At 45.1% G+C, this 259949-nt stretch overlaps 9 protein-coding genes, 2 long non-coding RNA genes and 1 pseudogene across 18 annotated transcripts; 8 read left to right on the forward strand and 4 right to left on the reverse strand.

Annotated features, from left to right (window-relative positions):
* Positions 1-7501: 7501 nt before the first annotated feature.
* LOC140217334 (uncharacterized) lies at positions 7502-22411 on the forward strand. Its single transcript, XR_011893849.1, has 4 exons — positions 7502-9126; positions 17223-17341; positions 22165-22223; positions 22302-22411. It is a non-coding gene; the product is annotated as an uncharacterized lncRNA (long non-coding RNA).
* On the reverse strand, positions 9609-73668 carry Graf (GTPase regulator associated with FAK). Of its 4 annotated transcripts, none has more exons than XM_050182995.3 (26): positions 73435-73668; positions 70086-70181; positions 65660-65721; positions 57538-57609; positions 56660-56761; positions 53075-53185; positions 52939-52981; positions 52227-52288; positions 50881-50943; positions 48484-48553; positions 47296-47393; positions 47062-47099; positions 43195-43333; positions 40936-40975; positions 39486-39623; positions 36978-37065; positions 35878-35936; positions 33345-33450; positions 31824-31983; positions 28818-29000; positions 26815-26974; positions 18619-18738; positions 14317-14362; positions 14188-14232; positions 14022-14101; positions 9609-11450 (listed from the first exon to the last, which is right to left on the reverse strand). In XM_050182995.3, exons 1-26 carry the CDS (start codon positions 73586-73588, stop codon positions 11359-11361), a joined length of 2427 nt encoding a protein of 808 aa, XP_050038952.1. In that variant the 5' UTR covers positions 73589-73668; the 3' UTR covers positions 9609-11358. The 4 variants fall into 4 exon arrangements, with proteins under 4 accessions (XP_050038952.1, XP_054929786.1, XP_050038951.1 ...); XM_055073811.2 differs by having other exon boundaries at positions 26815-26971; positions 50869-50943; XM_050182994.3 differs by having other exon boundaries at positions 50869-50943.
* Positions 73669-73879: 211 nt separating this feature from the next.
* Positions 73880-85147, forward strand: Noa36 (zinc finger protein 330 homolog Noa36). 4 transcript variants are annotated; one of them, XM_050183004.3, is made up of 11 exons: positions 73880-74087; positions 74158-74280; positions 74371-74390; positions 74497-74567; positions 74717-74796; positions 75760-75886; positions 75975-76079; positions 77800-77846; positions 80684-80801; positions 83346-83450; positions 84966-85147. In XM_050183004.3, exons 2-11 carry the CDS (start codon positions 74161-74163, stop codon positions 85124-85126), a joined length of 954 nt encoding a protein of 317 aa, XP_050038961.2. In that variant the 5' UTR covers positions 73880-74087; positions 74158-74160; the 3' UTR covers positions 85127-85147. The 4 variants fall into 4 exon arrangements, with proteins under 4 accessions (XP_050038961.2, XP_050038958.2, XP_054929789.2 ...); XM_050183001.3 differs by having other exon boundaries at positions 73880-74037; XM_055073814.2 differs by lacking the exon at positions 74497-74567.
* On the reverse strand, positions 85115-161063 carry nompC (no mechanoreceptor potential C). Its single transcript, XM_050182993.3, has 28 exons — positions 160158-161063; positions 159164-159265; positions 132693-132791; positions 130386-130502; positions 116901-117308; positions 107868-107966; positions 107688-107786; positions 106531-106632; positions 103471-103572; positions 103116-103214; positions 102620-102751; positions 102385-102513; positions 101395-101511; positions 101144-101242; positions 100385-100585; positions 99530-99628; positions 99264-99365; positions 99056-99160; positions 98859-98960; positions 98197-98295; positions 97966-98082; positions 95868-95975; positions 95088-95285; positions 93315-93413; positions 92906-93013; positions 89461-90823; positions 87507-87617; positions 85115-86743 (listed from the first exon to the last, which is right to left on the reverse strand). The coding sequence occupies exons 1-28, from the start codon at positions 160698-160700 to the stop codon at positions 86595-86597; spliced, it is 5208 nt and encodes a 1735-aa protein (XP_050038950.2). The 5' UTR covers positions 160701-161063; the 3' UTR covers positions 85115-86594.
* Positions 122828-124331, forward strand: LOC140217335 (uncharacterized). The gene is made up of 2 exons (XR_011893850.1): positions 122828-122901; positions 123979-124331. It is a non-coding gene; the product is annotated as an uncharacterized lncRNA (long non-coding RNA).
* A 19018-nt stretch (positions 161064-180081) lies between the features above and the next one.
* Positions 180082-181941, reverse strand: LOC126536135 (iripin-2-like). The gene has a single exon (XM_050182998.3). The coding sequence runs from the start codon at positions 181939-181941 to the stop codon at positions 180742-180744; it is 1200 nt and encodes a 399-aa protein (XP_050038955.1). The 3' UTR covers positions 180082-180741.
* A 2667-nt stretch (positions 181942-184608) lies between these two features.
* On the reverse strand, positions 184609-185948 carry LOC126536134 (iripin-2-like). The gene has a single exon (XM_050182997.2). The coding sequence runs from the start codon at positions 185925-185927 to the stop codon at positions 184728-184730; it is 1200 nt and encodes a 399-aa protein (XP_050038954.1). The 5' UTR covers positions 185928-185948; the 3' UTR covers positions 184609-184727.
* Positions 185949-199127: 13179 nt separating this feature from the next.
* On the forward strand, positions 199128-202843 carry LOC126536688 (iripin-3-like). Its single transcript, XM_050183714.2, has 3 exons — positions 199128-199308; positions 200286-201157; positions 202085-202843. Exons 2-3 carry the CDS (start codon positions 200298-200300, stop codon positions 202398-202400), a joined length of 1176 nt encoding a protein of 391 aa, XP_050039671.1. The 5' UTR covers positions 199128-199308; positions 200286-200297; the 3' UTR covers positions 202401-202843.
* An 8331-nt stretch (positions 202844-211174) lies between these two features.
* On the forward strand, positions 211175-224775 carry LOC126536689 (iripin-2-like; annotated as a pseudogene).
* Positions 224776-227717: 2942 nt separating this feature from the next.
* On the forward strand, positions 227718-234380 carry LOC129380209 (iripin-3-like). The gene is made up of 3 exons (XM_055073816.2): positions 227718-228026; positions 229484-230360; positions 232678-234380. Exons 2-3 carry the CDS (start codon positions 229492-229494, stop codon positions 232994-232996), a joined length of 1188 nt encoding a protein of 395 aa, XP_054929791.1. The 5' UTR covers positions 227718-228026; positions 229484-229491; the 3' UTR covers positions 232997-234380.
* A 5661-nt stretch (positions 234381-240041) lies between these two features.
* LOC126536150 (iripin-2-like) lies at positions 240042-244897 on the forward strand. Of its 2 annotated transcripts, none has more exons than XM_050183019.3 (3): positions 240042-240227; positions 240548-241416; positions 244016-244897. In XM_050183019.3, exons 1-3 carry the CDS (start codon positions 240147-240149, stop codon positions 244329-244331), a joined length of 1266 nt encoding a protein of 421 aa, XP_050038976.1. In that variant the 5' UTR covers positions 240042-240146; the 3' UTR covers positions 244332-244897. The 2 variants fall into 2 exon arrangements, with proteins under 2 accessions (XP_050038976.1, XP_050038977.1); XM_050183020.3 differs by having other exon boundaries at positions 240138-240300.
* A 4392-nt stretch (positions 244898-249289) lies between these two features.
* LOC126536153 (iripin-2-like) lies at positions 249290-255670 on the forward strand. Its single transcript, XM_050183023.3, has 3 exons — positions 249290-249453; positions 250212-251077; positions 254409-255670. Exons 1-3 carry the CDS (start codon positions 249439-249441, stop codon positions 254722-254724), a joined length of 1197 nt encoding a protein of 398 aa, XP_050038980.1. The 5' UTR covers positions 249290-249438; the 3' UTR covers positions 254725-255670.
* The last annotated feature ends 4279 nt before the right edge of the window (positions 255671-259949 follow it).

Raw genomic sequence — 259949 nt, forward strand, 5'->3', positions numbered from 1 at the left:
CAACTTCCAGCATGCGTCACTCGAACCCTCATGTTTAGGCGACGCAGCTCCTCTTTCCGCTCACAGCGCGATTCCTAGTTGCAGTGTCCGATGGGGGACGCCTCTGACGTGATCGCTGCGCCGTAGTGCGTCTGGTGCGAAAGCGTCTCCTGCGATGTGTGCCGTGCTGTTGGCAAGGAGTCATGCGTCTGTGTGGTGCTCCCAAGCAAAATAGAGGATGATCCCATCGAGGCGTCAGCCCCATGATCGCGTCCGCCTTCATGGCGCGTCGCGGCCCGACTGTCCATGCCGATCACGACGTTTGGCTTGCATAGATTGTTTCTCCCTCCGAGACACCGAATTCTTTGGTTCGTTCTGCTTGCTTAGGCGCACGTTTCTTCTTTGTGAGACTCAAGAGCACGCCGAGCGAACGGGGTGCGATAACGCTATCGCGTTCCACTCTTGAAGGCGAAGCTTAAGCGCCCTCCAAGTTTTTATGCGTGGCATCGCACATGTTTAACTATTGCTTGTTGCTTCATATAGAAATGTTGATTTTTCTAAGTGCGAGGTTTTCACCTTGCTTCGTTTGTAAAGGGCCTAAATCACACTGTGTCTTATCTGAACGTTAACAGGCAAGTGCTTCTTTAACAGCTTTATTATTTTAACCCGAAGTCATCTTAGATATTGTGGTTTCTTGGGAATGTGTTAAGAAAATAGGTAGTTCAGAGCGAGAATTGCTAATAGTTGCTGCGTATGGTATATCTGTTCCATTTTCGCTGAAAAGTTCGCATTACATGTGGTAAGTTTTTACACCTCGATGCTGTCTAAGCAGACTTTTCACACCGAGTGATTTGTTTGTTTTACAACATAGCCCCTTTTTGCATGTGAATATTGTACTCAACTGCATTCTTTCTTATTATGCTTATGCCGCAGAGGACTAAACACGGCCTTGCTGCCAGCGCTCATCTACTTTGACTGGCGCTGCTCTGCCTTTAAATATATCATGTCGCATCTCTCTCAAGTAACATTAAAATAGAAAGCACTGAAAAGTTCTTCAAACTTTAGCTTTGTTCGTTTACAAGCAGCTCCCTTGGGGAATATAAATTGCAAAAACTGTAGCGGGAATGGCAGTTCATCGGCATAAGAAGCAGAATTGCATCAGCGGTATAGCGCTAACACACGCTCTTATATTAACTCGTGCGTTTGGTGATATTACTTTAAGTTAGCAGTGGTGGTCCTCTGTGTTTAGGCTGCAGACCACCGAGAGAGAGAAGGCCGGTCCCAAGCCAGAACTGTTGCAAAACTGAAGTACTCACACATACAGGGTGTTTCAGCGAACACTTTCAAAAATTTGTAAAGGTTCCTTGTGGCAGGTAGCACAATTCTAGTTAGTGAGCTGGTCTACTCGAAGAGGCAGACATTAATTGCACAAGAAATTGAAATGTATGATTGAATATAGAACAAAATTCACTAATTAAGTGTTAAGTAATTACCTTATGGGCCATAAGGTAATTACTAAGATACACCATAAGATACACCTTTTGGGGTGTATATCTGCCACACAACAATAATCGTCATCTGCCTTGCTTGCATTTCCTTTCTTGAAAACGCCGCGCCCACTACTTTCCTGTCGGCAATGCTTTGTCATGCTGATAATGCACATGCCATTCGTTACTGGGAAGTACCGGGCTCGCAGCGTTAAAGAAAGGAAATGTGGACAAGACAGATGGTGTTTATTGTTGTGTGGAAAGATACGACTCAAAGGATGTAAACTTTTTTTAGAGTGTAGTTATAAACACAGGGAAAACAAGTATACTGAAAACAAAATGTTGCGTAGGGTTTCTTTAAAACGGTTAGTATCACTTATGGAGGTAACAGTCACATGAAGGTGATTCCACTCATCAGCTGTCTGCGGGAAAAATGAGTGTAAGGAGGAGGAGGATCTACAAGATGGAATACCAACTTTGTGTTGGTGATCAAGCCGAGATGATATGTAATGTCGTGCCGAAAGAAGCTCGTTTCGTAGTACGGGATGATGATATATCTTATGAAAGAGAAAGAGAGCCGCAAGTGTTAATGCCGCAATGCTAACGCTGCTAACTGAAGGTTAGACTTAATTGTGGTGCTGCTGGCTGACCTGTTATAGTTGGAAAATATGTATCGTGTGGAATTGTTCTGCACCATTTCCACTGAATAAATTAAATTATTTCGACTAGGAACCCAAACTGAGGCGGCATATTAGAGTTTAGGCTGGATGAGTGTTTTATAGAGCATCAATTTGAGAGACTGTGGTGCATGTGAAAAAATTGCGTTGGAGGTAACCTAACAATCTATTAGCATTGTTTATTACGTTTGCAATGTGTGTCTTCCATGTAAGGTCAGACGAGACGTGAACACCGAGGTATTTACAGGATGAAACACAATCGAGTGGGATGTTATCGATGTATCAGGCTGGTGAAGTGCTACATCTGGATCTTGCATCTACATCTGGATTCTTGCATTGACTTACATTTGCTTGTGTTTAGTTCTATGTGCGATATTTTGCTCCATGCACTGATAGCATCAAGATTAGATTGAAGAGTGGCTGTATCATAGTTATTAGTTACTTCTCGAAATATTACGCAGTCGTAAGCCAATAGATGAATATGAGATGTTATACAAGGTAAGTCATTAACATAAATTAGATATAGCAGCGCTCAAAGGACAAAGCGTTGAGGCACGCCCGAGAAAACCAGATTAGAGGGAGAGTCAACACTGTTAGCAGAAACGAACTGAGAATGGCCCGAAAGGAAACACTCAAGCCAAATAAGTAATTGGGGATCAAGGTTAAGCGTATGCAATTTATACATTAGTAGATTATGACATACTTTATCAAACGCTTTTGACAAATCTAGAGACATACAATCCGCAAGAAAAGAACGATCAAGAATGGCATGCAGCTTATGTGTAAACGATATTAGCTGTGTTTCACATGAATAAGTTTTGCGAAAGCCATGTTGCAAGTGTGTGAAGAGAGAATTAGATTCGAGAAATTTAGCAAGATTAGACAATAAGGTATGCTCAAGAAGTTTGCATGGGACACTAGCGAGCGAAATGGGATGATAGTTTTGTAGAGTGCCTACTACCTGTTTTATGAAGTGGAATCACCTTTACCATCTTCCATTCCACAGGGATGGAATCCATGTGAAGTGACTGTTCAAAAATTTTGGTTAACATAATGGAACTATACTCGCTCGTGCTTTTTGAAAACCGATTCAAAAACTGATGCAAAACTGATCGCATCGCAACTTGGGGAAGAAGAAAGTTTCAATTTATTAATTAGATGTTCTACGCCACACGGGTCTACTGTAATCAGAAACAATGAAGTGAAATATTGGTAGTGTATAAGTGGTGGCAAAACACTTGTCACTGATGAAAAGTTAGAAACAAAAACATCGTTAAGGACAGATGCGCACTGTTCAGAAGATATACGGTCTCCCGCATTATCCACAAGGCTTATAGCATCATCCTCTTGGGTTTATGACGCGCCAGAATTCTTTAGTGTCGGTAGCGATCATCAACAGGAGAGTGCTTTCCAAAAAGTGCTGTTGTGCACCGGAGTGCAGATACATATTCATCAGAAGAGAGTTTATGCGCATGCCAGTAATAGTCACAAGGACGTCTCACTGATCTGTAGACACGCTTCTTTTTGTTTGATGGACGCTTTATGTGGCTGTTGTGCCATAGTGGCGATTTGTTTGAAGTCATCAAGCGAACGGTTGCATATATATTTCTCAAGTAAGGCTTTAACTTTGTTCATAAATAAATCCCAGTTGCTTTGAATGCTACAGCTGTCAAAGTTGGTCAGAAAAGTATCAAACGCACACAATTCTCTGTTGATTGCGTCAAAGTTTGCATGTTTGAAATTACAAATAGTTTTGCTTTTGTTTTTGTACTTAGGCCACGATAACTATTTCGAACATTAAGATGGAATGATCGCTCAAACCTGGCAGTAAAGCTATAGAGGAAGCAAGATTGGGATAAGTGGTGAGTATTAAAGGGAGCTTGAAACAATTCTGACGATTTTTTACAAACGTACCAAGTCGTTAGAGTAGGTCCTTCTGATAATTAATTGACACATCTAAGTGCTTTGCATAAAGCGTGTAATTTATTAAAAGGTTTTAAAGATGCACATCGCTGCCAATCCCAGCACACTGCTCAGCGGAATTTTCAGCCGCCCCTACACACATGATCTAAAATCACCCAATTGATGTCATGTGGGCGAGCTATCCGATTGGCTGCCCAGGGCGTGTCATTTATAATTTTTCCACCTTTATGGTGAACAAATGATGTTCGTAACAGTTGGAATGTTAGTTAATTTGTTTCTATAAAAAGAAAGCAACAGAAAGAGAATGCACAAGAACAATCTCTCCACTACACTTAAGCACTTCCGGCACACAACAAGCGTCGTCTGCTTGTGTTACAACATGCTCCATTTTGACGAGAGCTCTGCGGTCAGAGTTGGTCTCGGCCATTTTGCGAGCACTATGATTCGACTTTAGTGGGCTGTGGATTGCAAACGTAGCGACTGGCAATATGTCAAGCTGCGACATTGTGTCCGTCTGCGAGGCAGCAGACGAGCAGACTGCCGCTATCTGATCGGCGCCAGGATTTGCACGTTTGCGGCCGTCACTTTACATCGGAAGTTTGCGAACGCAATAGCGTTTCGCGAGTACGGTATTAGGGTAAACGCAAGCGCAAGGGGACAGGGCCTGGCCGTGTCCCCTTGTGCGTCGTTTCACGGGATGAGCAGAAGCGCAAATGTGAATGGTCTGCACATTGCAGCCACCTGGTGGTACAGAACTCAACCACACACAGCAGCAATAACAAAATGTATTTGCTGCTGGTGTAAATTCTTTGCAGGAGTGTAATCGTGAACACATTGTTTTTGTAAATGTTTAAAATGTTTTACACTTGGTTAGAGCAATATTAGCGCTTTGTTTGGCTGGTTAAGCTCTGTGCCAACGGGTGGCTGGGCCGTGGAGACCGATCAGGCAGCTCACGTACGTCTACGCTAAAGTTCCTTCATCAGCTTGAGTCTATGCCTCCACCGTTCCGTCAAAATGCCCAGCTAGCCTGTGGTTACCGGAATACTAGACACGTTCGGCGCTGTGACAGAATGCTCGCAACACACACTGCTTCGGTAGTTTTCGCTTGGCGTCGACTGCCAAGCAGCTGGCAGAGAGTTTGGAGAGGCTTCGCGTGCTTGCTCCTAGAGAACCGGAAGTTGACGACACGATGTGCCATCACGATGCAGAGCCAGTGAAGGCGGAGCTTAGCCCCAATCACTCGGCGAACAAGTTGAGGAGAAAATGCATGTCTATGGAGGAGGGTAACTTGTAATCATCCGTAGCTCTCTTAATATAAGACGTTTCACACAAATTGTGGTGCAGATTATTAACTTTACCTGTACCCTACGCATCCACAAAATTTGTCCGAACCGTTTCAGGGGCCCTTTAAATCAAGGGTATTAGCAGAAGAAATTGTCATCCTGGTGGGTTTTTTGACATGCTGTGAAAAGGAAAAAAAAATGCTACACATGTCCAGACACTCTTTTGCAAGCATCAACGAAGGATTCATGCTGGGTCCACATGGATCACAGTCCAATGTGAGATTAAGGATATTAAAATCACCGAGCAGGATCAAAGATAGTGTGGGGCATCGTGACAAAACCATGTTAGTGACATCACGCAATTCGTCTACAAAGCTCGAGGAAAATGCGGGTGGGCGATACCAAGCTCCGATAATTATCTTTTGTTTTTAACTTCAACAAGAGCCCAAACTGTCTCAAGTTCACTACAAACTTGAATCCGCTGAGACGGAAATGTGTTAGATATTCCAATGAGAACACCGCTGCCTTTCCGCGTGGCGTGCTCACAACGAAAAAGAGAGAAGTTTTCCAAAAATAGTTCATTGTCGTTTATTAGTGGGTGTAGCCATGTTGCAGTGAGTATTATTATTTCAACATTACAGGTATCAATAGCTGAATTGTGAAGGTCATGTTTGTTATTAATGCTCCATATATTACAAAAGAAGGCATGAAGCAGACTAAAATCGTGCCTACCACCGCTCTCAATTTCCTATTAATTTGCTTGTAGCATGCTACTCGCATGACGATTACCTGATGCCTCATTCTGCGCATGCTCTACTACGGTGGCATCAGCAGCATCGTACACACATTGTATTTTGTTAAGCAAAGCTTCTTGTAACGGAGCTGAAAAGGCGGCACACCAGGTTACTTTTTAGCGAATTGAATTAATTTACTCCTAATAATATGCATGGCAGGCGAGAAATTCTCACCAACGGTGCGCCTTTGTCTTTAAGCTTACTATGCCAGAAAAGCACCATTTCTTTTATTTCGTCATCTGAAAATTTAACTATGATAGGACGGATTTTGTTAGGTTCAAAGCGCCCTAAGCGATGAGCACATTGGACTACATTATCTAATGGGCTTTCGAGCACGCCAGTATAAGGGCGTCAATTATACATGCCCCAGACTTTGCCCATGTTTCACGCGAATCAGGCAAGCCTCGAAAAAGTAGGTTTTGGCACTACAATTTATCCTTTAATTAATGGAGCCGAAGATTTAGCGAGTTGTTCCAAGTGGTTAGGCTGCGCACAGAGTCTGTCGCCTTGCTTTAAACCTTTACCAGTGATATAGCTTTGTCTTCGAGGGTGTCCAACCTTTTTTCAATGGGAACTATCTTTGTTTTAATATTTTTTGGCTAGCCTTGATGGCTTTAATGTCCATAACAAGTTCAGTTTGGCCCTTTGCCGACTGCATTGCATGCATTTGTAAATCTTTGAGTAAGTGAAAGATGATGGTCATCTGCTCAGTAGGATTATCAGGCAGCTTATCAAGTTCTAACAATGTAGACTGCCTAGTACCAGGTCCTGAGTTTGTTTCAACATCACCAGAGGTTAACAGAAAGAAACTTTAAAAGCACTCGCAGGCAACATCAGAAAGCACTATGAGGTTGTTCAAATTATGGGGTTTTACGTGCCAAAACCGCAATCTGATAATGAGGCACAGTGTAGTGGGGGACTCGAGAAATTTGGACCACCTAGGGTTCTTTAACGTGCACCTAAATTTAAGTACACTGGTGTTTTCGCATTTTGTCCCCATCGAAATGCCGCTGCCATGGTCGGGATTTGATCCCGCGACCTCGTGCTTAGCAGCCCAACACCATAGCCACTAAGCAACCATGGCGAGTAAAGTCGGATGTGTTCATGCTTGCTTCTGTGTGCATGACACCATGCTTGCTATTTAGTTACTGTGACTATGTTTACAAGTTTATACGGCCGATAAAACTACTGTCCTTACTTCGTATAGCTATCCACTAATTTGCTATCGCAATGATGCTTCGCCTTTTTTGTCACAGCAGAAAACGTAAAACATGGAGCGTTTGCTGGAGCAGCGGTACACGATTAAATTTGGCTATCACCTGGGCAAAACCCCTTCCGATCCGCTTTCCTTGGCTTACAAAGACGACGCCCTGTCAATGGCCCAGGTTTTCCGGTGGTTTAACGAGTTCAAGAATGGACGAGAAACCGTTGAAGATATGGAGCAATCTGGACGCCCTTCAACGAGTAGTTTGTATGAAAATGTGGACTAAGTAAAAAAAAAAAAATCTCGTTGACCCCAACCATCGTATGAGTATCAGATTAATCGCTGAAGACCTCCAACATGTACAAAATGGTTCACAAAATTATTTCTAAGAATTTGAACATGCGGAAGGTTTGTTCGAATTGGTGGCAAAGGTGTTGAGTGATGAAAAAAAATGATGAGTTTGCGTTTCCCGTGAGATGCAGTTAGGAAGTGAACGAGACTCTTTAGATAGAGTAATAACAGGTGACGAATCATGGGTGTTCCAGTACGACCCCGAAACCAAGCACGGAAGTACAGAGTGGCACACCGTGAACGCCCTGCGCCCCAAGAAAGTGAGAATGTCAAAAGCCAAGGTAAAGACAATGTTCATTCTCCTTCCTGATAAGCGTGGGGTAGTCCGCAAAGGAATTGTGCCTCCATGACAAACTGTTAACACCGTGCTCTACAAACAAGTCGTAGAGCGCTTTCATGGAACCATCAAACGGAAATGACCGGAGATTGCCGATCGGTGGGATCTCCACAATGACAACGCTTTAGCCCACACCACCTTTGTTGTGAATGCCTACCTGGCCTGGATAGGGTTTGAAACCTTGCTGCAACCACCGTACAGCTCCGACGTGAGCCCAGCAGGCGTTTTCCCCGTTTTCAAAGTTCAAAAGAAGCCTGAAAGGTCAGCATTTCGACGATGTTCCCTTCATCCAACGGGCTGTCGCAGAGTCTCTGAAAGAGGCTATGGCAGCCGACTTCCAGGCAGCCTTTGTGGCACGAGACTCGTGTTGGCCACGGTGTATCGACTCCCAAGGAGGCTATTTTGAAGAATTTTAATAATATGTACCAATTGGATCAATAAATTCTTTTTATTAGACCCAGTCTCATTACTTTACAAACTAAACCTGTATGTGGTACCACCTGTGTGATTATGTAAATTGTTGTCGAAATTTCAACCCTCTCCCCAAGAAAAATATCCTTAGGGCACTAAATGACTCACTTATTGCTGCATTTCTAAGTTGCATTCTTGCACTTGGGCGCTGTTATATATTTTTTTTGTAACACTGATACATATCAGCCCGTTTATTTTTAAACATTGTAGCTGCCCATCTGAGTACTATTTCAGGTCTACTGCAATTTTATGAGTGCTGTCTAGAATGCATATTAGTTTCCTTGCATCTTCTGCTTTGCTCACTAGTTCACATTTATTTTGTGAAGAAGTTTTAGGGACTGGAACGCACTTGATCAGATGCGATTGAGAAACATATCTGAGATGAAATTGAGCAACGTATATTGCCTGTTCTCTCAGCAAAGTGATAAGCATTTTACATCTGTGCCATGGCATTCGTGACTATTTTATTTTTGCCTTTTGTTTCTTTGCTTGTATATTAAGTGCATTGTTATTTGCTTGCATATTTTCTGTATAGTATACCCACTCCTATAATTCCCAGGAGCCCATGGAAAAGGGAAGTGTCTAATACTGAACTAAGAAATTGTTCCTGCACAAACAGGTAAGTTGTAACCACTAACTCACATACTGAAATAAACTGCAAAACACCAAGAAAATTCAGCATCAACTTACATGGATAGGAGATTACATGTTACTGCAAATTATGAGTCTAAGCACAAGACAAAAATGCATTCGATGTAGTATTGTTTCTTGATTGAGATATACTTGATGCAATGACAGTTGGAACACCGATAAATCAAACAGCACATTTTTTTGCTAGCGCTTCACATTGTAATCTGCTGAAAAATGAAGTGAACCAGCTGCTTGCAGTATTGAAAGTGATCTGTTGGTGGGATCCTTTACCTTGTAAGAGTTCCACATAGAAGCTGTGTCTTGCATCAGATGTCCAGGTTTATAGTGATAAGATCCTGCATGAAGAGCTACTTTGATATGCCCTTTGCTAGGAAACACATAAATGGCTCTAATAACACTAACTTTTGACAGATACTTCGCCTTTTGTCGCACAATTCATAGGAATGCTCCTTGTAGAAAAACACTCACGGCAATAATTTATTTGACAATTTTGCACAACCGTGACATCAACTTGGTCATGACAGTGAGTGGTTCGATGTTTGGTCTAAAAAGCATACATTTCGTCCAATAAACTGGCAACAAAGTCCCAGCCATTCTGTGCTTCATGCAAAAGAACGAAAATTCTTGCCAACACAAAACTCGCGTCATTTCAAAGCAAAACCAACATAGAGCTAAAATGCAACATCAACAGCAAGGCCATGCAAGTCATCGGTTTCCAAGAAATAAATTCGTTGCAAGAAATTCATGTATGACGTTCATAGCATGAACATATGCGAGGCATGTATGCATTACTAATTTTTATGCAAAAAAAAAAAGAGTTGAGTAAAAATAAATGATGAGGGCTTTAACTAGATGCTTTAGAGAAGCAAGTAAAAAATAAACAGCTATAACTTCAGATTTTTAACAAGATATGCTCTCACTATATACACCAGGCTCCACGAGTGTGATTTTGGCAACCCCACTTTGCAAGATGTGCACCACAGTTAAAGAATGGTGAAATCTGTGCTGCATTATGTACAGAAGAACAGCCACTGTACAAATACAGAATGAGGAGAGTTAATGGCGCATTGAAACATATCATTTGGCATGCTCGACATCGAGACGAACTTCACAGAGTATCATCTATTCCACAGGGCATTCAATGGAGGTACACTAGAGAGAAACAGTAAGCCAATTGAGAATGGTAGATCATGATTTCAAAACTCCAATTGTATTTCTTTGGCAGGAAAGCGTTATTAGCAGACAAGTTTCTCCTCTTGAATTTCATACCCTAACAGCGGTGCCATTGACATCAGCATGAATCATGAATTTTAACGTGTTTTAATATGTTGTGGCTCCGTTTGTGCATGAAGTGCCTGAAGAATTTGCTAGATTGATTCTTCGCTTACTTCTGAATGTGAAAGATGTATCAAAATATTTGACATCCCAAGGTCACTAGAAATTTCAAAGACCACTTGTATTCTGTTTTTTCATTATTTCTGGCTATCTGCAATAAGGTGTACAATCATTACCAATGCAGCTTAATTTATTATTTCTCTTTAGTATTCCTTCAATTAATGATAAAAACATACTCTTCAACGACTTAAAAGCAAGAAATGCGCCCTATTGCACTGGACATTCGGTGTGTGCATCGTCCTTTCTCTGCGAATGGCTGGCAGCAGAGAAATTGAGGTGGGAAGAAAAAGAAAAACACTTTGAGAGGAAGCCAAGCAACAATTACTACTGGCACAACAAGCATTTGTACACGTACAGAGGACATGGACAACACACCACAGAGAGAGAGAAAAGACACATCCCTTCCAAACCAACATCACTGCCATTTGGGCTAAAATACGGAGCAAACATGTGCTTCTATTCAGAACAAGAGAAAATAATAACGGACCTAAAGCCACACTTCTGTTTGCCACTGCTGTAGTCAACGCGCAGGCAAAGTCCTCAAGAGAGCATGGAGTCCAGTTATTGTTTTGAGCTTCTGAGCAACTTGATGCCTTGGCATATAGAAGGGGAAGCACTGTCACTGCGCTTCTAGTCACACGAAAGTCACACATTTTTCATTTTTTCTTACGGTCAATAAAAATATCTCACAGGTGAGTTGGAGGGCACACTGAATCACTGTAGCATGTGGTATGCACTGTCCTTTTGTAGAGGTGCTTTCATACCACAATCGAGAGGTTCGCTTCTCTCGAAGAGCTTGGCCTGTTCACGGCAGGAATTCAACATAGTTTTCAGGCACAAGACCACAGCGGCCATTCAGGTAGCCTTCAAGCCAGCCTCTCTCCCTTGATGGCCGGACTGGAAACACAAAATTGCACAGTTTGAAGCAAGCTCTAAACTTGCATTTACAAAAATGTCTATGCTGTCCCGAGAAGTGAACGGTAAGGAGACAAAAGGATGATAAAGGAACAAACAGAAAGGAAACGATCGACCACAACACCTGATACTAAGAGCAGCAATAACTCTTTTTCATGCTTGGCATGCAAAGCTGCAGAGGCTATGTGGGTAGCAATGTTGTGAAACGCAATACTGATCAGTGATTTCTGATGTTCATGGTTATATTGCGCTCAGTTTTACAAACACGATATTAAGGAAGGACAGGACGTGGACGGATGTAGCGCAAACTACCAACTGTTTAATACTCTTAAAGAACGCGCTTATATACAAGGAGATATGGAGCGGGGGGGGGGGAATTACATATAAGATATGACAAGGTGACGACGTGTGATCATAGTTCGGGTCAGGCATACATTGTTCACATGCACCCGTTCGCCCTGGCAAACTCGACCTCAGCTTTGATAAGCGCGATGGACGGAGTGCTTACGCACATCTCTTTTTCTTTAGCTATCGCAAGTGCCTCCCATATTTCTCGCTCCGTTTTTGTTTTTGATGTTCCAATGACTGTGGTGCTTTCTATTAGCGGGGAGCATTTGCATTGTTTGCAATATGCGGCCAAGTTGCTAGGTGCTGTCAGAAGCTGACACGTGTATTTGTGCTTGGCCGCACATTGCAAACAATGCAAATGCTCCCCGCTAATAGAAAGCACCACAGTCATTGGAACATCAAAAACAAAAACGGAGCGAGAAATATGGGAGGCACTTGCGATAGCTAAAGAAAAAGAGATGTGCGTAAGCACTCCGTCCATCGCGCTTATCAAAGCTGAGGTCGAGTTTGCCAGGGCGAACGGGTGCATGTGAACAATGTATGCCTGACCCGAACTATGATCACACGTCGTCACCTTGTCATATCTTATATGTAATTCCCCCCCCCCCCCCCCCCCCCCCCGCTCCATATCTCCTTGTATATAAGCGCGTTCTTTAAGAGTATTAAACAGTTGGTAGTTTGCGCTACATCCGTCCACGTCCTGTCCTTCCTTAATATCGTGTTTGTAAAACTGAGCGCAATATAACCATGAACGTTCACCAACTAGCCCCCTTCATTGCTTTACTAGATTTCTGATGTCTTGTGGGTCAATGCAACATGCCTGCCAATGAGACATGGAGTCTTCCCACAGGGTTGAATTTTCACACCCTTTCATTTTCTTTAACTTGTTGTAGACAAAATTTAATCCACGGCAATTTTCTATGGCCTCAGCAAGATGAAAGAAATACTATGCAAGGCTTCAAGCAAGAGCAACATAAAGGCACAAGCAAAAACGAATCATATTGAAGTTATTGGATGCCTAAGGCATCAAACAAGCACACATTGTCTTGGCATTACAATTCCAAGCAGCCTGTTTACCAGTGAGAGACTGTACCTTGTGGTATGTGACAGCGCTTGCCTGTACTAGAGTTTCACGGACTTGTACAAAGGCTAACAAGAAAGATTGATGCAAAAAGCTGTTCCAGACTGTTGAAAAAGCTATTTTCTCGTAGCTATGGGGGTGCCAGGCTTGATATGTGCCAAAATTGACAGCAGCAATTTTACAGCAGAAGCCAAAGCCAGAAAAAAAAAAAGAAAATGGTGTGAAGTAATCACACTAGAACTTCATTATACTGGACATGAATGTAACCAGCTATATCTAGAATGTTTCTTGGCAATACCAGCATACAATGAATATGTGCTTATACCAAATAAGGGATATAACTAAGGTATTTTAATGCCAGATAGCACTTCATAATAATGAGGTTCAGCTGCAATATATGCCTCCCCAGTACTAACTCTATCTAGTACAGTAATAATGCATCTGCTAATATTGGATCCATATAATCACTGGCATTTTTTGCTTGGAGTTACACATGCACAATTTTTTATTGTTGATGCAGGCAGTGTGAAGTCATGCTATTATTCACAACAATCCATGCTAAGCGTGAAATAAAGTGCACCATGACATAGGTTGTCATTTCAATGATCCAGATGGTTAAACTTAATTTGCAGCTCCTATTTTATGGCTCTTATAGCAGAGGTATAACAGACCTGGGTGACAAAATTCCATCAATTAAATTGACTGTGTTATCAATCAGTTTAAATGATCAATCAAACAATAAACCAATTACTACATAATGTAATAAGTGTATTGCTGCCAAAATAAGAAAGCTGAAAGCCTTTTTTTTTATCCGAGATTCCCGTTGCACAAGATCTTGCAGCACAAATACATGGGGAGCCTTTTATGCTTTGAGCACTGGATATTATGGGACGCAAACCACATTGTGTAAAAAAGAATGTAAAAAGGTACACACAAGAATGCAAACAGGGCTTTGGGTTTTGGGTACATGAAGACACTTGGGTGCGCTATTTCTTAAACTCCCTATAGCTTTGAATCTTACTAAAGAAAAGGTTTGAGGCATCGAAAAAAGGAAATGAAAAAGGAAAAGTGAGAAAACATCTATTGCACTGTGAAGCAAGATAGTATAAAGCTATGCAGCTTACCATTATCAATGATCTGGTTGGGTTCGAATGAAAGTTCGGAGTTATTTTCCCCGACGCACGCGTACAGGGTTCTCACTTTTCTGCAAAGAAAGACAAGACGTGCAGTGTTATATTCTTTGTTTCAATAAGCGAGTTTAATTTGCCATACAAAACAATGCAAGCTTACCTTCCACCTGTGTAGTGATGGGTTGGAGTGGACGACTGACTAGACCTGGACAAAAAGAAAGAGCCAATGAAATAAAATTGAAGCATCTCACCAGCTTATGGCTCTGGAGGTGGCAATAGGTTTACTCACTTTGATGCATCTAGGACACGTGATGATGAGTGAAATTCTCTTGTAGCTGCAACAAAAATGTTAGATAAGCAATGTTGCATCAAAAGCTGGCTGTGAAAATAGTCACTGTGTTCACATGTACACAGCACAGCAAATCTTTGTACAGTTAAAGCGTAAAACTACATTACATACACGAGGACTAAAAAGAAATGAGTGCCAGTGTATGCTGCCTGCAAACTTTGCCAAGCAGTCTATCAGCAGGTTTAGAAAATTGCATGGAACAGCTTACACTGCAAGCTATCTTTAGCACACTATATGAGCAACAAGAACCCCCCCCCCCCCCCCCCCTTCACGCAAAGGTTTTTTGGAATCTGAACAGCAAGAAAAGCTCAAATTATGACAACCTGAGCATGCAGCCTGGAGTTCATAGGTGAACAGTGTGGGCCGTGAAGCCAAGCACAGAACGCGCTGCTGAACTACAGGCTGCATATTTAGGCCCCGAAGTGTTTCAGCTGTTCATAGCCTTTGCAGTAAAAAAAAATTCTGTGTACACAGCTGTAAATGGGAACTTAAAAAAGAAATTTTTAATGCTTGAATGTGCAACCTGAAATCATCAGCATGCCCTCTATCTGCCAACTCCGAAAGTCTAGGCTGTAGTGTGACTAGGTCCTTATGTTGGACAAACCAGGAGAAGAAACATGAAATGCCAAGCCAAAAAGACAACATGAAAGATGGCTTAGGGTGAGAGTATCAGGCTAAGGAAAGTGAGATGTGTACTGTCAATGACCAATTTTTCAGACATGCCTGATCATTCTGATGCCTTCGTGTCACCACCAAGTACCTCAAAGAGATAATGTATAAGGAAGTCTGAAATTTTAGACACTGAAGCCATCTATGGCACACATTTTTTTTTATTTTTTGCCGTGACTGCACTAATTGACGTCTAAACCGCAGGAATTTTGATTATCTCACAGCCTCAAACCACCAATCTCGCAAGCCGATCCACTGGCAGCTGGAGTAGTCGTTTTGTGCTGTTGTTAGACCTAACTGTTTCTTGACGTTCATTATCAAGCTTCCTGTTGTTCGGTGCTATGTTTCTAATTTAAAGGATTAGCCACATTTGGCAATGGTGCCAGATTTGCCTTCGTCATCCACACTGGTGAAGTTGAAGCGCGGAAAGCACGGCAAAGGTTTAAAGCATTGCATAATGAGGTTCCGAAAATTAGCTTCGCCGCAAAGCAGCGGTGATACGCGGTCAAGCATATGCAATGTATTGCGATGAAGCATACCAAAGGAGCCACCGTCACGGGACATGAAATGTGTTCCTTAATTATAAATGTGCACACCCACCGTATCCTGTCACAGTATGAGCACCGTGGTGTCTAACAATTCTACTGGAAGGTCTTTAAAGCTATTTTGGGCACGGCTGTGGCGATTTGAGCCCTTTAAGGCAGTTAAAGGCATGCACTCGTTTTTTTCAGACTGCCCGATTTTTTTTTTTACGTTTCGCAGTCCCCAGGAGTTAAAAAAAAAAAAAAAGAACTGACATTGACTGAATTTTGATCTTAAATGTCTCATTTCTACGGTTTCACCAATTATCATATCACAACAAGTGCCATAATAAAAAAAAGAATGTTCTGTCCCACATGCAGAAGTAAACTTGAGCATGATATGCCACTTTGAACAACATAAGCACACACATTTTTATGGAATGCTGGCTACTATGTGATTGCTTCAGTACATGCATTTTGTCAAGGGAGGTATTCTGTAAGAGTCCACCTAGTGAACATGTCCATTTTCTCTGCTGCTTAAGTGCTGATTGGTTGTGGTGCCTCGCTGCTGGGGACGCACCAGCCCAACCCAGCCATAATCAGAACTTCAACAGAAGATGAAATGGACACGTCCACTAGATGGACTCTTACAGAATACCTCCCCAGGTGTCTGAACACCTGGACACATAATAGGAAGTGCTCCCTACTTAATTTATTACCACGTAGAGTTATAAGAGACCTTGCTGATAAGACTAGTATTCTAGAGATATCCTGTTCGTGAAACCTTCAACATTATTGTGTATGCAGGCTATAGAAAAGGGAATCTTCTTTGCATCAATACTCCCTCAAATACCAGGCACTCTCATTTTACAAGTAGCAACAACTTGAAGCAGCTCGAAGAGGACAAAGACGGGAATCAAATCGTCCTGTTGCATTTGTTTTCAATTACTGTACTCGTCTTCGCATCACTTCAAGTTATACTCATTTTACAAGTTTTGGACGTTGCCAGCAATACCTGTGTGGAAGTACTATTTGCTGTTGCTTTCAGAATACACGCGTACATGAGGCCATTTTCTCAGTGTGTTGCAAACGTTATATACACACAGCATGAACTGCCCAATGTGCAACTTGGGTGATAGCACTTGGCACTTAAAACTGTGCGTCTCCAAGCACCTTCCTACAGTATCATGAGTTAAATTCCCACTAGCACTGGCAAGCAAAATCTAATTTTTATTGAATTCATTGTAAACATTGAACTTTACTAATTACATATTCATTCAATTCTCACTAAATTCACAGCTGCTTGCATTGGATAGTGCATTCCCCCTCTGAAACTGTGCACAATGAAACAAGACGCTTTCCATACTTAAAATGAAAGTCAAAGCAAAAGACTGTATCCTTGAGTAAGCAGTCTTGTAGCGCAACGGAATTAGCGCTTTATTATGTCTTTGTTCATTCTCATATTAACTATAACATTGAATCATGGGGAAACACTTATAACAGTCACTTAACTTCGTTGCAAGTCATTCAGAATCGAGCTATTCACCTAATAACATTTTCACCTCGTAGCATTAGTGCAAATCAGCTATTACATGCACATAATATTTTGAATGTGACTAATCTTGTTAAATATAACCTGGTCATATTTATTTTCAGGGCATTAAACAATGATATTCCAGTAACCATCATACCAAAGACATCCCTTACAAATACAAACAATACTAGATTTGCAGGCAATAAGAACTTCATTTTACCCTTTGTTTGCACCAACTATGGTAAGCAGTCATTACACTTTTCAGCTTTATTTCTCTGGAACACATTACCATTTCCCTTAAAATTGTTCAAAGTGAACAGATTTCATACAGAACTTAAGAGGAAGCTTTAGATCGGCCCCAACTCCGACACGGCCTATTCAAATACATGTAAAACGAAAAAATTTTTCTCCGAGATAACTCCTAGACTGATTTTAATAAAATTTGTTGCATTTGAGAGAGAAAGATAAATTCTAGTGACTGCTGGAAGCGGAATTTCAATTTAGGGCCTAAATTTTGTTAAAGAGATTTTCAAAAAAAAATTCAAAGTTTTGAAAAAAGAAGAAAGCACAAAGTTTACGAATTAATAGCTCTGCATCAAGAACAAATATCGCGGTTCTGTAAACGGCATCCATCAGATCATTCAAAGCGGACAAATTTGATATGTCGATTTATATGTTACCTGAATTCATTAGGTTGTGTACAAGGGTTCTATAAAAGCTGTATTTCGATATTACTAAATTTTTAAAGATTTATGTGTAACATATCAATTTTGTATGCTTTAGATGTACTATTAGATGCAATTCACAGAATTGCGATACTGTGAATTGCGATATCACTTTTCATTGTTGAGTTACAGCGTGGTAAACTTGATAGTTTCGTTTTCTAAAAATTTTCTATATATGCCAATCTTCAACAAAAAATTGACAACCTAAATAAAAAATGCGAAACCAACAGTCACTAGATTAAAGTCTTTCTTTTAAATGCAACAAACTTTGTCAAATTTGGTGCATTGGTTGATGAGAAAGACGAATTCTCCTTTTACATGTATTTAGATAGGAGCACTCGAGTAAGCTTCCTCTTAAGCACTTTCTTTTAACTTCCTCCTACTCCCAGCTCCCTCTTACTTTCCTATTTGAGTGTAGTATGTGTTGTAATTTTTAACTTTAACTTTGTTTCTATATTTGTCTTTCATATTTTTTTTCCTTTAAGCTCCCTTTGTAGTTTCACCTTTTGTTGACTAATCCGAAGCCTCGTTATAGTTTAACGCAGTCATCTGCTGCTTTTCTGTTCATTTATGCCTTGTCTCCTATAAACTTTTTATCGTAATTTTTACATGTTGCCATTGTTTGTATTATTAATTCTTGTCATGATGCACAGGAGGTCCCATTTCAGTTTCCAACTACGGAACCTCCTTCTGTATATACTTATGTAATTGTCCCCATTTTTGTCGTAAACCAACTGATTCTGATTGCAGGAAGTGCGCCTTGAATAAACATTGCTTTGCGCACAGCACTCACCGGGAACTGGTGATTGGTGGCTGATGGAAGCATTTGAACGTGAGCTCAGGGACTCTGTGCTGCTGCTGTTCGAGTTCACATTGTGACTATTGTCCCTGGGCCCATAACCTCCAGTGGGAGCTGCAACAGAAGCAGGGAGAAAAATTCGAACAAGTCCAAAAGCACCTCCTTATGCTTTGTCTCCGGATGAAACATAAACGACGACTTGCTTGTGGGTTGGCTATGGCACACATTTATGGCACACAAAGCAGTGCATACATGTATGACGAGAAATCAAAAAACGATCATTAAACCATCAAATGATTAGTCTGTGAGCTGCTCCACTAGCAAAGCATCACCACTGCATTAATTCTATGAGCTCGGTCATCATAGCAGACCTGATAAACAGAGCAAAACCAGCAATACAAAATGAAAAAGGTCACAGTTTCAGCCGAAAGGTGAAGCATCGATTGCAATAGCAAATTAGTGGATAGATATACAAAGTAAGGATAGTAGTTTTATCGGCCGTATAAACTTGTAAGCATAGACATACTATGGTGCCTAGAATATACCAGCTAGTGTGCTGTGCACCCACTCTTTTCAATGGAGGAGCGTGGCGCCACCTGCAATGAATGCCCACGGTGGCCGACAGAGGTCGCTGCCATACGGGTGGGTGCAGACTGCGCGTGTAGTCTGCTTCGCACATCAGTTTCGCAGCGGTTGTGTCAGTTTCTATGTTTGCATTTTCTGTCTTATGACAGCGTTGCATGTTTGTTCTTGGTGTTGTCAAAGAGTGAGTGCGTCGCTGCTGTGTTCGTGTGCTTGTCATTACGAGAACTATGCGGCGGCAGTGAAAAAATGCCGAAGCTAGAGTGCAAGGAGAGGACCTTGCATTGTGCCGTTGTGTAGAAGTGGTTACAGCTCGAACAAAGAGCGTGTATCCTTGTTCACTCCACCGTCTGATACGAAGCGGTAGCAGAATGGGCAAGAATGACCAGGAGAACGGACAGACGGCTGGCACCAATTGCTGTGGTTTGTGCAAAAGATTTAGAAAACAGTTTAGTCCAGCGTGCGTTCTCTATCACCGTGAACGGCGTTGTCCCTGAGATTTCCCGCGATAAAACACGCCTGAAACCCTACGCCATACCAATGATATTTCCTGAGTATCCTAAGCATGCACCTTGTGAGTGTCAGGAAAAAGAAAAACAAGAAAGAAGGAGCAGTAGTGCTTTGAACTACTATACTACAGGTTATGTTGCACGAAAGATCACTGCCAAAAATTATTGACCACAGTGTGCAGGCTTAATTCCTTTGCGTAAGTAAAGCTGAAGCTAGTGCCGACGCTGCTTCATATTGCACTACCCATTTTGACAATGGAGGCCTTGTCTATCTTAGTTGGAGGCCTTGTCTATCTTAGTCAGACCTTGTCAACCACTGTGAAGGCCATGGAAGATGCTTGTACTGTGTTCTTTAGCAAAAAGAAGTTACATGTAGCGAGTCTAGCTGATTTTTCAGGTCAGCTCCAGACACTGGCCTTTCCACAACTAGGGTGCCCAGAGCATGAAAAATCAGCTTTGACAGCAGTTGTAAAGTTCTATGTTTTCTTGAGGTTTCGGTTTTTTGTAAACAGCACCAACAAAGAGAGGGAAGTGCAAAGGCAACGGCAGACGGTCCTTAAACTGCGTCACTGGTACTAGATCTATATTCTTCATGTATGTGTGCATTACATCATCTAGTGCTGTCTTGTGCCTGCGTGACTGCTGTTATGCTTGAATAAAATCTTTGCTACGCTTAAATAAAGGATCTGTTTCCTATTTTTGTTCACGTATATCAGAAATAAAAAGAAATCTGTACGTACTTATACCAGGTATAAAAAATGTATAGTACACGGAACACCACAGTCCATTTTACAGGCTAACTTATTTATTCATTATCATACCCTCGAGGCCCAATGGGCATTATGAGGGGATGGGTACATGGTTTACACACAATCAAAAACATTCAGACCTCTATAGGCAGAAACAGCAGCAAATAAAATAAAATGAATGAACAGCGAAATTCCAGTCATTTCAAAAGATGATCGGTTACAGCGGTCTTGAATGGTTATGCATTAATATACCATTAATAGAACAGTAACGTACCTTTATAATTCTTTTCCTTTATTAGAATAAACAATGTAACCTAAAACTTACCCTTAAAAAATTACGCTGCCATCATCGCTAGAATAAAAAACAAGTGGCCTTAGCTATCGCCTAAGAGACACGAAGGCGAACGTCTTGTAAAGCCTATTGTAATTCACCTTATTCCCCCGTAATCCTCCTTCATCCACTGTAGTCCACCTTAATCCTCCTTAATGCACATTATACCACCTAATTCAACCTAATTTACCTTAACCCAATCACTAATAAATAATTAAATTTGCTATTCATTAATCATTTCTTATACACGGCTGGGCATGCTTTGGTTCGCTTCTGGCCTTCCTTGGATCGCGTGACATGTTCTGTACCTCACAACACGACTTTGAAAGATGGAGATCTAAGGCTTTTGCCTTAAAAATTACATTTTCTGTTAGCCAGCATAGAAACACGAGGTTGCCCGCTCGAAGCCGAGCTGAGCTAGCACAAGCTTTTCACACAAGCGACAACGGCTAAAGAAGCCTGTTGTAATCAAAACAAGCCCTAATCAGTAATCAGCTGTCCACATTTGAACTGTGCTGCTGCTATGGCTAAGTAAAAACAAAAAGCGAAGAAGCCCGCTTGCCGACGCTGTGGAAACACAGCGGGCTACGAAGACCGGATGGTTGCCGTGGCACCCACCTGCACTGCAGCGCTCCTAGCGGCAGCCGCCGACATTCATTGCATCCGGTGCCACCCGGGAGGCCGCGGACGGCACATTAGCTAGTATATTCTAGGCACTATAGACATACTAAATAAACGAACAAGCACTGTGCCATGTGCACACGAGCATACATGACCACATCTCACTCGATGACCGCGGGAACTCGCTGTCAGAACGCTGCAGTGAAAAAGTGTGGCAGCAGCGAATGAATTGACCTTTGTGCTGCATCTCGCATGAATGCAAACTAATCCACGAAAACACAGCGTGCAGTACACTCTGTCCCTATCGCAGTTGGCTTTCAAGATACAGCGATCTGGACAGGTGTGCTCGGGTCACCCGGAATAGAATGCGCCTCCCCCCTCAAACTCCCCCCAGAGCCTTGCCCGTAACAAAAGACTTCCATCTCGCTTTCCTCCCGTGCGTGAGTGAGATTGAGTCGCAATTGCCGGCTCACCCTTGCACGCTTTCAATCACACATACAGCATATGGTGCATGGCTACGATTTCATCACCCTTGGACTTCATACGGAACCTCAAGGCGACGGCGATGGCAGAGATATGTCTGGAGCGTCCCACAATAAAAAAAGTTGTACTGCATATTCAAAAAGGAATGAACAGCCTATGCAGGAGTGATTTGCATGTTGTTCTGTGTATTTGTTTTCTTTTCTAGTTACTGTTGCCTCATCTATGTGGGTAAAATAAGTAAGGTTTCTCTGTTTCCTCTCCGTAGTGTTTGTTGCTGACACACTAAGGCTTCATTAACAAATCGATTCCACAAGATAAACCAAGGTGAGGGTATCTGCGCCACTGCTTTTCTGAGTTTCCTCCACTGAATTTTTGATTCCTTAATATGCTCTGCTTTTACAGTACTCCTGTGAACATGAGGTTAGAAGAATTACAAATTGGCACACAGGCACGTTCACATCACAACCACCCACTGACCACTGCTGAAGGATTTCATTTTGGCTCCAAGTTCTCAATAAAATGGAGATAATGTAAAGAAAAACGATTTTTTTCTTCGCAAATGCTGCTGACTATGTTAAAACATACCCCCCAACACACTAGAAGGTTATTAACCCTAATAACTCCCAGCCATTAGCTCTGTTTGATGAACAAAACCGCTGCATTCCCGATCACGAGACTGCCGAACAATTTAACCGTGCTCTTTCTTCCATTTTCACCATTTAACCTGATAACATATTCCCTTCTTTCCCTTATTTCGATCATGCAGTCATGCCTCATATTACTTTTGTCCTTATGACATTGAGAAACTAATTGATTCATTAAAACTTAAGTCCTTGTCTGGTGTAAACGAAATAAATGCAAAAACGCTCAAAAACACCAAAACAACTGTAAGTGTGATCTTATGTGCTATTTTATAGCAATCATTGTCATCAGGAGTGGTACTAGAAGACTGGAGAGTAGGCAGGATTTTTCCAGTCCCCAAAAAAGGTTCTCCATCGTTGTGCAGTAGCTGCCGTCCCATTTCACTCACCAGTGTCTGTTAAACATTAATGGAACATGTTATTTACTCACAGGTCGTAAACTTTCTAGTATCCAATAACCTATTTCATCCTGCTCAACATGGCTTTTGTAAAGGTCTTTCATGTGACATTCAACTAGCTTTATTTCTTCATGATTTAAGTTCTAACCACGATTTGGACGTACCTGCAGATGCTCTCTTCTTAGACTCTGAAAAGCCGTTCAAGGTTCCACACCAACGGCTACTTCTAAAACTTTTCCATCTCAACATTAATCTATTTGTACGAAACTAACTGGCAGCAGTTTGTATTTGCTAACACGTACTCATCAATATAATCATCTGTACTATCGGGCGTACCACAAGGCACAGTTCTCGGGCCACTACTCTTTCTAATTTACATTAATGCCCTTCCTACTGAGACATCTTCTAATATTCGATTGTTCGCAGACGATTCTGCAATTTATCGACGAGTAACTAACAGTTCAGATATGGATTTGCTTCAAAATGACCTTAAACAGATTGAATTATGGTGTAACGAATGGCTGATGACATTAAATACTAAAAAAACCTCACCAGTTTCTTTCCATTACAGACAGCATCAAAAACCAGAGAAATACACCATATACGGTTCCGAAATATCATCCGTTGAATCATGCATATACCTCAGCATTACCTTTTCAACTACCCTAACTTGGTCACATGTCTTTGACATAACCAATGCCGCGAATCGAACTCTCAGTTTTCTACGCCGGAACCTAAGACTAGCTCCCCCATCAATAAAATAACTAGCTTACGTTTCATATGTCCGTCCTAAGTTGGAACATACATGCTCTGTCTGGGATCCTCATCAACATAACCTATCCGATACACTTGAATCAGTTCAAAATCGTGCAGCCCAGTTTATTTACTCTGAATATTCTTATTATGCAAGCGTTTCTGAACTAAAAACCCGTACCAGCCTTGCTAATCTCGAATCTCGACGTCATATTTCCTGACTGTGTCTTTTTCACAAATTCTATCACTTGCCACTTCAAATTTCGGCTACATTACCAGCTCATTGCCAGTCCAGCCACATTAACAATAGAAAAGCCCTGTATCCACCCCTTGCACAGACAACCTGCCATCTATGCTCATTTTTTTGAAAACTGCAAGGGACTGGAATAGTCTGCCTGCCAACGCCATGCACCACTCCGATGCACATAAATTCAAGGCTGTTCTCGAATTACTGTTTCGTTAAACTCAGCCCATCCCTCATATAATACCCCATCTCTGGGCCCTTTGAGCTGTAATAAATAAATAAAATAAACAATGTAGCAGCAGTGACTAGAAAGGCCATGTTACCCTCGACTAAACACTAGACTGAATGTTCTTAATAGCATGTGGTAGCAGTGACTACAAAGGCTGTTTTGCGCTCTTTACTAAACACAACACTCAATGGAATGACATAGCTCATCATAGAAGCAAACCGCATAATCGAACCAAAAGAATGGTGCATTATCAAGACACTGCTTGCCTGAGACCTATCCGGAAAAAAGAAGACAGAGAGGCAGAGAAAGATAAAGAAAAAAAATAGTTGTGCATGCGTTGAATACTCTGTTGATATTTATTATGGTATGTGCTGTCTAAAGATATCTGGTTTTGCTTGCTTCCATTAGCAATGAATGCATGTCTCTGCTATCTTCAGGTTATGTGGGATCATAATATGACAGGCATAGTTTTGTAATAAATATTTGTTGGAAAGAGGTTCTTTATGTGTTTGTCCTTTTCTGCACCTACGTATTTCTTTGTGCATACTTAAACAAGAATGGAAGATGCCATGCCAACAAGTCGAAGCAGCTTGCTTTACCAGACTGAACTCATAGCTCTAGCAGTGATGCAGCAATTGTGCACTTATAAAGTATATACATACGCGCCTTCTTCCTTTCGCCCTAATTCCTTAGCACTCCTTTCCTTTGCAATTCTCCAAAGCAGAGTACCATAAAAACTTGCGTATAATACGAGGCTTTTTTCCTATTATTAGCGTCCCAAATTTTCGCCTCGTACTATATGCAGATCCGAACAAAAATTTCAGTCAGAAATTTGGGCTAGAAGTTTTGGTTTCGTTATTGCTGCGTGGCTGCGGCTTGGTTTCTCTATTGTTGAGTGCACACCTTGGCAGCACACGTGTAGCCACCATAACAAGTGCACACCACGCTTCGCGAGGTGCATCTTTTTTATTCCGCATTGAAGGACCAAGATGTCCCACGACCACGAAAACAGTACTCGGCTGCTCTCAAGAGAAAGGTTATTTTAGCCACACAGGACATTGGCAACAGTGCCGCCAGGAAGCAGTTTGGCGTCAACGAGGGAAGCATTCGCAGATGGCGTCGACAGAAGGAAGCCCTTTTCGCGTGCAGTGGAACGCGAGGAAGCGTTCGTGGCCCGAAGTGTGGAACATTCCCAGAAATCGAACTTGCCCTGACGGAGTTTGTATGCCAACAGCGAGCCATGCATCTAGCGGTAGCGTGGAGCTTATGCAGGCGAAAGCTAAGGAGCTTGCAAGAGAAAAGGGGCTACCGAGCTCCGCCTTCAAAGCGAGCAAGCACCAGATTTATCGCTATATGTGCCGTGCTAGATTTTCCTTACGCCGCCGCCGAACTTCGATTTTGCAAAAGCTGCCCGAATCATTCGAAGAGCTGCTTGTGGCTTTCCTGTGCCACATTATATCACTGTGCAAGTCCAAGAACTTCCAGCTAGGGCAAATCAGCAATGCTGACCAAACGCCGGTTTACCTGGACATGCCATCGCCCCTCACCATGCACAAAAAGGGCTCTAAACAAGTTTATGTCTGGTCCACTGGCAATGAGAAAATGCGAGTTACCGTCATGTTGTCATGCACGGCAGACGGACGCAAGCTCCCGCCCTATGTCGTCTTCAAGCGCAAGACAGTGCCTAAAGGTGAGGAGCTGGCAAAAAATGTGGTCGTGAGATGCCATGAGAAAGGCTGGATGAACGAGAATCTTGAGCTCGACTGGATAAAGTCCATCTGGTGTAGGCGGCCTGGCGCACTGTTGTCGTTCCCGTCCATGGGAAGAGTACCTCTGGGAAGATATGTCCGACAAGGAACTATCCGAAGAGAGCGCAGCTGAGGAGGGCAGCAATTGGGGTGCGGAGTGCAAATTAAATAAGTTTTCCTAACTCGTATTATATGCGAATACAACTTTTTCTTTTCATTTCGCGTCCCAAAAATTTCACCTCGTACTATATGCGGGTTCGTATCATATGCGGGTTTTTACGGTACATGTAGCATTACAGATCCTGCTGGCTGAGACTGACTTCTCTGCTTTTCTCTGTTTAGTGATTTCACTCTCTCTCTCTTTTGGTGAAGGAGACACAGAGAGGAAAAGCAGGCAGGTTAACAACAGAAGCCACCTGTTGGTTACGTTATCATACAGTGGGAGAATAGAAAAAGGACAAAGAATAGTAGGAAATGGAAAGAGTATGGTCACTAAATGCACATATGAGCAGCCATTGCACAGCAACAGATGGTTGTATAGCCCTCAAGACATTAAGAATAACAGCAGCATTCCACTATTTTTCTGCATAAGAACTTCCAAGGGCAGGGTCCCAAGACCTTTTTCTACATAAATGGTCTGCGAACTAATTGACTTAACTCCAAAGGGAGGCTCTTTGTTCATCACATGATAGGGCCATGGCATAAAATGTCGCTCCCCTTATGAGAATCTGTAGCATACTGCACATTTCATACACCTCCTTTGCATCTCTGACAGTGTAGGAGATACAAAATTGAAAAACACAGCACTCCGTGTAGCGAAGATGGAGAATATTTGAAATTCCAGCATCACAATTCATTGTCCTTTCCATATTGGTTGTCGTACAATATACGAGGACACACACCTGACCGGGAAGCACTGTAAGCTGTGACAGCAGCTGGATGGGACAGAACGGTCGACATCTGGCTGGCACGGATTGCTTGGGTGGCCGCTGCCAATGAATTGAATCGCTTGGCCTCCACGTGAGGCTGGGAGGAGTAGGGCCTCCCCGGGTAGACCCGCTGCTGCAAACAATATGGCATCATCACTGACAAGAAGAGCATGTGCCACCTTATTCTGGAACAATCCCACAATTAGTACTTATAATAAAGCGGTTGTCTGGTCATTTGGCTTTATCATGGGGTCCCGCCTGCAGTTACTTTGAGACCCTTTCCTGTATACAACTGCTTCTGTATTAATTTATTCATCAATAAAATTGGATTGATTGATTGACTGATTGATTAATGAGGTACAAAGGGTTACATATGAAAGGGACATTAAAAAGAAATTCGAAAGAAGATTTGATTGGTAAATTATTCTTTAAAACTCAATATTCAATTCAACAATAAAATTCAACTGGCGGAGCAAATGAAGACCAAACTTGAATTCTGAGCTGAAAGTACAATGTTGGTAGATCAGTTGAATGTCAGTGGTCTCAAAGTATTTGCTTGTGTTCAGGCTGTTTTTGCACGGGAGTACCGTATTTACCTGGATAATGAATGCGCTTTTTTCCCAATACGTATACCGAAGCAAAGTTGGGGGGGTGCATTTATTATGCAAGGTGAATTTCATGGAGGCATTTTCAAAACAGAAAGGATTGAAAATTAAGACGGTAATGATTTGGAACATGCATTAGATAACTTATCTTAGCAGTAAAAACACCTGTGTACCATTTGCAAACCGAAACTTCACTCAGCATCGAAACCACGACACCTGCTGTTCAGGCCACTGGGCGCTTCATCTACATCGTGGTTCCACCATAGAATAAACAACCAACGTGTCAGCCATGCAAAGTTAGCGCGGCCTAGACCAATTGCACACAGTGAAACTGAATGCGTGCTCCGAACAGCAATCTGTGATTGTGCCCCAGCTCATCCTTGCAGCCGCTTTTGGCCGTCTGCCATTATCGCAAGCATCATGTTGAAGCGCGCACCTGTTTTGACAAGCACGTTACGTGCATCCCTTTCCTCGACCGTCCTGCTCATCGACATGTCAAAGTTTATCGGTGTCTGATCGTCGTTTCTGTTTTGTGGGAAGATAAGCTCTATGTCCCGCAGCAGATGTATAACTCGACTTAAGGCCCATCACACACATCGTAACCCAAGGCAGGCATAAAAGCAAGCCACAGACACGCGAATTAGACACTACGCCCGAGTACGACCACTACGCCGACCAAGTGTTAGCCGCCCCTTCTCCACTTCAACTCTTCCATGCAGCGCGCATCCCGAGCGCGTGCTCTCCTATTACGTCAGCATAACATACATAAACTGTTACATACATACATACATGTTGCAGAGAGCCAGTTGCGTTTTTCCCTCTCTCGAATCTGCGAGGTGCCTTTTGGCCGGCACTGGCAAAAGGATGCGTTAAGCATTAAGTGCGCTTGCTTTAAACACACGTGCGAGAGGTAAAGATTGTAGTCTCTCTGAAAAACTACAGCACGGCCGTTCAATCGTGGGACTGCATAGTGGCAAAGTTGGGGGTGCGTTCATTATACGAGTAAATACGTAGTTCTCCAAGCTGTCACTCAAAGCTGTCAAAATGCCATATATTGATGTACTGGCACTGCGATGCAGGTGCAAAATTCAGGAAGGGAAACATTGCCCTACATTTCCTTTGTCAATAATCAACCACATCACACCAATGAAAACCAAACCGAGTTAAAGAAAGAAAAGCTCCACTGGGCTAATTTAGGATTAATGTTTGGTGACCTTTTAACCCCACCAAGCCCAAGCACCATTCTGCATCAAAGAAAATGAAAACGAATCGTTGACATTTGTTTGTGGTTATGGAGAGTACATTTGTAAAAAAAATTGAATAGATTTAATTAGTATGGTAATTAAGTTGACAGCCAGGTGGTACGCTTACCAGCTCTGTTAGAGGTGAGGTGTAGCCAGGGCTTTCGGTGATGTGTGCCCGTGAGGAGTGATGCGCTGACGATCGTTCTCTCAGGACTACTTCCGACGGTGTTGCTGCCTGCCCACTATCTAATGACCGGGATGCTGGAGTGGACACTTTAGCCTCTTCTTTATGTGGGAAAGCTTTGAATATCTGCGCCACAGAGTTAAATGGGACAAAAGCGTTCAGCTCATTAGAAAATGCGTAAAAATGAATTTCTCATGAATACGATACGAGTATATGAATGTTGAAACTGCACTTTCGTTGTACATGCATCAAGATTATAAGCGGTACTGTCTTATGTCTGGAAAATCACATGCACACTTATCTATGCATGTGTTTTTGCAGGTATCAGAAGCACTGCACGGGGGAATTTATGAATGACTGCACTTCCGTCAGCATGCAACATCTGAAAACTGAAATTTGAAAACTGCCAACTGCAAGAAACAGTGGCACAGCAGGGCAATGTGCATGTTCTAAATCTGTGACTATTTTTCCAGTTGCCATGTGCGTCCTCCTCACTGTTGCTGCATGGTGACCCAGTGTGTGCTATGCCTAAGTGCTGCAACATGCAGCCTGCCAAGGCACGCAAAAGGTGTACGTCGAAGCTCAATCTTTCTGTTGTAAGCAGTTGGAAAGACTGCAGGAAGTCACTTCACTGAAAATGATTTGCAATGTTTCTGCAATAAGCGTGCAAACTTTTCATTGCTGCATTGGAAACTGAGGACTTCAGCAGCTTTAACCAAAGGATGAAGTTTATATTCTGTGCTTACATGGTGTACTGACTGAATATTTCTTTTTCTGCTATAGCAGATGGGAAAAATGCTTTTAGGGAAATGTTGAAATGCTTCTGCATTGTTCAGTGACAATGTTTAATCTGTGTACGTAGATCTTGGCTCATGCATATGTGACTGATCAAGGGCATGTATTGCAATATGCCAACGCACTTCATTTGCTGCAAGAAAATTGGGCCAGAAATTGCCTGCATCATGCAAAAAAACATGAAATCAAAACAGCTTTCATGGCACTTGTATGCTTTGCCGCATAAGATGGATCTATCGTGGCGAACCTGATATTAGGAAACAGGCGACCGTAGCGACATGTATTAGACCCTTGCACATTTTTCTTGCTAAAGAATCAGATGCGCATTGGATTTTTACTGTGTTTAGGAGGTGTAATGTCATTTCTGCTTTAGTTTTCTGCTTTAGACACATAAAAAGTGAGCGCACATTTGATTCGAGGGCATGTTACAATAGGACAAATACTGCCAAATGAATCAACGTTGTGTTTTGGCATCTTTGTTTACTGCATCGTTTAATTCAAATGCGGAATAATTCGATTAGTTTTGTCGGTCCCGTCAGGGCCAAATTAATGGAAGTCGACTGTATTGGTTTTCCAGATATCGAATAGAGCTTTTGTAAATTCACTTCAATACAAAAAAAAGAAAGAAGTTGGAATTGGAATGTTACTAACCTAAAGGGTATTAATTAATCAGTGTGAACATCTAAAATTTCGCATAGTAATGCCCTTACATTTTTAATGTTTTGCATGGTAATGCCTATACATTTCTAATTTGCCATTGAAACTATGTATATTCTTTCTTTTTCTATATGTATGAGTTGCTCTTTTAAATTTTCGTGTTTATTTTGTTTCTAAAATACACTTAAACCTCGATATAACGAAGTAGGTAAATTTGGCAATTTCCTTCGTTATATAAGAATTTCATTGTATTGAAATTCGACCTTTTATGCAAATAAGTATAGTCACAGATAGATTTTTCTTACAAGGAAAGGGGCCACGGAATTTTCCGAATTATCGGGCAAACGAAAAAAGTTAATTTGAATGAGAAAACACTTTATATTGATGAATTTGGAAGTGTGCAAAAAAGGATACGGTTTCATGCCACATCGATGATATCTTCACATCAACCGTATGAATTATGTGAAGCCAGCCATGCTTTTGCGTGCACTCGGTCCCCACAGCTGATAGTGTCGCTTGCACTGGGATGACGCTATCATGAAACGCGCCTGCAGCAGGGAGCGAATGCCTTGTCGCCTCTCGCTTCAATGATTCACCGGAACTCGAGATTACACAGCCTCCAATACTAAACCAACGGGAAGACAGCTAACATGATGTCACACCGTCTGGGCACACCCACTATTTGCATATGTGGCAGATTACTTCTCCCCCCCCTCCCCCCCATCATGTTGAGGGGGCTCCCCCCCCCCCTCTTTCGCTTTGCTCGCGTGGGAAGGCAGCACTCAGGAAGACACCATCGTTCTTGTCTCACCGTCGCACACTTTCACTCGCACGCAAAGCACAAAGTGTGGGCCGCGATAGGATCTTATCGCACTTAGACTTTATATGCAACATGATGCAGCTCCACTTCGGAGGTCGGTGTGGGGGCAATTTGAGAGGTGCGTTTTCAAACAGCCGCTTATAATTCAATCATTTGACCATCTGCGCATGCAGAAGTTTCCATTTATTGTCTCGGCATTCCTTTGTGGGGGAAGCAAATTTCGTTATATTGAAATAGCATCCAAACAGAATTTGTAGTACTGAGGTTCTAAATACAGGGTGTTCTATGGACAAGAGGTTATGAAAAGTTAAATACTTCGTTATATCGAGAATCTTGTTATATTGAAGTTCATTATACCGAGGTCTAACTTATATGCTTTACTTTGTTCTTTCCTTCATTTCACAATTTTGTAATTTTTAATAATCATCGTGAAATAATCTCACAATGTGTACCCCACTGTACCCTGTCAAATGTCTTCCAAGGCCCTAGACTTACTCGTCAAGTTGCATTGTTTGTAACTTTTTGTTCGGCATCCTTTAGCCACTTAAGAGGAATCAATAATGTATATATTCTACAATCTGTATTGAAAGGGAAAGGGCTGCAATATTAAGAAACAAGTAGTTCTGCCACGTTTTTACTTTGCTGTAATTGTGAATAAATTTCTGGTTGAACTTTACCTTATCACAGTTTTCGATGAGGATTTCAACAACCACATTGCAGAACTTAATGTCCATGATGGCTGCCATAGTTTCCTCTTCTGGCCGAAGTAATGTTGGACCAAAGCAAACACCTAGGTTTGACACGGTCATCAAATTCGATGATGCATAGTCAGAGACCCTGAAAATTGAAGGAAAATGTGTAGTATACAAAACAATTTATCTGCATCCTTTTTATACGAGAGCAAAGTAAACAGAACTTACTTAGACTCACTCACAAAATGTACTTTTTGCTTAGGGCTCACTCAGGATCAGACTCGTAAGAATTCTAAACAGCCAAGCTTACTTGGACTGAAACTCACCAAAGTGCAATGCGGCTGTGTTCGCTCAGACTCGCAGGTCGGTACGAGTGTGAATGAGTCGATTTGACCTGACAGCCCAAAAATATGCCCTTTCAGTGAATTAGCATCAAAGCACACTTTATCGTACATATTTGAATGATTACAAGACAAGCCTTTCTTTTTACGTGTGTGTGCATGAAAATACGAGCATGAAGAAAACACCTTGTGTAGTCAAAACTCCTACTTTGCATTATGTTCATGAAATTTAGTAATACAGAAAACACTAGGCCCGACAACCTATGAAGCTGCCAGTCATTTTTTCTTTCTTACCTTTTTTTTTGCTTATCAAATGAGCCTTCACCAAAATTTTAAAGCCTAGTTTTCCTAATAATTTTCTTTTGTGTCCTAACAATACCTACCACAAATGAAAACAAGATATCAAATTGAACAGCAAATATAGCACAATAATTCTGTGGCAAGCCATGCTGAAAATGCCATATTTTGATTTGAAACCTTCCTGCAGCCTTCAATATCAAACGACACCACATATGTTTCCACGGCATCTTAAATGAACAAAGTCCAATAAAAAAAACCTGCTCACTGTGCTTTGTCCCAATGTACACCAGAACTGACTGCATAAATGAATACAGAAATTAATTATTTGCAATGTTCCTTTGCTGCAAAGTTAACTGACCTGTTGACTGGGTAAGGAGACACCTGTGACAAAATGTTAACAGCAAAAGTCTAACATTTGACTAGATGAGTTATTCTAACCTTTGGAATTCACAGATATTTATTAATAGACTGATTTATTTATTTTTTAAGTTATGGAGTTTCAAGTTCCGATACCATGATCTGATTATGAGGCATGCCATAGTGGAGGACGCCGGATAAATTTTTACCATCTGGGGTTCTTTAACGTGCACCTAAATCTAAGTTACACTGGTGTTATTGCATTTCGCCTTTATCGAAACGTGGCCGCCATGGCCGGGATTTGATCCCGCGACCTCGTGCTTAGCAACGCGACACCATAGCCACTAAGCAACCACGGTGGGTAATAAATAAAATATTCATTGGTAATTACGAAGAGCTGGTCAGGAGTTTAATATTATTTCTTAAGATTTGGCCTTGAGTGTGACATTATTACATTTATTAATAGGAATCAAAGCAAAGAGCAAACTGATAACACAATCAAGCTTACTTCTGCAAGTGCCGTATCAGCAGTGCAGCCATGCGTTGATTATCAGTTGGCAGCTGAGAGACTAGCTCTTCTATAGCTGCTGTCCTCTTGGCCTTGTTTTCTTGTTCTAAAACCAAGTTCAAGAAAATGGCATGTCAGGTGGGACACTTGAGCGTGAAACACGGATAACGAGAAACACAGTAGACTCTCTTTAATATGAACTCTACTGAACTGCATGCTCTGATAGGATGAACAGTCAGCTCAATAGCCTGAAGCGATGCAGCTAAAACAAATTATTTTCATTCATTTTCCCGCAACTTCACTAGATTCTTCTAAGCAAACTTCTGATTAGATGAACACGTTTCCAAGCTTCCTTCATGTTCACTTTGAATGGAGCCTACTGTATTTACTGTAAACTACAGTGCAGTAAAATTCATTAAAAGTTATGGTCCCACAATCCATATGGACATCTCAGCATATAGCAAGTCCCACAGAATACATGTAATTAATAAAGGGAAAATCAGACATCCACCCGTTCGTACCTATTGCTACAAAGGAAACCCATATGGGTTCCTCGAAAGAAAAGCCTTACAGTTGAAGAAAAATTTGTCCCGGACCAGGACGAATTCTTCTTCAACTGTGAGGCTTTTCTTTCGAGGAACCCGTATGGGTTTCCTTTGTAGCAATTGCTACGATTGGGTGGATGTCCGATTTTCCCTTTATTAATTACTTCTTTCCACCTTGCGGGTTTCCGCAGAACTAGTATGTCAGAATATATGTAATACATGCATGCAAGAATAAATGCAAGAACAGTTCATGTCAACTTAATTATGTTATGGTGCTACACCAGGATATTTGGTGCACTTGGAGAGGTTGTGACTTGCTCAGCAGTGCCATTATACAATAACCCCTGAGCCACCGTGGCAAGTCTAATCTCAGGTTTGAAGGTTCTACTGAAAATTGAAACACTATCTTAAAACATGGGTTCACAGTGACCAGACACTTGCCACAGAACCTCTCCACCTTGCTTGTCACCTTGCATAACACTATGGAATTCCAGGCTATTTAACAAAGCCATAAAATAAACTCCTTATTAAAAAAATGACAATGTTAGTTTGTCACTACATTTCCTAGATTCTAAAATATGCAATATTTACACATTTACATATAATTTTGGTGAAAGAAGTGCGAAGCACTTCTGTGTATCAGAAAGTGGTACTAATTGCTTGCAATGTGAATGTTTCCATAGCTTGATCTGAGAACAAGAGCGCAACTTAATTTACAAACAATCCTAACTTACAATTTATAAATGAGCACCAGACCACTAGAAACTACAAAAAGAATACTACGACACATAATGGCAGACTGTAGTAGTATGTCCTGCAACTCTTGCACTAGCAAAGAGCAAACAAATTAGATTTATTATGTGTAAGTACTCTCAAACTTGCCTGCAAAAGGCATGCAATAAACAGCCTCAGCACAGCAACATACATACAGTGCAGGGCATTACAATGTGTCATGCATAACTAATTCAGGGCTGGCGCAATTAACAATGCTGAAAAATGCGCGGAGGCATCATCTGAGGTTACACAAACTATTCATCACTGGTGTACCAAACTATAATTAGAACTCTCTGCAGAACTCTCTGCAGCATTAATAAGTCAAGGCTTATGAGCCATCATTTCCGCAGACTAGTGGTTCTCAAACTTTTGTCATGGTCTCTCTATGGATCCTGCACTAATCTCAAATACCAAAACGCATGCAAAGAAAAGCATGGTTCGTATGCATGCTTTGTATGCACGGCTTTAAAAAAAAATGCGCACACCATTGTGCTTAGACTGTAGCAGGATTCGTATATGACCCTTGCCTCCCCACCCCACTTTGTACTTAAACAGTTTCCATATAGCAAAAATAGATGAAAATAGCAGTACCAAATTTCCCAGAAATTTCTCAGAAATGTGGTGTGCAGGCAGCCACGTTTCCAATGCAAGCATTTAAGCAGTCCATTATAAAAAGGAATACTACATACAAATCCACTAGCAATGAAAAGTGCAGCCACCTAGTAGCATTGAAAGCTGCAGCTAGAAGCAAGCTGACGAATATACTTGTCACTGGTCCACATTGCGAGGCACTTTTTTTTTTATGGCTACACTCGTCATTGGCTATGCTGGTACAAATTCCAGTTACTACTATATATACTCAGCAACAAAGAAAGAGTTAAACTTACTAAACTTTCCAAACATTTAATGTGGGTCATACATGCAAATATATGGTAATTGCAAGTTTTCTTTTGCTCTGCCTTCGATAGACAATGCCTGTCAATGGCAGGTCTCTGTAACAGGTCCCCTGTGAATGCCCTAGAATTGTCTCCGCAACTTCTGGGAGCCCGCAGACTAAAGTTTGAGAAACACTGCATCAGAGAATGCAGCCTGCGATGGGAACATCAAACTGTGATGGCCACTCTCTGAAGCACTACAGCCCTGCACGATGCAGGCACAGGGCGAGCTGTGTGCAGCCAGCAGCGGGTTTGTTAATGCAGAGCCAGGGGACTTACTCGCTGCGCTAATAAAGGCAGTGTGCAAACGAAACGTCATCAGTGGTTCAGGCAGGTTTCTGAAAGGAGGCACAGGAAATTATTGGCTATGGGATGCGTCACATGATGCTCAATCAATTGGTGGCATTGTCCTGGCATACAGGAACACATCACTCTATTCACCCTTTGCAAATTTCAGGCAGAGGTGAAGGAAACAAAGCTTAAAAAGCAGCAGGTCACAGCATGGCATGTAGCCGAGAGAAAACAACATACTACTAGTATGGAGCATATGTTAAAGAAGAAGAGCTGTTGAGACCTTAAGAGAATTTTCTTAAAATAAATAAGAGCTGTAGTGTGAGAGTTCTCAGAAAATCAGTTTGAGAATAAGTGCCTAGGTGAAATGAAGTACAAGACAGCATTATAAAGTATTTTTAACGAATATACTCACAGACCTATCAACACTACAAATTTTTACGTGAAACTTGAAAAGTTGCATAATGTTCTTATGCTTGTCTCTACGCAAAGGAAACAGCAAAATTTTGTAACATTTCAAAAGAGACGAAGGACACCTGAAATTCTACTGAATAATATGATGATGCTTGATAACTGCAAAGGCATATTTGAAAGGTGACTGTTTGTACCTCAGTGTTTGGCATGTTAGTATGAGCTCCCATGATCGAAATATGCCACAGTTATGATATATGCTGTTAAGCCCTAAAAATTAACTACCATAGCCTCACAAGTGTGACTGCAGAATAAGATCCAACAGTATGCAGAACTTCAGGTTTTATGAAGACAATCAATTTCGATGCTTAATAATGGTAAGAGTTGCAAAACTGCCTGTGCTGTGGGAACTAGGTCAGGCCATTCCCTATGAAACAATAGCGGTGCCAAAACATTTCCACATTTCAGGATATGTCCCTACTGTTTGTATAACTGGTATAGAGAAACTGGCCACTACAACTCAATAATTTTTCACCCTCTGCTGAAAGCCCCCATGTATGCAAAACTATGATATTAAGCATTAGCACATAGAGCCATTTGCTCTGCTAACATGCCCAAGCAGGTAGGTCTACACTACAAATTCAGCACATGCATAGCAGGCATTGAAATACACTTACCTGAAATAATTCTTAAGCGCACTCGTAATTGTCTTGACCTCCCACTCCTCGGAGTTCATGAAATCAGGGTTTTCCGTTCGTTTTGGGTCTGCAGAGTGCAAAAATCAAAGGCACCAATATAAATGATAAACTAAGAAAACACATCAAGCTGCTGGTCAAGTTGTTGGTCCAATCTGTACTGTGTGCTGCAAGAAGCACAATTCGTCCAATAAAAGGAGAGAAAGAAAGAAAGAAAGAAAGAAAGAAAAGGGAAGAAGAACTTCAACTAGCGTAGCGGTGGCATTTTACATGTGGTTTAAACACATATTACTGAAAATTTGACATTCATTTCTTTTCAATTTCTTACAAACTTTATGAAGTTATGGTTCACACTACTCTCTTATGACTCTTTCATCAAACAAAAATATACAGACTGGAATGATGTATGTACAAGTTTTAAAGGCTGCAAGAAAATGCTGCAGAACATCCAAGTCATCCAACAAAGTAAGTAATAGCTTCAACTGCCTCTTTTAGATTCCAGCAAGAAATCGTGCACATAACTCCTAAGCTATAACCTCAAACTGAATAATGTAGGTACAAATGTTAAAGGCCTCTTTTAGCAGCCCTTGTAAGATATTTAGGTTTTTCACTAGAAGATGTAGCACTGTCCAAGGAGTGTTCTCTTGCAAGAATTTTTGAAAAGGGTTTAACAGTAGCCGAGAGAGGCAGCATTCATGTGACATGGAAATGCCATTCGTGCAATGTTATCACTGTTCGTGGGGAAACAGGAGAGCCGACCCTCCAAGAGCAGTGCAATGCTTTGCAGACATGATCACCCTCGCTTTATATTTGCACTACTCGCTTGTCTGTCTGCAATGGTGCAGGGGCATTAAAGTGCAGCATGCCTTCTTCTGAAGAAGGACTACAATTTCACGGTAACTGAGGCATAATCACGGGAATGTTTAATTAACTGGACATAGTGATCTGTAAAAGCTATGTTGCCTTTTAGCCAAAAGTAATCAAACACAAGTGACAGCATGTATGTGAAATTTATATTAACCACATTTTTTTGCACTGCACAAACATGACATCCAGAACCACTATTCCAGTACAGTCAAACCCGGCTATATCGAACTCGCAAAAAAACGCCTATCAGTTCGATATAGAGCATAATTCGATATAAGCCTGCTAAATAATTGGATGTTATAAAAGCACATACCATTTATAAAATCACTTTATTAACGAAACTAGCTTAGTTTTCTAGCATTTTCTTCTGCTTGGGCAATTTCGCTGCCTGCGACGCACGCACTTCCCCACATTGTCAAAGGAGTCGGAGCAGCTGAGGCCGCAACCTTCCGCATTTGCGCAGAAGCGCCGGACTAATGCGAGTGCACCAATCACTTCGGAGGATGTGGGCAAAGGACCGTAGTTGCTTTCCTCAATGTGCCTACTTTCATTTGTGCTCGGTACGATGTCGGCGATGTAGTCTTCGTTTCCGGCCTCTACCGTGGTCGCGACAGCATCATCTGCACTCACAAACTCGTTCACCGTCGATTCGAATGTCCCGGAAATTTTGACAGCTCGCTCCAAACTTCGACAACACCGGCAACGGCTTCGTCGCATTGATCAGAATTTACAGTCCTTACCGAGCACGCGGCGGAAACCGGCACGTATGAAGAACGCCTCGTACACGGCCGTGCGTACGCGTCGGGCACCATGGGCACCGGGTTGCGAGTCTGGCCACTTTAGCCCTAATCGTGCCGAGAGTGCTCCTCGGAATCTTGCACGCTGCGGGGACATCCAACTTCTCATCGCGTTCGACGCGATTTATGATTTCGAGCTTCACGACGAAAGGCGAATTCTGCCGCTTCATCACGGCAACACTGCGGGAGAAGGCCCACAAGGCGCAAACACGATAAACCAGAGAAGCAGCCAGACAACTCGCACTTTCGCCATCTTGCACGAAGAGAGCACAAGAGCCTCTGATTGGCTGTCTGAGCAAGCGCTGTAGGCGGGCCAGGATAATTTTTTGCTGGGGAGTGTCGCTAGATAGTGATCTAAAGAAAGGAAGGACGCTTGATTCTGCAACCCGTGAGAGAGCACGGCGAAGCGTCGTCAGGAGAGAGGGTGTGGCAAGTGAAAGATAGAGAAAGAGGGAGCATGTGGCCTAATAAACTCCACTATGTGCGACAAGGGGAGTGTCGACGGCTCGCCCGAACAGCCCGAGGCAGCGCGGTCACGGTAGGGAGAGCGATTGGATGGAGCCGCGCCGCCGGGTTTCCCCGCTACCGCGAGGGAAAGCCAACTTCTGGGGGCACTTTTCCGCCGCTTGACGTTCGATATATCGGGAGTCACTGCAATATTTGTTCGATGTAAGCGTAATTTTTGCTATATATACTCATTGTAACTATACCGTGACCAGAAATTGTTCGATATATAGAATAATTCGACGTAAACGGGTTCGATATAGTCGGGTTCGACTGTACTGCTAGCAAAATATTAGACCTTATGAAGAACAAGAAGTCTCACCAAATGCCATCTGTGTGAGCTTGGTAACCTTTGAATTCACACCCACAATTCGATAGAGGCCCTGATCTTCCAAGCCCCTTGCCTCTATAGCTTCAATGCAGCTCCGGACAAATGCAAAGCCAGTTTCATCTAGCAGGCCTGGAAGCAAAAAATCAGCATTTCATTAAATTTTTTCATTAACTGACAATGGGCAATCCTTGAAACACACATAATGAATTTACAATGGCAACCATGGTTACACTCAAGAAAACTGCTGAAGGACTACAGCGACTACTAGATGAGGTAAATAATTAAAACAATAACACATAATAGCCACGAATATTCAATGCATTCGACGGCACCGAGGACAACATTGTTTGGGGTGCCAAGGATACCTGCGAAGCATCCAACGAGGATGACTGCTCTGGCAGTACTGATGAGGATGCAGCTAGTGGCATTGACTAGTGAGATTCAGCAGCCGAACTTATGGTAAATAAAGATGCGTCATGTTCAAGGCTTCCATTTCATTTAGAAATATATGGGTCGACCTATATTGGAATTATTATTTTTTACCTCTCTGCAAATTCAATATATAGTGCTCGACCTACATTCGAGTAAATACGGTAGTTTAAGTGGAGTGGAGACTATATTTAGATCTGGCGAAGGCATACCAGAGAGTTGACAGCCCCCGCATAGAAAGAAGGAGAGTATCCTGCACGAGGCACACAGTGAGGGAACATGCTCTACGAAAACAAATGGAGTAGAGTGCTAAGAAAATAAGAGACAAAGCATCAAGTCAGGAGCATAAATGAGTTCAGAGCTACCTGGGTCCACCTGAAGGGTGGAACATTTGTTCAAACCTCCACAGAGATTACAGCCGATACAATCCTGCCTAGTTGATTAGTTAATCACTAAGCAAGCCCTGCCATGCTTTTTTTCTCATGCCTGTGACCAAAATAATTATTGTGTGTTTTGAAGGCTGACAGCATTACAGACATAAAGTTGCAGAAGTGCAATTTACTGAGGAGATAATAAGAGTGAAATTCAGTCGGTGTGTTGATACAACTACTGGCTTTGCTTTGTCTCACTGCATGCTACAATAATGTGTTTTTCACTTTAATATTAAACCTGCAATTCGGAATCACTAGGAGTGCAACGGCACATAGCCACAGCTTTATTACCTTTATTTGTCAATGTTGAGTGAGCATCACATACTGGCAGGCTGTAACATGAAGCAGTTGTGTCATGCCAACATTTCCCTCTAAATTTTTATGCTGACACTATGGTGCTGCTACCTGTGATCAATGTACGGAACCAAAGGGTTCATGTGTGACCAAACAGTTCATGTGTTTTCATGTATGAAACATGACAAGCAGGCATAGCTACGTTTGCCAAAGCCCTGGACGAATCAAGCAACTGCTTGTTATTACATTTTTCTACTTTAAGTAAAAAAAAAACTAGTGCTACTCACATCCTTCCTGCCGTGCGGCTCGTCCTGGTGGTGCAGTTGTCTGCAAGAACAAAACAAGGTCTTGTCTGGTGCGGCCAATAACATTTACACAAACATTTTCAAGGAACACACCACAATAAACTGTGCAAGAGTTGTAAAGCAAATCAATACCAAAGCAACATCTGTAACCCGTGCTGCCAATACACTGTTAAGTAAATTGCTTCATAATTTGTTGACAGGGTAATCTGGCAACATCAATTTAAACTGTTTCTGCTCTTTTCGTGAACCCCAATTAGCATGCACTTCTGAATCTACCGCACACCACATTCGATGGTTTGTCATAATTTTATGATAGATTGATTGATTGATATGGTGACTGAATGAGTAGTTTAGTGATGGAAAGCAACACACACAGGTTATGAGAGACAATGTAGTGGAGGGCTGTGGATTAATTTGGACCACCTGAAATTCTTTAATTTGAACACAAAGCATGGTGCATGAGCATGTTTGCAATAAGTCCCCATTGGAGTGTGGTGGTGGTGTTGGCTGGGAAGCACACCTGCGACTTTGAGCTCTGTAGCAGAATGCTACAACCACCAAGCCACCACGGTGGACATTGTTTCCTCACGGTTCGCTGGCCCAGTCAGACAGGCAAATTTAGTGTCACTTCGAGCAAGTCCACTTTGACATTAGTGCCATCTGCAGCCTGACAGACTTGAGAAGACCTAGCGATACTCTCTGCAAAACCAGTGAGTACGTTCGTTGAACGAGCGCTCTGTGTCAAAGTGTGTAACCTCAATTACTGCACTTCAAAAATAAATCAAACTGTACTCAATGCAGGGTGACTAGTTCTGAAAGTAATTTTTTAAAGCAACTTGCTTTCTTTGCCCTTTTTGCTTGTTCTCATGGTTGGCAGTGGTCGATGACGGGACTTGCAATACAAAGGTGCTGAGGGAAAGGGCACCTGCTCTCACGCAACTGATTTGTGGGGAGGGGCAAGAGCGAGAGGAGGGGAATGTCACGCATGAGCTCTCGTGCTAGCAAATCATGTCACAAACTTATCTTGACAAATACACATTGTCGGGCATTATTAAAACATTTATAAGAAACCATATGAACAAGAACAACAAATGAAGATGGGTTAGGGGATCCCTTGCTTACTTTCTTCTCTTCACTATTTTAACAAAGCGAAAAAAATAATGCAAAGAGTAGTGCACACGAGCATGCTTTACAGGAGGTGTGATGCTTATTTATAAGCCCTTGTTGACATACATTATCATACACACTGGAACCATTTCTGTGTCCATCTCAGACCTGTCGAGCCTTTCATGCTTGTCTGTTGTCACCCTGTTTTACTGGTTCCCAATATATGCTCTAGCAAAAAAAATGAATGAAATATCAGCTAGACAAGTCAGTCACTCTTCTTTGAACATAATGTAGCTGAGGAAACAACCTTTTAATGTCAGTGTTACTGTTCACAATGCAGAACATCATCAGCGCTGTGTTAATTTGCTTCCTAGCACATTACTGCCGTTTTCAGGTATGCAATGTGTGGGAATTGCAGTGTAATATCTTGTCATATTCTCGTAAACACGGCTACTAAAAGCAACAAGCTTTCAATCACTCAATGCCCTGGCAGGTGCTGAATATATTTTATATATATATTTATATATGCCGGTGTTGGCGTCAGTGTTAGGTAAAAATAAAAGATACACCACATTCATGCAGTAATACTATCGATATATAATACAATATATCTAGACCACTTGTCAAAAGGTGGGCAGCATTCATTAGATTTGTAACACCTGTGTTAAATTAAACTGGGTGTTTTATGTGCCCAAACCATGATATGATTAGGAGACACGGTGCAATGGGGACTCCAGATTAATTTTGACCACCTGGGTTTTTTTAAATGTGCACTCAATGCATAATACACAGGTGCTTTTGCGTTTTGTCCTTATCAAAATGTGGCCCCCTCATGGCTGGCACATTCACGGGCTTAGCAGCGAAACGCAAAACCACTGCGCCACCAAGGCAGGTAACACCTGCATTTATTATTACCGTTTATGAAAGGGCGAACATTGGGGAGAAATTGGGGTTAACTCGTATTCAGAAATTTTGTTTGTCATCCAAAAATCTGGCATTATTGGGTTTTACCCAAAAACAAAGGGACCTAGGTATAAGTTGGCGCTGCCTTCTTTGATGTTACCCTTATGTCTGTGACCCAGATTTCTAGTGTTTCCGACTCCCTTCAAGTGGAACAAGAGCTGGGTGACTCACAGGTTCTCTGCCATCCATGGCATTGAGCCACTGTTTGCAATCGTCTTCGCTCAACGCCTGGAATGTGTATGTCAAGCCGGGACGATCTGACGCTGTCAAGTCAAAGCAGAAGCGCTTGTCTATGCTGTCATTCATCCGTCTAAAAAAAAAAGAGAGAGTATAAAGAACATATGCAACACTCAACTTTGACTGCTGCTAGAGCCACAATCCAAAAAGCACTCAAAGGAACTGATAAAAGGATATTCCATTAAAGGAAGTTAAAAATTTTCATACAACATTTTCAACCACTGTTGTCAGCGTTTTCCAAGTAAAAAGGCTATATATAAGCATTCTCATAATTCCATATTTCCTCTGTTAGTATTCATACAGAAATGACAGAACCGACAATGAAATAAACGTTTGCATGCCCTTTATGCAAATACATCACAATATTATGAGAATGCAAGTAATATTTTTCGGCAGGGTTAGGTGCATGCTGATTGCACATAAAGACAATACCAACTGCAAAGGGGTGCAGCATGGCCTTCATTTGCACAGCCTCAAAGTATCACAACGTAGCACCAGCAGAGTGCCTGAGTCAAGCAACACCAATTTCCAAGGCCAGGCAAACATCACACAATGACAGGACTGTGCATCATCACAGAAGCTTTGTACCATATTTACTCGCATAATGATCGCACTTTAGTGTAAAAAAAAATTGACGCAAATTCAGGGGTGCGATCATTAGGCTGGTTAAATTTCTGCAAAAAGAAAAAAAAATATTTTTGTTTTCATCCCGCATTTGCTACGCTCAAGTGGAGAGGGATTTGATGGGGCCGAGCCACTGCACCGATAATTGGATGAAGAGGGTGGTGCCGGTGTCTGTGATTGGTCCACTTTCCCTTACTTAGCTTGTGGTGGCTGGTCGAAAATTGTGGCGGCATGCAACGGAAGCTTAAGAATGATGCTAAAACGGATCGTCAGCAAAGAAGAGTTGGCAGAACGAGGTCGTAAATGTGACGAAATTGCTCAAAAACGTTACACGGCCATGAAAAAAAGTTTCATTATACGCAAATAAACCCATGCTCTCCGGCAGGTGCGAGTAGCCAGTGCCTGACCAATTGGCGGCAGCCATGTTTTATTCCCTTCGGAACGGGGCAGCCTGTGGCTATTCAGAAAAAAATTCAGTTTTGTTTGGCATATTAATGCATCTTTAACGCGCACACGTCATTTTGACGCGGTGAGTTTTTGCGGTTTTGTGATGTCATGCGACAGGCAGGTGAAGTGGGTGCAGCCCGAAAGCTTTTGACTAATAGCTGTGGACTAATGGCGAAAAGGCGTCGAATCAGAAATAACTATGTTTCTTTTGTTTGGCCAAACCATGCATAATCAGTCTGTATACGTCATATCAGATAGGGAGCTACTGCAGTTTTCGTGACCTGTGACAGACAGGTGAAGTGGGGGTGGTCCAAAAAAGTTTGTGACCAATCGCAGCGGGCTGATTGCGGAATTGGAATAGAAAAGTTTGGAATAGTTTTACGTTATAGAGCCCCACGTCCACTTTGAGGGGACGGAAGCAGATGGGCGCGCCTAGCTGCCAGTGACATAGAAACACATGGCGGGCATGCTGTGGAAACTGCGGAATTTGTCTTCACTACTATCCTAGTACGGCACGTTTCTGCTAAGGGTGGGCGAATATCTTAGCTGTGTTACAAGAGTCGGCGTATGAACAGGGTACACTTCTAACATGTCAGTGTAAACGTGGCTGCTATCATTGCCACTCACGATTTGCTACGTGCCCATGAGTGCAGGCGAGAAGAATCGAAAGGCGCCTTTTTTGTTGTTGTTGACCACAACCATTATAAAGCCTACACATCATAAAGGCAAGTTTGGTGGTAGCTTTTTTTTTTTGTCATGGAAGTGCGGAAAGTGATGAAAGGAATGAAAAGGGGCATCTGCTTAAGAATGTTTGGTGCGTGCAGACTGCTTGGTTTGTCTTGAAAAGTCATTCACATAGTATTAAACAGATGGTAAGCGCGATCATTATTAGCTAGACTTGGCACACGACATATCATTTTGGCAAGTTCGGGGTGCAATCACTACACGGGAAATAAAAAAAACTGAATTTTGACGACAAAATTCAGGGGTGTGATCATTACGCGAGTGCTATCATTATGCAAGTAAATACGGTAGTAAAAGACTGTATTAACAAGAATGAAGAAGTGAAGCACATACTTATGAACTAAACGGTTTTGCATGTTTAATTATAAGTGAGGAATCTAAAACAGTGTTTGAACACTTGGAGTGTATGTACAGTATTTGTTGACAGTTATTGCTGCAGAGCATTACATCAAATTGCTTTGTCAGATCTTTCTGTCAAGATATAATTAAGATTTACTTATTTAACCGTCAATCTTATGCTGTTTCTGTGAATACAAGAAAATATTTGTTGATAGTGTAGCGCTTTTCGAGAAGCGTTCTAGTCAACTGAAAGTATGCGTAAGCAAGCCAACCATTGTTCTATATTATAGCTGATAAAAAAATTGTGCGGTTTATTACCCAGAAGCTGCACAGTAAGCTATGAAGAACGCGACAGTTGGCTGCTCTGAATTTTGAGCACCTGGCATTCTTCAACATACACCAAAATCTAAGCACACGTGCGTTTTTAATTCTGTGCTCATCGGAGTACGGTTGAGAATTGAACCCATGCCTTCTTGCTCAGAATGCCACAGCCACCAAGTCACTGAAGTGGGTTATTACAGCCACTGACCCAGCGCAAAACATGGCCTGAAGATGCACAGTTCATAAAGCAACTACAGAAACATCATTGTCATTTATGGTCCACACAGGGTTGCCTGCTAGGAGTCAGGTGTGACCTAACTGTCACGCTGTAGCTCCCTACCCACTTGGTACTCTCACCAACTCCCATTATTTCTCTATCAGTTAGTAATGTAAAATTTGCCAAGCATCTCAAAGTGAGCCATTCAAAAATATTTATCACAAATGAAGGAATATGACACTTGCGCTCACTATTCCGTGCATTTAGCTTCACAGAAACTCATGACACTGTTCCGAATCGCCTGTCTTTATCTGTTTATGTGCAAAATTGCTGTGCAACTGGTCGCTCAAGGCACATTGCATGTATTTGTGGGCTTCTTTCATGCTCGAAAAAACACTTTTGTGTAGCCTGTATTATGCAACAGAAAGTTGTATCGGGAGTTTTTCATGTTGCTCTACAATTTTCTCATTGACACTTTTCATCAAGTTATAATGTTTGAGAGGACAATTAATTAATGAAGACTAATTATGTAATTAGGAAGAATGCAAGAAATAATCTGAGTATCTCCAAGCGATGGCAAACAATGTTACCTTGTCCCGCCATGTGAAATTTGCATATTTAAGGTTTGGTTAAAGTTACATGGGACACCCTGTATACAGAACAGTGATTTGCGATGGCTTAGCATACAGATGTGAAGGCAAAAGTTGTTTGGTTCAGCTAATCTACTAGCTATGAATCTCCGATCATCGGTGGTACCTCTGAATTCTCAGACTTCAGGTCTGTTTGCACTAGATTACTTACAATAAGGGTTAATACATGCACATCAAACTGAAGCTACATGAATGACAATCAAAGCAAAAGAATATCCTAAACACAACAAAGCCAGTAAAAACACTATGTGCTTTATATATTTTTTATATTATGTACTTTAAACATTTCTTTTGATTATAATTAAAATGTTACTGCTGTCATAAATAAAGGTTTCAAGTGAACTGCAAATAAAGTGCAGCTACAGAAATGCAAACTAAGGCATCTGGTGTAACTATTATAGATAAATCCCACATTAAAACAGATTATCCATGCTTGTTAAAAAAAGTTTAGTGTATTACCTGATGCATTCTTTGAGGCAGAAGGTGTCTGTTGTTGTCTGAAACACCACACAAAGTACAAGGTGAACACAATGTAAAGGTCGGCATGCAAACAAGGATGCTAGATAATATAAACCACAGGGTGCAGCATCTTTGAGCCAATTACAGCTGCAACTTACCAGTTCAACAAATTCAGTGGCTCAAGAAAAAAACAATAACATACACGCGGCAAAAATGAAGCCGGCGAGCACTTACAATTTTGCCCACTGTCTGGGAGTACGGTATCATGGTGAACTTGCGGTTTTCCTTCTGGTATTGACAGTAGTGCTTGTTCCATATTGTTGTAATGTGTCCTGCATCAAAAAAGATAACAGCCCTTTTTATTTGAAACCACGTGACTGAAGATTCTTCAAAATGTCCGAGTATGTATTAACAGAAATTATAAATTAACACTCCTTTCTTTTTGTGTCATATTAAATTGTATACATTTGCCCTTTCAAGTTGCTCCTATACACATGCTGCATTTTTCAATGTGTGTTTTTCATTAGGTATACTTGTTGATTTCTTGATCTCACTAACTCCACCAGATTTTATGCCAGCCGCAATGAAATTCCCTTCCCTTCGTAGAAATTTTGTTACACTAAGAAACCACCGGCTTTGTTTTTCATGTATCACATGTCTTGCTTCTCTTTTCTGTTACTTAATTTCAGACAGAACATTATGCAGGAGAAAGGACCAAGAAAGATATTGTTAATACATTAGGTATATTCAATTTTTTAAACTATATTTTATCAAATGAAGCCATGCAAGTCAAATGTTCATTAAAATTCTGCTAATGCTTGTCTTGGGATAGTTTCCATGTAAACACACTACCTCCCTGCTGTAGTGAGGTATTTTGTAATTTTCACATTTCAGCAGCACTTTCAAAGAGCTTAATTAGCGTAAACCATAGGTGTAAAGCACTAGCAAGGAACAATTAGAAGGTGGCTGTTTTGTAAATGGCATTTTATCCACAGTGTTGAAATTAAGAATAACTGCATACACCCGTGTGTAAGCCATACCTTTCTTTTTTGATGTTTTGCATGTAAATTAACACTACTAGACGTTTTATTAACTGCTGAATAAAAATGGCAATTCAATACTAGTGTCCAGGTCTACAAATTATCAAGCTGTGCAACTAATAATTATAAAGCTAATACAGCTTGCATCTTACCACTAAATGTTAGTGGCATCCTTTCCTTTTCTATGACTCATTCCACCATTCTCACTTTTGAGTATCTTTTTGTCAGCCTCCAAGTCTAAAGCCTGGGCAAAAGTACAGGTAAAATGCTGCTGTCAATACATACATGTAACGACATAAGCAGTAAACCCGGTGGTACCCATCATAGTAACAGTGGTATTGCCTTGGAAGCCACCCAAGTGCAGACTTGACAAAGGACTCACTTTTTTCCATGAGGAAGAGGTAACCTTGCCTAGTATACATTTTGTTTAGGCAACCAGAGTCTTGGGGCTTCTGAGGGAGGGATCAGGAGGGTTCCACATGGCAGGCCAAGTGCGTGAGCCAAAAAGAACAAAAGAAAAAGAACACATGCACACACAAACACACACACCGAGGTAGTATTTGTGCATACCACCCCTAGCATACATTCACATGCATGGCAGCAGCTGTACAGGCACATACACAAGCATAATGCAAATTAAGAGGGCTTGGCTGCTATTTAGGTCCACTGCAGGGCAAAGGCCTTTCCCTGTGGTATTCGATCCCGCCTGCCCTGCATAAACTGAACCGATTTTACTCCTGCAAATTTCCCAGCCTCATCGCTCCATCTAACTACCTGACAACCTTGACATAGTAGTATCGTAAATGGGCAAGTTGGTACTGATTAGTGTTTGAAGGGTAGCACTGAAATCTACACAAGATGAAAGGAAGACACAAAACAACATTGTGCCATTCTGTATTTTACTTTTGTCCCACGTAGGTTTTCACGCAACTCTTCAAACATCGACTTTGACTATGTTTCCCTTAGTTTAGTAGTGATTGTGTTGCTCTCTACACCTCTGGTTATCTGTTCCTTGCATTAAATGAGTTGCCCAACTCTGTTTCTTTTTAATTTCAAGTAAATATCACTCGTGCTTGAAGTTCCGTCTCATACCACCTCTTTTATATACCTTAAACACTGCCTTTCCACTGCTCAGTACACGATTCCTTCAAAGTTTGTTGGCCTTAAGGTTTCAGCCACATTTGTTGGTACTGGCAGAATATGGTGATTATATGGTTTCTTTTTCTTGAAGGATATTGGTAATATGCTATTTGCAACTTTGGAGTTCCTGCCCAAATGTCCACCAATTATTTTTATTCTTCAAAGATCCCCTGCGCCAATTGGTCGAGATAAACATACTTTTTCACTGCTCCATGAGTCTGAATATCAACCGTAGCCCAACCAAGAGGCTGCATTATGAGCCTGCCCTACTGAATACTGACAATGAGGATGCCACAAAGTGAAAGCAACATAGAGGAGCAGGTGCCACAGCTCTAAAGCATGTCACACAGACTGACCAAAACAAAAAATCAGGCATATATGCTTATATAAAACTTAGTGCTTTCACCTTTGTTTGTGCTTACTTAAGGTAATTCTGTTCACTGTAACAAATAAAATGGCAGAATGAGTTGAATTTTTTTCTGCACTTTGAAAGCAATGTGCTGGACTGTTGAGCACTTTTTTAGTGAATGAAGCCAAAAGAGACAAAAGCTACCTTATGACAATTTTGCAACACTGCAATTAAAATGGGACAGTTTTGCCTCCATCGGCATATCTTTATCATTCAGCAGTACAATTAATCAAGCAGGAAAGAGGCTAACTGATCTGTTTTGTTTTCAGAAGACACGCAGTAAACATTGTAAATAACAATAACAGAAATGCAATATTCTTAAAACAATGCAGTGGATAACAAAAGAAAGAAAAAAAAAAAGCCTGCGCAATATTGAACAGTCACGAGCATGCAAAATTAAGAACAAGCAAAATATTGCAAAAGTAATAAAAGTAAAAGTAACGAAAAGCTTTGCATGAGGTGAAATGTGTTTGAACAAATGAAAATGAATCACAAAATGCAAAAATGTAATAAATGATGAAGAATGCAGTGGTAAACATCACATATACATGGTGCAAAGAGACAATTCTAAGTTGTGCAAGATTCTTAGTTGTGCAGGCAGTAAGCTTTCACTATGTTTTTACACATTCCCTTAAAATTTTAATTTTGATGTTCATCAATACAAACGTTCAGTAACAAACTGTCTGAGATAAAAAAAAGTCTAATGCAAGTGCAATATTATCTGGCAAAGAGATGATAAAGTGCAACTAGATAACAGCCAAAGCACAAGTGTTCTTCACTACAGTGTAAAAAGCCGCCAGAACCTGCAATTCATCCTCGGGGAGGTTGTTATGCAAACACAGTTTCTGTATCTTTCTGCCCAAAATTAAAATACAACGAAATCCACTGATCCTCAGTTTGTACAGAAGTCGCAGCCAGGTTATCTGACTAAATTATGAGAATATGATTAGATTCTTTTTCTGAATACACAGTGTCTACTTTGCTGCAACTGCTATATAATGAATGGCATTCACTGCATCCCTGTGGCATTCACTGTGAACCAAACAAGCATGACAAATGAAGGCAGGAAATGCCAGAAAATCATGATTTGATATGCAAGTTAAAAAACAAAAAGAATATAAAGTTGGCTCCAAACTCACACTTCATCAAGACAAACCACAAGGCCGTGCATCTAAAGTAATGTGCATGACATGGGATGGATGAAGCAGCGAGCATTACCGTTGTACGCACCTCCAACATTTTCTTCATCAAGTGTTCTGCTTCATTGTGTGTTGCTTCAAAGTTCTCCCTTGTCTGCAGTCACGCATGGGACAAGAACAAGTCGCATTAACATAGCTTCAATTAGTGGACAGAGAAATGAAAAATAAAGAGATATGTTACCAGACTTTCATACATGTATAAAGAAAATTTATCAAAGTTACGAGACTCTCTATGTGTTTGCATTCCAATCACCACATAGACAATCTGCAAAAATGACAATAATCACAGAGCCACACTAATTTGTTCTTTTCTGCATACCCTGCATGTAAGAGCGAGCAGGTGAAAATTCCATGCACACCTCACGTTATTGTTCCAACTTGTATGTCACGTTCCTGTGCAAACACAGATTCCATACACACAAGTTCGGACATCAAAGTATAATTTCCTTCTTTTATGCACTTCAGGGGATATTTACCACAAGTCTATGGTGATAGGGTTACTGAATTAAGCGTGAAGACGTAAGAAGGCTTGTACGTAACATCAGAGCAAACAGTTTTTTGCTTTTTTGCTGGTGACATCACTGATAATGAACAAAATACAGCCCCTTATGGATACAGGTTTGCCTGTATTGTGAGTAAAGATTAAAAAAAAAGCAAAGGTTCTGAGTGCTGCTAAGACATAAAAAGCAAACTGATTAAATGCAGGTAGAATTCTTAATTCTAGATCATTTGCTCTATCCAATTATTTTACCTAGATCCAAGTTCATGTGGGTCTTCTCATAAGCAGTAGAAATAACAGTGCCCATGTGAGCCCCAACTTGCATGCTTGGTTATCTCACCAGGAATACTTCTTGTGCTAGTTGGTGAAACAAAGTGCTTGTCCTGTCTACTTTGCCTGGATATGTGTGTTAATTTGCATCTCTCTTGCAGCAATTGGTTACCCTAAATAACGCACGCTGGTGCTTTGAAGTCAATAAAGTATTTTGATTTTGTCGGCACTGATGCGAGTCTGATTTGGCCATCTAGGGTCGCCTATTTCTTCCAAGTATCTGTGTTGCATTGTAGCATTTGACTGTATGAAATAATGTTAATGTGGAGTGAAATTCAACAATGAAAGTCCCCAAAGTTTGAGTAGAGAGACATTTTTTTCTTTCACTCATATTTTGGAATTTTATATTGACTTGTGCTTTCTTACACCCTACTTTCAGTATTCTGTGCTTTTGTAGGTGAAATGCAGTTACTATAGAACTGGCAATAGAACTCCATCAATCCTTCAATGTAATATTACACCTAATACTACATTAAACTACTTTTTTTTTGCCTGGTTAAATTGGCCCTTGGCATGTCGTGAAACAAAGAGTGTCAGTGCTAGCTCACCTTCTGAAGCCGAACCTGCAGGTCTGTGTTGAAGCTGTTGAACTCCTTGGCTACCTCATGGCCTGAAGTGGGTCAGTGATAAACCAAACAGATGAATCTACTTTGACATTAAAGGCACTCAAAGAGATACAGTTTGTACAACATTCCCTTGTTATGTTGTTAATAAGTATGTGTAAACATGACCAAAGTAAGGAGCCGGAAATATTTCCTGCTATAAGGCACATCACCTTTAGCAATGTACTACTCCTTTTCGTTGGGTGTTGAGGTGTTTGTAGTGAAAAAGACAACTTTTACCTTTCCAATGGCTGCTTCGCAAACACAAATTTATAAAATCTAAATTTTAGAGTCCACAATGAGCTTTTGATTATTACCAATAATATAGGTGAAAAACGAACTAGAATAAAAGGAAACCTGATAAATGCCACTAAAAGAGACACAATAACAGCCTGCATCAAATGAAGGAGGATGGGGGGAAGAATAGAAAATGGGAGTTTGATCATCGTGCCATTAAATTAAAAGCACATATTGGTGACTGCATCCAGACACAAAAGCTGCAACAGGACTCAACTAGGAGCAGCAAAATGTCATACAAGAATTTTCAAAGCAACTTTGCATTGCTTGAGAACTGCCCTAAACACTGATGTCCTTATTTTAGCACCAAATTAAAGATACAAATTAAAGTTATTTAAACCAAGAACAATGTAGTACAGACCTTGGTGATAGAAGGTCAGCCAGCCGTACATAAACCTCAGTATCTGCCAATTAAGAGAAGAATAAACAATCGGTACCCGAGCATTAACATGTGGACTACAACATGCATGAAACGTAAACAGTCATGACTAACTGACCGTTTCGACGAATTCGGTCTTCTTGCGTTCTTGAACTTTCTGAAGGAGCAGTACATATTCTAGTGATGCTTTGAAGAAGTGGATCTTCTCCATTTCAAGCACCGCAAATACCTGCCAGATTAGGAATACAACATAAAAGCAACATCATCCACTGCAAGCAAAACTGTTCTGTTCACAGGCTAAAGAGTGCCACGAGAGAAAGTAAACTTGGCACCTTGTTTATTGTAACCGACTTGGTGCCATAAGTTCGATGTCACTGTGTATATCCTTATGCGACAGTACACCCCTTTAGCAACGAAATTAGTATTTCCTTAAGAAATCTTCAGCTATTAAATTTCAGACGCACGGTGAATCCCCGCCGCACGTATGTTTCAGCATTTCGAGCAATTCCGAAACGTCAACGGCGAGGCCGTGGTCTGAGAAACGTCAGGTTGCGCTCCTTAAAGGCATACGCAGGCACCGTTCGGTGACCAGAGACCCTTATCCAGCAGACAACACGCGACTCCAGCGAAGGCTAAACAAAGATTCGTCATCCCGACCAAAAGCGAGGCGGAGCGCTGCCCTTCCGACGCTAGATGTCAAGGCCACGAAAACGTGGGTGCGGGGAAGGACTCGCAATCCACAGGCGTCGCGTTAATTACAGCCTCTAAAGAGCCAACGCACAGCAAACACGACGGCAGATCACACACACAAAAAGAAGATAAAATTAAAAAGGCCCGCTGCCGCCCGTATTAGACGCGTTAATCAACAAAACGCGCGAAAGGACGACGCTCCAAAAATGGAAGCTCTACGCAGGTCGCCCTGCTCCCCTTTCACAGCTGCGACGGCACGCGAGCGTCGAACGGCCGCCACCCACTTACCTTCGCCGCGCAATCGCAGAGGCCGACGCCATGCGACGGCGGCAGATCGCGGGCCTCCGCCACGCCATCGCGAGAGAGCGCGAACGCGCGTGCGGGGTTTCGCCCCGCCGAAGCTTACTTTCCCGCCTGACGCGGGAGCGATGCGGGGAACACGGCCTTCATCATTCGGTCCTCGCTCGAAACGGAAACGTTTATCTTTTTTTTTGTGTTGCTTAATTTTTTTTTCCTTTACCCGACGCGTTACGCTAAACGACCGCTACGCGGAGAGGCAGTCGAAAGCGCTCCGACGCTACCCTCGAACGACGTCGGCGGTGGCGACGCCGCCGCCGCGCAAAATCGAAACCGCCGGCGCGACGAAGGCCGGTCGGCGGCGCTGACGTTGGCGCTTTTCCTTCGCACGTTCTTCCTCTCGCCAAAAGTGGACACACACGGGCGACAACGTTGCTACAAAACACGTGCTTGTTATCGGCGTGTTCTAAAGACAAACAGGCCGACAGTAATGCTTAGGCTCGCATATGCTTAGGCTGCAGTCAGTAAAGCGCACTTTTCGATACAGCGTTCACGGTTGATTTATCCAAGTTTTCACCGACGAGGAATGACCGCAATGAAAACGTTTATAGGGCTGAGCGCTTTCACGCACCTGTTTCGCCACTTGCCACGTATACAAACAAGATGCGTCGTTTAGTTCCCCGAGGACAACGGGGAAACCTGCAACGGGCTCCGTGGAACGCATGGAACCACGGGAAAGAAATGTACGGAACCGGAACAAATGATACTTTCTTTTCCGAAAGTTCGTATTATAGCGTCTCCCGGGCTTCGTAGGTTCAGGTGCCTCATTATAGAAAACCAAGACTGTGGTGTGCACGTTCGAATAAAGTACGACGTTGCCTTACAACGAAGCGCTCAGACCCCCCCCCCCCCCCCCCCGCTACCCCCCGCCGCCAACAGTATTCCCAAAGCCCCACACAAAATCACATACCGGGAAAAAAATAAAAAGAATTGTGGCAAACTGTGTGTTTAGTCGGATGCGAATAGCTGGTTGTCGCTGGAAACACTGGCGCACGATAGGTCACTTTTTCTAATATAGTTCCAAAGGAGTAAAGTTACCCACGTCACTGCGCCGTCGTTACGAGCTGCGAAGAGTAAATCCTAGATCAGCTGTGTACTGAACAACGGCGACCCGTCTCAACGACCATGTTTATACTGGTCGACCCTGTTCGATGACGCCCTGTTTGCATAAAAAAAAAAAGAGAGAGAAAGCAACGGTACGCAGCCTGTCGTAATGGGAAGGAAGCGCGTCTGATAATGGTGATTTTCGCTGCGTATGGTCTACAGACAGCAGGCCTAACAGGATTCCCGAGGCAATTACGACTTCGGGACCTCGCACACCGCGTGCGCGGAGGGCGTGTTAGCTTGGCTGACGCGACACTCCCGGGGGGGGGGGGGGGGGGGGAGGTTCGACGCACGGCTCGCGGGGCCACACAAGGAATATAAACGAAAATAACAACGGCGCGAAGACGAAACGACTGGGGGGAACGGGGGAGACACCGCGCTCCAAGCGTGCTTCGTTTCACGGACTTGTCCTCCGGACACAATTTCGACACAAGTGGCAAAGGCCTGCCGCAGCTTGTAGACCGTATCAAACGGCAGGAGTCATACTTTATGTATATACACTTCAGGGTGTTCACTTAAGTTTTACGGAATCTTTAAACATAGCCTGTTGAAGATAACATTTAGAGCTTGAGCTGGATTATTTATAGAGATGCGGACAAAATCGAAACACCTATTCTACTAATTAGAAAAAGAAACATTAATTGCATTCTTATTAACTACTTGATGGCACACATTGCAATTTAGGAATTGTAGTCAGTGAGCTTGCAAGGCGAATCCACTTGGAATGAATTTCTAGAATGACGCCAGTTAGGAGATATGCGCCATCAAACTCGCGGTAAAAATGCGCTGTTGTTCTACTAAACATTTTACCAAAACGCTTTCTTGTGCATTGAAGAACGGAAGTAACTGGAACGCTTATGTATTATTATAAAATAGTCGGAACTGGTGTGATTCTGGAAATAAATTTCAAGTGGATACGCCTTGATAACTCGCCGCTACAATTCGTAAACTGCGATACGCGCCGCAAGAAAATTAATTAGGAAGTTAATCAGCGGATTTTCGTTAGTTAGTAGAGTATGTGTTTCGATTTCTCGTGCTAGTATAATGTCCGCCTCTTCGAATAATAAAATAAGCTCAAGGACAAGGATTACGCCACCTGCCACAGACGATTTTGAAAGAATTCCACAAAGCTTATGAAAACGATCACCCCGTATACAGACTGTTCCGCTACATATAGCAAAAAAGTTTTTCCGCTGAGCGGCGGATCGGGTCACCGCGCGGTCCGCGTGTACACGGAGCGTCTGGTGCGCAAAGGCTCGCTCTATAGGCAGAGACCACGCTCCGCCACACTCCTCGTTAGGACACAGTATACTGCCGCTGTCGGACGCGTGAACGTTTGAACGAGCAGAGCCGTTATCCGTATCGCCGCCATCGACACTCTACGGAAGCTCCACAGACTACAGTAGGTTCTCGGACCTCAGTGCACACAGGTTCTGTTACCCCGCGTGGTCCGCGAATTCCCAGGGTTACGCGACGTCCGCTATACACAGCGTGCTCGTGGTGCATGCACTTCCACGGCGGTGCGTGGTGTCCGTACACGCGTGACACTCGCCTCTTTCTGGTGCGCATCGCCCTTCTTGACGGAGAGTCCCAGGTACCGCTCCAGCGATTGGCAGTAGCGGGCGGTCTCCTTGTCGAACTTCTTCTTGCGCTCCTGCACGCGAAAAAAAAAAAAAAAAGGGGCGAAGCGCGCGTCAGAGGAGACCCACGCAATACAGCGAACTTCATTCAATCGTCTGTGTAACTGCTGGTGCCGACTATATACTGCCTTCACCATACTGCAATGCGCAGCTTGAAAGCGAGTTGCAGAGAACGCACGCTGCCAGTCGCGAAGGAAAGCAGACGCGTTGCAGGTTCAGGCGAGAGCTGAACTGAAGACACGGAACAAAACGAGGAGACACTATACGAGAACGTGTCCCTTTTGTCTCGTACCCTATAATGTCGGATGTTCTAAATAAGCCTTAGCCACGAATCAAGCTCAGACGAATTCCATTCCGGCCTTGCAGGTCCACGAACTACAGACGCCGGGTTGTATATAGCGTGTGCGGCGTACGAAGGTCAAATACAACCGGTACAAACGAAATAATAGAACGTGCACAGCCGTGTATATAGCTGGGAAAGTGTTGCAGAGTTCTGCGCGAAGAGCATTAACCCGAGATTCCCGACATGGGTTCTCTTTGCATTCTCTGGCGGCGACGACGTGCAGTGTGTTGTTGCAGCGCGTCTTGCCGCCAAATACGCGGCCAACGCGTGATGATAGGCGAACCTGCGACCTCGACGTGAGCACCGCTGCGCATCACTATGGCGCATTAGCTACACCCCCCCCCCCCTCCTCCTCCCTCCTCGCAGAGTAGACGTCCTGCGCTCTTCAGCCCGCGCGTACAGCGAAGTTGCAGCGCAATGCGCGCACAGTGCCCATGCCACACTCACCTTGGCCTCACCGATGTTGTCCTTGCGAAACCGCTCGATGGGCTCGATGAACGTCTTGTGGGCGTTCTCCAACTGCGGCGGTGGTATAGACGCGCGCATGAGCGTGGCTGGTTGGCATTCGTAGAGCAAAAGCAACTAACCCTTTTTAAGGCGACAATGAGGATAAATACGAAGTCGGAGTAGATATGGGTAGGTTATCAAATAACTCAGCTTAACCTCAAGCCCGGTAATAGCGCGGGTGGCGACTCCATAATGAAAATTTCTGTGACGTAACGAATCTGCGTTTGCTCGAGGCTAGTGGAGTGTTCACTAAAACTGATGAGGGCACACGCGCACACAAACAAAATACTTAACCTACAAGTTCGCACCGATTCCGGCGCGAAATTTGAGAAAGGCGAATTCGGACTTCATTTTCCCGGCTAAAAATAAAATAAAGAAACCTTTTCTTTCTTCTTTTAGTCGCCAAAGGATGCACCATTACATGTTTTTCAACTCGTCGTTGGCCTTCAGCATTTCTTTACACATGCGCCTCCAAAATAATCTTCATAAAGGTGTCCACAGTAGAAGATTCCCTAAACGCTAAGAGATGTCGAGTTTTTCTTCGACAACGAAAACCGCTTGCAGTATAGGGCGGTTGTCAAGACCACATCGTTTGTGTACGTCGACGCATAAATAATTACATCGCACGACTTCAGGCGTGGAAGTATTGTACGCAGACCGAAGAAGACTAATATAGCACGAAGAGACAACGTAGGTACACAAAGGCGCACCAAACGCCTCTCATTTCCCGCCGTCTCTATGGGCTCTCTGGAGTCCACAAAGCGCCCTTCCCAAAGCTCACGCGCCTGCTGGCACGCTCATAAAACACGTTTACGGCAGCGCCATACGACAACGAAACTTACGACACCGGAAAGCCATATAGACGTGTCAAGTGAAAGAGACCGAATGTTTGCTGCAAAAGAAGTGCGAGGATAAGCGTATCACGACCCTCGGGTCACGCTTCAGTCAATCACGCTAGCCCTTCCGCGCGACGCGAACCTAAAGGAGTACTAACATGCTATTTTCGACTCTTTATTTCTTCTACGTTAAATGAATACTGAAACGCTTTTAACCTAAAAAGGAAAGCCACTGGCAAGTCCCATAGCGCCCTAAGTACTTTACTATAACGCTTGTTACTATATACGAACCAAAGGCTGAATTCACAAATAATTTCGTTGGCAAGTGCTATTTGCCATTGACCGACACGATCGGCTGGAATTTGTCCTTACGAACAGTTATCGAGTAACAGCCTTTCTTGCGAATACGAAGCCAGTTTCGGTACCCAGGATCGGTGAATTCCTCATGACGTCACGATTATGTCAATGACGCCAGGCCTGGCGCAACGAGACCAACTTTAGTACCAAATTAAAATATCAACGCTTCCCAGCATCCTCGCTTGATAAGCGAGATCCTAGTAAGTGCGATGCGGCATAGTTTCAACAGAAATATGTCGGTACTGATCATCTGACACATACAGGGTGTCCCACGCAACTTCTGCCAAAATTTAAAAGTATGCGAGTGCCACGTAGCTCAACAGAACCAAGGTAATGCCGTTTGCCGTCGCTTGGGGCAAGTCAGACAATTTTTTTTATTTCGCCTAATTATCTAACTAGTTATTAATTAAAATTCGCAAATATTCGGAGCGAAATTCCCGGTCCACCTTCCTGTTGTTCAATACGCGCTACATAAATTTTTTTCCAAACGTTCAACGAAGCCCGCAAGTCAGGCGAAAAGTGCCGCGCGGCACTTTCTTCGTGTTTTGCGGGCCCGACGAAGAACTGTCGGCGTTCGCCGGCGCCCAATAAAATCATCAATAGATTCAGGTCGACGTTTACTGTCCGTCCAACTCGGACCGCTGTATACGCAAATAAAAAAAAAAGGGGGGGGGGGGGGTCTACCCTGGATACCGTCAAATTCCACGTATCGCTATCGCAATAAAACAACTGAAACATTTAGGTGACTATCTGGTGCACCAACAACAATGACATCAATCAAACATGGGAGCAGTACGTCGTCACATGCACGCAGAGTACCGTGGTCGGTAAAGGACCAAAATGTTTGCTGTGGCATCGCACGCCGCCTTATATTAATCCAAGCACGGTGACTAGGCAAATAATACAACACTTTACTTAAACTGATAAAGCAGTTTCATAAGCGCGCCTCAAGGCAAAGCACCCTTATTGAAGGACTGGAACACGTCGAGCGGAAGTTTGCTGTCCCACGCGTTCGATCAGCAAAGGGTGCCTCAGCGCTGCAATTCACTTGACTCACCTGCACCAGAATCTCCAGTATGGCGGTTTTCTGAAGTGTGCAGCACAGATTTTTTTTTTTTTTACTCCTTTTACTAGAAGGAAATCTGGCGTAGCAGTCGGACAACCACAATGGGAAATGATGGGTCTCACACGGTCTATAGTGATACAAGTCGGCAGGACTTCGTTGAGAAAGTAAAGTGCGGCTTGTTTTATTGTTCTTTGCGGTTCAGGTGCGAATTACGTGCTAGTCGCATGTTTCTCCAAAGCCGTGGAGATCTACGTTGACAACTACTTCATTCTCGTATGCCAATCTCGACTGTGTAGATCAGTCTCGACCTAAGTCCGCGTGTCGCTAGATTTTGATGACTTCCGAACAATGAAGTTCACCAAGGGTGACTATCTTCGTCAATTTATGGCGTTTCCTTTACATGTAATATGTCGAAAACAATATGATGGTACAAATTAGAAGGAAACTGAGGCTAATCATTACTATGCCGGAAATTTGATGCGACAATCAATCAATCAATCAATCAATCAATCAATCAATCAATCAATCAATCAATCAATCAATCAATCAATTTTATTGTTCTTAGACATCATGACAATTACAAAGGAAATGTATTACAGAAGGAGGTCCCAAAGTAAAAACTGTCAGGGGGGCAAGTCCCCCTGGCAGGGAAGATACTTAAGCAATAAAAGTTTACAGAGGGAAACAGAGAGGTTCTTCGAGGCCAAAGAGACGAAGTTTTGAGAAACGCGTGCACGAACCAAGCGCTGTACCGGAGGGGTGTGCACGGACAGTATGACACCTCATTTCCTTCTACTAATTCTGCTACGAAACTCTGTGGTGTACAGAATAGCACTTTTGACGTACTTCTTAGAAAACTTTTCTTCTTTTCTCTCAATATAAAGCTCGACTCGAGAAAACCAGTGCCGAATCAACCGTGAGACGCACGAGCCGCGGAACGCCGACATCGCCGCAAACAGAGGAAAGCGTGAAGTACGAAACGCCCCGCGACACCGCCCGACAAAGAACCGCCGTGCTAGCGGCTGCGGTGTTGCGCTGCCAAGCACGAGGTCGCGGGTTCAATTCCTGACCTCATTCCGGGCGCATTCCGATGGAGGCGGAACGCAAAAGAACGCTGGTGTACCGTGCATTGGGTGCACGTTAGAGAACGGCAGGAGGTCAAAATTATAATCCACAGTGCTCTACTACTACGTGCCTCATAATCAGATCGTGGTTTCGGCCCGTACAACCTTTTATTTTATTTTTTTGTTTTATTTTTTAAGCGCCTACCGTAGCTGCGTTGCGGTCCGACGTACGATAGTTCGACGCAGGCTGCCACGACACACGCGCCCTCGTTATAGTATACTGCCACTATGTGCAGCGAGAGCACCGACACCCGCGCATCGAGGCAGCCAAGTTAGACGGGGGCGGATTCGTACTAATCCACAACCCCTCCGACCAAATTTGACCGGAGACGCAGTGGGCGGGCGTAGCCTCGAGGGCGTCGCGGAAACATACAGCAGCAGCCACGTAAGCGCACTGGTGCGAGCACTGTACGCGTCAGAAAGCGTGTCATTCGCGGCAGGTTTGCCGATAAGAGTGACCGCACCCCGTGTCGTGGGTCGCCCGTACGCCCATGGCACCACACCCGGCGTGTCTCCTGCGGTTGCACACCATCTCATCAGCGCCGTCCGATGTGCGAGCGCATGATGTTCGAACCGTAGCCGCACAGTTTTACACACACACACACACACACACACACACACACACACACACACACACACACACACACACACACACACACACACACGCACACACACACACACACACACACACACACACACACACACACACACGCGTAAATAATATTCGATGTCGCAAGTCATATACACTGACGTGTTCTAGACGTCGACTGCGCTTGTACCGAGACGCCGTACGGACCTCCGAAATTTCAACGCCACGGGCGTTTATGCCATTTCTACTCAATATCCGCAGGCGGACGCTGAGACTTGGATATATGAAAAAACAATACTATGCGATTGCGCTCTGAAGCAAAATGCTATGGGCATAAAGCCACTGCGGCAGGTAGGCTGGCACATACTGTGCACTGAAGTAAAATAGCAAGCGGGTCATGATTAACGAGAGCGGACGTTCGCTATGCCAGAATAAAGAAGGCGCAGCAGTGACAGAAACAGCAGCTGATGCCACCTTCGGATTCCTCAAGCATGGCGCTGCGACGCCACAGCCTGCGCCTATACGTACGGCTGGCCAAGGTTAATTAACCGGCAAATACTGAACAGGAAATTACACTGCATTAGAAAAGAAAAGTGTTAAATAAATCTTGCAGACATTATTTTTCACAAGAACGATCAGAGCCCACAGAAAGACCGCCATAATCTAGAGATATATACGTAGTCACAAAATGACGTCGTCGCTTTCACTGCCTGCTAAACGACTAACGTGAAGTTAAAAGAGAGATACTTAGCAATTGAATGCATCTAGTAACGCCTCTCCACGTTCCGAAGTTCCAATGAACCCTTCAGTGCCGCAAAATACGCACAGGTTGCACATTTGAGCACCACTAAGCGTGCATGTTGGGCTATAGTAAAAACAATAATGGGCCACTCTCACCCGGCCGCTATTTATCATGTTATTCGGCGACAAGCGTATTGCAATATTTCTGCAAATTGCTACCTTCGACGGTGACAAACCCTCCTATGTCGCCTCCTGACACGTGTGTCAACAACAGATATGTCAGAAACGTTTTGGTAGCAGAGTACGTAAGCATACCACACAATTGTGTTCACTGTACAAGTTACTGTCGGAGTATTACAAGCGTATAAAAATGCCGATAGTAGACGTTCCTTCGTGACACCTGTGTTACACCATGCGTCAGGCCATAGGCGCTTCCGGCAGTGCTGGCTAACCTCCCTACTTTCACTTATTTTATCTCTCCCTCTCTACTCGCGTATAGTATGCTGATAAGTGTCCTTACTTCCTGCTTTGAACATGACACAGTGGTGACGTGTTCACATGCTACAGCTGTTAGAAGCCGGTGATGGCTGGTTCGGTGTTGCTTACCACTTTCAAATTCGAAAAACAAAATCCAAGCTTAATTCATCGGTTAGTGTCCTAGATAAACAAATATGAGCCTATGTGGGCAAGAGCAGCGCGGCCACTTCTTGAGTGAGACAAATGCTAAACATTCAACGAGTTACCAACGTCGGGACAGCGTCACAATATAAAAGTACAACGTGGGACATTCGGGCATACGAAGGAGAAAGAGTTTAAGTAAAAAAAAAAGAAAACATTCTCCTCTATTTATTTATTTTCACCCAAATGAAGAGAGAGAGAGAGAGACAGAGAGAGAGTAGGAGGGAGGGGGAAGGCGAGGCATGCTCAACGCTCTGCAAAGCCAGGTCTCCGCAGAGTTCAAAGTTCGTTCCCCCGGTTCCGCCAAGAAATATTTCCACACCGTACGTCGAGAGGTGCGATCGCAGGATTTTCGGAGGATTTCACCGAAGGCTACATACAGCGTGGCCACTGAACGTCTCCACAGCATAGCCCAATCGATTCCCAAGATCTCGGGAGCGATCATGCGTGATCATCCCAACGCAAAAATCCAGCGTAGTAACGGGCCACGCATACCTCGCAACGTCCTGCGCGCAACCGAGAGCTGGTCGACTCGAATGCACGACCCCCACCACTTCGAAGCCCACCGACGCGCGGTATATGGAGAGACGGCGCAAACGAAATGCGCGCGTCGCCGCGAAAGCGTATCCGTAATGATTTTGAAGGTATCCGGTGCCGCCGACGCTTATGCACTTCTAATCGAAAACAGTTCTACAGCGTTTCTCGCGTGGGAGACGCGAAGGCAGCCTATACGCCACCGACCCGACAGTTGCACCGAACTCGGGAGAGACTCCCGAGAGCGCAGCGCGGTGACGAGCGAGTGGGAAGCGCAGATACGGCGCGGCGCAGAAAAAGAAAGGAAAAAAAAAAAAAAAAAGCCGGCTGGTCGTCGGCGCTCGTGCCCTTGGCACCCGCGCGCTCTTTTTCCCCGCATCGGTCGCGAAGGAAATGGGACAGGAACTGGCACAACTGAATCTAGCTTTCGAGCGAATCGGGCCGTTTGGTACACATGCGAATGTCTGGTTTCCGTTAGCCGCGACCAGCGGTAGTGAGACGCGCGGTCGACTGCGACCTTACGGGGCCTTTCATTCGTTCTTTTTTTTTCTCTTTAGCACTGGCCTGCTCAGTCCTGCACACGGGCAAGCGGAGTAAGATAAACAAAAACAGCGAGCGCGAACTCCGCTCCGGCCGCGGCTATAAACGTATACGAGTGCCGAGGCACAGCGTCGACGCTGCGCGCACGATAAACAAAACGAGAAACACGCGGCTACAGGGTCCCGGGAATGCACGGTTCTGCAAATGGACGCGGTATACAGAGAAGACCAACGGCAAAGAATCCGAGTCCACGACGCGGAGGCGAGAAGACTGCTACATCGAGAATCATGCTATAGGGGAGCCAATGAGCTGAAACTAACGGACCCCCCCCCCCCCCCCCCCCAACCTGTCACATACATCATCGCACATAGTTTCGCACAATGCGCGCGGAGAGTTGAATGACATCGCAGCACGAACGAATTTTGAAGGCTAGCGCTTTCTTTTGCAAGTTACAAGAAACTAAACACATGTCGCATTTAGACCCGTACTTTGGCTATGGATCTAAAATATTGCGCGAGAGCGAGAGAGAGTCAACTTTTATCGATGCCAGTATTTTCCCCCCTGGATAATGTGAATAACGAATGAATGAAATTCATGTTCTTGCGACCCTCAATTACCGACTCGTGTAAAAGATCCACATGGATCGACGAGGGCGGCGCCACGCAGTCTTTCTCTCTCCCTTCTCGCGCGAGCATCTGTTCCTCGTCCACCGTCCCCACTCGACCCACCGTTTACAAGACGAACGCAACAGGGGCCATCGCACCGAGAGCGGACGCTGGTGCTCTCCCGAGGTACGCAACCCGAAGCAGCAGTCTCGCGCAAGCAAATCACTGCGCGGCTCGACGAAGCAGCATGTAAGAGACGACCGAGCGAGCCGGAGCGAGCGCCGAAACGTCGCGATGGTCTGTTCTCATGCGACAGTCTTCTGCGTCATGACACGTACCCCGTTTGGGAAACGAAACCGAAACTAAATCTTAAAATTAATTAAGCTCCGCGGGTTTACGGGCCGAAACCAGGACACGATAACGGGGCACGCCGCAGTGATTAATTTATGCCACCTGGCGCTCTTTAACGTGCACCTCAGTACACGAGCGTTTTCTCCGTTTCGCCCCCCTATCGAAAGCGGCCGCCGTGGCAGGAATCGAAACCGGGACCTAGAACTCAGCTGCGCAACGCCGGTGAAACCGAAACTGGTACGCAGGAATGTTATCGTAGTAAGTTATTTAGGGCACTCTGAGGCACGCCACGATTTCTTTTTCTCTCTAAGGGTTTCAACGTTGTGAACCGTCAGTTAAATACATAAATAGAACAAACAAAAAAATAAAACATATACAATAAGAATAAAAAATGTCATGTGAGTACTCATTGACCACAAGGTTGCCGTCTGATACTGCTACCGTTTCTGAGAGGCGCTCTTAAGGACAATGACGGTCTAGCCGTTTTTGTAACCATAGAGAAACGAGCGGATAAGTCGGAGTGAAACAGAGTTGAGACAGATTCGTTGCATGTATTGCAGGCCGGTGCACTTTTCTATCTATACCAGCGCCTTCGCGTGGAGGCCCACATATAGTGAGGGGCTCGAGAAAGCAGCACGTACCATTCGGTCCCGCTCGTCTTCGATGGTCATCAGCAGTCGACCGAATTCCTTCAGCGAGCCGGCTGGAACGAAACAAAAGCGCACGTGTCAGACACACCGAGTCCGAAAGGGCGGCACTTCCTTGCCGACCAACTGCATAGCTAGCTGTCACCTTACATGGTTACTGGCGATGGCGGCTGCATCTGTATACGGTAAACCATAGAATGGCGCAGGAGATGCGTCAGCAACTCAGGTAATTGCGAGACTTCACAACCTCGCGCACCCCAGGCCAGCCGCAAACAGTTGTCTGCCGAGTTTAGGAGCGTCGGGGAGCAACAGCTCTTGAAACTGCTCTGAACCAAAAATAGTTCGCGAATCTGTCGAATTACGGCAAAATTTCGAATTCGCCACTCTGTGTAGCCCTGGCTGCGCGCTCTTCCGATTGGTCCACGCTGCCAACGCGGCAGAATGTGCCAGTGCCAGAAATGGCATTCCGGCCATGAATTTCAGCGGGCTAAGCGAAAGGATAGCACCCTAAATTTGCGCAGCGCTGAAGCGAACTGTGGTGAAGCGAACTGCGGGGAATGGGCGCGAGCAGCACGGTGTGCCCGCGGCGTTTCCACGGCAGCCCGTCGTGTGTGGAAGGCGCCCTCGACGTCGCCAGACTAACATACAGCGAATCGCCGCGGCGCAAGTAACGGAGGATGTCCCTCTAACTCATGCGCCGAACTACGAGAAAAACTTTTAAAAAAAGTCGTGACGGTTAGCACAGAGCACGGGCAACTGCACCCCGGCCACTGTGTATGTTTAGTGTACATTGAGATGCCTGACGCGCCGTCACGTCGCACGTGCATGCATGCGCCGCAGCTGTTCGTTGTCAGCATGCACACAGTTGTTGGCGAGTGCACTGCTGCAGTTCGGAGTAGTACACTGCATGCACCGAGCTTGCTTCCGACAACGCGTACGGTGGCTATAGTGTCGCCATGCACCGTCGCCGGCTTCGTGTCGGCCGGTACGCATAGGGAATAGTGTGACCTCATGCCGCTGGCTTTTTTTGGGTGAAATGTAGAGAAAACTAATTTATTTAAGTGGCACTTCTGGTCCTCCGCCCTGCGCTGCCAATTCGACGGGAATGCCTCGCCGGGAACGACCAATAAGGAATACGGATGGGTCGACACCGGCCGGACGCATCAGAAAGGATGCCGACTCTGCGTGTGCTGCTGACCATACAGATGAAAGCGGCACTTCGAAACCACGCAATTTTCTTTCTGTGGCAATGTGTAACCTAGCGAAGCCCTGTTTTCAGGACTAAAACTGCCTCTCCTGCGGAGATTGGCACGCGGTAAAATGACCTTGCATTGTAGAGACGCACAACTGCTGAAACACCTCGGTTACCAGCACGGCCAGCGCCGAAGCCAGTATAGATGGTCATAATGTGCGGCAACTTCTTTATGAGGAAGTAAACGCGTCAAATTTTTCTCGAAAAGGAACCTGATGGCCCCTCCACACTCCCACGAAGAAAGAATGATGATTAAGTGATGCGCTTGCCTTCATATTTTCTTGTGTGTATTTGCCTATTTCTTTCTCACTCTGATACACTGGTTAACAATATTTCGAAAATTCTTGTATGTTCACTACGATGTTCACTCCCATCAGGACTAATGCGCGGGAACGCGATATTCTTTGGGGAGTAGAGAACCCATGAAGAAATGGGGTCAAATAAAGGACGCAGTTGCAACCGCAAATGGTTAGCGCCGGCTGTCCCGTCGTTCTCACAGCGTGTACGTCATCGTTACAGCGTTTTCGCGTTGTTTGTCCTGCGGGGGGGGGGGGGGGGGGGGGAGAGGCAGCCTCGGTGACGAAGACCACAAAGAGCACGCGCGAGCCGGTGGTTGTGCACGCGTCCGAGTAGGAATATAAAGGCACGAGCGCGTCACCGGCAGATCTCGTTACATCGCATGTCGGCTGATCGGCGACGCCAACAAAGAGGCCGCCACGTTCGGGGACACAACACACAGGCAGCAAAATCGAGGGTCTCTACCGCACTCCCGGACGAAGATTGTGGCTTATCAGTTGTCGGTATCAAGTATTAAAGCCCCTATGGCCTATTCACAATGCGGAAACGTGCCGACCGACATCAACAAAACGAGCTTTTCTGCATGAGCTGCGGACAGTCGGTTGGCCCTCAAGTATACCGGTATACAGTCGACGCTTGCCGGTGGGGTGTCGGCTGCGAGCAATGTCTGCCAACTGTTCCGATCCGCCTCCACAGCCCTCGTAATTTGCCGTTGGGTGCAAATGCGGATCATTAGGAAGTGCCATTTTTCCTTGTCAGTCTCATGATTCGCAAAATAATAGTAAAGATGGTAATATACTGTATCTCTTTCATATTATTTTATGCTTGTTTTGATGCAGTGGTCCGGTATCACCGCGTTTCTGTAGACTGTTGTTATCGTACGTTTCTTTAAATAGCCGTGTTTGCGTCGCGTATCAGCATGCAAAGCTTTGTAGTACACACACACACACACACACACACACACACACACACACACATCACAAGAACATTGGGCAAAAAGGATGTCCTGCCTCCACCCGCCATGGCCCTGACTAACACTCTAGGTCTAGTACACATAAATACCCAAGATAGTGGTTACACTGATGGCCGTCATTATAGCACAACTGGTAGTGCAACGCATGCGTAATACAGTGGTTGTGGGCCTGGTTTCCACTGGCGACAAGTTATCGTTTCACCTACTTTCAATTTTCCTTTTCCGTATTATCTTTTACATTGCAATTTTAAGCACAGCTAAGTAACCCTGTGCGTTTCTTGGCTTTATTTCCCATTGGCTTTATAATACGCACAGATGTCGAAGTTGCCCCCTCTGCTTGCACACGCAAGATAGCATACACTTGTACGAAAAAAAAAAAATGCTTCAACTAAAGCTTCTACGGTCTGTTTCAGCATAGAACTGAATGTAAAACACAGGAATAAAATGCGACGATAGCTGCAGTAGTGTACAACACCAGCTAGTTAATAGAAGGCGTCTGAGATGGGACTGTGACGTCATTTAGGAAGGCTGGCCGTCTCATTGAAAACCGTGCTTTGGGGATTAACAAAAAAAGAAAAAAAAAAAAAAGGAAAAAGAAAAGCCCTGAATTCCACCTCCATTGCTCAATTAAAATGCTTACAATATCATTTTTTTCATGGTGACGTCACAGCATTTCTTTTTGAAATGATCAGGATATCGACCTTTGCACATTACATCACGGCTCAATGTGCACTGGCCTCCTGCTTTCGGGAAACCGAGGTTGTGATAAGGGCTTGGTTAGTTCATTATGCCAAGGTGAGCTACAGCGCAAAACAGTATTTTAGTTCGACTTGTCGAAGGAAATAATGACAGCTATTGAAAGTAGCGCCATGTGGGTCTTCTTGCGTTCTCATGGGTTTTCATGCTATAACTCGTCTTGTTGTCAGGAGGTCTTAAGCCCAGCAGGGGTCAAAGAGTGAACACCTGCCTCCTTTTGTGACATCACTGCGTCTTGGTACGTCAAGGAAATGATGTTGCCTGCTTTTATTCTTTTAAACTCATGCTTAATTAAGCTAAAGTAAGTAATAGTCGTTTGTTGGTGCCAATACCCATTGGAATAAGTCTGTATGCATGTGAAGCATATGCTGCATGTTTTTGTAAACCCAAAAGTTTGCTTTAGTAGCCCCCAAAATGCAAAATATCTTTTAAAATTAACCACAAAAACACCTCATATTTGTCCACCTTTACTTATCTAACAGATACAGCACACAGAATTGATATACGTACATGTTTAAGGTGATTCGTTATGGAAATCTGTTTCAAAATTTCTAAAAACTCTGTTTAATAATTTTGAAAAGTCTATTAATTTTCGGTAAATCATGTAAATATTTAGTTTAGAAGAACTTGTTGTTGGGCGAGTTGGTACATGTTAGCGAACATTGTTAAACTGCGCGAACAAACGGACCACAGAGACAGCATAGGACAAGGAAGGACTGCGCCCGTCCTTGTCTCATGCTGTCTCTGTGGTCCATTTGTTCGTGCAGTTTAACAATGTTCACTAACATGTAAATATTGGAGGCCATAAACCAAACTTTTTCTTTCAGCAGTCAGTGGTCTTAATTTTCTCCCAAATGCAATAAATTTAATTCAAGTCGGTTCAGCAGTTGCCTAATAAAAACATTTCTGTGCTTCATACATACTTCAATAGAAAAATCAGAGTTGGCTGCAAGCTAAAGCCTCCTCTTAAGCTAGGTATAATTCATACTGAAAGTTTTCCTCCAAATACAATGGCAATTCAAGCACTGTTCAAAGGGTGCATCTGAAGAAATCTCTAAGCACAAGTCTCAAATAGCCATAGCTGTGGTGCAATGTGGTATACACAGCTGGCTCAAATATTGTCACCAATGAAACGCACTTACCTATCACAATTTCATCATCAGTCTGGCTGTTGCCGATGCATTCCAGCCTAAAATTTATGAAACTGTTGGCGAGGCTTCGTTGTGCCCTCGAGAGGTCTATATAAATATAAAGAAAAGAGTAACATGCGGTTACGAGGATATTACTATGCCTCGGATGGTCACTCAAGTTCAGTGCACAGAAACACACAAAGCTGAAAGTCCATAACACGTCCAGAGCAATGCACAATGTATGGGTTAGGATACTTGGACACTGGGACAACGTCCCAGGCACATTTTGTTCTGGACCTGTTTCTAAGAAAAGAACTCACATTAACTGCACTGCTCTTCTAACTAAAGCAGAATACTTCGTTTCTCTTCTCTTCAGGACTTCATGCAAGCGCATTGCTGTTTTTTACATGCAAGGAACTGATAGTGTACTCTATGTGTAGATGCACGGAAGCAACTTTATTCAGAACAAGTGCTCCAATACAACTAGGCTAACTTCCTTCAGTCAAGAATACAGTAAACAGCTTTTTTCCAGCAAGTTATTTTATATGGGACACGTGGATGAATAGGCCAGCGTGCGAATTCTTCATGTCAGAGTTTTAGGACATCAAGCCGAGCCGATTGTGGCACATTCTTTCAGAGGTCATTTATCGCTCATCCCTGAGCTGAGGCTTGTTGATCATGGATGATTAAATGGCATTAAAAGGCTTCTAGATAACACTTGAAACAGTAGATATTTATTTTGCTGCTGTGTCTAAACAGTGCTGACTGCCTTGGAGATAAATTATTAAAAAAATTATAGAAAATAAGATAATTTGCAGACAGCGAAGGTTCCTCGAAGACTAAGTGAGGTGTATAGTCAAACGCTGATAAGCCATGAAAAGGATGTGTGCATTACAACCAATTAAAAGCTCATCCCAATGACGTGAGCTCTATGCATTTGCGCAAAGTGATGTGCCACTAGCATGGAAAAGTCTATTCGTCTAACATCTCGAAAACACTTTCTTGCTTTTAAATTAACAGTGTAGTTGTTGAAATGGGCAAGCATTTGTTCTATGTCACATGACTATAGTACGAAACGTATTTCTCTGTTCCCTACATAGCAGTCAACGCTGTGGAAGCTACGCAAGAAGTTTGGCCAAGAAAAGCTACCACTCCAGGTGTTTCGTCTATGCTTTGCTGCACATCAACAGCTTTCGCTCGTGTAAGCATGCACGTGAGGCTCCTCACGACAAGTTGCAAATGAACAAAAAAAAAAAAAATGAAACCTGAGAAGAACAACAATAAAAATGATCTAAAACAACACATTAACTGCCGATTACACAGTGTGTTTGTTTCGAAGGATTAAAACTTGCTGCATTCCATACTGAGCGTGTATAAAAAACAGTTGCCCACAATTGCGACCAAAAAACACCATACTACATCCAAATGCGAACGAAGCCGCTGCAAAAAGTCTCTGCCCTCCACAGCATTGACTGCTATGTATGGAACGGAGTATAGTGGCAGCAGCTGTTATGCAGTGATGGCCAACTTCTGTGTATCTGTGTAACTTTCGATTCTGGTGGAATTATGCACTTCAGTGTGAAAATTTGCGTGACCATATGGTTATGGGAGGTGCATAAAAAATTGGTATAAATAGAAAGCTTAGGATTGCTTGCAAGCTATATTTATATACATATTTTTTGGTTATGGCAGAACCAGAGAAATTGAAAATGCTAGCCACTCACATAGGGGAAAAAAGAAAAAGCCTACCCTAGTGTGTGCACTTGTGAGGTGTTCAAAATCTTGAACAGATAAATAATTTAACATTTATAAAAGAAATAACATTTCAGACCAAATCTTTACTGCAACACACGCAGATGAATGTTGGGCGTTACTTTTGGCAGCTAGCTAAAACACATCACATGTAGGAAGACCCCGCTCGGACTAGAAACTTCACACCTATGATTTAATATGAGTTTAGAAAAACCCGAAAGTAAACCATGTTTATCGCTATGTTATCCTCCGTTGCTGTTTTTCTTTCTGCATAAGCACTTCAATTAATTGTAAAGGGAAACGCTGTTCATTGTCGTCCGAGCCGCAGTGATGCAGCCAATTTACTTCACAGGCAGTGTTGGGAGCCAATCTAAGTTAACGTTGCTAAACATATTATTCTAAATAAATTCCCAATGTATGACTGATGCTACAGTGGAAGGGAGCCATTATCCTATTGCTCTCGCGGTGTCTTTACGTTTGCAGAATGCATCATGCTTACGGTTGCATCACTCTTTGATAAGAGCGTATGAGTAAGCGGAACTTTCGATAAGATATTCACATTTACAGTTTCAGGACATAAGTGCTGTTGCTTTCTCATCCTGACATCGATTCTAATGTGCTCGTGCGGCCAATCTGCGGTCTTACAAAGAAAAAAAACCATCGTGCTTCTCACCATTCTGTTGCTAATGGCCACAAACAGCGAGACACTAGTGCAGCTGCACTGATGTGTCTTTGACATAATTATGAGCCGGCATGAATAACTTCCTGCCTCCACTACTCACTGCTAAGCACTCTCGTTGCATGTATTCAAATCTCTGAATGATCAATATAGGCTACTACAAACGTACGCGCTTATGCGAGAGAACGACGGGTGCCTTCAGCCAACTTAGGCTTTATGCTTGCTTCACAAAACGTTACCTGCGTGCGCAGACCGTACACAAATATACATCGATGCAAGCGTAAGCTTGAGGTAATCAAACAAAAGGAAATGAGGAGCAAATCATATCTGTACACTTTCGAAGTAATCGATTTCACGTGACTGCTTCACTGCGATGAAACCTGCCGACCTTTCTCCACGACGCAATTCGAAAGACGCGGCAAATGCTTAAGGTAACGCTAATCGAAATTGCACTGCACTCGAGCCGTCAAAGAATGCGGGCCTTGCCGTTCCAAATCATTTGCAGCCCGCGGCTTTCGCTAATGGGAACAAACTCCCGCGCGCACGCTGTAACTTTTTCCGGCTAGCTGAAACGCGCGTACCATCGCTTCTAGCGTCGCTCGTTTACAACATGCCCGGCGCACACGCCGTAAATGGCATTTGTTTATCCCGTAACGGAAGGACGTGCTTCAACACCGGGTAACCCGATCTAAACGCGGCACACTCGTCAAACGACACCCAATACGAACTTTGGCACCCACAAATGTTAGGTGCCGATGTGGGTGGGACCCTCGACGCGGCAATGAAAAGTTGGTCGGCGTCCGTGCGACTTCTACTTTATTCGATAACTTCATCGTGGTTTTCTGCAACCTTGTGTACATGCATTAAGTTCTGCTTGATATGCATGTATAACGGAAATCAAGGCAAAGGGGAATATTCAGATGAACTTACTTCGAGCAGCGTTCAGCAGATCCTTGACCTCCTTGATGATTCCTTTGATTGCCTGACTCGTCCGGTCCAGCTCATTTTCGTGCGCATGGAGATTTTCGCGGAAATACGGGCTGTCGGTGAGACAGTCCGTGAACTCGAGCGGTAACAGGCCCATGATCGAGCTTAACGTGAAGTTAACATAGCACACTTGTGTTTACTGCACCATCCACACGAACCCAAGTTCGCACTCGCATTGTTGCTAAACGAGAAACGTCTGTGACCTGCTAAAGCTCAAGGAATGCGGGAAACGTTTCGTTCAGTAGAGTGTTATAAAATACTATTGTTGTAATATACGTATTATGTATTTTGTGTTTGTATTTGTGTGATTGTGTTATAACGTACAAAGAATGTATTTTGTAAGCGCAATAAACCTCACGTATGAACGCGAAACCGACAAGGGCTATCAACATTGTTATCAGCAATGGCGGCGCACTGACCGACGATCAACAAGTGCAGCCGGTGCAGCCGCTGCCACGATTTGATAACACGTTATTATGAGCTGCATATTTAGTTCAGAGTAACTTAAGCTACTAAATCTATAGGCTTGCGATAGAAAAGAAAGGCGTAAGCTTGTTTTTAATCCCGTCACAAAAGATTCGGAGCTCTTGACCTCCGTGCGTTGCTAGCCGCACATTTCGGAAAACTGGCGTAAACTGAATTGCTGTGCTTATTGTTTCTACTCAGATCATGCCGAAGAAGAAAACTGGTCAAAGGAAAAAGGCAGAGAAGCAGAAGCTTCGTCAGAAAGCCATTCGCGGTAATGCGGCCAGGGTTAACCTTGGTGATCATCCGTGCAACGCCGTCATGGTAGGTTTCGTGTACTTCGCGTCAGCTTTCTGGCTGTGCGTCCGAACAAAAAATATAATTATTATAATAATCGATGCGTTCTTCTTACAGGAGTGTGACAAGTGTGCCAGGTAAGCAAGCTTTTCTTTTCCGATTTGATGCGTTTGTGGACTTTTGTACGAACTCTACGTGGAGCAGTGACGTGACGTTAAGCCGCGCTGTTTACTGCTGTCACAGAAAGCAAAAGAACCGGGCCTTCTGCTACTTTTGCTCCGCCGTTCAACGACTGCCAGTATGCGCAAAGTGCGGTGAGATTACAGTAATTGATTCTGCAAACCCATTTTTCTTTCATGCACACGTGTAGCCAGAACTCGGTGCGCAGCAAAGAATTTGCCTTAAAAAGACGAATATACTTTGCGCTTCCGTAGTTGCTATAAATCGTCTTATTATTTTCCAGGAAAAATGAAATGTATGATGAAGACTGGTGACTGTGTTGTGAAACATTCAGGCCAATTCACAACTGGACTGGGCATGGTTGTAAGTTAAGGATTATTTCTCGAAACTAAGCTTTCATCACAGGCACAATGTGCTATGAACAGTGCATTCTTTTGCTGATAATCCAAGTAGGTCTTTAATGTTATAAAAACGATAACATTGCATGAATCTGTAGTAGCTCATTCCTTATTTTGTTATATCGCCAGTTCTTATTTGCTTTATGGCCGTTATAAAAAAAAACACGCACACAACAAAGTGACTGCTTTAGACACAAACATCAGATACACACAACATGCTGTACTAGTACTAGCAATTTGTAGCAGCATGTACCGCCACTATCGTATGTAACCCAAACGCTCGAGCACATTGCTTGCTTAGGAGCCAGCAGCACGAAGTGTTGGCTGCATCAAACACTGCACCTCAGGTTGGCATGCGGTGCCTATTGACAGTGGACGTACCTGCAGTGGCTGCTAGCTTTTCTGACATGCCTGCTTGTGGCAATGACTCAGTGGCCAAGGCTCTGCGGCTCTGTTGGCTACATGGTCCATGCGCTGGCACATTCAAGTTAAATCTGATGGTGGCAGTACACGCAGTATACACTTGCAAAAAAAAAAAAATGCTCTTTGTAGAAATCCCAATACCATCTCATCTGTTGCTTTGCTTGATGGGGCACACATTACTTAGATGACAAACAAGGTTAATTTAGCTACTTAATAAAATTCTGGACACTGAAATTTTAATTAAATGCTTCAAAGTCCACGTTACTATGGTGCAATTGAAACTGGTCGTTAATTGAGGCACATCAATTTAGTAAAAAACCTGAGTGTTGCAGTTAGATACCCATACACGAAATACACTGGCATTTCACCCTTCTTTTTGAGAAAAGCTATAAGTGCAATGCTGGCATATGTTGCTGCACTATTTTTTTGATGGGTGTCCCCAAACTTGTGCTTAGAATTTTTGGGACATGGGCATGGTGTTGGCTGTGGCTGTCTTCAATTTCAGGGTGCCATATGTGACTACTGCGAAGCATGGGTGTGCCATGGGAGGCAGTGCCTGACCACACATGCCTGCACTTGTCCACTCCAAGACGCCACGTGCATAGAATGTGAGCGCTATGTGTGGGAGCATGGTAGGTGCAGACAAAGCCACTAAAATGGGGTGTACGACCACGCCCTCTTATGCTGCCGTCTCTTCACGCGGTTGCTTTGCATTCCCAGGAGGCCGCATATTCAAGTGCTCCTTCTGCGACAGCTTCCTTTGTGAGGATGACCAGTTTGAGCATCAAGCCAGTTGCCAAATCTTGGAAGCCGAGACACTCAAGTGTAAGTCGCGTTGAGATGACAGTCTGTTTTGCATTGCACGCTTTGACTTGTGGACTGATGATTTTATGAGGATTGTGGTAATATTCTTTCACTGCAACAATCAGGGTTTAATGTGACATGGTTGTCACAACATATGTTGCCACGACTGTCAGATGGCCTACACAAAGGTTATTTTTGCCAACAATAGGCTCTTCTGTTCAGTCCTGTTTTTACAGCAGGTAGCTATAGAGGTTTACTGCATACTTTTGTGTTCTCACAAGATGGGAAAGCTTCATATTACAGGTGCCTGCAGCAAGCAAACCTTTCCTGCTGAATTTTCGATGCCTTAAGGTCATTATTAGAAGAAAACAAAATTGACAATTTGCAAATGTGCGCAGAAAAGTATGGTAGAAATTGGAGTTCTCTGGTCATATTCTGTTACACTACATTGAATTTTATACTGTTTTTGTCATTGGCTGTGATGCTTTTGTGCTATCATTATCACTGTGATCGACTTGTTGGATAAGAAATGGAAAATGAAATCAGTTGTTACAAAATATGTCCCCTGAAGCACACTGTCTCCGGTTCCCCATGAGCAAATGTCAAGTGAAGCGCAAAGTGAAGTGAAGTGATGCACAAAGTGAACCTTTCTTTGCCTAATCTTTTGTCCTTCCCACTGCTGTCTTGCATGCCATATTGGGGGCGGTTGAGAGAGTGTAGGATCTACGTGAGAGAAATGATAGAGAAGGGAAGGGCAATGTCATAAAGCATGCTTCGTTTGAGGTCTTTCTATAAAATAATAATAAGAAATTAAAGTCTGTGGTGGCAGAATTCAAACCAGCACCCTCCAGCGTAGTTGTGGGATGCTCTACCCGTTAGGCCACTAATGCAGTCACAAAATAAGTGAATACCAACCTTGCCATTCTTCGCTCGTAGAAACTTGCAGGGCAACACTTGCAAACGCATGAATGCGTCAAAGTGAAACACGTTATATTGCAAAACATATTATAAACTGCATTTACGTAAATGTGACAGAAGTGTATATTGTATCAACTTTTGTTACTATACTGGACGTGCCAGCAGTTGCAGGCAAACTGGGAAATAGTAAATTCTAGGTGCGGTATGATATGTTCCTGTTATTTCTGAAATATAAACAGTGTGCAAGTTTTTCCATGCAGACAACAGACGCAGGACATGGAAACACAAAGCTGCATTAAAGAACATAAGTGCCAGCTGGAGGTCGTTTTGGTGAATTTTGCAACTCAACATCCGAAACAATTTCTTGGAAAGTGAGAACGCTAACTTTCAAATGTGCCACTGGGTGGTGCTAGCTTGCTGAAGAGCAAGGTGATGCACAACAATGCAATTAGGAAGCACGTCTAGCTTTGAGTTCTGTGTACTGCATAGACAAACACATCTGCTGCACCCAAGATAATGTTTAGTATCACATTACCACTGCCATATTGCACCAAGTGCTGAAAAACATCAAAATCTGGGCCAATTAGCGTGAAGCAGCACAGACACTAAAGAAATTGTCACTAAAACTGTCTCCCACAGTGTGTGGGATCTGCATGACTTTTTTCTGTCTCTTTTTGTTCATTCATGTCAAAAATGAGTACTTTGTTGCAGATTGTGCCATTCATTGTGTTACATGGCAATACTTTGCTGTGTGTGGAACAATCTTTAAGGCCCTTTTTCTGAGGTTTATTTCATGCTCTAATGAAATGTTCCTTCCCTTCAGGTGTCTCCTGCAATCGTCTTGGTCACCATTCTTGTTTACGTTGCAAGGTGAGTTATCTCCCATTAATGTTAGTGCTTAGATTTCTTGGTTTTTTACAAGCATATTCTTTGCCTAGTCTAGTGGTGCCATTGTATTCTTCATGCTTAAGCTCTTCTTGGGCACACTTCTGCACCATGCTTGGGTTTCTCGATCAGCATGCTCTCGCAAATTCATTGGTGGCTTCTGTTTTCTAGCCTGATTGGTTGCCTATCCTTCTGTCTAGCCCGCGACATGCCCTCTAGCTGTAGGATTTCATTTGGTTGCTGTACACATTGTGGCAGAACCCATCTCAAGATGAACGTCAATGTTACTTTCATCAGCATTAAAGCAATACAGGGGCAGGCTATATTGCTAAATTCTTCACTTCAGTGTAACCAACTTCTTCTGTTACCGACATCTTCACTTCTCTATAGCGGAAGGCTCCTTGCTCAATGTAAACTATGGTCTCATTCTGTTCACTTCGCTTCCTTCTCCACACTCTGCTGCTTTTGATGCCAACTTTTTCACTTCTCTGTGATCGACTTCTTCAGTCTTCTGTTGCAGACTTTTTCACTTCTTGCCTCTTGTTCTGCTTGTCTATGTGAGCACCTACCTAGTGGCACGTACCCATTCTGCAGAGCATTGGCCAAGAATATTCACCTACCTAGCAGTTGTCACATGCCTGGTTGCACCTTATCCACTGTCCCAGGTTGTCTATTTGAGAACATACCCAGGGGCCTAAATTGACATGAAAGAGGTTAAAAAATGGAAATCGTACTGAAAAGTGTGTGAAGTTCCCAAAGAACAGTAATCGCATTGATAACGTTATGTCACTTCGGGTGGCTGGCATTAAACATGCATTTGCATTCTTTAAGTATTCAGTATGACAGAGCTTTGTGTTAGTTGCATTGCTGTCATTGCCCCTGTATAATTAGGGTCCTTTGTTCTTTGGTGCAACCTGATAATTCCTGTTTTTGCACTCCGAACAAGTTTTAAAAAAAATGAGTTAAACCCGATTTGTCCCTGAGGTTTGCCCCTTCGTAAATGAGGATAAATGCAAGGGTTACAAAAGTGATAAACACTGCCCACCTTGTGTGAACAAGTGGTCGAGAGTTATCACATTAAAAATACTCTTCATGAATATGTCATACGCTTACTTTTCGCTAAATGCTTAAGCAAAAACCAGCATACATATAATCAGTGGCTGCCAGGCTTAAGTGAATGAAAGCATCTTGCTTTTTTAGTAGCCACATTCACATGAACGTGACAATGGCCCATCCCATCGCATTTCCCACATATTGCATGTGTGTAAACGCTCGTAATGCGCTAGAAGACGAATGGAGTGCTAACGTTGCTCTGCATTGCAAATGGTAGCTGTGACTTTGAGAAGGTGTTTACTCAACTATGTTGCATTCAAAAAAGGGTGGCAAATTGGCCTAGTTAGTACTCCATTACTTTGTTGCAAGGTGTGAAGCAGTAAAACAGAACAACAGTCAAGGATGACAGGCTCAACAGGTCTAGGATGGACATAGAAATGCCTCACATGCATATAATAATGTGCATCAACAAAGGGCTGTCAGACAAGAAAAAGCATCTCGCCTCTTACGAAGCATGTCTGTGTGCACTACTATACCTTTTTTTTTTCCTTTATGAAATAAAGTGCATAGAACAATGTAAAGAAGAGATAACCAAACACGTCTCTATTTGCTGTTTTAGTTTATGTGGTTTCATTTAAAAGTATAAATGGTCAACAAGGATTTGCATTAATTAGTCCGAATGACTCGCGAGCAGCTCTCTTTGTCATTACATGTTCCCTTGAGTGATTTCGTTTATTTAAATCTGTTTGTGTACAGAGAAAAGACAGTTGCCTGTGTTAATCGTCTGTGAAAGTTACCAGGAAAATCCTGAGCCTTGGGCGGGCCAGCAGCAAAAACTCAATTTGTCCCTGGTTTTCCTCTTAAAAAATAACACCTAGTTTTTACCGTTGAATTTTCAAAAATATGCTAAATCCTGAAAGCAAAGGGCCCTATGTGTAATGTGAATATGCACACAGTGGTGGCTATACTTGCAAAAGTCTTGCGATAAACTTTCGAAATTATAGCAGAATGTCGAGAGCTAGTTGCGAGGTGGTAACTTCTTCACTTGTAAATGCTTGGGAAGACTTGTTGTTCTCCACTTTCAAGCATATCGTCCTCCCCCAGTCCCAGAGCCTGGTCGTCCCAAACAGCGAGGGCTTCTGCCTCTAGGACTTTCTCTCTGTGGCAATGAAGGGAAAGCTACTGGGGAAGAGCTTCTGTTCAAGTATACTGCACCAAGTAGTCTGGCAGACATTGACAGTGCTTTCTGTTTTGCAGAATCAGTGTAGCTTACTGATTGTGATAGTTTTTCATATGCTAAAACACTGAAGAACAAAGTGAAAAATAAAATATAACTCTGAGTGGAGTACATTGTATCATTTTAAGGCAAGTGCTGTTGTAAATAAGGTGTTTATGTTTTGTCTTGCCCATCTTAAACATGAATGAGACTGTGGGACTATTTTCAGTAGCATTGGTCAGTCATACATGTGGGCTCTGTAGCTCTTCTTCATTGCCACAAAGTTGTTTACAAGTTTAGTGAGTTTTTTATGTAAGGAGAAACTGACGTCTCTCTTAGGTGGCATTACGCCATCTGATTGCCTGCATGCTTATCTATTGGGCGTTCATTTTTTTTTTGGTTTTGTTCTCTTTCTCAGCTGCTGCTTTCCTCTTTCCGCAGCTATGCAATGATTCACCCTTTGTCTGTTAGATTCTTTATTCATTATTGCCATCGTCATCATCCATGCAAAATAAGTTTGCTCCGGCTACATATTTTTCTCTCTGTATTACAGTCTTGTTACTGTGATGACCATGTCAAGCGCAAGGGATTCAAGTATGAGCGAAACCAGCCTATGCCTTGCCCAAAATGTGGCTTTGAAACACAACAGACAAAGGATCTCAGCATGTCAAGTAAGCATGTCAAAGAGGAAATTTTGGCCGACTTTGCCTTCCGTGCTTTGGCTGGTGAAGTGGCTGGTGAAATACCTTTATGTGGGCTCTGATAACATGCTCTCACTGCAACATTCATTTATGTGCTGTCAGGATGTAGTGTGACATGATAGCCATGACAGTTTAATCGTGTCATAATGAACTTAAGGATGATGCAGCATTGACTTGGAATGGATTCCAAGGGAAGGAAAGCGTAGCAGAGGGCGGCAGAAAGTTAGGTGGGCGGATGAGATTAAGAAGTTTGCAGGGACAACATGGCCACAATTAGTACATGACCGGGGTAGTTGGAGAAGTATGGGAGAGGCCTTTGCCCTGCAGTGGGCATAACAAGGCTGATGATAATGATGATGACACTAATGCTTTTATTATGACCATACCTGACCCCAACTGGCCTCAATATTGCATTGTGAAGTCTTATCCACATCATTTAAACCGGAGCCGCCACAGCAGCACATCTGATAGCTTAATGACCACATTCGGGATTAATTCTTTGTTGCAAAGCTGAGTTGCTGAGACAATACTTACCAGTTTAGTGCGTGCTGATGACGCCTGTGGTATGCTGTGTCTATCACATTCATTTGTTAAACTTACGACTTCACAGTTTGATCACAATTGTCATCTGCAAATGATTTTGTGATCACACAGTTCATGTGCACTGATGGCAGCTAGCATGATTTTTTTGTCGATTCTGCAGACGCATATAACATTACATTTCTTCATTATGCGGCACTTAAATGTAGGGAACACCTGTCAAAGCAAGCGATGGGTTCCAATCTTACAAATTGGAATTTGAAGGCTAAGCAACATCTAACACATTTTAAGAAGATATAAAGCAGGAATAGTTATATTACTTTAAACTTGGGAAGAAATGGTTTAGATCCATTGAGTCACTGTGTTTTAGTTATTGCTGTAATTGGTGAAAACTTATGCACATATATCAACACATTTTTTGTTATGTCTTGTCTAAAGGGAATGCATTTCTTTCTCATTGATCTGGATGAACGATTCATCAGCCTTCTTGATGTAGTTGAAAAGACAGGGACGAAGAAGCAGAGCACAAGGTGTAGCGCTTGCGTTGTGTCCTTCTTTGTCCCTGACTTTTCCAAGCCTTTTATACCTGTTGCAGTGCCATAGCAATAAGGCTGAACATCAACCCTTTTAAATGTAGTTTTGTGTTCCTAGTGGAAGGTCTGTCTTTCTTTATCAGTCAGAAATTCCTGTAAGGGACTAACCCACTACTGAAGCTGGTGCAGTTCACATAGAACACCGATAAACAAAGCGCTGGTCTTCTATTATTTAGAAGTATTTCAAATGATAAGTCCTGACAAGGCAGGTTCACAGGTAGATGAGGTGATCCGTAGTGGTTGAACAAGAAACATCTCCGGAGTCAACTTTTCAATGAGGGGACTTATCAAGCACTTGGCAGGACAGGTCTTTGATAAGGAAAAGTCCCCTTGTCCAAACTTTGGCTCCAGAGATGTCTTTTGTTCAACCACTGTGGATCACTTTAAGTGCTAAGCATACTTATTGGAGTGTACTGCATCATTGTTTGTTGGCATTGTTGTCACTGATGACACACTTAAGCAGATCTTTATCTACGCCAACTAAAATAAACTTGCATGTAGGTGCCTTTTACAAGACCATGCAGTGCAGTAACGTGTTGATTTCTTTGTATTTGAGTGGCAACCAAGATGTGAAAGGCCAACACTTGTTTCCCATCAGGCGCTTTTGTACCACTGCAGGAAACATGCTGCTGGCATAAATTTCCATGCCTACTCCTTGTGTTTGCCTGAGGAAAGCATGCTTTGTCTTTTACGCTGTGCTGCACATGTTTCATTTTAGTCACAGAGCACAGCCATCAATGCGGATGAAGTGGCTCAATGTGCTTTAGTAGATGTATATATGCCAGCTGCCAGGTCTGCAGTTCACACCCTAATGCTGAAATAAACACATATTGTTCTCTTTTGGTGTTCCTTGCTACATTGAAGCATCAAAGAACAACCGTATCATGGTCAAAATTTGAGGACCCAAACCAAACTATGAGCTGAGTAAACGCTGTCATTTAACTTGCGTACATTGTTTATCTTTTCCTGGTGACCGTTTTTCACTGGCTAACCCCTGTTCAAAAGGTTTTGCTCACCACAAAACACACCTGCATGTATTGCAACTTTTGTGAATGTTGTCAGTGATTTTATAGCAAAGGAACCTTGTCTAGTCAGATTTTGTGCACAACGCAAGTAGTGTACATTTTGGAATGTAGGTCAGCACCAGTGATTATGCTGGAATGTACAATGAATTATGTGTAAATAGCTGACAAACTAGCTCATAGATCAGATTTAACTAGATCGCTGTGCTTTGAGTGTCACCTGTTTTTTCTGGGCACAAGCTTACCCAATAATTTGTTACTCACAGTTTTGATACTGTCTTGCTCTTCATCGTCGCCACAGCGTAACAATATTTTGCTTGATATACCTGATGGTAAAGTGCCTTAATATATTTTTTTAGCTCGCCATCATAATTATGGAAGACAGCAGATTCGTGATGACGATGATGACGATTATGGTACCAGCAGTGGCTATGGAGGAATTGGCTACAGCTATTATGGTTCAGGCAAGTACTATTATGCCTCATATTGTCTGTGACATGCATAACTGCAAATGATACAGTTAGACATTGGAAGGTTCACATAATGAACCATGGCACAACTGTGGTTTATTTAAAACATACCTTAGAGTATGTAATCATCTGAGACAGTGGTATATTACTGTAGCAGTTTTATTTATAACGCAAGCATTATCACATGCACACATATGGTGCCTTTTGGCTTTGCATTTTTTTGCCTTTCCAAATTTATTGAGACACAGCTTATTGTGAAGTTCTTTTTTCATATCAAGACTTTAGTTATAATGAGGGCTTAGCTGTTGCATGCTTTAGTGAGGTCCATGTTTAAGTGCCTAGGGAAGGGGATCTGTTTCTGTGGGTGTATTTGAATTTGCCAAGGCAACTTTGTCATCCTTGGCATAGTACTAGGGTTCTGTGGTTTCTTGATGTGTCTATTTTGCGTAGGTAGTTAAGAAACATGAGTGAACTAATAGGTGAAACAAGGAGTTGAAGTAGTGTTTATAGTCGATGGCACTCATGTGAAGTAGGCAGAGCAATGCATCTCTTTGAAACAATGCCATTCTATGTAAAATTTGCATTCTTAGCACATTGCTTTTGTCATAGCTATTACAAATGATAATCTAGCACATCGAGGAGGCTAAATTGCCTCGTGGAACGTAAGTTTACCTGTGCAAATGTTGACCTGCTTTCTGAAGCACTTGGTTCTGTTTACTTCCACTGTGTTGGCATCCACCATTTAGCCTGATGCTGGGGCTATGCATTTTATGTAGTGGCAATTTATAGGGTGCTAGTCTCATCAACACTAAGCACAAGGCACCAGTTTGTTTTTGGCTGGGGTGCTGATGGCTGTCATGTTTACTTGTTGATCCTTGAGACCTCAGCACAGAAGATCCTAGCTTTTAAACTCATTTTCTGTGTTGGTCACTCCTTTCCACTTGTCTTAACCATGGTAAACCTCTGATGCCAGAACAGATATTTGTGCAGTCGCAGGCTAATGAAACAACATTGTGACAGTTAAAGTGTTAATGTAAAAAAATAGGTCTGTTTGTTTGATGCCAAATCAGAGTACCTTATTATCGTGTACTGTCACATTGAGTGATGTGTTGCACAGCAAATTTCTAATCAAGTACAGTGGACTCTCTTTAAATGTAACCTCAAGGGACAAGGGAAATTGGTTCCATTTATCAGGAGTTCCGTTTGCTGAGAGACAAAGCTCAATACAGTTGCATGAACACAAAACCAACTAACCTTGGGGATGGTGTTCCAATTAAGCGATTTCCATTTATAAAGATTTCACTGTACATCAAGCACTGCCTTTGAATTTTCCTATTTTGTGCTCCTTTGTTGTTGACTTTATGTAGTATGTTGGTGACAACAAAAGATGATATGTCAGCATTTTGTCCATTATTGCCGTTGCATATGGCCTTTCATTTGCTTTTTTGTTGGCCTAGTTCTTAGTCTTAAATGCTGGTATGCGTCAAAGCTAGCGAATCTTGTGTGCAGGTGGTGGAGCAGGTGATGTGGATGAAGATGATGAGGAGGACGATGACGATGAAGACGATGAGGATGATGATGATGATGATTCTGATGAAGAGAGTGAAGAAGAGGATGAAAAAGATGAGAAAGATGAGAAAAAAGGGGACACCACAGAGTCTAAGGAATAAAATTTTTCTTGCACAATGCAACAGGAATTCATTGGTCGAAGGTAAAGCTTGATTACACACAGGAACACAGAAAGGAGAGTAGTCTCACTCCCAGGGAACTGAATTAGAAACAACTGCAATGTTATATACACACAGGATTGTGTAAATTAATGTGTCCTTCAGGCTTGCAGAATATTTCATTTGTTGCAACAAAGTGTTATTTTACATAATCTTTCTTTCCTGTGTTAAATTACATTGTTCGTTGCTAATAACTTGTACAGCAGTTATTGTGCGATACAACCATTCACTTTCTGATTGAACTGCACGCATTCCGTATCACTTTTCATGAATGGTATCTGCAGACCTTCCCAATCAGAAAAGTGAAAAGATTAATTATACCCACACGTAATTGTACTGCATGCAGCCAAGTCATAGCATTGCTACTTTTCTTCATTTCGAATCTATTGGGACATCACCACTGCAACTGAAAATACAACTCGTCCACTTATATATTTCAGTGACCTACGTAAGCTATCAAGGGAAGTTAAGGTGAACGTTGAAAGGATAGACGGGGACTGCACCCTATCTCAAACAGAATTCTTTACAGCTAATGCTTTTGCTAAGCATTTAATTTTGTGGCAAGAAGGCTCTAGGAAAAAGTTACATTTCATTACTGAAGCCATAATGTACACTCCAAATAAATTAATGTACCTTGATTTATCTACATTATTGTACATACATTTAAATCTCCATTTAGACTGAGCAGTGTGTGCAGTCTGATCAAATATATGTTGCATTAGTAAATTGGTATATATTTACAAATACTTATATGTAAAGAGCTATGTCCTTGTAGATAGCCTCCTTGGCATGTAATGCATAGCTCATACCTGTAAACTTGTTCACCTGCTTTTGCTCTCGACATACATTCATAAAAATGTTTCTGCTCTGTTTGTAGCTAGGAGCAATGAATATTAAGCTGGGCAAAATACATGAATTAGAAAATCTTCAATGCTTAAATAGAAGAAAAAGGAAATGGTCCCTTCTAGACGTATACATTATGTACAAAACAAATTGTTTTAAAGCTAGCAGGCATTGCTGTAATTGTCATGCTTCTAAACAGACTCATTAAGTGTTCAAGATTGAAACTGTGTCATTGTGCATTATGTGATGCTTTTCTGCAAAACTTCTTGCTGTGTGTTCAACTTCCTGAGTGCATTGTAAAGCAGAAGGACAACTCAACAGACTTTGAGATTGTACATTATGCCACCTCACCTTCACCCAACTTGTGCAGACTGACTGCAGGCAACAGCAACAAACAGCCTCGGTTGGCTCGCTTAATGCCTTTAGACAAGTTTTCAAGCATGGTTGATTGCTGGCAAGCCCTTATGGATGAGCTCGGAGGCCAGGAAGTGTGCCTTGTCCAGCATATGGGTTTGAGGTTAACACCTCAAGTTTGACAACTCGCCTTCATTGGCATTTTGGGACAGCTTCACTCCTTCTTGTTGCCAGCAGCCTTTTGCAAGGTCTCCACAACCGACAGCGATGCCCTGCGCACTTCGAAGTTTTCCAGGTACTTGTTCGATATGGACGGCCAGTCGACAACATTTGTCAGTTTGTTCATGCCTTGCATCATTTCTTCTGGAAAAGAAGGTTGACAGAGGATTCAGTATGCCTTGCAGTACCGCACCATCTAGGGCACTGTGCCATTAGACACTTAAAAAAATTCTGTAGGTTTTCCAGAAGTGGCCAGAAAATGTTTAAATGACTTATTACTGCCTGCCTTCTTGCAGTACATGCATTACCAGCTGCACTGCTTTCACTTTGCAATGCAGATGTCCTGAAATGAACTAAGGAATGGTTTATAGCTTTATCTGAAATTTTTTTTTATTTGCCAATCCTTAAAACGAAGGCAATGGTGATTTAGCAGTAAGTGCAATAGAAATGCATTAGTTCTTTGAGGTCCCGGACCTATGATCTAAGCCACGCTTACTGCATTGACAAGTATGGTTCAGGAGCTCACATGTTGTGCCTCTTCGAGGAGCAATGTACAACTGGCAGTGGTCCGCTCCCACTATCAGTCCCACTACACACACTTTTCCACCTTGACACTTTTAATGCTAACGCATTAATGTGAGGCTACCATGATTTAATTGAAGAAAATTTGTCATAGAAGAATGCAGTAATGTTATCATGCAATTACTGCCTTTGTTAGACGCTGGTGAAAGCATGCCCTTCAGGCAATTAATGCTCTCGACAAATGTGGCACCATATAGGGAAAGTGACACTTGGAGAACGGGTGAGCAGTGATGACATGCATAGAGTAATGCTGTGAAGCTGGTGGGCGATCGAGCGTTTCTGCTCAGTTTAATCGGTGCCTTGTTAGAAATGAATGTATGCTTACCAAGTGGCATGATCCTTCGATTGCCACGAGCACCTGCAGCAGAGTTTGTCCTGCTCTGCGTTTGTCCGGAGCCCATGTCCTTCAGCATGGAGAGAGTGCTGCCACCTTTTACTGCGTCGGTGAAGGATGACGGTGCAGCAAGAGTGAAAGAACAAATGCCAAGAATCAGCACCCATCATGGTGAACGAATGAAGTGCATGCTAGTGCTATAAAGACGTGATTGTTATAAGGGTTATGTTTAAAAGGGCCTTGATAGGGGCTTGGAGGGTGAGTGAATGAAATGTGCGAGCGCCGAGTCATGATTTTACATGACAGCAATCACTGGGTGGCATGTAGTGGAGCTATGACAAATTCAAGTAAAAACTGGCGCAGTCTCCAGCGACAATGTTAGGTGACTGTTGTGGCCCTGTGACGTCACAAACATTCGCGCATCTGTGGCATATACTGCTGAAATGCTCTGCCATTAAGCGAAAGAAATTCCATCGGAGCTGGTGGAATTGCAATGTAGCATGCGAAAAATAGTGTGAGAGAGTGGATTGCCATATAGGCAATGCAAACAGTTGCATTGCCAAAACGAATATGAGTGTCGCTGTGATGTAAGCACTGAATACTTTTTGAAAGTACGTTTGTACCGGAGGCATGATAATTCGTTAAGCTTCGAAGGAAGTGTGCGTGGGATAGTACGGGTCAAAATTTTGCTGGTAACAGCCTATGCATGGTAGCTGGAACTGGGATATAAATTGTGAGGGGGTTGTGGCAAGACTCAATTTGTGACTGAGCAGAAAAGTTCTCACTCAGAGAAGCGCACATCGTGAAGATGTCCCAGTTTACATGACTACGATGCTGAATGGCTGACACTAACTGTAGCTTCCATTCGAGTGCCACATTATTTCGTTAGAGAGTAAGCATGTCTGCGTGCGGTAAAAGGCTAACAAGCCTTCCTCAACGTTGGCTTCTCCGCACAATGAGGCCTCACGCAGAGAAGGCCGCTTTTGCGATTCCCTTCGCACCGCCATAACATCGAATGCGTGAATGCTCCTATCCGCAGAATGTTGACCAGCGAGGAAGTTGTGCGCCATAGGGGGCGGGGCGCATCGAAGACGTTGCTAGCAGATTGGAGCGAAAAAAGTGTGGAGGCGAGTTTGTGGCGTGGTCGTCTGACATACATCTAAAAGAATATGAACATTATGAAATATGTGCCAAACACAGTTCGATGGGAGCAGAAGGTTACCGAATGCTTCAGTTGAGAGGACTGCAGCATGTGTACGAAGCCTCTAAAGGTTGATAGCCATTGCATGCTCTTTATTAATTGCCTCAGTAGGACTTGGAAAACACTTTCTTTTGTTTATGAATTCGCTGATGACACAGTAACGCATCTGTTGCACTACCCCTATTTCGTTGACGCCAGAAAAATTTCGCGTTCGCAGTCACCATGCATTTTGTATTGCGCTTCACTAAATTATTTGCCATGCTTCGACTCGAATTACAGTAGCTGCCACGGCGCACATGCAATACCCACGGGCTGTTTGTTTATTATATCCCGCCACCGTTCACCCTTAGGGATTGTACACATATTCCCAATGCGTCGTATATTAAGTATTGTTTAAGGCCCAAGGGATGAAGCATCCGTTAGTGTCAACAGCAAGCGGGCAACCAGATAACATCAGAAGAATAAAATCACACAAGAAGGCGTGAATCTCGGATGCAGTGACTCTTGCGGCAGTTGTCACGCCTTCTCTGGTAGCGTCAAGCGCAAGCGTGCTTGGTTGACATAGCAACTCCGGAAATCTGACAGCTGCATTCTATTTTACCATATTGACCCAGGGCGGCTGCTGCATGAAGATTATCCTTTCCACATGGCCTGCATGGTGCGTTCGCGATATTTCCTAACAGCGCCAAAAGCCTGAGTTTGTCTGTTCTTTCGCCAAATGATGATGATGTAGAAAGCAAGTACCTTTCTTGAGGGAGCACTTGTTCATAATCAGCTCCGGCACGAAGGTCAGACAGTTGAGGGGCGCCGGCGCGGGTGAGGCGCGCTTCATATTGCGAATGAGCTTTGCGCGGCCGAACTTCCACTCGGTGTCCGACTGCGCCTGTATTCGCTGGTAGGTGTCCGACATCATAGCAATGAGCAGGTTGATGAGCACAACCACGGTCACCATCATGTACACGCCAAAGACCACCTTGACGATGATCTTGGCGAACGGTGGGCTGAGGTGCAGCGGCGGCATGTAGTCCGGCTCTACGAGCCCGAAGAGCGAGAAGAAAAGCATCTCGAACGTGTTGATCGGAGACTGGAACTCCTGGCCGAAGATGGGCAGCGTTATGTTGTCCCCACGCGGCGGCACGAACACGGGCTGGTACACGGCACACATGTTCAGCGAGAATCCCACCAGAAAAATGAGCAGTATGGCCAGGAACCGCATCAGGTCCTTGATCAGGTCCCGGATGATGACGGCCCACGGGCCGAACAGGTGGTGGAAGGTCAGGAAGTTGAGGAACTCGAGGAAACCCAAGAGCAGCGCGACAGCGAACAACTGGTTGCGGATGTAGAGACATATAAGCCGGTAGTACTCCTCGCGGAAGAACAGCGCCACCAGGTGAACCGTGATGGCGATCGCGCTTATGAACAGCACGACCGTCTTGATGTAGCCCAGGCCCTCGCGGTCCGATGGACTGGTGATCTCGGTGATGAACATGCCCAAGAGCCAGAAGATCAGCAGCCACTCGTTCCAGTGGGGCACCAGGTGCGTGGACGTGTACAACGGCTGCCACGGATTGATGATGGTCACGCTGAGAACGATCACGAAGAAGATGTGCGAGACCAGGTAGGACATGAACTTGACGATGGGGATGTTCGAGAAGTGATTTCCGCACACGAGCGACGAGGCGACCCACAGCACGGGACACAGCAGGAAGCCGAAGAATAGCATGACGATCTTGAACGTGGTCCAGTGGTAGCTGCCCATCCAGAGCTCGGTGAGGTACTTCTGCGCCGCTGGGTGGGCCACGACTGTCTTGCGCTGCAGTTCTATGAGAACGTCTAAAAAAGGAGTGTTCCGTGCGTCCAGCGCCCGGAGCAGCGCAGCCGTGTTGTTGTTCGAGGCGGCGATGGAGAGGAGCTCGTTGGCCAAGTTGTCGCAGAAGCCGGCCATCTCCTCGAGTTCCATGGCGCGCTCCTTCTCCTTCAGCGACAACAGCTCATAGCTGCGGGCCATTTTGACAGCTGTGTCGATGGGCGCCTTCGAGGCGAGGATGAAGTCCACCATAGGCCGGTTCTGGTGCACTTTGCCGGAGGCCATCAGGTCAATCAGGAACTGCAGAAAAAAGAAGATAGACTTTAGCCCATTGCGTTCGTTTGCAATTGCCTTTGTTTTACAAAAGCAATTGTCATTTACTATAGAACGCTAAATAAGGTATAAATAGTCTGAAAAAAATCTCGGCGCCCTTCTACTCTGTGAAGAAGGATGACCAGCGAAGCTGTGTATGCGGGCCCCTTGATGGCCAACTGCACCTCCGCCGCGGGTCGACCACGTATTGCACTATCTTCGGGATTGGCCCACGTATGGGGAGTGAAAGCCTGCTTCACCTCCGCGGCTGGTCGGCCCATGCATTGCACTATCTTCGGGATCGGCCCACGTATGGGCAGTGTTTGACGCCTGCTTCACCTCCGCCGCGGGTCAGCCCGGCATTACACTATCTCCGGGATCGGCCCACGTATGCTTACCACAAGGACACGAAAATTTTCTTGGACGGTAGAGGTATACAGACTCGCTGTAAAGAGCTGGCTCTTCCGTAATCGAGAGTAGATGTAAGCATGAAATGGCAACGGCAGAGCAGATTGGTTGGAGATAATACTAGCCACAATCTTAAAATGGCTGTAGTGCATGCTCGCAACGGCAAAGCCCACCACAATACACCGCACCACGCCATACTGTGCACTGGTCCACATGAACGCTGCCTAGCTAGAAGAAAACCGGCTGAAGGTGGCACGACCGGCAGCGAAAGATGACGATGATGAAAACATTTTTTATTGACAGGTAATGGGAAATCGGAAACGGGCCCCTAGTCTGGGGATCCTATTATGCCTTCGGCGATGGCCCGTGCCCCTCGGATCAGCGCCCGGCGGACCTAGGAGGTGCCGTCGTGAAGGTTGCCTTCCCACTGCTCTGTGATGCGGGATGCAAGAAGGATACGGGGAAAGGATGGGAGGCAAGAAGCGGTGCATTGTACCGTAACGTGCAAGGTGGTGAGGGAAAAGCCAAATCCTGGACAAGACGCCAGGGAGACCGAGCGCACTGTCCAGCTAGAAGAAGAAAAGCACCTGAAGTAGGCGCGACCAAACGTCTCAGCAAATCTCGATTCTTGTTTCGTGATCTCTACGCAAGACGTCACGTGTCAAGACGTCACGGAGCGTTCGCTTGCCAAGGCTGGCTGCGTGACGTAATGCTCTTTCCTAACTTTTTCCTTTCTCCATGAAAGCAAAGCAGCGCACCAGGCGCTTCCGGCGCCACGCCACACAACAGCTCAGCGAGCATAGTAGATCCGTAGCAAATTGAATTTCCCGGAATTGAAGTGTATGGTGCCCTGTATCTGCCTTTTGAACGTCGCTATAGGAAATTACAAATAAAACATCAGTGTACTAGAAGTTACAGCTTGACTGATAGTGTGAACAAACATTAGGAAGAACTCAGAAGCAATATTTGTTTGCAACTTTTTGTGGGGTAACTAGCGTATGTAATGCAGTCCTGTACAAATGGGGGGGGGGGGGGGGGTATCTCGCTTTGTTTTCGCAACTTGCCCGGATGTTCTCGTTTGAGTGCCCGGATAACGGCTCTGGCTTTTGGCTCAAGGTCACTTTAAGGCCGCTGACAACGGGAGCTACAAGAATTTCATGCTTAAAAAAGGCAATGCCAGCCTCTTTAGTGACAAAAGTGAAGTAGAGCAGTAATAATATTACTTTGCGATATAGCTGATCGTATCTAAAGTCTTACTTCTATGGGGAATCACAACGATTTAGTTGCAATTACTTCGCTGTGGTATGCTCTTTATCTTTACGGACGTTTCACTGAACTTGGTGTTTGCTCCGCCGCCTTCGTCGAAATAATTTTACTTCTTCCCCCATGCCATGTTTCTGGGCATGCTGTAGTTTGACATTTTAGCATCATGCTATGGCTTGACGTTAGAACTTCTAGTTACCACCTGTGCAGGCGTGGCGCCAGTCAACTAGAGCTCGCTAAACCATCACGAAGCTGGTGCGCCGCTGTAAAGCTATAGTATATATGCCAAAACAAGTTGTAATGACGCTTTAAGCCACAATGAGGAAGCTACGCAAAGTATACTTACTGTTGTAATGACGCTTTAAGGCTCAATGAGGAAGCTACGCAAAGTATACTTACATGCTTGTCATCCATAAGGTCAGTGGTATCGTGGTCTTTCTTGAGCAGGTAGCTGATGATGTCATAGTGACCCTCAGCCGCTGCCAGGCACAGTGGTACTTTGCCATCCTGCGTAGTGTCGAGTACGGTTTCGGCTCGTGTTGCATGTATACATTGTATGCACGTGACGTCACATCCGCTGCTGTCGTCTGCTTCCGCTACCTTCCGCCATCTTGGGGTACCTTATCAACAGGCGTGCGCATAGGCCTATGGGTTCCCCAACATGGCGCTGCCGTAAACCGGAAGTCGCGGAGTATCGTTGAATGACGTACGTGCATACTATGTGTACGGAGAAGTTAAGGCAGCGCAGTTGAATGCACCGATGGTGAAAACGTTGCCGTCTTAGCAAGGCCTAACGCGTTGGACGCACCTTGGTCACCGCTTTTGCGAAGGCACCGTTCTCCACCAATATCTTGACGACGCCGAGATATCCGTTGCGTGCCGCGAAGTGCAGAGCTGTCCAGCCCATCTGCAAGGGTGAGTCTAGTTAAAGGACATGTCGTAAGCACTGGCGATTCTCGCGGCGTTTTCGTGAGATGTCCTAGCGACCACTAGACGATCTAATTTATCCGTCGATCGTGGCAACGAATAAATAAACGAATAAAGTGACTTGAGTCGAAAGGAGACGAAAAGTATGTAATATCTCGGCATCTTTTAAACGAAGGCATGTCAGGCCATCTGTAGGGTCTGCAACATCGACAGCTGCAGCTATATATAGTACAGTAAGAACCATGAGTAAATCGACAACAGAAAGCCCCGGAACCGCAATAAACATTAATTACAACTATTATATTGAGAATGTGCAGCATGCCGATTTTACTAGCACTCAATACAAAATTGGGCTTGTTTTTGAACAAGCCCAATTTATGTTAAACAGGCCATTATCATTATTTTGTTGTTGTTGTTAAAAGACAAGTCAAATCAAATCAACTTATTTTAACATCAACAGTTACAGACGTCAAGGGTACAGGCTAATAGTTTGAAAGCAGGGCTTTACGGGGCCTGCACCTCGTTAGGTACAAATACTAGTCACATAGAAAACTATAGTGGAGCAATGAGCACATAAATCAATGAGTACAATCTATAGCAAAGACGTGCATGTATCACATACAGGTAGTTCGGCACCAAATACATGGTACAGAATGTCTCTGCAGTTAGGCGGAATTGCTAGTGCAAAAAAAAAAAAAAAGATAAACCTAAGCAATGGCATCAACAAAAGTTTGATATTGAAAACCAAGCCAATACATAAAGATAAAGATAGAAATACGATAAAAATGCAGTAAGACGTTGCGGCATGCAAATGGGTCCTGAAAGGGAAATTATGCACAAAGGATCAATATGAAAATCAGAAACATTGGAGTTCATGTACTTTTTTCGTTCTTACAGGCAGCGTGATGCACAGTTATCGTTTAGCATTTTATACTGTTTGCAGCGTGTAGCTCAACACTTGAAGCTCGTAATTCGTGCGCACAGGAGCATATAAAAGTCTACAGTGTGTCTCGTGTGATAAACAGCACAAAGTAACCGGTATTTGATTCCTGTCTCCGTCTGCGCGTCAAAGCCAATTGCTTTCTTTGACTATCTTGCCCTTTTCGTGATCGGTGCATGGTTGGTGGTTGGCACAAAGGCGCCGTTGTGGTGTGGCGCGCGTTTGTTGCCGAACATTAACTGTCAGATCTTCGAGACGTGCGTGTCGTCCTATGTGCTGGTTAACCACTCTACTCTCTGCGGAATTACGCAATCAAACAGTAAACGCTACATAAATGTCATCACCGCAACAATTACATGTCGTCAAGTGCACCATTCCTTTAACGAAGCGAACAAATTTGAAGCGTTCGGCTATTCGCTTACGTTGACAGTTATCGTCGATGGTTTCTGCACAACTTTCCCTCACGGGTGTTCTCTCCCCCCCCCCCCCCCCCCAAGCCTATAGCTTGCTGGCTGCCCCGTTTATAGCAATGTACCAAGTTGTCCAACAAACAACCCTTATAAACTTTTTCTTGTCGACGGCGGAAAAGGCCCGTGTCCTGTTGATGACGAAAACCGAGGTATACAGACACGTAGCGATCGTCCTCGTCATCGCACGCGCAAAGACGATCGACGCAATGCAAACGCGTGCACGTGTTTCGTTGCGCGAACTGACGTTGTCGGCGGCGTTGATCTCGGCGCCCTGGCTGTGCAGCAGGCCGACCATCTCCCTCTTGCCGGCGGCCGCCGCCACGTGCAGCGGCGTGCGGCCCAGCTTGTCGACGCACTGCAGCTGCGACTCGGCGCGGCTCAGCAGGATGCTGGCCACGGCCAGGTGGCCACCTTGTGCCGCGAAGTGCAGAGGGTACATGCCCTGCATTTAAACAACGTGCTAAACCGTTTGATGCGAACAGGACGACGCGCGAGAGCAAATGTATCGCGAAGGAAAAAAAAAAAAGATGTTTTTACGGCAGCTGACGGCTCTAAATTATTTCGCCAAGCCGTCTTCATAATCTTTGCGCTGCTTGCGGGCAGGAACAGCGTTAGTTGGGTGATGCACTTAAGACGCTTCCAACCAAGGAACAGCTTGGCCAGCACTGTTCGCAAGCGGCTAGTTCATGGGGCCCTGTCATGCCGCGTCCAGCAGCAGTAGCAGCACAAAAAAAAAAGAAAGAAATAAATGTTTGCTAGGCGAGTTCGTGACTCTTATAGTATACTATAGTGCCGAAAATTTTTATACCTACCGGGAAGCATGTCGTGACCCGCCACAGAAAATGTACGTGACTTGTGCGTCGCCTGTGGAGCGGTTCAGTTAGGAACACCTTTTGCTAATGTCGGCGACTTGTTCTCGCAGCGTGAAAATTTTCTCAGAGAATGCTAGATTTCGCATTATCACTAAACATGGCGGTGCATACGATGATTTATTAAAGCAACCTTCGTGGAAGGAGCCGCTCACCTCTTGAAAGGTTGGCGCGTCGGCTTGTATTCCGGAGCTGTTCAGCAACATCCGAACGACACCTTCGTGGCCCGCAGCTGCCGCCATATGCAATGCTGTCATTCCGTACTGAAACGAGACGGGGCGTGCATGACTCGACCACACGTGTATTTTGAGCTGCAAGTATTTTTTGTAGCACGCAAGAGTGAACAACTTTCACGCGAGAGTGTGAATGCGTCGTCATCACAAATTATCGCTATGATGAATGCGCGGCACTTGCATTGAAGTGCTCGGCCTGCATGCCACGGCCTGGTGCCGTGGCATGCATCCTTATAGGGGAGTGGGACGACATGGCGGCTTATGATAGATAGGAAGAGAGGAGAGAACTGCTCGTCAAACTGATCATGTCAGCTTTACAAATCGCGTAGCCAGTTAATTTTAGTTCCTTCTCTTCTACTGATTCCTGAGCACTTGTGATGACATGTAGTTTGATTGATGATTGGGAAAGGAAGACAACAAAATAAAGAATCAATATATAATGCGTGAAAATGAGCTTGTTTTTTGTGCGTTAGCTTGCCTTGCGGCATCAAGAGGAAGTGTTACACATAATGAAAATTAGATTGTTGATATGCACTCAAGCAACGAACAAACCAGACGCGAAACAATGACTAAAGCCTTGTCTCGACGCCTCTGTGTCGTGTTGGAGGGGTTCACTACACCTCCGACACAGCCCAGGGAGAAAACTGGCGTGCTAGCTAATCAAGGTTAAAAAAAGGTCGTTGTGTGGAAAAAGTGTCGGTGGGAAACATACTCAATGGGGACGGTGAGCAATCTAACGTCTCGCCGAGTAAATGAGCGGATAGGCAACAGTGAAACAAAACAGCGTCAGCTTGGTCACGTGAGCTCACAGTTCAGTTATCCTATGAAACGTTCTGTACGCATTCGAATAATTCCGAATAATTCTTATGGAAGTTGCACGGAATCCATACGGAATCCATAGATATTCCGTAATAATTATGTGGAAACATACGGAATATAGGGATATATACAAGCAGTCGAATAGCCGATAACAGATGCTTGCCCGCTCTTTGCAGCGTTTCAATACTACGCAATTATCTGTTGCTTCAGCTGGCTGAGCAAACAAGCCTCCAGCTGAATCACTCAGAATGAAAGCCACTGTTACTCTGCATTTCGACGGCAGTATACTGCATAAAGGCCGCGCGAGCAAGTGCATGGGCGATGAACAAGAACCGTGCCCCCCCCCCCCCCTATTTGTACTATCAGAAAGAACTGAAAAATTATAGGCCCATTAGCTTGCTCTCAGTATTATATAAGATATTCACCAAGATAATCTCCAATAGAATAAGGGCAACACTGGATTTTAGTCAACCAAGGGAACAGGCAGGTTTCAGGAAAAGATACTCTACCATGGATCACCTCCATGTCATCAGTCAGGTAATCGAGAAATCCGCAGAGTACAATCAGCCTCTATATATGGCTTTCATAGATTAAGAAAATGAATTTGATTCAGTAGAGATACCAGCAGTCATAGAGGCGTTACGTAATCAAGGAGTAGAATGCTTACGTAAATATCCTGGAATATGTCTACAGAGATTCCACAGCTACCTTAATTCTCCACAAGAAAAGTAGGAAGATACCTATAGAGAACGGGGTCAGAGAAGGAGACACAATCTCTCTAATGCTGTTCACTGCGTACTTGCAAGATATATTCAAGCTATTAAACTGGGAAAGCTCAGGAGCAAGGGTTGACGGCGAATACCTCAGCAACCTTCGGTTTGCCGATGACGTTGTTCTATTCAGCAACACTGCAGACGAGTTACAACAAATGATTGAGGACGTTAACATAGAGAGTGCAAGGGCGGGGTTGAATATTAATATGCAGAAGACAAAGATAATGATGTATAATCGGGCAAAGGAACAAGAGTTCAGGATCGCCGGACAGCCTCTAGAGTCTTGAAGGAGTACGTTTACCTAGGTCAATTAATCGCAGGGAACCCTGATTATGAGAAGGAAATTCATAGAAGAATGAAATGAAAAGCCCTTTTAAGAGAGCAGACAAGTGCTGTCGCACGGCCGCCGGGGTATTATCGGTACTTACGTCTCCACCGTCCGGAAGTGGCTCACTGGCAAGAGCCGCCTGAACCTCCGTCAACATCTCCCTAACGAAGTCCATCTGACCGTTCTTGGCTGCCACGTGCAACGCTGTCAGCCCCGTCTGTGAGCAGGCGGAGAGAAGAACAAAGAGAAACGCACTCAGTGGTCACACGAGGACACTTCTGACAGATGTGAGAAAGAAGCAACGAGAGCCCCACGCGGAGACTGCTCTCACCTTTTTACTGGTTGTGGACCAGGGCACGATGGCGCTCAGTACCCTGGCAACGGCCACGTGACCATTCTTAGCGGCCAAGTGCAGCGCAGTGTCCCCGTCCTTAGGCAGCAAAGGAAGAAGCAAACCGACACGCTAGAGGTGACTTTGCATTTGATTCGTAGCTTTGCGCGCCGATTAAACTGACAGGGCTAAAGCTCGCGCAATCCAAAACAGTCGTATTTGTTCCGTAAACTTACAGAATGAAACTCGTGATTAGCTACAGAATCCATTTAAGTGCGAGTGTCACAGGAAATAACAGCAGCCGTCAGTACATACTGAACAATGTTACGTTCACATAATTAGGTTACAAACGACGAAGCATTTATTTACATTGGCCTGGTAGATTGCACTCTCGCTGGCGTGCTGAAGTATATGAAGATGGCGCAGATGCATAAAAAATTGTGGAAGACATACGCAGTATAGAGAAAAAGAGTCACTTCATAGCTGTACATTAGGATAATGTATAGTTACTAAAAAACTAATAATTACTCGGTATCAAAAGTTGGGTATTCGGTTTCGATAATTCACTTGCATGGGATAAGTAGCATGGCAACTGAGTGATAAATCTAGTTTCTTGTGAATTTTAAAGAAAACAAAAGAAATTCCGTAGCGAGATCACGTACAGCATTCTCTTCTTTGGCATCGGCTCCTGCTTGAAGCAGCATCTTGACTACGTTCGCATGTCCACCGGCGGAGGCCAAATGGAGGGGCGTTGAGTCGGTCGTCTAGAAGAAGCGCAAACACAGGTCACTACTTCCGACTCCTTGGCACAGTGATAGAAATGATGAGTAGACGGGTATTTTTTGTGACCAGGACTTACCCTGTTCCTCGAGCTCGTCACAATAGATTTGTTAAATTTCATCAATTCCTTGATGACCGCCGTGCTGCCTTTCATTGCAGCGATATGGGCGCACGTAAACCCTTTCTAGGTACAGAGAAGAGAAGAAGAAGGGGCGTGAAGATAAAAGGAATGCCAAAAAGAAGGAGACGCTTTTCGGATATAAAGTGGTACTAATTCGTTGACTCACAGCGTTCGACATCATCGCCAGGTCCGGCTTCACCCTCAAAAACAGTTTGACGACTTCGGAGTGATCATTCTCGATGGCCAGCATCATGGGAGTCTGTCCTTGCTGTTGAGGTGTGGATGGTAACAGCAACAAAAAAAGTGTAAAGATGTTATGACGGTTAAATGCTGCTTTATATAACTAGCGCGCTCGCTTGCTCGGTCAATGAATAAATCAATCAATCACTCAGAAAAATATCGGAGGGAAGATCTCGCACGGTCTGCACTCACGTCGTCCAGAGCATTTGTATCCGCCTTGAGCTCGAGCAGAATTTTGCACACGTCCAATCTCCCTTCCGCGGCTGCCAGATGGAGCGGAGTTTTTTTGTTCTGCGAAACGAGAGGAAAGGCATATTTCAGGGTGGTCTAAGAGGACTTTGCAAAATGGTCGAAAGATGAAGGGAGAACGTGATGTATATACCTCCATGGCACACATACACTCGGTTCCATGTGCATTGATGGAGACTCATTCTTTAGCGTGAGCTTCGCTCGATGTCCGTGCTGTGTGTAACGGCGCAATGTTCGTGGAAGGTTGAAGAGTCAAAGGGAGGCAGCAAGCATCCATGATCAAGACGACGAGAAATTCATGGCAAAACTGTATACACTGTTCCTCAAAAGTGAAATAGACACGCATCGGATAACTAAAGCTCACTCGATAAGAGTACTTTGGGGGCCTCATGATATACTCAGAGTGATCGAGAGCTCCTCAGCCTCACCATTCATATCTTTTGGGCGAAGGAATCCCATTACACTACCCCCCCCCCCCCCTCCCCTACCCTCATGCATGCAATCAGCTTTCGTATTTTGACAAAAAAAAAAAAGAATAAAGGCGTTTGAGATACACAGACCTCTTTAGCTTTCCTGCAGACGAGAACCCATAGAATTTTACGTATAGGAAATCACAAATGGTCCTGATAACTAAGGGTTAATTTGATGCTTCTGAGCCTAGCCCCGGAATGTCTTATTGGTGTTTGTCCACTGAAGGTTTTCAAATTTATACTGCAGGCAACACACGGTTTGGACGGATGCATTCCCTGCACGGGGTGCACGCAGAAAGTGTCTCGTGTTAAACGCGCAAATACTCACTAGGCTGAGGGCGTCCAGGATGGCGCCGTGCTCTGTTACCAGCTTACGGACCAGTGCTGCGTATCCCTTCTCGGCGGCCAGATGAAGGGGCGTGAGGCCCCGCTGAGATCGCACGTTGACGAACGCCTTGGCACTGAGCAGGATGTCGGCCAGTTCCTCGTGGCCTTTCTCGGCGGCCAAGTGCAGCGCCGCCTTGCCCGTCTGCGCGTGAAGCGTGTGGACAGGGAAACGGCATCACGAATCACGCCTACACTGCTGTTTTGCGATTACCTGGAAAGACGGCGCCACCTTAAACCACCTTGCCATCGAATGTATCTCGCTAGCGCAGAAGAAAGGAGGCACAAGAAAGTGAACATGTAACACGTTTCGGAGCGCAAGTTTGACTTTCAGGCGAACACCTTGTGAATTCGGTGATGTGATGCAGTGAATATCGTTTGATGTACTTGTGGGCCAATGCAGGACACGCTAAATAACTGGCTGTGCCCTAGCAAAACTGTATTTCTTGTTAGCGCTTCTTGCTTGTGTTCTATATGCTTTGCATTTGATGTCTACAGCGAGAGTCCTGCGCGCCTTTTCTTTTGTATCTCTATGTCAAAAGAGATGGCTGAGTACGCGAAATCAACAAGACAGACCCGCTGCCCTTATCGCTCTCTAGAAGTAGTTGATTCAATAAAGTTGGTGCAGTGCGAATGCAAACTGTGTGAAGTGCGTAGCGGCAACTAAGCGGTCGCAAGTCGGCGGACCTGCAAGCCAGCTCACCTCGTCGAACGTGTCCACCCTGGCTCCGTTCTGAATGAGCAGACTCGCTGCCCTGGGATGACCGGCATCGCAGGCGTAGAGCAGCGGGGCCCAGCCATTCTGCGAAAGTGGCGCGAATATGAGGGATTGGAAAGCAGGATAACGAGCTTAGGAATAGCTACTTAATGGTCACTCTTTTTTTTTTCAACCCTACCTGAGGGATTCACCACTGAATTCGATTTGGCGTCTTTAGTGCTGTACCATCTACTCACCCTTGCTTGTTGGTTGCAAGAAATCATTACGGCAGCTGGAGGCATGGTGTCGATGATTTCCTGCAGGATCGCCACGTTCCCGGTCCTGGAGCAGTGGTGGATAGGTGTTTCCATCGTCTGTTTTGTAGGCAGAAAAGAAAAAAGAAAGCAGAATGGAATTCGCCATTACAACCCAGTTGTGAGCGGCGACCTGCAACCGGCGACCTGCAACCGATTTGTGTCGACCTGACCTGCGATGTTTTCATTTTTTTTTTGCCCAGAATAAGTTCAACGACGTACTCCATCAGCGGATTGCTTTTCTTGACACTCTCAGATTCCGGCATGTTGTTTAATTCCACAATGATGACGTTTTGAGCCAATCAGAGAAGGCGTAGTCACCTTGTGAGCCAATCAGCGAAAATAGAATGGAAAATTTGGTTGTGCCCACAACAAAACTCCTATAGATTTCCAGCTATACATGCGTATAATGTAACAGGCTCGTATACGAAGGGCTACGCACGAACTTACATCCCGCGTGCAACAATACTTTTGATCAATCACATTTTGAGATAGCAGATACATTTATAAATATATGGATGATACGAACCAACGTAAACGCGAAGCTCAGTGGCCGCCTACTCAAGCTGCGTCAAGCTCCGCGCCCACAGCTAGATTTTGTGTGGCCTGCAAGGTCCCGACAGTGGCAGTAAAGCTTACGAAACATGTCTTTAACACTACGTAACCACGTCGGATATGTACACCGATCTGTTTCAAGGCATAGCGTCTGGGCAGTGCCTAGAAGGCGTGTTTCGGACGTGGAGCTCGCGCCTCCGGTCTTCCTTTCTCTCAGTATGGTAACATGCCTTTCGGTTGGTACACGGTTGGCTTGGCGCAAAGAACATAAGAAGGTGCCCCATTCGCCAAGTAATTGTTGGACCAACTATGGTGAAGTCAACGGTCCACAATGCGTTCTCGAAGCCAACAGGAAACTGGAACGTGGGAGAGGCTTACCGTCCGTGTCTCGGCGTTCACGTCGCCGCCATGTTTGAGCAGGATTCGCATGATGTCGCGGTCTTCGGTAGCGTAGTGCTTCTGCTTCTCAGTTATGGTGGCCGCGTAGTGTAGCGAGTTTTCACCCTCCTGCGAGCCGCGCCACCAGCAATTCAGTGACGCAGTGTTCACGGACGCAAGGAAGGACGCAGACAACAGTGGATTAAGCGTCTCGAACATGCTATGACGCGCCTACCATGTTCTTCTGATTGGCCAGCTTCTTTTTCTCCTCCGGGTCCGAGTTCTTCTTTTCCCAGTCTTCTAGCAGTGCTTGCACCACCGGAAAATGGCAGTTCTTGACCGCCACGTGAAGAGGACTCTCTCCGTCCTGCCATAATGAATGAATGAATGAATATTTCAGCCATATAACTACTTACCATCCACTCGCTCTACGCACATTAAAGCACCAGCACACAGCATGCTTTTAATCTCTAAGTTTACTCCTCTTTACTTCTTGGACTTTCGTTAGCCTATAGCAAGAAATTGAAATGCACAAGTTTTGACATCACATGTTGCTATCGATGAGTGCGCGAGAAATATTGACACAATATGCAAGCATCCAAGGCAGCAAGTACACTCCTTTACTTTTTCCCCAACCCTCACCACGCATTAAAACACCTTTGCAGGCACGTGCACAAACATCCCTGCGCGCATACAAATCCAAACTCTGTCAGGAAGGCAAGAATGCTCACCTTGTTGAGCAAGTCGGATATGGCGTTGTCTTCTAGGAGCAGCTTTGTAGTCCTCAAATGGCCCTCCCGTGCAGCGAAATGCAATGGTATTTCTCCGTTCTGAAAAATAAAAAAAGGCGAGGGGGGGGGGGCGGAGAGAATTTAGCTAGTTTGAGAAATACATACAGTACATACTGGGCGTAAACACGCCAATCTAATATGCGTGGTCAGCGCGTGTCCACACGTTTACGACGCTGGTTGTTTAAAATGCACGCAAAGTGAGTCACAAAGGACAATGGCAGCTGAAGGGAGTAAAACATCACACCTAGCTTTTAAAATAAAAGCCGGTAACTGTGCGCCATATTGGGCGACCTACCGCGTCCTTTTCGTTCACGTCCGCACCGCTCTTGATGAGCAGCTCGGCACAGTCGTCGGCGTTCTTCACGCGGGCAGCGATGTGCAGCGGTGTCTCGTTGTTCTGCAATACAAGTGCATTCTTTCATTCACATACGCATCAGTGCACCGCCATGACACAACCTCGCTACAACGAAGCAGGGCGAAACTAAAGTATCGGAGCTCCTGTCGAACGATATGCGCACATAACCATTCATATACTCGCCATCAAGCGCAGCATTAATCTATTCTATAGATAGATAGATAGATAGATAGATAGATAGATAGATAGATAGATGGATAGATAGATAGATAGATAGATAGATAGATAGATATTAGTAGTAGTAGTTGTTGTTAGATATACTCTTATGATAGTAGAACTACTTATATTATTACCACTACCGATAGTAATAACAGTAACTACACCTACCACTACTACTACTACTACTACTACTACTACTAGTACTAGTTTAGTAGTAACTATAGATCCGCCGCGATGGATTAGTGGCTATGGCGCTTCGTTTTTGAGCAGAAAGTCGCGGATTGATCGATTCCTGCAGGCCGCTGCGGCTGCATTTCGGCGTTAACGGAATGCAGAGGAATGAAAAAAAAAAAGAGAAAGAAAGAAGACGCATCGAGAATTAAAAAAAAAAAAAAAAAAAACGCTCGTATGCCGTGCTGTGTGTGCAGAATTCCAGATGGTCAAACTGAACTCGAAGCCCTCTACTACACTTCGTCCCTATTGTGACACCAAAACCCATAATTAAACTTTAGGAGTAGTAGTTGTCCATTTACGCTTTAGTAGCCGTATAAAACATGCGCACGCTTTTACAGCTACATTCACACAATGGGCCGAACGGCAGATTCAAGTCCGCGGATGAATGTAACGTGGCTGAACTGCAGAAAATCGCAGCACGGGCAGCGATCCTTGGTAGCCACTATGGGCAGCGTGATTCGGTTGCACCACTGAGCTACGTCACACTTGTCCGCGGAGTGAACCATCCATTCGGTCCTTCGTGAGGATCCAGATTGGCGTATAGTCGCTATTTCCGTTATTTCGTGCTTCTCCTTCGATTTCCATGCAGGGCCAAGAATGAAGACCTCTAGTAATGTGATCGAATAAAAAGTAATATTAGCATGCAATGTTTAAAGTACTTCGTGAAAGAAAATTGCCTAATGTGGGCGGATTACATGTTAAAACCCGCGAACCTTAAAGAAATGCTGTCTGACTGCTGTTTACGAAAATTTTGAGGGCAGCTACAGCGTAGACGTACTACGCATAGGCTGGGGAAAAACTAAACCGTACATATTAGCAAAACACACTGCTTGTCTAGTCAGTTCATAGCTCGCACTTGTGTCTTTTTTTCGCTGTGTCAGTCTTCCCTGCTAGCGCGTACATGTTCTGTGAACATACACAGGTTCTATCGATAAGATATTCGAACATACACAGGTTAGAATAGTCTTGTCTTTTTGTGCATTGAATTTACATCGTGGATTGCTTCGGTAATGTTCTGAAGATCGCTCTTTACCCACCGTGGGTGCTCAGTGGCTATGGTGTTAGGCTGCTGAGCACAAGGTCGCGGGATCGAATCCCGGCCACGGCGGCCGCATTTCGATGGGGGCGAAAACACCTGTGTACTTAGATTTAGGTGCATGTTAAAGATCCCCAGGTGGTCGAAATTTCCGGCGTCCTCCACTACGGCGTGCCTCATAATCAGAAGGTGGTTTCGGCACGTAAAACCCCATAATTTAATTTTTAAAGATCGCTCTAGCTTCGACAGCGCTGCACAAATTTAGTGAAGCGTGGTATGGACGCACTTGCCGAAGGAGGAACCAAAGCGCAGAAACCGCAGCGGAAACACGATCGACTCGAGTAGGAGTCCTGATATCGCCCACGTGCCTTATGCCGTCCAAGGCTAGCGGCGTGTCCTCCTCTGGACAGCATCCCGAGTATCGCTGCGTCTTTTATCAGCCAGCGGCGCCTCGTTATAGGTTAAACTAGGTTAAACGGATGCGGTGGGCATTTAACGACTACAAATGGGCAGAGGGTTACCGGCATAAGCCCGCACACCGTATAGCCCTGTATTTACTTACTCTCGGGGATGTAAAATAGAAAAGAAGCAGTGAATAAATGACGATACAATGACGCGGTTGGAACCACTGCAACGGTTTTGAGTAGGGGCGTGCGAATATTGGAAAGTTTCGAATAACGAATCGAATAGTCACTATTCGTAAATGCGAGTGTTTTTTCGAATACTTCTCGGATATTTCAAAACATCAGATGCATCCAATTAAACATAAAAAAACTGGAGCAAAAGTAGCTGGAATTTTCACCCCCGCGGGCATGTACAGACAGGAAAGATGAAAACTTCCATAATGGAGCAGGCTATATGTCAATTAAGTAGCCATACTTTACAGGCTGTACAGCAATCATTCGCACTTTCTGAAGAGTCCTGTGCATGCGAAGAAACTACTTGTTTGCTCCTAATGCTAAATTTATGCTTTTAATAAACAACGCTTCATAACGCGCTATGTAATGACAGAAACATGCTAACTTTAAGAATACCAGGATTTGGACATCGTTTTATGTTAATTGTGAGAACGGTTGTTGATTATTCGAGAACTACTCGATATTCGATTCAGTTCGATTTGCTTCTGGCACTATACTCGATTTGAATTCTATTCGGTTTCAAAAATCACTATTCGCACACGCATAGTTTGGAGGCCAGAGGAGTGGTTAAAAAGAAAGGTATCTTGTTGTTAGTGTGCGCTGCCTGGAACTGACAGGCACAACGTGGCGGTCGTGCAGATAACTTATACATACGTTCGTTGCTGTTCAATGGCTCGTGCACTGACTGCGAGAAGAACCTTTTCTATGCGACAGCTCCCGCGTTCTTAATAGCTCACGGTCAATATACGCAGGCACATGACACAGCAGCATTCTGAAAGTGGTCAGGTCCTGTCCGCGGTCACTCTGTGGGCTACATAAAAGTTCCACGCATCAAAGACGCGTCAATAATGAAGGAGTAGGCTATATACTCACGGGTCCGGCCTTGAACTGGACCTGTGCTCCGTGCCCCAGCAGTGTCTCGACGACCAGCGCCTGACCCGCGGACACGGCAACGTGAAGGGCCGTGTGCCCGTCCTGCGCACGCACAAGGCACCACACGCTATGGGCCAGCACGGACGCGAGTCATCATCGCGGAATTTTGTCCGCAGGCAACACCCTGCGCCCCTAGCGCATCTCTGCTTTGCTAAAAGCTATGTACAAACTTGGCTCTAACTTGGAACATTATATAGGTGACTACAGGTATATAGGACTTAGACTACGGCACCTCTCTTTTTCTTGTAAAGCAGCGTGATGGGCATCTCGAGAACGCGTCCGTGAGGAGACAGAACAAACCTCGGTGAGTGGTCTCGAGCAGACGAATAAAGATGTAGAATTGGGTGTTTCTCAAGACAACACGATTAATGATACTCATACATTCGAAAGCATTACAAGACACCGCTACAAAATGGAAAGGTAGCGCGGAATAAACATAGCGGTGATGACAGTTTTCAAGCTGTCTGTGATAAGACGCACGAAAACGGCAAATTGGAGACCCTAATTCAGGTAGATTCAACTTGGAATCACCGATGGGTTAACAGCGCATTTTGAAAACCCTGAGTTCATGTCAGGGAGACATCCGCAGTCTCTCTGCCTCTTGAATGCAGTATCCAAGTATCAGTAGTAATCGTTAAAGGGAGTACAAGATTGATTTATTGGTTGGAATCACCCAACCTGGAAGTGGAAGTGGAAGATCTGGAAGTGGTTAATGCAGACAATCGCTATATCTTATCCTGACAGAAAAAAAAAAGACGATGCCGAAAGTCCATAAATACAAGTAAGGAAACGCCGCAAGAAACACGTAACAAATTATTTTTCCTTTCTCTAATACAAGAAAGCTTACTTGTTGACAATATTCTCACATATATGTCGCCCTTGACGACTTATTTTACACGGTACGATATCGCTTGCCTGAATATTTCAAACAAGCAAGGAAAATCCTACCTTCCTGCCTTTGGTGTTCGAGTAACACCACACTATGCAATCACAAGTTTATCAAGCCATGTACTGCCCACAGACTTTTTCAGGCAATAGTTCTTTAACAGAATATATTATAAAGAAAAGATTTATATAGATTCTTGCGCTTAACTTACGTTCGTCTTGACGTCTACGTGTTCCCCTTTTTGTAGCAGCGTCCTGACGATGTCCACGTAGCCCTTCTGTGCCGCTGTGTGAATACACTTGGCGCCAGCCTACGAAAAGAGCCGTTCGTTGCGTCAATTTTCTGGATTGCTTGAAAAATAAAAGAAAGCGTTTTACGGTTCTTGCTTCACCTTGTTCGACATGTGCAACGGGACGCCTTTCTTCATGAAGACCATGGCTGTTTCCGGCCTTCCAGCTTCAGCAGCAATGTGCATCAAGGTGCTCCCATCCTGTAGAAGGAAAGGACATATTAACGTAAATATTAAATATTAACAACGACCTGATGGCGCACCATGCAAGGAGAATATGTCGCTCACTAGATTGCCGTGTTGGTGCGCAACTAGCGAGTACTTTTTCTAGGTTGGTAATGCTTACACTTGGATTCGTACTCACAACGTCGTTCGCAGTTGTGGTAATGCAATATTTTGCGCCCACTAATACTTTTTTGATTGCGTGCTCTTTGTAGAAGAAAGTTGTTACCGTCACGACGCTCTGTTCACTTTTCCGTGAATTAGTATTTATACACTTAAAGGAATTTTGTCGATGACGTCACCAGAAGTACGCACTGTTGGGAGCAAATATTTAGAGACCAGCGCATCAGCAAAAAGTTAAACGTTTCCTTTAGCACAGCCGTGTAACATGGAGTTTTGTCAACACCTTGCACTAGTCGAACACACACGCGTACTATTTACCAGATTTGATTTCAGCCCCAATGCAGTGGAAAAAGAATGTTTTTTTTTTCGCAGTATTTTTGGACTCTAAAACTCTAAAGCTCTGGGCGCCTGATGGTGTTAAGCACGTCTATCTGCAGTCTGGTCGGGCGCCGTTTGCAGGATTGGCTTTCTTGTTGCTCTTAGGCGACGGTAGGTTATCCCTGACCTTCTGCTCCCGCCATGCCGAAGAAGCAAGGTGAAGCCCAAGCCAGCCAAAGATAACTTCGCCACTGCATGTTGAAACGAGGCTGACGTCACGGACCACGGGACCCTGGACTACATAAAAGTGAGAGCCAAGGAATGCCGCCTTGCAGTCTGGCGGAGCACCGTTTGCAGGACTGACTTTCTTGTTGCTCTTAGGTAAGATATCTTAGGTAAGATAGCGTCTTGGACTTGATAAGCCACATTGAACATCAAAGAGCTTTCGGCCTCTCAACACTAGCTATTTTCCTAGACGTATCAAAGGCTTATGATAACGTACTTCAAAGTTCAGTACTAAATAGCTTGATGGACATAGGCGTACAGGGCTATCTTCTGCGCTTCATTCACTCACTTATCAGTGATCGTAAAATCCAAGTGCGGTTAGGAAGTACCATAAGCACCGAAAGGGCGGTATCGCGAGGTGTACCTCAGGGAAGTGTTCTTTCCCCGACGCTGTTTAATGTTGTAATGGCTGGTCTTCCCGCTGAAGTGCAAAAACATTGCAGGCATATCCATATGTCGATATACGCGGACGACATTTGTATTTGGTTAAGCGGATATCAACACAAACGTTTAGCTCTGATAGCTCGACAGGCCTTACTTTCAGTTCAAAATTACCTTCAAGGTGTAGGGTTGACTCTCTCGGTGGAAAAATCTGGCTTCATCATGTTTCCAGGTAGAGGAAGACGGTATGCGCGGCTGAAGATAGACATTGATCAATCTTGCCTTCGTCAATTGAAGTACAAACGCTTTTTGGGCGTAATTATTGACTACCGTCTACAGTGGCGACGAGCTGTGGACTCTATTGTGACATCACTATCTCCGCGTCTCAATGTGATCCGTAGAGTTGCAAGTGAGCAATGGGGAAATCACCCTTCTTCAATGATCAGGCTGCACGATGCACTAGTGACGAGTCGAATAATGTACCAGCTCCCTTTAATTTCCCCCTCACTATCACAGCTGGAACGACTTGAGGTTTTGCACAGAAAGGGCCTAAGGAGGGCTCTTGGCGTTCCGCAGTCTGCTCCTAATAATGCAGTACTTTATGAGTCTCTATCGAGACCTCTTAGCCTAGTCGCTTCACAAAGGCTATTGATGCAAATTGGCCGCCTCAAACAGACGATAGCCGGTCGAGCCCTTCTACAGAGCCTTCGAAAGAGATCCGAGTCCCGAGCGTACTTGGCCCTTAATACTATTGGTTACCTGGGTCTTGACGCTAGAGGTCGAACTAAGAGGTTGAATCCACCTTGGTCTTTCGCGAGCCTCGATTGTTCGTTGACAATTCCTCACGTTCGTGCTAAGCGGAGTTCTCCTTTGGCGGCAACACGTTCGCTCGTACTGGAACATCTTGAAACTGAATATGCACGTCATCTTCAAATTTTTACTGATGGCTCTGTGGACAAGGTCAGAGGATCTAGTGCAGCTGCTTTTCATATTCCCGCTTTAAAGTATGATTGGTCGGTTCGCTTCACTACAGTCGTGTCCTCCACAACGGCCGAAAGCGTTGCCATTGAGGCAGCCCTAAAAAAGCTACGGCTTTGTACGCCTCAACCCGTAGTCATTCTTACAGATTCGAAATCCGCCCTTCAAAGGTTAGAGTATGGGTTCCCTACTGATGCTTTATGTCTAAGCTCCCTACGCTCGGTGCACACTCTCCTTATCAAAGGCTTCTCCATACGATTCCAATGGGTGCCCTCGCACATAGGTATCATAGGCAACGAGATGGCGGACAGCCTTGCCCATAGAGCGCTGTCTGGGAATCCTTTGAGAAAAGTGCCTCAAGAGGACAAGAGACTCTTCAGAGAAGCGGTGTCGTGCCACTTCCACTCTTTGTGGAGCTCACCTCACAAGCCATGTGTGACTAAGGGTCTCAAAAGAAACCAAGCCACTTTACTGCTCCGCATTCGCACGGGCTCTGCTCGTACCCCTGCGTGGATGTGTAAGACTGGCCTGGCGTTGTCACCATTATGTTCAACGTGTGGTGTGTGCGGTGACATAGAACATTACCTTATGTGCTGTACTCTGTATGACGCGGAAAGGAGCGTGTTATTCGGGTCCCTCAAGAGGACAGGAATTCCCCACAGTTCTATACAGGACATTGTTTTCCCGCGCGGGAACCGGTTAGATAGGAAGGAGGTTTCTCGCCTTCTTTTAAATTACCTGCAGGACACGGATTTGGCCTCCACATGGTGACCTTAGGTGTGACTATGTGTAGTGTAGTTGTGAGGTCTGTGTCTGATTTATATGATTTATGTATTTTAAGTGTCGCTACGGTGGAGCAATTGCCGGCAGCTACTGCAAGGCTAATCCCACCAGTAGCCTACAACCACTCAACTCAACTCAACTCAACAACATTTATTGTAGCAGAAGCCATTTTCATGCACTGCGCTCTATTAGGCTGCCCAAAGAGTGTTTAGATATGGCGTCGCATCAGTTCTATTGTTGTTCGAAGGCTATTAAAGACTTCGAGATAAGAAGTACATGGCATACCAGAGTCACCTAACCAAGGTCTCTATCGCATTTTGACAGAATTTAGCACGAAGCTGCAACTTCCTGCTCCAGATCGACATCATTTCGAAGCTGTGCATCGGTTGAAAGCGCGACCGGATAAGATCGCACCGAGTATTGTTCTGTTTGTCGCTCAAGCCCGTAGAGATAAATAGCTGGTAAAGTACCCTGCCCCCGCAGTGAGCGTATATTCGTACATAAAAATCTGACAAGGGTTCAAATATAATTGTTTTGGCAGTGCCGCCAGCTTGCCACGCAGCGAGGGTACAAGTATGTCTGGATTAGAAATCGCAGAATATTGGTCAGGATAGCAGAAGGCGCTTAGGTAGTTAAAATCGGTACTGAAAGAGATCTCCTAAAACTAACATGAGTACGTCACAGCGGAGCGCTGAAGCAAAGTTAAACCAAGAGCTCTTCTTACTTCATGTGAACATACGAAGTCCAACAGGCATTGGGATGAATTGGGGATGTTAATAGTTCACTAGTTCCTAATGAACTTGTAGTGCTAACAGAAGTTAACATGGCAACGTCAAGACAGAATGTCTTGACGTTGATATGTTACACGACATATGATATGTTACACGACATAGAGCGTACTGTTATTCACAGTACGCACTATGTCGGGACGCACTATACGCACTATGGTGTTTGTCAAGGATGTACGGCTGTCTAGTATGATAAATGTAACATTTGATCACGCTGAGGTGGTCGCTGTATTTTTGTGCAGAATAAACAGATTATACCCTTTGTGCAAGCCTCTGAATACAGGACCCCGAATAAGAATGTACGTATTTTTGTAATGAATTATGTCATTTTCTTCACAGATACATGAATGAAAAGAAGCTGGTCGTTATTGGAGATCATAATACTGACATTAGGCTAGAGATGAAAAAGCCCGTCAGAGACTATCTTAATTTTTTGGCAGTATTTGGACTTCGAATGTTATTTATGATTACAGTAGAGAGCGTCATATAGGTACCAGCATTACAAGGTCATACATTGATTATGTTTTTGTTCGTGTAGAAAGCCAACGAAATATTTCGGGTGTCGTTAAGCAGAAGCTTGCGGATCACTATCTTACATCTATTGTAATGATGTCCGACAGAAACAACAAAACTGACGATCCCACTATTACTAAACCTATATAGATAACAAGAAAAGATGGAGGACGCTTAAGCTTCGCCTTTAAGAGGAAGCTTTAGCTCGGGCCCAACTCCGACGCGGCCCATTCAAATACATGTAAAAACGCAAAAACGTTTTTCTAAAATAACCCCTGGAACGATTTTAATGAAATTTGTTGCATTTGAGAGAGAAAGTTAAATTCTGGCGACTGCTGGAAGCGGAATTTTGATTTAGGGCTTGAATTTTGTCCAAAATGCTTTCGAAAATTTTGAAGTTCGGAAAAAAATAGAAGCACGAAGTTTACAAGTTCATAGCTCTGCATCAAGAACAGATATCGCGGTTATGTAAACGGCATCCATTAGATCATTCAAAGCGGACAAATGTTATATGTCATTTTGCATCTTACGTGAATTCATTACGTTGTTTACGAGGGTTCTGCAAAATTTGTAATTACATATTAATAAATTTTTTTGAGATTCATGTGTAAGATGTCAAATTTATCCGCTTTAGATGTGCTATCAGATACAATTCCCAGAATTGCGATATCATTTTTTCTTGCTGAGTTACGAAATTGTAAACTTCATAGTTCCGTTTTCAGAAAATTTTCGATTTTTGCCAGTGTTTAATAAAAAATTCACGACCTACCTCGAAAATGCGAGACCAGCAATCACTAGATTCTAAGTTTTTCTTTTAAATGCAACAAACCTCGTCCAATTTGGTGCAGTGGTTGCTGAGAAAAACGAATTCTCCTTTTACATGTATTTAGATAGGAGCACCCGAGCTAAAGCTTCCTCTTATGAGGAAGCTTTAGCTTGGACCCGACTCCGACGCGGCCTATTTAAGTACATGTAAAATGCAGAAACGCTTTTCTGAAATCACACGTGGGCCGATTTTAATGAAATTTGTTGCATTTGAGAGAGAAAGGTAAATTATAGTGACTGTTGGAAGCGGAATTTCTATTTAGGGTCTGAAGTTTGTTAAAAGGTTTTTCAAAAATTCGGAAGTGCGAAAAGAATACAAGCACGAAGTTTACAAATTAATATCTCTGCATCAAGAACAGATATCGCGGTTCTGTAAACGGTATTCATTATATCGCTCAAAGCGGACAAATTTGGTATGTCAATTTATATCTTATGTGAATTTGTTACGTTGTGTACAAGGGTTCTGCAAAAGCTGTATTTCCATATTATTAGATTTTTTGAGATTCATGCGTAATATATCAATTTCGTCCCCTTTAGATGCACTGTTAGATGCAATGCACAGAATTGTGATATCCTTTTTCATTGCCGAAAGACAAAGTTCTAAACTTGATAGTTTCGTTTTATGAAAATTTGCGATTTTTGCCAATTTTCAATAAAAAATTGACAAGCTAAATCGAAAATTCGATGCCAACAGTGGCTAGACTTTAAGTTTGTCTTTTGAATGCAACAAAATTTGTCCAATTTGGTGCAGTGGTTGCCGAGAAAAATGAATTCTCCTTTTCCATGTATTTAAATAGAAGCACCCGAGCTAAAGCTTCCTCTGAAGGAAAAGGCATGGCAAAAATGTAGAAAGGACCTAGAAAACACGAACATAAGAGAGGAATATTGAAAGTTAAGAAATTTTACAACTGGACAAACGCGACAGTCGGAAATATGCTACTTAATGAGGGAATTTTCTTTTAATAAGCATGATGGCAAGAAAACCTGAGAATTGGCAAATTATCTAATTGGTAGAAGAGACAAAGCATCTGTTGACGTCACGACAAAAAGAAGCTCTTCTGGTTCAAGCACGAAGGAAATGTATGATAAGTTCGAAAGCACTTTCGCAGATGCAACAGAAAACATGCGAAGCACGATAGCTGATAGGAATGGTGCGTACAAGCCGCAGCGGGCCTGCGCACATACGCCTTATCTGCCACCATTATCAGAAGTTGAATTTTGGACAATAGTACACGGAATGAAACTTCATTAACTACCTGGGTATGACCATATTCGACCTAGAGGCCTGCATTGCAACTTCGATGTGCTGAAAAATGCCCTGCTAAAGTTTTTAATTGAATGCTTCAAAGAGGTAACATACCAGAGGGACTTAAAATCTATGTTGTCCGACCAGTGTACCAAATGAAAAAGGGAAAATAAAAACAAATGCGAGTGCGGAAGTTATAGGCTCCTCTCGATTTTGTCAGCTTTAGCGCACATAACGGAAAAAACATGCATCGTCGCTTATGCAGTCATTCTGTGAAAAGTGCTCTTTGAACATTTCGGCACAATTTGGCTTTACAAAAAATAGCAATTCAATTACACTGCTTGAAGAATTTTTTTATATTGTTAAAGGTGCGGTAGAAAAAAGTAAGTTTGTTCTAGCCTTCTGTTCGGAGTTATCCAAGGCATTTGATACGACCGATCATGCTTTGTTAAGAAAAGTAGGAGTCCTAGGATTTCGAGGTCGAGTTAATAAGCTTTTTGTTAATTATTTTACCAACAGACCCCAGTGTGTTAAAATTGATGCCATGTAAGGTAAGTTTAGGTAGTTAAATTTGGTATGCCACAAGGAAGTAAAATTGACCCTTTACTTTTTAACGTGTATGTTTCCGATTTAGGTTTATTGGAGTTGAAATCTAGAGTATTCCAACACGCGGATGATACAGCGTTGATACTTGAGGCTAGTAATAATGATATAGGAATCGAAAGCTTTCAGGCTGGCATCAACCAAGTCGTTGACTGGTTCTCACAGGATTAATTTTTCATAAACATCAAGAACGCAAAACGCGCATGCTTTAAGAATCCCCATGAAGCGATTTTGTTTTCTAAACCATTATTCTTGCACTCGTCGAATTGCTACCCTTGTAAATGCGTTTGTCTGCCAGTGGAACCATCTCTCAAGTGGCTTCGTATCTTTTGGGATCAGCACTTGTCGTGATCCCCACGTTAGTCAGCTTACTAAAAAAGACAAGAGCCATATATGGCGGCCATGATGCGCCATTTTAGAGGGAAATGCCCGCTTTATCTTAAGTGTTTAATATATGAATCATTAGCAGAACCTCTTCTTACGTGTGAAATCACGCTATACGGTAATTTCTCGGATTATAAGGTTAAAACTTTAAATTCTGTAGTAAGAATAGTGAACACTATAAATTATGATACTTATTTGCAATCAGCCACAATAGAAGACAGACTAAGCGTGCTGGGAGTGTTACCCATCCGCGAGCTTTTTTGCTTCAGGCTAATTGCACGCTATTGCTGCAACAGCAACTACAGGGCCCCTGTGAATAAGCAGGTCACACTACACGAAAGACAGAGCGCTATGTCAAACCATGTGTTTTCACGCCCTACGGTCAGAATACGCGAAGGTTCTACGTACTAGCTATATTTAACGAGCTTGATGATGACCTCTGCTGTACTAATGGTAAAAAGAAAATGTTGAAAAATATTAGAAACTGATGTGTGTCAACTCTAGTTTTTGTATAAATTGCCTGAACTTTTTCGCGAAATGATTAAATTTGTGGTCTTTTTTCTCATTGCATACAACTCTTCCTCCATGCGCTGTATGTATTTCTGTTTGATTGCGCGAACTACGTATATTTTTCTTGCTTTTATCATCATTTTTTTCTGCGTGTAAACTTGAACTGTATGCGCTGACTCCACCAGCTGCCTGGTCTGCCAAACAAGCGCATTGTGGTTAGGCGAATCAGCATAATTGAGTATGCATGTATCCAAACAAATAACATTGTATTGTAGTGGTATTATAATGTGAATTTCTGGAATCGAATGAGACATGAATATTCAGAAAATAGAGGTTTAGAATGTCGAATCAACCGACGCGTATTTTTTTTCTTTCCGCCTGAAAGTTACCCGAAGTAAAAAGAAAACACGAAGAGGAATTGCTGCACAAGACATAATAAATAAAGATTATTTACTTTAATACACAGACTGCAGTATGTGATGTGCATGACTGAGTGGCTTCCAAATGGACAAGATGTACAAGTTCACTGCAGTACGTATATGTGGTTGGCTTATCAACTACTTGAACCAGATGCAGATCATATCAATGAATAGTTTTCGTGGCAGCCGGACGCCAAAAACATTACGCAATAACCCCACGTATTGGGTCGCAGCCGAATATTTTAGGAAATATAATATTAAGTTCTCGTATTAAGTATTTGAGCTTAAACAGAAATATTTGGTTCAGATTCGCTATTTCGAATATTCGCGCCTCCCTCTTGTCATATAGATTTGACCGAGGACAATGAGGGAAACGTTCTAGCCTTGTTGCAAGACCCGGGATATCAAACAGTTATGTGGGTGGTTGTACTGTGGCGCTTCAATCAATCAATCAATCAATCAATCAATCAATCAATCAATCAATCAATCAATCAATCAATCAATCAATCAATCAATCAATCAATCAATCAATCAATCAATCAATCAATCAATCAATCAATCAGTCAATCAATCCGACACACGCTTGTAAGCAATCCAGGGCAAGCTGGAGGACAGGCCAGATTGTGCAGTCAGAGAGGCCTTCCGTGCGCCCTCTCCGCCGCCGCCGCCGGTCGTGGCGCGAAAGACAAATTTGTCAAGGAACGCGCCGTGTTCAAGCACTGCACACGCGCGCACACACACACGAGCGCACACCCACCTTGGTGCGGTGGTGCACGGACGCCTTGTACTTGTCGATGAGGAGCTCGACGACGCCCACGTGACCCAGCTGCGTGGCAATGTGCAACGGCGTGCGGTCCTCGCTGTCGATGAGGTTCGGGTTGGCGCCCGCGTGGTGGAACAGCTTGACGGCCTGCTCGTCCCCTTCGCGGGCGGCAACGTGCAGCGGGGTCTGACCCTCGGCGTTCTGGTGGTTCACGGGGCTCTGGCACTCGACCAGGAAGCGCATGATGTCCAGGTCCCGGCGCCGCGCCGCCAGGTGCAGCGCCGTGTTGCCCGTGGCCGGGTGCACGTAGCAGACCTGCTCGCGCGTCATGGCGCCCAGCAGGTCCCGGCACACGCCGTGGTTGCCCGCTTCCACGGCCAGGAACAGAGGGATGTTGCCGTCCTGCGCGCGGCGAAAGCCGGGAAAAGAGAGAACGAGCAGGTCGCGGGGATTGGTTTGTTTCGAGCGTCGCCACGGACTCGCGAGCCACGTCCTTGTCTAGTGTGTGGTTGGCAGCCGGCCGCAGCGCGGTGACTCTCTTTTGCATTCTATAGCGTATACACGATTTTCGCTGAACAAGAGGCTGCATGAGTGTCAGAGTGGGCTGCTTTCGAAGGCGAGTGCAGTGATTCATAGCAAGGAGAAACGGTTGGAAGATCGCGTTAAAACAAGTTGTCGTCGTTGTGAAAATAAAGTGTGTGACGCTCCTACAAGATGGTATCGCCTAAATTTTGCGGCTTTTTGAGCATTACTGTCTCGCCTCCTCTCTCATTGCCTCCCTGTATAGACCATCCTTATTTTATTTCATAGACATTGTCATGCTGCTAATGGGATCCCTTCCTTTTTCCTTTGATGTTTACCCACTCATGCATTGTCGAACACGTCCGCAAAAACTAATTGACTGCTCCCAAATTATACATAAGACAGCCCGTTTGACTGTAGAATAATAATATTAATAATAATGAAAGGATGCGCGTTGTCAACTGAATGGTGCAATTATGAGGGCCAAAGAATAATGCCTGCACTTCTATTAAACAGTTCAAGATGGCCGTCTGCCGAAGAAACAGCCTACATATATGTAGCTTCCCCGCGAGGAAACAATGTCAACCGGGTGCCTGAGAGAACGCCACGGTACAGCACGCTTTTTGGCGTAAGGATGTCAAATTTACTTAAATTTCTTCGGTTGCGGAGACATTGCGCGAGGAAAAGGCAGGAAATGGAGTGTACTGCGCAAGAAATGTGTAGCCTCTTTTTCCCCCCGCTACTCACTACGTTCTGTAATGCATCCGCTCTTTCTCTCTCGTCACTTAAACACTTACAGATTACATTCAGACGGTTTGATTGCTGAATTACGCGTAATTTGCTAGCACATTTTTTAATATTTTTTTTTTTCATTTTACAGTATATATCAATTTTATGTCTGGGTCCTGGAAACACTTGATTCTTGACCTGTCAATAGTAGTGGATACGTGCCATAGTTGAGGATTAATTTCATCACCATCGCTACCCCTCCAGCCAGAATTTCAAGCCTCCACGTTGATTCTTCGAAGAGGTATTTCCGCTTGCCGTGGTAAGTGTTGCTTTCTTTTTCATGGGGATCATGACGTGACAGTCAAAAGGTGAAGCCTCGCGTTTCACTCAAATGGGAACCCAGCCTGCCATGTATGCTCTCGCCTTAAGAATTTCGCATAACCACTAGTGCTAGCGGAAGGAAGGAAAAAGTGGAGAAGGAAAGGCAGGGAGGTTAGCCAGTTTAGCTCAACCGGTTTACTATCCTACACATGGGAGCGGGAATGGGGGGGGGGAGAGTGCTACCGGGAATTTCGATATCGTTGGCAGGCTCCTAGACCAATCATGAGCAAACGTGCAGCTTTGTACGAATGTCGGGACAGTCGAAACGTCTGCTTCGAAGTGCTGACCATGCCCTGGCGAACACCGATGAGGTTAGACAAACCAAATAACTTACAGGAGCGTCCAACATCTACATGAAACCGATCGACTCGAAAATAAAAAAGAGTAGGGGCTTACCTTTCAACAAAACGAAACAAAAGAAGGCCAGAGAGAGAAAGAAAGAGAGAGACTGAGAGATAAAAAAAGGCACATAGAAAAATGCTGCTTCGAGCAATAACATCGAATCCTGCCAAATTGGTGTGTCGATCGACTGTACACAGACGATGCGCGTTTAATCAGTAATATACATATTTTTTTCATAACCCTCTCTGTAAGGACCCTCGCAAGGGGGTTGACAGTATTGTTAAATAAATAAATTACGTCTTAAAACAACGCATGTACGAGTTCTCGGTACAAAATGACTAGCAATGTAATTCTGCTTTGTGTTCGTCTGCATTGCACGTGTACACTTAAAGGTAATAGGGCCGGTGTTTTAAAGTGAAAAAAAAAAAAGTCCGTCAGAGATCATGTCACGATCACTGTTGACGATAATGTGATTGCCATTTATGCAACGACACATTGCCACCTATAAATCGTATGAGGCGTGTGCTGCAGCTGGACTCCTCTATTGCGCTTCCTACTGGTTACACTGCACTATCTACTAGCGAAGCCGCCGCGATCTACACGCGTGGTGCGTGTCTGAAAGGCGGATTGGAACCCGCTCAACACCGGAGAAGTTTTAAAGGATGTTTTAATGCGTTAGCATCCTTAGGTTACTTCACGCACTTCTCGGGGGCCAACTAGCTATCTAGCTATGTATGTTTTTATCCATGTATGTTTGTATCTAATCGTCTTTCCACCTACCTGGGTCACTGGATAGTTTGTGGTCGAAGGGGTAGGTCGCTGTGCTGAGGGTACGGGGTTCGAAACCAACCATCGAAACAACTTGGGTTACTGAGTATGTGGCGATGTGTATTCATGTGCCACTCTTCAATGAACCTCTTTCATGCTGACATAGGTCGCAGTAGATGCGGGACTGGGTAGGTACCACTGTTCGAGGAAAATCTTCGACGCCGACTTGGAAGAATGGGCATGTGCCACTCGGTCTGTGCTGGATTTTCATTAACCTCTTTGATGCAAACTTCGGTCACTGGGTATGAGCCAGATGGTATGTGCCGCTCTTCAACGAACGTCTTCGACGCCAACTTGGGTAACTAGGTATGTACCACTAGGACTGTGCCGCTTTATAATGGCGAAAAATATTTTTTTAAATTTCTTCGATGCTGGGCAGAAGCGAACCCACGTCACAAGGCTTCCTCAAAAACCCGACGTCTTAGCAGGCTGCGCCAAAAACTGAACTGGGTATGTGCTGCTTTTCAATGAAAGTCTATCACGCCAGCATTTTAGCAAGCTGCGCCACGGAGGCATTGGGTATGTGTCGCTCTTCAATGAACCTCTCGCCAACTTGGGTTGCTGAGTATGTGCCACTGAGTGTGTGGCCAAGCGAAGGAACAATTCCCAGCGTTCGGAGGCACCGGCGCGCCACGCTTCTCGTCTCGGAGGCCACGCGCAGACTTCAAGGCAGCGCCCCTGTAGATAATGGTGGGTGTCCAGGAGCCCCGTTGCCAGATTTCTAAGCATTCGCAAGCATCGGCGCGCCGTGCATTTCAGACGCCACGCGCAGGCTTCGTGGCGGCGGTGCTAGAGGGCACTGTGTTCTTAAGGAAGCACGAAAGAGGAGTCCCGCTACAGTGCACGCCTCATACATAACTCGTTTCGACGGTGGAAATTGTGTCGCTATATTGACTCAGTGCTAAACTCATTGCCGTAGTCAGTCATCGTGGGATGGGTTCTGCCGCAATTTTTTGCTGTCAAAGAGAGGCCCATGCCCAGTGGCACATACCCAGGGACCCAAGTTGGCGTGAAAAAGGCTCATTGAAGAGTGGCGGCACGTACCCAGTGTCACATACAAAGTGATTCATTTTGGTCCGACGGTTGGTTCCGAGACCGGTTCACTTAGCACAGCAGCCTGATGTCGTACCCATTAGACCGCGGGCTATCCAATGACCCAAGTTGTCGTAAAAGAGGGTCACTGAGTTTGTGCCGCTGCACATAGCCAGTATGTGCCGCTGCACATAGCCAGTGACCAAAGGTAGCGTGAAAGAGGTTCCTTAAAGAGCGGCACGTAACCAGTGTCACACACTCAGTGTCGCATACTCAGTTGGTCCGACGGTGGGTTCCGAAACTGGTTCCCTACAGCAGCACGATGTTCTACCCGTTATACCAGTGACCCAAGTTGGAGAGTTAGATACGAAAAAACATGCAGACAGAGAGAATATCGCAAGCTGGATGAAGCTCCCAAAGAAAACTTGCTGATGATTTTTAGAACAAACGTCCTTGCTTGTTTTCTCTTGAGTAAGGGCAGAGCTAGAACCATGAAGGAAATTCAATATTCAGTGTCGAATCAAAGCAGAAAACGCCACTTGTATGATGCCATGCCAAAGCAAGGCACCTCAAGTTCAGAGCCTTATGGGGTCGTATTAATTTACCTCCTCTGAGCTTTAACCAAAGAAGCACAAAGAAGGTGCTTTAATTACCATGCGCATTCCTTGGCTCCAGGGGTTTCGACATTGGGTAATACATCCACGTTGCGACATCGTGTCATATATCAACATTGTCACTATGCAGCCACGCATTCATGTACAGTCATGTACAGTAATTTTGGAGATTGTCGCTTCGGCTATCTATAGAAATTGACCGCCATGTATCAGTGTACCTCAAAATGGGCAGTATTTTCAACAAATGAAATTTCAGACGGCCGCCCGAATTTCAACAACTTTCATTTGGCAACGTTGAGAGTTTACGCCCTTTTATTAACATACGTATTTACGGCACGTATTTAACGTCTTTGCTACCTTACGACAGAAATTTGGTCAGGATACGAACACTGCTGTAACGCAGCAGGCAATTTGCGGATAAGTGACCTAAATGCGCGCGTTGTTTGAAAGGCCTGACCGCGATGTTGCTAATGGAAAGTTGAAATTCAGGCAGCCTTTTGAAATATGATTTTTAAAAATGCTGCCAGCTGAGTCACGCTAGTGCATTGCCGTGAAGTTCGACAAATGGGCCACGTGGGCAAATGTCCAAATTTCCTGGGCATAGGCTCACTGGCTCATCACGAACAACCTCTTGTAGCGCAGGTCTTCACAGGCCGGTTTGACTTGACTGCTAGCGGCGTTCGGCTTGCTTCTTCGTCAACAACCATGGCTCCTCCCTCCATGTCGTTGGTGCGCTGTCTGCTGATGGTCGCGCTGCTCGCGGGGCAGGGCGGTGTACTGACCTCGGCCAGCTCGGACGGTATGTCCGAGTGTGGTAATATCTGCGGCGGCTTCGTGCAGCTCATGTGCGTGGCCGAGTGCCATTGCGTGTTCTACCCAGACAGCGACTTCGGCCTGTGCCTGCCGCTCATATTCAACGAGACGAATCTGCCCGAATTGAAGTTCTTCTGAGAGGCCACCGATCTCTCCCCAAAAATGAACTTTGTGTCACGACATTCCTTTGTTCTTCGTTTCTTCACTCATAATAACGCTTTCATCGCGGTTTCCGCTTCGAGAACATGCCATCCTGTTGACTTTTGTGGCTGGGAAATGTAGTGGCTGTGTTTTAACTGTTTTCTTTTAATATACCCGGTGTTTCTTTCTCTCGCGGAACATACTTAAAAAACGGAACTGTCACATATAGAGCTTCATCGTTCTTTAATGTAGTCGACGTGGTAGGCGCATATTAGCAGCCAGAAAAACAATTCGATACTAATTTCTGTAATTAACTAAAATACGCTTCTTGGTAGCTTATGCTCAGATGGTTTGACTACTGAATCACGCGTTATTTCCTAGCACCTTGCTAGCACATTTACTTTGAAAGTTTTCTTTGTATAGCACTTCTCGGGTTTATGTCTCGTCACGGGAACGCTTGATTCTTGACCTATAGCAACTGTAGTGGGTACATGTCATAGCGGAGCAATATTGTCATCACCATCATCTACCCGCCAGCCAGAATTCCAAGCACACACGTTGATTCTTCCAACGCTTTGTTTCCTCTTGTCGTGGTAAGTACTGCCGCCCCGCTCCCCCACCTTCTTTTTTCTCATGGTGATCATGATGCGAGCGCCAAAAGGTGAAACGTGGCGCCCCTCTCGAATGAACCCAGTTTGCTATGTTACCTCTCGTCTCAAGAATTTCGCCTATCCGCTAGTGCTAGCGGTGAGTTTCATATCGCCGGCATGCTCCTAGACCGAGCACGATCAAGCAAACAACGTTCTACGAACTTCGCGACACTTGAAACGCCTGCTCCCAAGTAGTGACCATGCACTCGCGAACACCTACGACGCGTGACTAATCAAAGGATTTTCGAGAACGTCCAACATCTACACGAGACCGATCGATTCGAAAATGCAAACGAGGAGGAGGCTACCTGCTGACAGAAAAAAAAAAGAAGGGGATGAAGAGAAAGAAAGAGAGAGAAGGAGCTGAGAAAGAGGCTACTTTATGCACAACCCCAACGAATCCTGCTGACTTGTCGTGTTGAGTGCATGTACGATACGTGCATAATTACTTATCGGCATCCTAGAATTCGTGGAACAAGATGACCAGCAATGCAAGCCAGCTTTGTCTGCACGTACAAATCGCGTGTGTAATAACCGGCTTTAGGGACTGCGTTGTAAAGCGAAACACGGGCCGGAAATGTTTAGAACGCACAACTTTGTTGGTTTTCTCTTCAGTAAATGAGGAATGCGAAAGACGGAGGAATATCGATATCAAGTGTCGTATTGCAGCGCGAAAGACCACGTGTATGACGGCTATTATTGCATTGCATTTATGCCAGAGAACATTTATTGGATTGCCATTTATGCCATAACGCTCCTGCCATTTATGCCAGCAGCGTTATGGGGTGGTTTAGTTGACATTATCTATGATTTCACTAAGGAAGAAATAAAAAAAAATACGCTGCTTCAATTACACTGTGGATTCCTTTGATTCAGGGGCTTGCGACATTCTTGGATTATATACTCACGTTTCAACGTTGCGTCTTACGTCTATACTTCACCGTCCACGCATGCACTTTGCTCGCGGCTCAATCGGTTCACTGGCCCGTTGCGAACTATATCTCTCGTATACGCTTCCAGGCGCAGGTCTTCACAGGCTGGTTTGACTTGACTGTTCGCAGCGTTCTGCTTGCTTCTTCGTCCACCATGGCTCCTCCTTCCGTGTCGTTGGCGCGCTGTCTGCTGATGGTCGCGCTGCTCGCCGGGCAGGGCGGTGTCGTGACCTCGCTAACCTCCGACGGTCTGGTCGAGTGCGGTCGTAACTGCGGCGGCTTCGTAGGCTACATGTGCGTGGCCGAGTGCCACTGCGTCTTCTACCCAGCCAGCGACTTCGGCGTCTGCCTGGGGCATATGTTCAACGAGAGCTACCTGCCTGAACTGATGTTCTGAGGGGGCACCGCTCTTGCTCCAAAAATAAACTTCGTGTAACAACATTCTTATGCTCTTTCTTCACTCATAATCATGCATTTATCGCGGTTTCAGCTTTGCATGCATGTCGTCCTGCGGCATTTTGCCAGTGAGAATGTCAGCAGTTGTGTGTCAACTGATTTCTTAGGTATAGCAGCTGGTTATTTCTCTCTTTTTTCATTGCGGGACATAATGTTTTCCAGATAGTCTACGTGGCTAGGCAAACATTAAAACAGCAAAAAAAACATTTCTACTACAATTTCGGTGGTTAGCTAAAATATGGTAACACTTTTTGATTATTTAAATTCAGACGGTTTGACTACTGAAAGGCGCGTTATTTACTGGCACTTTTTTAGCACCTTTGCTAAAAAGGTGCCGCACAGTAAATAGAACAGGCCTCAGGCATTGACACTGAGACTCTCGCAAGTCGGAGCATACCCTAGCCCCGCCCTCTTACACCTGATCTATCCCGAAATTCATACGTCAGACATCTTGCAGCCTTTGCTCACACTTTGCCAACTTAGATAATATGCTCTGGCGGTGCCCCGCGTTACGGGGGACGAAGATCTTACGTCGTCCAAGTGGGAGGCTGCCCTTCGCCGCCCCGATTTTAAATACCAAAATTGGGCAGTCCAACGGGCCCGCGACGTGGTGGAGAGGTTAGGTCTTTCTTTTTACGCAAAGCTGCCTTTTCTAACCTACTCGTATGTTTCTGACCATGGCGGAAAGAGAAGTTTAATAGACTTAACAGCACATCATGTCGAATCGAGAGAGGTCAGCAATTCGTGACAGTGGCATGACAAGAGAGATGAAAAGCTACTAATGGAAATGAACATACTACAAAAGTTCATACTGCACACTACAGTTTGAAGGATAGTCCAGGAATAGAATGGTCACCGGCACTCACAGAAGTTTCAGGGACTGTAAACGAAGAAAGCGGTCGCGAACACAAAAGTGGTATGCAGTACACAAGTCCCTCTAATACTGCAGCATGAGCAACGACACAAGATTGTTCCCAATTGTCACAAAGCGGGTTGACCAACGTCGAAGAAACTCTTCCTCCCCGAGAACCACAAGTTCGCTGTTCAAATATCCAATGACACGCGCAAGTAGCCGCAACAGCAAGGGGTACGTGGCCCTTTGTGGTCGTCCTCTCAAAGCTGCAGAACCATATCCCTCTTTCCAGATCGCAAATGTCCCAACAGACACGAGTAAGTCAATAAACCGATTCCGCCCACTGCTACGTGCGTTGAATGACCCCAGAAAGTGCGGTTCAAAAGGCGCCGCAATGTTGATGCGACTACACAACTGAATAAAGCTTTTCTGACCATGGCTGCTGTCTTGACGAATACCTTGCGCGTAGAACAGCACTAGTATACCACCTTAACTACCGTTACGGATGTCCAGGCTGATTGTTTTGTTTCCTGCGAAATTACTTGTGATAGAACAAATGACACTTAAATATCCTCAGTGCAAAAATATGCGTCATCAAGAGCACATTTCTGTATATACAAGAAACCTTTCTAACCTTTATATACCTACTTTCCCTACCATTTCGCCCCAATTACACGTATAGTTCAATCGCGCTAACGCCAACTGCAGTTCTTTGACATGATCGTCGCGTTTTCCTGATGATGATTTCCATACTGTGATGCACAACCACAATGGAATGATTGACCAAGAAGCAGGCAGCAGTGCGTTTAAAATAAATAAGAAGTGAAGAAAATACAAGCCAATGTAAGAGTTTTCAGACTGCGTAGCAGGAGTGCGCGAGAGCACATAAGCGCGCGCCGGTTTACCTTGTGCCAAAGACGCGGGAATGAAACGGACACATTTATAGCATCTCATTAACCTTAACAAAATTAAGTGATGTGATTTTACGTGTCAAAACCACTATCTCATGATGAGGCGCGCCGTAGTGGGGGACTCCGAAAATTTGGACCACCTGGAGTTCTTTAACGTGCACCTAAATCTAACCACACGGGTGTTTTCGCACAAACCCTCTGCCACGTGGTATGGTGGTGCACAAGCGACCCGAAGACACCTTAAGCATAGCAATCGTCAGAAGACCAGTGGGCGGCTCTGCTGACGTGCCAGTACCGTGAGAACCAGCTGCGGCTGGTAGACAGGGCCAGGCTGTAGGCAGGGAGCCTCGATTTCCCGGAATAAAGAGCCCCCCCAACTGCAACAACACGCGCCTGGTTGTCAAACTAATGTTTATTCAATACATAGAATCACCTTACGGAAGCTTCTATTCAGATAGATTCCAAAACTGTGCGTTGAATCTGCAAAATGTCTTTTTCATGGCGATCGTGATGTGATAGCCAGAAGGTGAAGCACCGCGATATTGTCAAACGAGGCCAGTCCGCCATATTAGCTCTCGCCTTAGGAATTCCGCCTATCCACTAGCACTAGCGTTGACCTTAATATCACCGACGTGCTCCTAGACCGACCATGAGCAACGTGTCGCGTTGTACAAATTGCGGGTCGCTTGAAACTTCTGCTTCGAAGTGGTGGCCATGTACTCGCGAACACCGAGAAGGCATGACAAATCAAGGAATTTGCAGGAGCGTACTACATCTACGCGAAACCTATCGTCTCGAAAATGGCAATGAGTAGGCGCTTCCCTGTCGACAAAAAAGAGAGAAACAATAGAAGGCCAGAGAGAGAGAGAGAGAGAGAGTTAAAAGGCACAGAGAAAGAGGCTGCACCAAACCCTGCCGACTTTCAGTGTTGAGTGAATGTACGCAGAGGATACGTGCTTAATTACTTCTTGGAAGAATGCACCTTAGAATTCCTCGAACGAGAGGAACAGCAATGTAATCTAGCTTTGTTTTCGTCTGCATATCACGTGAACACTTAAAGGCATTCAGGGCGGTGTTAGAAAGCGAAAAAACGTGTCGGTGGCGTTTGGAACGCACGTCTTTGGTTTTATTTTCAGTTAGGGAAGATGAAATTCAATACTAAGGTTTTGTCTTAAATGAGTATGCGCATGCACTCGCAGTAGCATTCCGCAACAGTCCTGCAATTCCTATTTAACCAACGTCGGCGTTCGTCTCCGCGGCGCGATTAAGAAAAATTTGCTACTGCAAATAACTTTCCCAAATCTTCATTGTCCGCCTTTGATTTTCCGCACATACATTTCCCTTGGGGCAGCCCGCGGGTGCTGTACTAGAAAGTCTGAAGTATCAATTACGATACCACGTTGACGGGTCCTCCCACTGAACATTTAGACCTTGTCAGGTTTGTTTTGGCTTTATCACCTTGTGTCTATTCTGTTATTAGAGTGAATATCTGCAAAATTTCCTTTTAGTTCTCGCTTTGTCACCTTGTGTCTATTTTACTATTAGAGTGAATCTTTACAAAATTTCATTTTAGCATGTTGCCAGCTTCCTACTCAAGGAAAGAAAATATTTTTAGAGGAACTCTTCCGAAGACTTGGCTTGAATTTGACTCTTCCAGTAGTCTTCTTATTTGGTGCTACCAAACTAGATTTTATCCACGGGAACGTTTGTGATGCTTTCTTCAATTTTCAGCCCGAGGCAAGAATAATTACCTGTTACATTTCTCTTTTTTCCTTTTTGATTTGCGTTCACATATTTATTTACTGTACTATTTAAATACTATAGACTTCAGTTAACATTTCGTTTTACAATTAAAAGTTACTAATTTTGTTTCAAATAATTTCCTTAATTAAAAAGAATGTTCTTTACCTTTGTACCACCAGAATCATGGCCTCTCCTCCAGAGTGGGTTGCGTCGTTTCACTGAGGAACAACCAACTAACCAACCAACCAAATGTCGAATCGCAGCAGAAAAGGCAACTTGTCTGAGGGCGAGATCGGATTGCATTCGTACCAGAGTAAGGCACCTGGCGTGCAGAGCCTTTATGAGGTCGTATATTCCTTAACCCTATGTAAGATTTGACCAAATAGACACAAAGAAAGTGCTCCAATTATCGTGTTATCATCGCGTTACGACGTCTCGTGGCGTCTTATATCCACATTTCACCGCGCAGCCACGTATGCTATGTATGGCCCAATGTTCCTTGCTTCATTTGTTCACTGGCCGACTGCAAACAACCTCTTGTACGCTTTCAGGCGCTCGTCTTCACAAGTGGATTTGACCTGACTGCTAGGAGCGTTTGGCAATTGCTTCTTCGTCTACCATGGCGTCTTCCTTGATGTCGTTCGTGCGATGTCTGCTGGTGGTCACGCTGCTGGCGGGGCAGGGCAGTGTAGTGACCTCGTTTACTTCCGAAGGTCGGGCCGAGTGTGGGGATAACTGCGGCGGCGTCGCAGGGTTCAGGTGCGTGGACGAGTGCCGCTGCGTCTTCCACCAAGCTGCCGATTTCGGCGTCTGCCGTCCGCTCAATTATGACGAGGCCAATCTGCCCGAAATAATGTTCTGAGGGGGTGCCCCCCTTTTCCCGAAAGTAAACTTTGTATCACGATACTTTTTTCGTTCTTCCTTCTTCACTCATCGTAACGCGTTCCTCGCGGTTCCCGCTTTGAATGAATGTCATCCTGCGGCATTTTTTTGTGATTGAGAAAGTCGGTAAATGTGTTTTTACTTGCCGCGGCTACGCCGCGGCTATGTCCTTCTAGTGAGCATGGAGGAGTGGCGAAGAATCAGCCTGAGAAACTCCCCCGTCTGTAGGATACCTCGCGATAGCAGATGTTGTTATCGGCCCCCAAACGTCTCGATTTCGACGTATGTAATCGCTAATGTGTCGTGACATCATCCCGAGGCGTAACAATCGTTTGCTGCCGCAGATCTCGCCGTTGCATAGATCTCGTCGAATAGCTTTCACCTAACTTCGATACCTCCAATTTTCTTCCGAAATTATTTGGGCAACGAAGTATCTCAGAACATTGTGTAAGTTCTCATTGTCTTACGCAACAAAGAAACCAAGAGTTTCTTCACCGCATATGCACGGACTCTATTTATTTATTTATTTATTTTTATTTGTTTATTTATTTATTACTGCGACAGCAATTATACAGACGTTCGAGGCACGTTCACTTCGTCGCCGTTGGCGCCGCGGCTCTGTCACCGTCACAATGTAACGCTATCAATCGCACACACGCCGCTTGCATGAGGATGATTAGATGGTCTTGAGGGACGCGGAGGGCGTTTCTCGGCGTAAACGACGAAGCAAAGCGGATGCACCGTTAACGTTCAGGCGCTGAGTCGTGCTCCCTAAGGGGCTGCAGAAAATAGCGCCACTTCCCCTTCACACACACACACACACACACGCACACGCGCACGCGCACGCGCACGCGCACGCGCACACACACACACACGCACACACGCACACGCACACGCACACGCACACGCGCACGCGCACGCGCACACGCACACGCACGCACGCACGCACGCACACACACACACACACACACACACACACACACACACACACACACACACACACACACGCGCACACGCGCACGCGCACGCGCACGCGCACGCACGCACGCACGCACATCAACGTTCCGCTCAATCGACTCCGTGGCGGAGGCAGCACGGCGTTCTCTCTTCCGCTGCTATATAGCATGAACGTTGTGCGCACGCTGCCGGGGAATTCCTGCTGCCGTTATCGAATATCTAGATGGTTGCTAACGGTTTCCAATCGGCGGTGTCATCTTGTGCATCCTCGAGATGTGACGCCTCCAACGCCACCGGCGACGCTCATCACGCCAGCGTTGCGAGATTCATGGTGGCTGCCAGGGGACTGTTCCTCCTGCTCAACAGTAATTGCCTTGCGTGCATGCGTGGCGCCAAGATATCGCACACACTGCTATAGTTAGACCACCGTGCGAGGAGGTCGAGAGAAAAGCTACAACTCGCTATAGCTATCAATGCGATTGGAAGGAGTTTCGCCCCTTTGGGTGAAATTTTATCAACTATTAATTAATTTAATTAATTCGTTCATTGAGACCACGAAATTGTCCCTCTTTCGCTTTGCGCGTGGAACTTCGACGGTAATTGCGCAAATTGTTCGTGGTGTATAGAGACATCGTATGTACAGAAAGCACGCTATGGGAATAGAAAATGTGTGGTCTGAATCGTGATACGCACCATGTCGGGCACCATGCGGACGTTCTTGTCGCCAGCCCGGAGCAGCAGCTGCAAGGGCACGATGGCCGCGCCCGTCGGCCGGGCACTCAGCACGTGAATAGGCAGCTGGCCCTTCGGCTGCGCGGCACGGGAGCTTTCGTCAAGAAGGGTTTGGGATTGAACACTGTGAGGGACACAGACCGCGTTTAAACGAATGCGACGGCACTTGGTCCCGTTGCTTTCAAACATTTGCAGGAGATCAATAACGCGCTTACGTGAATGCGACAGTGCTCTGCACCCTGGTGTTCACGTAAACGCGGCATTTCTTCTAGTGTGTGAAATTCCTGGTATAGCTAGAAATGGTTTTCAGGCGCGATATAAGGACACCGACAAGGAACAGACACGGACAGGCGCACACTCCCGCAACTGTTTTATATTTTTCTCGATACTTCGCTTCACATACCTTCAGGCATGCGCACAACATCGTAAACAAATAAGTTTACATGAAAATGACACCAAGCTTAATCACATCCTATGGGCAAGAAAACTAAACTCATTCTAGTAAAGAAACAACCACGAAACGCTGATACACTGATCTCCAAATTTTCTCACATACGCAGCCTCTGCTAGTTCCCGTGCAATCGTATCTCTGCTTTTCCGCAGTATGCATGTGTTTACTTGCAATGGTTCACACGTGTACACCTTGCAATGACATGGCAAATGCGGGCAAGTGCGAGAGCGACAAGCTGCCGAAACGAATTAGTAGAATCGACTGACACGCCATATGGCAACGCCTTCTAGAAAGAACAAACTTTAAAAGCTTGAAGCCGTGTGGTTAGCTCATGCATGTACCGGGGAATTACGGTGAATGAGCGGTGACGCCTAATAGTGCGTGCGATTGCAATTCTATCGGGCGTTTCTACGAACTATTTAAGCAATATTTAAGAATCGCTATTTTTATTAAGAGGACGGAGACATTCCGTCAGTGGCGACGACCACGGGGGATGGGTGATACGTGGTAATTGGTCGCTAATTAACAGTATGTTTAATTACTTTTCGAACATTTAGTTTTTGTGAGCTCATCGTAACTGGGAAATTGAAGCGAGCTATCCGCACTAGCCTTATCAACTTTTGGACCTGGAACAAATGCGATTAACCGCGGAACTGTGGCACGATGAATTTCGGCTATCAGAGCGCGCGAAACAGAAACTGGGCGGCTGCAGCGAGCGCAAAGCCACACTGGCTCCGTGCTCCTCGCTGTCCTGACCTAAGGACAAGCCGACTTGGCTGGTGGCTTCATGCGCGCTGTTATTTCGCACGCCCAGTGTTGGAGGTCGCGTAACCTGTTTCGGAGACGCGGTGAAGTGGTTAGGCGATCAGCAGCATGGAAGCATTCGCTGCCTGATGCCGGCGCTGTCCATCACGCCAGCGTCATGCCAGCGTTGCGACTGGTTGTGTCAGCTAGTGGTCGCGGTGATCGAGTGAAATCTCTTCACGTTTGTCTGCGCGCACGTGACAGCATGCTTGTTAATTTATTTAGTAAGGGAACGATTACTACAATTCATACGGTCGACAAAACTACGAATCTTACTTTGTCTAACACTTTGCTATTGCTATCAATAGCAAAGTGTTAGCAATAGCAATAGCAAAGGCGGAAACTTCGACTTTCTTTTGTGTTCCTGTTTCCGCCACTGTGTGCCTTGTAGCGAAAACACTGGCCCATAACGTAACGTCACGGCTCTGAGTTTCCCTTTCAGCCTGTTATACACGAGACATTGATGGTATCGAACGCAGGATCGCTCAGTGCAGATAGAGAGGTAATGTGAGGTTGTGCTTCGGAAGCGATACACTAGTTCCACCAGCGTTAAAGACTCAATGCCACGATGTAAACAGTGGCGACACCCAATTTAGAGCCGCAGGGAAGAAAGTATTGCTAAAACAAAGATTTCGTCCACCAATCACACTTTCTAGCCAGTTCAGTAAGCACACACGCCGCTGAACAATTAGGAAATTGCGAGAAGTGCGTACATGCAGAAGATCCAAGCCAAGAACTATCAAGAGGTCTTATCGTGTCCCCCCCTTCCTCTCTAACCTAGCACACGTGAATTAACTGGTACTTAAAGAACACCGTCGACTTAGTGACGATAACGTTGACTATTCCTAGTAGCCTCCGGTTAGTAAAGAGCGTCATTGAAAGATTTTGACACAGCGAAAATAATGGAGCAACGTAATGCAGCTTTCGCAGCAGTCAAAAGCTGCGTGGTAAATGGAAGAGTGTCTGCGCTATGGTGAGAGCCCAAGCGGAAGAAGACGAGAAAGTGTGCTTGCCCCTCCGGTGACGGTCGGGTCGGCGCGCCGGTTGAGCAGCAGGCGCACCATGTCCTCCCGCACGTGGACAGCGGCCAGGTGAAGGGCGGTCTGGCCATCCTGCACACAGAGAAGGAAGACAAGCAATTATATCGTCAGTGGCCTGATTCGACGGGGCACTGACCGGAGTGGTAACGCGGCTCCGAAAAAAAAAAAAAAAATGGTGCCTCAATGTTCTTTGCAGTTGTTAGGGGATAGACTGAAATATCTTTCTGTGATTGCTTTAAGTAAATGACATATGTCGTTTTTTTACAAACTAGAAATTAGTAAGATTTATTTATTTATTTATTTATTTATTTACTTATTGAGGGATCACATGACTAATTTGTGTATTTGTGTGTGCTGACCACGCGTCCAAAATTGGGGAATATACCGGGCGAGGACAAACCTGCATGCGAGTTATTCTTTTGTGAAAACAACCACTCAGTGGAATCGGAAGGAACCTGCTGTAAGGCCTTCAGGCAAAGTGTGGAATTCTCTGAATAAAGGATAAAAAAAAATAAAGCGCCGACAACAAGACCATATCACATGCTGTCTTGTAGTTGGTGAGGGAGGTCAGGTAGCGGTATCTAAAGCCGTGTAGTCCAAATGATGCAGGAAGGGGGCTTCTGAGTGAGAACAGTGGGGTTGCACAACTACACTGGTTCAACAGTGGCAGATAAATATATATTAGGTCAAAATAAAGTTCGAACCCTGCCGCTTGTTCCACCCTAGGACCTAATAAAAGTGCTGCGACCAGCGGCCTAGATCTTCCGTAGTTCCAATGCTAACTACAGGCCTATGATGTCTCCATTTGGCACTTTTGTCTATGTTCAGTAGTTACTGAACACTTACAGGAAGCGCTGCGAACTTTCGAGAGTTCCTTAATGGAAACGAGAATAGGTCCATGAAACACTAAGACATCTGTGTACCACTTTTCCCTGACGGGCAGTTGAAAGAATTTCACCTGTATCTTGAAGTACAGCATGTGTACTTTACGAAAACAGCATAGGTTTGTTGGTGTTATCCTAGATATATGTCACATCACGATATGTACACTGGATACAGGTGTCTTCACTTTCACACATCAGATAGCTTGTGAAGCCAAATAACAAATGAACTTTGCGCTTTGAGGGTGTCGCAAGGAGACGCGGAATTTCATTTCTACTCCAATTTACAATGCTCTTATGAAAGAAGAACGGCATATTCCGCAGTGATTCTGCACTGCCTCCCACGCTAGTCGAAAAAACGACTTCAAAGCATGTCAACAGGGATGCTAGAGTATGCCTCGCCAGTCAGCGAGCAAATTCGAGCTGATTAGCCGCTGTAGAAGCACGTCACCTAAATTTCCTCTCGACCAACCACGGAAGCACGCCAAAGGCTTTCTCGCGTTTCGGTACAATAGAGGAGTAGCTTCTTTCTCGTGGACTTCAATATAGACAGAACTGACATATTCACGTATATGATGATTCGGGTGCACCGAAATGCACTAAAGAGAAACTAATTTTGGAGCGCCAACGTGATATGCCCAGCGTGGTCGTCCGCAGTCCAACAAATAAGAGATGTAGGTCTTCGGCAACGGCATAGTTCGCAAACGAGAACCATTTCTGTACGGCGCACAACAACCGGTGCTATACCAGATATGTTTTCGGTACCCTCACTGCACACAAATACACAAAGGCCGCTTTTGGCTGGCGCCTTATTCACCATCTGCGTATCCTACTGCGCATACAAATCAGGGAGTTCACTTTGGGCGCATGGAGGATATATATATATATATATATATATATATATATATATATATATATATATATATATATATATATAGAGAGAGAGAGAGAGAGAGAGAGAGTTTAATGAAATTTTGTAGGATAGCCTTGGCGTGGCTACTCCGGATGTAATGTATGATGAGTGATAAAAAATGAGATCAAAGCAACAAAACGAACAAGGGTACAAACACAAACACACGTGAAACGCACTGGCAGGGTAATAGTTTACAGGTCGTCACTGAAGCCTGCATGCATTTCCCAACAGCATTAGAAGTAGCTCAGTAGTGCGCATAGCAGAGGTAGAATAACGCCGTTCTCGGAGGACGTCCTGCTCGTCGAGGCGCTTGTCCCGACTCAAGTTTAACGTGGTCCTTAAGACCGCCCTTGAGGCAGTGATGTGTCTTCAAAGGCAGGAAAGAAGAAACAAAAAAGGAAAAGGAAGAACGTGGTTCAATATTTTGTGAATGTTGGCCACAAAAGAGTGCTGGACTGGGAAAACGCTGCTCTGGCGAGCCGGGGAAAAAAAAAGTGAGCGCGTACTTTGAGTACCCAAGCACTACATTATAGCATGAAACTACACCTGTTCTTTTCTTTTTTTTTGCCGTTCCCCTCAATGTTGCTCGCTGCCTCGCTCCCTCAATGCCTCGCTGCTAAGCGAACCTAGCGAAACTGACGCTGAAGCAGAAAACACACGCTATAAGCCGGCTAGTATACATTCTAGAAACACTGGCCCGAGTTTTATTTGGGCATAATGCAGCAATTCACTTTTATTTTACAACTCACGAAGCAACCGGGCCATTATGCATGTTTTGCTGCAGTAGATACCGCAGAAGCTTTCCCGCTCCTATAGCGCATTCTTCCTCGGGCAAGCATTTGCAGCGTCATCTGTCGAAGAAAGAAACAAAAAGATCGCCAGTGGCAGCGGACAAGCGCACGTATACACGCAGTACGCATTGCCACCGACGCACGGCGCGGCGGCATCTTCCTCGAACTTATTGCGCTAGAGTGCAAAGTTGTGACGCGTCCGCGGTGTGTGACGCGACGATTGACGGCGCCGCTTCGGGCTTTTACCTCGTGTCCGTCGCTGTAGTCAACGCAAAGCCGCTAGGGGATCGATACAGGCTTCGCGCGTACGTACAGGGGACGACTAGAAAGGAGAGAACAAACAAAAAGAAAAACAAAAGAGGGAAAAGAGCAGCCCGGGCTCGCACGTGCCCAGAAGAACTGATCGATGCTGCAAGAGCGTCTACTACGCATGCAGTTTTTTTTGTTGCCCCATTCGTACGCCTTTTCTCCCTTTCTTTTCATTTGCGTAGTTTGTTTTGTTCTTCTTCTAACAAACTGGCGGATTTGCACTAGTGCAATCACCGGACGAGACCGTCCCACGATGCTGCCTGTCAACGAAAAAGCAGCTTTGAAGGAGAGAGGGAGAGAGATAGCGGATAGGCAAGAAAATTATTCAGGGGAAAGGCTCTCGTTGGATGCTCACGGGGGACAACGGGAGAAGGGAGATAAAGATATAGCATAACAGGCACGCGTACGACAGCGTAAAAGGAAACAAAACGAGTAAGCCAGCCAACCGGCCAGCCCGCAGGCAGGCAGGCACAAGAAAATAGCGTAGAACAGGCGCCCATGCAGGACAGTTGATCCGAGGAAGCACAGCAGTTTTTCCACACACATCCGAATGGCAAGCCTGCTACATAGCGGTTACGTGTGCGAGCGATTTATCAGAGCTTTGCATATTTATATATATATATATATATATATATATATATATATATATATATGCAAAGCTTCAGGGACCCTATTAATGTGAACTCCGCATAGGCATATATATCTAGAGGCCCGCAAGGCATATGCAAACATGCAATATTTAGCTGATACCGTAGAACACATCGCTCATGCAAGTCTGCAAAGTTTACGCCGGCACTGCTGGGAATATTCAGAAGGCTTCCCGTCGTCTGCGTGACGTACGCGTCATCAGTGGAGTTTATTGCAAATTTTGTAATATTCGGTCGTGACAGCAGCCCAGAGTGCGACAACTGCCACGTACCCGAGACACTAGCGCGCACATTTTGCGCCGGCCCCGCAATACGCAGGAACGACAGACTTTAGCTTCTTCTTTAGCGACCATCACCGCTATACCATTCTCGGACGGCTTCATTCTAGTTCCTTGCCCGAGATGTGCGGCACTATGCAGTACGGGCCATGATGCAATATCTGCACGATAGAGGAGTGGATTTGAGGCTGTGACTCAAATACTTTGCTGCGTTAACGACCAGCATTAATCACACCCTCATACTTGTCGTCGTCGTCGTCGTCGTCGTCGTCGTCGTCGTCCTCCTCCTCCTCCTCCTCCTCCTCCTCCTCCTCCTCCTCCTCCTCCTCCTCATCATCATCATCATCATCATCATCATCATCACCAATTCCTCTTTCGTTCCCCTTTCCCTCTTCCCCAGTGTAGAATAGCAGTTTAGAACGCATGAGCTCAGGTCGACCTCACTGTCTTTCTAAAAATAAATTTTACCCTGATAATCAATTAAGGGCTTTAGGACTTTACCACAAAATACTTTAGGACTCTCCCCAATGAGCGCATAAGGTCTACTCAGTTCCTGTAAACTTTCGCTGCGATGTGCGTTTTCATCGGTATGTACCACTACGTTCACAAGGTCGAAAAAAAATGAGGAAACCATGGCTTACTGATGAATGCCTCAGAATGATCCGCGAAAAAAAATTATTTGTATGCAATGTTCCACCACAACGAAACTGCCGGCCATTCATTAATAAAGTTTCTTCTCTCTCTCTCTCTCTCTGTATGCAATGTTTCTTAAGACTCGGGATCCTGCGGACTTCACTTCCTTCAAAAAATACAGAAACTGTTTAAATAAATTCCTGAAGAATGCCAAGAACAGACATTTTGAAAAAGTTTTTCATAGAGCGGGAACTAAAGGAGCGAGGTCGTTTGGCGCGAAGTAAATAAACTTCTACAGCCGGAATCTCATAATAAGCAACAATTAGAGCTGCCAATTGACAACAAAGCAATTAGTGGTGAAGAATTAGCTGACAAATGTAACAAACACTTTACATCTTTAACCTTAAGCACGCATAACATAAATGCAACTTCGTTTCTTTTTACAGATTTTTTTTAACCTGCAACACCAGAAGTAGTATATTCGACCTTTATGTCCTTAAAGAGGTTTAAAGGTTTAATCTGCTGGATTGCAGATTAAACCCATTAAATTTGTGCTTGATGCTTTGTTACATGCGCTTACTCACATGTTTAACCTTTGCTTATTAAACGGCGTCTTCTCTGAGAAAATGCAACATGCGAAAGTGGTTGTTAAATTTAAGTCCGGAAACAAAAGGCGAGTTAACAAATTATAGGCCAATATCTATACTTCCTGTAATTTCGAAGGGTCTTGAAAAGATCATTTGCAAGAGAATTAAGTCATTTTGTGATAACCATATCATCCTATCATACATGCAGTTTGGTTTCCGGTATGGAATGTCTACAGAGCTTGCTTTGTTGACGCGAAAAGAAATAATCTTAAATAACTTTGAGAACAAAATGCTAATTCTAGGTGTATTCGTTGACTTTTCCAAGGCTTTCGATTCGATTAACTATAAAACCCTATTTTCAAAGTTAAACCATTATGGCTTTCGCGGGATTCCCCTTAAACTTTTGAAATCAAATCTTGAGCACAGAAGGCAGTGCGTCGCAATTGGATCAAAACTTTCACCAGCAAGGGAATTAACACAAGGCGTTAAACGAGAAAGTGTACTTGGACCGATTTTATTTAATGTTTATATTAATGACATAACCAATATTAGTGAAGATGCACAATTCACAGTCTATGCGGATGATACTGGCCTTTTTTTTTCAGATCACTTGATATTGCGCAAATTACAAATATGGCAAATAAAACCTTAAACCTACTACAAAAGTGGAGTAATCTAAACTCATTAGCAATTAATGCGAATAAAACTAAGGCTGTATTGTTTATGCCACCACAAAGACAGGTAAACTGTAATACTGTTCTTCACCTCGGCACAGAAAGGATAGAATTAGTTGATCATGTAAAAACGTTAGGTGTAATTTTTAACAATTATTTATTTTGGGATGCACACGTTGAGCGTATTATGTCCATTTTGGCGGGAGCGTGTGGAATAATCTGTCGATTACGACACATACTGCCCTCTAAGGTAAAACTGTTGTTATATAACAGTCTCTTCCTTTCACATGTTAGCTATTGTTATCTAGTGTGGGGTACGCCATCGCAAGCAAACATACGAAGCTTAAAAATATTGCAAAAGAAAACTGTCCGACATGTTCTTAACGCACCATTTGGTGCACATACACTAGAAATATTTCGCGCTCTTAATGTGCTCCCTATTGAATATTCTCTGTCCTATTGAATGTTCTGCTCATCACTGTAATACAGTGATGAGCAGCATTAAATCAACCTTAGATGGAAAGAAGTAATACTTCAACACACTATATATTCACTCGTTTGGTGCAAAAAAGGTTGGTGGAAGAAAGGCGCACTCTGTGTTAACAGGCGATCTATAGCAGGACTAGTAGCCCCAAACGCGAGGATGCCTTGGGATTACTGCATTATAGGCTCACACCATATACTTTGGAAATGGAAATCTGAGAGAAATACGCATTGCGAATCGGGTCGAGCTTCAAACAGATGTCCAGTCCGAAGCATTCTCCCTGGGCTGAGTCTCAACCGGCAGGTTCCCGCTGCTTTTTTACCCGTGGAAGGACGCGCACACTTGCTGTGGGCCATGCAGTGGAACACCCCGCTTGTCACTTTATCGCACGGTGGCCCACTAACGCTTGGGTTCACCTCCGTGCGACACTGTGCATGACTCTTTGCGATTCGAAAAGTGCAGAGAAATAATTTACGCACGTAATGTTGAAACCTCGTTTTCTCGCGTTCGCTCACTTGTTATGCGTGACTCCTAACTAACCTTAATGATCTGCTATTTTCTTTTTGGTAACAGATGTCCCTACAAATACCGCGCAGTGATGGCATGCATCCGGTTCCAGTGAACGACAATCTCGGGGGCGAGCTGTAATAGTTTATACCTTCGAAGGTAATTAGTTTATCGCTCGGACGCGCGCGGTGGCGCTCTATTAACATTCAGCGTGGCGGGAGAAGGCTCTTGGCCAACACTGGCGCATCCTTTCGGTGGCCTTGCGTGGTGCGCAGTTCACTGCCTCAGTTTCGGGGGCGCGCTCTGGCGGAACCCAACGCGCCGTCGAGCAGACCGTTTACCTGCGGCCGGCGTCGGTGTATACGCACATGGCCGCCGTTGCGAGACCAATTTGCGCGAACAAGAGGAGCCGTGCAGGGAGTCGCTAACTTACGCGGATAGTCGAGCACGTCAGGGTGGCAGCCGACTGGCTCGCTTCCAAAGAGCGCGTAACAACAACACATTTCAAGTTGGGCGAAAGCACACGATGGATAGCACCGTTCGATTTAGGGAATCATTCTTCTTAACGGGAATACCGTTGCATGCCCTGGTCCTGATAAAATGTGTAGCATGTGAGTGCGTTAGACTATGCTTACACTGTACGGCAGAATGCACGAAAATTATTTGGTATTTCCATAATGCTGATATTTTTGGAGCGCTTCTGGGAGATTCATTATTATGAGTCCATAGAATAGGAGAGGTACGCTCTGGTACTCGAGATTGTTCTAGAAGTGCCAGGGATGGTGAACAGAACGGTACACTGCGCATAGGGCACAGGGCGGTTGGCACACGTATGCATTCGTACGACTGGGATCCTGACTGGCTGCGCATGACGTCGGCCGGAGCTTCCGCTGCAGTGCCACGTTATCGCGAAGCATGCATGGTACAATCTGTGCCAAACTGGCTTCTCGCTCGCGCTGTGCTTCCTCTATTGTCACCTATCTCAAAGTTGTTTAATAATTGTTGAGGAAAAGGAAGGTATAGGATATCTCAATCAGAGCCGGCTATACCAGTACACACATATAACATATAACACGCAAAACACATTTCACACAATGACATTTTATGGAAAAAGAAAGGAAAGAAGAAAGCCTCTGTCACACGGATCCTTGTTGTACATTCGCGAAAACTTCAAAGCCCGAGCTTCGATGCTCGGGCTGCAGAGCGCGTGGTAGCCCACGCGCTCTGCAGAAACGGTGGACGGCCTCTGCCAATATATCTATCTGACCGCGGAGCTAGGATGTCTTCAGCACAACTCGCTACGAAAAAAAAGAAAAAAGAACCCTTAGTATTTCTTTTTTTCAGACCAAGAACATGACTTAGCGGGAAATAGTTGCGTCAAGTGGTAACACACTATATAGAAAATGCTGCTGATATGTTCTAATCAAATCGAACCATGCATGTATATTAACTTGGTTGTCAAACCGCATTCGCTGACCAACCTAAGGACGTAAAGCTTGTCTGTCAGCTTAAGGAATGTAGCAAAACTCGATTAAATAAATTGAGTTTGAGTTAATTAAATAATTGAGTTTCTAATAAATTAAATAATTGAGCCTAGCCGTGTCACCATTGGATTTCACAGCTTTCTTAACTTTTGGGGGGAGGATGGGTGTTTGGAGCGCGCTTGCCCAATGATGTACTTTAATAATAATAATATATGGGGTTTTACGTGCCAAAACCACTTTCTGATTATGAGGCACGCCGTAGTGGAGGACTCCGGAAATTTCGACCACCTGGGGTTCTTTAACGTGCACCTAAATCTAAGTACACGGGTGTTTTCGCATTTCGCCCCCATCGAAATGCGGCCGCCGTGGCCGGGATTCGATCCCGCGACCTCGTGCTCAGCAGCCCAACACCATAGCCACTGAGGAACCGCGGCGGGTAATGATGTACTTTGCTTTTGATCTTTGTCGACTGATAAACAGGCGCGTTTTTTCCGATAATAAATTTAGTTTGAAGCAGCGCTCGTCCTGTCTGACCTTCCTTCTTGTGTCCTCGTTTTTCTTTTTTTGCGTTTTAGGTCAAGTATAAATCAAATAGTGCATGTGCAAGTGCTAACATGAATGAAAGGTTTCAAATAGGCATATATATGAAATGCCTAAATAAGCATTTCATATAATAATATGTGAAGATCAACGACGAGAGTACAGATTACTCCTCTTCTTCTGTCATTAGTGAGTTCGTGTGTAGAGATTTAAGATACCTCGGGTACATTTCTCTCTGTTCGACAGTACATATAATAAAATTAAGGCCGCCACTAATGAAACTCCAATCATCTAATCGGTGTCCATGCCTCCCCTCGAACGCGATATACACGCCAAATATTCAGGTCAATTCGAGCTCAGTCCGAAGTACAGCTCTTAGAAGGTCGCACATCATACATTTGAATCAGAATCAGAAATGTGCTTATTTCCAAGTTTTCTTTAGGACTTTCCAAGTGAAATGCTGCGACATACAGCTTGAATGTACCCGAAGGCCCTCAAATGGCAGCAGTAAGTCTACTATCGCTATACATAAAACATACGAGAAACTTATTTGCGAAGATATACAATTACAGTGTAGCGAAACAAATGTGCAACATTTAAAGAAACATTCATCTCTCCAAATTACTATATAATATGTATAAAAAGTCAATTAGACTTAGTGAGTAACAAAGCTAAGATGCATATTTTAAAAGCAGCTAGGCTTATCACGAACATTCAACTAACCTTGCATCCACTTAAAGATTATGTGGATCCCACGCACTGCAGGAACGGGTGTGCGCGAAGCTTCTTTGATCTAGGTGCTTGTGTTCATGTTAAATATGTTGACGTTATGTGATGTTGCATAATGTAGATACTATGGTACAAGAGAATTAACTAAGCTGTCTTCTTTATTCCTTGAACAAAGTGAATGATCATAACTGTCTCGCATCCAAGCATATATCCATACCCGTCGGTGGCTTCCATCACACTCTTAGAACAGAAGAAGCGTCGCGACGCAGGTGGAATTGCAAGTGGAAGTGTATGTACTGAATGTGCGAAACGTAATGATGACGTTTAGCGCCTTTACGATACTTCGAAGGACATGATCGGTTGCCCTTAACAACTGAGACACCAGAGAGTGCCCCTTTTGGGTAGCATTGAACTATCTGATCATTGTTGGTGACTTTGCGCCACTACGCAAGTGCTTCCTCCCCAAAATTATCTACGGAAACGGCAGAGCTGTTATGCGTACAAAAGCACCACGACACAGGGGGCTGAATTCATAAAGCTCTTATTTCGTAAGGCTCTTTGCCGTCGGTTCGCAGCTTTCATTAATAGTATGACCAGCAACAGGATAGACTGGAATTTACTCTTACGAACAAGTACACTTAAAACTCGATCTAACGAAACCCGATTTTACGAAGTTCCCGATCTAACGAAGAAGTTTACATTCCTCGGCAGGTACCCATAGGGTTCTATGTTATCATTAACCGGAATTAATGAAACAAAATTGGCCTAACTTGATTTAACGAAGTTCTCCTTGAAATAAATGTGTAAAAAAAGCGGTGATTTCTTTCTAATTTGGACACAGACGGCTTCTTTGAGCATGCGCTCTAAAGCTATCGCGTTAAAACATCTAGGCGCCATGTTCACATCCCTAGCTTTGTTTTAACGAGGTTGCACGCAGCGCCCATGCACGGAACAGCCGACTCAACACCGCCTCGGAGGGGTGGCGATGCTTGCTTTCGTTATTTCGTGGTAAATGTGACAGATCGATGGATTAGCGGCAAATACAATGTCGTGGCAGCCTTTGCGTGCCACTACGTTACAGTTTTAGATTTTGAAGGGCCTGAAAATTTCTTTCCTGATTTTACGAACTTCGCAATTCTACGAAATAATTCGAGCGTGGTCATCACTTCGTTAAATCGAGTTTCAACTGTATGTCGTAAGAACTGTTTGTGAATACGAATCTAGGTTTGCCCACCTCCCCGCCACTCTCCAGAACGCAAGCATTTCCAAAGTGAGCGCAAAAGGTGTAAGAGGCATCACCCGCTGCGTTTACAGATACTCGGCGAGGCTCCGACGTCAAACTCTGAGAAGAATATCAAGAAACTAGTTTCACATGGTGTACCTAAGCGAGTGACACAACGCGAACTGAATGCCACGGTGCTGCGGTAGCGTCACTTCAGTCCCATTTCTCTGGACGGCCTCCGCAGATTACGCCGAAGGACAGGCTTCCCCCGTGGTGTTATACATCGGCCACCACAAACGAAACTATGAGGGTCCCCCGAGATGGCCATCAAGTTCCTTCTAGTATGACTACCATCCCTGAGGGTCACTGTGTAGTGAATACAGATGCGACGGCTTGTTCGCAAAGGGGAAGGGGGGGGGGGTCAAATTTTATTCGTGAGCCTTCGTACGCCCACCTCACCCGTCATTTAATCTTCTCTCACTTATTAGACAGAAACGCCCGAACCGCTACTATTATTATTTGAATTGCAAGGCATACACGATGTAGTAGTAGTAGTAGTAGTAGTAGTAGTAGTAGTAGTAGTAGTAGTAGTAGTAGTAGTAGTAGTAGTAGTAGTAGTAGTAGTAGTAGTAGTGGTAGTAGTAGTAGTAGTAGTAGTAGTATGACTTTTAGAGGAAGACATTTGAAGAGAAATGCGCAGCACCGTAACTGTCTCTCGCTGTAGGACACCTCAACAGCAATGCATAGGGGAGGGGTGAGGGGTATAAAAGAAGAGAAGAGGAAGGAGGCCTCCCTAGTCGAGCGGTAAGGCCGACCGCCCGAAGAAGACCGCATACACGATGCTATCAAGACAGTTAGTACAGTACCCAACATTAGGAGAGTGCAAATTTACACGGACTCACTTAGTGCAATGTTAAGCAAGTAACAAGAAACCTACATATCTGTCAAGAGATCCGCAGACTACTCAAGTACTCACACCAAAGTACCGAGGTTCAATAATAAAAGAACGTTGAATAAAAACTTCCAGCCCTGCATCGTGCAAGAACTGCAGCAATGTCTTTGCAAACTTGTTGTCCATCCCCAAGCGGTCGTAGTTTTCAGGTATGTTTGGCTTCAGTCCAGCCTTTCTTAAATTCTGAGATTGCCGGAGTTCCAGGACGCATAAAAAACATGTGTCAATCACCTGATATTGTCATGGGAGCCCAATACTTGCGGCACTAGCAGACCAACTAGCTCGATCGTCTATGGATATAGGATACAGGTGCACCATTTCAGACACCTATATCCATTCTGTCGGATCCCAGGACATTTTAAGGGGCATACGACATAAAACCCGTTCTGCCTCTCGAACGCCATGCACGGCGAAATAAGGGAAGCAATAGTGATGATAACAAAAGCAGCGTCAGAGCGCTTGTCCTGTGGGGCTGGTTACTGCGGTGTGGCCAGCCAAGCGTGAGAACAGCGCGCTGTAAATTTTTTTCCCGACCCCGTTGCGTCGTAATGGTTTAGAACACAGCTCGAAGCGAGCCACCGGTGTACTGCGGCTTCACCGCTACCGGCGCCCGCACCTACATACCGGTGGACAAGCAGTGACACGCCCTGCGATTGTGGCGAAGCCATACACTCAAGCCGGGCTGCGCGGTCGGTCGCGAACCGATACTTGGGTTCTGATGAAAGTGACGCTTTCATTTTCCGGCCGAGTCGTTAGCAGTCGAACCGAAACGCCAACCTGCGAAAGGTGTCGCCCATTAGACTTACTTGGTTTCTCACAAGAGCAGGGAAATTAATGTGGGGCTCGCTTGCGTCACCTTTGATATAAACTGGGTGATCCAGCGAAGGCGCTCTTAAGAGGAAGATTCAACTCGGGTGCTTCTATCTAAATACATGTAAACGGAGAATTCGTTTTTCTCGGCAACCGCTGCACCAAACTTTCTTAAAACAAAAACTTAAAATATAGTGACTGCTTGTTTCGAATTTTTCATTTAGGTAATCAATAATTTGTTAAATATTGGCAAAAATCGAACATTTCCATAAAACGAAACTATCAAGTTTACAACTCTGTAACTGAGAAATGAAAAACGATACAATAATTCCGTGAATTGCATCTAATAGTTAATCTAAAGCGGACAAAATTGATATGTTACACATGAGTCTCTAAAATTTAGTAATATAGAAATACAGATTTTGCAGAACCCTTGTACACAACTTAACTAATTCGCGTAAGATATAAAATGACATATAAAATTCGTCCGCTTTCAATGCTCTAATGGATGCGGTTTACAGAATCTGTTGTTGATGCAGAACTATTAATTTGTAAACTCCGTACTTCCATCTTTTAAACTTTCGTATTTTTGAAAATTCTTGTAACAAAATTCAGGCGCTAAGTCGAAATTCCGCTTCCAACAGTGACTAGAATTTAGTTTTCTTTCTCAAATTCAACAAATTTCATCAAACTCGGTCCATGGGATATCTGAGAAAAACGTTTTTGCGTTTTAGACGTATTTTAATAGGCAGCGTCGGAGTTGGGCCAGAGCTACAGCTTCCTGTTAAATAATGGAGACAGGGCATATATTAAGGACAAAATTATTAGTTTTTGTTTGTCAAAACTTATGGCAAGGGTGGACATCATAAATTGGATGGTATGGCGAAAAAGCTTTTTCATTAACAAAGCTATCTCAATTCCTGAAATTGAGTTCAGTGCACAACACTTATCAGAAATCGCGAAATTCGCATCAGTTATGATGTGTCTTGCTCCAAAGTGGGCGGTTGAGTATACATTGGTGTTTAACGCAGTTGGTGATTCAGGAGGGCACGTTGTTTTAGGCAACATCGTTTTAGAACTTGTAAGGGCTTGCAGACATGCACGCGATTTAAAAGACTTTGTGTAAGGGCCCCATGTAAAACGCGATGCGTACGGGTTCTCGGTGCGGAAGCGCCAACACAAAGCACTAGTGTTAAACGTAAACAGGAAGTCTTGAGCCGTCCTTGGACTTCGAGAATGGTTTCAGTCCCCGATGACTCTAAGAAGCATTTGGAAGCACCGAGTAAAAAAGTACGCAAAGAGGAAAAGACAAGAAGACACCTTCAGGTACCCCGAGCAAAGGGTAAAAAAAAGAAGAAGAAATCTCAAGAATATGGCACGAATAAAAGAAGTAAGAAAAAGAAAGAGCGATTGCATTTCCGAAAGTTGCCACATCAAGTCGTCGCTCTCAGGTGCCCAGGGGCTACGTGATATTAGTTAGTATTCTTTACTACATATTTCTCAACCTTTCTGTTAACTGTCTTCCACAAATTTGTAATATGTTTGTGTCGATTACGCCACGTTAAGATATCAGATTAGCTTTACGTGTTATTGAATGATAAAGGATGCGAAATGATTAGTTCGATTAGTAAACATCGCTTCTCCAACAGTTGTGATCGGCAGGAGAAATGTCGGTGTGACGCACACAAGCAAATTATTTCTTATACGATCGAAACAAACAATAGTATTGCAACGTGCACACAAGGAGGTATTTGAGCGTTGCTGCAACAAACGCACTGACCCTCAAAATTGGTTTCTACAGTACCTTGGTTCTGCGAATATGAATAAGTGCGGGCTGAAGAAGAGTAGAGTGCGCGTGAATTGTCATAAACCAATGCGATTGGGATAGATTATAGCGGTGAGGCAAATTATGAACCAGAAGTCTGTTTGTATACATTTGTTTAACCAAAACGAAGCCTCTGTCAGATGACGAGAAATGCCAAAGGACGGAGCACGCGGATGGCACCGGCCTATTTCTGTCTGGTATACGTTTTGAGCAGGACAGGACAGTTCCAAACGCTAGGCGCGATGTTTAGTGTTGCGCTCTTCCATTTTCCGACCCGTCCTTTGTCAGGTGCTAATATGCATGATGGTCACGTTCGTTCGTTGAGAAGCACACAGGCCCACCCGCTAAATGTATTCCGCTATATGTGTTCGCGCCAAAAGCTTCGCACACAGCCGTGCTCCAATATAAGCGGCCGTGACCTCTGACCCGGCCCAACGTTACCACCACGTGGCTTCAGGAGGAATCGAACCAAACAAAAGCAAGATACTGAAAGGCCTATGGGCGCTTCCCATGAATTACCAGGCGGGGCCAAAGGCATCAGAAAAGAGGGAGATTGCATGACACAGGTTAATACTATACGGCACAGCGCTCGCTTCAGAAAAGGCCTGACTAACTCTGCGGTTCAATAAACAATTGTTTTGTTTTGAAGGAAACATTAAACACAAATTGAAAGTTTCCCGCAACGTTGTTTTTGAAAGCTAGCTGGCTTATAAAAGCGTCAATAAAAAGAAAGATTACATTGTATTATGAAGTTATAAGGAGCGAATATGGCAATTTACGGAAGAAAGTTTCTGGCTCGAAGACGTCCAAAGTACGTGAAAAATACTGTGAAGTCCTTGACATCGGACTGCCGTCATCGTCATCGCGTTTTGTCCTTCATTTTCGATGATAACGTTTCCGACCAAATAAATAAATGTAAATACGGCTTGTGAAGAATATCTTAGTAATCTAAAGTGACAGAATGTTTCACCTTAGAATTGCTTTAAGATACTATACAATCCTTCATTATTACCCCATTGCCGTGTTTTCACCGGTAGATATCTTCTGTTAACACTAAGAGTCTGACTATGTGATGTCACAATGGAACACGTGTACTCAGAAGCGACACTCATGATGATAAATTTTCAGAACACCTCAAGGAAGTCATAGGAAATCATAGAGTGGCAAAGAGAGCCTGATGATTCTATGCTGCGCAAATGGTGACGTAAGCTTTGTCACAGATTTTTACAGAAAAGTAGCAGATCTAGGCAGTACGAGACACTCTTGTGCGGCATAGACCCGTTAAGTTCTGTTACAGACTTCAACATTTTGCAGGCAGTTAGCGGGGGTCCTGGCTGTTAAGCACTCGCACTTCAAGAAGAACACCCAACACGAGACTGGACACAACGAGACTGTGAAGAATAACAAATCGTGAAGGGAAGCGAGATGTGACTTGAAAAAAAGAAAGAACTCCTGCGAAAGTTTTGTTTATTAAAACTACTTGGACGGAGTAACGAAAGAGATGTGTGGTTAAAATTTTGGATTAGGCAAAGCCTTTCTTTTCATTTCATAAATCTCGCTGAATTCTTCTCTTCCACGGCCAGAGATAATATTATTGTTGTAATGCATTTTGACAATTTCGACCTGAAGAGGGAACATCTGTTCCCTCTTCACGGGAACAGATGTTTGTTTGTTCCACGGGAACAAACAAACAAACCAACAAACCAACAAGCAAGCAAGCCAACAAAAAATGAATGAATGAATGAATGAATGAAAGAAAGAAAGAAAGAACGAAAGAAACCGACAAACAGGGCCCGTATTCTGTGACGCAATGTAGTATCTGTGATACGGCATGCACAGAAGTAGTTCAGCGAAAAGAACTTAACAGAGTAATCCATTAATGCCATAAACTCACGCAGCCACAACGCGATAATTAACAACTGACACTGTTCTTGCGATTATCCAGCGAGGATGAAGATAAGTTATTGTTAGAAGTAAGAAAAGTTAGGAGAAATCAGGTTTCACAAATGTAAAAATGGCGCAATAGCACTTAGTATCGGAACTGCGCACACAAAGACTCACTGCAGGATTGAGCAGATAAATATTGTATACTCAATGCAAGGAAAATGCAAAATTATTATACAGCGTCATCTGCTGTTCTGTTCTCGTGTCCGGACTCGCCACTTTGGTGCCACGTGACTCGCACACATGGCGGCATAAGCTGTTCACACATCCACGTTCGCTGAACAGGAGCGTCTGGCGATCGCCAAAGGATTGCCACAGCCAGACGAGCAGACATATCGGATTTTATCTTTTCATGCGTACAGTCCATGTACAGTCGGTCGCAACAATTTACGGACATGGAAATTTGCGGCCTGTGCACAGAGCCTCGAAATGTTTGTTTTATAAATAACTGTAGTATAGATTTTGCGACCTATAAAGGAATTCATTAATTTAAGTGCGCTAAGCCTAAACAGAGATGAAATTTACATTTGTCGTAGAATCCGTGTCCAGTGAACTTTTGTGACCGATTTTACATACGGGAAAGATTCCTTAAAACATGTGGTGTAATCTCAAAGGCCGTAAGTAAATAATAAAATTGCTTTGGTTGGAACCAATGTTTTCGAACTCATGGGCTTTTTGGTTAAAAGCCAGATCTTTTATGTCTCGCCACCACTATGAGACGCTTCACTTTGCGCATGCTTCGCAGAGGGCTATACCTGAGGCGCTTGTCAGACGGGTGTCATTGAATCAGCACTCTCCATGCCTGGACTTCTCTGTAAACGCACTTATTTCTAAAATTGAACCTTAAAGAGAACCTACTTTAACATAGAGACTATAGCGTATAAGAGACAAGTAGCGAACCAAGTCAGCGAACCTCCAGCCAACCAACCAAACTATCAACCACTTTCTACTTCACAAACCAATTTCTGTTTCCCAATACCATGTATGAGCACGCTGTACTAAAGTACAAGAATATAACTGGAGATGTTGAGCAAAGTTCTTACGCATGACAAAAAAGAACTAGTTGGCTCACAGTGTGACGTTGCAAGCACATCACCTCGGAGGTGCACGAAATGAAAAAAAAAATACATATATACTAGATAACGTTAGCTTCACGTTTACTGCTCTGACAAGGACGCTGGTGTGCGTAAGTGTGCGCGAGAGTACTGCCTCTCGTTGTCTCCCAGCAGCGGGAGGCAGTACGTCGCCCCTGAAGCTATTGAACGTAACGCTGATGGTGCGCCCGCTTCGTCGCTTTTGTATCCGTGTCCCTGGAGAGCCTCTTCCCCTCCGCGCTCGAGCCACGCACCCGCCGTCCGCGGGACAGCACGACAACGGCGGCGCCGATGGCACGAATGAGAGCCTCGAGAACTCCTGTAATTGCTATCGCAATAATTACGTCTGCAAGTACATTAGTGGAACGGTAATATGATATCGTGGTGTTCAGTGAAAAATTAATTACCTACGTTTCTAAATTATTAGTAGCTGTAGTAATATACAAGCGCTAATAGTTACTTTTTTTGTATTCTGCGCGTGCATTATTTTAACTATATGTAATTTCTCATCTGTTTATGCACTTACCGCAGTCTACATCACGGCCGCTTGTGTGTGTTTGTGACTTTGTTTAAAAACTCAATGTGGTGCAACTTGCCTTTGCCTGTTATATTGATATGTTCATGAGCGCATAGGACTGTGCGCTGTGCATTTCTGACTCTATGACGTGGTTTCTTTTCATTTTCTTACATGTATCTTCTTATATTGTTTTATGTCCGCTATGTGAAAAGGAGAAGCCGTCACACTTATAAGTCGATTACACCTCTTTCGTTTATTTTCATTTCAATAAAAAAGTAGTTGTAGTTTCTTTTGATACTATAAAACAGGATGTGCGCTGGTATACAGCCAAGGAGAGAGGGATGGATAAAATTTTGTTCATTGACTTTGACATAAAGCTCCACTTTTCATTGGTCGATCGATCAATTTTATTTGTTGCAAGAACACTGAGGTTCCACTTTGTTCATGTCATGGTGCGCACTGTTGCCTACCTTTCCGTGTTTGTGTGTGAGTGGAGTTCAGTATGTCTTTCTTTCCTCTCCTTCTTTGAGCTCCCGAATACAGTAAACATATGTGTATTACTTGTGTGTATTAACTTGTGTGTATTAAACATGTATTAGCGTGCCAAGCCTTTCACTCGGCGACTTTCTCTAGTTGTCACTGAACTTTCTCTCACCAGCGCGCGTGTACTCGTTGACGTATACGGTTTCCTTGTAATACGTTCTCGGAACACGCAAGTTCTGTGCACGATGGGTGAGCTACGCGCTCTAAATAACATAACATGGCACTGGCAGGGACTGTCCGAAAGGCTATACGGTGCCCAACCTCAAGTTTGCCGACAAACGCCAGCGTCATTCCTTCCCATAGCGGTAGTGGCATCATTGCGTATTCGGTGTTCGCGGCGCCCACGATTTTTAAAAAACTGCTGCTCGCGTCGCCTTTAATAGTTTCAAGACGGTCCGGCGGTCGGGTAGCCAAAGTGCACGGTACTCTTGCGTGGTGAGTTGCCACAACAGTGACAAAACCACTCGGGGCCTGCAGCCGCCTGTCAAGTTCTACAGTTGTCCGGGTATTTGGCACGAAAAGGGACGCATGCGGGCATGGAAAGCCGCCGTCCGCAGAATCAAGTAAACGTCAGAATGCGATAGTTTTCCGTTTTACTTAATGCTCGCTATTAACGTTGTTGCTTCGCCTTGTAGGTCAGTCATGAAGGTTTGCTCGTGACGGCAGGAATATCGCTTGCTGCTCTACTTTGACGTTCTTTGAATGAGTCATTGAGCGTCGGCTCATTCGTACGTGCGACGCACATTGTGCTTTCTCGTGTCTGTTTGGCAGCGCGCGCTTGGTCGGTGATATTTCTGCAGCAGAAAGTTGCAAGCAGTGGAGCGCTTTAGCACAGGCGCATGATTAGGGTAGCCCGTTCGTAAAAAAGAATGCGGACCGTACCTTGCGGCAGCCTGACTGCGCGAGTTTATTTATTTATTTACTTACAGTACCCTCAGAGTAAATATACATTATAGAGGGGAGAGGCTACATAAAGGAAGTAAAAAATGATATACAGGAAAGGCACAGTATAAGTAAAAATAGAAAATTACACTAGCTCACTAATTTACACAAAAATAGTAGTCGCAGTTCACCATACAAATTTCATCATACACTTCAATATACAGGTTGGGAATGATAGGTAAATACATACATAGTTAACTTGAAAAAATAGTACTTATACAATAACAAGTCACATGATGTATCGAGCGCAGGTTAATGATTTACATGTAGTTAACTAAAGCATTTCTAAATTGAACAGGATTACTTATATTAACAATAGATGCTGGCAGACCGTTCCATTCGTTGCATGTTTTAGGTAAAAATGATTGCGAATGTGTTAGTGTGTTGGAGCGAGGAACATGTACCTTATGCGTATGATCTCTACGTGAGGAGATGAATGGTGCTGGGTTAATCCACGCCGACCGAAGCGCAGCGTTCTGGTAGTAAATCTTATGAAATAAGCATAGGCGTGATTGTTTCCTGCGGGTTAATAGCGAAGGTAGGTTCAGAGTAGTCTTCATTTGTGTTACGCTTGCTGTACTATGGTAATTAGCTAGTATAAACCGAGCGGAGCGATTCTGGACACTTTCAAGGCAGTTAATTGAGGTGGCATGATGTGGGTCCCATACTGATGATGCATATTCCAACAGTGGACGGACATATGTCGTGTATAACAAATGTTTGAGTGATAATGGTGCGAGCGAGAAGTTTCTACGAAGATATCCAAGTGTGCGATTAGCTTTGCTCGTTATAAAGTTGATATGGTACTTCCAGGATAAGTTATAGGTTATATGGACGCCCAGATATTTGTAATTTATTACGCTCTCTAAAGGAATGTTATTAAGTAAATAGGCAGGACAAGCTTCATTAGTACGGGATATTCGCATTGATTTACACTTCTTGACGTTAAGCTGCATGTGCCATTTTATAGTCCAGTTATGCAGTGTGTTTAAATCGTCCTGAAGAGATGAAATATTAGCGTCATTAGTAATTTTACGATATATTACGCAGTCATCTGCAAAAAGACAAATTTTAGACGAAATGTTATCAGGTAGATCATTAATGTAGATTAAGAACAACAGCGGCCCAAGCACAGACCCTTGTGGAACACCTGATATAACTGGGGTTAGAGTTGAATTAACTTCATTAGCGCTTACAAATTGCATGCGGTGTGTTAGAAATGCTTTTATCCAATTAATTACATTAGTATCAATGTTTAGTGCACTGAGTTTAGATGCACTGCGAGAGGAGGGCAGCGGTCTTGCTAATAAGGCATTAATAAAATTGTCCGACCTCGGGATTTGAACGCAGGATCTCGAGCACGCAAGCCCGACAGTGAAACCATTACGTCACGGACGCATGCGCCAGGCAAGCGGCATAGAGCACCCTGTCTTGCGGGAAAGCCAGCGCGTTAAAAAAATTATGGGGTTTAACGTGCCAAAACCACTTTCTGATTATGAGGCACGCCGTAGTGGAGGACTCCGGAAATTTCGACCACCTGGGGTTCTTTAACGTGCACCTAAATCTAAGCACACGGGTGTTTTCGCATTTCGCCCCCATCGAAATGCGGCCGCCATGGCCGGGATTCGATCCCGCGACCTCGTGCTCAGCAGCCCAACACCATAGCCACTGAGCAACCACGGCGGGTGGCGCGTTGAGATGCGTGGCGCGTTTCGATCTGCAGTCGCACTGGAAGAAACCGACGCAGCAGAAACACCGCGTGTGCAACACGACACATAGATCACCACTGAAAATTTAAACAAATAATATATTATTCATTCATTCATTTATGCGATTACCTCACAGGCTCCCGAAGGAGTATTGCGTGAGGGGAGGATACACGGAATTAGTAAAAACAAAGGAGCGCAAAGAAATGATACAATGTTAGCTGGTAATGATGAAAGAACGAATATCCAACAAATATATAAATGACGCAACAAAGAAAACAAAAAGACTGAATGAAACAGCGAAAATGAATACAAAAAAAACTATACAAATTCTAGCTGGTAAGGAGGAAATATATATGTATGATGCACTGCATGTAAATATGTCCATATAATATCCAGCCTGTCCATAACTCACTGCAAACAGCATAATTTAGTCGCATAACATGCTGCTCTTTAATACTAATATTTATACCTCGGAAACCATACTACATACAAACGCACACGCATGCTTCAAAGCCTACGACACCAAGCATGATTCGTTTTACGCGGATGTCAACTAGAGCTGAGTCTGCCTGTATTTTTCTGTCGCGATCAAAAAATGGTAGATGTTGCACGGTCCAACAATATACGGATCGAGTTGATTGAGCTCACTCAGCATTAAGGTGCAGACGACAGCCTACGATCGATCGCGATCTACTGATACCAGATCATGCAAAATCGGGGTCGAAAATTCCACTGCAGAAGCACCCAATGCAGATTGGACTCGACAGCGCTCCAAGGGGCCTCAGTGACTGGAGTATAAATCCATCTTGCGTTTTCACACCTCAGGGTTGTCACGGTCGTGTCGCGCGACGCCATGGTAAAATTGTCTCTCTTGGTACTTGTGAAGGCGCCTTTTCTCTCTAGTTTCCTCGCACTTTTCTGCTCTGATGAATCGTTTGTCATTTTCTTCGTTTTCGTTTTCAACATGCAGCGATATTGCATCACATGCATACCACTATAGATCCGTGCACCTGCGTAAAGCTGCTGCTCTTACCGTTGCTCCGCGGTGGCACCCAGCGGAGGCTATGAGCCCCAGTGGCCCTTTTAATAAGGGACCTCAGTTACATGCGAGGACACTCTCAACTGCGTACACGACAAGAATAATAATTTTGCTCGCGAAAAAGTGAACCAATTGGCACGAGAAAGCGATCAAGCGCGTCTTATTTGACTCTGCCAACAACAGCAGCGGTGCACGATTGTCTCCTCCTTTTTGCCCCACCTGCCTGGATATACAGGGTGTCCCAGCTGTCACGCATCGCGTGTATAACAACGTGCGCATTGTTCACAGTCGAGTAGAGCAGCCGCCAGTAACGTAATTATTAATTAATTGCAATTCTAATTCTTTCAACTTACTGCTCTGAATGGTGCGATGTCAATGAATAATTTGCAGAAAATTGAATGAAACTTAAGGCTGGCATGTTTTCAACCGGTTACTTTTTTTAGCCTGTTTTTTTTTCTGGCTGACGAAAGCCCGCAATAATGCAAATATCACGCGACTAACCGTCCGCACGCATAAAAAAAAGCAGCGTCCGCAAACACGCTCCACTGGAGTCATTCAGCGCATTCTTCTAACGACGCATCAACCACCAGTTATCGGCACTCTTTCCTTATCAACACCAAAGCGCCGCGCTGTCGCGGGCGGGGCGGCGCGCCAGATAAAGCTCCAGGCCTGTCATTAACTGCCGTGGAGCTTCCTTGAGGGCGCTATTTTTTGATGCTGGCAGACGGTTAGTCACGCGATATGTTTCATTGCGGCATATTTCCTATTTTAATTTCAAAAAACCGGTAAGGGCCGCTATCCTGTACACGTTCGAAAAGCCGACGTTCGATTTCGCCTCACGCGATTGGACTAGATTGGCCTAGGCCGCGATATCGGCGCAGCCTGGACAATCGCGCGAGGCGAAATCGAACGTCCGCTTTTCGAACGTGTACAGGATAGCGGCCAAGGTCACCACTGTGCCCCGAGTGCAAACCACGGGGAGATCTAGCCCACATAATCTGCGCTTGCGGGCTGTTTGCACTACAAGAATGCTCTTAACGCCTACACGCAACATTCGACAAGTACTGTCATTCCTTGAGCTAAGACACAACCTTGGCACATAGACTAGCACTACCTGTGCATATGGCGAAACAAAGGAACTTTTGTTTTTTATTTAGGGACACATTCTTAAAATCTTTTACACCCTTTGGGGCTTATCTTGTCCCCCAACGATAATTGTCATCTGTTTTGCCCGTAGTTCCTTTCTTTAACGCTGCGAGCCCGGTACTTCCAAGTCACGAACGGCTTGAGCGTTGATAGCCTGACACAGCATTCTCGACAGGAAAGTAGCGAGCGCTGAGTTTTCAAGGAAGGGAACGCAAGCGAGGCAGATGACGATTACTGTTGTGGGACAAGATAAGCCCCAAAAGGTGTAAACGTTTTTAAAGGTGCACTGGTCTAAGTGACACACTTAAGTCGGGTATTAGGCCTTGTGTTTTGTGCGTGCTGTGTATATTTATTGTGAATTGTGCACACCATTTAATTTTTCAGCCTATCCTTCTGGATAGCAGGCTAGGCATGCCGCCAGGCAAACCTCTCCAGGATCCGTTAAAGATCTCTCTCTCTCTCTCTTTAAGCCGAAAGTGAGCGTTCAATAAAGATAGATAGATAGAAACTTTATTGCAATTGTAAAGATTTGAAGGAGGGGTGGTCGGAGCCTCTCAGTCCAGGGCGCCACTGGCCTCTGCCGCCTGCCTGACCTGGCTAATTAAGGACTTTTGTCCTGCCAGGTCGGAGCGGGCGAGCTGTGCCTCCCACTGCTCCATTGTGTTACTGGTATTTGGCCTATGACGGTGTTTAGTGCACTCCCAGGTTATATGTATTAGGGTAGGTATGCCACCGCACCAAGGACAGTTGGCCCTATAACGAGTGGGATACATGGCGTTTAGCAGTTCTAAATGGGGGAATACCCTGATCTGTATTTTACGCCAATCAGCGGCCTCTTCCCCGTTAAGTTATGGGTGAGGCGGCGGGTATTTTCTGCGGACTCCGCGCTGATGGGCAAGGATGTCTTTGGCATGAGGGTTCAGTAAAAGCTGCTATTAAATCAAGAAGTGTTGAAGTATTGCGACTCATTGTACAAGACATGGCTCCAATATTCATCAAATGTCATGAAGGTCTCTCGGCACACTAGGAAACATAGCTGATAACGGCCATGTAACGCTTTCGGGATGCATTCTGCGCCATTCGTAAAACACGCTTATAACGTTGCCAAACCCTTCCACACGTGATTTAATGCAACGGCTGCAATTGACCCGCACACATTGTACTTTGCCTACACATTACCTATAACCTTCCCCTTATATGCGCCGAATATAAACATGTGTCTCCTTTATCTCATTGATGACATAGGGGAAGCTACATTACTTGAATAACGCATGAAAATAGGGAGGAAATAGTGGTTCAGTAATAATTTGAAAATATTTCAATTAAGGCATAAGCGTCAAAGCTTCGTCACATTTTACACTCAACATGCACCCTATTTTCACCAAACGTAAACATGGTGTGACGTAGATTTCTTTCAAAACACAGGGCAACATAGCTGATAACTGCCGTATAACGCTTTCGAGCCCCTGCTTAAAAAATTTCCCCAAAGGCCGTATAAAGAAATGACGCTCTAGAATTTTTGCCCACGCATCACGCTTAAATTGCCCCGTATTACTTCAAAATGTCAATTTTGTGGCACTTCGAGTTATTTCAGGACATTGGTCAAATCTTGGTGCATTGTCATGACATTGGACACTGGTGCATGCAGCATTGTCGGCGCCGCAAGTGCCAGTCATCGCCACTGCTGAACCGGTGGCCATCAGGTGGACAGTAGAGTATAGTGACAGTAAGCTGGAAAACTGGGCAAGTTGGAATTGATGCATTTTTTGAATCAGCGCGGAAAACGACGGCAACACAAGAAGAAAGGACACAGGGCGAGCGCTCGTCCTGTGTATTTCATTTTTGTGTTGTCGTCGTTTTCTGCGCTGATTCAAGAAATGCATTGACAGCAATGGTCACCTCTCATGAACTTCGTATAGCCAGCAAGAAAGAAACCGCCGTCTGCAAGGCCGGTTTCGGGACGACTATTGAAGTAGTGCTTGTTTGAATTCGTTTCTACTTCGCTTGGACTTGTTTATTTTAGCGTTTGTTCTGTGAGTTTAAATGATGTAAATATATTGTAAATATTCCTGGCCAACTAACGTATCTACTAACGGACTGACATATTAACCTATTCAAAAAAAAAGGAAGGGAACATGTTGTGTTTTGGTTTTGGTTTGATATGCGTAGGTGCCGCTGTTCATCCTGTGTTTATAAATATGCTACGATATTTGAAATAAACAGTGGGAATACAACAAAGTGGTGCTAAAACAAATCAGGTGCCGGAAACCAGAACAAGTGCTTCGTGTGTCTTGAACCCACTCTTGCGTTTGCGTCTGCAAGCGTTTTAACGTTTTCACTATGAATGACCATCTCACCCGAACCATTCTCATTTTAAGTCTGTCATAATGAGATGAGAATGGCGATTCCTGAAATTGTTCTTGCGCATTGCGGTCATGGGCGCCGCCACCACTGTTGTACAAGTACTACGGACTGCCACATTTCGCATTGGCGTGCCAGCTGAATAGGAGCCGCGGTATGCTGTCGTCTGCTATCACCAGCATAGCCGGAGCAATTCCTAAGTTGCTCCGTTGAGGATGCAATTCGTTTCATTGAAGCCTACAAAGAAATTATCGACGTTGTAAGGAGGAGAAGGAGAAAGAGAAGGAATGAATGCTCTCTATTTTTTTAAAGGAGGTCACTTTAGTTTGCTTTGAGAGCAAATAGCATTTGCTTCCTTGACAGGCTTTTCTTATCTAATTGCTGGAGAAGAAGCGAGAAGCACGCAGAAGTGGAGAGGGTTTCGATGGGTCCGAGGTAGCGCTGTGAAAGTAGATAACTGCATGCGGAGGGAAGTGCCAGCTTGTGCGATTGGCCCGCTCCCCCTTGCAGTGGCTGGTGGAAAATAGCGGAGACTTGCAACGGAAAGTTAAAAATGCCGCTGAAACGGATCTTAGAGTGTAAACAAATGCTGAGAATGTCAAGCGGAACATGTGAGTTCGATTTCACGGATTTCAACAGCCGAGACTCGGAAATAACAGAAGTATTGGTTTCTACTTGCATGGTGTACATAAACTTCTCCTAAACAAGATAAGAAGCTCTAGATATAGGTATACGAGTGTGCTGCTCATTTTGAGCTCAAAAGTTTATCCCGCTTCGAAAAGTCATGCAGACAGCACAGTGGTTTACATGAAAAACCTAGAGCATGTCAACAAAGACTTGTACATTCGACTTCAGAATCATCTACTCTATGTCGCGCGCTTACCTTGGCTTTGGCGTTCACATTGGCACCGAGGTCAATAAACTTGTCGGCTAAACCCACACGGCTGTCCTTGACGGCGTACATGAGTGGAGTAAATCCAGTGGCCTGGGCAGAAACAGAGAAACAAGAGTTATGGAATGATCAATCTTGCTTCATATTTCATGGCATCTCTATCTAGACAGGTTAAGTAAAGTCATTTTTGTGCAAATAATTAAATGATGTGCTTCTTTTCTTCTTTGTACCGCTGTATTTCTTTGCCAATTTAGCTCTTTCCATGTGTATACATAGTTGGCAATCATGGAACATACAAAAACGTGATTTGCCGACCAAATAGTATTGAGAAGCTGTTCATTCATCGTCTGATTAGGACACATTTTTAGTTTCTCAGTGCCGCGGTCGATGTCTCCCACAAATTTTTTTCTTGGTAATAAGCTAGAAAATATAACTTTTACTACTTATTGCTGAGCTAGTTGGTTCATACTTATTTAAGTGTAACAGGACGTGAAGCCTAATAATATTACACTATAATAAGCATCCTATTAAAGTATAATAGGCGAGATAATCCTGAGACACGCGGAATAAAGCGAACCTGTTACAATTTTGTGAAGGAGGTAGGGATTTACATTGTTGGTGTGAAGTTAACGTACAGAACAGGATTTTTCTCCTTTGTCACACAAATGATTCTATTTGAGAAATTGGACTTCAAAAGTTTCAGTTCCTGCCTGCGAGTACTAGAGTCACGCAATTCAGCCTCTACAATACTTAAAGCCGTGAAAAGTTTAACACGCGTTATGAAAATTTTAAGGAGACTCGTAGTAAACACAAAATAGCCCATGGAAAAGCCTGGAAATAACTTTCTATATCGCCAAGTATGATCAATGTAGCATGAATCCGGTCTGGCTGTCGCTCTTTCAAACAGCGGCTTAATTGGCCTCATTGAAGCACGAGAGCGATATAATCAAGTGGGGATGTAGCGAAAGCTCGCTACTGAACTCACCTCATCAGCAAGATCTGCGGGAAGGTCTCCCTTCTCAACGTGCTTGAGCAGGGCATCCACACCGAGCCAGTCTCCCCTCCTAGACATGTTTAAGATCTTCAGCGCTAGCTCGGCGTTAGCCGTAGTACCCGTCCATGTGGCGCCCTTGGGCCGTTCTTGTTCAGGTGGCTTGGCAGCAGGCGCATCTTCGGCGCCTTCCTTTTTCTCTCCGCCCTCCACAGGAGCTTCCTCTTCGCCCAGGGAGTCCGGTGAGTCCGCGAAGATTAAGTCCATTGAGGGAGCCGCGGTGGAGGAGTCTTGGGCTGGCTGGCCACTTCCGGAGTCGGCCTGCGACGTGTCAGAAGAGTCCTGCTGGGCATTGGGCTTGGAATGTGACAGTCTATTGTGCAAAAGCTTGGCGTTCATCACGGTCTGCTGCAGCTTGCTCGGCGCCACGTTGATCTTCTTGGCCGCGTCCCGCATTCTCGAGAGGACGCTGGTCTTTTCTTTGGGCTTCGGCTCCACGGACACTACTTCGGGAGCCTCCGGCACGGCAAGTGTCATCGCTGGAGTCTTAGAGTCGCCTTCTTGAACGAGCTGGTCGGGTTGCTCGCGAATGTTGAGCTCGAGCTGAGCTGGCGTCTCTTGCTTCTGCAGTTCCTCGGGAACCGGGGTGAGCGCCTTTTTCTCCTCGAAGCTTACCTTCGGAATGTTGTTCTCCACGGGCTTGACCGACGCCGACTTGCCGGACTTGTTCGACGTCTTGGCATGCTTGTTGACGGGTAACGTGGAACCACCACGACCTCCACCACCGACACCCGTTTTTTCCTTGACACTCGGAGGCTTCTTTCGCGGAGGCAGTGACTTGTTCTTCGTCTTTCGTCGTCCGATCGGCCCGTTGAGTGTTGAAGTTTCCTTGAGCAGCGGTGTCTTGTCATTCGACGCTGCCATATCGTCGAGCAACAACAAGGGACCGTTGGAAATTTTGTTCTGCGCTGCCGAAGCGTCTACAGCATTTGCGGCGGCGCGCAGGCCACGCCGCTTTTCGTTTGCTTCTCGTTCGAGCTCCTGGAGCAGACGAATCGGATCCATGATGGCCTCCTCTGAGTTCCATCGGTTACCTAGGCGACGGCCGCCATCTTGCGAAGGACTGTTGTCAGACGCCATCGCTCAGCGGTCCTTTTTTCTTTTATTGTTCCTGGCTATTTCAAGTACGCGAATGTACGAGCGTCATACTAATGTACCCGTTCGGCCGAAACGCGGTTTCTAGTCCATTTTTTTGGGCGATCATTTTTCTTTTCGAGTGCTCAGGCAAGCGCGACTGGCGGGTTAGAGCAGCAAGGTCGACGGAGTTTTCAGTGCGCCGTGCAAGTAATTCTTAGGTGCATGGGTATTTTTTTTAGGTTTTTGAGCCAATGTCATCACACCTAAAGAGCGTACAAAAACTTATCTCTAATGCACGAAAAACGACGGACTGCGTACAAATGTGTCCGTCCCTTGGCTAGTCTATCACAGACCTCTGCCTCAGATGTCCTTTGAGCGTTTTAGCTTGCTGCGCAGGACCAAGGTTTCCTGATTCGAGAACTTTGGAAAGGCCCGTCGCGGCCCCCATCTCGCGGAATAAATTCACATTTTCTGATCGGGCTGTCATTCAGCCGAACCTACGCTTACTTTTTCTTTTTTTTTTCTTGAATCCGTCGTCTCGCCACAAAGAAGAATTTAGGTGCTCACACCATCACACGCACTGCACTTTTCTTGCACCTATATTTCTTGAATGATGATCGAGTCGGACAGTTGGCTTCACTTGAAGGGCGCCATCACTCACGCGCACCAACTCCTGCACGCGATGACGACCGTGCTACGGAAGACCGCTATGGGACACACGTACACAAGCGCGCACTTTCCACTTCGCAAGCACCAACAACACACCGACGGTGTGTCGGCGAACGACCGAATCGAAGCACTAGTTTTGAACAGTCCACATTGTTTAGCGGACAGCAGCTCGTGATCAACGCGCAAGGCGACACCAGAACCCTTCTGGTGCCAGAAGGACTCAGGGCCGAGCACCGAAGCTTCGACGACACACTCTTCTCACTAGCGTACTGAGAGACCAATGAGTCATGACGCAGGAAACTTCATTAGCGCTTTGCCGATGGCGTTCCTAGAACTGTTTCGGGCCTCAGTTACGCAGTGGACGGACAGCGAAAAACCCACGGCGCCCGTGCAATGGACGCACGACGACGCAGCGACCCTTCCATCCCGAACAGAGCGTTTGGCCAGCAGGGGTTGTCCTATCGGCCACGGGCCCCGCTACAGGCAAGAATAAAGCGGGCCCACCCATGACGTCACGGCACGAGCATTGCGAGAGAGGGAGAGAGCGCGTGTTGCAGGTAAAGTAAAGAAGGGTAAGAAGGAGATGGAAAATGAGCGACTGGATAGTCCGAAAAAAAAAAAAGAATAAGGGAAGGAAGAGTGGGCCTTGGCTCTTTCGCAGACAGCCACAGGGACTCGCGCTAAGCGCCCCTCCCTGGTCACCTCCTCCTTCCCCTCTTCACCCGCTTCTAGCCCGCTGTGCGTTTTATGCGTAATTTGGCGAGGACATGGCGGCGGCGGCTATGCTTACGACCCCGTTTCCGAAACCCGTCGCTGAAAGAGCGGTGGTCACGTCCCGTCGTCGGTCACGTACCTTGAGTGCGCGCGCGGCGCTCACCGCGGGACTCTCACCGCGGGGCTTGCCGCAAACCGAGAAAGAAGCAAACAATACGAGAAGTGAACGAATGCCGTTACCAGGCAGGAGAGGAGGGCTGTTCGGAGGTGGGAAGGAGAGAGAGAGAGAGAGACACACATTAAAAGGACGTCCGACCGTAGGAAGCAACGCGCAAAAACAGGCGGTCAATAGAAAAAATTCCCCGCTCCAGCTTCGCCCCCACCCTTTTCAGGTATCTCCTCTGCGGGCGTGCTGTACGCACGGCTGTTTTGCACACTCGAAAGGTGTGTGTTCTTGTGCGCCCGCCACAACAAACGAGGGTGCCCTTCTGCGGACATGCTCAAACTGCAGAGCTGTGCGGCTCTGTCCCGTACCCGCCTTATAGCTTCCCGCATCGGCGGTGTCACTCCGCGTATGCTTAAGTACTCGGTGTAAAAAGAGGCGTCCATACTTGGAGACACACCCTTTGCCTTACACGGCCCCTGATGCTATACGCATATGTCTAGTTCGGCTAAAAAAGAGAGGGCAAATGGCGGCATTGTCCTACGCGGCATTGTCACTGGAAGCAGTCGCCAGTATACTTTAGTGCAATCTTGCTGACCTTGCATTAGGCTTTGCAAATATCCATTTCGTTCCCGGCACCTTTTCGCACTGGTACCTTAGTTTCAATTGTCGTGAAGAAGAAAAGAAAGAAAAGAAAAGTGCAAACACATACACGCATGTGACGGGAGTAGCGAAAACAAGGACATCAGCGCTCTTGCTTTTATAGGGTCTTTCCATATCTTACGTCATTTTTTTGCCAACGCAAATTAACATGCAGGCATAAGGCAGTTAATTTTGATACTTTTATAAGAAGAAATTCCAGTCTCTATTTCACCCTCATAGATCCCCACGAGGACCTAAGCACGAGAAAAAAAAAAAAAAAAAAAAAACATAGCTCCACCGATGGCTCATCGTGCAGGATTTGACACCATGCATCCAGCGGCCGTCCCATTGTGATATCAAGTACAAATTGACGGTTTAGATTTGAAGCCGCTGAGGCCACGATCAGATGAAGGCAAAATACAACAGAGCCGTGCTCTGACTACGGGTGTGTGTCGTTATGGTGGGACACTTATTCAAGACCTTGTTCATTTCTGATCCCTGAACGCAGGCTATTTTCGTAACATTTGACCACAGAAGTTCTTACCGATTTATCTTTGCTTGTAAGATATCTGTGACACTTTTGTGCATTTCTTCAACAGACCACAGAACTGTTAGCCAGCGCCTCCAACAAGCACCAACTACTCCTTAAACACATATTAAAGAAGGAACAAGAATAAAGGTGGTCAAAATTATTCCTTATCCTCGCACTCGCTCATGGTCCAGCTATAAAGCTCGTTAAACGCGGCCTATTATCAGGTCGGCGACAGAAAGGCTTATTTTTATCTTTTCTTTTTCGTCGGAGGCTGGCCCTAGTTCGCGCGGCGTAGCACGATATACAGCACTCTCCTCTGCATACAAATGCAGAGCAAACTAATGTTGGTTCGCGCGCCCGGACGCGTCTCCTGTGCCTTTTCGTAAGTACATGCACGCTTCCATTGCACTTATTGAATAAAACTTGCACATGATAGTTCTCGACAGTACGCCCGTGGTGCCATAACTCTGCAGCCACAGAGCACCTGCACACATACACGAGAACATATTTATTTAAAAATAACGCTGTTAATTATACTTCTTTCACCCCCTGTTTCCAGGTCGTGAACTAATACCGCTCGCTACGCTGAATTACTCGAAGACCGCTATCCACTACATAATGAAACTTCCGCTGCCTAATAAACATTGAATATCATGAAATCGCAACAGTTAAGTCACATTAAAGGCGAACACCAGAACATGCGCACGCATATAGTTAAAAGAAAATGCGCGACATCCGTGACATGCGCAGCTCAGCATGGACCTATGCGATGACAGACACGGAGATCAGTTTGCGCATAATTCACGGTGAGGGAAGAGAACCGATCATTGGCTAAATAAAAAAGAAGAAGAAAAAGTCCATGGTCGAAGATCACGGTTCTTGTACCGTGGTCTAAGAAAACGAGCGGCGATGAAAGAACATTATATACCTGGTTTGTTTAAACGGCTACGCAAGGACGCTTGCAGTTGGCCGTGTTGTTTTAGATGATGTGCTGAAGCACAGGGAGAGGACTGCTCTGAGCGCTCTTTGACTGCCACAGGCAGAAATCCTATCAGCGGGAAGACAAACATCCCTTCCCATGTAGACCAACATCGGCTTAGCGCAACGAATGTCGCCCACAAAACCCAAGACAAGCACAATGATGCGAACACACGGACAAGACATGTCCTGCATGGTGCCCGGTCCGAGAAGAACAAGCGAACCTGGAGCACCTTATATGGGAGTGCTCGGGCCTTGGCGATATTCAGCACCGGGTAATCTAAGACCTCCCTATGGAGGTACGACCTAATTCTTCCGTAAACGCATTCACTCCACGGCACTGCCACCGGAGCAAAAGAGAATACTGGCCTCGTGGATTTCATGCGGGAAACTCAGCTCCAGTATTTCATTTATCCCCGTCAACGCAGCTAAAGGGTAAAAAATTAAGAATGCGGTCCCTAGTAGTTCTTTGGCTCACTAAAGTCATATACAAACAGTCACAACAATCAGTCGTATTGGGGGCTTTTTGTGTACCCATGCCCCACGGAAGCGTCCGAGGCGTCGCAGCTAGCATCAGTATGTTGGTGGTGCCTAGTTTCCTGATACTGCAGGTGCAAGAGCCGAGGCGTAGAAGCAACGTTTCAAGGTTGTACGATAAAGGAGCCTCTCAACCGCACGGTCCGTTACTAAGCTCACTGTGCAATGTAAAAAAAAAAAAAAAACCCGAAACGGAGGATCCAATTTCATCCTTAGCTCAAATACGATCGAATGACAAACAGTTTTCGCCAACTAACGGCTTTGAGAGTTTTTGTCCGCTTGCTTTTCTCACGTCTTCGTCGGAACACGGCTGCTGCAGCTGGGAAACCGAACCAACGACCTCGTGTTAAGCAGCAGAATGCCATAGTCACTGAGTCACCACGGTGGACATTCGCGGCTCATCTTGAACATGCCTCACAGTCTCCATAAGCGGGCTAACTAAAAAACGCTTGGCATCCTGATATACGAATTCAATGGGCACCAACATGGTTAAATTGTACGCGGTAGTGGCGATTCGTCAGCTGTCTGATTTGTCTTTACATCAATAGGATCGGGTACATGTGGTTGATTAATTGATTGATTGATTGATTGATTGATTGATTGATTGATTGATTGATTGATTGACTGATAGAAGTAGTGTTTATTGAAGTGATTGTTGCCTTTGTTCTGGCCGGCTTCCTCAGTCCAGGAAGCCGTCGTTGTCAGCTGCCATCGCCGCCCTGTACGAAAAAAGGAAAAAAAAAAAAAAACCTGATGGTCTTGACTCGTTCGTACTTCCCCGCTCTTTCACTAAAGTAAGAAGGGAGCATAAATTTTGCGTTCATCACTCGAAGCTTTACAGGTCATCAAACGTTATCAGCATCGCAGTGGCGTCAACCACGTGGCGGAACGCGGCGACAGCTCTGTGCACACTCACATCCATGTGCCTCGCGCTGCTGAGGCTTTGCGGGTATAGCCACTGTCGTCGATAAACGAGCGTGGCCGTCCGTGCGGCAGCGTCATGAATAGCGATCAGGCTTCACCGTTGCGGGGCAGCACACTCTCGCACGCACACTGCTTGCAAGCCACAGCTTGCAGACAGGGTATAGCGTTGTGACTGGAAGGCCTCATTCTTGCCTCGCATAGAGCTGCAACGCCGCCGTGCGAAGCCGTCGAAGCGGAAGAAGGGGCCGACACGGGGAGGGGGGCATCTATACCTTCGCAGAGCTGACTCTGCTGTGGTGTCGACATGTAGTTTTATCTGTGAGCTTAAGACCCGCTCGTGATATACACCATGAAGTCATAAGTAAACAACGCCCTAGCGCCCGCTTTGCTGTTGTTGATATTCAAGGTTCTACAATATGTTTCAACGTTAATTAGTTCGCCGTACTAGAAAGACGCCATAAACGGGTTAACTTTTGCATACAATGTCGCCAACGTCATAAAGCACTTTTCGGTATCCTATTAATTGTGGAGGGAGAAATAGACGTGAATAGGTTGGTCAACCAGAAAAGAAAAACCATTATGTAACCTTACTCTGCAGGCGGGAACACGGCTAGGTTGAAAAATAGTAAAGTCGCACTGCTTATGCATTCTTTAATATATAGGGAAACGATGGTCTGTATAATAAGAAAGGTTAGGGTAATTAATTATTTACTAAAATTGATTAGTTAGCTTTTTGTTGACTGCAGTCCCTATGCAGTCATATGCGGGACTGCAGTCCCTGCATACCCTAAGTTCGCATTGAAAAGTTAGAGCCTGTCGCGTTTATACACAGTATCATTTGGAAGAATTCTTCTAGTACGTATGTGCTTCGAAATATACTACTCCAAATTTTATTTTCGTTCGCATGATCACGCACGCAACAGAGTTAGGATCGGCGCGAAGCTCCTCTCTGATGTGACGCGGCTGCTGAGTGCGGCGTTTAGTCGCTGATTAGTCAGCGTGTAGAGCGTAGATACCGACGCACAAAGTCCATCCATGATCTAAGAATAGCCAGACGCTCGCAAAAGAAGATCCAGCACCGAATGGACAAACTGTAGTCTGTTGTGAAGTCGGCACGTTCTAAGTTCTGTGAGGTCAATCCCACCGCTGCCACCACTGTTGTGAAATCGGGGTCCGTGCGGCCAACGAAAGTTCTGTGGATGGTGCCGTGCTAGGTGCCGGGAGAAAAACAGGTTCCGAGCGACGTTGAAGAGAATAAGAAAGGACTATACTTAAAAAAGTACATGGTTTAGTTTTACAACACGGCTCCAACTATCGGAGCACACTAGGCTAGCGTCATTGCATGTCCGAGCGTCTCCCTCATTTACAGCCGACCGAACAAGCTTTTTATGCCCTTTTCTTCCCTCTTTCACTCCTTGAGAGTATTCAATGGATAAACGCAGAATCGTTCAGCACCTCTGTCACCCATCACTGGTCTCCAACATGCTGCTCGTGTCTCCAACGTGGTGCTCATGTCCCCAACGTGGCACAATAGGAGTCTACCACCTGCCGTCGACGCTTTTCCCCGGGACTTCTTGACAATGGCCATGTCATCGATCAGTGACCTCTTCTTGACGGTCAGGAGAGGCGACGCTGCTGTCTTCAAGCGAGCTGCCTTGAAGAGAATGATGAGGCGTGAACATCAACCGTGACAACTGTATGTCGCTGGTGGGGCATCCCCCAATCTGAGGGACCACTAGGCACAAGTCTCAACGGTGGGCAAAATTTCATGAATACCTAGATCCCCCCAAACATGTCTCCCCCATATGGAGAACCGTACAAGGCCTTCGTGTACTTCTTGAAGGAGGCCTTCGTGTACTTCTTGAAAAAAAAAAAGCCCTGGCGCTTTTCCAATGCCAAGAGGACATCGAGGTAGCGGAAGATTTCTGCAGGAAGATTGCAGGTCAGTGTACATAGGCTGTCTTAGTACGTATAGAATGATGCCGCATTTACGAGATTTACGCATGGACCTGCCTTGCACCACCGAGGAGACCGATGCGGCTCTTGTTTTGTGTAATCGGTCGCCGTCGCCTGGACCAGGTGGCATATCGTACCGCATCTTGTTCCATCTGCGTGAGCGAGCACGAAATGCGTTGTTAGATATATTCAATAAATCTTGGTGGGATGGAAACGTTTCTCAGGAATGGAAGACAAGCCGTCTGGTACCGCTCCTTAAACCTGGCAAGTCACCATTATAGCTCACGTCATACCGGCCCATCGCGCTGACTAGTTGCCTAGGGAAGGTGATGGAACGCGTGATTCTTGCCAGATTGGAGCGGTACCTGAAACGATACAAAGTTTATCCAAACGCTATGGCCGGTTTTCGACATTTCCGCTGCTCCATTGAAAATGTCATCGATCTGGTCACTTACGTCCAATATCAAAAGAGATGTAAACGGTTATCTGTCGCCATGTTTCTGGACGTAAAAGGAGCTTATGACAATGTTGCTCATGGCGCTATACTTGATGCTCTTGAATCGGTTGATCTTGGTGGCTGAGCGTACCGGTGGACCCGCAACTACTTATACGTGAGGTGTTTTTATGGGCAGGCCGATGACGGTCCGACCTCTTAACACTACACACACCGTGGTCTTCCCCAAGATGGCGTCTAGAGCCTCACACTATTCAGACTTGTCCTTGTTGGTATCGTGGAACGCACACCAAGTGTTGTCCAGATATCAATGCACGCCGATGACATATGCGTGGACATAAGGTATAACACCTCCCCAGTGGCGCGAGGCTTCAAAAAGCCGCGACTTCAATATCTGCGTATCTTGGAGAACAAGGTCTCCCGATTTCACCCGAGAAATGTGCGCTGGTCGCTTTTACGTGGTAGTCAATGACGTTATACGCCATATTTATCAATGGGAAAAACCTATGTTACGCCAGAGGGCACATATATTTAGGGGTGATCACTGACCGAGACCTCAGCTGGAGTCATCATGTGGCCGACCTGAAGAAGCGCCTAATGGCCATTTCACACCTTTTTAAAATTATTGGAGGAAGAACGTGGGGTTCGTCAGTAGACACGATGCTACAACTCTACAGGACGCTGCTTCTCGGGTATCTGAGGTACAGCTTACCTGTACTGAGCAATACCTGCAGAAGTAATATCCGCACAATCGAGAGTGCCCAGGCGCAGGTACTCAGGGTTTGGCTTGGATTGCCGCTCTGCACATCAACAGCGGAGACAATTACGATAGCTCAAGATTATCCAGTCGTAACTCATATGTCATTGGAAGTGTTAAGAGCATACATCAGGCACGTCGCCGCGCTACCGAAAGACCAGCGCAGTGCCTCTTTTTGCCAGGAGATATCTGCGTACCGTGACTATATCCCTAGAGATTATACGTCTGCCGAGAGGCCCCTTGCACCTCCTTGGTGTTTGGCTCGCTCACAAGTTCGATATTCAGCACCGGGAATTCTAAAGAAAGCCGGACTTTCGTCGCCAGCTCTCAAGCAGCTATCTCTACTTATGCTGCACGAGACATACAAGGACAATCTCCAGATTTGCCCTGATGGCTCGACAACTGTGGACGATCTACAGGCGCTGTGATCTTTCCCGAGAAAGCCGTGATCATTCAGTTTAAAACATCTCACCGGGCAACTTCGACTGCTACGGAGCTTGCTGCACTTGGCAGCGCACTTCGCATGATCCATGAAGACCTACCCTGAAGATTGAGCATATCCATGCACTCGAAGGCAGCCCTGCATTGTTTGCTATCCGCTCTACATCGTGAACCACAAGGCCAACTTGTTCTATAAATCAGGCAATTATATCACCAGGTAGCAGAGAAAGGACATGAGATCACTTTTCAGTGGCACCCACGCCACTGCGGAATCAACTGCAACGAAAACGCCGATTAAGCTGCTAGGAGGGCTCACAAAGATGCCGTGACGAAACCTATCCCCCTATCAAGAACTGACGCAGCAGCAAAGCTTCGCATGCTAGCGCGTGAAGCGACACAATCCATGTGGAACACGCCCGCTTTCCAACACACTCGACTGCACCACCTGGACCCATCTCTCCGACTACGCATTCCATCTGGACTATTCTGAATCAAGACAACTGTTCTCCGCCGACTACGGCTTCAAGTGTTTTTCACGAATGTATTTACTTGCCGCAATGGAACGACTGACAGTGCTGCCTGTGATAGTTGCGGTAGCGAGGAAACAATCAAATATGTCTTTTGTCATTGTCCTCTCTACAGCTCCCAGAGACAGTCGCTCGTGACGGCGTTGGGACGCCTCGATGACCGACCGCTTTCTGAGCAGACAATCTTGGAGTGCCGGCTGGTGCTATCTTCACACCAGAAGGCGGTGAAGGCGCTACTGAGGTTTCTCCGGTCAAGCGACCTGCTTGAACCACTCTAACACTCCTGACTTCCTTTGTATGTGTGTGCTTTTTAATTTCTTCCTTCCCCTCTTCAACTCTTTTCATGTGTGTGCACATTTTTCTTCTTTCTTTAAATATCTTTCTGTCTCCCCTTGCCCCAGTGCAAGGCAGCAAACCGGATATCTATCTTCCTGTTAACCTCCCTGCCTTTCTCATCTCTTTTATCCCTCTCTCTCTCTCCCTTGTTTAGAGAGTATAACTGTTCAAATCTGAGTCAGCAGGGAAGCGTGTTATGGTACAGGGGTGCACAAGGTTGGCAAGAAAGATACCACAGTCATTAATGGCTTCTCTTACCCTAGCGACACTTGAAGTTCGACTGATGACATTCAGTGCGTCGAATGTCATTTGGCTCCGGTTATTTTGGTTCGGGACCATAAAAATTGTTTCCTTCGAAATCATAATTGTTTAAGGATTGTTGTGTGTGTGTTGCGGGTGTGTTTTGCGTTGTGTGTGTGCGCGCGTGTATGTGCTGTGTATGCATGTTTGGTCGCGCGCGCATGTGTGTTGAGTGTGTGTTCGTGCGTGCGTGTGCGTGCGTGCGTGTGCGTGCGTGCGTGTGCGTGCGTGCGTGCGTGTGCGTGCGTGCGTGCGTGTGTGTGTGTGTGTGTGTGTGTGTGTGTGTGTGTGTGTGTGTGTGTGTGTGTGTGTGTGTGTGTGTGCGCGTGTGTTAAATATGTTTGCAAGTAATATGGTGGAACATCGAGGCGTGGAATGCTTCTGCGTTAAAATTAAGGATATTGTGCAGTAGGCACACCCGGAATACTTATAGTTTTGTTGACCTTACTGGGTAAAGATAACTTTCAAGACAGAGGAAGAAAGAGAAGGGTGAAAACTACAGCTTACAGTGCATCGGTGCTTACCATTTGATGACTCCAAGGCGGCCCTTCCGTGCCTACAAAGCCGAATACGTCACGGACCCAATGAACAACTGGCATCAGAAATTCGACACATATATAATCGCCGCCATGACAAAAGACACAACATAATTCTTCAATGGCTTCCAGAACATTGCAGCATCGGCGGGAATGACCACGCCGACGAAGCCGCCCGATCTGCCCATGAAAGTGGTCAACGTATCTTGATTCCGTTTTCGCGAACAGATGCTGCAGCTGGGCTTCGATTGATGTCCCGTGAATGTACTTTGCGTCTGTGGGACTCGAACGTTTTCACCATGTGTCGTTTGCGTTCGTTGTCTCCCGACATATGAATGCACCTACCGCCTGGGTTACCACGACGTGAACAGGTCATGCTGTACCGTCTGTGGCTAGGCGTTCCATTTATGAACGCATATGCTTTCCTTATTTGAATGGCCAGCAGCACCCCGTGCGACACATGCAAGTGCGATGAGACGCTCGCACATATTATCTGTGTCTGCCCGCGATATAGTGCCCAGAGGCAAGTTATATGCATAGTACTGGACCAGTTGGACAATCGTCCACTATTAGAACTCAAAGTTTCATGTCAGTACTTCCAAAGAACATCTGCGCTGAAGGCCTTACTCGTGGTATTAAGGTTCCTGAGGTCTATGGCGCTTCACGATAGTTTTTAAGAACGTCGCCCCCTACCGCTCTTTAGTGTACGCGGTTTCTTCGTGCTCGTCTCTCTTTCTCTCTATCTCCCCCTTCCACTCTCTTTTTCTTTTTATCCCCCTTAACGCTTCCCCCCATGCATGGTAGCGAACCGGAACTACCTCTGCTTAACCTCCCTGCCTTTCTATGCATCCTTTACTCTCTCTTTCTCTGGAGTCGACGATGACGAAGTGTCTCTTGAAGGAGTGTTTTTCTGCCTCTGGCTATTTCTGTGAAATATCTCCAGTGTATTTAACAGTCGTCGCGCCTAGTTCGGTGTAGATGGACGTGGACCATCCAGGGCGTCTGCCGGAACTGGTGGCGTCAGCGACGGCCGCCTCCAGGAAATGGATCGGGCTACAGACTGACAGTGACAGCGAAGGCACCCACGTCTACTCACTCAGCAGCGAGGGCCCTTCGGATGACGAGGACTCCGAACTTGTGCGGAGCTGCAAGGCGAAGAGAAGGAACACCAGGACCTCTTCGTCCTCCAGTAAACTGTTGAGCCCACGCGGAGCCCCGGCGCCAACACTATCTTGTTTAGACCTGTGATACCCAACGGTAACATGAAACGGCTTAATAGGCAATCTGTCTCGATTCAGCTGGAGACCGTGGTGCCCAACAAAATCATGGACGTTAGAGTGAACACCCGCAAAAATGTACTGGCGGATGATATTCTGCATGCGGGTGCACTTAGCGTCCTACTCAAGGAAGGACGGTAAGTGCATCCGCATCTAGATGGCATGCAGGTGCGCTATCACATCTTGGTGGGCTCTGATGTCATCCCTAGTGTCATATACGACGTAGACCTGGCCATCCTCAGCAATGACTTGCCGATTCTCGGCAAAGCAGCGAGTGATCATGACGTCATTGTTGATGCCTTGCGCCTGGAAAACTCACGTTGCCTAAAGATTATGTTCGAGGGCAAATGCATACCATCGCACGTTGAGGTAGGCCACTTTCGTCATCCTGCCCGGCTTTTCATTCCGAAACCTCTGCAGTGCCGTAACTGCATGAAACCAGGACACGTGAGCGGCGTCTGTGAGGACGAAACAGTGTGCCCCCGCTGCGCTGAGCCACACGCCGCGAGTAAATGGGCAGCCAATGTCATGAAATATCCAGACTGCCACGGATATTATAAGGCTTCATCAAAGGACTGCCCAAAAATTAAGAAAGAAATTGCTATCTTAAAAGTAATGGCAAGAGATCATTCCTCTCATCGAGAAGCCGCCGCTATAATCAGGAAGCGACACTCCCGTCGCTGACGTTCTTCAAGGAAAGCTGCGTCGGTGACGCGTGTGCCACGTCCACTGTCACCTCCTCCACTGCCACCCAGGCCACGCACATCAGAAAGGGCTACAAATGACAAAGGCACTGAGAAGAATGTGGACACCGAAGCCTGGCCTGTGTTGCCAAAACGGCAACCACCTGCAGAATCACTGCCCGCCGACGGAAGTAGTCTACTTCGAGCGCCTCCTGCCGGCAAATTGGCTGAACAGGTTCGGCAAGTGGTTATGTTGGTGCGATCACTAATGAATACCATTCGCAGGCTACTGAACAAGCTCCGGGCACCAACAGCTCAAAGCGCAATGCAAATACTGGATGCACTGAATCCAGTACTTGCAAGCCTATTATAAGCACCATGGCTTACCCAAACTTTTCTTTTCGTACTGAAGTTAGAACTGCGACGATCTTTTAATGGAATGCCAGAGGCTTCAATTCCGCATCTAAGATTTGCGCCAATTTATCTTGAAGTATCGGTTTGCTATACTCGTTATTGGCGAACCGAACGTATCAACTCCTTACAGATTATCTGGTTACGAAGTTTTTGCTTATTGCACATGCGATGAACGAAGCAACGTTCTCATTTACATCCACACGGAATCGACCTATGTTTCGCATACGGTTCAGGCTCATGACTACGACCAATACATATGCCTCTGCGTCAGAAAGAACAAAGTGCCTTTCACTCTTATTGGTTGTTACATCTCCCCATCAAGGCAGTTTGACTGTAAAAGACTGAAATATATAACAAAGGAAACTGATGACCCCTGGGTCATCACTGGGGACTTTACTGCGTATCACTTGCTTTGGGGAAGCACCAAGATCAACTCAAGGGGAAGGAATGTTGTGTCGCATGCCTCTGATTGTGACCTCTGCACCATGAACGACGGTAGCCCGACGTATCTACGTGGTCCGGTGTGTAGCAGCTGCCTCGACTTGCCCTTAGTGTCACGGAGCTTCATGTCACATGTTAAATGGTTTTGCGACATTGAGACTCACGGGAGTGATCACATTCTCACATACCTAAAGATTAATTGACTCGCTTAGTCTTTCCCTCATGGTACCGTCGCTTATGGAAGAAGCGTGTCGGGAAAATTTCGCCGGCAACGTCGACGACACCATCGTAGAAGCAATGAAATCTGTCAAGTGTTTATTATCATTGTCGTCAAAGCGAGCGGATTTCAACATTGAACTTGAGAGAGCTCGTGCTATTCGACGGCGTGCAGAGCGACGATACAGACGCACTAAATTAATTTATGATCTCAGAGACGCAGGACGCATTCAGAAGAAAGTTCAGCGTCGCATAAACAAACTAGAGAGTGAGCGATGGAAAAGATTCTGTGAGTCACTGGACCGTCGCAAGCAGCTTTCACCCATCTGGAAGACAGTCCGTGGTCTTCGTTCATCCCCGCAACAGCGACACCTATTTGCAGGTTTGGACCTCCATCTTGGCCAAAGTGAGCTTGGTGTGGCGGAGGAATTCTGTGTGAGAGTCACTGGCGAGCCTGTCAACACCAACATTGATGTGAGTGACCTCCCTGTGACTCGGGTACCAGAAATGGACGTGTCCTTTACTATGGAAGAACTCGAAGCTGCCTTGGCTATTTCGAAACGATCATCCTCTCCAGGCCCTGACGGCGTCACCTATGCTGCCCTGGGACACCTTGGACAAGAGGCAAGAAGAACGCTTCTGAGCAGTTTCATCAACTCATGGCATAGAGGTAGTTTCCCGGCAATGCAAGTTAAGTCGGCTAGTACCTTTGCTGCAGCCGGTAAAATCTCCATTGGATTTGGCCGCATATCGCCCTATCACTCTGGCCAGCTGCATCGGAAAGGTGATGGAAAGGATGGTGCTTGCACGTCTAGAATGGTATCTCGAGCGTTACAATATCTACCCAGCTTCCATGGCAGGCTTTCGTGAAGGTCGTGCCTCATTTGATCGCGTCACTGACCTGACAACGTTTGTGCAACAGGAGAAAAGCCGTAAGCGCATATCAGTTGCGCTCTTCCTCGACGTGAAAGGCGCGTATGCCAACGTTGGACATGACGCCGTCATCAACTCCCTGGAGACTATTGGAATTGGAGGCCGCATGATTCGCTGGTTATCCGTCTATACCGGGTGTCCCAGCTAACTTGAACCAAGGGTTTAAAAATGAAATATTGGGGTCAGGAGAGTGAAACTACCTGCATATTGGTGACAGGCATTTGGCGCACCACAGGAAATTTTTTGTATTGCAATTACTTAACTAGTAATTAAAATAATTTTTTTAAAATTTTTAATATTGACTTTAGACACTAAGTGTGATTCGCAAAGTTGGAGAGCACTTTCAGAAACCCCCATTCCATTATTCGCCATAAAGAAAACCTTACGTGTACCTCTTTTTTCGAGCTCGAAAGAAAGCCCGCGAAATACAAAAAAAACCACGTGACGAGCGCATTCGCGCGCCGCGATCGTGCTTCTCTCAACCGTGCTTTCAGTGAACGAAATCAGCTCCGGTATTCATTCGGCGGCCCCGTTTCAGAGGCAGGCCGATATCTTGGTGGTGGTTTCTTCGGCCGTGTCAGCCAGTTCGCGCGTGACGGTGTAAATTGCAGCGAGTGCGCTGCGCTTTGCAGTCGCGATAAAGACTGCCAAGCTCGAAGTTTTCAAATGAGAGGAGTTTTATTTGCCAGTTGCAAAGAAAATAAAAGTGGCGGTTTATGGCTTGGCTGTGCGGCGATGACAGCCGTGGCATGCGGTTGTCCTGACTCCATTTCATTTCGGTTTCTTACCAATTATAAAAAGTGCTCGAATAGGTCACCTTGTGCGACGATACAGCTATGGCATCTTGTAACCAAATCAGCCGTTGCATTTCGTATGACAGCCTCAGGCATGTTTAAACAGACTTCCGTTATTTTGTCTTTAAGGTCTTGCGGTGTGGAAGTTGGTGTGCTGTACACCTTGTCCTTGATATGACCCCACAAAAAGTAGTCCAGAGGTGTCATATCAGGAGACCTGGCTGGCCAGTTCACGGGACCTAGTCGTCCTATCCATTTCTGCGGGAACGCTGCGTCGAGCCAGGTCCGAGCCTTGGCGCTGCTGTGCGCGGGGGCGCCATCGTGTTGAAACCACACATTTGTGGCCCTGGCGAGCGGTAGATCCGAAAGGAAGTCGTCAACGGGTCCTCTGAGGATATCATTGGTGTAGCGATCTGCTGTCAGCGTCTGGTCGAAAAACACAGGCCCGATCAAACTACCGTCGAAAAGTCCACACCAAACACTAAATGACCACTGGTACTGGTGCTGCGTCTGTAAAACCCAGTAGGGATTTGAATCGCTCCAGTAATGAGCATTGTGCAGGTTCACCTGTGAATTGCGCGAAAAACTAGCTTCGTCACTCCATATCACTTTGTTCAAAAAATCCGGGTCGTCCTGCATCTTTATCAGAATCCAATTAGCAAAATCGGTCCTGTTTTGGAAGTCCCGTGGCAACAGATTTTGATGAAGCTGTACGTGGTACGGATGCAGGCGGTGTTTGCGCAGTATTCGCCAAACTGATGACCTGGAGACTCCGGTATCCTCGCTCACGCTGCGCACGCTTGCTTGGGGTTCCAGAGCGAACAGCGATAAAATATGCGTCTCGAAGTCCTCGTCAAAAACAGGTGCTCTGTGTCGTGTGGACGTAAAACTGCCCATCCGTCGCAGCGTCTCGAAGGCACGCAGGATCGTTACTGAACTTGGCCGCCTGCCTGGGTGCCATTGTTGCATAAGGTCTGCAGCGCGCCTTCTGTTCCCATGACATGCACCTAGAGCCAGAACCATGTCTGCTTTCTCTTCATTTGTAAACGGCATGTCTGCAGTGCTAGTAATCACTACACCAAAGATTCAGTCTCGCATGAGAGTGGCATAAGAAGAGCACACGACAAACTGTGCTTCACCGCTGCTTCCAGCTTTCAAAATCCTCATTAGGAAACTGCAACACACAGCCGCCAACACCTCGCGGCGAAACATTATTCCCTGTATTTCTCTTTTGCTTCTGAGTGACAAAGCAGACTCGCCATCTCAGTATCTTATCAGATTGGGACTAAGTCGTCGTCGCCGGGTGCCAACTAGCTGACGCGGACGAAAAACCCCCGCCAAGATATCGGCCTGCCGCTGCAACGGGGCCGTCGAATAAAGGCCGGAGCTGATTTCGTTCACTGAAAGCACGGTTGAGAGCAGCACGATCGCGACGCGCAAATGTGCTCGTCACGTGATTTTTTTTGTATTTCGCGGGCTTTCTTTCGAGCTCGGAAAAAGAGGTACACGTAAGGTTTTCTTTATGGCGAATAATGGAATGCGGGTTTCTGAAAGTGCTCTCCAACTTTGCGAATCACATTTAGTGTCTAAAGTCAATATTAAAAAATTTAAAAAAATTATCTTAATTACTAGTTAAGTAATTGCGATACAAAAAATTTCCCGTGGTGCGCCAAATGCCTATCACCAATATGCAGTTAGTTTCACTCTCCTGACTCCAATATTTCATTTTTAAACCCTTGGTTCAAGTTAGCTGGGACACCCGGTATAACTCGCCAGTCGTTTTTGTACAACAGAAGATGACCCCGCAGCTGCATATTACACTTACTGCAGCGTGCCTCAAGGAGGAGTAATGAGTCCCACGTTGTTCAACGTGACACTCATTGGCCTGGCTGTCATTTTACCTAAAACAATCTACCTTATACGCAGATGACATCTGTCTTTGGACGTCTGCGGTCACTCGCCTTCAGGTTCGCGCGCGATTACAGCAGGCAGCAACTTTTACATCAGCATATCTTCAAACACAAGGCTTGACTGTATCGACCGAGAAATGTGTATTAATTGCATTCACACGTAAACCCATGACACCGTACCCAGTCTCCAATAATGGAAACACTATCACCTATGGAAAGACCCATCGATTCTTGGTTGTAACAATCGACCGAAATCTTTACTGGAGCCCTCATTTATGTACCTGAAGAAAAAACTGGTCGATTGCCCAGGTACTGAGATTCATGTGCGGGAAAACATGGGGTACATCTGTACGCTCCATGCTTCAGTTGTACAGAATATATTTCTAGGCTATTTACTCTACAGCCTTCCAGTGTTGTCCAGTACGTGCAAGTCAAATATTCTCTCATTGGAGAGCTTACAGGGCCAAGCATTGCGCACGTGTTTAGGCCTTTGTCGCTGTGCATCAACAACTGCAACAATCGTGCTCGCCGAGGATCATCCCATCCAAACATACACATGCGTTGCTGCGGATTGCCTCAGGACGCATATCCGTCATGTTTTCCGCGTCCCTGACCATCGCTTGGAGTTCTTGCCATCGCAGAGACTGCGTGCAACGTTTTCTGAAGTTATAATCGCCCATATAAATTGTCTTCCATTAGGATATATGCCAGCAGCATGGCTTTCATTACCCTTGTGGTGTCTCTAATAGCCTCAGGTGCGCCTAAGTATTCCGGGTGTATAGAAGAAGGCCAATAACCCAGCAATAGCTCTGAAACAGATGACGCTGTAATTAAACAATGAGACATACGGGGACCGAATACACATCTATACTGATGGTTCGGTCTCACCTACCAGCTTTTAAGGTGCCGTTGTCTTTCCGGCTACGAAAACCACAATCAAATTCAAACAGTTCCACCTGACAAAATCAATCGTGGCAGAGCTAGCTGCGCTGCGTGCTGCTGTCAAATATCTCCTGCAAGAGACACCTTAGAAATGGGTCATATTTTGCGACTTTAAGGCAGCACTTCAGAGTCTGCATTTTACCCTATATCATAGGACTAATGAGCAGCTGACATATGAAATAAGAAAATATCACCATCAAGCTATCGCGAAAGGGCATGAAATTATATTCTAGTGGCTACCTGGACATACCGCCATTGTTGGTAATGACCTCGCCGACGAAGCCGTCTGCCCATCTGGAAGCCCGACCAGTTACAATCCCCTTATCCAGAACCGACGTTGCAAGAAAGCTTCATACTGTGGCTAAAGCTATGGCACACAAATACTGGTCTTCTCGCAATCTCCCGAAGTCTCATCTTCATATGCTGGATCCATCGTTAAAGCTACAAGTGCCATAAAATGTTTCACGCTCTGAGCGACAGTATTGTGCGGCCTCTGGCTCAGGGTGGCATTCACGAAGGTATACTCGTTCCGCATTGGAATGGGGGATACGCCAATTTGCGACTCTTGCGGAACCACAGAAACGACTGAACACATCCTATGTACCTGTCCCCTACAGGACATCGAGCGTGAAGCTCTCCGGACAGCACTGAACCAGCTGGACTCTAGACCATTTTCGGTAATGAAGATCCTTGGACCCTGGCCATACGCGTCGATGACACGGAAAGCCACGAAAGCGCTGTTGAAATAAATCAAGTCGACAGTTCTCGGGAACGGTGTGTAGACTCGGTGCGAACCTTCAACTGTGCGCCGAAACTGTGCTCTCTCTCTTCATCCCCGTCCCCCTTTCCCCAGTGCAGGGTAGCAAACAGGACGTGCGTCTGGTTAACCTCCCTGCCTTTCCTATCCTCTTTCTCTCTCTGGGGATATTTAGAGCGTCCTTTAATTCTTAATCGTGTCTTGCTTCCAAACGCTGTAGAAAGAGTGTTTTGCAAGCGTGAAAACACGTGGCTGCGCAAGTTGAAGGCTTCTAGCAATATCGAAAAGCAATAGAAGAAATTGCGGAAAGGAGGGAGGGGGGGGGGGCAAGCGAAGTCTTTGTCATTGTTTTACGCACGTTGTTACTGTTTCCACCTAATTACCGTCCTTAGCAAGGAAAGAAAGAAAAAAGAGAAAAATGACCAAAAGAAGAAAAGAAAACAAAGAAAAAGCAAGAAAAGTAAATTCTACTATCACTAAGGAAACAGGACATGTACTACAAGGGCGCACTTTATTTAAAAGTGTTTTCTTACGTTGTAATGTTTGAGGCACCTTTCCATCACTCGAAAGTCCTGGCTTATCGGAGTGTGAAGGAAAGCCTTGGCGTATCAGAGCTTGTGAACCTCTCCGATGAATAGAATCCGGTTGGTACTCCTGTCTCTGATGTAGTAGAGGAAGGGGCGATTCACGATGAACTCGATGGGCGGCGGCGGGTCGAAGTTAGCCGATTTAAACACTGTCGAGATCCCAGTCACTGCCGCCGCGATGGTTCCTTCCTCGTTCACCTCGACGGCCGCCTTGTGCACAGCGTTCGATATCATCACTCGGACGCTTTCGCTGATACCGCTGAAATTGGCCGATCTACCGAAGACAGAGTTCAAACCGAGGGCCTTCATCGCTGGCACTAAGCCGTAACGAAGGCTCATTTCAAACTTGGGCAGCTGGAGTATGACCTCTCTGAAGCTTAGCTTGCCGCTGACATCTTCGAGCATGTCGAGGGACATGCCGTCCCGGACCGCCGCGAGTCCAGAGGAGTTGTCCGGAAGCAGGACCACCATGCTGAACCTGTCACCCTCGTACGGTATCTCGACGGCAGAGGCATGATAGGCGTCTACTCTTGTGTGCGGAAGATCTGTCCTGAGGTGCATCGCCGGTTTGCTCACCTGGCTGGTTCCCTGGTTGAGGAAAGGTTTGTCCACCGTCTCACTGGCGTTGAATGGGGTCTCCCAGGCGCCCTTGAAGTAGACGGCGTTCAGGATGAAGAGCACGATTTCCAGCCGCTGACCCTCTGGTAAGATGCCGGAGATCTTGCCCCTGGTCTTTTCGCGCACCCACGCATTCACTTCCGCCGCTACCCTCCGACCGTCCCCGTAGAAGTCTGCAGACCTCACATCCGCGTCGAAGATTTCGAGCAGCTGCTGTTTGTAGCTTTCCGATATGGGAAAGCCCACCTGTGCTAGGACCATGTTGGCCACGTCCAGAGTGAGATTGGGCGAGCTCGAGAGTTCCAAGAGGTTTTTGTACGCTGCGAGCACTCTGTCTCGGCCGGTAAGGCCGAGAAAGGTGTGACCGAACACCGAATCCAGCTCGGCCTCCGAGTTTCCCCTGGCGCCGACGTAAGCCATACCAAACGCGGCGGCAATGCTAGTCGGCGAGAAGAATACATTTGACGAGGGCTGCTGGGCTGCGAGGTACTTCAGCAGGTTCACGCCAAACTGGTTGTGGGCCCTGGCGAGCAGCGTGTTGTCGTCGGTCTCGCAGTGGGCGACGGCGAGAACTGACGCGAGGAAGACAAATTTGACGAGCATGGGGAGAGCTTTTGCGAATGACTGTCCGTCGGCTGCGCAGACTCCTCTTTTTAAACTCACGCGCGGCTACCTCAATTTTTTTGCCCGGGGTATTTGTTCTTCTTGGGTTCCGCGACGCCGACGATCTCGAATTGCATCTCTCGCGAGACACAACATTGGACGCCCGCCACCTCAAGGGTATGCGATTGCTTCTGTCTTTGTCAGTGGCAGACGGCATTTTATTTCCTCTGCCGCGAAATAGAGCTCGGGCATAGGTTTGTCGCTGACGGCGACGGAAATAAAGACTGAGGGACTGCCTTGAGAAAACGTTCTATTCCGGGGGACGGTTGATGCCGCCGTTTGCATTGCGGCAGCATAATGCAGATGTCTTGTATTCCACCGCGCATACAAGAACCCGAAGAACGGCGTCAGTAAACATTTCAAAACGCGTATTAAAGACCAAGACACATTGTATATACTCTTGTAAGGGCCGCACCCGTGTAAGGGCCGCACCCCCAACTTGGCAACACAAAATTGGAATGAAAATGATTTTTCAATCGGAGATGCAATCTCGTTCGGTTCCCCAATTCCTCGCACGCGCAGAGGCGAAATCTCGCGCGCTGCGCACTTCCGCGTGCCACTACTAGATAGTGAGAGATGCGCATTGTCCTCTGATACAATGGTACATCCGGGTATATCGGGTGTGAACAAGTCACTGGCTGCGCCGGCACCATTTCGACCAAACGGTTCGGTCCCCTGTAAGGGCCGCACCTCGTCAGAATTGTGAAGGTGCGCCTCTTATTCGAGTCTATAGGTAGTTCCGTTTTATGAAAGGTGTCTTCGAAAATACCGCCCCTACCTTCTAGATATGTCGTAGCAGTCGGCGTTTTATTTTTTTTTCTTTATTCGTCCCTTTGTGTTGGAATAAGAACGGACAAAATTAAAATATGCTGCATGGCTAGTCAAAAGGAAAACGTAGACCCTCTCTCAAGCAACTCACTCCCGCAAAGCCAGATACCTGGCCGGGGGCCTGCTTGTCCCCGTCGTGTAGACCGGTAGGTGCCCGGCGGAGGGGATCGAAACACGGACCTCCACCCCCCACCCGCCCCCGCCACTCACCCCCCATGCCAAGTCGGTCACCTATACTCATTGGGCCATGCATAGCTTCAGGGAACCAAAAATCAAGCAGAACGACGACAACGACATCATGTCTACGACGGACGACGACTACGGCGTGGCTACGATGATGTCGCGACAATTTCAGGGACTGCCCAACGGCTCACACATAGACGACTCGGGATCGAATAGGTTAAAGAAAATGTGAGCTTTCTCGCTACTTCCTCAGCCAAGAAAACGCAATGATGATATACGCGACAGATGCTACATAAACTGACTGAAGTAGCTTTACCAGCTATCACTGTAAAGATAGTCTGATCGCAGAAATTAGTGCCTTTCTTATGGCATCACTTCGTTTTAAAATGCTTGACAGGAGCATGCAGGAGCATGCTGGACTTATGCGGTTCAATGTTGAGACCAATCGATCCACCCTCACGGGGGTCAAACGATTCGCCCACTTTCCTGGGATTCGATTTCATCGCCGTGCACACAACTGAGGCAGAGTGTAGCGCAGCGGCTTCCCTTTCCCTGTTACGCCCCCCCCCCCCCCCCCCCCGCTATGTTTTCTTTTCGTTTTTTTTTTACTTCAAACCAGTATATTAACCTTCTGGCCGTTGTCTGCCGGGTGATCGTGTTTGATCATTGTATGATCGAGGCCATAAATCGAGCCGCCTGGTGACAGATAGGCGACATCGTCTGTGTGGCGTAGGCAAATACTCACCGGGCGTTGGTCCGGTTACGTGATCGGCAACGTCGGAATCGAAGATAGTTGAATTGCCACAAAGACCAAAGCGGGAAAAAGCAACAACTCATCTCTTTGCCGAGAAAACAGCGAGTGAGACAATTCTAGAATTTTCCAAGAAGGTTGGTCCCATGACATTTAAAAACATTTTCCTGTAAGTAGGCCGTGAGCACATGCAAATGAGAACATGAAAGGAAACTTATGGCGCGATATACAAAGTAGTTGACAGGCACACCAAGGACGCTGAGTGTGCTTGTTTTTCGGTCGTGTGTGTGTGTGTGTGTGTGTGTCTGTGTGTGTGTTTGTGTGTGTGTGTGTCCGGAAATATAGAGCAACGGGATGCCACAACAGAGGGGACGACGGACATGTGTTCATGTGTTCATCGTCCTTTCTGTTGTGCCGTCCTTTCGCGCTGTATTTCAATATGGTTATGCGTAGTGGTTGGAGATAATTTTAGAGAAAGAGGGAGAGAGAAGGGTGATCGCTACAGCTTAAATGTATCGGTATTTACCATATCTTTCATGTTGGTGATGTTTCGCGCGTCCTTTAATTCTTAATCGTGTCTGGCTTCCAAACGCTGTAGAAAAAGCATTTTGCAAGCGTGAAAACATGCGGCTAGGCAAGTTGAAGGCTTCTAGCAATTTCGAACGAAAATAGAAGAAATTACGGATGGGAGAGGGGGGAAGTCGAGCCTTATGTCATTGCTTTAAGCACATTGATACCGTTTCCACCTAATTTCCGTCCTTGGAAGAAAAAAAAAACGATAAGGAAGGAAAAGAAAAAAGCAAGAAAAGGGCATTCTACTATCCCTAATGAAAATAGACAGAAAATGTACTAAAAGGGCGCACTTTATTCAAAAGGTGCGTCTTCTTACATTGTAATGTTAGTGGCACATTTCCATCACTCGAAATTGCTGGCGTACCGGAGTGCGAAGGAAAAACTCGGCGTATCAGAGCGTGTGAACCTCTCCGATGAAGAGAACCCGGTTGGTGCTCCTGTCCCTGATGTAGTAGAGGAAGGGGCGGTTTACGATGAACTGGATGGGCGGCGGTGGGTTGATCTGAGCCGAGAAGGGCACGAACGTGAGCGCAGTAACTGCAGTCGCAATGGTTCCTTCCTCGTTCACCTCGACGGCCGCCTTGTGCACAGCGTCGGATATCCTCACCCGGACGCTTTCGCTGATGCCGCTGAAGTTGGCTGAACCTTCGAAAACAGAGTTCAAACCGAGGGCCTTCATCGCTGGCACCAAGCTGTAACGAAGGCTCATTTCAAACTTGGGCATCTGGAGTATGACCTGCCTGAAGCTTAGTTTGCTACCGACATCTTCGAGCATGTCGAGCGACATGCCGTCCCGGACCGCCGCGAGTCCAGTTGGGCTGTCCGGAAGCAGGACCACCATGCTGAACCTGTCTCCCTCGTACGGTATCTCCACGGCAGAGGCGTGATAGGCGTCTACCCTTGTGTGCGGAAGACGTGTCCTGATGTGCATCGCCGGTTTGCTGACTTCGTTGGTTCCTAGGTTGAGGAAAGGTTTGTTCACCGTCTCACGGACGTTGAATTTGGTCACCCAGGTGCCCTTGAAGTAGACGGCGTTCAGTATCAAGAGCACGATGTCCAGCGGCTGACCCTCTGGTAAGATGCCGGAGATCTTGCCCCTGGTCTTTCCGCGCACCCACGCATTAACTTCCGTCGCTACCCTGGGACCGTCCGTATGGAAGTCAGCAGACCTCACATCCGCGTCGAAGATTTCGCGCAGCTGCTGTTTGTAGCCTTCCGATATGGGGAAGCCCGCCTGCGCTAGGACCATGTTGGCGACGTCCAGAGTGACGTTGGGTGAGGTCGACAGCTCCAAGAGGTTTTTGTACGCTGCGAGCACTCTGTCTCGGCCGGTAAGACCGAGAGCGGTGTGACCGAACACCGAATCCAGCTCGGCCTCCGAGTTTCCCCTGGCGCCGACGTAGGCCATACCAAACGCGGCGGCAATGCTGGTCGGCGAGAAGAATACATTTGACGAGGGCTCCTGGGCTGCGAGGTACTTCAGCAGGTTCACGCCAAACTGGTTGTGGGCCCTGGCGAGCAGCGTGTTGTCGTCGGTATCGCAGTGGGCCACGGCGAGAACCGACGCGAGGAGGACAAATTTGACGAGCATCGCGAGAGTTTTTGCGAATGCTTGGCCGTTGGCTGCAGAGACTCCTCTTTTTAAACTGATGCGTGGTGACCTCCATTTCTTTTTTTGCCCGGGGTATTTGTTTTTCTTGCGTGTCGCGACCACCAACGAAGATCTCGGATTGCACCTCTGTCGAGACACAACGCTCAACGCCCGCCGCCTCAAGTGTACGCGATTGCTTCTATCTTTGTCAGCGCTTCGTTTTATCCTCGCCAGTAGCAGACGGCGTTTTATTTCCTCCGCCACGAAAGAGAGGTTAGGTATACGCTTGTCGCTGACGCTGATGGAAATAGGGACTGGGGGACCGCCTTGAGAAAACGGTCGATGTCGGAGGAAAGTTGATGCCGCCGTTTCCACTGCGACCGCATAATGCAGATGTTTTTTATTCCACCGCGCACCCATAGGCCCAAAGTACGGCATCAGTAAAGATGTGAAAACACGTATTTTGACAAAGACACACGAGGACGCACTACTTCCGTTTTATGGAAAGTTTATTGCCGCGATCGCATTGGACCGCCACAATGTGCAGCTGAAGCTGGGAGGAGTGTTACTGGACTGGCTAATGTTCATGCAGGCTTTGTGAGTGGGGCACACGTTGTGGTTAGGATCATCGATGGCATGTCGTGGTCTCTTCCGATTTCGCCAACTTCTTCCATTTCTTTCCACTGCAATTATGATCCCAAAGAAAGCTGTTAGAATTTGGTAGTCGCATTCGTAAAGTGGGTCGGTTGTTTATCTTACGTATTCTCTGGAATGTGAAAGAAATGATTATATATTGGCTGGTTTCCACAAAGGTGCAGTCAATATGTTTTGTCGGAACAGCGCAGTATTTTCCATGGTTCTTAAAAAAAAAGGCGGCAAGTTTTGCCTCTCTCTCTCTCTCTCTCTGCAATGGATCAATATCCCTATTGTCAGAGAACAGAGTTCTTGTTATAACCTATAGTCTAAACGTGCTACAAAACACTCCCGCAAAGTTTCTCCACCTGCTTCGCACTGCCACTGTAGGGCTTTCCGCGCATATAGTACTTCAAGCAAATCATGCGGTTCTGCATGGTAGCGATGTTGTAACACACAAAATTAGACCCTTAAAGACAGGATGCAGGAGTATCTTCTTTATTGACGGGTGCTGCTCATCACAGAGATAAATTAGCCCAGACTGTTTCATCACTTCTCTATAAACCTTTCGCTACAAGAAAGAAACAGATTTTTCACGAAACCAGGTATTGCCTAAATAGACCGTGCCATATTTATCAAATATGAACGTAAATAATTTTTTTGCAGATCCCTTATTGAAATTGGTGTTCGCTACTGTCTCTAATAAGGCTGCAGCATTTCCGGCTTCCATAGCCAGCACATTCGTGCTGAGCATGTATTGGTGGCTGGCCGGGTCATCGCTTGACTGCAACTTTTGTCGAATCCATCGTGTACTATGCGGGTCTTCGTTCGTTTAACCACGCAGTCTCGTCTGATGCGATCCCTTGCATGCAATGCTTACGAGTAATAACCAGCTATTGCTTTTCGCTGAGCTCCCTGAGAGCATCTTCTGTTTTGTTCTCCACATCCAAGAGCACTTAACCAAACTGTCGTGAAAGCTTGGCTCACCACAATGCTGTCTAAAGCTCAGTTAACCATTGGTTGGTAGCAGTGCCGCCCTGATACCAGTGCCCGATCAATCAGGACGAGCGCCACAGTGACCAACACCATCAAATACGTTTGGGCAAGAGAGGGTGAGATATCGCTTGTAACAGGCAACCGGAGTTATATTAGCCTACCCGATGGCCTGGCATGAAATACCAAGTGCAGGGTGAAATGTGAGACGACACCCATCGTGACAACACGGACACCGCGCAGAGTTGTGCGCCCTAAAAGTCTTCACAGAGCCTAATTAGGACCTGCACCGTGAGGAAGGAAGCGAGTCTTCCCTGTTCGCCACGCGCAGGGAGCACTTCTTCTCAAGCCAAAAATATGCCACAGCTATAAGCATGAATTGCGATGAAACTCTATAAACTCTAGTGACTCTATATAAGATATACTATGGGCAGTGGTTTCATATGTAGAACATTTCCCATATCTTTCTTCGGCTGGCCAATGTATACATACCGGAACTGACATAGCAGGTAGCAAGCAGGTAGCAAGATGCAGTCGTTTTACCTAACGCATGTTTGTACCGCCGTTCCCGTGTCTCATACAGTGTATTAACCAGACACAACTACAGTGTTTCGGTGCTCGATCTCGGCTCGTACGAATCGGGAGTAGCGATGTAGCGATGTTGCTAGTCTGAACTCGCCACGTCGTTACTGTCCAACAGACTCTGCCACGGGAACGTCGAGGTAAGCACACATTAATAGCAATTTTTATTCTAAGGAAGGCGTGTAGTTCGAGACGATCCTGTTTATGAAGGCTAACAAATGGGTTTAAGGCGGAGAGTGGGCCATATGTTCCACAACTAGACAGTTGTACTAATACCTTTAACTTTACGTGACTGCTTCCTTACTTTTCCTGCAAACGATTTACGTCTTGCGCTACTTAGTGCGCTCGTTTCAAATTTCTGTGAACTGAGCGCAGATGTGCCCCGATTCTATGTAGATTAAAATAATTTTTTTCTGTGCACCTTCATAAGAGCGTTGGCATGTGTTATCTTCTGTATGCCCAAGGAACGACAAGCAGCCGACGTCGCCTGACTTCAGTGCTTGCTACGCGGTCTTTACAGTAATAATAAAAATAGCCCACTCCGGCAAATCGTATTCTGTGCTGTGCGCCCCAATAGTCTGCACAGTCCTCACAAACTACACCTGCAGTCATATGACGGAAAAATTGTAATACGGTCACTGCTACCCACCTCAATTCAGAAACACGGCGTGAATATTCTATTTAATGCAACCTCGCCCCAGATGTCGCATAAGTCACTCCGTTTCGTACAGTCCTCTCTGCCATGTCCAAGTTTTGATGTTGTTCTTCAATAGTGAAGTCTATGACACTACAGTTGACGCGGTGCTCTCAAAAGAAATATTTACCTTAAGCAGTAATATATGGGGGCACTAGGTGCTTTTGTCTTTATTTCTTACCTTCATTTGCCATATTCGCAAAAACTTTCATACACTAGAACTGCTCCTAAGAACCGATGCCAGCCAATCGTGGTGTTGACCTACGGCAAAATTAACAGCAATTACGAACAAAATATCTGAGAAATTTGCCCCAGGATTTCGGTCGTCAGCTCCCTTTCTGACAGTGCTGCCGACTACAAGCATCATAACTGAGGTGAACGTAATTCTGGTGTTTTACGTGCCAAAACCACGATTTGATTATGAGGCACGCCGTAGTAGGGGACTGTGGGTTAATTTTGACCACCAGGAGATCTTTAACGCGCCCCCGATGAACAGGGCACGGACATTTTTTGCATTTCGCCCCCCCCCCCCCCCCCCCCACTCCTCCCCCCATCGAAGCATCACAACTGCATTCGGCATATTCCGGGACAGGACGAGTTACTGCAACGATGAACGCTACAACTGTGCCCGCAGAAATCACAGCGGAATTCACAGAATTTTAAAAGGACACGTCAGGGTCTGTTTGCTTACTTCATCCAACTAACTTATTGCAACTTATTGAAAAAAGATACTTATCAGTATTAAAGCACCAATTGGTTCTTCATCTCATTCACTGTCCAATAGCAGAGCCATTATGAAACAAATGAAACCAACTGTCTTTATCGGTAAAACGACTCGTGGCAAACGACAGTCGCAAATACGAACGCATTCCCTGTCTCCCGTCTACGTCACACAGAACCTTTATGCTGACGTGCACAGAAAGATGAGCAGCCGGATATCACTCTAGGTTAACAGGGCAGCAGGGAAAAACCTCGCTTGAACGTTCAGTTGTAAGAGGCTCTCGAGGGCTTCACGTCAGCGCGCAAAAAACAACTTGCCGCCGCCGCTTCGAAGCGGATATAGTTTCACACGGCCGCCGAGACGGGTCGTCGTGTGCCCCTTACGGCGGCTGTTGCCATCCTGCTCCTCGCTTTCCCTTTCCTGTCAAGTGTGTATATGCTTTCAAACCAAATAATAGTATTAATAACAATACATTATCATCGACGCAAACGTGTGAAAAAAAAGTGGTTTGCATCTACTGCACGTTGATGAGGTATTGTTTTTCACAATTTTTCTTGGAGGTATGTCAAAGTGCATTTGTCTCGATGCGAATCTCACCAGAAATGCAAATTACTGAGTAGGTTCCGACTTCAGATATCTCAAGCGGTTTTGTACTAGGTGCCGTAGATTAATTTCCTAGTGTGTGCAAAATTCGCCAATAAAATATAATGTTCCCTCCTCTCGCTTGATTTTTTATTACACGGTCACCGTTCTGATGAATGCTGGAATGAATAATCGGCAAGATATGAAAAGTAATAGCAGCCTCGGAAGATTTTATTGCTCTGTTCAGCCAAACGTTTTAACAAAACTGCAAATATACCAGAGGCTCCTTTCCCAGTCACAACTTCTTAAGTCAAATATGTCAAATGCCGGAGAAGTAGCTGGCCTTCTGTTTCGTTTTTTTTTTACTCCAGACTGCAGAGAAAGCTCCTATGATTTCGTTTTATTTTCCTAACACATTGTCCTCAGCGTCGTGCATTCTTGCGTCTTCTCGGGTATTGATCTAACCACGAACGTGCACTGAAGTTGGAAACGAGAACGTGACAGGATCCGGTTTCAAATATTTGTTACCAGACCTGCCATATTACTCATTGCAACAAATGTTTGAGTAGTTCGCTGGAGGAGAAAGTCAGGACACCCTGAATTCTCAGGAAGCATAGCTCTGGGCCTCATATTTATGAAAGAATAAGAAACGCGTAAAAAAAGATGTGTCCTGGAAGTAAAGGGGTTTAATTGCAACTTAGCGCTAGAGATCAGTGAACATAGTTTAAACATATCGCACGAACTTGTTCCGCGCAGTTACGCTGAAGAAAATCTCTTATGTTTTCTTCACACTAGTTTTTATAGTTTCACCACCATGAAATACATGCATGAATTTTTCAAGATGTCTTTCTCTTGTTCATGGCTTTCATAATAAATAGAAAAGAAAACGAGCATCTCGAAAAAGCAGGAACAAGAAATGCCACAGAAGCCATCATGACAATGATTCAGCAGAAATCGAGAGGTACGAGTACGTTTCCATAGTGAGTTCTGTTAATGAGACAGATAAGCAGTGTATATAGTAATCACTGCAACCAATAGTGACGGAGTGGAAGACCCGCGAGAACTGGGGACGTCACCCTCGCTATTCACAGGTCTTGCAACGGCAGATTACTTGTGTGGCACGGCAAAAAATAAACAGCGTAAAGAAAATGAGAGGCTATGGCGAGAAGAAAACAGGCTCATACCTCTTCCAGTAGAATTACCCATAACACGAACGTAAAACGTGTACCAAGAACGAGTTGTTGTTGTTGTTGCTCAATCACAAATTTCATACAAATGCCGAATCTTTTGTTTGATTCCTACACATAGGTGTACCTACAGGGGGAAGGGGGGCAAGTGGGGCCACTTGTCCCACAATGAGAGCCACTTTTTGGTATTGTGTAATGAAACTTTGCACTGTGTGGTTCGCTTATATACTCTGACAATAGTAACTGACTGGTCGTTTTACCATAATTTTTATGCGTTATATACGGCATTTGGTTGTCTTTCCCCGGTATTATCGCTAAAATTTGCGGGGCACGGTGTTTATATTTATTCGACGTACGAAATAATGTTCCGTGTGACGAGCGATATATGTTTATTCTGTGTGGGTTCATCACAGCCTTTGTAGAAAGTCACTCATTGAACCCTTCGAGGGTGTCATACTGCCGCTAATCTAGGTGTTTTCTAGACTCCTAAACCAACGCACGAGATACGGACGTGAAATTCCGTGAAAATAGGAAAATCTTAGGCGCAATGCGTTTCGACAGTATCCCTTTCCTGCTTTAAATGCAAGTGTCGCAGATAATTACTAAGCCCTCGTCTTTTCATGTATTTTCGTGAAATACCTTCAGTCACGAATTACGAAAGACTGTCAATAAATGCGTGAAATTCACATAATTTGATCCCAAGGTGCTGAATACTCCATATAGAAAGCAAGTCAAGGTGGCAGAATGATTCTGCATTTTATAATCACCCATCATAATTATATAATAATTAAACATAATTCATTGTACCGTCAGTGATGCTATGTTTCTTCATTGAATGTATTGAATCACCCGCTAGAACTATATGCGCGGGTTAATTATTGGGCACAAGCATTACAACAAGGAAAGAAATAATCTTTCGCGATTGTTACCGAAACACCCCACTTTAAACGTCCCGTCAAAGACGCTAGTGCCTTCATGAAAGCGGTCGTGTGAAGCGATGCATTTCACTCCGAAATGAAATGGGTGTACCTTAAGGAAGCAGAACGTTCAATTTACTCGAAGCTTAATGTTCATTGCCTATTAATTGCAATTACCGCACAGTAACCGCAAAAGTAAGTCGCGTTCGGAAACGCTTATGCCGTGACTGAAGGGGATATTACGAGATTCGTTGTTTATTTCTCCGGTGTCCTCAGGGAGCCAAACAAGGTACCTTGTTTATATGTAGGGAAAATTAGCGGTATGGTATGGATAAGGTGTAGGCAATGCTGCAAATGGGTGGAATAAATGCGCCTTTTCCAGTAGATCGAATAAGTATGCAAGGGGTCCATAGCATTATTAGTCTGTTTTACGAGCGGTGCAAAACTTAGACGGCTGAGCTGGCATAATTGCAACTACAACTGAGGTCAAATTTTGCGAACATAAGGGGAACAATACGCCAAGTTTATGTGCGATGGTAAATGCGTGTTTATCAAATACAGCGTTAAAAAATTGTAAGCAAATGTTCGAAAGTGTCGCGCTGCTGGTATTAGCTAGGTTTCCCAATGTCTCAAGAGAACTTTGCGATTCAGTTATCTTGTACTTTGAAGGAATAGGCAGCATTTTAAGTGCAATGTATCGCATAGTTTCAATGTTTTTGGCTTATTTAGAACCGTTACCAGTAATTCTTGAAACCTCATCTTTTTTCTTCTTACTTTTTCATGCGTGATATATTAATTTCGCTTGGTGTCCTCACTGAACTAAACGAGGAGCTTCGTTATGTTTGGTAACTGTAAGCACAGGTAAATGAGTGATGTGAAAGGGAAGGTTGAAACAGATGGGTAATTGGAGCTTTCGCAATAAATTAGGTATGCAAGCACTCTCTAGAGCGTTTGAGCGTGTCTATTGTGCGGGAAAGAATTGAGCCCGCTGCCCTGGAAGAACTATAAATGTCACCAAGACCAAATTTAGCGATAATTGGTGGTACATTATGGGAACCGTCTATGCGAAGTTAAATGCGGTTTGGCCAAACACAGCCTTTGTAATAACATTCTTATTCAAGTGTTAGAGCGTGTGATACGGTCGCTATCAGCTATGCTTCACAGTGTCCCGACATAGCTGTAGGTTACGACAAGTTTATGTTTTGTGGAAAGGGGAGTGGGACATGGTAACTGTAGCGTGCGACAAAATTTTTACGTTCGGGGTCCAGTTCGAAGCATCGCAAATAATTAATGAGCCGTCGTTTTTCTTTCCCTACTTTCAGGTGTCATAACACGTCCCGTCTTAGCTTAAGCGATGTCCTCGGTGAGCTAAACAAGAATTTTGTCTATATTTGGCGAAAGAAAGGGCGCGTTATGGGCAATATGTAGGTAAACTGCGATGATACGGGACTAAGTATGTCAGTTGAAGTAAATTACGCATGTAAGCTATACGGAGCTTTATGAATGTGTTTTGCGAACAAAGAATTTATCCTGTTGCTTTGAAAGAACTGTAAAGTCAACAGATATCAAATCTAGCGGAAATTGAGTGTGTGTGTGTGTCGGGGGGGGGGGGGGGGTCCAGATTCGCTAGACAACCACTGTCACAAGGCCGGGTTGTCGAGTCAATTTTTTTTTAATTGCAAGTCATTTATGTTGCTTCTGCATCGTTGCGCATAACCTCGACTGTACTATTATTTAAACGAGTGATACATTTATGCTGTAGACTTAAACAGCAAGTAGAATTCTTTGTTCAGATTCACATACTTTGTAGCAAATGTGCATTCTTTATGTGCGCTGTTGCTGCTACTGGGCAGGATCCGGGACCACTGTGGGGTACTCATTGCATTTTGTCCCTGTATCATCTCGAGATTTTAGATAGTTGCAAGAAATAAATGCAAATTCAAATAATTTTACGGGCCCCCATGGTTCACCACGTGTGACTGATACATATGTCTTTCTGTTAAAAGTAACTGTAACTGACAGACGCATTTTCAGGCTCTTTAACTTATTGCAATTGTAATTGTAATATATTACAGAGACGATAAGTCAGGTGGTCTGCAGTTCGGCCCCCCATCCCTTCACTCTAGAAATAGCTGGTACGCTATTGTTCCTACAGTCTCAACGAAACTCACTCCACAGCGTCGCCGACCTCCCTGTGGACATACTGGGCCGGAACACATCAGTCTAATGCAGAGGACGTGTCGCAAAGTTGACGTGCAGCATTTACCACATTTATTCGTCGCCACCATGCTGCATTCTTTCATATACGAGAACCCCTCCCCCCTATGCATCTAGCACTTGAAGCCACTGAGTGACAACAGTCGATGGGTGACATTCAAGCATTTAGAGTAGTTTGAACTGAGGGTATGAACTCATCCAAGCAGCAGTTGTAAAAACTTCAGGTGACTGCCTAACGGCAACAGAGGCCGTCGATGCAAATCTGCAACTTATGCGCCATATTACTGTCCGTTTCCATGCATACTGCACACAGCTCTGGTTTGGGCTGGCAAGCGCGGAGTCGCGAGATCGAATTCCGGCCACGGCGGCCGCATTTCGATAAGGACGAAATGTGAAAATACCCGTGTACTTAGATTTAGCTGCACGTTAAAGAACCCCAGGTGGTCCAAATTACTACGGAGTCCCGACTCCGGCGTGCCTCATAATGAAATCGTGGTTTTGGCACGTAAAACCCCATATTTTCTTTTTTTTTTTGCTCTGGTATGACGCAACGATTGTCTGTCGGTTGTTTGATGTCCACCACGCTCGCACGCTGCCCTCGCGGAATGCCTAATGAGACCGCGTGACTCGGCTGCCCTCTACAGCTAGCAGGCGACAATTGCGCGCAAGGGCGGCACACTGCGAAGGCTTCTGTAGTGGCTTCGACCAAGCGTTTCTGGTTCAAATCGCCAGAACGCAATCCATCACGAACTGCTGCTCTCTATACACCTGGATAGCACTTGGTGTCCGTGACGGGACAATGAAAAACCATTAACCGCGAACCAGCGCCTACATAAGCACACCACCCTACCACTACCACCCTGCTACCATTGCAGCGCTAGTGTCACCGAGGTAGCCTCCCTTAATTGACTCTTCGCCGTTCGTGAAGTCCGGGACGACTCTTTTGAGCTCAGCGCCCCATACGTGACAGGCATTGCGTATCGTAAGAGTAAAGGGCAGTTGGTTAATCGTTTCTTTTTCTTTTCCTTTCTCTTGGCTAGGGGTACGGGAAGCCGCATATTCCGGGAGACTGATCACGAAAGCCCGCGGAGGAGCCGCTAGTCTCATTCACATGGTGAATATTTTTATTGGAGAAATTCTGAACTAGTAAGTGCGCTAGCAGGGTGCCTCAGAGTGGCGGTTTCCACGGAACACTCTAAAGAACTCAAGATGACAGGAAAAAAAATCCGTTTCCGCCATAATACGAAGCAGTGACCCAACAGCTGGAGAAGAAAAATGCAGAGTAAACCTGCTTGGTGCGATTTCTGTTGGAGTGAGCATTCGCAGCGAGCGCGTGGGAAACCTCCTTTCGAGAATTGAAAGTGCGTAAAAGTGCGAGTCATATTTCTTTTTGCAAGTTTCGCCTCCCGGTGTTGAAGTGGAAAGACAGGGCTTTTCTTCCTCCTCCTACCTACGCTGTCCTTGAAGAACGCGAGACGACGTAAGCGTTACACAGTAAACATGAGAGGATTCCGAGCGCTAGAGGAAGACTAATGAAGACGCAGACGTGCTCACTCGTTTTCATTATATCTAGAAGAAGAAAAGTTAATATAGGACCGTCTCCGCAACTGGGAAGGCGACGCGCTAGAACACGAAGGAGGGGAGGATGCCAGCTATATCCAATACGCAGATTTCGAGCGGTCGTTAGCCAATCATGGCAGCTGCTGGCGCCATCACCCTCTCCAGAATCGTCTTTTTTTCCCCCACTGGTGAAGCATCGGCAGAGTGTCTAAGTCACGCCACATGGCCTGAACACTTGATCTCCAGACAAAAAGCAGCAAGCACACGATGGAAAATTCGCAATCTCAGCCATGGGCAATACGGGGAATGTACAATTTGAGCTGCTAGGAACACATTGCGAACTTCAGCTAGGCTAAATATAGAAAACTGCCACCCTTGCCGAGTGTTAACATAACGCTGTACGTCTGCAATTTCTAATCACCAGTGAGGATCACCATTACAATAGTACCTGCAAATTGAGTTGGCATCGTACGCCATAGACCAAACGAAAACCATGAGCTCTTCACAATGTTGAGAGCTTCAGAGGAAATTGCATAAAAATGCTACGTTACGATAAGGGCACTTTCTATGGTTTTCTTATTAGCACAGAGACAAGGCGATGCCACCCGCATAGGCGAGTATACACGAGCCCCATCGGATAGCAATATAAGTACGTTAGACTCATTTTTCGGAATTCGCGTGAAAATACGTTTGAAGTACAAAGCGAACAAGACAACCAAGCTTTTTTCGCTCTTGAGAGTTCAGGCCTTGGCCTGGTTCCCCTTTTTTAGGACACTAGTCTCCCGTCTATTCTTATTTCATGATGTTAACAGTCCATTCCTAAGAGAAATGTTACAACTTCGCTAATGTAACCACCACTGTCACAAATGTACAAATGACTTTCTGAAACTTTTTGAACAAGGTTACTGAAAGCTTTTATTTTCTAAAGACTCGCTTTCTCGTTTACTCGCTCCTGCAAAGAAATTTCTGCTGCACTCGTAGACATATCTTTCTTTGTTGCCCTTTATCGTGCACCTTACTTGGAATGGTATTACTATAGATTTACTTAAGCGTGTGTATCGAAATATCATTCCTCCAGGTGTAAAAACTTTTTTTCCTAACGTTAGGTTTGGCAACCCTTCCCGTCAAAACTTGGCAGAATAAAAGGAGCTGTTTCCTGGCATGGTTGACGAACCACCGTTCGGGCCCGCGTGCTGAAACGATTGATCGCTGTTTCGTAGACTGTAGGGATGCCGTGTTCTTCGGGGGCATTCTCCAAAGTGAACTTTAACCAATATTTAGATGCCGCACCACACTCAATTTGTTGGTCGTTCGTTCGAATTCTCGCGGCACAATGATATTTCTTCTTTATTTTTTATTTTGCAATTTTCGTGCAAATCATTTTGGAATTCCTGCGAGGTACGGCGGAGTGCACCGGCCGAGAAACAGGGGAGTGAGGCCACAGCAACTATTGCGGTAAATAAAGAAATTAAAATAAAAAAATGCTCATTGAGTGTTCCTTATTGCCCTGACAGCAGCCTTGAACAGCGTAAATTGATGCGAACATGCAAGAATGCTTCTGTCTCCACGAAAACTGAAGATGGTTGCCGGAAGAAAATAGAAAAGGAAAGAAAAAAGAAAGAAATGAAGAGCGAAGCAGTTAAGTCCGCGCCATTCTGCGGCTGAACTCACGAAGCTTTTCGTTTTAAAATGCTCTCTCCTATTGGCCGGCCACCTACGCTAATGATACACCCAGCATAATGATTGGCTGGAATGTGTCTTTACGAACAAGTCTAGCGTAAGAGCCTTTCCCGATAACGGGCTCAGGAACCTAATTCGTAAAGTTTTGCATTCGTAAGGACTCTTTGTCATTTCCCGCCAGCCTTGGCTCGGTATTATTAGGCTCGCTATTATGACTCACCGATGCCTGTTTTTGCAAAATGGTATAACGTGCGAACTGCGATCTTAATGTGGACCTTGATAGCTTAATTTATGAATGAGTTTAACTACACTAGAATGTGACAGCCATCTTTCTCATACGAAGACACCTGGTGCTATTTTACGCCACAACGCTGCAAGCACGCCTACATTGCACGACGAAAATGGCATTCAAAGGGAAAACAACGACAGCAGTGCGCAAAATGGCGAGCAGGAGACGGAGCATCAACGTTCTTCTCTTACAGTTCACTATAACGTATCTTTTTTTCTTTTTTACTATCGCTAGGCAATTGCATCCTTTAGCAGATTTCATGTACGCTCATATATAAAAGCGGACGGAAAGCGCGAGGGGTTTCTAGCCTGTTTGTTACCTGGTAATTCAAAAATCCTCAAGAAAGATAAGGGTTTGCTTGCTCGAGTCGTCGTGCATGCTCCGAAGGTTACCTTGAAACAATGGGGGATAACTGCTGATTGCTCGAAAACAAGACATTCAAAGAAGGAGGCGATGACGCTGCGAGGTGAACCTAACCTTGCACATTCATTTTAAAACTAAAGGTCAACAAACAACGTTCAAGTGCAAGCACACTAGTGCTTCCATAAAAACATCGCGGAATAGCTGGACATCACGACAGAGGGATCCACTAGTAGCCAGTGAGTGATTCTTAGTCATCCCAATTTTATTTAGTAATATTTATATAGAGCTTTTAGTACGCCTGTGAAGTTACATTTGAAAGGAACTCAAACACATCTGGATACACAGAAATGCAAACGAACGTTAGATGAACGGTTTTAGTTGAGCAGTTGCTAGCATAACCCTTAGACGACGGAAGTAAAGCCGGAAGACCCCATTGACTTGTGGATGAGATGGTTGTAAATCACAGTTCGCAGCTGGTCGCTGAAGCGGTGCACAAATAGCGCGCAGGTTGACTCCATAATTCTAACGCGTCCTTTTCATGCGCCACCAGTAGCCGAAAAGGGTTGCACGAATGATGACCTACGTGGCTTCAATGTATACGTATTTGACACTGAACTCGCCATCAGGTGAGTGACGCACGCAGGCCTTTCAGAGCTTGAAAGCGTCGTACGGGAACTTTCACTTTTGACACTTCTATAGATAAAGAGGACTGGTTTCAATAAATTACAAACGTGCGAAAGTCGCCCCAGGCGCTGTTTAACAGCTGGGATTGGGAACGCGCACTTCGACGTGTTCCCTCCTCACGAGGCGATGCTTTCTTGTTGCCTAAGAAGCGATTCTTTGGATACGACGTGCCTTGTGCATTGGGACGGAGTGTAGGCAACACGGCGGTGTATCGGAACGTCCAAACCTTGAACGGTGAACCTAGAGGAACTGCTAAAAATATTGCAGAATTGCCTTTACGTAAGGATGGCGCATCTCAGTAGTGAATCTATATATTGTGCAAGTTTTCAAGCAGTGTGTTGTGTCATTACAAGTTGTGTTATTCAGCAAAATTTTGGACATAATGTTTTGCTCTTACGTGCTTTATATTTGGCACCCAGTCGTGAAATTTATTTTCGGTTTTCTTGAAGAATTTTATGCTCTGATGAAGCTATTGCTCCATGCTGTAAGCTGATGCATTTATTTAGGCGTAGTTACTGCTGGCTACGCCTGTCCATCTTATTCTGAGCCTACTCAAAACTAAGTGAAGTCTTTTATCTCAACGCGATAAAAGCACTTGCGCACCGTCAATACCTTGCTATATAAGTACACATCGTTTTATTTACTGCGTCCACGCTGTATGTCATCAGTTTTAAAATAACTACGAATAAGACTTGCGATGAGGTGTCATACACGAAGGTAACTACTTGGTTTTTTTCTTTTTGATGTTGCATCCTTGGTTACTACAGGCATGGCTATGGTAACTCAAACACGTTTAATGTTCACTTAGTGAAGCGCTCAAGAGCTTTGTTGCTCAGAGCTCACTGCTGAGACATTATGACTTACCAACAATATATTCCTACCGGCTTGTAAAGTGCGCCTTATATGTATATATATATATATATATATATATATATATAGAGAGAGAGAGAGAGAGAGAGCTGTGCAGCACATTTGTGCTTGCCCGACTGTATACACTTAAGTGCGCTTGCAAGAACCCACGTTCAAAGATCAAGCTGCACATGTGCCAGAAACTTCCACGCAGCAATCTCAGCGATTAATCCGTGTCGTGCGTCGCTGAAAATACAAGGGTTTGCAAAGGTATTCAGTGCCTGGGGCTTAAGCTCCCCCTACCTTTGAACCTCTCGCCAGCAGTAGCCAGCTGAACAGCGTCAAATATTTAATTTGACTGCTCTCTTCCTGTCATGTTCATCGTGACTTGTTCCGATTTGTTTCAGGAAATAAACACGATGAAGGTCGCGTTACTCGTCCTCACCACTGTCAGCGCATGCGCAGCGAGAAATTTTACGGGACTGCAAGCTGCTAGTAACTGCCTTGGCCTTCGCCTTCTGTCCGTTCTACCTCGATCCACGGCACCAAACGTGTTTTATTCTCCATATAGTTTGTCCGCCGCCATGGGAATGGTCTACGCTGTATCAAGGGGAACGACGCAGGAGGAACTTTACAATACCCTGGGCTACAGGTTGGCCCACATCCCGAAGGACCGTGTGCTTGAAGAGCACATAACCTACTCCAAAAACGTACTGGCGCCTTCAAAATCGACTGTGAGCACTACAAACGCGGTAGTAATTAGCGAAAGCCTTCAGTGCTTCGGTGACTATGTGGATACCTTGAAAAGAGCGTTCGACGCTCGCGTGCTGTGTATTGACTTCGATAAGAACGGAAGCACAGTCGTCGATCGTATCAACCGATGGGTCTCCCATCAAACTCGAGGTTACATAAAGAACCTGCTGCAAAGTCCTTTTCCGCGTAGTTCTAAACTGGTGCTTTTGAACATCATCTACTTCAAGGGCATTTGGCAGACTCAATTCAAGAAGTCGGAAACAATGAAATTGCCGTTCTTCAACGACGGAAAGACGCCGGTGCTTGCGGAGACGATGTGCGGTCGGATTAACACCTCTCACGGATATTCCGAGGAACTTTCATCCGCGATTCTGGATTTGCCTTTTCAAGGCAGAGACTACAGCATGACAATTATTCTGCCTTCGCACAGAATGGGCGTCAAGAAGCTGAGGCGTCTTTCGCTGGGTTCCCTTCAAGCTGCGCTGAAGATCATGGTCAGGAGAGTTGTCAAGGTGTACCTTCCGAGGTAAATGCCTCCTTTAAAGTACGTGTGCAGGGAATATAAACAAAAGAAAGCGAATTCAGCCATGAGATAGAAGAATACGCATTCCACTAGGAAGTGGCAGTTGTGGTGACACTTATGACTATTCAAGTCGGGCGAATGTAAGTGAGGCGCGCTGCCTTAAGCTTACCTTAAGTGTTCTTACTCAAGGGTTCTACGAAAGTTAGTTTTGTCAGTTGCTATGATGAGAGGAGGGAACTGTAGTTACTGATACGATTGACATTATGGAACCATTAGGGGTTCCTGGTTTCCTTAACAAAGAAATCGTATTTGCAATGTGGCACTCATCAAGGATCCCATTTGCACACGCACAGGGACATTTTATTGTGTAATTGGAAATGTTGCTCGTGTTTTTTTTTCTGTTTTGAGAGTGGGGTGAAAGGGGGGGGGGGGGGTGTTTGCTTGCACCACTTGCAGCGTTCTGTGCGGAATAATCCGGTGAGAAAAGAGCAGTAGTAGGCGCCACCTAGGCACATTTTTTTGCAACACAGATAATAATATTTGGATAATAATAATGATAATTCATACAGCTAGGCTTTAGATGACTTAAATAAAGCCTATCTATTTTTTTGAATTAGACTTTAGGTGTAGTTCGTAACAATCTAATAACAATCTGGTAACAATCTTGGTAAAAGTCTGAATCAATTGCGATCATAAACACTAACCGCAAAATAGGCAGTTTCTTTTTTTATCGTCGCTTTCCACGCTGTCGACTGCTGCAAAGACGAAAACGAGTCCTAAGTGACATACCACGTTGCTTTTCTTTCTTTCTTTCTTTCTTTCTTTCTTTCTTTCTTTATTGCGTGAGCATGCGTGTCATCGTGTTTATGCCCCGCAATGTCTCCCCAAGTTATTTAATAATTGCGCGCATCCCTTCTTTATGAAACTCAGGTTCAAGTTCGAGACCAAGTACTTGCTAAGCGGTGCTCTCGCAAAACTTGGCCTGAGGAGGATCTTCGACCCACGCAGAGCCGATCTGTCGGGCATCACGGGCCACAGACGTCGCCTGCACGTGGACGAAGTGGTGCACCGAGCGGTGATCCGGGTGGACGAAAGCGGAGGCACGGCTGCCGCAGCCACCGCAACGATGCTGCGCAAGTCTCACTCGATCGCGCGCGTGTTCCGGGCGCACCACCCGTTTCTCTTCCTCATTCGAAAAAGAAACGACAACAGCATCCTCTTTGTCGGAGAAGTCAACAGGTTGTGAACGACCGAAGTATCTGAGAGCACCGAGGACCTGCCTTCGCCATTGCCTCACCAACGCTGTGAAACGCAGTGAGAGGCTGCCGGTCAACCCTTAACCAGAACCGACTGTGTTCCCCAGATAAAGAAAAAGGGCTAATCCGTTCCTGGCCTATTCGTATGGGCCGCTAATACCTCCGTGATTCCCATCGTTCAAGCGGTATCCCTGTAGTAATGCTGCGACGGGGGATAGCTGGAGAGACATCACGGCTAGAAAGCTCTGCTTAGATGGAACAAAGGACTGGTCAGGAATAGAAAGACAACGTGAAGGGGCGAAGTCGCAACTGGGTTATTTATTCGTAACATCATGCGCTTTATGTACAGTTCTAAAGAACAACATATACCAGAAGAAACAGGCAAGAAAAGAAACATGCGATTAAAGTAAGCCAACTTACTTCCTTCTTAACATGTCTGCGTAAGTAATTTGCGCTTTTTTTGCTAGCGCACGCAGTCCATAAATTATATATATATATATATATATATATATATATATATATATATATATATATATATATATATTTCAACAGAAAAATTGGTGACAATAGCTCTGTTGTCTACATATCGCGCTTACAGGTCTATCAGTGACATGCATCTAAAACACCTCGTTAATTCCTCTTTCCGTCTGGTCAGTCAATCGCGGGATAACCTTTGTATGGCATGCTGCACTGCATGGAGTTGCCGTTGCCGAGTGTAACAGATTGGAAGCTATTTGACCCATCATTATCCGTACTAAGCATTTTAGTTTGAAGCGTCCCCATTATGCTGAAATTACGAAAATGGGATAAAAATTTTCTATTCATCGCCAAAAAGATATATCTTCAAGCCGTATAGTTCGGCACATTCCTCCTTTTCGGATTTTCTTTGCAAGACGTGGAAGTTGAGAGTGACAAAAGTAAATGGTGCAGCACCGCTGATTGAAGGTAGGCATGTGTATTTATCACTACTTCTTGGTGGGCCAGTTCGTTCATACATATGTAGTAAGACGTGAAAGAATGTGAAGCAGGAGCTGAGCAGAAAAGTGCGTTAGGAACAAATGCACATATCTTACTATGGATGCAAAGCTGATCATTCTAAGAAACAAATGTCGCACAAAGATTCTAGCAAGATCATGACGTTGTCAGCACCTATACTTACAGCCGTCTCAAAAGTGAGAACACCACTTTGCTCATTTAGTGCTCTAACAGTAAGAAACAGTTCTGCGCGTGGCAGACAATAAAGCAAATCTTAGAAATTACCTGAGAAGGGAAAACCACCGGTGTACAGATTGCATGAAGTAGGGGTCACGTAGAGCTTGGGTTATTTACGGCAATTCGCCAGATAAATTTATCTTCGACTTAACGAGTTTAAAAGACGCGCACCATACGTGACGCTTCAGAGTTATCACGGCTAGTCTCGCTTAAAAAGGAGCGCTTCTCCGTTATATTATCCCTGGAAGGTTGACAGAACGTATAGGTGATTGGAGAGTAGTAGGGGTGCGTATGAGGTCTCCGAATCACATTCCACGCCTTTTTTTTTATTGAAATGAATATTAGGAGAGGTCGGCGCCTTTATGGCGGCACCGGCTACTCCTTGTCACTTAGCAAAGGAAATAAATTTGCGTAAAAAGAGAGAATCATGACACAAAATATGGCACTCAGTAGTACACCCGATGAATAATGACTATACAGTCTAACAGAACATGAATCGCAAAGTGTGGTGCATGAGTTCAGTACACATTTGCATATATACAGACATATATTTCGAATAGCCAAGCACACAACACATTTAATTACACTGCAAGCACAAAACACAATCGCACACTGCGTAAAAATCACGATCACCACGTAAACAGATCTTTGACCCAGAACAACAAACATATCACTCATTTAGCTTATTAGTATCAACTGAAACTTAATATTTGCCCAAAATGTTCGTGTCCTCGAAAAACTTCTTCATAGCAAGAAGTGCTCATTTCTGAAGGCGCGTAGTCGTCCATGGACCAAATATCTTTTTTAGAATGAATGGTCTTCTGTTTAAAAGCAACAAATTTGCTTGCAATACCGTTCGTTCTGAATCGAGTGCACTCGAGGAGGAAATGATGCACACCTTCGTCTGGATAGCCACAAGAACACTGCGGACTAGAGGCACGCTTTATCCTGTGTAAGAAGTGTCTCGTAAATGCAGTACCGAGCCGCAGGCGGTGCACCAATGTTTAACATTTTCTGTTTTCTCTTAGATATTCCGGAACTGACAGGTTTATACATGGGTCTGGAAAGTATAACTCCGAGTTCTTAGATTGCTGATCAAACCAGGTAGTTTTGCTGAGGCGACAGGGAATCTGTCTCAGGAGCAGACGGGCTTCACTACACAAAAGTGGAAGATTGGTTGTCTCTGCGTTATGGTGTACCCGATTCACAGCTGCGCCCGCATAAGTATTACCAGGAATATTGCAGTGCCCAGGTATCCACCGAAATGCAATTACATGGTTCATTGCGGTTGCTTTTGTATGTTCTTTGAGCGTCTCATACAATAGCAAAGTGCTGAAAGAATTTTTCTTATTGTTTCGTAGTAACGTGAGAGCAGCTTGCGAATCGCTAAAGATAACCCATTTTTGCGAATGCTTTTCTGACGTTATGAAACGCAAAGCACGCAGGATTGCAAACAGTTCTGCCACGGTGGAAGATGTATCTCGGCATAATTTAAATGTTTGCTCTAGCGCTAAATGTGGAATGACGAATGCTGAAGTCGAGGAATTGACACGAACCGTCTGTAAACACGTGGATATAGTGGGGATATAATGAGTAAATTTGGAAGAGTGCCAATTGCTGTGCGGTTACCATGAACATGCGCCTCTTAGATATAACCCCGTCGACCGATAATTCGATTTTAGGACTAACGTCCACTTTGCAGAATTCGACTCTTGGTAATAATGCTTTATGTTCTTGAAAAACATATGAATTTTGCTTTTGTTTCGTTCGCTAAGCGCGAGGTTTAATGGATGCTTCTCGTGTTGGGTTAAGATGCTATAAATATGTCGGCTTGTTTTAACCGTTCGTATGACTGGAAATGATGGGTGACGAGCTTCAGCAATTACTAAAGAACTCGAGGTAGCCTGCGGAACCCCAAGACGTACTCGCAGCTCCCTTGCCAGTACACGTTGAAGACGTTCCTCGGAAGTTTGTGATTAATCACGGAGAATAGGTGCCGAATAAGCAATTTTTTTGTTCTATCAGTGCGTTATGAACTTGCAATAGTGAAGAAACTGATCCCCCCTCCACCTCCCCCCCCCCCCTACGTTGTGCCAACGAGTCGCCGAAGTACGTTTATTAAAGCATTGATCTGCTTTTCAATTGCGCGGATGTGTGATGCCCATATTAGCTGACGGCCAAGAATAACTCCAAGAAATTTATGCTCTTTCACATACATCAAAGTTTGCCCACTAAACGTTAGTTGGAAGTTATTCAGCTGTCGTCTAGTGAAAGGAAGTACGGCTGTCTTTGCGTATGAGAGACTCATGCCTCTTTTAAAAAGGCGTCGATACTATCACGACCCTCTTGCAGCGTTGTTTGAATGTCTTTTAGATGAGATCCAGAGGCCCATATGCAGATTTCATCTGCGTACAGAGAATACTGCAGACCAGACGATAGTTGTTGTGGTAAGGCTGTCATGACACAGTTGAATAAAAACGGACTGAGAGCATTGCCCTGCGGAACGCGCTGCGTGATGCTGTGATAGTTACTCTTTCCTTCAATTGTTTCCATAAATATTTTTCTTTCATTCAAGAAATTTGATACCCATCGCAGTGTTCGACTGTGTAGGCCACGCTATAATATATCAGCAAAGACGTGCATGTGACTTACAGTGCCGAATGCTCTTTGAATGTCTAAGAATACTGCCATTGTCACATTTCCACACATTCGGTCATGTTCGACGCATGTAACAATGTCTAATACTGCATCCATTGCACACCGATTTTGTTGAAAACCGGTCATGTAGTTGGAAAACACATTTGTGTGCTCACACCACCATTGCAGTCGACTGCCTACCATCTTCTCCATTAGTTTGCAAAAACAGCTTGTTAGACTGACGGGTCGGTAGGAGTCAAGACAAAAGGGAGTCTTTCCTGGTTTCAGCACTAGAATTACCCGAGCTAATTTCCATGAATCTTAAAGAGTCTGTCTCTCTTATCCGGATATCATTAAATATCTCCAAAATAGCCATTCTTCCTGCTAGACCAAGGTACCTTAACATCACATACGTAACACCGTCTGGGCCTGCGGTTGTCTTTGTGCGGCATGTCGAAAGAGCACATTTCAATTCATCCAAACTAAACTCACAGTCAAGTTGAGGGTGTTGTGACGTAAAGCACGCACGAACCTTCTGTTCTGCTAGTGTTGTGGAACTTTTAAATTGTATGCAAGTTAACGGAATTCCTGGTCGGCATATATGTTGACAGAATTCGTCAGCAACAGATGTTTCCAGAGTGCTTCGAACTACAACAAAAGCTCGGAAAGGATGACTCTAGGTAACTGGACCACTAAAAGATCGGTCAACTGACCATATTCTGGGAACTAGAGTGAAAAGAGATAACGACGCACAGTATTCTCGCCATCTTCTCCACACCTTTTGCCACATAAACGTAAATTCGGGCATTACATTTTGATACGTTTGTTGCAGTGCCCCAAATGTACATTGAAGAATGCAGTAAACGAGATAATGTCACACGAAACGTCTCTAGATTCTGCGGTGGCTTGAATTTGAAGCCTTGCCCATGGGTCAGTGAATAGCGCGCGAAAAACACGCCTGTGACCTCAAATTAGACGTCAGTAAAAAGTTTCAATGCACACCAATATGGGATGAAGAACACTAAAGCTGTGCGCTTATAGTATCGCCTTTCTCACTAGACTCCATCGATTTATGCGAATGTGAATTACTGTTTTTATGCACAACGGGTTTGATTCTTGAGCGATATGATAACATATATTTGCGAAAGCTTGACGTCCGTTAAAAGCAGCAGTAGGTGACTCTTTAATGAAGCTCTCTTTAGTGACATTTCATTTATGGCACAACGTTAATGCCGGCGGTTCTTGTAGTGTCACCGAGCCTTGTTTATACAACAGGATTTCGTGCGTCATGCTCCAAGGTCCGTTTTTCTCATCTCCATATTCGTGAGAATGAAAAGAGGGAACTAGCGGAATCCTTGGCTTTATCCCAAGAGCTGCGATATCATCTGTATACACTACTCCGACTTACTTGCGACACCGACTTCGATATCAAATACAAGTATGTTCTCGACTCCATGTTAACTGCGCTTTCATCGCCAACTATTCGACCAGGAAATTTGCGATCGGCGACGCAATGTCTGAAGGTACAGCTAGTCAAAATGAAAACTTCGATACTCACGCGAACGAAGCAACCAAATATGGTAGAATTGCATGAATGATGTCATTATAATTTTTTTTTCTCGTTTTCTCTGTGTGTATGTACTCGTTCGCGCGTTGCATGCGTGTGTGCGCGTGCGCGCGCGTATGTGTGCTTTGTGTATTGTGTACGTGCGAGATGTCGTTTGTGACACCGCTCGTTTTGCGAGAAAACCGCTTCTTACTGCTCAATGAAGGCCGAACATATAAATGCGAAGAGACTAAAAGGCCTTTCGAGATAGAGAATATAAGATCACGTGTCACGAACGCAGTTGACGAGTCCGCAGTTTCCCACTACGCACAGCGCGGCTGCTCTTATCGCAGCATCTCGCTGTTTGACCGTAATTTGACTCATCCGGTGAACTTCAATACACACACCTAACAGCTCACAGTGCCCAAAATCCTGCAAAGCATTCACTGTACAGTTGTCCTTGCAAAATAAAAAAGAAGATAATAATAGTATACGTAAGGAGCCATCTGAAGCCTCCACAGCCTTCCCCGCCCTTCCATAGATTATTTAGCTGTTTACAAGCAGGGACCCTGAGAAGGTTGTTTCTTTTTCTTTTTTGAAAGGAGATAAGACCGGGCAAGAGATACAATGACGAGCCGAAGTCGTCAAAACAGGGGCCCGCAGAATTTCAAGTTTTCTGCTGCAGCTAATCACAAGTTTAACAGATTAATTTCGTCCAATTTGGGATATTTAACGTGCATCCAATGTACGGTACGCGGGCACTTTTGCCTTTCACTTCCATCAAAATGCGGCCGCCGCGGCCGGGATTCCATCGCGCGCCTTCGGGCTTAGTAGCGCAACGTCACAGCCACTACGTCACCACGGCGGGTCAACATTTTAATGCGGTAGAAAAGCGGAGAGGTCAGCCGGAGAAGCTTTGCCTCTGGGCTGCTACGCTGCCCAGGGGAAATGGAGAAGGAAGGCATGCGCACCATCGGCTACGCAGCCTGCGACGCCCCAGGCCAGCGGGAATCGACGCGAGACTTGAGGGGCCGCGCGCCGACGACACGTGCCGGTCGCACCCAAAGCAGCACCACCTCTCCGGCTATCGTCCCGGGGAGGAAGACCGGGCCGCATCGCCACGAACCATGCACAGCGTCCCCGTAATACGGGAGAAATAACACCACCTCCTTTCCCATCTCGCACCTTTTCACCGCAGCACGCTTTCCACTGCAACGAAGCATCCGCAAGTGGCGAGAAAGCGGCGCGTGTCCTCCGGCGTCACCAAACACACGAAATGCAAGAAGCACTCGTGGTCGCCAGCTATAGTGCGTGGCATTGAAAAGTACGCAGGTAAGTCGCGCGCAGTGTGAAGGTGATCAGTGTGGGAACGTGGTGGGGTTAACCAAGAATTATTTAGTGTGTTCCAACGTACTTCACTCCTGTTGAAAGCTGGAGAAAGATACACCGACATAATTTGTTCTTTATTCGCTCTGCTGTCTTACGCGCCTTTCTTTAAGTCAACGTCTGAGCCGGCGTACACCTATTCGTCCGGTTTAGTCCCTGCGAACACTTCCAACTTCATATCACGCGCGACTCAAGCGAGACATCCCACGTCTGAGGTGTTTGCCGGCGCAACTGCAGTAGGGTCCACAGGGAAGCCCTGCGAAAGACAGATTGTGTGTGTGTGTGTTTTTTTTCTGGCGTTGACGAGTGCGATAAACTGCGAGAGTACGTGTGCGCGTGATTAGTGGACGTTGTAAAAGGTGTTGCCCTTAATTTATGGAGCTGTTGGCGAGAAAAATGGAGGTATGCCTAAGCGCGCAGGTACGTACGCATGGCTAGTGGACAAATACATTAAGCAATGTTTAATTATTACACATCTAGCATGTGACTACACCATCGGTTTCATCCAGAGGATCTTCAACTTCGAGTGTGTGGCTTATTTTTTCGAGTTCATGGCGGACTGCACGACCTCTGATTATCGCACCCGTTGCTTGGATATCACTCCGCCACTATTATCGCTCCTTGATTGTAGGTATATGCTGTATATATATCGATAAATGATAATCTGTGGCTGTAACACATATTTTGGAAAGGGATTATGATACAAATGGCCTGCCCCGCAATGCAGCCACATGGCCAAAATGATAGCCGACTAGTGCCATATTGAAAGGCTCAAGGTTATTCTTGTACCTCCGAGAACATTAATCTTTCCGCTCGAGTTTATGCCCACGTGTGTCTCGACCCATACAGAAAGGCGGTATTGGACTGGCATGTACACCTTCCGTCAGTGCTTTCACTCCGCGACCATAGAACTAGCCACGTGCCGCAGTTACCATTATCCTCTTTCGCCCCACCCCTTTTCTATATATTTTTCTCTAACTCCCTGCACCGTCTTGCACAGTGGTTAAGGCGGCCATCACTGAGCGAAACAATTACCGTGGTTTTCCTTCCACTGCCTCCTAATCAACCACTTTTCTTTTTTATTTCCTTAAAGGCCTTCGTGGGGATATTACATAAGGGGCGGAGTTTACATGTGCAATGACAGGCAATTAGCCACACGTATTCACTATGCATAATGCACATTCAAAGACTCGGCGAAGTTCCATGAATAAATAACATCGTTGCATTACATGTCGGATTGGCTGGTACACTGAGCTTATACGTTGGACGGACACTCAACTCCACTAGACGCCAAAGCCTGGTCACGCAGTGGCGTAGATTGTAGTTTGACAAGGGCTGCGTACTTAAGAGTGTGTAGCGCAAGCGCTATTGCTCCTGGCATGCGCTTGCGTACATTTGTGGACGCGGCAACAAGCCATTTATGGTGACGGGTTCCATTTGTGACATCTAAAGAGGTTGGCGTTTCTCTCGCTTCATAAAAGACCCCAGAAGGAAGTTCAGGACGTAACGTCAGTGCGGCTTTTAGGTTGTTCTTTTCTTTTGCTTCTGTATACTTAACTTGCTTAAACATTACTTGTTTTTCTTTCTTCCTTTATTTTATATCGTTTCGTTTTCGTTATCTCATTTCCAGTCGATGTGTACTTATGTGAAAAGCTTGTCATAATGCAAAAAAGGTGAGGCGTGCAGACAGGACACAAGAGTAGAGAAGTGGACAACACGAACGCGTTCATGTTGTCCACTTCTCTACTCTTGTGTCCTGTCTTCACGCCTCACCTTTTTTCGCATAATGAATCCTTACCAACTAGCTCAGCTTTCTGTCGCTCTAAGCTTGTCATAAGTGAGACTGAATTTCTCACTCTCCATTACACTCTATTTCTCCCTATCTCCCTATCGGCGCTCTAGCGGAGCCTAATGCATAACAAGGCTAAATGAAGCAGTATTTAAGAGAACGTGCCTTTATCTCACTTCTCAAAAGGAATCAGAATGAAGCACACGGCCTTCTGCTTGGTCGGGGCCCTCGTCGCTGTTGCCTCCTCACAAGACGACGCCAAATTGACCGCCGCAAGCAATGACTTCGCCTTCCGGCTCCTTCCGTTGATGTCGAGGTCCCAGTATGAGAACGTCTTCTATTCGCCGTACAGCGTGGCCACCGCCCTTGCCATGGTTTACGCTGGTGCAAAGGGCCCCACACTGCACGAACTGTACGAGGCCCTCGGCTACGACTCGGCGGGACTCGCGCAGGCCGAAGTTCTGAGCGCGCACGCCGAGCACAATCGTCAACTGCTGGCGCCGTCCAACTCGACGCTAAAGATCGCCAATGCTGTTGTGGTCGACGACAGGTTGAACGTTCTCCCGGGATACGTGAACGCCCTGGAGAACGGCTTCGAGGCCGAGCTTCTCAAGGTCGACTTCGCCGGAGCAGGCCAGGAGGCCGTGAATTCCATCAACTCGTGGTTGAGCCGGAAGACGCGTGGTGCTTGATGCCATCTACTTCAAAGGGATGTGGCGCACAATGTTCAACAGGTCGAACACGGTGGAGGCCTTCTTTTTCACGAGCGATGGTCGGGTGTTCAGAGTCGACACCATGCAGGGCACAGCCCAGGCGGGATATGCCTACCTCAATGACATCGGAGCTTCGCTACTTGAGCTGCCTTACAGTGGCCTCGACTACAGCATGACGATCTTGCTTCCCAACCACACTGACAACTTCGGAAGTCTCAGGAGGGGCCTGACTCTAAAAATACTCAGTAATGCAGTGCGCCAACTCTACGAGACTACAGTCGATGTTCGCCTCCCGAGGTGAGTAGGTACTTAAGGATGAAACGAGAGGAGCCGTGGAACAGATGCTGGCAAGAAGTTGGGGGTCGTGCAGTCGGAATACGTGCAGTCGCTTTTCGTATTGGAATTAAGCCTGAAAAGGATCGCGAAACGAGCAAATATGCCACGCTACCAAGCTAAAAGTGCGAAAGAGTATTAGGGGAAACAAACAGTTTCCGAGATCTTTGCACCAAACTGTAGATGGCCTCGATGCTGGGCTCCGAGATCCTGCGTTACTGTAGCATATTAGGTAGGGTCCTTCGTTTCTTGGTTTTATATTTTTTGAAATTCAGAGGTAAAAATTGGGCGTTATTTTTAACGACGAAAAATAAAGAAAGGTGAGAAATCTGGCGTTTTGCTGTCTGGCAGGAGATACTGAGAGAAATATAATGTTTTGTTGTCTGGCAGCCGAAAGTTATGGATTTTGCTGGTAACCTTTACGAACATTTATTACAGGGCATGGTATTCTTCTGGATGCGGACGTTCTGTTTAAACAAGTTAAATCACTCACATAAACACGTAATGGCAAAATGAGGTGCCCGCAAATCATGTGACGATGGCATCTCTACAAATCCTTGTTGACAGGTGGTATTAATATATTTAAAACAGACCACATTACCGAAAGAGAACAAATAAAGGCAGGTTTGGCAATGCCATCATTATGTTATTTTCTACACTTCTTTACCAAATGAAAAAAAAGTACAAAAAGTAGTACACAAGGGCATGCTTCGCAGGAAGTGTGATGCTTTTTTTTCACTAACGTACGTTATCGTATGCAATGAGAGCATTTCTGGGTCCATCCAGGGAGAGACCTGTCGGGCCTGTCGCTCTTGTCTGTTGTCGACTTGTCGTGCTGTTTTACTTGTTCCTAACATATGTTCTTGCAACATCTTGCAACCAAATGAATCAGATACCAACTAAACAAATCAACCACCCTTCTTTGAACTTAACGCAGTTGGGTAAACATCCTCCCAGTGTCACAGCTACCTTTCGCAATGCAAAGGGTCATTAGCGCTGGATTAATTAGCTTCCTAAAGCATTACTGCCGTTTACATGAGCACGACGTGTGGAAAATGCAATGCTATGTGCCGTCATCGCATTCATATAAGCGTGGCTACTAAAGAAAAAGCAACAAGCGTCAGTTCACTCAATGCCTCAGACGCTGAATATATATATATATATATATATATATATATATATATATATATATATATATATATATATATATATATATATATATATATATAAATTTGTATATATTCGGCGTCTGAGGCATTGAGTGAACTGGATATTATCAATGTTAATAATATGATCTGTCAGGATCATTTGGTCCCAAAAGTGAAGCAGCGTTCAGTAGTTTTGTAATAACTGCATTTAATAACTTTTGAAGGGACACTAAAGCAAAACAATAATTCAGTTTAGAATGATAAATCATTCTTTGAGAAAAATTGCCGTTAATTTAGATAAATAGGTCGATTGTTCGAAAAGAAAACGAAGGTCAATGTTTCAATTTTTGAAACCTCAGAGTGACATCACGGATTTCGAAGTTTTTTTTTTTTTCATATTTGGACCACGCTGGCTCAGTAAACTTTGTCGAAACTTACGATATTTTTTTTTTATTATGGAGCTTTACGTGCCAAAACAACTTTCTGATTATGAGGCACACCGTAGTGGAGAGCTGCGGAAATTTCGGCCACCTGAGGTTCTTTAACGTGCACCTAAATCTAAGTACACGGTTGTTTTCGCATTTCACCCCCATCGAAATGCGGCCGCCGTGGCCGGGATTCAATCCCGTGACCTCGTGCTCTGCAGCCCAACGCCATAGCCACTGAGCAACCACAATTTACTATATTCAGTCTTTGACTCTTTACCAATACAATGAAATCGATCTTTACTGCAACTTGATTTTCATAAATTTTGTTCGGGGTGCAAAATTCGGATTTGATTGGGGTTTACCCGTAAACCAATAACTTCACGTATACGCACCAGACCATCAGACCATGTGCTTCCGTTCAAAGCGAAGTCCCTACACAAAAATTCGCAGCCGTTACAGAGTACCTCATGTATGTTCCATTGTCAAGGTATACACCCATGGAGGAGTGCTCCTTGACTCATGCATCCCCCCCCCTCCACGCCCCTCTCATCAAAAACCAGAGAACTACAAAGTTCACCCTGTCACCGATAACCCTAACCGTTATGTAGGATGCACATTACTTTAAGGCGGGCGTTACAACCCGGACACAAGAAAAAACAAGAAGGACAACACAAGCACGCCGGAATTTCAATGACGTGACTCCCTGCCAATTTACTCCAGGCAGCAAAGCTTAGGCAGCCCCAATTACCGCCTGTTACAAAGGAGAATGTTGCAAGAAGATTCTTTTTGTAGAAAGTAGCAAAATATGCGTAAAGAAGCTTCCCAATTTTAACCACAACAATGGCCAAATTATTTTGCGTGCCTCCCTGAATGCACGGTTAGTTTGGCTTCCACGCCGGAATATTTTGCCTGATTTTTTCGAACCTGTTTTCACCCCGCGAAACTAACTTGCAGCTCTAGATTAACCTTCTAAAAGTGGATAAACCTGACCTTTTTGCAAGATGCGTTACACTAAACTCGACATCGAGATCGCCTGCGTCTTAGCATAGGTATCATCATCATCAGGTATCAGCTGCCGGCCCCGAGCTGCCGCGAAGACCTTCGGACTCGACACACCATCAATGTTGCAGTACTCTAGTTATACAGTTATACGCAGCTCCTGCGACAACAATAAATTCAAATACGTGTGGTATACAAGTGTGCGGAACACGATAATGCCGTCATTATTTAATGTATGACTCATACCCAATAGGCTGGCCGAAGGGACTGTGACGAGTGATAATCGGAAATAAAACTTCAAGAGTCACAAAGAGTAGGTGACGTAGAAAGCAGAAGTTAAATCGAAAGAGAAAATAACTGCAACAGAAGAATGAGTAATCAACTGAAACGTGGTACAGACAATGAACGTACGCTTGCTAACAAATGTCTTGGCTATTTATTTAACCTTGTAACTAGCGCATCATTCTTCTCAGCATCTTCACTTTCTGCTCTTCGTTGAAAAAGAGGGAGAAAATGTTAGTTGGCCGTTTATTTTTCGGCTGACTTATCGACCATATAACGACGACCATGCTGGGCAATAACGAGCTGGCCTTCCAAATCACGCGCCCTGCGCGAGCGTCATTTATTCTGCGGCTCCCGTTACTTCTCGCAGCGGCAAAAACGAGATATCGAATGCCGGGCGCACGTGACAAAAGAAGCGTAAAAAGAAAATCGCGCAGCGTTCACCTTCCACGAACGGCATGTTGTGTGCCCGGCTACGGCCGCACTCATCTACGCAACACTAGTCGATATCCAAGGCTGCGCCGGCCGCGCGCGTGCCTGTCAGGGATTTTCGAAGCAGCAACAGCACGGCTGCCTGTCGTCTAGGGAAAAGAAGACGGCGCGACGACGCAACGCACCCTCCTTGCCGTTCTCCCAACACACCACTCTTTCTCCCACATTCCACTTTTCCAACGGCTGCGAAACGTCCGCAAGGCAGAAAGAAACCGGTCCCTTTCGACCAGTGTCGGCAAGCACACGCACGTCGACAAGTGCGCGAGACTAGCAGGTGTACAACAACAATTCACAGCTGGGCGTGGGCCACCGCACTTCGCACATTGCACATCGCAGGCACCCAACCCAGCGCACACGGGACCCGGGCTCGAGTCCGCGGTGCCTACCAGAGCGTCTGTGACGGACCACCAAGACAGCGTGAAAGAAAACCGTGCGTCGTTTTTTTTTTTCTTTTTCCCGGGGCCGGAATGTCGAACGAAGCGTGAGAGAGCGCGCGCACCGTATTCATGACTATAGTTGTGACGGGTGCTGCCATTAAGTTAATGAGCTCTTTTTTTTTTGCGAGGAACACGCCGCACGATATTCGAGCGCAAACACGCCGCATGGCTGTAGCGTGCTCATGAATTCAGCAAAGCCTGCTCATTAGAAGTCCAGCAATAAGGCGACTGATAGTGGCTTCCTCAACGAAGAGGTGATTTCTAGTTCGCCATCTAATTATAGCCGTACCGTGACGTAATTGTAGAGGTACTGCAGGCGTTCGCTTATCGTACATTAGCGGCATTTCGCATTTTGCTTCGTTAATATATTTGTCGTTGCTTGTAGCTATGTTCACGAATGATATAACGTATAGTATAGACGTGATTCAGCAATGGAGAGAAGTACGCAAATAATGACCAAAGAAGCAATGCTACTGCGGCTGTATGAGTATTGGATCAACGCTGACTTGCCATTTGCTTATTCGTAGCCTCGGTTCCTTCGCAAGTACCATTATAGTCGCTTTCTGTCTTCCTCCCTGTGGCTGGACGCTGGAGTAAGCTCTCTGTGGGCGCCTACGGGCAATTAGCCGGTAATCTTTATTTTACAGCGGCGTTCTCGGAACAGGGCTGCATAACAAGCTGCAGCAAGGGAGCTTGCTCTAAAGCTTTTGTCTAAGACTAAAATGATGGAGGTCGCACGAGGACAAATGAACTATTTCGCTCGATGACTGCAGCATCCGCTGGCCTAATGAATTGAGGTGCCAGTGTAAGGTGTGTTGTGTAGCGACAGTGTTAATGAGTAGCACCATTATGCTATGGGCTCGACAGCTTTTGAACCATCCGAAAGCTGCCGTCTTTCAGCGTTTTGGAGGCATGCGTCAAAAGTATGTTGTGTGTTAGAATTATAGTCGTGGCCATATTTGTCAATTCAAATAAGCAACAGATGGGATATATTTCTTAGTTCTTTTCTGTCGCCAAGTTATAGTGTTGTAATGTTAGCGCTCAAAAACATATGCGAAGCTTTCATAGGAGGGCATAAATCTTTCCGTGCGTCATTCGATTTCGCTTTTTCCATCGCGCACGCAGACAGGAATGCGTATGGTAAGTGTTTTTCTGCGAAGGTGCAGGCACTGCCGACCGAGGTCGTCCAATGTAACCGCAAAACATGAGGCACGCTTTATGCTAGCTTCTTTCCGGGAAACGCCGAAAGGAATGGCAAGACGATGCTTTGCGACGAATCGCATAGCGATGCAAGAGGCGGCTGTGCTTAAGATCCGCCGCGCTTCCCTCCGTTTTCTCCAAAAGGTTCGCAGAATGCAGCTCACGGTCTTCTGCCTGGTCGGGGCCTTCCTCGCTGTGGCTTCGGCGCAAGACCACATCAGGGTGATTGCCGCAAGCAACGACTTCGGTTTCCGACTACTCCCACTGCTGTCGGTTTCCCAGAGCGACAACGTCTTCTACTCACCGTACAGCGTGACCACGGCCCTGGCCATGGTTTACGCCGGTGCCGAGGGCATGACGCTTCGCGAACTACACGAATCCCTTAGCTACAACTCAGTGGGAATCAAACAGGACAAAGTCCTGAGCGCACACGCTGAGCACAATGGTCGTCTGCTCGCGCCGTCCGACTCGACGCTAAAGATCGCCAACGCAGCGGTACTGGACGACAAGATTAACGCTCTGCCGGGCTACGTGAATGCCCTGAATAACGGCTTCGGGGCCGAGCTTCTCAAGGTTGACTTCATTGGAGCGGGCCAGTCAGCCGTGAACGCCATAAACTCGTGGGTGAATCAGAAGACGCAGCAGAAGATCAGTAAGTTGTTCGACGAACCGCTCTCCAAAGACACCAGACTGGTGCTTCTGGACGCCGTCTACTTCAAAGGGACGTGGCTGACAATGTTCAACCGGTCCGAAACGACGAAGGCCCCCTTCTACACGGCCGACGGCCGCTCGACCAGCGTCGACACCATGCAGGGAATTATCAAGGCGGGATACGCCTATGCCAGCGATATCGGAGCCACAGTGCTTGATCTGCCTTACAAAGGCCTCGACTACAGCATGTCGATACTGGTCCCCCGCAACGGGACTAATGTCGAAGTGCTGAAGAGGGCCCTGAAGCTGGAGGTGCTTAGAAATGCTCTGTCCCGGCTTCGCCAAATTAAGGTTGAACTTCACCTCCCTAGGTAAGATGGCATGCTTCCACTGAAGTTAAACCAGTTTCATTTAAGTTAAACAAAACGGACACGAACATGGTGTTAAAGAAAAATTGAAGTACGTTGATGGGTTTTTATTTTTATGTAGGACAAAGGCTCTGGACATTGTAAGTTCTACAAAAAATGCGCGTTTTCGTATTTTATAGGTAGCCGTTGGCTTTATCTGAAATAACCGTAAGAGCAACCCGTGTTGGGATGTTTTTTTTACTTTTCGCCAGGCCGAAAGTGGACATCACCCTTAGTGAAATTTACAGTGGTGGAACCATATAGTTTATTGCGTAACCGTGTGCCCTATTGATGCATGTGTAGCATTGTGTCTGGAGCTGAATTCGTGTACACTGCTTTTGTAAATTTAGTTACATAGATGTTTCCGAGCACGAGGTCCTGGGTTTGATTTCCGGCCATGGCACATTTCGTTCAGTGGGGGGAATCGAAAGAAAACACTCTTGTATTTAAATTTAGGATTATGTTAAAGAATCCCAAGTGATCAACTACGGCGTTTCCTTGACCAGCGAATACATGCAAAATTGCCGCGCGATTGGAAGCTCAAGAAACTTTGCGCGAATTCGCGGGCATCTTTCACGCTGGAAAAAACACTTTTATGTAGCACATATTGAGCTAGAGAAAGCCGTAGCGGGAGTTTTTCGTTGCCCTACAATTTTCTCATTGACACTTTTCATCCAATTATAATATTTGAGAAGTTCATAAAATAATTAAGACTAATAATGTCGTTAGACGGAATGCAAAAAATAATCTGAGTATCTCCAAGAGATGGCAAACAACATTACCTTGGTTCTGTCCAGCTACGTCGCGTTTGTATATCTTTAAAACTTGGTGCGTGATAGTTGGGACATCCTGCTTATAGCCTCCATATCGTAAATATTTTCCCAGTGGAGAGCCTACCAGCTATAATATAAGATTAAAAGGAGGAGCGAAGGTCTCAATTTATTCTATGTGACCACAAGTCCAAGGGAACACATAATGAAGCCAAGGAAAGCCTGAGAAGATAACTAGCTTTTACTGAAAATTTATTTTTGGATTTATATTAATATCGCAGTTAACTTACATTATGCTTATTTTTCCTCACTGTCTGTTGGTTTCGTTTGGTTTAACTGACTATGATGCTGTAAGGAACCGAAGGGTCGAATCAGATTATTAATTAATTAGGGGGGCTTTACGTGTCAAAACTACGCTCTGGTTACGAGGCACGTCGTAGTGGGGGACTCCGGAGTAATTTGGACCACCTGGGGTTCTTTAACGTGCACCTAAGTCTTAAGTACGCGGTTGTTTTCGCATTTCGCCCCCATCGAAATGCGCCCGCGGTGGCCGAGATTCGATCCCGCGCGAGTGCCCGACCAAGAGGACCAGCGAAGCAGCCTTCTAGAACAACACGGCGCGTGCCGAGCTTTCGAATCGAGCACGCGCCGCCGAACTTTTATTTTTCGCACCACCTGCTGTGCCATTGTCCACGATACACCCCTGAGAGACAAGAACTTGCCAAAGCTTTTAAAAAACTGGACAATCGGCCGCTTTCTGTGCAAGTGCTGCTGGAACACCGCCCCGCCCCCATCGCCCGTCGGCCCATAAAGCGGTGAAGGCGCTTTTGTGTTTCTTAAGGACGACGGGTTTGTGCGACCATCTGTGACATTTAATGCAATTTCTGTAGGACCACACGCGTCAGCGAACTCGCCGCAATTTCATTCTTTCCTTCCCTCCTCTCTCTCCCTGTGATCTTTGTTTTCCCCTTTCCCATTCCCCCGGTGTAGGGTAGCCAACCGGACGTTATTCTGGTTAACCTCCCTGCCTTCTACTTTTCTCTTCCCTCCTCTTCTCGCGTTTCCCAGCCGGCACCAAGACGCCGGCTGAGACACATCCCACGCGTCGATGCGCATTACAAACCCTTTCAAAACAAGAAGCCGACGTCACTTATACAAAATTTATGGACTTAAGAAAGGACACTTTACAAAAGAATTGCGTATCGTCGTCCATTGAGTATCTGAAAAGAAAAAAGTAAATAAATAAGTATATAGGAAATAAAGAGGTATGTAATATGACTCCACCTAGTCTAAAGAGTGCCTTTGTTCATTTTCATAACCAGGAAAAGTGCATATGTGGGGAGAAATTCGCAAAAAATATGTTTTACGTAAGTGCAGCTGTTTGCTGACTGGTGCTCACCGTGCTGGGAAATAAATTACAATAAGGGACGATGCGATAGCCGAGGCACCAGCAAATCATACGACCAGTGTTGCGTTCTATTAGCTTTGTAAATATTACGTGCGAGCAATAAGAACACCGTCACCGATTACTAGCGATTATACTGGTACCTGCAGGTGTTATCGCGATAAAGACGCAGTCTAGAAATTCTATTTTTCAGGGACACGAACCTAGTTTGTTCAACTGAGAAATCAGTCGTCTGGTATATTGAGCTGCGATACCTTCTTTTTTAAAGAAAATAGGAAAACGGGAAGCGCATTCTTCATGCTGTATTATCAACACGATGATTAGGTTTGAGCGCACCTAAAGCAAGAAGTTGTGTGATACCCAATAGACAGGTTTGAGGTCACGGAATAAGCTGGGAAAATTTCTCCTTGGCATCGCTTAATTACATAAAAAAAACTGTTCGTTTGCTTTAACTGAAATCTACTCTCTGCGAATTTCTAAATTACGTTAATGAAAGTAGAAAGCATGAACTGCAATTTCAGTTTCTGTATCCTCTCCCAATCGTGTTTTTCTCTCTCTCTATTGAGACGCCTATGCTTCTTCCAATATTGAGTTCCTTTCATCACGTGTTCTACGGGGTTTCAACATCGGCATTCAGAGTCGTGCTTAAGATGTTGCCAGTTTTCATACGCGCCACACGGACATGAAGTTCTACACCCGAAAGAATGAGGCTGGATTAGAATAATACACCGCAAAGTTACGATGAATTAATGATCCTTTATTTGCTCACTCGCGGCGTGGTCAAGTGGCCTGGCCACAGAACTTTAGTCCATGTTTTCAGCGAAACCTTCCTTTAAGCAATCTCCTTTGTTTTCTCGCGCGAAGTTACTTGCTATGAGGAACGATTTCACCTCAATGCTCTGGAAAATCCCCGACGAGCACTCTACGGTGCCGGCCAGTGGAAACGTAACTTTGCGTTCAAGGGCACTCCGTGGCTCGAGTAGGCGGCGTATGCATCACGTGGAGTCTACGGCGGGTTTCAGAATAGCCCAAGGTGGTGACTGTGTTTCGGGCAACTTCGAGGACAATTTGCCCAGCAACGAACCATCGATGACGCGCGGGCGTTCGATTTTGGGAGCGTGAGTTTGCGCGCGTGTAACAAACATGCGATTCACACATCAGAAAATGGAATAACATGTAGAAGATCTGACAGAATACTGCGAAGATGCTTGTACTCGGGAAGATTGCGACCATCTATAAGCAATGCTCATGACTTCAAAAGCATCCGAAACGAAGGATATTATCGGCGTATACTGTTTCACAAGAAAGCGGATGATAACAAATTGCAGAGTTATAGACTTACTACCTTCATTTCAGTTGGGGAAAAAAAATCCACTATCGCAGATTTGGAGGAAATTACAGTAGTCTAGCCGATGATTTCAACCAGCCCAGGAAACTTGAGAACTTTGGAAATACATCGTCCGCATTTAATTACAGCCACGTCATCATCTGGTAATGAAGATGTTTGCGTAATATTATGACCAACTCCCATAAAGGTACTCAATGTTTGCAAAAACGCGTCCGATTCAGTATATATAGCTGCGGTCGTGAAGGCACTGCGTCGTGGAAGAGCAGAGGAAAGATACCGCGAGTATGTTATGCAATATCTACAGGCATTTCGCGGTAAACGTAACTCCTGAGGAAAAACGTGGAAGAAAGTAGGATGGCCAGGGAGCTTATTGAATAACAGAATGGGTCACAAGACAAGGGAAACGAAGCCAACGGTGGCGGAAGATTATACGTAGCGCAGTGTAGTTATAAAATTGTCCGGCAGAGGAAGCACTCAGCTAACGCAACACAATGATAACCGGAGATCATTGGTAGCAACCTATGCTTTACAATGGTCTTAAATAGGCAGCTGCTGATGACAATGACAACATAAAATGTATGCACACGGAGATCACAGTCATGAAGAGCTTTTTCTGTCCGCGCCTGGTGCAGGTTTAGGCTGGAGGAGACGTACGAGCTGAAGGAGCCGTTGAGGAGGTTGGGCATCAAGAGGGTGTTCAATGCGGGCGAGGCTGACCTGTCCCGAATCAATGGAGGCAAGGACCTCTTCGTGGACCAGGTGTTGCACAAGGCTGTGGTGGAAGTCAACGAGGAAGGCAGTGAAGCTGCCGCCGTTGCTGGTGTCGAGATCAACACGCGCACCACGTCCCATCCGGTCGTGTTCCACGTCGACCACCCGTTCCTGTTCTTCATCCGTAACACACGGATCGGAGACATCCTCTTCGTTGGACTAGTGAACAAAGTCGAATGAGCGCCCGCCCATGCTGGCACTAACTGCAACAGGGTCTCTCATTTACCAACTCGCTTTCCTTTCCAAGTTGTAGACACATACCAGTGTTCATCCAGTGCTTTTTTATTGTTGTTTAGTATTTTTACTCTACTCATATCTTACTCGATGTGTCTCACAGGTCTCCGTACAGGGCCTGTTTCAATGTTGGTTTAGTCACATCCCGCCTGCCTTTCCTTAGCTTTGCTCTCTCCTACTTTCTAGCTTATCAGCTGTGAGAATCTGAAGTATTTTGTTGGAATGATGATAATGCGAAGCACAACAAAAAAGACGAGGCTAACATTTGAAGCAAACAACAGAAAAGTATGAATGTTCCCGTTAACGTCTTCGTTGTGCTGATTTTACAGTTAAAATAATGAGCAGAAGTCGTTAGACCCATCCCTCAATACTGTAGAATACGAGCACTCACAGGAAAACGTTGAGGGAAGGCTGAATGTGTGTAATGGAAGGAGACATTCGTCCTCAAGTTGTACTCGACGTTGATATCTCCTGTTCTATACACAATGCATTCTAGTGTATGTTTGTAAGTTGTGTCATCCACATTCGTTTTCGTACCAGAAAGCAAATGTTCGCGACTGCTCTGCCAAGAAAGTGGAGGAGGTTTAGTCGGATTCAGTCTACAGTTTTACTGAATCCTCTTTGCTCGAAAATACGCAGGCTTCTGTCAGGCTGCCGCATATTGGAAACATTGTCGGACTTCAGTACCGTAGTTGTGAGGTAGTGGTTTGAAAGTACTTGGCAAGGTGCTGCAATTTGTAATGCGTACCTTTAGCTCTGAAGAGCTTGACAAGGGAAGCTAAAACAACCTGCAAAAGACAAAGAAAGAGCACAAATTTCGGCGCTACCTTCCAGTTTATTGGAACTCAATTCTATAATGTCCTTCATATAAACGCTTTTATTTTGTTCACGCATTTTTTTTCTAACAAAACGCATACAATTTTTGTGTACTTTCATGAAATAGGAAGCTCTTCGCCGTTATATTATATCATGTTTAGCGCAAAGGCGCAAATTAACATGTTCACTTCAAATAAAACTGAGTTCTGCGAAGCCACATGCGTGCGAGAAAAAATTTTGTGCCAGTACACGTAGCGTAAGTTTGGCAGCGTAACTTCGAGTGTTCATGTTGGTCAGAATTCACTGTTTCAAGGGCTCGTATCAAGGGCTTGTTTTAAGGGCTTGTACGACACTTAATTCTAGCTGCCATTCTCTATGATGGAGAACCGTACCCATCCAAGTTTAGAAAGGTCGTCTTTTGTTGTGATTACTCTGTGACGACTACTGCTCTAAATGACGTGGTGGTAACGCTTTGCAATTCTCTCTCTCTTCTTTTTGCTTGTTCTTTGATTGCTTGAGAATTTATCTGCCTTTGCCACAGTGAAAAACTGGGCTACAAGTTCCTATGGCCGCCGTCCAACCACAAAGGATGCTGGCTTCCAGTATATGTTGTCTGTGCAGAGCTGTGCCATCAGGGTGTATAATATGTTTTTGTCGTGCGACTAAAATTAATATCTACACTTTTATCGTTATGATAAGGCTTAGCACTCTGCCTGAGGCCTGATGCAGACTGCTCATGCTAGTCTCTACTTATGTGCTATTTCTTATTTTATATCTTCAAACAGAACGCGATACGGGGACCCAGCAGTAACACTTTCATTGCTGTGAGTCGGTCAGGCCTGTGAACCGAAGTATTATTTCTCTAGTTCAATGGCGGAAACAGGGTAAACTTCAGTGGCATCGGCCAAGACTGCCATAAAGAGTGAATTCATGCACCCCATGCATATAGTCACAGCTAGTTCTTTTTTATTATCGCAAGATGACTTCGATTTTAGCCATCGCTTAAGCAAAAGCAAAAGTATAATAATGATAAATCTTAAAGGTATGTCACTTGATGGTTGCCTGTCCTTCCCTTCATATTGACTTTTATGTAACGCCGGTCATTGCAATACGGAAACGTAGCTCATTGCTTGAAAGACTGCTTTCGCTAGAAAAAAATATTTGATGCAATAGTTCTTATCATTTCATTGCGTTAGCAATGTGATAGAAATATTAATCGGACGCGCTTTGTGTCAAGTACGAGCAATAAAACGATGACAAAATCACTGCAGCGTTCGGTCGCCTTCATTGTTATACTTGTGCACGAAATGTCAACGGGTAGTATGTGCAGTGACAGCGACGAATAAAACTTTGATGCCTACGGATGTTGTCATGTGGGTTCTGCGGAGTTACGTTGACATTACGAAGGAAGTATACGTTCGCAGAGCGGCACTTACTAAGCTGATAATCACGTTGTCATTAGCAACTATCATGAAATGAGCCTGCCGCGGTAGCTTAGCGACTATGGCGTCCTGTCGCTGAGAACGAGGCCGAGGTCATGGGTTCGACTCACGGTCACGACGCATTCCCGTTCGCATTTTGATGATGGTTGAATGCAAAGACACTCGTATACAGCGTGCTTTTGCTTTCGCGTTAAAGAACCCTTGGTGCTTAATATCCTCCTCCACCACGGCGTCCTTCATAACCCGCTGTCCAGTTTCGGGACGTTATAGGCCTATACCCCGCAGTTTGATATTGACTTATCACGTAACAAAAACATAACATGTATTTTTTCAATATCGTTAACTGATACGTAAAGATAAGCAAGGAATGCGAGAAGTTTACGATCAAATCTCAACCTTGTCCTATGTTGCAGTTTTCACTTTTTTATGCTAACTTTGGGCCCTGTCCTGTGATCTCTGATATTAAAATATTTAATATTAAACTCTGAATCGTATCGGGAAGGCCAAAAAAATGCAGCCGCGTCTTTTGACTTCTCGAGGAAAGAAACAGGCGAATCCACATAATCCTCGGTGAAGTTACTGGACCTGTACATGCGGTTTCGCTTCAATTTTCTGGGGGGGACATGTGTAACGCAGACAAATGATGAGATTTTCAGAACTAATAACAATGGAAATAATAGCGAGAACTCAGCAAGTGTCGATGTTCCCATTGGTACTTTTGTCATGCTGCTTTAACTTTTAACATAATGTGCTTAACGAATGTGCTCCCGGATTGAAAAAAAGAAGAACCATGCCTCACATACAATAATTCCACATGAACGTGTTGCGATACCATACAAAAGCCCGTATATTCCCATGTACCATATTGGACGTGTGCGCAACATTCGATGCTCCATGTTGAGTATATGAACATATGGATATTTCATATAAAATCTTGTATGTTCTCATACACATATATTATATGGGGCATGTCCCATATATGGAAACATACAGGTTCAGGTATTGGATTTGGTGGCTCTGGGGCACATGGGTCTTATTGGTATGGTGTTCTATATAATATATTGGAACATACAGGCTTTTATATGGGGTCCTTGGATATAAATATTCAGATAGTGTTCCAGTCTGAAAGTATATATAGTTGGTTTGACTTCATTGTGGAACGTTTTGCGCACGTTGAACGAAGACGACAAGAAAAGGAGACAAAGACCAGCGCAGACTGACAGCTGAATTTTTAATCCTAAAAACAGCACATACATACCCTTGAGACCCATCACATGATCACCCATGAACAAATGTTGCCCATGAGTGGTGGTCATGTGATGGGTTTCGAGGGTATATATATGTGATGTTTTTAGGAATACAAATTCAGTTGTCATTGTGCGCTGGTCTTTGTGTCATTTTCTTGTTGTCCGGGTTCAGTATGCGTAAAATTTTCCACAATGTGTTCAAGTCATGTGCAAGCATTGTCATGCTTTCTGCGACTGATTGATCAATTGAAGGTTTATAACGTTCCCGCGGTAAAAAGCTGATCTAGAAGGCACCGTGCCAGTGAGCTCGAGACAAGTGAAGAATATAGTCCTCTCCTCGACGTCCTCTCTGCTCCCCCAAGAGTGCATAAAAACAATAAACAATTCCACTATATGTAGGAAAAAGTTCATGCGATGCGGGAGCCATTAAATTTACTTTCCGTCCATTTGGTGCAGTCTTGAAATGCGTCATTCACTGAGGTTGTTGCGAGTACGTATTTCTAGGCTGATAGCGCTACACGTCAAAAAAAAAAAAAAAGCCACAATAGAGTTCATAAAATAATACGCTACGTTCCTTCAGCACGGATTCAATAAGCACTAGGTAAATATTATATTAAGGTTGTCAATATCTAATCAAATGAGCATGATGATGTTAATTTGAGTCATTGCGTCAATGTTGATTAGAGTAACTGCATTCAGCAAATAGCTATGATCTATGTGAATACGATTTGGCATTCGTAACGTTAAAGAAAAAACCTGGAGAAAACGAGCTGCGGAGAGTCCCTTCCCATGTCGTTTAGCTGTTTCGTTGAGTTTAGCGTTAATCCTGTTCAGACGAACAAGAGTTTTGCTTGCTATTTATCAAAGAAGTAGAAAAAAGGCCTCCTTGTTCCGACCATCGTTCACGCGTGGGTTCGAGAGCTGCACAACTCGTACTTTGCATGTTTTTATCAGTGTCGGTCACACACTTTCACTCGCTTTGACGACACAGTTGCGATCGACGCCGGAGCCAAGAGTTCAGAAAACCAGCAGAGCTCTTAAAAATGTGGCATGCAGATGTAGATGCAACGCCTCATGTACCAATGACACAGACCTTCTTTAAGGCATTGGCCATAAATCATGTAGCACAATGTAATAGAATATATGCGATATATGACACGAAGAAAAAAAGTCGCAAGTTGAGAATATGTGGTGTGAGAAACAACAGAGTCAGAAAAATCAGACGCCGATACAAAAGCAAAAATGACATGGGTGTCATCTGCTGGCGCGGCAAATGAAGCGGCTAGAATGCAAAAATAAAGGCGACAAGAGGGGACAGCGCTATAACTATGTCTCTACGCCAACTTCTCATCCGTTTCAGCTGTTATTCTTTATGTTAAAGAACGCAAATAACAGTTAAGCTTAGGCATTTAAGCAGGATTCAAGTCAGGATTTCTTAGTTGGCTACCACGAACCAATGTGTCTGCATGATTTCGGAAGCAAAACTACAGAGCTCGGAGTCCGCGCAGTGGGAGCAGCACTTCCTGGACTTCCTCTTGTCTACAGGAAAAGGAAGACGTCGCCGCTGCGCAACGCATCTCCTTGCCCCATTCCCCCAACTCTTTCCCTCACATTCCACTTTCCAACTTCTACGAAGCCTCCGCGAGGCAGAAAAAGAAAACCGGTCTGATTTCAACGAACGCCCGCAAGCACACGCACACCAACAAGCGCGCGAGACTATACCGGCTGTATTCAAGCAGTTCACGCCTAGGCGTCGGCCGCTGAGCTTCGCAACCGTCCCGCAAGACGCACGCGGTGTATTGCGCCATCCACGGTACATGCCGGCGCGTCCTGCAGCGACCACCGAGACAGCGTGAAAGAAAACCGCACGTCGTATCTTCCGGTGCCGACGAGTCCAACCAGGTGCGATCGAGTCGTGCGTAGGTACGTATTCACGGCTTGTTGCAACGGGTGCTGCCGTTAACATAACGAGTTTTCTGGCGAGGAACTCGCGATAATAAACATCCAAGTGCAAACGCCCGCATGGCTGTAGCAGGCAGATGAATTCAGCGAAGCTTGCTCATTTGAAGCCTATCTAATGGAGGCCGATAGTGGCACCCGCCGCACAGCGCTGATTTTTAGCTCGCGCTGTAATTGTGACCCTACGTTCACGTAATTGTCGTCGTAATGCTGGCCACCGCCTATCTCGCTCCCGGCATTTTGTTTAGTTACTAGCATCGGTCGTAACTTGTAGCTATTTGAAAGAGCGTAGGTTATGGCGTGTTGGTATTCCATAACTGAGGCTTTTAGCTCACGTAAAGGGACGAGAGACAAAAGCAAGTCCGCGTCTTGACTCTGTCTCTCGTCCCTTCTCGTGCGCTAAAAACCTCAGTTGTAGCTATTTTCGTGAAGGGGGACTTCATTCCTCAATCTAAGAGGAAATGCGTTGAGATAATATTGGCCAAAGCAGCAATACTACTTCAGTTGTGTGATCAGCGGGACAAAAAGAAATATATTGGGCTTAATCTTATATCGTCTTGGCTTATTTGAAAGCACAGTGCCATCGCGTGTTACTTGCTAGTAAGTCGCACTAAGGCATTCTCCCTGTGACGCATGATGGCGTAAGCTTTATCTAACCGCCTAGATGCGATTCGCGGATAATGCTTATTCTATAGCGACGTTCGCGGAACTCGGATGCATAATGAGATGTTGCAAGAGAGGTTCTTGTATGTTTCTTGTTTGAGACCACACAAGAAGAGGCGCAATTTGTAGGGAGTTGTGCATGAGAACAAATAAGCTTTCTCTATATATAGGAAGCAACGCCGTCCGCTGCATTAATGAATTAAAGCGCTACAGTAAGCTGTATTGTATAGCCACGGAGTTGATTAGTCGCGCAATATATACTGCCCTCGAACTGAGAATTATTTAACCTTCTCAAAACTACTATTCTTTAAAAGTCGTAAAGCCATGTGTCAGGCGTATCTCGTGGGTTAGAACTAATCACGCCAAATTGGTCACTTTGAAATGTTCAAAAGATTTAATATATTGTTAGCAGTCCCTTTCTGTGTCGAAGCTTGCATTGTAAGGCTGGCACCCTAAACAGAGGCAAAGCTTTCGCAAGAGCGCCTCTACCTTTCCTTGCATTGTTAGGTTCCCCTAATCTGTCTCGTATGCAAACAGGAGTTCCTACTGTGACTACTTTTCTTGAAGGGAGGTCGTTGCAGCTCGTCGTCGACTCTACAATGCAACCGCAAAAAAAATTTACGGCCCGTTTCGCTTACGCTTTTTTCCGGGAAACGCCGTAAGGCATGACAATTTGATGCTTAACGAGGATTCGCATTGCGGTGCCAGAACACGCCCTATTTAAGGCACGCTTCCTTTCTCTCCGTTTTCTCACAAAGTCCCCAGAATGCAGCTCACAGTATTCTTCCTGGTCGGGGCCTTCCTCGCTGTGGCCTCGGCGCAAGACCACGTCAGGGTGATTGCCGCAAGCAACGACTTCGCTTTCCGACTACTCCCACTGCTGTCGGGTTCCCAGAGCGACAACGTCTTCTACTCACCGTACAGCGTGACCACGGCTCTGGCCATGGTTTATGCCGGTGCCAACGGCACGACGCTTCGCGAACTACACGAATCCCTGAGGTACAACATAGTGAGGCTAGCACAGGACAAAGTCCTGCGCGCGCACGCCGGGCACAATCGTCGCCTGCTCGCGCCGTCCAACTCGACGCTGAAGATCGCCAACGCAGCGGTACTGGACGGCAAGCTTAACGCTCTGCCGGGCTACGTGAACGCCCTGAAGAACGGCTTCGGGGCCGAGCTTCTCAAGGTTGACTTCATTGGAGCAGGCCAGTCAGCCGTGAACGTCATAAACTCGTGGGTGGATCAGAAGACGCAGCACAAGATCAGCACGTTGTTCGACAAGCCGCTGTCTAAGGACACCAGGCTGGTGCTTCTGAATGCCATATACTTCAAAGGGACCTGGCGCACAAAGTTCGCCAGGTCGAAAACGGAGAAGGCCCCCTTCTACACGGGTGACGGCCGCTCGACCAGCGTCGACACCATGCAGGGCACTGTAAAGGCGGGATACGCCTACGCCCGGGATATCGGAGCCACTGTGCTGGATCTGCCTTACAACGGCCTAGACTACAGCATGACGATACTGCTTCCACGAAACAAGACCGGTGTCGAAGCGCTGAGGAAGAACCTGACTCTGCTGACATTGAGAGACGCTCTGGCCCGGCTCAGCGAAGCTACTGTTGACGTGCATCTCCCGAGGTAAGCTAGCATTTTTCAACTGAAATCAATAAGCTACGTAACTCTACCGAACACACTGTCAATGAAAAATTGCTGTGCTATGCTAGATATGAATAGCAATACATCATGTGTACACGCTAAATTCGGTAACTTTTGCAAAGTTGCACATTTGAGCATCTTATAGGTAGCCGGCGTACATTAACTTAATTGATGGTAATAACCGCGCGGAGTTGGAACGTTGCGACGACCATTTTTCAGAAGTCCAATCGACATCACTCCGACCAAAATTGACAGCGGCGAAGTGTACCGCCGCGAAATGTGTCAGGTTACAGTGCATATAACATTCCTTATGTAAATTTAATTACACGGATATTAACTTCATGCCATCACTAAACACTGTATACTTGCAGGCTGCAGCCATTATCATTGTAAGCGTGCATGCTTTAGCAGAAGAATGCTTGATTTCAGTGCCACGACCTAAGTTTTGTAAATTGAGGATTCAGTTTTATGGTTTAATCTGCAGGTGCCCTTTAGTATAGGAAGCCATGAACATCCTTCATTTTGCTTAGTGAGAACTCGATGAATTACTTTGAGCGCACCAAAAGCGGGAAGGAGCTGAATGTGTTAACTCACACGAGAAAGGTGCACGATTACGGAATCTATTGGCAAAATTTCTCTATCGCGCCGGTTTGTCACATTTGAGAAAGTGTGCATTCGCTGAGAATAGTCTCATCAGGGAACTTCGGAATTAGGTAAATGGAACTGTAAGGCATTAACTGTATTGTGAGCTGATAGCTCCCCTCTCCTACTCAGCTTTGTTTTTTTTTTCTTGAGACGTCTATTTTTTTTCGAATTCGCGTCCTTTTGCTCACGTGTTCTATAACGAGTCACACTTGTTTAGCGCCGTTTTCCTTACGCGCAATACAAGAAAGGCTTAGAACCACTACATATGAATATGATACCCCCTTCTTTCTGTTGTTCTATTATCTTTTAACTTTGGTACTTAAAGTCGTTTTTTAGGTTGTCGCCAGTTTTGACAAGCCATGCAAATGTGAAGCTTTGTACCAGAAAAGAAGAAGCTGTATCTGGATAAACCCCCAATATGTTACGGCTTGGATACATGAAGAATGGCAATAATTTTACTTTGATGACCAGGCTCGTGTTGCCCCAGGTGTGGGGCCTCGTTGCTTTAGGAAACCAAAGCTCTCTGCCGATAGCCTGGCCCTGTCCACCAGCTGAAGCTGGTTGTCAGGGAATGATTTAACTTTATTTGTTCATCCACCGTACTAACCAACAGACAGATGTCTCAGCACTTTCGAGTAGAGTTCTCAGTCACCGTTTGTTCTGTTCTTCATGTCAAGTTTTTTTTTTTCTATGAGGGACTCTTTCACCTCTATGCGCTGGAAGATCCCCGACAAGCACTTGACGTGGTTGATGAATGGAATGTCGCAACGCATTCAAGGTCACTTGTTAGCTCGAGCATTGAAGCTGTTAGATCGGGAACTGCTAGGTGTGAGCGTCAACGGGCAGTATCTCCGCAACTTGTGATCTGCAGATGAAATTGTTCTGTTCAGCAACAATGAATGTAACAAATGACTTAAGATTTGAAACATTAAGGACAAGACGTAAATTCGGATATTATTATGCCTAAAACAAAAGAAAATATTTCTACTAGCCTGGTTATTGCAGATTAGTTCTTTCGAAGGCTGCACGGTGAAAGGAGGGTAATTTAATGGTACTGACCTTCGATTGGCACTGACATTCGAGTTCTCAATTATTTCTGCCTCGCTTTGCGATCTGCTAAGGTCCTCTTTTTCTTAGTTGGTAGAGCGACTGCCCTAGAAAGACGTTGGTCACAGGCTGGATCCAAGGAACAATACGAATTCTTGCTCAACTGTGAAGCCTTGTTTCTGAGAAACACGTATGGTTATTACGTTTATTTTTAGCTTCGTGGAAATGCGGACAGATGACAACCTTCCCTTTCATATAGCCTGGCTAGGGTACAGTTCGTAATTAGTACTTAGGCTTTTAAAAGTATGAATAAGTACCTGCATCCGTTCCAAGTACTCATACTCGGAGGACTCGGATCGCGTGAAGGAAATGGCCAGACGAATAAAAATGGCTTGGAGCGCGTATGGCAGGCATTCTGAAGTCACAAACGGGAGTTCACCGTTGTACCGAAAGTAGAGCGTATAATCAGTACATTTTGCCAGTATAATAGCCTATCGGAACGAGACGTGGCAAACAACAGGGAAACTTGAGACAAAGCTCAGGGAAAGGTAGTCGCACGGAAAGGACAACCTTGAAGAGCCTTTTTTTCTGACCACGTACGATGCAGGTTCAAGCTGGAGGAGAAATACAAGCTGAAGGAGGTGCTACCGAGGTTGGGCATCAGGAGGATGTTCAACGCAGGCGAGGCCGACCTGTCCCGAATCAACGGCGGCATGGACCTCTTCGTGGACCAGGTGGTGCACAAGGCTGTGGTGCAGGTCAACGAGGAAGGCAGCGAGGCGGCCGCCACCACCGGTGTGGTGATCAACACGCGCACCACGTCCGGTCCAGAAGTGTTTCGCGCCGATCACCCGTTCCTGTTCTTCATCCGCAACAGACGAACAGGAGATATCCTCTTCGTTGGACTAGTCAACAAAGTCGAATGAGCTTCTACCTGTCCTGGCACTAACTGCAACAGTGTTTCACCTTTACAAACTGCCTTTTGCTTCAAACCGTGCACCAAATCTTGCGTCCATTCTGCGTTTTTTCAGTGTTGTTCAGCGTATCTTCTTACTGTATTCGGGGGGTTGCTGCGCTATGAACACATGGACAACAGAAGTAGAAGTGGACAGGAGGCGCGCCGCTTGTACTTCTGTTGTCCGTGTGCATATAGCGCAGTAACCTCTTTATTACAAGATGAGCTTCCACCAAATAGCCCAACTTGCCGCTCTTCTACTATGTTCAGCTCTTACTCTATATCATTCGCGTCGAGGCAGAGTAATTCGTTTGAATGTTGCTCTGAAATAATCCCCGACTGTCTTTCCTTAGGATGACTCTCCAATTTAGATCTACGTCACCGTCTTACGCGTGCTGTGGTCATGATATAATGAACATAATACAACAAAACAACAGCTAAAAAAGACAGAAAAAGAACTGAAGATTTGAATGAAAGAACAGGAAAGTACAGATGTTCCCGTTAGTGTATTCGTTCCGCTGCTTTCACAGTTATAATACGCAGCATAAGCCCCTACCTACCTCTCTGTACGTTAGAAAAGGAGAAATGCAGAAAGAAGTTTTGGGTGAAGGCTAATTCCATGAAATAAAATATTACGTTCGTCATTAAGCCACACGTTACGTTTTTACAAGTTATTCAGAATCGTAGGAGATTAGAATGCAAGTGAAACTGGCCACCGGCTTGCAAGCATTTCTGTGGCAGTAACCCTGACGTGGAGGCTTCAAAGGAAAGCAGAATGAGGAAATTATTGCTCAGCCAAGTTTGTTCATAAGATTGTTATGAACACTTTTTTTATGATGCGAACGTAAGCATGTAAAAAATAATGGAGCATTCTTAATTCCTTATATAGAAGATACATAAATGTGCGATTGTTCAAAGCAAACGTGTGCGAGTAAAAATACAGTACCGAATCAGGCAGCGTTGCTTAGAAAACGCCTAAATTCGACCTTGCGTGTTGAGCAGAATTTGGGGTTTTAAGGTTTTGAGCTTGTATTATGGTGTGCTCGTGCTAGACCTTCGATCTCTTCCCGCACGACAAATCCACTCCTTTCTCTGCGCCCTTATAGATATGTAACTGCGCCCACCCAAGTTTATAAAGGATGTATTTTGTTATTGTGCTTTTTCCAACGGCTATCACTTCAAAGGACGTAACGGAAGCACGCTGGATTCTTTTGTTCTTCTTTGAGAACCTTATCTGCGTTTGCCAGAGTGGAAACCGCCGATAGAACTTCCTATGACTGCCTTCCCAGCGCAGAGGACGTTGGCTCCCAGCACGTGTCATCTGTTCAAAGCTATAAAAACAGGGTGTATATTTATTTTGCCATGGAAACATCTTTATTGTTGTGATAAGGTAAAACACGATCATGAAGCATCGTACACACCATTCATGCGTATCTACATAATTACTAATCTTTACATCATATCTGCAGATAGAACATGAAAAAGAGACATAGCGGAAAACTTTTGATTTTCGTTAATCTCAGCTTAACGAGCCAGGAAACTTACGTTTTACTTCTTTTGTTCACTTGGATGAACTCCGTAGACAGCACTGCCATTAACCAAGCCTGTGATGAAGGATGCATTTTCGTTAAATAGTGCACGCATACACACAGAATTACAGCTAGTTTCACGAGTATCGCAGATGGAGCTCGATTCTGGCTTTCGCATAAGCACATACAAAAGTCTAAAAATAAAAAAATAAAACATACTTCTGTCGTCTCATGGTTGCCTAAACTTCCCTTTATACTGATCTTTACGTAATGTCGGTAATTGCAACAGTAAATTCAGCTGATTGCTTGAAAAACGGTTTTCGCTATAGAAGAAGAACAGAAAAAGCTATAACGGATTCATTTACGTTCACTGCGTTTGCCTGTCAACGTTCCCTTTAAATGTGATTGAAATACTATTAGCAGACGCTTTTTTTCTCCAAGTACGAGCAATCAAAATATAAGAAATTTGTTACAATGTTCAGTCCCATTCATTGTTCTGATTGAGAACAACATGCCAACTTTCTAAAGTGACAGTGAGGCTAAAAATTGGACGCTGCATGCTCATGTCGCCACCTGAGTCCCGTAGAGTTGCAGTGAGATTAGGAGGAATTACAAGCTTCTAGAATGTGTTATATGAGGCCATTAGCAACTATAAACAACAACCTACTCCTAAAGATGAGCAAACTAAATACCCTTTTCAAATTTCTTGACTAGATTCTGTGTTTCTCGACTAAGCTCTTACTGTGCTGTGCTTATGATCATGACTCCCTCTACATTCTTGTCACGTGAGGTAGGTCATAAGGGTAAGTCTTGGGTCTTTTGCTATATTATATTTATATTAATCCTTTAAACACCGGTATCGCTCCATGCATTAAGTTTTTGCAGAGGATTATATGCTGTACTGTATAATTAATAGCTTACGATATGTTCCTACTTTTCAATGTGACAATACAGTTTCCAGCTGTTATGGCACATTGCTAAAGAACCTAATATTTGTGCATGTGCAATGATGGGATCAAAACGTCGTAATAACCCTAGTGTTACCCTTGCTTATACTGTTATTCACCTAAAATTAATATCCGTCATTTCGTACAAGTACTTTGGAATACATACAATTCAAAACCTCTCAAGGAATATGCATGTTCAAAATATAATTAACAATGCTACGCTGAAATTATCGCACTTTTCTCTCCCATCAGAAGCTCCTTTAGTATAAATCTATAGTTCAATCAAAATTAGAAAGTGTTGCTTCAATTTGGGATCCCCCTAAAGCCATCTTAATAAACGCTTTTGAATCTGATCAAAAACGCGCCACTCGTTGCATACTTTCTAATTATTCTCGTTACGCAAGCGTTTCATCAACGAATGCTAACTTAGGCCTGCTGATGCGTCAATCAGGCTGCACATGCGCACATGGTGGTGATGGTGGTGATAGTGTGTTGTGGCTACAGGCCGGTTTAGCCTTGTTGTGAAGTAGGGGCTCCGTGCGGCCACGAAGGTCCCATGGATGGTGCCGTGCGATGTGGAGGGAGGAAGAGAGGGTCCGAGCGATGATCATGAGATGAGAAAAAGGTTAATGAACAAATGTACATGGTTGAGTTTTACAAAACGGCTCTATCTCTCGGAGCACACTACATGCTAAAGTCTTTGCATGCGCGAGCCTCCATCCTCACAGCAGCGCAGGTCCGCTTTTTATGCCGCTTGTTTCCCTCTTTCACTATTCGAAGGAATTCACTGGCCAACCACGGACGCATCTGTCTAGGAAATGAGTGTCTTCTAGAAGTGCTAGAAGGCGTGAAATTTTCTTGCAGGCTATGTTAAACTCTTCCGGAAGCACAAGGTGTAGCAGGCACGCATGTGGAAGGCTTTTCTTTGTGGGTGTTCAAGAAGGGCGTCCCTTTAACCACAGTAAGGCGACACCTTATGCTTCCTTCCTAAGATTTATTGCACTAACACCACTCTTAAAATATTAACTTTTTTTCATACACATAAAAAAAAAAATGCATGTGACCGTAAGGTTATAAATGAGGCTGTAAAGAAAGCCGAACGGCGGATGTTTTCCAGCGTCTATTTACATGGCTTTAGCGCAGGTTCTTTTGCATAACAATGCTGCCTAGACGGGTAGTGCATGTTTACATCAGAGTTACTGCACTCTAAACAAACAAGGTTACGGCGCGCGAATCGTAGGACCTGTGAAAAAAAAATTTACATACAGCATCTTTTAGGTACAGAAGGTTTCACGTGTAAATACTAATTGTAGATAGGAAATTGCGAACACTGAGAAAACATAAAGTACCGTTTAAAAGGCGTCGAAGATTTTCGACAGCGTGTATACATTCGTCGTTACAAGGCAGTCGCACCTGCGACCTATAAACATTGCGCTTAAATAAAGTAATTCGCCTAAATATCCACAATATCAGTGAAATGGCTGTATACTGTAGGCGTAACAAAAATGTCGCAGTTCGCCCGATAGGCGAAGCATCGATTGCGATAGGAAATTATTAGACAGCTATTCGAAGTAAGGATAGTAGTTTTATCGGCCGTATAAACTTGTAAACATTTGCTTACCAACTAAAATAACAAGCATGGTGTCACGCGCGCAGAAGCATAATTTGCTCGCATCTCACTCGATGACAGCGCACACCGGCTGTCAAAACGCTGAAGCGAGGAAGCGCGGCAGCAGCGGCGAGCGAATTGATCTTCGTGCAGCCTCTCGCTTCAACTCGAACTAAGCGGCGAGAACATAGCGCATACAGCTCTCGGTGCACTCTGCCTTCATCTCAGATCGCTTTCAAGGCAGGGCCGCGCGGCCGCGCCATACGCAGCCGCCGCCGGAGTAAAATGCCCTCTCCCTCTCTCCCCCCTCCCCCTTGCGCGCACAATATTGAGCCACCATCGTCGGCTCACCCTCGCACGCTTGCACTCGCACATACAGCATGCGGCGCGCGGCGATTATGTCATCGCCCTTGGATAGAGAGAGAAACAACTTTATTTGACCAAGGGGTTCGAGAACCCTTGGACTTCATACGGAATATCGCGGCGACGCCGACACCGACGACGAAGACGACGGCAGGAATGCGCCTGGAGTGTCCATATTTTTGGTATCGTAATAAAATTGTGACAGTGCTTTAAATTATCTTATGGAGCGCACAGGAGCCCGAGACTGTCGGCCGAGCGCGTATAAAGGAGACTTTCGGCGCGCTGCTATGGAGGGGGGGGGGGGGGGGGGGGGGCCTTCAAGGAACTTGGAGGGAACTTGTCCAAAGAGTTGCAGAGAATTTCAACGCTTTTGAAGACGACCTGTGAAAGTTCGCAAGAAAAGACAAAAGAATGTCTTGGGCTCCTTGGAACACCCAGCGGATACATGTAGTCGTTATTAAACGTACAGTGAAAATAGTTGGCGCTGTAGTGGCACACCTGTGAGATGCTAAAAATCGCTCGACGTGGTTGGAGATTGAGGAGATTCGAGGAGGTAGCCGTAGATTAGAGTTGAGACATTCCGGTTAGAAACAGCCACAGTATTTTGTGTAATCTTACTAAATGTTCACAAGCGCCTATGAACCTCAGCAGAGAACTCTTGAACAATTAGCGGGGCGTAGCATCACGTCATGGCATGAATTTTTCTTATTTTATGTTTTTATGTTTCTTCTATAACCTTTTATTCCCTTTATGCCTTAGCAGAGCACAGGGTAACCAGCCGGTATACTTACACTGGCTAGCCTCCACGTCTTTCCTTCCTTCCTTTACTCTCTCTCTTACCAAATGTTGCATAAATCTAATAAAATTTTCAAGGAGCTGAAGGCTTTCTTTATATATAGTCTCAAAGGCATGGTCTATTCATTTTACAAGAGAAGGTACTCTTCGGGGGGAAGGACGCGAGCAACTATTAACGCGATTAGCATTCTTTGGGAGTACGCCACAACTTGGGTCACTGGGTATCAACCACTGCGTCTATCCCCGAATAGACAAGAACTTGGACATTTACCAATGGGTACGCGCAATTAGGTATGTGTCACTGCGTATGTGCTGATTTCTGGTTAATCCCTCAAAATGGGCCTGTAACACTAAAAAAAAAACCTATAAAAGTTATCCGCTGCTGTGCCGAATCGAACCCGCATCGCACAATCCCTCAATCCCAGCAGCCCGATGCTGTGGCGCCCTGCGGCACGAATGCACCGACGCAGCGAGGGAACAATTCTCAGCGTTCGTACGCATTGGCGCACCACGCATCTCGAAGGCCACGTGTTGACTTGATGGCGGCGCCGCTACATAACGCAGTGCGTCCAGAGGGAAGGGCGAGAGACGAGTCAGGGCTGCAGTACACGTCTCACATATGAACGCCACTCCGCGTGCATCATTCGGTGAGCTCTCTTTACCGTCTGCGCGGCTCCGCCAGAGAAGCTGCATGCCTACCACTCAGGAGTTTGAAGAGCGAAAGCCACTGGCCTCCGCTTTGCGATGGAGTCGGCGGATGGCCGCATGATGAACCAACGGACACTTCATCTTAATGTATGAGCGTACTTATGTGTATTTAGAGAAAAGATATGTACATAGAGATGTATATATGTAGATTGCAAATGTAAAGAAGATCAATTAAGGATGACACGTCAAGCTCATTAATAAACACTCCGCACTAGTCTGTACATATCACAACTCTGTCCTTTCCTTGTTACTTTCGTCATCATAATAACCACAGTAATAATTCGCATTTCGACGGGGGCGAAATGCCAAAGCACCCGTGTACTTAGATTTAGGCGCACGTTAAAGAACCCCAGGTGGTTGAAATTTCCGGAGTCCTCCACTACGGAGTGCCTGATTATCAGAAAGTGGCTTAGGCACTTAAAGTCCCTTAATTTAATTTTTTTAACTATAATCAATATAATAATCAGGGACGTTCACGACCTTCCCCATCTTTTTTTTTCTTTTTTCTCGTTTCTTTGCTTTTTCCCTCGGCTGTTATTTCCGTCTTTCATTTCCATTACCCATCCCCCAGTGCAGGGTAGCAAACAAAAGTCTTATCCGGTTAATCTGCCAGCCTTTCCCGTCCCGTTTAACTCTCTCTATAATAATTATTATCACATATAAAGCACATCATCACCAATTACACACGCATCATAGGAAGTAACGCTAATCACATTATTGTCGCCAAGCAATCTCGACAGGATAGATGCGCCGCCAGTTCTATTCGTCGCGATTAACACGTCTGTCGGTATTGAGAAGAAGCAGGTGAGTTACATGACCGGCAAGATCGGAAGAGGAAGAGCGCAAACACTATTTTACGGAATCCGGCACTACCCACAGAAGCAATCGTTGTCTGTAGCATGTGAGACTCACACGCTGCTGCCAAAAATAGCAAATAACAAATTTACGTGCGCGCCAGGGAAAATTGCGACATGACGCGCCTACTGTTCCATACGCTGTTTTTCGTCATTGCTGAGCGACGAGGGGTGCCAGCTCGAAGCAGCGCGGACAGATAACGTAGAGCTCTTCTGCCAGGCGGCCTTCTTTAGTTACATCGGGGACGCGGAGATAGAAGGAGCTAGGGGGTTTCCAAGTGCTTCTTCAGATCCTCCGTTCCTTGTGACCCAGTATATGCGACTTCTCGGCACTATAAAACTCGTCGGCAAAGCCCCTTCTCCTGGTTCTGCGGAGCTACACGTCCCCAGAAGGAAGGTCAGTCTCAAAGCTTGTTAACAGTCGTCTGCTGTCGTTTTGCTTCTGCGCCGAGGAAGACGTACGCTGAAAGGTAGGCTATGTACACCGGCTGAATCATAATATATTACTTTTTATAAAAGGCTTTCGGTGCTCGTGCTCTGACATGGGTACATAATGTAGAATCTATACAATCCGATGCTGAGATACGCTATTTTGGAACATGACTTAATTGAAATTATTTGAAGAGTTATTATTTTTCAGAAGCTTACAAAATTGACTCAGTTACAGGAGCAGGAAGTTATTATCTTTCCTCATTCATCATCTTCCTCTACCCACAGCTGCACGCGATGAATTTTCTCATCTGCCTCGCGGGGCTCCTGGCTCTGTGCGCCGCCCAAGAGGAGCACAAGGTCACCGGCGCCAACAACCAGTTTGGATTCAAGCTCCTCGATAAGATTCCAGTCTCACCGGAGGTGAACCTCTTCTACTCGCCGTACAGCGTGTCCACAGCGATGGCCATGGCCTACGTTGGTGCCAGAGGAGAGACTCAGCACGACCTGCACGAGACGCTCGGTTACTCCTCCGTAGGCTTGACGCCCGACCACGTGCCGAGCGCCCACGCCCAGCATACGCACCTTCTGCGTGCGCCTTCAAACTCGACCCTCCGCGTCGCCAACGCGGCCGTCGTCCAAGACGGCTACGTTGTGACGGAGGAGTACCTGGGACTGCTGCGCACGTCATTCGGGGCCGAGGTCAATCTCGCAGGCTTGAACGATGAACAATCCGTGAGAAGAATCAACGACTGGGTCAAGAACAAGACAGAAGGAAAGATTGAGCAGTTGCTCAGCGAGCCTCTTCCTCCTAACACGAGATTGGTTCTCCTGAACGCTATTTACTTCAAGGGTCTGTGGAACACGCCTTTCGAAGTGAGAGCAACGTCGAAGGCACAGTTCTTCAACGCGGGAACCGAGAGAGTTGAGGTCGACACGATGCACGCTCAGGTGAATGCGGGACTCGCCGAGGACGACGAGACCAACGCTGACGTTCTCGACCTGCCTTACGCCGGGCTCGACTACAGTATGACAATCGTCCTTCCAAGAGAGAGGAACGGAGTGGATGCCTTGAGGCAGAACCTTTCGTGGCCAGTCTTCCAACGCCTCCTGTCCAAGCTCAACGCGCATGCCCTCGTTGAAGTGGCGCTGCCCAAGTGAGTCCCGCGTTCTCGATATATTGTGTGGGTAATGTTATATTCTGAAAGTAGTCTTTCCAAAATATTAAACCTGTCTCTGCACAAGATTCACAGCCATAGGCGCGCGAAGCTGAATGTCGCGCGCAAAGATTGACAGGAAAGCGCGACATATAGCAGAGGCTGTGGCAAGAGCTCACGTGCTCAAGCTGTGTTTCCGCTTCTACGCAAGGCGATATAAGGTCCGCTTTGGTTGAGCATTTCGCACATTCCCAACTCAATGCTTACTGTTGTCGTTTCTATAATTAAATTCCTGCACATCTTTTAAATCCGCCATTTCTGCCCAAAACTGAACGCCTGAGCGTTTCTGTCATCTGCTTTTCCTTAAAATACAGGTTTCAAATCCCAAAGCAAGAAACGAGTTGTGATAGACTCCGTAGCGGGTGGCTCCGCATTTTTTTTTTTTGCATTCATTTAAGAGCGACTGAAGAGGCCTCGAAACCTATATATTGCAATATGTTAAAATCGTGCTAGGTGACTTTGAAAACGCTTACTGTTGTTATTGTCGTAGACTACGCAGTAAATATGAAGATCGCGACTCGTTTGAGGGAAGCGCCGGCCGGATCAGGGACCAAATTCGCAAAACTATTAGTTCGGAAGTGCCCTCTGTTCTCCGGCTGCCATCGTTAATATTATGTCCGTCATGTCGATAGATTGGCGTCCCGTCTACGGACAGTTCTAGCATCAGTACTTCTTTGCGAAAACGTGCCCAGATGCGCTTTATAACGTGCTGCTCTGCACTACAAATATGAAACGGACAGAAAAGAGGTGATGAGTTATTATGAGGAGGCAAGAAAGAGATGATCTATATTATCCAGCGGCGTTACTAAATCCGTGCGTCCTGCACCGTGGCGTGCAAAAATTCTAATGGGGCTCTTGTGAGCTTCGCAGTTGCAGTGTTAAACCATGGGCCCATAAAAGCGCCCTCCGACAGCGGTTTCCTGCCGATTATGATAAAAAAAGACCATCCAGTGTCCGGTACACCATGTGCAACAAGCATACCTTACATTCACGTGACTTTTACGGATAGACGTGCTTTTCCGTCGGCACTAAATGCACGCAAATGGCTGTGCGTGTGACCAGCATGAGTTCCCTGCTTCACAGTGCCATCTTGGATGAGTAACGCAAGGAGATAGTTGTTATTCAGTCGCGATTAGGAGATTTGCACTGTATGCAGATCATAAAACTAATATTAAATTCTGGGCTTTTACGTGTCAGAACGACAATGTGATTATGAGGCACACCGTAGAGGGGAACTCCGAGTTAATTTTGACCACCTGGGGTTCTTTCACGTGCACCCGGTGCTAACGGTACATAGGCGTTTCTGCATTTCGCCCCCTTTGAAATGCGGCCTCCACGGTCGGAATTTGATTCCGCGCCCTCGGGCTTAGCAGCACGAGACGCACAACCAATATGCTGCCACGGCGGTGTTTAAATGCCTACCTCGCCTCACTGTCAGCGAGTTCACTGCCGCCAACGCCATAGTGGCCAACACGGATTGAAACCATATGATATGGGCACTTCACTGGGCACTGCCGCGAATCTCTGAAATTTATGAGCTTCGGTGTATTAGGGCCCACTGTTCATAAATGATTCGTTGTCCTGCAGCACTGACCTGCATCACAGGACGCAGTCCATGTCAAAGGTGCCTGAGAAGTGATGAAACGAAAAAGCCATCATATACAGCAACGAGCTCCGCGGTCACGGTTGTCGAGTTTCGCTCCGGTCTAAATTGCCGAGTAATGGCAACCTGGACGGCAAAGTTGGCCTCTGTGCCAGTAAATATCTCACCCTACTGCTAGTCCCGATGTCACTGCAAATAAACACATATCTCGAACTATGAGGAAACTGATGACAAACAAGACAGACGAACAAATGAAGGAGTTAGTCTGCGCACTCAATATAAGCGTACGTGCTAGAAGTTCGTGAGAGCTATTCGGGCAGAAATAGCACGATCGATGAGCAACTTATAATGTCGCGATAAAGTGAGTACCAGTATATATACAAAGCGTTCGTTGTGCAAAACTGGAGTAAACAAGATGGAATATGGCAGCGCACTTCGAAACTTTCGATGCAACACAGAATGAACAAACACGAGCGTTGTACTGCAACTGTTGGTTTATTGCTGGATAAGCATAATACGCGTTCCAAAGTATGCGTGGAGCACTTTAGAGAAGAGAACGACACATACTTTTGACCACTCATACCAGCTAGCCGCCATCATGCTGCACAAAACTTCATACTTCACAAGTTCAAATAAAAAAAAGCGTTTTTCTTTTCTTTGTCAGATAAGGCGACAAAGTGCACTGCCAAATTATTCAATCATTACTAACCAACTAGCCCCCCGGTACGTCTTAAGGGAGTAAACAAAACCGCTCAAGATCGGAACGTAGTCAAACAATGCGCTTATTTGACACGCCCATCACAAAGCCCGCTTGTTATACCGCACGGTAAGGGGCGTGCACTTTAACTATATACTATGCCAGCAGAAATAACGCGTGCCCTACGCTGCAAGCGTCTTTTTATGGCCTAATAACATGTTTTTTTTCTCCGATCTCAGGTTCAAGATCGAAGGCTCGTACAAACTGAAGGCGCCCCTGTCGGCGCTTGGAGCCTCGAAGGCCTTCGACGAGCGCCTCGCCGACTTTTCCGGCATCAGCGGCTCCCGCGACCTGGTTGTGTACGAAGTCGTACACAAGGCCGTGGTCGAGGTTAACGAAGAAGGAAGTGAAGCCGCCGCCGCGACGGGAGTCATCACCTACACCAAGAGCGCAACTTTTGGCATTCCCTTCGTGGTCGACCACCCGTTCCTGTTCTTCATCCGCAACAGGCAAACGGGAGACGTCCTGTTCGCGGGTCAAGTGAACCACCTCTAGAGCGACGATGTCGCGTCGCTTCTGTTACTGTGTTTTCTACTCGCGTTTAGTTGGGCGCAAGGAAGGTACAAATAGAGCTGTTCGTCCCGCCGATGAAGAAACAATTTTTGAAATACACCTTAACTATGGTAGGGAAGCTCGCTTTATAAGCCTCTGTTTCTTTTTCTCGCGACCACACTTTTTACTCCGTAACAGGTGCTGAACACATGCGAGAATTCGCTTGTCTGATAGATATAGCCAACCAACCGGGTACGATTAACAGTCGAGTAGCCGCTGCACACACACACGAATTTTTTTATGGAATGACCGCAAGTTGTCAGCTCCTGAGCAGCGGTTTCAGCAATCAAGACACCGACAATCATTTAGAAAACACGCATAGGAAATTCAGCAATCCTTTTTGTACATATACTGCGTGCGTGACTGCGGTGCTGGGGAAGTTGCTTTTTGTATTTTACTTTTGTTTTGATGGAAACCTATATCTACGTCTTTTTTTTTTCTCGGCATGTTTTTAAACGTGCAGAAGACCGGCAGCTGTGCAAACTTTAATAAAACGTGTCCTTGTGAAATGGTGTTTCTAGAGTTTGTGGGAAGTCGACTTCTCGCCGACTTAGTTTTTCGTCTCACGTAAAAGCCATGGCAGCTGACCAACGCAGAAAACATATGCTAATTACAAAGACGTGTGCCGCCGCAATCCGGGACGGAGAATTCCTGCGACAACAATTAAAAGCTCTAAGACTGGGGTGTGGTGCGTCCGTCGATCCTTTCGTTCACACATTCATCGTCGTCGTCGTCGTCGTCGTTGTCGTCGTACAGGCAATTCCGCATCCTCGCCGTATCAGGGGTAACAAATTGGCTGCAGTTTCGCTCGAAGGTGAAGCATTGCAAGTGATAGTAAAATTTAGTGTTGTGCTGAAGGCGTACCAGAGCGCTTGCGAGATGAAGAGCGAACAGTGGCTAGCACCATGGCGTGGTGTGCCGGAACACTAATGTGTGTTGGCACGACGCTAATGCCAACGGCGGGAGGCAGGAAATGTCAACTGCCGAGAGAAGTCGGGAAATGGGAGATTGCGAGCAGGACTCGCTAACCACCGAGCTATCGCACACAATTCTCGCAATAGGCAATTCCTGTTGGGTTTTACAGTCCATGCAGACTGGCAGTGCAAATCGCAAATTAGCAGGATTGCGCAGTGCATATTGGTTCGGTTTGTACAGCACGTATTGATCAGTTTGTATAGCGGACATACAGTGAGCGTGAAGATTCGCCAGAATCTCAACTGAAATGAGTCGTCTTTCAAAACACGCGTATATGCCGGTTTATTTCAGCCAGTAAATTCAATTTAGTATTTTCGCGATGACAATATTTCGTCTGCCGACTGCGATGTGGGTATGGATATGGCGCAGAGAGGGAGAGAGAGAAAAAAGATAATAGTTGAACAGCAGATAGGTTAACCAGGTAAACTGTCCGGTTAGCGACTCTTTACTGGAAGAGGAGGAACGTGTAGAAAAGATGAATAGAAAAGAAGAAAAGTCGAGAAGAGAATCTTTCCGCACTAGAACGAGGAAGGCAATCAGCGAAGATTAGTTTTTTTTTTCATTCTGTCTCAAACTTGAAAAAAAAAAAAAAAAGAAACCTAACGCACCACACCAGGTCGCACTTCTACACCCGTTCACAGCCGACGCCAGCCTGAGTTGCACTAACATAGTACTAGGCTACAGATGTCTTCCAAACTCCTGCGGACGTACGATGCCACTGGAAAGAAGTAGTGGATTACGGGCCTTGCACGGTGACTCTGTTACAGCCGTATCCATGGAGATGCCACTGAGCACGCGTCGAAGGGCGAGTTGGTTATACATGGTTACAAAGAAGGCACCAAATAACACAACGGACGAAGGAAGGCGACACGGGGCAACCACGTAGGCGCTACGCGGTTGTCTCGCGCCTACCAGCGCCTACGTGGTTGTCCCGTGTCGCCTTCCTTCGTCCGTTGTGTTATTTGGCGCCTTTGTTGTAACCATGGAGATGCGAAAGGCACACACGCTGAAGTATTCCACATCCGTAGCTACACATATTTTAGGCTTTAATAGTAGTTATCACCGGTGCATTTTTCCATGCTCATGTACGTAGAGACAATATCTTAAGAGCTTTCGAGTGCTGTATATGTTATTGTCCGAATTAGCGCGCTAGTGGTTTTAACTGTCTTAAAACTGTTAACCAAGCAGGAAAAGCAATCGCGTTACACTTACATAAATATCAAGTTTCGAGCTGACGGTTCGACTGCGACGAGGGCTAGCTCAGCGGAGGTTTCTTTGGGTCTCCTTATACGGTTTTCACAAACCACCACCATATCGTTCACGGCAACAAACTAAAAGAAATACTTTGCGTGGGTATTACCTTCATCGAACCCCTATTACGAAGCACACACGCATCGACCCACAGACTTGCCCTTTAGACCTTCTAGTCATTTTAATTTTGGCCGTTGAGTTGCGGTTATATTCTCGCCAGTCCACTGTGACCTTTAAAGGAGATAGAGCGAATTTCGAATTTATGTATAGCTAAGGCAGATTGGGGTAGATAAAAGCAAAGAAAAGACAGAGAGGTATTAACCAAAGGATATTTCCGGTTGGCTACCCCGTACCTTGGAAAGGGGAAAGAGGCGCGAAATATGAGAGAAAGAGAAGAACAAAACAAAAACAATACAGAACTGCTTATGAGGGCACTGTCACACAGTACGCCAGGCCGTTACATAGTCACGGTGTCAACGTCTCACTAATACATTCTGCGTCACACAGTGCAGAGTACCTCTTAAATAACGCAGCACCCCGTTCATAGCGACTCGCGCTGATGTTTGAGCAGGCCAGCTTCCAAGAAATTTAATTTCTCTGAGTGGGCTTTTGTCCTATTGGTTTAGATTGGCTGAGAGGGCCGCCATTTGCGGGTTGAAACGAGAGCACTCGCAAGGAATGTGGGCTATCGTTTCGCTGCGCCCGCAGAAGTCGCAAAGTGGACTATTGGTCATTCCCATAAGAAAAGGAGTGCGTATAGAAAGGAGCACCTTCCACGACATGAGTGAGCCCTGCTAGTCCGTCTGTGGTTTGGAGTAGCATTTTCATATGTATAGATAAGGAGGAGGAATAACTTTAAGAAAGTGCCGGCAACCGACGGTTTAACGCGTCGTGACGCTGGCCAAGCGTCGACCCGGGGTTATACCCTACTCTGCACTACCCCTGTTGGGCACGTTCGCAGTGGGTCATGAAGCTTGTGCTTTTCGAGCGCACCCCGGGCCTGCTGGACGGCCCATAGTTGTGTGTCCTTGTCTGCAGACTGCAGTGCACCTTGAAGTTCGGGCGAGTAAGTCCTGGAGGTAGCTGCCGTCGGGAATCTGGCACAGTCCCACATGATGTGCCATTGGTCCGCCGGACCCGCTGCACAAACACCGCACAGCCCACTCGGATAGAGCTCTGGTTGAAGCACGTGCAGCATTGCGGGGGCGAGGAGTGACGCGGTCTGTATTTGCCTTAGGATTACGGCCTCCTCCCGACTGAGAGCCGGGTGGGGAGGCGGCATTGTCCGTCGAGCTAAGAGATAACACTTGGTTACTTCGGTATAACTGGTCAATCTGTCCTTGGTTTCGAACCACCACACGGAACGGTCACTCTCGGGGGCGCGGAAGGTAAGCGCTCGCGCCGCTGAATGGGCCGTCTCGTTGTGATTCGGTGAGGATGCACACTCGCCGGCGTGCGCCGGGAACCATTTGATACGGATGGTGCTGCCGCGGTCTTGAAGTTGAAGCTTGCCGATGATGGCGGCCGCCGGCGCGCATATTCGCCCCTTGGCAAAGTTGCGCACGGCATTCCTCGAGTCGCTGAGCACGGTGCGACACTCGGCCTCGGTGATCGCCAGAGCGATGGCAACCTCCTCAGCGTCTGTGGCTCGTTATCAACAAGATATGTATAGATAAATTGAACGCACGTGGCTATGGGGTAAATTAGAATCAAACTGGAGAGGAATGAAGCTCTGCGCCTACTTCATTTCACATAGAAGGAAAACATAAATTTGCGTAAATGTAAATTAAAAACAATGAAAATAAGGGGGGGCACCTTAGCAAGCGCTAGCACTAGCGCGAACAAAAAGGGAAAGAACTTAAAAAAAGAAATGAACAACGCAGAATGCGGGTCACTGTGCATAAAATCATAGCTAATATTTTGGGCACAGGTTCGTATGTTGATGAATAAGTCTTCCATAGCAGTAAATGTTATCCTCTCAAGGTCACTAACTCTGAATCGAACGCTCGTTGGCTGTGCTGATGTTACAACATGGCTCACGGTGCACGGACAAACTGAACTTGTAAATGCTCTCAATGATTTTACTCAGCTCAAGTATAAAGAGCAAGAGAGGGAGAGAGAGAGATTACTGACACTGCTCGGCACGTGGATGAAAGCGTGGACGACACTTAACCTTCAACGTGGTTTTTAATGAATCCTCGAGAGACTTCTCACTTAGGTTATGGCACTAGGATGTTGCTTTCTATCGAGATACATTCGAACAAAGTACTGACGACTTTTAAGGCATCCGAAGAAGTTTCAGTAGCGCACGTACTCGGAAGGTGCACTTGCTTCTGTAACGCATCTTCATTCAGCATTAATAAGATGCAAGTTGTATTCTTATTACATTTCAAAGTAAAGTCTTCCTTGCCTCTTTCCCTCCTCTCCACTGATAAAAACTGAGAAGCGCAGTGTTGAAGTGGGTCAAGGTAAGAAAGCATTTTGTAGTTGTGATTATAGGCTGTTTTTTGCAGTCTGCAACGGGTTGAACATGACCTTTCTGGGAGTCGAAAGCAAGTTAAAATTATCCTCAACAGATAATATTCATGCTCCTTTTTCAGTTGCCTCCTCTTGTTTCAGCAACAGCAGAGATATATAATGTCTCAAATGCTGACAAGCGCAGCCTTCACGTTCTCCTCACTCTCTCTGAGCGCCTGCGCCCATCAAGCTCAAAGGTCCCCTCATACGCGTCCCGTGAGGTCTTATGCCGCAGTTCTTGCAGCTCTAAAACAAGTTCTGAGTACACTTGAGACTCACGCTTCATTTTAGAGTTTAGCATTAAAGCATGGAACGCCGTCAGGTACGCATGATTTTCGCTCATTTACGCACTGCGGCTCAGATAAATATAACTTAGAGCAGTGCATAGTTTAGCCCCATTATAGTTAAGGAGCGCTGCTATGCTGAATCTGGCCGCACATTTTCATCTACGCGTACGCCTCGTTTTGAATCCTAACTTCGTACATCGAAGGCAGAGCTCAGTGTAATGCAATGTGGTTATGCCATTGGTAGCGTACACAGACATATCCCATGTTCACTAATCTACGTTACATGTCGAAGTGAATTAAGACAGGCGATATTTTTGGGAAAGTATAGGCTTAACAATGTAAAAAGAAGTCCACGTAAGTGGATTTATTGTAACCGTCGCATGGCCGTATCATCGAATCTTCGTTTTCGTTTGTTCACTCGAAATATTTCACATGGCATAAAAAATATTAAGATAGCAGCCCTGTCTGTTTTGCGAGTATAAGCTTGCTTCTACCGTTTCATTGGCCCTCATGTCAAACCAGGGGCAAGGGTCAGTTCAGCAGCCGAATTCACTCATGAGTACATGCACTTACAACAGAAACCGAAGGTTGGGATATCACGTAAGTTAGCGTCAGTCCACCCCCTCCCGCTTCCTTTGACAATGACGATATCACGCTGATATTTTAGTGCTGATTGTGTGTGGTCCTTTTAAATACACGAGTGTCCAATGCAAGCTCTGCCTTAACTGAGAGCAAGAACTGTTCAAGTGAAGGGACGTATGCATTATCGCCTTGCTTCCGTTCTCTTCGGCAGCCCATCATGAAAACAGCCATCTGCTTTGCGTGGCTCGTGGCGGTTTGCGTCGCTCAAGAGGAAACCAAGATTTCCAGTTCCATTAACGCGTTCGGTTTCGAGCTCCTCCGAGAGATGCCGGTCTCGTCTCAGACGAACATCTTCTACTCACCGTACAGCGTGTACACGGCATTGGCTATGGCCTACGTTGGCGCCAGAGGCGATACTATGCAAGACTTGCACGAGGCGCTCGGTTACTCGTCAGTAGGGTTAAGTCCCGACCTCGTACCGAGCCTCCACGCCAAGCACACACGTCGTCTACGTGAGCAGGCTTCAAATTCAACGCTCTACGCCGCCAACGCCGCTGTTATTCAGGAGGGCTACAACGTGGAACAACAGTACCTAGACTCACTCAGACAGTACTTCGACGCCCAAGTAAGTACAGCAAATTTGGCAGATGAACATACGTTGACGACCATCAACAACTGGGTCAAGAACAAAACAGCAGGAAAAATAGAGCAGTTGCTCAATGCACCCCTTTCCTCGGACGCAAGGTTGGTCATTCTGAACGCCATCTACTTCAAGGGGCTGTGGAACACCCCCTTTCATGCAGGGGCCACGTCCAAGGCTCCTTTCTTCAATGCAGGAACAGAGCTGGTGCAGGTAGACACGATGCATCAAAAGCTTACGACGGGATACGCTCAGGACGACGAGACGAACACGCAGGTCGTCGACCTGGCTTACACGGGACTTGACTACAGCATGGTTATTGTGCTGCCGCGAGAGCGAGACGGCGCGGACGCTCTCAGGCGTAACTTTTCGTTGCCGCTCTACCATCGTCTGCTGTTGAAGCTCAGGGACACAGAGGTCGATGTCGCACTGCCCAAGTGAGTAGCAAGTTTGGACGTTGAAAATATATTCGGTTAAAGGAAGTATAAAAGCTACAAAGAGACATGCAAACGATGTCCCTATATACAGAACAACTTAACGCGTACGTAAATAAATAAAAAAATAAAAAGGTGTGACCAGTACGAAGTTTTTGATACACTGATAATGCTCTGAAGGTGCCGTCTTACGAGACTTTATGCGATGAAGCCAAACGTGAGAAGGTAATAAGGTAAGTTGGCATGCCGGTCATCCACCGGCCTGCTGAGGTTTCCCAAACGCGTCTTGTGCTAGGGACCGCACATAGCTCTTCCAAACCAAATAAAAACGACACACAAGAAAAAATAACTAGACACAGGGGCCGTGAAGCATGAAAGCTTTTCTAAAGTGCCGTCTTGGCGGCGTGAAAGAAAACGTCTTAAAAGCAGAGTTTCTGGCGCCACACGTTTTACAAGAAGCTCTAATAATGCAACACACGACAAAAGCAATTAACACGCAACTATATCTCGGTTTGACCCGAACTGAAACAATGTGAAAGTAGCTTCAAATATCAAAGCACTTTTTAACATAAGTATTCTCGTCAGCGTCGTGTCACCATTACCATCATGTGGGTTGCTTGCCGGGCTGCTGGCTCGAACGTTCATTGCATTTTTTTACTTCACGCGTTCAAGAGAGAGAGAGTGAACAAAATTGGTCAATATCAATCGCTTGTCCGCAGTCATCTTGTACTAGCGAAAGTAGGTTGAAAGTTGGGATGTGTAAACCTTCAAAATTTGGAACAGGATTCAATATCTTCCCTTCGAAGCGAATTATAATATTGAAGAATTTGATGTTCCGTTTATTCGGAAGATGTTCCATTGTGACCGAATATATACGAGTTACTACGGTTATTGGAAACTCGCTTGCATGAAAACAGGCTCTGTGCGTAAGGTACACTGGCCGCTTCAACTGAGCCAACCATGAACTTTGATCTTTTTGCGCATTTGCAAGCCTCTCAAGTCAACTGAATTCCAAACAGCGCTCCACGTGTGCGCATAAATAAATAAACTTTTGTAGCGCCTTTACTTTCCGTCCGTACTTTTATACCTACGTTTACAGGCAAGAAAATATGCTGTGCTTAGTGTGACATTGGAAGTCAGTATATATTAACGTTCGTATAAAATTCGAAAACATTACTAACAGAATGCCTTTGGTTCAGAGGTACACAGGAGCTAAATGGTGGTCCCCTTACAACATATTTGTTGTGTTTTAACTAAGATTTAATTGAGTTTCGTATTAATTGCTCTTTCAAGTAAAATATTTGAATATTTATTTTATGTTTTAATAACTAATTGGTCACTGAGTTTTAATTAATGTTAACAACCGTCTTTCAATTACATTCTATCGCGTATTGTCCATATGTTTTGTTTCGTTTTGTTTATAGTGTTTGCTAAAGGGGCCCTGAATCACTTTTTATCGAAGTGGAGAGAGAGAGAGAGAGAAAAAAAACATTTATTCGAACCATCGAGGTGGTTGAGTTGGAGAAACGCCTTTGAAGTGAAAATAGGCTTGGCGCAAAAGGTACTTCAATGCGTTCAGCAGAAGCGGAGTTATTGGCAATCAAACACGGCCTCCGCTGTGCTCCCGTTCCTTCTTCAATGCCTTGCACTGCGAAGGCTACGGCGCAGTGGGGCGTGCCAACAACGCTCCGCCTTTTACATGTCACCGTGGCGCGCAGTTCAAATTTCATTTTGGATGTTAATGTAGATGCCACGACTTCTGCCTTTGGTGCCTACGACGCGCTAAACATAAGCCAAACGCGATTGTCCTCAGCGAGACTCCGAAGCTTACCGTCCCAAAACTGCACAGTCGGTTATGAAGAAGCCGGTATTGGAGGGCTCCGGATCAATTTTGACGGCTTTAGGTTCTTTGACCACTTTCAGTGCACGAGCGCTTTTCGCATTTCGCGCCCGTCAACATGTGGCCGCCTAGGCGGAGAATCAAACCCTCGACCTCATGCTTAGCAGCAGTACACCATAGCCGCTGAGCCACTGCAGCGGGTAATGGAAATTGTCAACAACGTGTATTGGTAGCTTTGTCACTGTAACGTGCACCGCTTAATCGCACCCTACGTATGAGGGTGCGACGTTATTTTCGCAATAGCTGTCAGAGCGTAAGCTACTGTTTGTCAGCATGCTTGTTTAGCCCTATGTTTCAAGCACCTTTTCTGCGCTCTTATGACAGCAGTATGTTTTTCTCAGATATATCTCTAATGCACTGTAGTTTGTACAAGCGTTCTACTTACTGTATATTGCGCCTTGCTGCAGGTAAGGCGCAATACACAGTAAGTAGAACGCTTGTAGGAACTACAATGCATTACGGAAAAATCTGAGTAAAGCATACTGTACTCACTTTGCGTGAATTAGCTGCGATGGTACTACCCCTGTTGTCGTTTTCGGTGATTTCAATGTGGATTTGTCGGTACCGAAAAGGGGGCGGTTTACGCGTTCCGTATTGCAGACATATCTCACTATTCCTTGCGATGCCACACCAATCATGCCCAACCGACCACCCAGCTGCCTATGTGCATCAGTTTGACATTATCAAAGAATGTGATTGCAGTTGCGAGTGAACTAATAACCACCGATCAAAACAATAAATGAGCATGCGTACTTTTCACTACGATGACCACCAATCAAGACAATAAATGAGTTCGTACCTTTGTTCAAAATTATGTGTCACCTCCCTCTCGTGTGCTAAACAGCTTCGCTGTTCAACCACCTTCACATAGTGGAATGGCTCATGATTTTTTTCAAGCTGCAGCAAGACTGAACAAAGTGAGCCTGTTGGTGACTACGAAGTGCATCTCGGCCAACGCAGCATTCCATCCTGTCTGTTGGTTACTTGTTTTTGTTGCGATGAGGAAGAGAAAAGGAACACAAGAGAAGGATGAGAGGTGACGATGACGTGCTGCAGTAGACGTCAGTGATGTTTCTATTGTACCCCCCCACCCAATGTACAGCAGTACCCAATTCTAATTTCCCCCACCGTTTCTACCACACATGACAGTAGTCAAGGCTGGTAGTCGTAGCCAAAATGAATAAGAGCATTACGACAACAAGCAACACGTATCTAGTCAGCACAGTGATATGAACACGTGCGTAAGGATCAACTAGCCGACCAAGGGGAGGCTCTTTAGTCGACCTATCCGCCGTTCTTATCATTCAAGTATTCCTTTCTCTCTTTCTCTCTCGTTGTGGAATCGTGTTTACCAATGTACGGGCGAGGCGTTCAGTCAACGAAAGCGTTGTTGTTTTCATCCTATACTCGCGCACTCTCTCCCTCCCCGCTCAGGTTCAAGAGTGAAAGCCTGTACAAGCTGAAGGAACCTCTGTCGCAGCTGGGAGCATCGAAGGTCTTCGACAAGCAACAAGCCGACTTCTCGGGCATCAGCGGGTCTCGCGATCTGTTCGTCTCCGACGTGGTGCACAAGGCCGTGGTCGAGGTGAACGAAGAAGGCAGCGAGGCGGCGGGCGCCACGGCTGTTATTTTTCACGTTGAGAGCCTCAGTGTAAGCACGCCATTTGTGGTCGACCACCCGTTCCTGTTTTTCATTCACAACAGACGTACGGGAGACATTCTTTTTGCGGGTCAAGTGAACCATCTCTAGGCTTCTAGAGTCGCGGCCCAAGGTGCACTTTTCCTAAGCTAGGGGTAACGCTGTAGATGTCGAATCGTTTCTCGTCACTGAGGGCCGAATTAAATTCATTCTTTATGACGAGATAAATCGTGAAACCCTTGCAAGCACGCTTCGCTGCTCATCCTCTTCATGTGCTTCGATGGATGACATTAACTTGCAAACGAGCGTCCAAACAAAGTAGGTGGGACCTCCAGTGATTAGGTAGCTTCCTAGTCAAGCCGCGCAAAGGCGAAGCTGTTAATTTGCGGAAGCAATACAATATCGTTACTGCGAATAACAAAGACCTCCTCACAACAAGGTCAGTATCCCGCCTGCAGTGGGAGTTACCGTGTGGAACACCCTAGACATAAATGGAAAGCAAGAAACGGGATCGCACGGAAACATAATCTGCACGGAAACACAAAATTTGAATATAGATCGTTTAACACACCACACAATTATAGGCGACATTATCAATACCATATTTCCAGTAGTTACTGATAATCGTTGTTATCGTTCGATACAAGTAGCTCAAGCTTGTCGAGCAGGGCTCGCAGTCGAGAAATAGAGCTGCGTGCAGTGATAAACGTTTGCTTACCTGCGATCTGGAGGAGGGTAAATCCTGTGTACACCGCTTATACAATAAGTATAAGAAAGGTGTGCATAGCACTTTGTGCCATGATTGTATACCTCTGTATTAATTGTATTATTGCATAATTGTATAAACTGCATTAACTAAATAATGCTAATTACTGGACGCAAGAGGAGCCCTTGTTTCCTCCAATGAAGTGACTAACACGTACGCTCGTATATACACTCAAGTTACCGCAAACGCAGAAACCCTCAGTTGTTAGCGACAAAAAACTTAGAAATAAGGAGCTGTTGATTTTTGATGAAGCATCAATTTCATTCGTGAATAAAGTAACTCTACAAGAGACGAGTTATTCTGAGTTTTTTTTTTTTTTTTCACTGTTTCATGTTGTTCATTTGTGCATTGCAAATAAAGAAGCGCAACAAAGATTCATCTTTTTCCTTCATTTTGTTGATGCTGCTAATACATGGTGCATACCGGTTTTGCCGGACGTCTGAGGTAAAATACTGAAATAATGGTGAGGTGGTAAGTTTCGTGGAACATGGAGAGATAACACTATGTCTCTTCACGGAAACTTGCCACATTCTCCGCATACACACATAGTTACAGGAGAGGATCATCGACTGACGCCCGTGTTAAAAACACAGTCCAGAACTACCGTTGGTCTGATTATCTTACATAACCCTTATTTGATTACCACAACAACTATTCACGTAACAATATTCTTTCATGACCACACCCTTCGCGTCCCGTTGTCTTCACAATAGTAAACTCCTGCGTCAGCCGAGGCTGCAGAGAATTGCTTTTGTAGTTTTAAACATTCAAAGAAACAGGCCGTGTTTCGGTAGGTATAAGATTAAACTGGGTCCAGCTCGAGAGGCTGGAAGCAGTAAAGCGCCATCTACTCCGTTTCACATGTATGGAAGATATAAATTTGCCTAACGAAATGAGTTGAAACGAAAAATAAAGAAAAGTTTGTCAATATTTCATTACGTTATGAATAAAAGAGAATCACGTATGAACTAAACGCGTTCACGAAATTTTTTAAAAAGCAACTTTTGTTCATATCGTGAAAAAAAAAATTTCGTACTTCGAAAAGTTTTCTAACAATGCGCCAATCGAACCCTCCGCTACCGGCATGCTGGCCTCGTCGCTCTGTGCAGCTAGCAAGCGCAGGCAGGCGACTAAGAGAGGTTAAGTTGTTCCTGTGCGTCTGCTTGAATTATTAAAGCCAAGAAATTACATGCGCCCTTACGCGAAAATCCGTCGGAGCGACCGAAAGATGTTACCAAAATATGGCCGACGCCGCAAAGAGTAAAACCCGTGACGAAATGCTGGGATTGACGTGGCGTTTATCAGAGAGGTTACTGTGAACAAAGGAAATTAATGCTTTCGAAAAGAAAATGTGTTCTACTTCGGTCTGGGTGGGTATATGGAACCCGGCCCTCCGGGGTATGAGGCGAGCACGCTTCCCCGACACCACGGAGGCTCCACGGATCTGGTTGAGTAAGCGTTTGCCTAGTGCGTGCTTCACTGCACATGTCACGTCGCACGTGGGCAAGCGAGCGCGTTTTGATTGGCCCTTACCTAGGCGCAGTTTGATCGCAGGGAAGTGCTTGCGCGCATAAAAAAACGCGCAGAAAAAAATAAATGTACATTTTACAAAGGGACTATAATGTTTTCGCATTACCACACGCGTAAGCAGTCTTGAGTCTCTCTGCTGAATTATTTAATCCACCTTCCGACACATTTGCGAGCAACGCTTCTACTTAACTCACCCCTTAATATATTTTGGATTGTCGTGTAAACGTGGTCTAGCTACCTTTCGACAAATACTTAGTAGTAAGCTACAAGAATTGGAACGACGTTAAAGGGCCTCTCTAAGGAATTCAAATCTCCGAGCGCCGAAGGAACCAGCGAAAGCTAGCCCTAAAACAATGACGACGCAGTGACTGCAAGTTCAAGAGTCGTAGACCCTCTACTAATTTGTGGCGGAGAGAGTTTCTTTTTCTTTTTTGGGGCTCCTTCTGAGAGGGAACAAGATTATGATACACATGATGACGACACCTGCGTAAGCGCAATGAAAACTGCTTAAAGTACCCTTAACAGGCTATCGCTGTAAAGAAAAACAAAAAGAAGCAAACGTTGACTGTAGATTTTTGTTGAAGCGCTTAAGATCACTAGCGAAGGTGTGGAAGAAGAAGTGACGGATGCTGGTGAGTTATATTTGTTAATTTCTGCATTTTCTTTCCCGCGTCGTAAAATATGCTGTAATCTGTCTTTCGCGTTGCCGATTACTTGAATATGAAGGGGAAGGAGGAGGGAGAGGGAGGGGGAGGTAGAGAGGGGCCTCGTCAAAACGTGGAAGTGTGAAGATCGATTTTATATTGCTAAACTGCTCGAGGCTGGCTGCTTTGTGATGGCGGTTAGAAGTGTGAAAATCAATCAATGGTGTGATTATTTGCGTTAAAAAGATTGGATGGCCATTTTACGAAAAAGAAAGAAGAAAAAGCCTAGTGCCCTTCCACTCTCTCAAGAAGGATGAGCAGCGAAGCTGTATATGTGGGCGCCTTAATGGCGAACTGCACCGCTGCCGCGGGTCGGCCCGGAATTTCACTATCTTCGGTATCGGCCCGCGTGTGGGGAGTGCTTAACGCCTGCTTCCCCTCCGCCGCGGGTCGGCCCGGCATTGCACCATCTTGGGGATTTTGTGTCCACACGCAGATGATCAGGGGGGAACTAGCCTTTAAGAGCTTCGCTGTAAAATCAGCCTTAGAAGAAACCGTGTGCCCTATTTACGTTTTCAGTGGCATAGAAGCGACAAGACAAGCGCTGCTTAATTAATCCTCTAATTATTGAACTCAACACTTTTCGAAAATCTCACGATGGGGACAGAACATTGCAGCCAGAGCGAGCGTGGCGTCACATGTGCCTGGGTCGGCCTGTCGTGCCATGCTTTGCTTTGATAATTTCATCACGTGGATCTCAGTAGCAAACATTTCTTTCTCTGAATTTTGCACTGCAAGATGGTTCATTTAATAAGGCAGCATGATGAAGAAGTACAGGTGCTGTGCAGTGGTTTGTTAACAAGCAAACTAAACATGGTTTTTCACAATTTGTCCTATTAAGCTGGGTTGTAGAATTTCAACTGGGCGTTTCACAAGTTCGATAAGGTTGCCATCGAAGTAAAACAAAAAAAAATCCGACGCTCACAAATGCACGTCCCATTCATTAAAATATATGGATCGCCGGGACTTGCCGGCAGCACAACCAACTTCTGAATGCCATGACCGACAGTTACCGCACGTGCACCTGGAACGACACGATCGCGATAGTTCGCTACGGCTGTATGCGCGTGAAGACCGACTCACGTTCAGCTTTCCTGCCGCCGTCGTCTCGCGAAGCGTCCCTTAGCAGCGTCATTCAGTGTCAAAGCAGAGCATGGAGGCGAGCAAAAAAAAAAAAAAGTCGGAGGCTGCACGCTCAAGATCAGAGCTGCCTCTAATTGACGCCTCAGAAGAGCTCGCACAATTCTCCGTTTCATCGGACGGACACGGCAATTAGGGCCCACAGCAACGTGTACCACCTATCTCCCGCATCACGCCCACCACTGGGAAATAGCGGCAAAACGGAAATGAACACTGCACCGGAAGCCAGACGCCTCTACGAGGGCGATGAACGCCTCAAAAGCTACTCGCACTCGGTAGCCGTTGCTAAGAGTGGGCGTCTGCTCACATATGTTTAACTAATACAGCGTGGGTGTGAGCAAATAATAATAATAATAACAATTATAATGATTGCGACATATCTGTGCACCAACGGAGAACGAAGTACGCAACGAAGCACACGGAAGACAGTTTCGGTAGTCTCGTGTGACGTCGGGGCACCATGCCCGCCGCTCATCGGATTATCTCAGTTGACATTAAATAAAAAAAAGTTTCAGTAGGCTCAGATATCTGCTGTAAAAGAACATCATTGTGTTTTTTGACATGCGCAAGCACACGACACGAGCGCCAGTTCATAATGTTTACAATATCACCGGACATTTCCTTTAAGGCAGTCCAAATACTGAAGTTTTCGACGTAGATGTAGACTAAATAACTCCTCGAATGTTGTCAAATTGTGAATATTATTTCTTTTCTAAGGAAACGTTAAAGAAAAAATCGGAATAATAATGTTTGCAATGATGACTCACTTACAACCCGTACTGATCAGTACTCGTAACACGGTTTACAAGGACAGGCCTTGCCATCTGTGCAGTTTTTAAATGAGCAACTAATCATCACGATTTGAAGCCGCCGTAAAGCACTGGCCTCGTAAAGCATTGCTGCAGAAATGTATGCTATTTATCTTACATAGCTTTCATTTGGAGAGGACGACGAGGAAGCTGGTGGTAAGCTACGGGCGGACTCAGCAGGACCCACAATATGACACATATACCCGCGCCCTCTGAGCCAGAACACCACACTTGTATTACTAAAACGTACCTTTGGCCTCACAGCAGTTGCAAAAACTTCAGCGGTTCTGACGGTACGGATGCAGGTGCACTTTTTGCAACTCCGCCGTATGTCACAATTCTGGCGTTGTGAAAAAGCGCGAAACGTTTTCTTTTATTTTTATTATT

This window comes from Dermacentor andersoni, chromosome 4, assembly GCF_023375885.2.
Source record: "Dermacentor andersoni chromosome 4, qqDerAnde1_hic_scaffold, whole genome shotgun sequence".
Taxonomy (NCBI): Eukaryota; Metazoa; Arthropoda; class Arachnida; order Ixodida; family Ixodidae; genus Dermacentor; species Dermacentor andersoni.

What these genes read in the sequence shown, in the direction of transcription:
- Graf (XM_050182994.3), bottom strand. Translation starts at nt 73,588, where the DNA reads ATGGGCCTGTTACCGCTCGAGTTCACGGACTGTCTCACCGACAGCCCG. An exon ending in TGCCTTTATTAGCGCAGCGA is followed by an intron (nt 33,451 to 35,877) that starts GTAAGTCCCCTG and finishes ACTTGGTTTTAG; the next exon opens with AACAAGAAAACAAGGCCAAG. An exon ending in CGTGTCCTAGATGCATCAAA is followed by an intron (nt 14,233 to 14,316) that starts GTGAGTAAACCT and finishes CTTTTTGTCCAG; the next exon opens with GTCTAGTCAGTCGTCCACTC.
- Noa36 (XM_050183004.3), top strand. Translation starts at nt 74,161, where the DNA reads ATGCCGAAGAAGAAAACTGGTCAAAGGAAAAAGGCAGAGAAGCAGAAG. An exon ending in CAACTGGACTGGGCATGGTT is followed by an intron (nt 74,797 to 75,759) that starts GTAAGTTAAGGA and finishes CTTCAATTTCAG; the next exon opens with GGTGCCATATGTGACTACTG. An exon ending in ATTCTTGTTTACGTTGCAAG is followed by an intron (nt 77,847 to 80,683) that starts GTGAGTTATCTC and finishes TCTGTATTACAG; the next exon opens with TCTTGTTACTGTGATGACCA.
- nompC (XM_050182993.3), bottom strand. Translation starts at nt 160,700, where the DNA reads ATGACACTTGCCGTGCCGGAGGCTCCCGAAGTAGTGTCCGTGGAGCCG. An exon ending in ACGTAGACGTCAAGACGAAC is followed by an intron (nt 106,633 to 107,687) that starts GTAAGTTAAGCG and finishes GTGCGTGCGCAG; the next exon opens with GACGGGCACACGGCCCTTCA. An exon ending in ACCTTATGGATGACAAGCAT is followed by an intron (nt 90,824 to 92,905) that starts GTAAGTATACTT and finishes TTTTTTCTGCAG; the next exon opens with TTCCTGATTGACCTGATGGC.
- LOC126536135 (XM_050182998.3), bottom strand. Translation starts at nt 181,941, where the DNA reads ATGCTCGTCAAATTTGTCTTCCTCGCGTCAGTTCTCGCCGTCGCCCAC.
- LOC126536134 (XM_050182997.2), bottom strand. Translation starts at nt 185,927, where the DNA reads ATGCTCGTCAAATTTGTCCTCCTCGCGTCGGTTCTCGCCGTGGCCCAC.
- LOC126536688 (XM_050183714.2), top strand. Translation starts at nt 200,298, where the DNA reads ATGAAGGTCGCGTTACTCGTCCTCACCACTGTCAGCGCATGCGCAGCG. An exon ending in GTCAAGGTGTACCTTCCGAG is followed by an intron (nt 201,158 to 202,084) that starts GTAAATGCCTCC and finishes TATGAAACTCAG; the next exon opens with GTTCAAGTTCGAGACCAAGT.
- LOC129380209 (XM_055073816.2), top strand. Translation starts at nt 229,492, where the DNA reads ATGCAGCTCACAGTATTCTTCCTGGTCGGGGCCTTCCTCGCTGTGGCC. An exon ending in GTTGACGTGCATCTCCCGAG is followed by an intron (nt 230,361 to 232,677) that starts GTAAGCTAGCAT and finishes CGTACGATGCAG; the next exon opens with GTTCAAGCTGGAGGAGAAAT.
- LOC126536150 (XM_050183019.3), top strand. Translation starts at nt 240,147, where the DNA reads ATGCGACTTCTCGGCACTATAAAACTCGTCGGCAAAGCCCCTTCTCCT. An exon ending in TACACGTCCCCAGAAGGAAG is followed by an intron (nt 240,228 to 240,547) that starts GTCAGTCTCAAA and finishes CTCTACCCACAG; the next exon opens with CTGCACGCGATGAATTTTCT. An exon ending in GTTGAAGTGGCGCTGCCCAA is followed by an intron (nt 241,417 to 244,015) that starts GTGAGTCCCGCG and finishes CTCCGATCTCAG; the next exon opens with GTTCAAGATCGAAGGCTCGT.
- LOC126536153 (XM_050183023.3), top strand. An exon ending in GTCGATGTCGCACTGCCCAA is followed by an intron (nt 251,078 to 254,408) that starts GTGAGTAGCAAG and finishes CTCCCCGCTCAG; the next exon opens with GTTCAAGAGTGAAAGCCTGT.